The following is a 241,898-nucleotide window of genomic DNA, read 5'->3' as shown; positions in this document are numbered from 1 at the left end:
TTACAACCAGTGGCAAGTCCCTCAGCCCCCTGGAGTGAAATAGCCATTGATTTTATAGTGGAATTGCCTGAAAGCAATGGGAATACTGTTATCTGGACAGTCACGGACCTATTTTCCAAACAGGTGCACTTTATCCCTTGCCAAAAAATTCCCACTGCAAAGGCCTTAGCAAAACTTTTTATCCAGCACCTTTACAGATTGCACGGGGCACCCCAACGCATCATCTCTGATAGGGGAGTGCAATTTACGTCTACATTTTGGAAGGAATTTTTATCCCTCTTAGGGACCACTCAGGGACTGACATCTAGCCATCACCCTCATACAGATGGACAAGCGGAACGCTGCCAGTCGGTACTTGAGCAATATTTGAGATGTTTTTTAAATTTCCAACAGAGTGATTGGACGGACTTACTTCCTTTTGCAGAAGTTTCCTACAATAATGCAGTCCACTCCAGCACAGGCTACACTCCTTTTCAAATAGCCAACGGCCAAAGTTTCAACCCTATGCCAGAGTTAACCCCACAAGAACCAACGATCCCTTCACTGAAAGAATGGATGGAAAACCTACAAAACACCTGGCCAATAGTCAGAAAATCACTAGATGAAGCTAGGCGGGCATACAAAGCACAAGCCGATAAAAAAAGGGTTGAGCCTACACCATTCATTATAGGAGAAATGGTGTACTTATCTACAAAATACCTAAAGTCCCTACAGCCCTGTAAAAACTTGGACCAAAATATATAGGACCTTTTCCAATTAAAAGAATCATAAATCCAGTAACAGTAGAATTAGAATTACACAAAAATCTCAGGCAAATACACCCAATTTTTCATTGCAGCTTGCTGAAAAGAGAGCATCAGTCACCTCTACGGCCAAAAATCCCCCCCCACCACCTCCACTCATGGTGGAGGGGGAACAACACTTCGAAATAAAAGAGATCCTTGACTCTAGGAGATATCGTGGAACAACTCAGTACCTAGTTGCCTGGAAACACCTCCCTGCCTCACAAAATGAGTGGGTCCATAAACGTCACGTCAGAGCCCCGAAGCTATTGAAGAAGTTTCTCACAGAGTATCCTAACAAGCCTAACTAAATTTTTTACTTGTGTTTTCTTTCAGGTGGATCTCTCTTATTGTTAAGAGGGGCCGGATGTCAGAATCCAATTAGATTTCATCTTTAATTATCAAACATAGAAACTCCCAATTCTGCCTTCTCTGGATTCTGCCATAAGAGGGAGAAAAGGGGGAGAGCAAAGGGGCTTTATGGCTCTCACTTCCTTCAGCACACTTCAAAGGACTGAATGTGTGTTTATTGTGGCCTCTAAGCTTTAACATATCAAAGAAGAGTAATTGCCTTTCATGTAGTTATCTGAAGTCTCCATCCAGACGTAAGAAGAAAGGGGATGGAATTGTGATACTTGAAACTATCACTGGAAGGGGGGTTGATTGGGTGGGACTACTGGGGAACCCCTTAAAACCTTGAATGGGAGAGCTTGAACCCCAAGTCCTGTCTAGCATGCCTGCAACCATTTTCTCTTAATAAAGGATTCCTGTTGGAAGAGCTATTCCAAGAGTTCTGTCTTCTTAAGATGCAAAGTGGGGTGGGTCCTTACAATTAGTATATCTTTTCTAAAGACTTCATGGGCTACTAAAGTCTCTGGTATGGGGAGACTTTTTTTTTTGTAAGAGTTTTTATTGTTTTTTTTCCTCATACATTCAGTAATAATTTTTCAACAAACATGCTGTCTGAGTTTACATTCACTAATACATATTTAATTCCTAATCCTTTATTTTTTCCTCTAGCCATCGGTAAAATAAGTCCCAAGTTTGATAATATTCCGTTTCTTCTTTTTCTTTCAATCTCATAGTCAGTCTATCCATCTCTGCGCATTCTAGTATTTTTTTTAATTATTTTTTCATTCCTTCATTATTGCGCAAATATAATTCTTGCCGCTGTTTGTGACATGCAAAATCAAATATAAGCTTTGTTTGTTAGTCTTTTCTGGCATTATACCTAATAAAAAAAGTTCAGGTTTAAAATCTACATGTTCTCCCAACATCTTTTCTAGCCAGGTATGTTATCTTTTTCCAATAACTCTTTACTTTGTCACATGTCCACCAAACATGGTAATAAGTGCCTGACTTATGTTTACATTTCCAACATCTATCTGACATGTTTTTAAACATTTTTGCTAGTCTTGCTGGTGGCAGGTGCCATCTATAGAACTTTTTATATAAATTTTCTTTGTAAGAAGTTGACATTGTGAATTTGTAATTTCTTTCCCATAGATTTTGCCATTTTTCTAATTCTATATTGGATCCAAAATTTTTCGTCCATCTTATCATTGTTTCTTTAACTTGTTTGCTTTCCATTTGCAAAGTTAATAGAAAAGAAAGACTTCTGTTTAATTACAGAACTGCATGTAGGGCAGAAGTGTGATCATGAAGCAACGTCTTTTTTGGGGTATCCTAACAGCAGGGCTGTTTGATTTAGCTCTAAACGCCAATGTCATCTCCCAAATAATTTAAGGCAGGGTTGTCCAATCTTGGCAGCTTTATGACTTGTGGACTTCAAATCCCGGAATTCCCCATGCAGATTAACAACTAACTTAACAACTGCAGTGATCCACTTAACTGTGGCAAGAAAAGTGGTAAACATGGGGCAAATTTCACTTAACTGTCTTGCTTAGCAACGGAAATTTTGAGCTCCATTGTGGTCATGAATCAAGGATTACCTGTACAAGGAAGATTTGATTCCTTTGGGTTTTTAAAGTTATTCAAAAAGGCGAATTAGTATTTTGAAATGTAAGTCTGTTTTGTTCCTTATTTTCACAAAAGCCCCCGTTGCCAAAGATTGGAGAATTGCCACTGAATTTTCACTGAGAGCTCCAAGGAAGAATGAAAATAGGATCATGGGATGCGCAAACCAAAACACCAACTGTTTTTTTTTTTGCCTAAGTGTGACAGGGAATCCAACTTTTTATAACTTAAGGCAGGAAATGCAAATCAGGGACTTGTGATACTTCAGTTCATCATAGCTAAAAAAAAATGGGTGGCTTAGGGTATTGTATGAATCCACTTCACATGCCCAGGAGTGGATCCTCTCCACTTTGCAGGACTGCTGTGAAGACCTTCATAGGAAGGCAGATTGGCCTAGATCAGACATGTCAAATTTGTGACATCACGTGACGTTGCGCGACGTATCAGAGCTTTTTCCCCATTGCCGGCAATGGGGTGGGCGCGGTTTCCTCGTGACGTGTCTGACCCACAAGCTGGCATTTTGACACCCCTGGCCTAGATCCATAGAGCTTCCAGTCAGCAGTAGTCTATCAGCTGCAGGAGGCCGAAAAAGAAGAGGAAGGGAACTGCCCAGGGCTTCTGTGGCTGACTCAGCCTTGTGGTGCAATCCAAGAGCGATTCTTTCCTTTCTTGTCCCAGACAAGAAACAATGGAAAGGAACTGATCAAGGAAAGATTCAACCTAGAAATAAGGAGAAATTTTCTGACAGTGAAAACAATCAGCAAACAGCACGACTTGCCTTCAGAAGTTGTGGGTGCCCCATCACTGGAGGCTTTCTCAAAGAGACTGGACAATCACTTGTCAGAAATTGTATAGAGTCTCCTGCTTGAGCAGGGGGTCAGACTAGACCTCCTGGAACAACCTTCCTCCAGAAGCGGTGAATGCTCCAACACTGGAAGTCTTTAAGAAGAGACTGGACAGCCATTTGTCTGAAATGGTATAGGGTTTCCTGCCTGAGCAGGGGGTTGGACTAGATGACCTCCAAGGTCCCTTCCAACTTTATTATTATTATTATTATTATTATTATTATTATTGTTAGATGGCTTCCAAGGCTTCTTCCAACTGTTATTCTGTTACAGGTAGGCCTTGACTTACAACTGTTCATTTAGTGACCGTTGGAAGTGACAACTGCGCTGAAAAAAGTGAATTATAACCTGTTTTTCACACTTACAACCGTCGCAGCACCCCACAGTCATGCAATCAAAATCCAGGCCCTCGGCAACTGACTCACATTTATGACGGTTGCCATGTCCCGGGGTCACGTGATCCCCTTTTGCGACCTTCTGACCAGCCAAGTCAATGGGGAAGCTCGATTCACTTAGCCACTGTGTTACTAGCTTAACAATTTCAGCTATTCAGTTGGCAACTACGTCAAGAAAAGCGGTAACCTGGGTCAAAATTCACCGAACCACCGTCTGGCTTAGCAGTACACATTTTGGGTCGTAAATCAAGGACTACCTGTATTCAGGCAAAAAGGAGCAGGGCAGCTTTCTAGCTCCCTTCTGCCTGCTTCAAGTGACGCCCAGCTGGGAGGCGACCTCTGCCAGATGGAGGATCCCCCCCCCGCAAACCCACCCGCCGCCTCCACCGACCCCAAGCGCCTTCCTCTCCTGAATTATGAGAGAAGAGACCCCCCCCAAGCCCCCCACCCCGCCTTTCAGCGGGATCCGGACTCGCGCAAGAAAAGCCCGGCGCGGAGGGGTGCCCGGCGCGCAACAACCCGGGCTGACGAAGCGCTGCTGGACTTCGGGCGCCAGAGCCCCGGGTGGACGCGCCTCCCGGGCAGCCGCCGGCGGGGCTGAGAAAGCAACGGAGGGGAGGCAGGGGAGGGGTGCCTCTCGGCCCAGGGCGACCTCCGCCTCTTCCTCGGTCGCGCCTCCCCCTCCCCTCCCCGGCTCTCCCCCCTTCCCAGGCAGCGAATGGTCGCTTCCAGCCGGGGTGGCCATGTTCCCGCTTATAGTCAGTCGCGAGCGGGCGCAGGCGAAAGCAGACGGGGCGGGGGAGGAGGAAGGGGAGGAGGAGGGGAAGGAGGAGGAGGCGGCGGTCATCCAGAAGGAGTGGCCGCGCCGGGCGGAGGGGAAGGGCGGCGGAAGGCGAGGAGGAGGCAGCGTGAGAGGAGACGCCGGACGGAGCTCTCCTTGCACCCGCAGACCCCAGCGCGAAGCATGGCCGTGGCGGTGGGCAGACCCGCGGTGAGTCCGGGCAAGGGGAAATGCCGCCAGGGGGCCGCGCGGGAGCGGAGCCGGCGGGGCCCTTCGGCCGGGCGGCGGGACGGAACACGTGTCTGCTGTGAGGTCTCTGCGAGGCGGCCGGGCTGCGCTAACGGTGCTGGCGGGAGGGCGCGAAAAACCTTACGAGCCGCGGAGGGGAGGAGGGCTCCGGCGTCTGAAGGGGCTCCCCTCTCCATTCATTGCCCGGGAAGCCGCCGAGGGGAGCGCGGGCATCGGTGGTTGAGCTCTAGGGGCCTCTTCAGACGTTACGGGAACACGTGGGTTGAGCTGCTGGGAGAACTGGACCGTGCTTATTTCATTTCGTTTTGTTTTTTTTAAAATCCTGGTTTAAAATAGCGAGATGCTTTTCTTTTTGAAGGTAGTCCAGGGTTGGCTATTTTGGAAAGGGTGTGTATGTGTGTGTGTGGGGGGGGAATTATGCAGTGAAATATGGCAGGGGGATTAAGATGGGGGGAAAGCAGCACATTTCTCTGGGTTTTAGATACGTGTTTGTGTTGCGGGGGCAATAATGATGTTGGTGATAATGAGAGAATAGGTCTCTTGGGATTTTGCAATGGGTTGAGCATCCTTCTGATCCAATTGGGAGCGGACGGGGCGTCTTGCCGCACGTGTGAATGCATCTTTGCAGCTGCCAACTTGGGCTCTGGTGCTGTTGAACCCAGAAAATTTTCTGCCAAGTACCTTTTCCCCCCAACTTGCTGCCTTAAAGGTCTGTGGAAGGAGAACCTCTCAAAATCCCCAATGCTTTTTCCATCAGCTCTCATCTGCAACCTTTTCCCGCCAACCCCATCCCTATTCCCTTCATTTTCTCACAGCTCTTCTTTTGGGAGGAAAGTAACTAAAAGCACAGTTCTGAATTCCCAAAGATGAACTAAATGAGCTGTCAAGCCAGAAATCCCTAGCCTAATTCCCACCTCCGCTATCCTGCCGGATTTTTTGGCAGTTCAACTCTCTCCCAGCCTTTATGGCTCACATCTGTCCTACGGGAATGCAACAATAGGGATGAAAGTTTTTTGCAAGTTTAAAAATGTGGGCCACTCTGATAAATTCATTAATAATAATTGAACAGGGCAGATAGCTCTCTTTCGTGGATTCTGACCTAGTCGCCCAACTATAGACTTTCTCTCAACCCTACATTACTGAACTGATTTCATCTCCTTGGTATTTATACAAGGAAGTGGAAAACTCCCCGGGGATTCAGCACAGTTGATACTACAAGGGCAAAATCTGGTGCAAGAACAGATGAGAAACAGACGGTCCATCTGTGGTTTTCAAAGCATTACTTTATAGGGAAATTGTAAAACCCGTCTCCCAAATGACTCCAGAAAGTTGTTGGAGAATGTGTACAGAAATGAATATATGGTGATTTGATGGCCTCTTATCCTATTTTGAATAAAGGCAAAATGTAACAATGTAGTGTTGGAGGTCTGCTCCCAAATTTCGTGCAACAGTTAGCCAAAGAGTTCTGGTGTGCTGTGGGACTGGAGACAGACCTGTATTTTGGGGGAAGGGGGGGGGGCTGTAAAGTCAGCCCTAGTAAAACACCCACCCCAGGTTGGGTTTTAGCATTTCAGTTGTGTTTTTCTCTGTGGTGCTCAGAAAAATGAAAGACCAGAAGGTGAAGTTAATGACTCAGTTCATTTAGTTGATTCCTAAATTTTTCAGAACATTTCCTAGATCAGTGGTTCTCAACCTTTCTAATGCCGCGACCCCATAATACAGTTCCCCATGTTGTGGTGACCCCCAACCACTTATACATCACCTGGTGCCAGGGGCGTGGCCAAAGAAAAGGGGAAAAAAATGGTGGACAGCCTTGTCTGGCGACCCCCATGAAATGGTTGTTCGATCCCAAATGGGGTCCCGACCCACAGGTTGAAAACCACTGTCCTAGATGGTGAAAATGTTCATCTGCTGGATTCCACAGTTGGGGTGGATATGCACCCACAACTCCACAAAATCAAAATATATTAAAATATAAAAATATATATCATGTTCTTATTAATTTGTCATAGCAAAACCAAATCTAGTTTCTGTAGTGTGGTGAAAGCTATTGACATGCTAAAGAATAAGGAGGCATTATAGATGATAATTAGTGTTGGTGAAATTGTTAAACAGAGATTAAAAGAGAGCCATTTTGGTCTAGTGGATAAGGTACCAGGCTAGAAAGCGGGAAACTGAGTTCAAGTCCCACCTTAGCTATGAAAGCCAGCTAGGTGATTTTTGGCTAATCACCAGGACACTGAGTTCTAGTCCTGCCTTAGGCATGAAAGCCAGCTGAGTGACTTTGGGCCAATCAACAGGAGTCAGTGAGTTCTAGTCCCGCCTTAGGCATGAAAGCCAGTTGGGTGAATTTGAACCAGTCCCTCTCTCATCCTAACCCACCTCACAGGGTTATTGTTGATGGGAAAATAGGAAGAGGAAAATGTGTTGGATATATTCACCGCTCTGAGTCATTTGTAAAAATAATAAAGGTGGGATACAAATAAATAAAAATTTTAAAAGATTAGTGTGTGTTTGTGCATGTGTGTTTCTAAAGGCAGCTTCACTCCTTTCTCTCTTGCGCTCTCATTTTTTTAAAGCCTTTTGAAATTTACTAAAAATCAGTAATAATTTACTATTAGTAAATTACTAATTATTTAGTATTAATTTAATATTAATGTTTAATATTGATTTAATAATATTAGTTATTGGTATTACTAATAATAAATTAGTAATTTTTTGAGAAAATGTGGGCTTGATCTTGTGAACTGTCAGTGAGTCTAATATGAATACTCTTACTAAAAAGGAGAGAAAAATAAACTTTTTGTTATCTCTGTAATGTATGGAAATGTTGGTGAAAGTAAATTCTAAACATATGAAGGTAATCTTAGTACATCCTTGGGAGGAAGAAGGGGAAAGAAAGATTTGATTGACTTTTCCTGCTTATATTTTTTTTTTTTTAAGTGCATGCCTGTAAAACAGATGTTATACATGAGCAAATGACTTTACTGGGGTTCCTTTCAGATTGTGGAAAAATAGATCTCTGTTCAAGATGAAGTCTGGCCTTATCTGGCTTCTTTGGCCATTTATAATGCTGGGTTTAGCTGTAATGGACTCACCCATGATCTATTGGGCAGTTGCCATTTCCCTCTTAGCAGACATTGTGGATTTGACTGTAGGAAGATGGATTCTTCAGCCTAAATCAATGGCAAACTCCAAAGTTGGTATCATAAAAAGATCTCTGAGTTTTGTCCATCTTTTGCAAAAAAAGAGAGAAGGGTTAAAATACAGGTAGTCCTCAACTTACAACAGTTCATTTAGTGACTGTTTGAAGTTAAAACGGTCCCCCCAAATATGACCATTTTTCACACTTACAACTGTTGCGGCATCCCCAGGGTCACATGATCAACATTCAGACACTTGGCAACTGACTCATATTTATGACGGTTGCAGTGTCCCAGAGTCACGTGATGATCACCATTTCCGAGCTTCTGACAAGCAAAGTCAGTGGGGAAGCCAGATCCACTTAACAACCGTGTTATTGACTTAACAACTGCAGCAATTCATTTAACAACGGTGGCAAGAAAGGTTGTAAAATGGGGCAAAGTTCACTTAACAAATATCTCCCTCAGAAATTTTGGGCTCAGTTGTCGTAAGTCGAGGACTACCTATAGAGCTGTTACACTTAACAAATTCACATCCACCCAACTGTTTGTTTTTTTAAAAAAAACATATTTATTGAAATGAATAACAATACTGTCACTAGAATTTGTATACTGGTGGATATTTATGGCTTGGAATAATCTGCTTTTAAAAATCCCACTGGAAAGGCTACATAAAAAGGAAATTAGACCCCAGTAGGTGGCTGGGAGTTTATAAAGGGCAGAAATATTCTCTAGGTCAGAGTAGGCAATTTTCTGGCAACAGGCAGCCACATTGTTTATATTACATTTTTTGCATAGCTGAGGGTCACAGTGGGCCCTTATGATTTTGTGCGCTGTGAGAAGAAAAATTTAAACCAGATGTGCCTGTGAAAGGTAATCTAAGATGTGTTTGGCTTGGTGTGTTATGTGAATGCAGACCCCATCAGTAAAAGTCACACTGAATCCTTGGCTCTTTTATGACTTGTGGACTTCAACTCCCAGAATTCCTGAACCAGCATGGCTCAGCTTGGAAACTCTCCCTTTCCCCTCAGCATGGCTGGCTCAGGAATTCTGGGAGTTGAAGTCCACGAGTCATAAAAGAGCCAAGGTTGCCTACCTCTGGCCTAGGCCGTTTATGACTCGTGGACTTCAACTCCCAGAATTCCTGAGCCAGCATAGCTCAGCTTGGAAACTCTCCCTTTCCCCTCAGCATGGCTGGCTGAGGAATTCTGGGAGTTGAAGTCCACGAGTCATAAAAGAGCCAAGGTTGCCTACCTCTGGCCTAGGCCGGTTTATGACTCGTGGACTTCAACTCCCAGAATTCCTGAGCCAGCATGGCTCAGCTTGGAAACTCTCCCTTTCCCCTCAGCATGGCTGGCTCAGGAATTCTGGGAGTTGAAGTCCACGAGTCATAAAAGAGCCAAGGTTGCCTATCCCTGAACTAGGAATCCTAGTTAATGGTTTAGCACAGAGGTCTTCAAACTTGGTCCTTTTATGACTTGTGGACTTCAACTCCCAGAATTCCTCAGCCAGCCAGGACTTCTGGGAGTTGAAGTTCACAAGTCTTAAAGTGGCCAAGTTTGAAGACCCTGGTTTAGCATCACATGTAAACTTGCGAACACACAAATTAGAGTAGCAAGTGCAGATAGACCCCCAACTTTCATCAGTTCGTTTAATGAACGTTCAAAGTTAACAGCGGCATTGAAAAAAGGGACATGACTTGTTTTCCCCCCTTACCGCCATTGCAACATCACCATGGTCATGTGACCAAAATCCAGATGCTTGGCAACTGACTGGTATTTATGACAGTTGCAGTGTCCCGAAGTTTTGTGATCATCATTTGTGGATCTTCTGGCAAGCAAATCAAAGGGGAATCCAGATTCACTTAACAACGGTGTTACTGATTTAACAATGGTGGTAAAACAGAACTTGCTTAACAGATGTTTCACTTAGCAACAGAAATTTTGGGCTCAGTTGTGGTCAGAAGCCAGGGACTACCTGTATATCATCAAAGAAGTACAGTATAATTTATTATTTATTCATTCTTGGAAATCACTGCTGCTCTGGAATTCAGGACCACCTAAAAAAGCAGGCTGTGTTTTTGAAACTCTTTTGTCTTTCATTGTTCTTTCTTGTTCCTTCCTCCCTCCCTCTCTCCCTCCCTCCCTCCCTCCCTCCCTCTAGAAAGGTCCCCCCCACATGTAGTTTGTGAGTAGGAGGCAGGACACAAACCTGGAAGGAATCTGTGATCTTTCAGTTTGATTAACTCAACTATGATAAACAGTGTTGAGTCATAAGCTTTATCAGGCAATAATATGATGTTACATTAATAGCACACTTCAGAAGTAGCTGGCAGAAACGTTATAAACAAACCATACTGTTGAATAACAATGTTTCCCTTTAATTACTTTTATAAAGTAACTTTACCTAGTCCTGGTAGTGCATTATATTTTCTTCAGTGGAAGCAGAATTGTTACTATTTGGTTTCAGTTTGCAACAATGACCTGGCTGTGAATTTTACTTTTATCCATAAGCTTCTGACACTTCAAATCCACTTTAACCACATCCTGTAGAGTTGTCATTCTTTCTCTTCTGCTTGGTCTTTGTCCCACCCACCAACTTTTTTCTGTTTCAATTCCTCTCCCTGTGTTTTTTTTTTAATCAAGCAAACATTTAAAAAATTAAAAGCAAAAGCAAACATTTAAAAATATTCCTTGGATATATATCCAAGGTGGTATATATATGCCTGCTTGTGTTGTGTTACAAATCATTAGCTGAAGGTGAAGTTTCATAAGGTAGCAGTACCTACCAGCATGATTTGTAACATGTTTTTCTGCTCTTAAATTTATTTTAGTGTGAGGTTTCAGGGACCCCTACTTTTACTGATGAATAAATACTCTTAATAGATCACATCATTCTGTTACTAAGGTGATTCTAGACAGCTTGTTAGCCAGAAGGCAAGTAAATAGCTCCCAGCATTTACTCTTATTCAGAACATATGTTTCTAATAATTTAGAATCAGTGGGATGTCCTGGTAAAGGTGTTGGACTGGGACTGGAGAAACCAAGATACAGGCAATCCTCAACTTAGGATCACAGTTGAGCCCAAAATTTATTTTGCTAAGCAAGAGAGGAGTTATGTGAGTTTTGCCTCATTTTACAATCTTGCTTGCCACAGTTGTTAAGTGAATCACCGCAGTTGTTAAGTTAATAGTCCAGCTGTTAAGTACATCTGGCTTCCCCATTGACTTTGTCAGAAGGTTGCAATAGGCCAGGGGTAGGCAACCTTGCCTCTTTTATGACTCGTGGACTTCAACTCCCAGAATTCCTGAGCCAGCATGGCTCAGCTTGGAAACCTCTCCCTTTCCCCTCAGCATGGCTGGCTCAGGAGTTCTGGGAGTTGAAGTCCACCAGTCATAAAAGAGCCAAGGTTACCTACCTCTGGCCTGGGCCTAGGCTGCTTTATGACTCCTGGACTTCAACTCCCAGAATTCCTGAGCCAGAATGGCTCAGCTTGGAAACCTCTCCCTTTCCCCTCAGCATGGCTGGCTCAGGAATTCTGGGAGTTGAAGTCTAACGAGTCACAAAAGAGCCAAGGTTGCCTACCCCTGGCCTAAGTCCTCCTGTTCTAAGCGGTGAACCTCCTAGACCAGAGGTAGGCAACCCTGGCTCTTTTATGACTCGTGGACGTCAACTTCCAGAATTCCTGAGCCAGCATGGCTCAGCTTGGAAACTCTCCCTTTCCCCTCAGCGTGGCTGGCTCAGGAATTCTGGGAGTTGAAGTCCACGAACTAAGGTTGCCTACCCCTGCAATAGGTGATCACATGACCCCGGGACACTGCAACCATCCTAAATACATGCCAGTTGCCAAGTGTCTGCATTTTGATTACATGACCACAGGGATGCTGCAATGTGCATTAGTGCAGGGGTCCCCAACCTATGGGCCATAGTTCACTACCGGACCATGGCTTATAGGCCACTGGGCCATGGGACAGGCGGGCGGTGCATGCACATGTGTGCAGACCTGTTTGCTCATGTGCACGGGGCTAGCAGCAGTGGCTAGTGCCTGCGCGTTGGCACAAACGGGATCGCTAGTGCGCATGTGGAATGTGTAGCCCAGTTGCGCATGTGCATGGGGCTAACAATGGCAGCTAGTGCCTGTGTGCCTGTGCAAGCAAGGCTGCCAGCGCTGTGCAGGTGCATGCGGCCCGTTGGTGCCTGCGCACCTACACAAGTGAGGCTGCTAGTGCCGTGCATAGCCCCATTCACGTGCGCGTGTGCACACACATTTTCCAGCCGCTTCCTTTCCCTCCAGGCCACCAGAATGAAAAGGTGGGTGACCTCTGAATTAGTGTGTAAAATGGTCATATGTCATTTTTTTTCAGTGCCATTGTAACCTCAAATGGTACACACTAAGTCATAAGTCAAGGACAGCTGCAGAAGATCCATGAGTGACTTTGGACCAGTCCTGCTCTCTCAGCCCATCCTAGTTCTAAGGCTGTTCTTGAACATAAAAAGAATCCCTCTGCAAAATGCCTTGAGTCTCTAGAGCAGGGGTATCAACTTCCAGCCCACGGGCCATGCAGAAGCCTCACCCACCCCAGCTCTGGAAAGGGGGGAAAAGTCGTGATATGTCACGTCAGGTGATGCAGCGAGTTTGACACCCCTGCTCTAGAGAAACACAGGAAATCTAACAAACAACTGGGAACTGGCAGGGCTGAAGACCTTGATTTCCACTCTGAGAATCCCTTGAATTGGAGTAGCTAGGTCTCTCTTCCCTTTGATTCTGCTTTGAAAGCCTGTTTAGGTGTGCTGTGTGCAAACTCCGGAAATAAATGATGCAAATCAGCTTCTTAAGCAGAAAGGACTTTGCAGAAATCAAGTCGATAAGAAGAGCAATTTGAATCACTTATCTTTTTATGCCAATCGTGCCCAAAAGATTCTACTATAGGGCATTACACCTTAGTGTATTGTATGAATCCGGATATAATGGTTTTGCATATAGTTTACAGATAGGTGAGGTTGCATGAACCCAACAAGTTATGGCTTATTTAACCAGTCATGATTTACAAAATCCTTTCATTGGTACACAGAGTAAACCCAATGAGTATGTACCAGCATGTGTGAATTATATGGTACTTGAACTTGTTCTTCCTGGCTGTCATTGGTAACTGTACAGGTCAGGGTTAGGCAACCTTGGCTCTTTTATGACTCGTGGACTTCAACTCCCAGAATTCCTGAGCCAGCCATGCTGAGGGGAAAAAGAGAGTTTCCAAGCTGAGCCATTCTGGATCAGGAATTCTGGAAGTTGAAGTCCACGAGTTATAAAAGAGCCAAAGTTGCCTATCCCTGGTACAGGTAGTCTTTGCTTAGTGAGCAGAATAGGCAACTCTGTTGCTAAGTGCCATGGTCACTAAGTGGAAAATCACCCAACGAGGAAAGACTGTCACTTCCCACTCAGTCATTAAGCGAGCCACCACAGTTGTTGTGAAACATTACATAATTGTGACTTGCAATTCAACTTCTGCATTCTCCACTAACTCTGCTTATCGCCAGCAACTCTGCTTAGTGACCAGAATTGGGATTGGCAATTGTGTCGCTAAGTGCCGTGGTCACTAAGTGGAAATTACACAACGGAGAAAGACAGTGCCACTTCCCATGCAGTCATTAATCGAGTCACACAGTCATTAAGTGAAACAGCATGTAACCCCAACTAGCAATTCGACTTCTGTATTCTCTACTAACTCTACTTCTTGGGAAGACGTAAATATCAGTCAGGTTATTAAAGGATGCCCTGAGGATTGGTCACAAAGCTGATTTGTTACACTATTGTAACTTTGAAGAAGTTACTTTGAAGAAGAAGGAGCCAACTTTGAAGAAGTAACTTTGAAGAAGAAGGCGCCAAAGAATTGAGGCCTTTGAACTATGGTGCTGGAGAAGACTCCTGTGAGTCCCTTGGACTGCAAGGCGTTCGAACCGGTCAATCCTAGAAGAGATCAACCCCGACTGCTCTTTAGAAGGCCAGATCCTGAAGTTGAAACTCAAATACTTTGGCCACCTAATGAGAAGGAAGGACTCACTGGAGAAGAGCCTAATACTGGGAAAGATGGAGGGCAAGAGAAGAAGGGGACGACAGAAAATGAGGTGGCTGGATGGAGTCACTGAAGCAGTAGGCGTGAGCTTAAATGGACTCCAGAAGATGGTAGAGGACAGGAAGACCTGGAGGAACGTTGTCCATGGGGTCGCGATGGGTCGGACACGACCGCAATTAACAACAACAACAACAACTTTGAATGGTCACTAAACCAGGCAATCAGTAAGCTATCCAGGTAATCCTCAACTTACGACTGTCAGTGTTTGCACTGTATCAACCTTCAGCACTACCTTGTTGTGCTCTGCATGAATTGAGATCACTGTTGCCAGGATTCCCAGCCAGTGTGACTAACTGCTAATAGCCATATTATCTGGGAATTCCAGGGCAATACGAAGAGGAACATATTTGGCAGAATGTCCGCAAATTCTCATGGCGGCAAATTCTGGAATGGTGCATTGTGTAAAAATAACTCTTTTGTTCTTTGGGAAGCTCTTGCCAATTTTGCTTCATTTGGGGAGCTCATGCTCTCGAATCATGAAAGAAGCAAATGGAATCGTTTCCCAGCTAATCTTTCCGTGTCAGGCCCACTTCGATAAGGCTTTGGCCAGTTGCCACTTCTTTTTGTTTTTCTTTCTTTAAAAACCCCACAAACTGTTTATGCTTTCCTTGGACAAATACAGACCCTTGATAATTTGGATTGCTTTTTCCTGAACTTTTTGCCGAGCGATAAAGTAGATAAAAAGAATGATAGCCAGTATTCCCAAAATAGTTGTAGCCTAGATCTTGCTTCATAGGATTATTGCGATGTGAGCAGTCACATTTTCTGTCTGAAACAGGTAAAGTTTTCCCTGGTCCAACTTTGGGGCATGGTGCTCCTATCCATTTTTTTGCTCAAGGGAGCCAGCATTGTCCAAAGATATTTCCAGCATGGCTAAACACCAGAGGTGCACAGGACGCTGTTACCTTCCCAGTGAAGTGATACCTACAGAATAACCCCTTGCTCAAACAGGAAACCCCATACCAGAGGTCCCCAACCTTTTGGGCACCAGGGACCAGTTCCGTGGAGAGAGGTTTTTCCGCGGACCGGAGAGTTCGTGGTTTTGTGTGCTGCCTTCATCTCGCGGATGGGGCTTTGTTTGTTTGTGCAGACCGGTTGCTGGCATGCCGCAGACTGGTACTGGGCCATGGACTGGGAGTTGGGGACTCCTGCCCTATATGGTTTCAGACAAATGGTTGTTCAATCTCTTCTTAAAAACTTCCAGGGTTGGAGCATTCACAACTTCTGGAGGCAGGTGGTTCCACCTATTTATCTACTCGCATTTGCCTGCTTTCAGACTGCTAGCTGGGCAGGAGCTGGAGCCAGAATCAGGAGCTCACCCCATCATATGGTGCTCGGGTCTCAAACCAGGACAGTCAAGCTTTATGGCTGACAAGCTCAGCATCTTTAATCACTGAGTCATCACGTCCCCAATTTTCCATCTATTTTCTAATAATGTTCAGCATTATTGCACACAAAGTGTGCAACCACCATGGATTACCTAAGCAAGCTCCCTGACAAACAGAGTTACCTCTTCTGAATAGCTTAGGTCAATTCAGTTTCTTTTATGTAGTGATTGGAATTCCTTTTATTAAATGTTACATGTCATTTTGCTAGTTATCTTGGATCCGAATCACCAAGGCATCTACCTGGCTGAATGGAGCTTTGAAAGATTATCTCTGTTATGCATTGTCCATTTGCAGGGACCAGTTCTGAATAGGCTATATCCTGGTAATGGGCTGTGGCCCAGGGATTGGGGACCTTTGCTGTAGACCGCTTGCCGTGATAATAAGAATTCTAGATGGTGCAGTTACTATGTATTTTAAGGTCGATTCTCACCGGCTCTAGGCCATTTATTCAATTAAATATGAATTGTATGAGCTGAGGTGGCGCAGCAGTTAGAGTGCAGTACTGCAGGCCACTTTAGCTGACTGTGTTCAGCAGGTCAGCAGTTCAAATCTCACCGGCTCAAGGTTGACTCAGCCTTCCATCCTTTCTAGGTAGGTAAAATGAGGACCCAGATTGTTGGGGGCAATGTAAATATATATATACATTGCTTACTGGTGTACACCGCTTAGAGAGTGCTTGCACTTAAAGCGGTATATAAGTCTCATAAATAAATAAATTAAGCGCAGTATATGTTAGTTGGAGAAAGAATAACTGAGCCGAGGTGGCTTATAAATCTCATAAATAAATAAATAAATAAATAAATAAACTGGCCCAAAATCATCCAGCCAATTTTTCATGCCTAAAATGAGATTAGGTCCCATGGTTTCCTGGTACTGCGGTGGTGCAGTGGTTAGAATGCAGTATTGCAGGCTGACTCTGCCGACTGCCAGCAGTTTGATCCTGATCAGCTCCAGGCTGACTCAGCCTTCCATCCTTCTGATGTCAGTAAAATGAGGACCCAGATTGTTGGGGATCAATATGCTGACTCTGTAAACCGCTTAGGGAGGTCTGTAAAGCACTGTGAAGGGGTATATAAGTCTAAGTGCTATGGCTATTGCTATTTTAGGTGCTCTAATTGTCAGCACCCCTGAGCATTTTGCATCTAAATATGCCAACTAAAAGTGTTGCCAACTAAAAAAATATTTGCCAGCTAAAAATGTTGCCAACTAAACATGTTGCAGATTGAGGGAACTATGTGCCTAATAATAAGTTAAGCTGAAGAGAGCCAGTTTGATGTAATGGTTAAAATGCTGGTCTAGAAACTAGGAGACCGTGAGTTCTAGTCCTGCTTTAGGCATGAGAACTGACTGGGTGACTCTCAGTCGCTCTTCCAGCCCAATTCATCTCACAAGGTTGTTGTTGTTGTGGAGAGAATAGGAGAAGGAAGAAGTATTATATGTATTTGCTGCCCTGAGTTACTTATAATAAATGCAGGATAAAAGTCAAACAAGCAAACAAATCAATAAATACATAAATACATAAAGTAGTTATTCCTGCATGAAGATGGATGTGTGAACTAACTCTAAATTCGCATTTAGAGAGCAGTCTTCATAGGCTCTGGAGCTCATGGGATAAGAGGCAAAAAGCAGAGCTCAGAAAATTAAGTACTGTACACGCAACAGAGTTGGTTGTCTGCTTTAAGGGTGAACATTTAATCATAGCTTTACAGCTCTTGTAAACTGTTATTGTTACAAGAATCGTGCTGCAGGCATTCAGGCTGGGTGCAGGGAGACATATGACTCTTGCTTTGGACATCTATTTTCAATCCCTTCGAAACTCGGTATGCCATGATACAAGGGATAAAAATGGGTGCTGCATATCTATTTAAGTATATTTCCCAACCAGATGAAATACTGAAGTTAGGTTTCATTTTTTTCCCCTCCATGTCCTCTACAGGCCGTCCTTGACTGGCAATAGCTTGTTTAGTGTCCGTTCAAGTTACAACGGTACCGAAAAAAGCGACTTATGACTATTTTTCACACTTCACAACTGTTGCAGCATTCCCACAGTCATGTGATGCTTTGGCAACTGGCTCATATTTACGACGGTCGCAGTGTCCTGGGGTCAGGTGGTTTTCCCTTTACGACCTTTTGACAAGCAAAGTCAATGGGGAAGCCAGATTCACTTAACAACTGTTTTACTAACTTAACAGCTGGCAGTGATTCACTTAACGCTTGTGGCAGGAAAGGTCGTAAAAGGGGGCAAAAACTCATTTAACGACAGAAATGTTGGGCTCAGTTGCGGTCGTAAGTTGAGGACTACCTGTATTACTGTCTTTTAGTAACTCAGCTTGCAGACTGTTTAGATTCATTGTAACAGGTTAATGGTATCTGTTAATTTTATATTGCATTGAAACAGTATTTATGAAACAGACGCGTTTGAGGTTTAGGGTAGATTGCCAGCATTTTTTGCTTTTTGCAACCTTTGCTGGTCTTAAACTTCATCAGCTCATAATAGGAACAGGGAAAAAAAAAGACATTCAAAAAAAAATTTAAATTATTAGCCCTATCCACATGTGTGTTAGTTCCCTGCTTTAATTTTTCAAACTATATGAATCCATGAAACCTTCTGAGAAAATTTGAATTGGATCTTGGGCACACTAGCGACTATGTGCTTACTGTATTTAGTAAAATCTCTTTGGCTGCACAGAAACCAGCTAAGCACAATTTGGGAATATGGAATTATACATCTTGCTTTTGATTTCAGACACAACCTGGCTTCCTAGCCATTTCCACCCATATGGAGTGGACTCCTTGCAGCCCTCTAGTCAGCCCGTTTTAAAAATAAAATGATCTGCCTCTCCTTTCTAGCAGAGCCTGTAACTTTTCAGTGCTTTTTCAGTTGCTTCACTCCAGGGAAAGCTGTGTGTGTGAGAGTGTGTCAGAGGAGCGTGGGAAGTTGTTGAGCATCTTCCTTAGCAAAAGCAGACTGGGTTGCTAGATTAGGAGTTTCCATCAGACCCCTTAAATGCCGACCGTGACTCCATAATGTCGCAGTTTTGTCAGGAAACCCCTTTGGATTTTAACAATAATTAATTGCCCTCTGTAAAATAATTTTTCATCTGTAAAGCAATCCCCCCCCTCTCTCTCCCTCTCCCCCCCCCTCTCTCTCTCTCTCTGTGTGTGTGTGTGTGTGTGTGTGAGAGAGAGAGAGAGAGAGAGAGAGAGAGAGAGAGAGAGAGAGAGAGAGAGAGAGAGAGATTGTATAAAAGGGGAGATTCTGTTTTCCCTCCCTCTCTGGCATTTATTCTCCGTTCTTTAGAAATGGCACCAGGGTACTTACAAAAGGCTTCTCTTTGTAAGGAGCACAAATCACATTGTCTGTGGGTTGCTGGGAATATGAGAGCCCACTTCTTCTCCTATGTGGATAACTTGGCAGTGGCCACAGCCTTTCACACAGTGTTAAGTCTGAGTTATTTCTTCTCAGGAAAAAAAGAAGCATAATTATTATTTATCCTTTGGTCACTGAGAGCTCTGCTCAGCTCAGCTCTTCCCCAAGGCTATTGCAAAGCAGGGGTGTGTTCCATTTCGGATTCTACAATATTTTGTGCTCCCTAAATATAACATGTTTCTCTTAAGAAAAAACAACCTGGAGTTTTTTATGTTTCATATGTTTCTTCCCAGTCACATGCAAACCCTTTTCATGTTGTTATGCCAACAGTATTATGCCTTTATTCTTTATTCTGGGAGTTGAAGTCCACATGCCTTAAAATTGTCAAGGTTGAGAAACTGGAGTAGATCGAGGTTGTCCTTGACTTGGGATCAGAATTTCCACTGCTAAGTGAGGCAATGATTAAGTGACTCATGCCTAATTTTTCTACCTTTTTTTGCCACAGTTGTTAAGGGGATCATTTCAGTTGTTAAGTGAGTCATGTAGTCCTTAAATCAATCCGTCTTCCCTCATTGACTTTGCTTGTTGGAAGCCAGCATCAGTCACATGACTGAAGGACGTTGCAACCGTCATAAATATATACCGGTTGCCAAGCCCCCAAATTTTAAAATAATTTAAATGTTAACCCACATTTAACATTTTTCCGATATGTAGACTCTGAAGACAATGCCCAGAATTCTTTCATTGTTGAAAATTCAATCATGTTGATGGAAATTCAAAGTTATGTCTATCTATCTATCTATCTATCTATCTATCTATCTATCTATCTATCTATCTATCTATCTATCTTGAGTGCTATTTGATACACCCTGTCGACCCAAATATGGGAGAAAGAAATCTTTTGCCTTGTATCAGCTCAAACTAGAGCCATCCACAGGCATGTCAGTCACAACTGCGACATCGTATATATTCCTAAAATTTGGATTGCTAGCAAAGAATTAAAGGAGAACTGGAATAGCTATTTCGAACTCTTTAGTTCTTATCAACCAGACATACCTTTTCTAAGATTCGAACCTGGGCTGTCTGCATGTATATGTGTGTGTGTGTGTGTGTGTGTGTGTGTGTGTGTGTGTGTGTGTGTGTATATATATATATATATATATATATATATATATATATATACATACATACATACATACATACATACATACACATACAGTACACGGGTGAGGTGAGCTTGACTGTTAGAGCATAGTATACAGTTTTTGGCACTGGAATTTTTACTGGTGCTGTTGTCTGAAAATCCAAATAGGTTGTTCTGCCATTAAAACAGACTGATCTTACTGTATTTGGTCTTTTTGATTAGAATACTTTCTGTACACATAGATATTACAGTCCCAAAGGTGCTTTTTCAAAAGGCAACTGGACTTTTTTTTCCTTGAAGCTGTTTTGCTGATCATCCAAGAAGCTTCCTCAGTTCTGCCAGAACTGAAGAAGCTTCTTGGATGAGAGGTGAAACGGCTTCAAGGGGAAAAAAAGTCCAGTTGCCTTTTGAAAAAGCATCTTTGGGACAATCATGACCTGGATGATTGGGAATCTCCATAGACAGATATTATAGATTGTGTGGAATAGCAGAATGAATTTGTAGGGGAAAAAAACAATTGTAAATTTCTTTTGTTAAGTACTGTGATCTACCAATTTTCAAGCACAGAAAGGCTGTGTTGCCTTGCTTTGAGTGGATCTGGAAGGAACAAAAGAGGTTCCAGATTTGTTAGTTGCTCATACAAGAAATATTTTCTTCTGCTGTTAGGAAAGAAGGAATTTTGTAGAGAGAAACATGCTCTATATTCAGTCCACTGAATCTGTGCCTGATAATCTTGATATCCAGTCTTAGAAAACAATGTTTCTCAACCTTGGCAAACTGAAGATGTGTGCCCTTCAGTCCTCCGAATGATTTGAAATGTATATAACTTCAGGTTTCCAAGGTTAAAGGGTGGTTCTCCTGTTCCAAAATATATTGCCTCCTATCTAGCTGACCTTGGCTAATCTCAGAAAGCTAACTGTCAGATATCAATAGAAGGGAATATTTGTACCTCAGTGGTTTTCTTGCAGGTGATTCATAACCCAACTTGAATTGGAGAAAATGCAAATAACTACACTGCTACATAGGACATATCTATCCCCAACATTTTGAGGGGCTGCCCCAAAGAAGAGGGAGTCACACTATTCTCCAAAGCACCTGAAGGCAGGACAAAAACGCAATGGGTGGAAACTAACCAAAGAGAGAAGCAACCTAGAACTAAGGAGAAATTCTCTGACAGTGAGAACAATTAATCATGGAACAACCTGCCTCCAGAAGTGGTGAATGCTCCAGCACTGGAGGTTTTTAAGAAGAGATTGGACAGCCACTTGTCTGAAATGGTATAGTGTCTCCTGCTTGAGCGGGGGGTTGGACTAGAAGACCTCCAAGGTCCCTTCCAACTCTGTTATTCACATACATTTGCATGCCTATGGGGGCATCCCCTGGTCAAATTCTATGTTTCCCTGAATTTATGAGTGAAGTGACAGACAGTGTAAACTGCAGCACATTGTTTTTCTGCAAATTTAAATGAATGCTTACTTTTTTTAAGGTGCTGCTCTTTTAAAGATTCAAAATAAGAAAATAGTGAATATGATGGGCCCAGAATTTTGGGATTCCTTTCAAAACAGTTCTTTGTTGCATCTCATGGCACAAATAATTTAGCACACTTGTGTTAACATTCTTCAACCAGGTGTCCTCCAGATGTTTTGAGACTGCAATTCACAGGATGCATAGTAAATGCAAGACAGTATACAGTTAATTTGGAGCTTTTGCTATCTTAGAATGTAGTAGTGACCACTGGCCAAAGTGATGTTAAAAGGCAGTTGTGCAACTATGTGAAAGTAGGCGTTTTGGCAGCTATTAAAGCGATAACAAAATGGAGCCTCCATCTCAAGAAGCTGTTTAACCCTGAATGCCAAATTGTAGGGGAGCAACAGTATAGAACATGGGTAGGCAACCTTGGCTCTTTTATGACTCATGGACTTCATGCTGGCTCAGGAATTCTGGGAGTTGAAGTCCACAAGTCATGAAAAGAGCCAAGGTTGCCTACCCCTGGTATAGAAGAACTACAGATAGTCCTCGACCTTTGACCATAATGGTAATAAAGATGGTCCTAAAGTGGGTCATCACGTGACCAATCTAATTTCACAAGCTTTTTTGCAGTGGCCATTAAGCAAATCACCATGCTTAAGTTTATGTGAATCGGTGCTTGTTAAGAGAACCCATTGTTTGCTATAGGGCAAGGGTGTCAAACTCGCAATGTCACATGATGTGTCGTGACGTATCGTGACTTTTTTTCCATTGCCGGCAATGGAGTGGGCACAGTTTTGTCATGACGCATCCGGCCCGCGGGCTGGCAGTTTGATACCCCTGCTATAGGGTGTTTTTTGCTGAAAATTGGAAATAAATGCTGGGTTTGGGCAGAAATGTAAATTGTCATGTGACTGCAGAATGCTGCAAATGGCTGTAAATGCGGGTTGGTTACTGAATGCTCAAAATGCAGTCACATGACCACCAGGGAGGGGAATTGGTCAGTATCTATCTATCTATCTATCTATCTATCTATCTATCTATCTATCTATCTATCTATCTATCTATCTATCATCTGTTATTTACCTACCTACCTACCTATCTATTATCTACCTACCTACCTACCTATCTATCTTTTTTATTTGCTACCCATCTCATGGTTCAGGTGACTCTGAGCAGCGTTATCAGAATTTTGGAACCGGGTCCAGTCACTTATTGACCTGTCATAAATTGAGGACTTACCTGTGTTGCATTTGCATTGTTAGGAATGAGATAATGGACACAGTCTTATTAATCAGAACTGTTCCCTAGTGCTTATGTAGGCTCTAAATCAGTGGTTCTCAACCTGTGGGTCGGGACCCCATTTGGGGTCGAACGATCATTTCACAGGGGTCGCCAAACAATGCAGTCCACCATTTTTTTCCCCTTTTCCTTAGCTGTGCTACTCCCTTTTATTCTATTGGCTTTTGAAAGCCAATAGAATAGACTCTCTTGAATAGAGTCTAACTCTATTGGCTTTCAAAAGCCAATAGGAATTGTCCAGGCTGTCTCTGCCCTGCTGAGCCCGCCAAAAGTCCCATTCTGCAAACGGTGCTGCACCAGTTGAGTAGTCCTCGACTTATGACTGGTTGAGCAGTCCTCGACTTACGACCAGTTGGGGGGGGGGTCCGGCATTAAAAAAGTTGAGAACCACTGCTCTAAATGGATGCTGTCATGCTTGCTTAGTTTTCCAGATATCCTGTGCATGAATACGAAAAATATCTAGACATTCCCATGATAATTTCAGCAAGAAGGAAAAACTGAGAGGTTTCTTGCATTGACATTTGGCTCCCGGTGCCTGTGATTTGTTTTTGCTGCACAAGTGGGAAGTAACCCTTTGAAATGACACAATGCTGGGCTGTGATGGCACTGTGCTGGGTTAGCCTCCTATCTATAGCAGTGTGAAAAGGGAAATCCCTTTTCCTTGTTCCAGAGCCCCTGAGTTACATCTTCTCCTGTCCTTCCATGGAACCATCCTTTGGCTGCTCATTGCTCAGTCACCTGCCTGATGTTTTGATAACTGCCTTGTCCAGTCTTAAGGGTTTGCTTCTGGCCGTGAAAGTTTTGGAACACACCCCCGTGGAAGGAAAATGTTGGAACCACATGTTGTCTGTGGAAGGCAGTTCTAGTGAAATTGATGGGCTTCGGTTGAGTGGAGATGGCACCAAAAATGGAAAAAATAAAATCGCTGGATGCCAGTCACTCATACCCATTTTATTTCTGTCTGCTCAGATTTCCACGGGGCAGAATTTTATGCCCACTGAATAAAGGTCTCACTGACCACTTTTCTCTGTCTCCTTGAATTATTTCTATTCTTTTCTTTGTTCCAGAAATGGAAAAATTTTCATACCTCCCTTTTGTGAGTAAATGGGGCTGTTTTCATTTACTTGCATACTGTACTTGCAGAAGGAGTTTATTACTGGCAATCGAGATGGATGCTGGAACACTCGACTGAATTTTTTGATGTCACTGTTAACTTGCCAAAGTTAACCTTCTCTGGCAAGGTGTTTTCCAGATTTGTGGGATTGCATCCCCCTTAATTTCCACTGAACAGTTGGCTAAGGATTATGGGGTTTTTAATGTCCAGTCCATTGGCATTAGAGTATCACATTACTATTCCTCATTCTTGCCAGTTGTTTTGTCCATTCCAAATGCTTTTCCGCTTGAGCTCTCAGCCCACATTTGCTGGAACCAGTAAAACAAAAACTGCCGGTGAAGTCAACTAAGGATCCAAATTGACAACCTTTTCAAAGAATAATTGGAAATTAAGTCTTGACTTTTTGTTCTTCCCTATGCCTATAGACCTGGCTGGGGACCCTGTCAAAGCCTGTTGACAAACAATTTAAAATATAAATTGAGTTAGCACTACAGTAGTTGAATTAAATACAGTTAATTTGGTTATTCATTCTCTCTCTCTCTCTCTCTCTCTCTCTCTCTCTCTCTCTCTCTCTCTCTCTCTCTCTGTGTGTGTGTGTGTTTGTGTGTGTCTGTGTCTGTGTGTGTACAGGTAGTCCTCAACTTACAATAATATGTTCAGTTACCATTCAAAGTTACAATGGCACTGAAAAAAGTGACTTATGACTCTTTTTTCACACCTCTAACCATTGCAACATTCCCATTTGGCAACTGATTGCCTGGCTGAGGAATTCTGGGAGTTGAAGTCCACAAGTCATAAAAGGGCCAAGTTTGAAGACCCCTGCTTTAAAGTTATGGCTGCGCGGAAAAAATGAATTTATGTTCAGACCTCAACATTTTGGCTGTTGCAGGCCCGCAGTCACATGATCAGAATTTGGGCACTTGGCGACCAGCCCACATTAGTGACATTGCCTCTCTGGCTGCCTCTGCCCCAACCTGGCTTTCATTGTCTCTCCTTCCCTCCCCCAGGGCCCATGGAGGTGTCACACTGGGGGAAACAGACGTACGAGATTTCCTGTGATCTTGTTTGAGCACAGAGTATTATAGAAAATGTAAAATACCCACAAGCTTAGGTTGAGCAACGAGGAGACCACATCGTGTGCTAATTTTCGGTGGTCAGTGTCTTTAACTTGCAGGTTCCCCTAGTTTTACCAAGGTAAACCTAAACCAGGGGTAGGCAACCTTGGCTCTTTTATGACTCGTGGACTTCAACTCCCAGAATTCCTGAGCCAGCCATGCTGAGGGGAAAGGGAGAGTTTCTCAGCTGAGCCATGCTGGCTCAGGAATTCTGGGAGTTGAAGTCCACGAGTCATAAAAGAGCCAAGGTTGCCTACCCCTGAGCTAAACTCATGAAGGAAAGTTTGGAGTGGCCCTAATAGGAGCTGCTGCTGCTAAAAGAAAGGTTAGGACAGCCTTGCAGCCAGGTATATATGTATATGTGTGTGTGTGTGTGTGTGTGTGTGTGTGTGTGTGTGTGTGTGTATGTACATATTATATCTATCTATCTATCTATCTATCTATCTATCTATCTATCTATCTATCTATCTATCTATCTATCTTTGGTTATTCTGGTTTTCTCCCATGTAAAATTGGAAGTGTCTTGGCGACGTTTTGACGAAGTCCCATTCGTCATCTTCAGTCTGGTGTTTTCAGCTTCATGCTTGGAGGAGCAAAATGGTGTTTTCAGCACGAAGCTGAAAACACCAGCCTGAAGATGACGAATGGGACTTGGTCGAAACGTCGCCAAGATACTTCCAATTTTACGCGGGAGAAAACCCGAATAACCAAAGACCTACATACAAAACACACGCAAAAACCTCAGAAAATATACATACATACATACATACACACATTGCTTCTATGAATTCTTCCTTAAGACTTTTTCCTCAGCTTATATGTTGTATCGTGACTATTTCCAAATTTCTTTAGGCAACGTTGAATCGAGAGAACTGCTAACATTTTACATGTGGATGTCCTGATTTTACCCTCGTTAAGATACCAAGTTAGTCTTTCTCTGCTTCATCTGTCTCGTTAATATTGAATACATGCCATTTTCATATGGTATTTGATGCAAAGCAGGCATTTTCCGCAAATATCTCTGACAACAGTCGGTGTAGAATTACCCCTCATTCTGGAGGAAGCAGCTGCTATGTATAAAAATAATTGGCATTTTTGGGTAGCACGTGAACTGGTTTTGCTTTTCTTCATTTCCTCAAGTGCTTTTTAAGAAACCTTAGTTAAGACTAAACAATTATTATGCAGATTCCCTTTATTTCTTTTTCAAAAGGAAACGGAGCTCAGCTAAACAGTTGCATAGAAGTTAAAAGTGTGCAAAGGTAGAGAATATGGTCAGTTTAACATTCTCCTATATATAAGTAGTCCCTCGACTCAACAACCACAATTGGAACCAGAACTTCCATTGCTAAATGAGATGGGTTGTTAAGTGAGCGGCAATTTTCCAACCTTTTTTGCAGTGGTCATTAAATGAATCACCACAGCTGTTAAGTGAATCACATGGTTGTTAAGTGAACATGGTTTTCCCCATTGACTTTGCTTGTTGGAAGATTGCAAAGATGTGACCCTGGGGTGCTGCAAGCATCATAAATACCTGGATGTTAGCAACCGCCCACATTTTGATCATGTGATTGTGGGGATGCTGTTATAAGTAGAAGGACTGGTCATAGGTATGAGGACATGAATTTTTTTAACACTATCATAGCTTTGAATAGTCTTAAGTCCAGGATGTGTATCTGCAGATGTTGAAATACACAAAGCTTGGAAGATGTTTTTAAGTATCCACAACTAGAATACTTAGGGTGAGGCCCATCTGCAAAACTGTAGATGCTCTCCCAAAATGGCTGCCGTAGGAGATTTGGCTGTTTGCAAAATGGTTGCCTCACTAGAAGTAGAATGCAGATTAAACCCAACTTTTCATCAAGCTAAAAGGAACTTTGTGAGACCAATGGCATTGCTGCAAGTAAATATGATACTAGAGACTGGAATTTCATTTTGGGACATCCCAGTTTCCTATTTCTATCTATCTGTTTGTCAATCTGTCTACCTAATGCAGTGTTTCTCAACCTTGGCCACTTGAAGATGTGTAGAGATTGTCTAAGACAATTTTGGGAATTGACGTCCATACATTTTATTTTCAAGCTGCCATGGTTGAGAAACCCTGATCTAATGCATATTAAACATGAGAGTCAGGTTGACATGAAGAAATCTACTCTTGGCTTAGAAGCATTCCTGCAGTAGGATACAGTCTTAAAATAATATTTAGTTGTAATTAAAAGTGTTTAGAAAGCTGGTTTCAGACACACAAGATATGAACTATTGTGTTTTGTTTGTTGGTTTGTTTGTGATTGGGTAAGCACCTTGCCTCTCTTACCCACTTGTACTCTCTCCATGCTCTAGGGAGAGTTTGAACAAGTTTGAACAAGACAAGAAGCTGAGATGTTCCTCAATATATTTCTTAGGAAGAAGGTTCACTAGTTTAGAAGAGTTAATTCCAAATTCCTCCGAATGATAGAAGAATAGTCTAGACAGGGCAACCTTGGCTCTTTTATGACTTGTGGACTTCAACTCCCAGAATTCCTGAGCCAGCAATGCTGAGGGGAAAGGGAGAGTTTCCAAGCTGAGCCAGGCTGGCTCAGGAATTCTGGGAGTTGAAGTCCACAAGTCATAAAAGAGCCAAGGTTGCCAACCTCTGGCCTAGGCCTAGGCCGCTTTATGACTCGTGGACTTCAACTCCCAGAATTCCTGAGCCAGCCATGCTGAGGGGAAAGGGAGAGTTTCCAAGCTGAGCCAGGCTGGCTCAGGAATTCTGGGAGTTGAAGTCCACAAGTCATAAAAGAGCCAAGGTTGCCAACCTCTGGCCTAGGCCTAGGCCGCTTTATGACTCGTGGACTTCAACTCCCAGAATTCCTGAGCCAGCCATGCTGAGGGGAAAGAGATAGGTTTCCAAGCTGAGCCATGCTGGCTCAGGAATTCTGGGAGTTGAAGTCCACGAGTCATAAAAGAGCCAAGGTTGCCTATCCCTGCCTGGTCTAGGATTTCAGCCTTAAGGGTTATGAGAGTTTTATGTGGGCATTGGTGAAGTGGTCCCTATTTGCTTAACTGCCACAAGTAGTTGCATTCTTAAATTAACTGATTTCATGGGTTTACATTGCACAACGTATAATATCAACAGGAACAGCAGTTCTAGTGGCCTAATTGTTGGCAGAATTATTGTAGAGAAGTATCATAATTCCATCTTGGAACCAACCGACATGCAACTTTATTATTTATTTTATATTGGAATTAAATTTCACAGGGCTGTCTGCTTTTTGTTTTCTCTGTATAACCAGAAGGAGACACTTGGATGGTGCTTTGCCAATATCCACCACTCAATGTTACGGAATAGGATCCGATGCCTTTCTTAACAGCCTGCTCTTGAAACTTTGCTCAGATATACAACTGCAGGGAAAATTGCAGAGCCAGGCAGAAGCAGTACACTTAGTCCTTGACTTACGACCACAGTTGAACCCAATATTTCTGTTGCTAAGTGAGACAGTTGTGAGCGTTGCTCCATTTTACAACCTTTCTTGCTACATAAAATATAGAATACAATAATAGAATAGAGCTGGAAGGGACCTTGGAGGTCTTCTAGTCCAGCCCCCTGCTCAAGCAGGAAAACTATAGCATTTCAGACAAGTGAATGTCCAGCCCAGGAATCTTCAAACTGGGCGCTTTTATGACTTATGGACTTCAACTCCCAAAATTCTTCAGCCAGTGTGCCTGGCTGAGGAATTCTGGGAGTTGAAGTCCACAAGTCATAAAAGGACCAAGTTTGAAGATCGCTGGTTCAGCCTCTTCTTAAAAATCTCCACTGATGGAGTGTCCATGATTTCTGAAGGCAAGCTGTTCCACAGGTTAATTGTCCTCACTGTCAGGAAGTTTCTCCTTAATTCCAGGTTGCTCCTCTCTTTGGTCAGTTTCCAACCATTGTTTCTTGTCCTGCCCTCTGGTGCTTTGGAGAATAATTTGATCCCCTCTTCTTTGTGGCAGCCCCTCAAATACTGGAATACTGCTATCAGGTCATCCTTATTTCTTCTTTTCTTTAGACTAGTCAAACCCAAGTCCTGCAGCCATTCTTCATATGTTTTAGTCTCCAGGCCTTTGATCATTTTAGTTGCTCTTCTCTGAATTTTTTCCAAAAACTCAACATCTTTTCTGTAATATGGTGACCAAAATTGGCTGCAGTATTCCAGCTGTGGTCTTACTAGGGTTTTATAAAGCGGTACTAATACCTTGCCTGATCTTGATACTGTGCCTCTGTTTATACAACCCAGGATTGTATTAGCTTTTGGGGTTGCTGCTGCACACAGCTGGCTCATAGTCAAGTGATCGTCTACTAGGACTCCAAGATTCCTCTCATAGTTACTGTTTTTAAGCCAGCTCTCGCCCAATCTGTATTTGTGCCTTTGGTTTTTCCTGCCTAAATGTAAAACTTTGCTTTTCTCCACATTGAAACTCATTTTGTTGGATAGGGCCCATTGTTCAAGTTGGTCAAGATCTTTTGGGATAAAATATGTCATAAATATGAACCAGTTGCCAAGCGTCCGAATTTTGATCATATGACCAAGCTGCAATGGTCGTAAGTGCAAAAAATGGTCATAAGTCGCTTTTTCCAGTGTACTTGTAACTTCAAATGATTCAAACTAAACAAATGATTGTAGGTCGAGGACTTCCTGTAACGCCTACTGTGAAACTAGTAAGAGCCCTGAACAGCAGGCATGCTGCAAATATATGAAATTATTGCTTTTAAAATAATTCCTTCTGTTTTTATTCCAAAGCCTTGTCTCATGGACATGTCTCTTCATTTTCCTAGTGGGCGGTGTTGAAGTGGTTTGGCATTGTTGTTTTCTGGTGGTCTCCCCTCCAAAGACAAACTGGGGCAGCCTTGCTTAGTTTCAAAGTCCAGGCAAGTGTCTATGGAGATTCTCAGTCATCTAGGTTCAGGGGTAGGCAACCTTGGCTCTTTTATGACTCGTGGACTTCAACTCCCAGAATTCCTGAGCCAGTCACGCTGAGGGGAAAGAGAGAGGTTTCCAAGCTGAGCCATGTTGGCTAAGGAATTCTGGGAGTTGAAGTCCACAAGTCAGAAAGTGGCCTAGGCCAGAGGTAGGCAACCTTGGCTCTTTCATGACTCGTGGACTTCAACTCCCAGAATTCCTGAGCCAGTCATAAAAGAGCCAAGGTTGCCTACCCCTGATCTAGGTCATGGTTGTCCCAAAGGTGCTTTTTCAGGAGGCAACTGGACTTTCTTGTTTTTCTTTGAAGATGTTTCACTTCTCATCCAAGAAGTGTCTTCAGCTCTGACTGGATGGTGGGGAATGGAAGGATTTATACTCCTCGCAGACAGCCGGTCATTTGCCTTTGTAGTTGTTGAGGCCACCTGGAGGTTTACCTGTGTCCTCAGGGTCACCAGAGTGATGCAAATGGGTCTGAAGCCTTCTTGGAACTGCTGAAAGGACTGTGTGGTAGACTGGAGACAGATGGTGTCGTATCCCTCCCCCTCTGTTGAGAGAAGGCTGTTCAATTTTGACACAGATGGCCTCTTTGAGCCCTCTTTCAAACCAGAGGTCCCCTGTGTCCACAGTCAGAGCTGAAGAAGCTTCTCGGATGAGAAGCGAAAGGTCTTCAAAGAAAAACAAGAAAGTCCAGTTGCTTCCTGAAAAAGCATCTTTGGGAAGTCCAGGCAAGATTTCCCAATTGCTTTTTAAGGAAAAAAAAAAGAAATTAAAAACTCCTGTGCCTCTTGCCCTGTCTTGAATCTCCACAGCCTTGATTCTGAATCATCTCAGGAGTCCATGTTTTTAAGGTTCCATACTGTGTAAGAGATAAAATAATTGTGTAGTAATGTTTACACGTTGGAAACGTTTCGGTTAGAATTCAGCTGGGCCTTTTAAACAACCTTCCTGCAGCTTATGAGCAGCTACAGTTCTGCAACGTCTGTCATCTGTTCTGACTGCAGGGAGGGATCTCATATCAGATGGTGCGGAGGCAGATCAGGGATGGGTTGCCATGAAAAACAACAACCAGAAATAGCTTTGTGATCTGTAAGTCATCTTAGGGACAGGGTTGTAGTAAATTTGCCTCAGTACAGGTAGGCCTTGACTTTACGGGCCACAGCTGAGCGCAAGCAAGACAGTTTGTCAAGTGAGTTTTGCTCAGTTTCATGACCTTTCTTTCCACAGATGTTAAGCGAATCACTATAGAGGATTAATAATAATAATAATTAATAATAATAATGATGATTAATAATAATAATAAAGTTGGAAGGGACCTCGGAGGTCATCTAGTCCAACCCCCTGCTCAGGCAGGAAACCCTATACCATTTCAGACAAATGGCTGTCCAGTCTCTTCTTAAAAACTTCCAGTGTTGGAGCATTCACCACTTCTGGAGGCAGGTTGTTCCACTGGTTAATTGTTCTAACTGTCAGGAAGTTTCTCCTTAGTTTTAGGTTGCTTCTCTCCTTGATGAGTTTCCATCCATTGCTTCTTGTCCTGCCTTCAGGTGCCTTGGAAAATAGCTTGACTCCCTCTCCTTTGGGGCAACCCCTGAGATATTGGAACACTGCTATCATGTCCCCCACATGACCCTGGGACACTGCAACCATGCCCTTTGCTAAGTGTCCAAATTTTGATCATGTGACCCCAGGGATGTTGCAGCAGTCATAAGTGTGAAAAATAGTCATAGGTCAGTTTAACTTCAGTCACTAAACAAATATCCGTAAGTCGAAGACTGCCTGTAGTTTAGAAGTATTCATTGGAGAGTACAGGTAGTCCTCGACATACGACCGCAACGAGCCCAACATTTATGTTACTAAGTGAGACACTTGTGAAGTGAATTTTGCCCCATTTTACAACCTGGCTTGCCACAATTGTTAAGTGGATCGCTGCAGTTGTTAAGCTAGTAACACGGTTGTTAAGTGAATCTGGCTTCCCAGCTTGACCTGGCTTGTCAGAAGGTCGCAAAAACAGATCACATGATCCCAGGACACTGCAACGGTCATAAATGTGAGTCATTTGCCAAGAATCTGAATTTTGATCACGTGACCATGGAGACACTAAAACGGTCATAAATGTGAAAAACGGTCATAAGTCACTTTTTTCAGCGCCATTGTAATTTTGAACGGTCACTAAATGAACTGTTGTAAGTCGAGGACTGCCTGTAAAGGCATTTCACCAAGAAGAGTAAACATTGTGTGCTAAACTTGGAAAATAAACATCCTTAGAAATGGATACAATAGCATCAGGAATCATGGATTTAGGAGAGTTGAAAACCAATTATCAATGTTGTCTAAAGCAGTGGTTCTCAACCTTTTTAATGCCGCGACCCCCAACTGGTCATAAGTCGAGGACTACTCAACCGGTCGTAAGTCGAGGACTACTCAACTAATGCAGCACCGTTTGCAGAATGGGACTTTTGGCGGGCCCAGCAGGCAGAGATAGCCTGGACAATTCCTATTGGCTTTTGAAAGTAATAGTAATAGTAATAGTAGTAAAGTTGGAAGGGACCTTGGAGGTCATCTAGTCCAACCCCCTGCTCGGGCAGGAAACCCTACACCATTTCGGACAAATGGCTGTCCAGTCTCTTCTTAAAAACTTCCAGTGTTGGAGCATTTACTGCTTCTGGAGGCAAGCTGTTCCACTGATTAATTGTTCTCACTGTCAGGAAGTTTCTCCTTAGTTCTAGGTTGCTTCTCTCCTTGATGAGTTTCCACCCGTTGCTTCTTGTCCTGCCTTCAGGTGCTTTGGAAAATAGCTTAATTCCCTCTTCTTTATGGCAGCCCCTGAGATATTGGAATACTGCTATCATGTCCCCCCTTGTCCTTCTCTTCGTTAAACTAGACATACCCAATTCTAGCAACCGTTCCTTATATGTTTTAGCCTCCAGTCCCCTAATCATCTTTGTTGCTCTTCTCTGTACTCTTTCTAGAGTCTCAACATCTTTTTTACATCGTGGTGACCAAAACTGGATGCAGTATTCCAAGTGTGGCCTTACCAAGGCATTGAAAGTGGTATTAATACTTCACGTGATCTTGATTCTATCCCTCTGTTAATGCAGCCTAGCACTGTGTTGGCCTTTTTGGCAGCTGCAGCACACTGCTGGCTCATATTTAAGTGATTGTCTACTAGGACTCCGAGGTCCCTCTCACAGTTACTACTATTGAGCATGGTGCCACCTATGCTGTACTTGTGCATTTGGTTTTTCTTGCCTAAATGTAGAACCTTGCTTTTTTCACCATTGAATTTCATTTTGTTAGTTAGTGCCCAGTGTTCAAGTCTGTCCAGATCCTTCTGTATCTTAAGCCTGTCTTCTGGAGTGTTGGCTATTCCTGCCAGCTTGGTGTCGTCTGCAAATTTGATGAGTTCCCCATCTATCCCTTCATCCAAATCGTTGATGAAGATGTTGAAGAGTACTGGGCCCAGAACAGAGCCCTGGGGCACCCCACTACACACTTCCCTCCATATAGATGCAGTTCCATTGAGGACCACTCGCTGAGTACGGCCGGTCAGCCAGCTACGGATCCATCTGGTGGTGGTTCTGTCTACCCCACATTTTTCTATCTTGTCAAGTAGTAGGTTGTGATCTACTTTATCAAATGCCTTACTGAAGTCCAAGTAAATTATGTCCACAGCATTCCTCTGATCCACTAATTTTGTCACTTGGTCAAAGAATGCAATAAGATTTGTCTGGCATGATCTATTTTTGACAAACCCATGTTGGCTTTTAGTAATGACTTTGTTTGCCTCTAGGTGTTCGTTGATTCGTTGTTTGATTATCTTTTCCAGGATCTTCCCAGGTATTGAGGTCAGGCTGATAGGTCTGTAATTTCCTGGATCCATTTTTTTTCCTTTTTTGAGGATGGGAACTACATCAGCTCTTTTCCAGTCCTCTGGTAGTTCCCCTGTGTTCCAGGATCTTTGAAAAATATAGTTCAGTGGCTCCGATATCACATCTGCCAGTTCCTTGAGAACTCTGGGGTGTAATCCGTCTGGTCCTGGCGATTTGAACTCATCTAGGCTGGACAGGTGCTCACTAACGATTTTCTTGCCTATCTTAACTTGTGTTTCTGTTTTGTTTTTTGTGGCACTATTTTTGATAGGTTGGTCTGTTTTTTCCCTTTGTGTAAAGACAGATGCAAAAAATGAGTTAAATAGTTCTGCTTTCTCCCTGTTGCTTGTCACCTTCTTGCCACTTCCACCCACTAATGGACCAATCATTTCCTTCACTTTTTTCTTGTTTTTTACATGTTGAAAGAAGCTTTTTTTGTTATTTTTGACTTTGGTCGCAAGCCTTAGTTCATTTTGAGCCTTGGCTTTCTTCACTTCATCTTTGCAGGCTCGGGCTATTTGCTGATATTCTGACTTAGTTATGTTCCCCTCTTTCCACTTTCTATACTTGTCCTTTTTATCTTTCAATTTGTCAGAGAGTTCTTTATGCAGCCATGCTATTCAAGAGAGTCTATTCTATTGGCTTTCAAAAGCCAATAGAATAAAAGGGAGTAGCACAGCTAAGGAAAAGGGGGGAAAAATGGCAGACTGCGTTGTTTGGTGACCCCCGTGAAATGGTCGTTCGACCCCAAATGGGGTCCCGACCCACAGGTTGAGAACCGCTGGTCTAAAGCAATGTTTCTCAACTGTAGCAACTTTAAGACTTGTGGACTTCAACTCCCAGAATTCCTGGCTGGGGAATTCTGGGAGTTGAAGTCCACATATCTGAAAGTTCTCAAGCTTGAGAAACACTAATTTAGAGTGTTCATTCCAAGTAAAGTGACATGGTTGGGGGGGGGGGTCCTCAAACTTTTTTGTTCATTTTTTTCCACTATTCATCAATGCATATGGAAAATAATTCCCTGCTTACTTTTCCTATTATTTGTTTACTCATCTTCTTCCCTCAAAATTCTTTATAAAATGATTGTGTAATGATTCAGTGTCTGAAAAATTCTAGTTCAATGTTTATAAAAATTGCACAATCAGATATATACCTCCATGCATTGTGTAATTTCATTAGATCTTCCAATCATTGGGAAACACAAATCATGCTGGAGGCCAAATTTTATTTTGGAGATGGTCTTTCTCCTCCTCCTCCTCCTCCTCCTCCTTTTTTAAAAAAGTCCTTAATCCAGCAGAAAGCTATTTCTGTTACTGTTTTTTATTTTATTGTAGATTTTTTTTATCCTGTCTTTATTATTTTTATAAATAACTTGAAGCAGTGAATGTACCTAATGCTTCTTCCTCCTTCTATTTTCTCGACAACAACAATCCTGTGAGGTAGGTTTAACGGCTGGACCAAAATCATCCAGGTGGTTTTCATGCCTAAGGTGAGACTAGAACTCACTGTCTTCTGGTGATTGGCCGAAAGTCACCCAACTGACTTTAATGCCTAAGGCGGGACTAAAACTTAAAGTCTTTGTTGGTTGGCTCAGAGTTATCCAGTTGGTTTTCCTGCCTAAGGCGGGCTAGAATTCACCATCTCCTGGTTTCTAACTTGGTGCCTTAACTACTACATTCAACTGTCTTTTATCTTACTGTGATGCGGAGTTTTACTGTTAATTGGTTAGGTTTGCCCTGGATACTTTTAACCATTTTTCTGAACATTACGTCAGGGGTCTTCAAATTTGGCCCTTTTATGACTTGCGGACTTCATCTCCCAGAATTCCTCAGCCAGGCACTCTGGCTGAGGAATTCTGGGAGTTGAAGTCCACAAGTCATAAAAGGGCTAAATTTGAAGACCCCTGTGTTACGTTGTTGATGGTGTATTGTGAATGTTTTATTGCCTCATATCTGTATTCGAGGAACAAATGGCCTGAGTAGGTAAATCAGTGTTTCTCAACCTTGACAATTTTAAGGCATGTGGACTTCAAGTCCCAGAATTCCACAGCCAGCAATGCTGGCTGTGGAATTCTGGGACTTGAAGTCCACATGCCTTAAAATTGTCAAGGTTGAGAAACACTGAGGTAAATGATGCCGCATAGTGATCCCATATTTAAAAGCATTCCACCCGGAAAGCACATTCAGGGGACTTGCTATTGTGAGATCTGATTCTACATGCATTCCTTAATAAACAGCGTATATATAAATACGGTGTGGCTGAAATCCCACCCAGGAACAATGGCTGGTCTAATTCCTGAGTTGTCTCAAGCTATTTTTTCAGGAGGCAACTGGACTTTCTTGTTTTTCTTTTCTTTCAAAGAAAAACAAGAAAGACTAGTTCCCTCCTGAAAAAATACCTTGGGACAGCCATGACCTGGATGACTGAGGATGTCTATAGAGAATTCCTGGCTGTTTCTTCCATGAACTTGGGACAATTCCAGCAAAGGGCTGATGTTTTGGTTATAGGCCTCTTTTTTAAAAAGGAGCTCTTCAACAGTAGAATCCAAAATGAAACTTGAACTGAAGGATGAAATCAAATCATTTCCCCCTCAAATATTGTAAAGCCTTGCAGGAACATGGTGATGGAGTCTAGAGGTGGGAGGAAAAAAAAAACAACAAGAGTTGTGTATCTCATTCCCCCCCCCCCCAAAAAAAAGGTATTGCAGGCCATTTACAAGAATTGGAATATTGGAATATTGGAATACTGGAATTGGAATATTGGAATACTGCTATCATGTCCCCCCTTGTCCTTAACGAAGAGAAGGACAAGGGGGGACATGATAGCAGTATTCCAATATCTCAGGGGCTGCCATAAAGAAGAGGGAATTAAGCTATTTTCCAAAGCACCTGAAGGCAGGACAAGAAGCAACGGGTGGAAACTAATCAAGGAGAGAAGCAACCTAGAACTAAGGAGAAACTTCCTGACAGTGAGAACAATTAATCAGTGGAACAGCTGCCTCCAGAAGCAGTAAATGCTCCAACACTGGAAGTTTTTAAGAAGAGACTGGACAGCCATTTGTCCGAAATGGTGTAGGGTTTCCTGCCCGAGCAGGGGGTTGGACTAGATGACCTCCAAGGTCCCTTCCAACTTTACTACTTTACTACTACTATTACTACTAATTCTTGTGTTTGAAGTTGTTTTCCCTTTGGCCCTCTTGCTCATCTTGACTGAAGTAATTCTTCCTAATGTTTATTTATAGAATACACTCCAAGAAGCAGAGCAGGGGTAGGCAACCTTGGCTCTTTTATGACTCGTGGACTTCAGCTTCCAGAATTCCTGAGCCAGCCACGCTGAGAGGAAAGGGAGAGGTTTTCAAGCTCAGCCATGCTGGCTCAGGAATTCTGATAATTGAAGTCCACAAGTCATAAAAGAGCCAAGGTTGCCTACCCCTGTCCTAGACAATAATGTCAGGGCTTTTATTGTACAGGTAGTCCTTGACATATGACCAACATTTCTTTTGCTAGGTGAAACAGTTAAGTGAGTTTTGCCCCATTTTACCACCTTTCTTGTCACAATTGTTAGTTAAGTTAGTAACACAGTTGTTAAGTGAACCTGGCTTCCCATTGACTTTGCTTGTCAGAATGTCGGAAAAGCAGATCACGTGACCCCGGGACAGTGAAACTGTCATAAATACATGCCAGTTGTCAAGTGTCTGGATTTTGATCACATGACCATGGGGATGCTGCAATGATTGTAAGGGTGAATAATGGTCATACGTCATTTTTTTTCAGTGTCATTGTAATGTCAAACAGTCACTAAGTGAACTATCTGTTCTGTGCTGCTATGTCGAACTCAAGAGGCAATTAAAACTAGTCCAATCCAGCCAGTTATAATTCGATTGTAATAATAATAATAATAATAATAATAATAATAATGTTGGAAGGGACCTTGGAGGTCATCTAGTCCAACCTCCTACTCAGGCAGGAAACCCTATACCATTTCAGACAAATAGCTGTCCAATCTCTTCTTAAAAACTTCCAGTGTTGAAGCATTCACAGCTTCTGGAGGCAGGTTGTTCCACTGGTTAATTGTTTTAACTGTCAGGAAGTTTCTCTTTAGTTTTAGGTTTCTTCTCTCCTTTATTAGTTTCCATTTGCTGCTTCTTGTCCTGCCTTCAGGTGCTTTGGAGAATAGCTTGATTCCTTCTTCTTTGTGGCAGCCCGTGTGATACTGGAACACTGCTATCATGTCCCCCCTCGTCCTTTTCTTCATTAGACTGGACATACCCAATTCCAGCAACAATTCCTTATACGTTTTAGCCTCCGGTCCCCTAATAATCTTTGTTGCTCTTCTCCGCACTCTCTCTAGAGTCTCAACATCTTTTTTACATCGGGGTGACCAAAACTGGATGCAGTATTCCAAGTGTGGCCTTACCAAGGCGTTGTAAAGTGGTATTAACACTTCACGTCATCTTGATTCTGTCCCTCTGTTGATGCAGCCTAGCACTGTGTTGGCTTTTTTGGCAGTTGCAGCACACTGCTGGCTCATATTTAAGTGATTGTTCACTAGGACTCCGAGATCCTTCTCACAGTTACTACTATTGAGCAAGGTACCACCTATACTATACCACCTATACCACCTATAATTACTATGTAATTTTAACTTGCTCATTATAGTAAGCAAGGGAATACAGGTAGTCCTTGACTTACAACTATTTGTTTAGTGACCATTCTAAGTTGTTACAACAGTACTGAAAAAAGTGACTTATGTCTAGTTTTTACATGTAATGATCATTGTAGCATCCCCATGGTCACGTGATCAGAATTCAGGCACTTGGCAACTGACATGTACTTACGACAGTTGCACTGCCCTGGGGTCACGTGACCACTGTTTGTATCTTTCCCAGCTGGCTTTCTACAAGCAAAGTCAGTGGGTGAAGCCAGATTCACTTAACAGTTTCTAACTCTGAATAAGAATCCAGGAACCATCGTCTACTAAATAAGCACATTAGCAGAGGAGAAATACATATTTAAAAATCATTTTCTATAGGAAAAATAAAAGCTGCCAAATATCTCTCTGAGTTGTTATGGAATAAATGTTCATTGTTTTGGAGAATAGGCATGTGTGCGTTCTGTATTTTATGTTATGTAATTATTTTCCTAACTTAATTTAAAAATATAATTCCTTAAACCCTGAATGTACCATATGTTTTCTTTTAAACCAAGTCAGCCAGAAAACCTGAAAAGTAAATCACGCAGGACTAAATATTATTTCCTCTTTGAAAACTAGTTGGGATTCTTTTAAAAAACTTGCTCCTTTTTTCCCATGATGAATCAAATCAGAGATTGTACAATCTGACGGCATGCTTTAACTTAACTTCTTTTAATTGGGACATGACTTTTAACTGGGACATGATTTTGCTAGGTTGGCTGTGTTTCCACAGCACACATTAAGGTAAAATAAGTACAGGTAGTCCTTGAATTATGACCACAATGGAGTCCCAAATTTCCACTGTAAGTCTTGACAATCGTAAGTCTAAGCAGCCACATGTCAGGACCTGATTTTATGTTTCTTTTATAGCAAGAGCACTTAGACTTATACACCACTTCACAGTGCTTTACAGCCCTCTCTAAGCGGTTTACAGAGTCAGCCTATTCCCCCCAACAATCTGGTTCTTCATTTTTTGGAAAGGATGGAAGGGTGAGTCAACCTTGAGCCGGTGAGACTTGAACTGCCGAACTGCTGGCAGCCGGCAGTCAATGAAAGTAGCCTGCAATACTACATTCTAACCACTGCGCCAGCACGGCTCATGGTAATCATTTATGGTAGTCTTAAACCAGGGGTCTTCAAACTTGGCCCTTTTATGACTTGTGGACTTCAACTCCCAGAATTCCTCAGCCAGGCACACTGGCTGAGGAATTCTGGGAGTTGAAGTCCACAAGTCATAAAAGGACCAAGTCTGAAGACCCCTGTCTTAAACGAATACCACAGTTATTAAGTGAGCACTATGGTTGTTAAGCAAGTGCTATGGTCATTAAGTAAATCAGTGTATTCTATGACATATTTTGCCAGAAACCAGCAAAAACCTTCTTAAGCTGTGGTCACATGGCTGTGGAACACTACAACTGGCTATAAAGGTGAGCCGGTTTCCAGGCAACCAAAAATGCATTTGACCATGGGGGTGTTTGCATCCATTGGAAGTCTGGAATCCTGCCACAAATAGCTTTGAGGGGCTCCATTGTGGCTTAGAATGGACGCTAAGCATCCCAGTTGTTAGTTGAAGATTACCTGTGTTTGCTCGCTTTGGCTGAATGTGCTGTGTGAACGCATACAAGTTATTATGCAGCACAGATCAGGTCCTGGAGAGGGCCCCAAATATTTGTGGATCTTGCACACACTTAGAATGATATTGGTATCTAGTATCCAAATAGGGCATCTTCTTCTTGTTGTTGTTAGTTGCGAAGTCGTCTCCGACCCATCGCGACCCCATGGACAACGTTCCTCCAGGCCTTCCTGTCTTCTACCATCTTCTGGAGTCCATTTAAATTCACGCCTACTGCTTCAGTGACTCCATCCAGCCATTTCATTCTCTGTCGTCCCCTTCTTCTATTGCCCTCAATCTTTCCCAGCATTAGGCCCTTCTCCAGGGAGTCCTTCCTTCTCATTAGGTGGCCAAAGTACTTGAGTTTCAACTTCAGGATCTGGCCTTCTAAAGAGCAGTCGGGGTTGATCTCCTCTAGGACTGACCGGTTTGATCACCTTCCAGTCCAAAGGACTCGCAGAAGTCTTCTCCAGCACCATAGTTCAAAGGCCTCAATTCTTTTGCGCTCAGCCTTTCTTATGGTCCAACTTTCACAACCATACATTGCAACTGGGAAAACCATGGCCTTGACTATATGTACTTTTGTTGGCAGGGTAATGTCTCTGCTTTTTAGAATGCTGTCTAGATTTGCCATAGCTTTCCTCCCCAGGAGCATCTAGTACAAATTAATTATGAAATTAAAAATGAAGTCTCCAAGTTGAGCTTGGATAATATTCATTCATTCATTCATTCTTCATCAAAATCCTATAGGACTCTACAAGTTTTCTTGGCATCATTGTGGTTTACCATTGTGTTCTTCTGGGATTTTTTTTTTTTTTTTTTTGCCATCTTGGTCTAGTCTACAACCCTGGAATTTTGTGATGGTTTTCCATCTGAATAGATGGGAGTTGACTTAGTTTTAAGGAATCAGTTATAGTTAGCTAGATGCTAGATTTTTGCAAGTGCATCAGCTAAAATTCAAAGTTGGCACACTTTTCTGAGGGGGGACATGATAGCAGTGTTCCAATATCTCATGGGTTGCCACAAAGAAGAGGGAGTCAAGCTATTCTCCAAAGCATCTGAAGGCAGGACAAGAAGCAACAGATGGAAACTAAGCAAGGAGAGAAGCAACCTAGAACTAAGGAGAAACTTCCTGACAGTGAGAACAATTAAGTAGTGGAATAACCTGCCTCCAGACGTGGTGAATGCTCCAACACTGGAAGTTTTTAAGAAGAAACTGGACAGCCATTTGTCCGAAATGGTATAGGGTTACCTGCCTGAGTAGGGGGTTGGACTTGATGACCTCCAAGATCCCTTCCAACTTTATTATTATTATTATATCAAAAGCAGATCATTCCTTCCAGTAATAAGCAAACCTCAGTCTTTACATATGAAAAAGCGTTTAATTCCAGAAATTACAAAGAAATTATAAACTAAAAGTAAACGATGAAATTGCTCCAATTATAAATGGTGTCTTTTAAAAATTGTACTGTATAAATCTGTCTTTGCCATGGCAATTTAAAACTTGTACTTTCAAACAAAATCATAACAAGTCTCTATTTTTTTAATGACTTAATGATGTACGGCCTACGTACTCCTTGCTGCAATTAACACACACTATATATTACTAGTTCAGTGCCTTAGGACTTTGATCTTTAATATGTGCTTGCATTTGCATGAGATGCTGGTCTGTTTCCAAGCTCAGTTCAAAGTCTTGGTATTGTTGGAAAATTATGGTGGGTAATTTCCAGTTGAATTTGCCCCCAGCACTATCGCAGTATCCAGATTAGGCACCTTTGCCACTCACTTCAGCTACAAAAATATAGCTTGAGATTTGTATTAAACATCAAAAACAGCTTACTGGCAAACATGGATGAAAGCAGAGAGAGGGAAAAGGAGGTGAACAGCAAGGGAAGAGATAAAAGGCCAAAGGAGTTAATAGCAACAATCTACACAGTATCTATATCAAAAGACAAAACTTTCCAGAGCCACTGGAAACAACACAAATTGTCCGAAAAGGAAGTGGCTTTTCGTTGTTCCAGATTTTACTCTTTTATGTACATAGAGAATAAAGATGGAAAATAAGATACCAGCTGATCCCTTTATTCTGTACCATGAAGGAAGGGATTTGGTAAACAGGGGTGGTATATTTAACAGGTTTTAACTTTTAGAGCCTAAATGGATTGGGGCCACTTTAAAAGAATCTTCTCCCATAATCACAGAGACTGCAAAGCAATGGCATCATTGGCCAAGCTCTGGTCTCCCAAATAACCTGCACCCAATTTTGGTCACCATATCACAAAAAAGATGTTGAGAGTCTGGAAAAAATTCAGAGAAGAGCAACTAAGATGATCAAAGGCCTGGAGACCAAAACATACGAAGAATGGCTGCGGAACTTGGGTTTGGCCAGTCTAAAGAAAAGAAGAAATAGGGGAGACATGATAGCAGTATTCTAGTATCTGAGGGGCTGCCACAAGGAAGAGGGGGTCAGGTTGTTCACCAAAGCTCCAGAGGGACGGATGAGAAACAATGGTTGGAAACTGACCAAAGAGAGAAGCAACCTGGAATTAAGGAGAAACTTCCTGACAGTGAGGACAATCAACCAGTGGAACAGCTTTGCCTCCAGAAATCATGGGCGCTCCATCACTGGAGATTTTAAAAAAGAGACTAGATAATCACTTGTCTGAGATGGTATAGGACCTCCTGCTTGCACAGGGGGCTGGACTAGAAGACCTCCAAGGTCCCTTCCAGCTCTATTCTAATCTAATCTAATCTAACCTAACCTAATCTAATCTAATCTCCAAATGAGGCAAATTGGGGGTCTAAGACAGCCTTTTAAATAAGTGCATTAACATCTGGTAGTCATTTCTTCATATCTTCACTTTGTTTTACTTTACTGCTTTAGATTTCTTTTAATGTGCATTTTGTTGTGATTCCTTTTTTAAAAAAAGGAATATTAATAACCCTAACCTAGTTTGCTGTTACAAGGAGATTGCACAGATTGACTGCAAACAAGACATGACAAAGTAGCAACAAAGTAGCAACACGTGCAAGAAATACCACTTGCCCACCAGCAAGAATGGCAGGACTGAAAAATAGATAAAGTAATAGTAAGAGAAGAGGTTAAAGTGCTCTGAGACTTTAGAACAGGGGTCCTCAACCTTGGCAGCCTTAAGACTTGTGGACTTCAACTCAATCGTGTTACTAACTTGAGAATTGCAGCGATTCAAAGGTGGTGAAATAGGGCACCACTCACTAAACAATTGTCTGGCTTAGCATTGGAAATTTTGGGCTCAAGTCAAAAGGACTATTTATAGAAGAAAAAAACCTGGAGAAAATCACAAAATACAACGACCTGCAAATAGAAATAGAACTACGGCAAAAGAAAGCAAAGATACTACCGATAGTAATATGCACCTTCATTCCAATCCCAAAACATCTGAAGCACCACCTGAAACCTTGTCAACAATGACAAAAACACCCACCAATCAATTGCAAAAGGCAGCTTTATTTGGAACAGCTTGCATCTTGTGGCAATACCCTTAATATTGTTAAACAGCCTCTGCCTATTCCAGGTTCTTGGGAAGGACTTGATAAATAGACAAAAATAGACAAAAATCCAGTGCTAAACATAGGTCTTTGTGACCAACCATCATAATATTGCAGATAGTTGTAGCTTGTTGTTTTTTTTCCCATGTTGCTTTGGTTCTAACCGTTTTGGTTGCAGTAACTGTATATCTGTCAGCAAAGGCCTTTAAATGGTATTTGGAATTTTCTGATATTTTAACATCGTTTCAGCACAAGATGTTGCTTCTTGTCTAGGTGTCTGATAGTTGAACATCATTCTAGCCACAAAGGTATCTTTGGAAATGCTCTTTTGCTCTTCTGAGTAGCCAAGCAGGATCAGAAGCTCTGTAGATTATCAGATTGGAATCAGTTTAGGGCAGTGATTCTCAACCTGGGCAACTTGACGATGAGTGGACTTCAACTCCCAGAATTCCCCAGCCAGCATGTTGACACATCATCAAGTTGCCCAGATTGAGAAACATTGGTTTAGGGCAGGGGTAGGCAACCTTGGCTCTTTTATGACTCGTGGACTTCAGCTCCCAGAATTCCTGAGCCAGCTTGGCTCAGCTTGGAAACCTCTCCCTTTCCCCTCAGCATGGCTGGCTCAGGAATTCTGGGAGTTGAAGTCCATGAGTCATAAAAGAGCCAAGGTTACCTATCTCTGGCCTAGGCCTAGGCCGCTTTATGACTCATGGACTTCAACTCCCAGAATTCCTGAGCCAGCATGGCTCAGCTTGGAAACCTCTCCCTTTCCCCTCAGCATGGCTGGCTCAGGAATTCTGGGAGTTGAAGTCCACAAGTCATAAAAGAGCCAAGGTTGCCTACCCCTGGTTTAGGGCTTTAAAATCAACAGCAGCACTTAAAATATTACAGGTCTTGTAATACAAGGATCATTTGACCCCTGAACCTTACTCTGGACAACCACTTGGCTGCCATATTTTGTAATTTATGTCTTTAGCCCCACTTAAAGTGCATTGCAGTAGTCAAAATGGGCTGTACTCAAGGTGTAGATAACTGTTGCAAAGTCTGAAAAGCATCACAGCGCGTAATTGTGCAAACGCACTCCTTGGTTTAGCCACCATGTGCACATCTGGGTGATCAAACTTTCCAAAGTGCAGACCTGCTTTTTTTGGGGGGGGGCGGGAGATTGCGCCCCCTCCAGAACAGGATTCTCCTGAAACCCGGATTTCAACCTTTTCCTTACAAACAGCAACTTTAATTTCAGCTTGTTCTCCTTCGTCCAGTCTATTATTCTGTGTTCAAGGTACTCACAGCTTCCTTGGAGTAAGAATGGGGGGCTGGGGGGGCGTCAATCTCCAAAAACCCAGAAACACACATAGAATTATTGCTAAATAGTTTCCTTTATTGTTCCTCACCTATAGACAGAAATCCTGCCAAACTAAAGCCAATGACAGTACTTGCACCATAAATCATACACTCTGGGAACTATTAGGGAGGCGCTGTCTTCACCCTCTTTTTCCCACACAGACTCTCTAAAAACTGTGCTGGCTTTTGCTCCTCAGGAATGCAACCCCTCCCTCCTGGGACTCCAGACCACATTCCACCACGGGAATGGCAGAGGTGAGCATCATCAGTTTACTGATAGAATCTTCTCCTGCCTCCCCACCAGATCTGCATAGATCAGTGGTGGTGAACGTATGGCACGGGTGCCAAAGGTGGCACTCGGAGCCCTCTCTGTGGGCACATGTGCCGTTGCCCCAGCCTTGCCTCCCCCTGCGACCCCCTCCTCACCAGCAGCCCCCCTGAAGGAGTCGCCCCTGAGCGTGGCCCACGGGGAGCAGAGCAGCCAAGGACATGGCAGCCAGGCAGCGTAGACAAGACTCTGCCCTCATGCCCCATCGCGCACAGTTGATGCTGCGGGGCGTGGGCAGAGGGCGTGGCCTGCGGGGCGTGGGCAGAGGGCGTGGCCACCATGGCGCTGCTGGGCTGCTTGGACGATCTGCGCTGGTCCCTGGAGGCGGTGAGAGGCCCGGCGGGGTGGGGGCAGGGGGCGGGGCCCTTTTTTGGGCACTCGGTCTCTAAAAGGTTCGCCATCACTGGCATAGACCTTAAACTACATAGGAGAAAAACTAAAATCTTGTAAAACAGTGGTTCTCAACCTTTTTAATGCTGCGACCCCAATCGGTCGTAAGTCAAGGACTACTCAACCGGTCATAAGTCGAGGACTACTCAACTGGTGGAGCACCGTTTGCAGAATGGGACTTTTGGCGGGCTCAGCAGGGCAGAGACAGCCTGGACAATTCTTATTGGCTTTTGAAAGCCAATAGAATTAGACTCTATTCAAGAGAGTCTATTCTATTGGCTTTCAAAAGCCAATAGAATAAAAGGGAGGAGCACAGCTAAGGAAAAGGGGGAAAAAAATGGCGGACTGCGTTGTTTGGCGACCCCTGTGAAATGGTCGTTCGACCCCAAATGGGGTCCCGACCCACAGGTTGAGAACCACTGTTGTAAAACGTCATAGACCAATGAGCTAGAACACAGGTGTCAAACTCTCCGCGTTAACGTGACGTGTCGCGAGGAATTGCGACTTTTTTCACATCGCCGGAGCTGGGGTGGGTGCGGCCTCTGCATAATGCAATCGGCCCTCGGGCTGGCAGTTTGACACCCCGGAGCTAGAATAGTTCTTTATTTTTGATAAATGCATAAAGACATATATACATACAGTAAATTCATGGTGGCCCAGAAGAAAATCATGGTTAATGGAGTGAAAGCTACAGAGAAGAAATCTTCCCCCAGTCTAGTTCCTGATTTCAGTTCTCCATCAATGCAACTGAAATGTGACACACCTTCCCTTGAACGACACCCCGATGAAAATGGATGCAGAAAATCAATTTCAGATTGTCGAAGGATAGGAGGGAATACAGTGAAGTCCAAAATAACATTTTGTTCTTTCCAGATCTGTACGCTACAGACTAGAGCTTTTAAAATTCTTCCCTCTGTATAGCTGTGATTGCCCAACGTATAAAACCACAAATAAGTCATATTTCAGGCTAGCTATCATGCAGACTCTGCCCCCCTGATGAATTCATGGATCACTGTGTCCTGCAGATGGGAAACATGGGTTAATTGAACGCAGCTGCAGAATTCAGAGTTGACCAGGGATAGGCATATTGTTCAGAATATAGCCTATGATAATTTGCATAACTTTTAATCTGACTTCTTAGTTGCTTATGCTTTCCATCATCCTATCTTTCAACCCACTCGATAAATTTACCTTAAACTCTGGTTTAAGTGGCATGGTCTTGTTTTTGTGTTCCTGACTGGTTTTCAAGAAAAGAAAATCTGCAAAGACCAATCACAGCTTTAGTTACCCACCCCAAACTCTCTCTTGCCCGCGCCAGTTGGTGGGCTGGCCAGGGACAAAGTGGGAGCTGCTTATACTGCCCTTTTGACTGGGAGAACATAGGTTTAACCATCCAACATTCCCAATAAAGTGGAGATAAATTTTGAAGGATTGCTGAATTTTGCCCGTACAAGCTCATTTTAACTCTATGGAAATATGGTAAGCCTATCTTGTCTCCTGATCTCTGTTTAACTCTGTTCCAGGACATCTTTACAGAAAAACATTTTGGGGCTGCAAATGTTTACTGAGATTTGGGGAACTGCTTCTGCAGTCACGACCTAAGCCTAAGACTGAAAATCAGGCTTGTCAGATGCTATGTTTTTTTCTATCCTGCTCTATGGAGTAGAGAGTTGGTCTCTGACAGAAGGCCACCTGAAGAGACTAGAAGCATTTGAAATGTGGATTTACAAACTGGGTTGACAAGATCAGAATTGAGGTGATAAGCTGCCTGGGAAAACCAAGGGAAATCATCAAAACAATTAAAAAACGAAAATTAGAATATTTCGGACATGTGATGCGACACCCAGAAAAATATGGCATATTCCACTTAATCCTCCAGGGAAAGATTGAAGGCAAACGAGGTCCAGGCAGAAGAAGAACATCGTGGCTTTAAAATCTAAGGGACTGGTTTGGACAAAACTCAGCAGCGCTTTTTCGTGCGGCTGCTGATAAAAACAGGATCGCCAACATGATCGCCAACGTCCGGTAACAGATATGGCACAAGAAGGAAGAAGAAGAATTTTTGAATGGTAACTTCTCTGTCACCTGAAGTAATGAAATTCTAGTCTCAGTGATGTGCGGAGTGTGACGCACCAAGAAGTGATTCTCTGAGTGCAGTCGTGTTGCCAAAGGAATTGCTTGCAAGTGTTTTCTGAAATGGGTTTTGTAATAAGCTGCAAGTGGTGGTCAGAGTCCAGCATGGGGACAACACTAATCATCTGAAGAGGTCTCGTTTAATGAAGAGAAGGATGAGGTGACATAATATTTGAGGGGCTGCCTCAAAGAAGAGGGGGGTCAACCTATTTTCCAAAGTACCTGAAGGCAGGATAAGAAGCAATGAGTGGAAACAAATCAAGGAGAGAAGCGACCTAGAACTAAGGAGAAATTTCCTGACAAGTGAGAACAGTTAACCAGTAGAACAGCTTGCCACCAGAAGTTGTGGGTGCTCCATCACTGGAGGTTTTAAGAAGAGATTGGACAGTCATTTGTTTGAAATGGTATAGAGGTAGGCAACCTTGACTCTTTTATGACTCATGGACTTCAACTCCCAGAATTCCTGAGCCAGCATGGCTCAGCTTGGAAACTTCTTTTTCCCCTCAGCATGGCTGGCTCAGGAATTCTGGGAGTTGAAGTCCACGAGTCATAAAAGAGCCAAGGTTGCCTATCTCTGGCCCTAGGCCTAGGCCGCTTTATGACTGGTGGACTTCAACTCCCAGAATTCCAGAGCCAGCATGGCTCAGCTTGGAAACCTCTCCCTTTCCCCTCAGCATGGCTGGCTCAGGAATTCTGGGAGTTGAAGTCCACGAGTCATAAAAGAGCCAAGATTGCCTACCCCTGGTATAGGGTCTCCTGCTTGAGCAGGGGGTTGAACCAGAAGACCTCCAAGGTCCCTTCCAACTCTGTTAGTGAAATTCTAGTCTCAATGATGTGTGGAGTGTGATGCACAAAGAAGTGGTTTTCTGCGTGCAGTTGTGTTGCTGAAGGAATTACTTACAAGGTTTTTGTGAAATGGACTTAGTGATAAACTGCAAGCATTTTATTGGCTTCTGTTCGTAAGTGATGGCCACAGTCCAGCATGGGACAATATTCTTCCAACATTTTGCAGCCTGGAAACTTTATTTTCTTTTTTTTTTATTAAAAGTTTTTATTTTTTTTTTCCATTTGTACATCATACAAAATACAATTTTGGAATAAAATAAATTCATAACCATTGGTACCGCCTGCCCATTCCCCCCAGGCTGCGTCCACCCTCTCTAAAACCTTCCCTACTTCCCTCCTCTTTCTCTCCTCCCCTCCTACTCTTCCCCTCCCCCTCTCCTCTTACCGTCCTACTTCCTCCCTACGAAACTTTATTTTCTTATCAAATATTTATGGGGATTATTTAGTGGCCAGCTACTCTATATGTATAGATTATGTTTGCACAGTACTCCAGACTAGCATAGTTATTTTATTGTTCAATGCACAATGCAAACTCAGCCAACTGTATTAATTTAAGAAACCATATTTTAATTGACATGGATTTACTAAACTTTCTCTGTTTTGTTACAATGGTACTGAAAAAAGTAACTGATGATCATTTTTCATGCTTACCATCGTTCCAGCATCCCTAGGGTCAAAATTCGAATGCTGGGTAACTGATTCATATTTATGACGGTTGCAGTGCCCCGGGATCATGTGATCTCCTTTTGCTGCCAATGGGGAAGCCAGATTCACTTAACTATGTTACTAACTTAAGAACTGCAGTGATTCGCTTAACTTTGGCAAGAGATTTTTGAACTTGCATGTTGCTGATGGTAATGAAGTTGAAAGATTCTTAGTTTCTGTGCTCATCTATTAATGCAGTAACAACAACAACAACGAAAAGAAATTGTCTATCAATGACATCAAGGTTCCTTCTAACCCCTCCCCTCAAATGTCTCAATTAAGCTATTTTTATGACTCCGTTTTGCATCTTAGAATATTTTTTTTGCTGAATGTCACACGCACAATTAATATATTTGCCTTTGACTGTGTGTCAAAGCTAAGCACTTAGCTCCAAAAGCTAATGCCCAAAGATACTGGTTCCTATGCAGATAGATTGATTTTGCACGGATTCTCTTATTAAAAGAGTCAGTGGGTTAGTTCAAAATTGAGTAGAACATCCATGGAAAGGAACAAGGGATATTTAATTGACAAACGGAAGAATTTTTGCCCTTTGCTTTGAAAAGTGCAAAAAAGGAAAATGCAGCAAAAAGCTCAATAAATAAAATGAATGTATGTGCCTTTAAGACAATCTCAAATTTTATGGAGTGTTTTAAATTGCTAGGATAGATTTCTTGTATGACAACAAAGACATGATAAGGCATGATAAGTAATTGGAGAAAATTTGAATTTTGTTTGATGAATTTGAATGAATTAAGGTTTAATATTATCTCATTATTTTAAAGAGATGGATTGACTTTGGAATTACATATATATATAGGGCTGATCAATATTTTATTGCTATTAGGATATCTATTGCATAGTGGAAGAAGAAATAAATGAGATTGGTGATAAAATGAGGGATGTGAGAGATTAAGAATTAGAATTGATGATTTCTTATTTTAAATTTAAACTATTGTAATTTTAACTGATAAAGTTATAACACAGGTTTAATAGTAATAGAAATTTAAAATAGAAATGGAATATTTAAATGTATCATGTTAATTGAGGGGAATAGAGAGGGGATAGTAAAATCTATTGAGTTGTGTTGTTTATATATGTCTTTACTTTTGAACAGTGTTTCTCAACCTTGACAATTTTAAGGCAATGCTGGCTGTGGAATTCTGGGAGTTGTGGGCAATGCTGGCTGTGGAATTCTGGGAGTTGAAGTCCACATGCCTTAAAATTGTCAAGGTTGAGAAACACTGCTTTTGAATGTTTGACCACCCAACCACCATGGTGAGTCCTGAGTACTTTTTCTTAAGAATTTAAAAAAACCAATAAAATGTGTTAAAAAAAAAAAAAAGACAATCTCAACTCCTGGATAAGGTTTTTCAGTTTCCTTGGCATCGTTTTGCCAGTGGTTTGCCCTTGCCCTCTTTCTGGGGCTGAGAGAAAGGAATTGACTCTTCCAGTTGGCTTGGTGCCTAAGGTAAGACTAGATGTCACGTTCTCCCTGTTCCTAGCCGTGGTGCATCAAGCTGGCTCTTAAAGTATAATCACACAAGATAAATATGAATTGAATTCCATCCGCACTTCCTGATTTAAACTATATTTATCTTCTTCTACCATGGCTGTTAATGAAGGGATTGGAATGCTAGGGATTTTACACTCCTCAGCATCCCACCAGTTTCCAATTATAGTTCATTTATTGACATCCCATCTTTCTGCCACCCTTTGGTATTCAAAGTAACTTGAGACTTTTTAATGAGATGGTGGGTATAGCTTTGAGTGTCTTCTGTCTGGTTGCAAAACTATCCTTGTCTCCAAGGGAAGCCTGCTCTATGTAAAGTTTAAGACAGCTGCTTATTTTAAAAAATGGCTCAGTAGATGTACCAATTTGGCCCTACCGCTGAAAATGTTTTCCTTTTTGCTTTGTTGACCAGGCGTATTCAAGAATAAAGCAGGATAGATTTCAATGTTATAATGGATACACTTCTGTCTGTGTGTCCCTTTATATATTTGTGTGTGTGTGTCTGTGTGCACTCACACACACAGATAGTCCTTGACTTCCGACCACAATTGAGCCCAAATTTTCTGTTGTTAAGCAAGGCAGTTGTTAAGTGAGTTGCGTCCCATTTTATGTTCCCTTCATGCAGTCGTTAAGCGGATCTGGATTCCCCGTTGAATTTGCTTAGCTGGGAAAGTTGCACATGGTGATCATTTGGCCAAATGCCCAAATTTTGATCAGATGTCCATTCGTAAGTGTGAGAAACACCCTAAATCAGGGATCCACAACCTTGGCAACTTTAAGATGTGTGGACTTCAACTTTCTCTCTAATTCGTCTTTCTAGCCATTGATAGAAATTATCCCGTGTTCTAAAGTAGACTGAGTCTTCTTTCTCTTTTATCTTTAAAGTCAATCTATCCATTTCTGCACACTCTAGGACAGTGGTTCTCAACCTATGGGTCGGGACCCCATTTGGGGTCGAACGACCATTTCACGGGGGTTGCCAAACAACGCAGTCCGCCATTTTTTTCCCCCTTTTCCTTAGCTGTGCTACTCCCTTTTATTCTATTGGCTTTTGAAAGCCAATAGAATAGACTCTCTTGAATAGAGTCTAATTCTATTGTCTTTCAAAAGCCAATAGGAATTGTCCAGGCTGTCTCTGCCCTGCTGAGCCCGCCAAAAGTCCCAGTCTGCAAACGGTGCTGCACCAGTTGAGTAGTCCTCGACTTACGACCGGTTGAGTAGTTCTCGACCTACGACCGGTTGGGGGTCACGGCATTAAAAAGGTTGAGAACCACTGCTCTAGAACTTTCTTAATTAGTACTTCTTCAGCTGGTAAGTGTTCGTTTTTCCAATGTTAGGCAAAGATTGTGTCCTTTAGTGTGTGATGTTCCTGCCTGCATTTTAGACCCAGTCATTATGTCTCGGATAGTCTCTGAGGCCTCTCTCATACAGAAAGTCCTCAACTTATAACCATTTGTTTAGTGACCATTCAAACTTACAACAGCTCTGAAAAAGTTTACTTACAACCCTTTTTCACATTTAGGACCGTTGCAGCATCCCCGTGGTTACGTGGTCAAAATTCAGATGATTGCCAACTGACTCATATTTATGACGGTTGCCATGTCCCAGGGTCACGTGGTCCTCTTTTGTCACCTGACAAGAAAAGCCAACTGGGGAACCCAGATTCATTGAACACCCCTGTTACTAATTTAACCACTGCCGTGATTCACTTAGCAACTGTGGCCAGAAAGGTCGTAAAATGGGGCAAAACTTGATAAACGTCTCAGCAACACAAATTTTGGGGTTCAGTTGTGGTTGTAAGTTGAGAACTACCTGTATATGAAAATCACAACTGTTAAAAAGGTATTTTTCCAGCTTAACTAGTTTTGGACTTCGTATCCAGAGTCCTGTTCTTGTAATCAAGAATGTTCCCCTTCTCCTTTGCCCTTGAAATAGTTGGCTTCGATTTTCTTATTCCAAAAGGGGAAAGGAAATTCGGGAAGCGAATGGGCATGCAGTCCAAGTTGCAGCTGGAAACATTAAACCCTCTGCTCTCTCCGGTTTTCCTGAGCTCATTAGGACTCAGGTTATTTTAGCTCTCAAACATGAAACCTGCCATGGTGGTGGAGTAGCAGTTTGGCATTTCCACTAGGGAGTTTTGGATATGACTGATTTATGTTCTTCTTTATCAGGTTAAATGCAGCAATTCAGTTAAAGACAGGCCTGCAAAGGCAGAATAAAATCTGGTTTTGATTGGAGTTTGCCGTTGGAAATTCTTCACACTACTTTGTCACGTTGCTGTTGCCTGCCCTCTCTTTTCTCTCCCGTCTGTTTCTCCTTTTTTACGAGTTTTACAAGCCTTGCAGGAATGATTCCTAGGCTTGTTTCTTATCCTTGCTGCTGCTTTACTACTACTACTACTACTACTACTACTACTACTACTACTACTAATAATAATAATAATAATAATAATAATAATAATAACCTGCAACATAACACCCCAGACTTAACAATTGTCGATAAGAAAGACAAAAAAGTCTGGATAGTGGACGTGGCAGTGCCTGGAGACAGCAGAATAGACAAGAAAGAATTGGAGAAGATGACAAAATACAAAGACCTACAAATAGAAATAGAAAGATTGTGGCAAAAGCAAGCAAGGGTAGTATCAATAGTCATAGGTGCCTTGGGTGCAATCGCAAAACAACTGGAGCACCACTTGAACACCATTGGCATTGACAAATTCGCTATTAGTCAATTGCAAAAGGCAGCCTTACTAGGAACTGCTTCCATCCTGCGACAATACCTGTAATACCATCAAACATCCACATCTGCCTATCCCAGGTCCTGGGTAAGGACTCGATAGGTAGACAAAATGCCAAATCCAGTCTGAACATCTGGCTGACTGTGCGATGATTCATAAAAATTCAATTTTTCTTGCCGGTTAGGAATCTGAAATGAGAACCATGATATACAGGAATCTATTCCAAGTTAGTGGTTTGTTTAAAAGTCTTAAGGAAAATAACCTTTTATATATATCACTGCTTGGCAGAAGTCCTGCTGTTATTGCTTTGAGTTTGAATAGACCTTCTAATCAAACAGCTTGCCTTGAAGACCAGTGTTTTGGTCTCACTGTAGAAAACAGAGTTGGATTATTGTGTTAAGGGGGAATATTTGTAAAAAGATAACACTGTCTCCAGAAAGTGCTTTCAGCAAAATGGAGCAAAGAGCCATTTTTTCAAAGTGAGGGTTGAGGATGTACAATAGTAGCCTTTTTGAATTGCTTTCTTGTGCTTTCTACTTGCTTGTACAGATAGTCCTCAACTTACAACAACAGTAGTAGTAGTAGTAGTAATAGTAGTAGTAGTAGTAGTAGTAGTAGTAGTTATTACAGATGATATCTGTAACACCATCAAACATCCACATCTGCCTATCCCAGGTCCTTGGTAAGTACTCGATAGGTAGACAAAATGCCAAATCCAGTCTGAACATCTGGTTGACTGCGATGATGATGATGATGATGATTAATAATAATAAAGTTGGAAGGGACCTTGAAGGTCTTCTAGTCCAACCCCCTGCTCAGGCAAGAAAACCTATACCATTTCTAACACTGGAAGTTTTTAAGAAGAGATTGGATAGACATTTGTCTGAAATGGTATAGGGTTTCCTACCTGAGCTGGGGTTTGGACTAGATGACCTCCAAGGTACCTTCCAACTTTATTATTATAATTATTATTATTAAATGGCTGTCCAATCTCTTCTTAAAAACTTCCAGTGTTGGAGCATTCACAACTTCTGGAGGCAGACTGTTCCACTGATTAATTGTTCTCACTGTCAGGAAGTTTCTCCTTAGTTCTAGGTTGCTTCTCTCCTTGATTAGTTTCCATCCTTTGCTTCTTGTCCTGCCTTCAGGCACTTATTTAGTTCATTTAGTGACCTTTCAACGGCACTGAAAAAGGTGACTTATGACCATTTTTCACACTTACGACCGTTGCAGTATCCCCATGGTCACATGATTAAAATTCAGATGTTTGGCAAGTGGTTCACGTTTATGACAGTGGCAGTATCCCAAGGTCACATGATCCCCTTTTGCCACCTTCTGACAAGCAGAGTCAATGGGGGGGAAGCCAGCTTCACTTAACAACCGTGTGACTCACTTAACAACTGCAGCGATGCGCTTAACAACGGTGGCAAAAAAGTCATAAAATGGGACAAACTCACTTAACAAATATTTCGCTTAGAAACATACATTTTTGGCTCAATTGCGGCCGTAAATCGAGGACTATCTGTAACTGAGGGAAGTTGAATACGATCTTCTCGGTTTAAACGTAGGTCATGGTTCCGAAAGAAGAAGTTTTTCAAAGAACTTTGAGGCCTTGTTTACCTTAAAGAATCCTTTTATTGCTACATAGCTTCGGCATGTACATAATGAAGCCAAAAACTGAATACTCCTTCCCCCAATCACCCGTAAGAAAGCATAACTCACTAAGAAAGCATAACTCACTCCTTCATTTACGTTCTCCAATTAGTTTGAAGTGTGAACTTTGCCTCCCATTTCTCCTCTGGTTACAACTGACCTTGAATAATACTGTACTGAAATATTGTTATGGCTAACTATTTCCCGAGTACATACTTTCCCCTCTCCCTTCTAATATTGTCTGTCTTTGATTCTAGAAGTGATACACAGGTTAAATAAAACATGTCTGCTTCTTCATATATTGTCAAGCAAGAACATCCGGTGTTAGCAGCCTTGACAACATCATTGCAATATGTAGGTTTGGATGCTACCCTGTCCTAAGCTCTCTTGCACAGACTGCTTTCCAAAAGTAAAATAACTGTACTCACCTCAGACATATGCAGGCAGTCCTCGACATACGACCACAACTGAGCCCAAAACTTCCGTTGCTAAGCGAGACCGTTATTAAGTGAGGTTTGTCCCATTTTACAACCTTTCTCGCAAATGGCTCTTAGGTTACCATTGTTAAGCGAATCAGTGCAGTTAAATTAGTAACACGGTTGTTAAGTGAATCTGGCTTCCCACTTGACACAAAAGGGGATCACATGACCCCGGACACTGAAACCGTCATAAATATGAGTCAATTGCCATGGGGTGCTGCAACAGTTGTAAGTACAAAAAAAAAAAAAACACAATATCATTCCAAGTGTGTGCAAGATGTTGAGACTCTAGAAAGAGTACAGAGAAGAGCAACAAAGATGATTAGGGGACTGGAGGCTAAAACATATAAGGAACGGTTGCTGGCAGCCCTGCAGCTCCAGCCATCTCTTCGCTCAGGCTTGTGCGGTGCTGCCACCGGTTCAGCTCATTCCCCTCCCCCGCTACCACTTTTCTAGGATGGTTGCCTACCACCTGCCAGGTGCCAATGTGCCACAGGTGGTACCCGTACCACTGGCTGAAAAGCCCTGGACTAGATGACCTCCATTGTCCCTTCCAACTTTATTATTATTATCAAATAACTCACTTTTTTCAGTGCCCTTGTAACTTTGATCGTTAAACAAATGGTTGCAAGTAAAGGACTAGCCGTAGTAGCAAAAAGAGTTGTATCAATGACAGGAAGAGAAGCTTTTATCCTGTGTAGGATCCCCAGTACGTCTCCCACCAGCTGCCGCTGGCGTTTTTGTGTTGTCACGCGTGACTAAATGGTTGTAACAGTTTTTCTTTTAGCAGGGTGTCTTAAGAAGAAGAATGAGCTTTTAACTTCTAAGCGTTCCTTGGCAAGGAAAAGAGCTGCAGAGGAAGAGCTGATTCCTCGGAGGGATGGGAAGAACTTAAATGAAATCAAGAGCTTGCTTTGTTAGGGTTACTTCTTGTGTTTGTTGGCTGGATAAAGTTTGCCTATGTGGCATCTTTTAAAATTAGTACAAGCAGGAAAGGGAGCCAGGGAAAAAGCAGTGGAGATTGGCAAGTTTATAAACTGAGCAAAGAGGCTTTGGAGATAGAAAGAGGAGGATGCACCAAAGCTTGGAAATAATGTTTAAATCAGGGGTGTCCAACCTTGGCCACTTGAAGACCTATGGACTTCAGCTCCCAGAATTCCCTAGCCAGCCATGCTGGCTGGGGGGGATTCTGGGATTTGAAGTGCACAAGTCTTAAAGTGGCCAAGGTTGGATACCCCTGATTTAAATGCTACTTTCTGGCTATCTTCTTTAGCTGAGCAATTCCTTCTTGGTATATTTTTGGGGGGGGGACTGTGTGTGTGTGGGAAACTGGGGGAAGCTATCCTTTATTGACTTTTTTTTCTCTAGTTGGAAAATGCAGTTTCTTAAAAGTTAAAAAAAAAAAGTAATCTTGAGAATGTGATGGGTGGGGTCCAGTATTTTCAGCCCATTTTGGAGGGAGAATTTCAAGAGCCAACATGGATGTGTATTCTTCAAACATGTCCAGCTTGACCATAAAAGGAAAAATGATGCCATTGGAAACTGAGAGCTTGGCCCAAATTTATCCTCTGGGAACAGCAGAAATAGGGCTGACGGTGTCATAGGCCTTGGAGGCCAGGAATTTTTTAAAGAAAAGATTGGACAATCATTTGTCTGAAATGGTATAGGGCAGGAGTAGGCAACCTTGGCTCTTTTATGACTCGTGGACTTCAACTCCCAGAATTCCTGAGCCAGCCATGCTGAGGGGAAAGGGAGAGTTTCCAAGCTGAGCCGTGCTGGCTCAGGAATTCTGGGAGTTGAAGTCCACAAGTCATAAAGCGGCCTAGGCTTAGGCCAGGGATAGGCAACCTTGGCTCTTTTATGACTCGTGGACTTCAACTCCCAGAATTCCTGAGCCAGCCATGCTGAGGGGAAAGGGAGAGGTTTCCAAGCTGAGCCATGCTGGCTCAGGAATTCTGGGAGTTGAAGTCCACGAGTCATAAAAGAGCCAAGGTTGCCTACCCCGGTATAAGGGTTTCCTGCTTGAGCAGGGGGTTGGGCTAGAAGACCTCCAAGGTCCCTTCCAACTCTTATTATTCTATATTCTGTTCTGCATGATTTTTTTTTGCTTTCACATGACTCCTTGAACTTCCTGGCTGTGGCCTCCAGATCCTTAGTTGCATCAGAAATGCTTCAAATTCTGATAGGAATGAAAAGCTTTATAATACATTAATGTTCTTATGAGTTAATTCTTATGCCACTGTTTGAAGATTCCAAAAATCTGCTTTGACATATCCACAGTGAATACAATTTTACAACCCGGGGCAGAGGGTGAATATGTTCCTCTCTAGACTTTTTAAGAGCTTGGCACTCAGGACGGGATAGGAAGCTAACTCGAGTAAACCTTTAGATGAGCAGAACAGACTAGTAAATGTTTCTGTAACTAGGACAGCCTCGTTCCTTTATTTTCAAGCTGCCAGTTGTATAACGAATGACTAATATAAACAGGAAAAGGGTTGTGAATGACTAGCTTTGTGGAGACTTACACTGAAAGATGAATCTGAAGGATGTTTCTGGTCTGGTCTGTAGGTCAGGGTGGGAAAAAAATGCACCTTATACCAAAATGACTTACCCAGCCTAAAGTTATATGCAATTCTTAAGAAACGTGGAAGTAACAATTGGCAAGTGCTGCTTGGCACAGGGCGAAAATGGGAGGTAAAATGGTTTCTCTAATATTAGAAATATTTTCATGTTTATTGCCTTCCTGGAATAAACCGCAGTGATATTTGGGGCTAGGAAACCTAGAGTTTGTGGAAGGATTAATTTTCCCTCCTCCAGGGAGCGCGACGGCTCAGTGGTTAAAGATGCTGATTGTCATTGGAAAGCTGACATCCCAGGTTCAAGGTCTGAGCGCTGTGTGATGGGGTGAGCTCCCGTTCCTTGGCTCAGCTCCTGCCCATCTAGCAGTTCAAAAGCATGCAAATGCGGGTAGATAAGTATGTACCACTTTGGTGGGAAGGTAACGGCATTCCTTGCACTTCGGCGAACCACATGACAAAGGAGTTGTCTTCGGACAAAGCTGGCTCCCCCAACATGGAACACTGCCCCCTAGAGCTGGACACAACTGGACAGGGGAAACCTTTACTTTTACCTTTTACCTCCAGGGGGCCTCAAATAGCAGTTTACTTAAGACACAGTTGTAGCGTTTCAGTGTATCGCCTCCTTGTTAATCCAGACCGGTATGCTTTATTTAATATTTATTCATTAAATTTATGTGCCAGTGCCACACATCTTCTCTAGAGATGACTCTGGGCAGCGTAGACACATTAAAACTACTACACATTAAAATAATGAAGCAAAAAAATAACAATAGTAATAAATACTGTTAAAAGATGGAGTGGAGGGGAAGATAGTTCTCGACTCACAACTACATTGGGTACCAATGGGGTCTAGAATGTCTGTAGCTAAACAGGCAGTTGTTTAATTGACTTGTGCCTATTTTATAGCCTTCCTTTTGCTATGAGATTTAAGTGAATCACTGCGGTGGTTAAGTGAATCACTGCAGTTGTTAAGTGAATCACATGGTCATTAAGCAAATCTGGCTTCTCCCATTGACTTTTTGCTTCTTGGAAGCCAGCTGGGAAGGTGAAAATGGCAATCGCATCAACCCAGGATGCTGAAATCATCGTAAATCCATGTCAGTTGCCAAGCATCCAAATGTTGATCCCATGGTTGTAAGTATGTTGTAGGTTGTAAGTATGAGGACTAGTCGTGCCACTTTTTTCAGTGCTGTTGTAACTTTAACCAGATGCTAAATAAATGAGGATTGCCTGTATAAATAGTAGTTCAACATGGATCGCCTAAATCTTCTGCTACTACATGACTCCCAAACGTTTAACCAAGTTTCTTTCTGCGCATTTTGTCGGGTTGCCAAGGAAATATTCATAAGGTCTCTTTTTTCTTCCCCCTCTCATGTTTGTGTTCTTTCAGTTGCATTTTTTCCTTCTCTTTACACTGTTCCACATATTTTGGGATAGGGAAGAAGGATCCCTTGGTTTCCTAGACTGACCGCAATAGCATTCTTTTTTTAAAACCTCATTTATATTGGAAAAGTAAAGATTTCCTCTGTCCAGTTGTGTCCAATTCTAGGACATGGTGCTTATCTCTGTTTCTTGGCCAGTGTTGTCCGAAGACAATTTTCGTCATCATGCGGCCAACATGGATATACACCAAAGGCACATAGAATGCTGTAACCTTCCCACCAAAGTAGTACCTATTGATCTACTCACATTTGCATGCTTTTGAACAATTCAAAAGCATTTATATCGAAGTTCCCCTAGATAGGAGCAGAGATGGTGCAAACATCGGACCATCTGAAAACAAACTTGGGTAATCAGAACAACTTCGCAAGAATGATTATTTTGGCCTGTCCACTGAATGTTTTCTCCTTACGTTTAAAAAAAACCAACAACTTAGAAAAGCATTGTAACTTCTGAGACACGCTGTGGAATGGTATCTTTACCTACCAGCAGTTTCCAATCATTTCCTTTAATGCAGGCCACTGCATCCTCCAAAGCCGTGGAGACCACCCTTGTGAGCAAGTTGTTTTAAGTTTGTCTCTCTTGAGCAAGTTAGATAACAGTCCTTGCTCCGTGTCCTAACCACACAGTGATGCATAAAAAGCATTGGGTCACAATGATACTGCACAAAGAGCTGCTCTTAAAATTCAGAGGAAGTTGGGTTGTGAATGTTTGTGAGTCAGTAGCATTTCATATAATCATGTCATCTCCAGTTTACTCACCTTCGTGAATCGACAGAGGTTCGTGGAGTACCTATTGGAGGTGACAACATAAAAATTGGTTGCTTGATGGAGCAAAGTACGAGTAGCCCTCGACTTTTGGGCAAAATTGAGCCTAAAACATATAAGCAAGACTGTTATTAGGTGAATTTTGCTCTATTTTACAACCTTTCTTGTCACAGTTGTTAACTGAACCACCTACAGTGGTTAAGTTAGTAACATCGTTGTTAAGTGAACCTTCCCCATTGACTTGGCTTGTCAGAAGGTCATAAAATGGGATCACATGACCCCAGGACACTGCAACGGTCATAAATGTGAGTCATTTGCCAAGAATCTGAATTTTGATCACGTGACCCTGGAGACGCTAAAACGGCCATGTGTGGGAAAAACGGTCATAAGTCATTTTTTTCAGCGCCATTGTAACTTTGAACGGTCACTACATGAACTGTTGTAAGTCGAGGACTGCCTGTAAATGCATTTCACCAAGAACGGTAAACATTGTGTGCTAAGCCTGGAAAATAAAAATCCTTAGAAATGGCTTCCCCATTGACTTTGCTTGTCAGAAGGTCGCAAAAGGGGATCACGTGACCCCAAACACTGCGACCGTCATAAGTACGAGTCAGTTGCCAAGCGCCTGAATTTCGATCACGCGTCTGTGGAGATAACCGCAACACTAGTAAGTGAGAAAAGCGGTCCTAAGTCACTTTTTTCCCAGTGCCGTTGTAACTTCAAAATATCACTAAACAAATTGTTGTAAGTCGAGGACTACCTGTAGATTAAGTGCCCAAGCACGCATACTCACTCTGCTGTCCCTTTCAAGGCAGTGCAGAAAAGAAGAAGCTGCAAACCCAAAAATTAAAGAGAAAAGGAAAGGAAGTAGGTTAAATCTAGTTCCCATCAATTTCATTTACCGTGACTTTTATTTTTGCTAAACATTCCCGGCCATTACATTACTACACAAATTGCTTTCTGTCCTTAAAATTTCTTCTCTCCTTTTGAGTCCAGTCCAATCCCAAATTTTTTACTCCTCCTTTCTCAGATTGTTCACTCTTCCTTCATGTAGTTATCATGCTTACCGTCGTTGCAGCATCCTCCAGGGTCACGTGATCAAAATTCAGGCTTTTGGGTACTGACTCACTTTTATAATGGTCGCAGTGTCTCCGGGGTCATGGGATCCCCTTTTGCCACTTTCTGACAAGCAAAGATAATGGGAGGCCAGATTTGCTTAACAACCGTGTTACTAAAACAACGGCAGTCATTCCCTTAACAGTGGCGAGAAAAGTCATCAAATGGGACGCAACTCACTTAACAAATGTTTCACTTAGCTTATTTTGGGCTCAATTGTGGTCATTAATTGAGCAGTGCCTATAGGCCAGGGATCTTCAAACTTGGGCCTTTGATGATTTGTGGACTTCAACTCCCAGAATTCCTCAGCCAGGCATGCGTGCCTGGCTGAGGAATTCTGGGAGTTGAAGTCCACAAGTTATAAAAGGGCCAAGTTTGAAGACCCCTGGCCTATAGTATTATCAATATAAGTAATCAATAATGACTGAGATGGACAGCTATAGAAATTGGATGGATGGATGGATGGATGGATGGATGGATGGATGGATGATAAACATCAGATTTGGTCTGCAGAACTCCAAGTGGTGACCTCTAGATAAATAAGGATGATGATTTTCTGTGTATCTCTGCTGCCCTGTCTAGTGACAGGTCCAAATATTTGCAGACCAGATCTGGTAGTCCTCATACGTGAATTTCCTCTAGGGTTAGGATTATTTTAATGGTGATGTCTCCATTAACACAACTCCGTTAATACGTCTCCTTGCTTGTTTTGTGTACACAAACTTCCATCTCCATTTGTTTTCCAATTTCCATTTAAAAGGAGTTTGGATAGCCAGCAAGGAAACATGTTTGGAGAGCAGTTTCCAAGCAGAATAGCTAGGTAAATAGGCCAGTGGTCCAATTCTGTATTTGTATATTTAATAATATATGTGTAAGTTATTAAATACAGATACAGGGCTATATTTGAAAAGCCAGGCTGTTCATGGCCATCTCCACAGAAAATGCGCCCTGACCTTGTGCAAATAAATAAACAGTAAATGGAAATTAGTTCTGCAGAGGCCTTCAAACTTTTCTCTTTCGACTTGCAGAATGACGACCTTCGAAATCTCGCCCTGTCAGGCCATGTCGGCTTTGATAGCCTCCCTGATCAGCTGGTGAACAAGTCAACCTCACAAGGTTTCTGCTTCAACATCCTTTGTGTTGGTAAGTCATACTCATGAGGCTCCACTGAAGCAACTTTCTGCGTTATTTCCAAATGCAGCAAGCTACGTTCGTGATACAGAATTCCTTCCTCTTAAAGATAACCATGTGTAAGGCAGGAAGCTTCAGCAGGCATATATTAATAGGATCTGTGCCAACGCCTGTGTTCACAGGAAGGGCAAATGACATCACACCATACATATCATGCCAATGACATCATTATGGTGCAAAATGATGCGAGTCCACAATTTGGCATCGTTTGCAAAATCATGGCCTGGACCAAACTCCTCAAATGATCCCAGGACAATGCAGCCCATCATAAATGTAGGCCACTTGCCAAATATCTACATTTTGATCACATGACCACAGGGATGCTGCAACTGTCAAAATTATGAAAAATGGTCAAAAGTCACCTTTTCCGGTGCCATTGTAACTTTGAACGGTCACTGAATGAATGATTGTAAGTTGAGAAGTTGAGACTCTAGAAAGAGTACAGAGAAGAGCAACAAAGATGATTAGAGGTCTGGAGGCTAACGGTCACTGGAATTGGGTATGTCTAGTTTAATGAAGAGAAGGACGGGGGAGGACATGATAGCCGTGTTCCAGTATCTCAGGGGCTGCCACAAAGAAGAGGGAGTCAAACTCTTCTCCAAAGCACCTGAAGGCAGGACAAGAAGCAATGGATGGGAACTAACCAAGGAGAGAAGCAACCTAGAACTAAGGAGAAACTTCCTGACAGAACAATTAATCAGTGGAACACCCTGCCTCCAGAAGCGGTGAATGCTCCAACACTGGAAGTTTTTAAGAAGAGACTGGACAGCCATTTGTCTGATATGGTATAGGGTTTCCTGCCTCAGCAGGGGTTGGACTAGATGACCTCCAAGGTCCCTTCCAACTTTATTATTATTATTATTACCTGTGATCATTGTGAAACTCCTAGACTTTTGAAACTTGGAATACTATCCGTTTTCTTCTTTTAATTTTTGACAAGTCTGAGTAGGTCAGTATCCTTCTGCACTCAACTTGAATGTGCTCTGCCCTGAGTTATTTTTTTGCTGTTGACTGCCCTAACTTTTATCTCTGCTTAGTTCTAATTTTTCAAACTAGGCAAGTTTAAGATGAGTGGGGTTTAACTCCCAGAATTCCCCAGCCAGCATGCAGGTTAATACTACTGCCATTATTAAAAACACTTATATAGCTGCCTCTTTTTAAGAGACAGAATTCTGGGCATCCACTGCTGAGATACAAAACAAAAACATTCTTAAAAGAAATAAAATAAAAGCAAAGTAATTGAAGCATAAAACCTAGTACCGCAGGCAATTTCAGCCAATGCGGCACCCCATTTCAGCACGTAGGGATTATTTCTAAGCATAAGCCCTCAAACTTCTCTTCAGCAAATGTTATTAAGCCTTTTGATACAAGAATTCAAGTGAGTGAACTAATTTCTGTTTGCAACTAGTATATTTATCTGTACGTTAGGGCAAAGACTTTCAGAACTGTTATTCCAGCTTTATGGTGCTCTGGAATGGAGGCCAGGACCTTCTCTGATAAAGAAGGAATCCACAGTAATGCATTATTTACGTAATGGTTTCCTGACTGCTTATCAGTCTGAGAAGCAACTTCTACAACCCAAATTATAACTGTAAAGCAGCATCTGGATCTGCTGTTTTTAAAAGCAGAGGGTGAAGTCCTGCATTTTTAATGCCTCCTTGTTTCTAAGCTATCTTTTGTTTAGAAAGTTGGCATAGTACGGAGAACAGTCCTAGATAGATGTTTTCCTTGTGGTTATAATCCTCCACATGCAGAGAATTTTATTCCTGTTAAATGGGGGAAGCATTTAAAAAGTGTAATAATTCACTAGAGTTTAGACTTTTTTCATATTCCTCTGCTTTAATATGAATAGATTAGAATAGAATAGAGAATAGAGAATAGAATAGAGAATAGAATAGAATAAAAAATAGAATAGAATAGAAGTGGAGAGTGGAGTAGAGTAGGGTAGAGTAGGGTAGAGTAGAGTAGAGTAGAGTACTTTATTTGTCCTAGTGTGATTAAACTCACAAGGAATTTGTCTCTGGTGCATAAGTGCAGCACAAGAAAAATCAGTGATGTAAAATATTCTCCAGAACATATTTGAGTGTTTTAATCACATGAGCACATTTCAGATGCCTAAAGAATGTGGAGTTTTTGAGTGGGATGTTTACAGGTAGTCCTTGACTTACAGCCATTTGTTTAGTGACCATTTGAAGTTACAACAGTGTTGAAGAAAGAAACTTATGACTGTTTTTTACACTTAACGATCATTGCAGCATCTCTGTGATCAACATTCGAATGCTTGGCAACTGGCATGTACTTATGACGGTTGCAGCGTCTCAGGGTCCCATGATTCCCTTTTGTGACACTCTGACCAGCAAAGTCAATGGGGAAGCCAGATTCATTTAACAACCATGCTACTAACTTAACAATTGCAGTGATTCACTTAACAACTGTGGCAAGAAAGGTTGTAAAATGGGGCAAAACTCACTTTAACAACTGTCTAGCTTAGCAATGAAAATTTTGGGCTCAATTTTGGTTGTTAAGGTGAGGGCAACCTGTATTTTATATTTTTTTAACACTAAATTTTGCAGGACAATATAGAAACAGCTAGTTCTGAGGAAATTGATGTTAGTTTGCAGCCTATTCCATGTGTGCTCGTTGAATCGTATTCCAACTCTTGGAAAACTTTTTGAGGCTCTTAAGATTATATTTACTCTTTCTTTACAAGCATACACTTGCGTCTGACTTTTGTAAGCTGACTGCTGCATTTGATGTTTCTCTTGAATTTTACCCATGGTTTCCTCGTGATTGCTCGTGCAAGTTTTTTTTTTTTCTTTTCTTTTGAGATACTGCAGCAAATTGACTTTTTAAGAGTTGTGGTCAAAGTCACTATGCCAAACAGAAAAGCTATGAAAGATCCAAATCAAATGTCTCCAGAAATTTGAGTGTCTCTGGAATGCAAAAAAGTTGCTTCCTCCCCTCAACATTAGTATTCTTTCTTTCTTTCTTTCTTTCTTTCTTTCTTTCTTTCTTTCTTTCTTTCTTTCTTTCCTTTCTTTCTTTCCTTCTTTCTTTCTGTCTGTCTGTCTGTCTTCCTCCCTTTCTCCTCCCTCCCTCCCTTCCTTTCTTCTTCCTTCCTTCCTTCCTTCCTTCCTTCCTTCCTTCCTTCCTTCCTTCCTTCTTCTTCTCTCTCTTTCTTTCTTTCTTTCTTTCTTTCTTTCTTTCTTTCTTTCGAAGTTTAGTCTTCTAACTCCTTTGTGTGACCAATAAATGTCTTGAGACTTCTTGCATTCCTGAAAAACCATTTTTTTTTGTGCACAAGAATGAAATTGTTGACTTCTGCCCTTTATTTGGCAGAGATGAGCTATTCCCATTTCTGTCCCTTTATCTGATATCTGATTTGTTTTTACAGTAAAACTTCGTTTATTTCTTTAGAAAGAGACAACATTGACTGAAGCCTTGTGCACTTTAAAATATTTAGCCTGTGGAGATAGATTTCACTGTCAAATTCCTTTCCCTCCCCCCTCCAAATGCCTAGCAGAATTGGACTTAGGGATATCTAAGGCACGCCAGGAAACTTCTGGATGTAATGATCTCTAAAGTCAAGCTGACAGAAATTAGTTGCCTTTTTTCCTCTGCCATTCCTGTTCCTCAGCCTCAATGCAATTTTTTCCCAGTTTCCAGTATTTAGGGCTGGTTTCAGGGGGAAAAAAAGGCTACAGGAATGCATTGATTCACTTAACAACTGCAGTATTCACATAACAACCATTGTGTTCATTTAATGAATACTGCAAAAATGTCATAAACATTGTATGATGTTTTTGCTGAAAATTGGGATTTACTTCCTTTTTTTTTTTTTGGCAAAAGTGCCCCGTTGCAAAGGTGTGCTTTAAAATTGCTGACTGGCTGAAGGTTGACTCAGCCTTCTATCCTTCTAAGATCATTAAAATGAAGATTCAGATTATTGGGGACAAATTTGCTGACGTTGTAAACCACCCAGAGAGTGCTCTAAGCTAAAGCACTATGGGATGGTATATAAGCCTAAATGCTATTGCTATAATTGCAGCAAAAAAGTCATAAAATCAAGTCGGTCACATGGGTGACTCACTTTATAACAGTCATGACTAAAACTGTAATCGGCAAGCTCCGTTAGATTCATAAGTTGAGAATATCTGTATCTCCTTAAAAGCTCTCAGTAGAGAGTTTTACATGAGTTTACAAGACCAAAGAGGTTTGTCTTATTTCCAACTTCAGTCCAGCCACTGTAGCAACAGGCAACTCTGATCATAAGCATCAAAAGCATTTAGTTTCACATTTTCACTGTCACAATTCACAGGAGCTGTAAAAAGCAGCAGAAGAACAATGGCGTGGCATCTGAAAACTCTTTGGAATCTTTTAAATGTTTTTGTCTACACTTTTATAATTAAGTTTTCCTTGTGCAGTTTCTCATCATAACAACCCCTCAAAGTGTCATGCAAATTGCAAGGCATATGCACGCAAAGCCGTGTCCTGAAAAACATGCTTTTTGTCTAGGATGTCCTAAAAAACCCCTTATTTCTCATTTCTTGTTTCTCATTTGGTCAGAGAGGAGTTGAGAATTTTTTTTTCATTGCTTAAGGAGGCGCTTGTCTACTTCTTCTTCAAGAAGCCATATGTGGGACCTTTTCTGAAAAAGGTTCTTGAGAAGGTGGTGGGCCTACAGCTTCAGAAGAAACAGATTATCTGTAACTTTTCGCTCAGATTTCAGACCTGAATGTGGTACAGAGAAGGCACTGATTGTGTTTGTTGGTAGCCTATGGAGGGACTTGAGATGGTGTGCTGAGATGGGGATGTGGGAATGAGAGGCATACAATGATTGTTCCCTTTTTTCTCCAGCATCAGCTTCAGCCTGTGTTGATGAAGGATAGCAGTCTAACTTTCAGCCCCTATTGTGTGAAATTCCTCAGGATTCAACCCAGCAAATAATTTGGGAGGTTTTATGCCTACCTTGATTATTTTGATTGTTCATGGTTGTATGAAGTTGCTTTGTGTAGAATATGTTTTTTGTTGTTGTTGTTGTTGTTAGGGCTTTTCTCTTGCATGCTGCCCTGATCCACACACAATTGGGTGGGCACATAAACTGATTCATGGCCCATGGGAGCTCAGGAAATGGGAAACAAGACAACATTCTTTGTATATTCTTTTTTTTATTGAAAAGTTTTATACAAATTTATAACAATACAATATCCCTCCCTCCCCCCCTCACCCCAACCCTCCCCCCCACTTCCCAGAGCTGATTACAGGGTTAAAAATAAGCAAACAAATTCTAACTAAGCTTATCCAACTATACCAATAACCAAATCCCTAAAATACTTTAACTCAAATACAAACAATTCCCTAAACTATAAGTTAATCAAAAACTAAATGATACTTTCTAATCCCATATTTATTCTATACAAAATTTATCCATCTTCTCCATACTGAGATGTATCTTTCTTGTGAAATTTTGGCCATTTCCGCTAAATTAGAAACTTTAAACGACCATTCTTCTATGGTAGGCAAAGAATCTTTCCTCCAATATTGCCCAACCAATAACCAATAACCTTGCCGCCGTAATAAGATTCAAATGTATATTCTTATTTATCAGTTGGGGGAGGACGTGTGCACTTACTGAGTCATTGGGTTCTCTGGATTCTGGAACGGGCACGAGTGAAAATACTTTATTAGATTTTTTTATCTTGCCATTATTATTTTATAGGTAACTCAAGGTGACAAGCATACATAATACTCCTTCCACCTCCTATTTTCCGCACACAATGTCCCTGTGAGGTGGGTTGGACTCAGAGAGAGTGATTGGCCCAAAGTCCCCAGTTAGCTTTCATGCCTAAGGCGGGATTAGAAGTCACAGTCTCCTGGTGATTGGCCCAAAGTCACCCAGCTCATTTTCATGCCTATGTCGGAACTAGAACTCACCGTCTCCGGGTGATTGTCCTAAAATCACCCAGCTTACATTCATGCTATGGCGGGACTAGAACTCACAGTATCTTGGTTTCTAAGCCAGCACCTTCACCACTAGACTAACTGACTTTCAGTTTGTGGTCAATTTCAAACTGCTCTGTGAGGGATTGGGAACTTAAATCCATAGTATGGTAATTACTCAGGCTGCAGTTCAGAAATACCTGTCAACTTAAACATCCCCTGCCCAACTGAGTTCTGATCAGTCTGAGTTCTAAACATAATTAGGTTAAAAAAATTAATTTGATGCATATTCTAATGTGCTAGTTTGCATTTCCCAGGTCTACAGGCAAAATAAAACACATTTCTATATGCTAATATTTGTATTTTTCTAAAGTTTTGAATTCAGAAGGTATGTGGGTTAGGAAAATGTGCATATTTCAGAAATTTTTCATAGGAAAATTTTTTAGAAAATTGCCAATGGGTATGGGATGATGACAGCCTTCAGGTTAGAACAAATGAAAAGGGGCAAATGCAAATTTAACAGAGTCCGCCATCTCTATTCCAACTTAAAACTCATTGAATATGGTGGGGGACCTACTGAGAACTACATTGTTAGCAAAGATGAATAGAATTTTACTGCATTAAAATATAAAATACTGTTCTCTGGTGCTGTTGGTGGATTTTCTAAAGGTATTTTGTTAGTTGTCACGGGAAGCCAAATTGTGGGTCAGAGGGAATAGGAAGGCTTTGTAAGGTCTGCTAAACCCGAAATATTAACTCCTTATTGAATAAAACAGGAGGCAGTTTAGCTTTATAAGAGAAAGTGATTTGCATGTTTGTTTGGTCTCTGCTACAGACCAAAATCAAAAGAGTATAAAAATAATATGGGACATATCCACAATCTGAACTCTACGGTTTTAAGAATGTTTTTTTTAAACGTTTTCCCCATAAAAACCATACGTTCAGGTGATTAAGAATGCATCCCCATTTCTCCTCAGTTGATATTATTGTTCTTGTTGGTTCTGTTTAATGAAAATAGCAGCTGATTTCCTTCTTCAAAAAATGTGAATCTTCTTATGCAAAGTCAAGATGTATTATAGAATGTCGGACCAATATGCAAATTGCATTTACCTGTTCTGTCACTCTGCACTCATGATTTTCTAAAAAAAACCAAAATCTGTCATTTTAAACTATTTTTTCTTGGTAGCTGAACACAGGTTTGGAATGGAAAGTGGGGGAGGAGAATGAAATTAAAGAGGTAACTGGAAATGGTTGAAGGAATAAGTACAGGTAGCCTTTGAACCGTGATCACAGTTGAGCCCAAAATTTCTGTTGCTCAGCAAAACAGTTGTTAAGTGAGTTTTGTTCCATTTTACGACCTTTCTTGCCACAGTTGTTAAGTGAATCAGTTGGTAACTTAGTAACAGGGTTGTTAAGGGAATCCGGCTTTCCCATTGACTTTGCTTGTCAGAAGGTCGCAAAAGGGGATCGATTGCGTGACACCCCCCCCCCCCCAGGACACTGCAACCATCATAAATATGAACCAGTTGCCGAGTGTCCGAATTTTTTTTTTTTTTTTTTGCCTCCAAAAGAGGCACCAGGTCTTATTTTTTGGGGTTGTCTCTTTTTACTCCCCTCCTGCACCGACAGCCCTGCTCAGCCTATCCACTTCTTCGGCAGCCGAAGAAGCAGCTTCGTTCTGCAGCTGCATTCCGGCCTGCATTTCTCAGTCAGGCCTTTCCGGAAGGCCTAGACCAGAGGTAGGCAACCTTGGCTCTTTTATGACTCGTGGACTTCAACTCCCAGAATTCCTGAGCCAGCATGGCTCAGCTTGGAAACCTATCTCTTTCCCCTCAGCATGGCTGGCTCAGGAATTCTGGGAGTTGAAGTCCACGAGTCATAAAAGAGCCAAGGTTGCCTACCTCTGGCCTAGGCCTAGGCTGCTTTATGACTCGTGGACTTCAACTCCCAGAATTCCTGATCCAGCGTGGCTCAGCTTGGAAACCTCTCCCTTTCCCCTCAGCATGGCTGGCTCAGGAATTCTGGGAGTTGAAGTCCACGAGTCATAAAAGAGCCAAGGTTGTCTACCCCTGGCCTAGGCAGCTATGGACTGAGTTATTGGTTCTCACTGCAGTGGCCTTTCCAGAAATGCAGGCCTGGCTGCAGAAGAGGCCTCAAAAGAAGTGGGCCAGCGAGGAGAGGCCTGGCTGCAAGGGAAGTAGGTGCAGGGCGCATGGGGCAGATCCACCCTCCACCCCAGTCCTAGCTTGATTTTTAAGTGTGTGCCTCACCCCCAAACTAGAGCTTTTTGGGGGGGGTAGGGCTTATATTAGCCCCCCCCCAAAATCAAGCTAGGGCTTATTTTGGGGGTAAGCCTTACTTTTAGGAAACAGGGTACCTATGTTGTTATGTCCCGAGCCTTGCAAACGGCTCGGGCGTTTGCAGGCAGTCCCGGGCAGGTGCAAAGCTGCCCGGGACCAGACAGGCTGTCGCCAGCGCCGTGCGCATGCGCGGGTGCTGGCGCGGGAAAAGTAACCCATTTACCCGGGAGTTGCCTATATAAGAGGCTGCGAGGCGTTTGGGCGAGGCTGAAGCCATCTTCCTGTAAGCTGAACGCTGAATAAATGAAACTGAGAACTCCAGCTGCTTCTCGTGTCTGTTTTCCCGCCACGGACTCAACACTGGCGACGAGGATGGGATGCCTTGCACTACCTGGAAAGGAAGAAGTGTAAGCTTACCCAAGGAGTCCTGAGCGGCGAAAGAGGAACGGCGTCGACTCGGCAGCTGCCCGCCAATCCGGTGCGCATTCGGGGGTAGGCTGGCTGATAGACCCGTCTCCTGAAGATCCGAAGATGGCGAAAATCGGAAGGCGTTCGGAATTCGACGTCTCACATCCAGAGCGGTGGGAGTCCTACGTATCCAGAATGGAGAACTACTTCAAGGCAAACCAAGTGAGGGAAGATAGCTTGAAGGCGGCCACCCTGCTTTGCGTTTGCGGCCAAGACGCCTTCGAAATCGCAGAAAACCTTGCAGCACCTGTCCCAGTAGAGTCTGTAAGCTACGCAGACCTGAAGAAGCTGCTGAAGGAGCACTTCAACCCCAGGGTGTCCGTTATCTCATGGCGCCACACCTTCGAACAAAGAGATCAACGGTCCGGTGAGTCAGCCAAGGAATACATCGCCGCGTTACGGAAGGCCGCCAAGCCCTGCGAGTTCAAGGACCTCGAGGAACGACTGAGGGACCGATTCGTGTGCGGGTTAAGGCATCGCGAGCTACAACAGAGACTTTTCGCAAAGGAAGAATTATCCTTCCAAGACGCCTTAAGGGAAGTCACCGCAGAAGAAGCAGCCGGCGGCGCCGTCAAAAACATGCGGCCGATCAGAAACAGTGCAGAGGGTGCGTCCGTGCACCAGGAAGACGTCCGACGAAACTCCGAGGAGGATCTGGACGAGGAAGTCGACCGTCTACACCCCGCGAGGGAAGAGAACCAGAAGGGAAGCTCTTCGGCTCCGCTCAAGTGCATCGGCTGTGGAGGTCGCCACAGGAGAACCGACTGCAAGTTCCGCTCCGCTACCTGCCGGGCATGCGGTAAACAAGGGCATATTGCAGCTGTGTGCCTGGGCCGACGAAAGGCACAACCCCAAGAAGAACGCCTGAAGGGTACCAGATTCCCCAGCCAGAATAGGGTAGGTTTTTGCGCTTCGCGAAGAAGCATCTGTAGAACAGGCACACACAAGCCCATGAAGAAAAAGCTGTCACTCAACGTGAAGCTACAAGGGGTTCCATTATCTATGGAACTAGACACAGGGTCTGCCCTGTCCATCATTTCATTGCATACATTTAGGAAGATTTGTTCCAGAAGTGGGTCTAAGGCCAAGTTAAGGCCTTCTGATATTGTATTAACAGATTTTCAGAACTCAAGAGTGTGTGTTAAGGGGGAGGCCACCCTTAACGTGCAATACAAGAGTTTTGAAGGTCCACTAGACTTATTAGTAGTAGGGGGTGAACGAACGAGTCTCATAGGACTCGATTGGTTTGAGGCCCTGGGGATACACGTCACAGGACTCAATAGCTTACAAACACTCGACCTACAGGAAGTCTGCAAAGAATTTGCAGATGTTTTCAGCCCCCAGCTGGGCACATTCAAAGGACCACCTGTGTCCTTAAAGCTAGACCCCACTGTCACTCCCATTAGGATTAAAGCAAGAAGGGTCCCTTTTGCTTTAAAAAGTAAGATTGACACTGAACTAGACAAACTAATCCAACAGGGAATCCTAGAACCTGTTGATTCCAGCCCGTGGGAGACCCCCATTGTCACGCCTCTAAAGGCAAATGGGGACATTCGCATTTGTGCTGATTACAAATGCACACTCAATAAGGCATTGCAGCAACATGCCTATCCTGTTCCTGTGGTCAGTCACATCCTGGCCTCTCTCAAGGGGGGGCGTGTTTTTGCAAAGCTTGACCTAGCTCAAGCATATCAACAGCTGCCTGTTGATGATGATGCTGCCATAGCTCAGACCATTGTGACCCACAGGGGAGCCTTTAAAGTAAAAAGGCTACAGTTTGGAGTAAATGTCGCTCCTGGGATTTTCCAAAGCGTAATGGAAAACACACTACGAGGTATACCAGGGGTCTGCCCCTACTTTGACGATGTCTTGATTGCAGGAGATTCCACACACATTCTAGCTGAAAGGCTTAGGGCTGTCCTGTTAAGATTCAGGAAATCAGGCCTCAAGCTCAGAAAAGACAAATGCCAGATTGGGGTGCCTTCTACTGAATTTCTGGGATTCAAAATTGATGCTGCTGGGATTCATCCTGCTGAATCCAAACTAACTGCTATTTTAGATGCACCCAGGCCAAAGTCTAAGGCCGAACTTCAGGCCTTCTAGGCCTCCTGAATTTCTACAATTCTTTTCTTCCACATAAAGCTAGTGTAGCTGAGCCTCTTCACAGGCTACTAGACAAACAGGCTGTGTGGCTGTGGTCACAAGCGCATGAGGCTTGCTTTAAAGAAGTCAAGGCCTTGCTCACTTCTAACAGTGTTCTTGCACATTTCAACGAGTCTCTCCCTGTGTGCATCGCTTGTGATGCGTCCCCCTACGGGGTTGGAGCTGTCCTGAGTCACCTCAGGTCTGATGGAACTCAGGTTCCTATTGCATACTACTCCAGAACACTGTCTTCTGCCGAGCGCAACTACGCTCAGATAGACAGGGAGGCTCTGGCTGTTGTTGCTGGAATTAAAAAATTCCACGATTTTCTATATGGCAGGCATTTCACGGTCTTCACTGACCATAAGCCTCTGCTGGGACTGTTTACCACACGTAAGCAGACTCCCCACATCATTTCCCCTAGAATGCTTAGGTGGTCTATTTTCTTGTCTGCATATGATTTTTCATTACTCCACAAGCCTGGGAAAGAAATGGGCCATGCTGATGGCCTCAGTAGATTGCCTCTGCCAGTAGTAGAAGCTGACCCCGCGCCAGCTGTCAACATTCTATCAATCCAAGCCTTGCCCGAGCTCCCTCTTAGTGCCAGGGATGTTACCGCTGAAACAGGTACAGATCACACACTTTCACGTGTCCGCTCCTGGGTCCTGTCCGGGTGGCCTGAGCACTGCCCTAGTCCTGAGTTTCAGAGTTTCTGGTCCAAAAGAAACGAACTGTCCCTTTCTCAGGGTTGTCTGCTTTGGGGAAACAGAGTTGTCATTCCCACCTCAATGAGGACTAGGGTCTTAGAATCCCTCCACGAGGGTCATCCTGGCATTGTTCGTATGAAGGCTCTTGCACGCAGCCACTTGTGGTGGCCTGCTTTAGATAAAGATATTGAGGCTAAGGTACACGCATGCCACCTGTGCCAACGATCTCGCCCAGAGATGCCCCAAGCTCCTGTGCATAGATGGGAGGAAACACAGTCCCCATGGTCTAGGGTGCACATTGACTACGCTGGGCCCTTTCAGGGCCAGTTCTTCTTGGTCCTTGTTGACAGCCATTCAAAATGGCTTGAGGTTGTGCCTGTCTCATCCACCACCACTGCAAAGACTATTCAGGTACTGAGGGGGATTTTTGCTGCACACGGGCTGCCAGATGTCATTGTGTCCGACAACGGCCCTCAATTCACCTCCTCCGAATTCCAAGCTTTCTTACAGGCAAACCTGATTCGTCATGCCACGTCTGCGCCTTTTCACCCGTCCACCAACGGTATGGCTGAACGCATGGTGCGCATCGCAAAGGACGCCTTGAAGAGACTCACCTACGGGGACTGGCATCACAGGTTGGCTGACTTTCTCCTTTCTTATCGCACCACACCGTCCACTTCTACAGGGAGAAGTCCAGCTGAACTTCGTTGGGGGCGCCAACTTACTACTAGACTTGACCGGTTGCATCCGGACAGACTGCCTTCATCTACCTCACATCCTAGGGCACCTAGACAACTACTTGTGGGTGCCCCGGTTTGGGCTCGCAATTACGGGCCTGGTCATACATGGGTCCCCGCTTCTGTGTCCAGGATCACAGGTCCTCTCTCCTACGAGGTTGCCCTGGACAACGGTCGTGTCCTGCGTCGGCACATCGACCAACTTCGCTCTAGGCGAGACTTTTCTGCTGAGACTCCTGGGTCTTTTCCAGGGGGGGAGGGGGACCCTTTGGAGCAAAGGGAAGGGCAAGAGCTACTGCCCATCTCCACTGAGGGAGCCACAAACGGCTCATCCCAAGGTTCTGCAATTGCTCCGAAAAGGAAAGTCATGGAGCTTACCCACACAACAGGCACTCACGCCTACTCCAGCCAGGGAGTCACCCCGGGGGCATACTCACTTTCCACACACATCACACAGCACTCCAGCAACGGAGGATACCCGGGGGCATCCCAACAAATCATTCCCTGCAAGAGAACTGGCACACAATTCCCAAGGTTGGCCCGACCTTACCCCAAATCCTACAGGGGGTCAAACATACACAGAGTTAGTCGAGGAACCAAGTCCCGACTACAACAACCCTAGCACAAATCAGGGAACACCTGAGTTTTGGGAAAGTACAGAAACCCACACGAGCCCGAACACAGAATGGGGTTCAGGGAATGGACAGCCTCCTGACAGGTCTTGGACTGACCTAGGAGGTTCTACAGAGACGCCCAGCAGCGGCTATCACTTCAAGGGGCCTGAGGGTCTACAGCTAGGTAGGTCAACCAGGTCACAAAGTAACAGAAGCCCTGGCCTGACGAGCCCAGTGGGCAAGCAAGCAGGCCAGGCATCGGGGCACAGTCCTTGGAAGACACCAGGGCACAATAGAGAGAACAGGCTCACGCCTCCCTCCAGTCAGGGGACTTATGCCAGTAACCCAGAGCTAAGAAGGTCACAGAGAGCAAAGAAATCTCCTAAGTATCTAGAAGATTACATAACATTGCTGGCAAGGCAAAAGCCAGTAATCAGTGGGAGCACTGGGGAGAAAAATGTCATATAAAATAAATGTTGTATGTTGGTAGTAGTTTTAGCCCGGGGGAAAGGGGTGTTATGTCCCGAGCCTTGCAAACGGCTCGGGCGTTTGCAGGCAGTCCCGGGCAGGTGCAAAGCTGCCTGGGACCAGACAGGCTGTCGCCAGCGCCGTGCGCATGCGCGGGTGCTGGCGCGGGAAAAGTAACCCATTTACCCGGGAGTTGCCTATATAAGAGGCTGCGAGGCGTTTGGGCGAGGCTGAAGCCATCTTCCTGTAAGCTGAACGCTGAATAAATGAAACTGAGAACTCCAGCTGCTTCTCGTGTCTGTTTTCCCGCCACGGACTCAACATATGTCTATCTTTGCTAGAGATAAAATGGAAAACTAGAAACTAGGAGCTGTTCCTTCTAATTTGGCTGTTTTATTTAACCCCATTGTGCAATAAATATTGATGACCCTTCATGAATAAGCAGCAAAACCAATTCCTGCTCCCCAAGATGCATGCAAATTGTTACTTTTTCTCTTTTCTCATTTGGATTGGCACCCTATTGCAAGGAATTTGGGAATATCTTCCAGTTGTACAATCTGGAGAAGTATTCTGAACCAAAGTACAAAACTATTGGTTTTTTTAAAATCTACTCTTAACATCACAAGAGTAAAAACTATCATGTGCTCTATACTGACTTTCAGTTTGAGTTAAATGTGTTTACATGGAAACGATCCAACAAGAAAATGTTTGCTTTCTAATCATGTGCTTTGCAACAAGAAATACAGTTAATTTAGATTAAATGTCTGTTCCTACCAGATTTCTTGTCTGTTCCTTCCCAAAATTGTAGTTTCTGTCTCTTCTGTTATGCTTTCATGCTAGTAAAGAACAAATTTTGAGCAATTGTATTTGGCTGTAACCTTTGTCTGTAATTTAACTTGTTAGTCGAAATGCTATGCAGTGCCAAAAATATTCACATACTGAAGACAGTTCTTGACTTACAGACACATACTGAAGACAGTTCTTGACTTACAGACACAATTGGGACCAGAATGTTGGTTGCTAAGCAAGGTGTCTGTTAAATGAATCATGTCCAATTTTTTACCTTTTTTTACACTGTTTTAAGTTAATTACAGCTATGACTTATGATCATAGCTGTAATTAGAATTTCCATTGTTAAGCAAGGCAGTTAAGTGGGTCACACTCTATTTTATTGCCTTTTCTGCTACGTTTTTTAAAACAAATCACTGAAGTTATTAAGTGAATCAGGCAAACAGGTGATTTGAGCTTCCCCGTTGATTTTGCTAGTCAGAAGCTAACTGGAAAGGTCGCAAAAGGGTGATCACATGACACTGAGTCTGTCATGGTTCCGACAGATGAAACTCTTCAAAGAACTTCAAGGCATTGTTTTCCTTAAAGAATCTTTATTTGAATAGCATAGCATCTAGCATGTACATAGGCGAAGCCAAAATCTGAATTCCCCTCCCCTGCACACATAATATCAAGCGCAATTCCATCCTCTGATTAACAATCATAAATCACATTCTCCAATTAGTTTGAAATGTAGGCTTTCCCTTCAGTTCTCCAACCGCCATTTCTTATCTCTTATTTCAAAAAAACCTTCATTCTCACACTGCTACAATATTGTTATGTCTAACTAACTCCCATACACATTCCTGGGCCAGAGAAATTATTGTTTAATTCTATGAACTGGTGTCTGGAGATAGAGTTAGTTTCACTTTGACGTTACCATTCCGTGTATTTAATAAAAAATAAGATTTTCGGAACCAAAATGAACCTGGGCTTTTATTTGTATCCTCGAGCTGGATGTTGACACTAAGTTGGCACTGAGAATTAATTAATTGAATAAAGTATGTTAAATTAACGTAGAAGACAGTAAACTTTCATCCCTAAGCACTGTTTTCTCATATTTATTATTGATTTGTTGCACAGTCAGCCAGATTTTCAGACTGGTAATTCGGGATTTTTATCCACCCTACTGAGTCTTTCCTAAAGACCTGGGATAGGCTGATGTTGATGTTTTATGGTGCTAGAGGTATTGTTTTATCTTATTTATTAAATTTATTTGACACGCATCTCGTTTCAAAGTGACTTTGGATGGCATATACCATAAAAGCATTTATGGCTTTAGTATTTAGTATTCTTGTTTATTTAGTGTCCATGGTGGTGCAGTGGTCAGAATGCAGTATTGCACGCAAACTCTGCCCACTGCCAGCAGTTTGATTCTCATTGGTTCAAGGTTGACTCAGCCTTCCTTCCGAGGTTGGTAAAATGAGGACCCAGATTGTTGGGATCAATATACCGTAACCACTTAGAGTGGGCTGTAAAAGCACTATAAAGTGGTATATAAGTCGAAGTGCTATTGCTATTCTTAGAGAGAACATCCTGTTCTTTCGATGTAGCAGAAACATCGGGGTTGGAATATCCTAATTCAGATGTCTTTTTTTCTAGGGGAAACTGGCATTGGCAAATCAACCCTCATGGACACACTATTCAACACCAAGTTCGAAAGTGACCCCGCCACCCATAAGGAACCTGGCGTACGGTTGAAAGCAAGGAGTTATGAACTTCAGGAGAGCAATGTCCGCCTCAAGCTGACAATTGTCGATACGGTGGGATTTGGAGACCAGATCAATAAGGATGACAGGTAATGTGAAATTTGATGATGGTGATGGTGATGATAGTGATGTTATCCATTCAGTCATGTCCAAATCTTGGTGATTCTGTGGGCCAGGTCTCTCCACATCTTCTGATCTTGTACCACTTCTTTGAGTTTTTCTATGCTCCGGCCAGTGTCAACTTTGGTGATGTCCAGCTTTTATCTCAAACTCTTCCCAGCATAATTGCTTTCTCCAGTGAAGTCCCCCCCCACCCCCCACATGTCCTGGCCAAAATAAGCGAGAGGCAGTTTTGTGATTTTGATGTAAAATTTACCCCATGCAAAATATTCTGGAAATGGGAGAACTTAGAGATCTTGATGGGGGAACAATATCCATTGATTGGTCTCTAAATTTTAATAAATGCATCAGACTTGGGACACCAAGGGACAGTCCTTGTCTGCTGGAAGAAATCTTGGGAAACAGTATAGAGCAGACATGTCAAACACAAGGCCCGGGGGCCGGATGCGGCCCGCGAAGTGGTTTCATGTGGCCCGCGAAGCCATCCTGGAAACAGTGAGGGAACGGCGCTCGGTGCCTTGGCCCTGGCCCTGGCCAGCCGGGAGCCAATGTACAATTTTGTGGTGGCCATCTGTGCTGAAATGCATTCAGTCTTAGTTCCACAAGGCCAGTGTTTCTCAACCTTGACAATTTTAAGGCATGTGGACTTCAACTCCCAGAATTCCATAGCCAGCAATGCTGGCTGTGGAATTCTGGGAGTTGAAGTCCACATGCCTTAAAATTGTCAAGGTTGAGAAACACTGCACAAGGCCATCCGGAAACAGCGAGGAAAAGCCACTGCCGCGTCAGCCCCACCCCCTGGGTGCATGCTGGGGAGGTGTCACTCTTTGTGAGGAATGAAGAAATGCACCATAGCCTGAAAGTGGCCAGCAAATGGCCCTCGCCTACTTCACATATCCGGCTTGATGGGCTCTGCCCTGGTCCCACCCCCTTCTGCCAGAGACCCTCAGATCTGTCCCACTCCTGCCCAGGCCCCCACAGGTACCCTTGACACAAATGATGTAGAGCTGGCCACACCCACTCAGTAGGCCACACCCATTCCATCCACACCCACCCAGTAGGCCGCACCCCCCTGCCCTCCCCCCCCCGAGGGCAAGTGCAATGCTGATGCGGCCCTCAATGAAATTGAGTTTGACACCCCTGGTATAGAGGTTTTCGAGCCCAGAGAAAGACAGACAGACAGACAGACAGAAAGAGAGATCAGTTGTTCAAGAGGGGAAACACCTTACCATTTATTGTCTACTTTGCATCTGATTCAATTGGCAGCAAGCTTTCCTTCATCTGTCAAGATCTTCTTGGTTAAAAAGGCACCCTCTGAAGGTGATAGAAACAGGCAAGCTGTTATCCCTATATGCCTTGTCACAACTGAAGGCTTGTTTCAAATGATCGTTAGCCAAGTCTGGCAACCATAGTTAATCTCCTATCATAGTTGTTTAAAAAAAAGGGGGGGGGGTGTTTCCAAACAGCTGCTAATCATGATTGAATTCTTTATAGAAAAACCTTCAGTTTTTCAAGAAGGTATATCAGCTAACTGTGTTAATTCTAGAAGGCAATAAGGCTGCGTCTCTCTTTGGATGTGATATATATTGTGGTTTCCTATTTTTTGTTGGGGAGTGTGGGGTGGGGGGAGGGGGTAGGCAGCAGGAAAGTTCATTATTACAGGTAGTCCTTGACTTACAACCAACACAATTGAGCCCCAAATTTTTCTTGCTAAGCGAGACAGTTGTTAAATGAATTTTGCCCCATTTTTCTTGCCAACATTGTTAACCCGAATCACTGAACTTGTTAAGTTAGACATACGGTCGTTAAGTGAATTTGGCTTCCCCCATTGTCAGAAGGCTGCAAAAGGGGATCGACGACCCCCAGAATATTGCAACCTTCATAAATATGAGCCAGTTGCCGAACGCCCGAATTTTAATCACGTGACCGTGGGGATGCTGCAACGGTCGTAGGTGTGAAAAATGGTCATAAGTCACATTTTTCAGTGCCCTTTGAAAAACAGTCACAGAATGAATTGTTGTAAGTTGAGGCCTCCCTGTATATAGGGAGAACAACATCTAAGACCTACCTACTGTAAGACACAGTCCTTACTCTGAACTTGACCACAGTTAAGCCAGATCTCAGTGACTGCCAACTAATGGGGCTGTGGCAAAAACCAGATTTATTTGGACCAAAGTGGCACAATTCAGCTTTATTTCAGGCTTAAATAAAATGGCCATTTCAACCAAAGGTGGTAACTTAAGATGTCTTTTGGGGGATCTCTTGTAACTTTGAACAGTCACTAAGCAATCGGTCATAAGTCTGAAATTAGTGAGGTTTGTGGGTTCCCCCAAAAAAGTTGGGATTTGTGTCGTCCTTCAGTTGTCTCTGATAAAGGGGACAAGTGTAGATTATATTTAATGCAAAGTGAATAAGATTTGCAGCGCAGTAGTTATCCAGCTAGATAAGCAAGCTCACTCCATATATGGTGAGCCAAAACCTTTTGTAAAAAAAAAAAAATGTTTTCATGTGTGCAGTGACCCACAGTTTTTGAAATCTGTTACTTTGCTTGTCTTTATACTAGACCATTCTGGTGTAAAGAAAAAGATTATTTCCACACAAACAGACTGTGGGAAACCCGTGAATACTGGATTTGTTTCAAAATTGATTTGAAAGTTTGTACACTACCTAAAACTTTGGGTGTGGGTGAGTTGATTTTAGCTAACAGCCGGGCTATTTTAACAATTTTGTCTTGAATTTTCCTAAATAGGGAATAAGTCTTTCACAAGGAATTCGTGGAATGTGTGGTTTGAAAAAAAAGAAAAAGAAACTCAATATGCGTCATTTTAAGACTGTGGAAACATAGAATGGGAAACTATTGAGTAGAAGTCTCTCTCTCTGTGTATGTGTGTGTGTATGTGTGTATAAAGCAGCATGGGTGACTCCTAGCACATCCTACCTTTAGTTTCATTTCTCTGGACTGTATCAGAAATTGTTGTTTACTCAGATTTGAACATGGCTAATGGAACAACAAGCCTGCCACATGAATCTATTCTCCTGTTTTGCGCTGCGTCAGCTTTTGTTATAACTCCGGCTCTATTCTTTAAAACCTTCCTTATCTTTAAACTTGGAATTCACTATAAGCCCTCAGTGTAAAGCTTCTTCCTTGCTTAATGCTAGCACAGGGGAGATATGGAACAGCTGTCAAAAGATGCTGGCAGTTCTTTTTTTCCCATTCAAATTCCAATGAGATGCCCTGATAAACGGACACCAAATCAGAGCACCCTGCAGCTCGTTGGGAGTTCATCCTCAGTTGAGGAACCATCTGTTTCTGAAAAAGAACAGTTCACACACACACACACACACACACACACACCCTTAGTATACAGACATGCTCACAAACTGTGTAAAATGTTGTTCAGAAGCAGCACAATGCTAGATGTGGGAGGTGACCAAGCTGGGTCCGAGGGCGGGGTCAAAGGCCCCATCAGTTTGGAGTCTTTACATCTCCACAAAGGGCCTCAGTCCAGCCCTTCTTGACGTCCTTTGACTTTTATTTGGCTCCAGTTCCCCTTGACTTTCTGCATATCTGTGAATTTGCTATACAGGAAGTCCTCAACTTACGAACATTCGCTTAGTGACTGAAGTTACAACGGCACTGAAAAAAGTGACGTGACTGTTTTTCATACATCTGTTGCAGCATCCCCCATGGTCACATGATCAGAATCTGGATGCTTGGCAACTGGCACGTATTTATAACAAATTGCAATGTCCTGGGGTCATATCATCACTTTTTGCAAAGTCAATGGGGAAACTAGATTCACTTAATAACCGTGTTACTAACTTAAAACTGCAGTGATTCACTTAACCACTGTTGCAAGGAAGTTTGTAAAAGGGAACAAAACTCACTTAACTGTGTTGCTTGCCCATGGAAATTTTATGCTCAATTGTGGTTGTGCTTATGATTGTACTAGGAGGAATGACAGAAATATATATAAGAAGAATGCAATTTGCATTTGAGCCTGGGTCCAAGGTTTGTCTGGCCAAGGATATGATTTGGATGCCGCAATCATAATGGTGGTGGATCACCTCAAAAAAAAGGGGGGGGGCTGTTAACATGGTTAATTCCTCCTGAACTGAATATGAATTCTTTTGTTTCAGCTACAAGCCCATTGTGGAATACATAGATACTCAGTTCGAGGCCTACTTGCAGGAAGAGCTGAAGATCAAACGGTCCCTGTTTAATTATCACGACACCAGGATCCACGCGTGCTTATATTTCATTGCCCCAACTGGGCACTCTCTGAAATCCCTTGACCTGGTTACCATGAAGAAGCTTGATAGCAAGGTACCGTTCACCATGATGAGATCTCGGTTCTTATTTTACCATTATGTGGTAAAGATCCTTATTTAAAATCTCGGTTCTTATTTTACCATCACATGGTAAAGATCCTTATTTTTCCAAAGTGAGGATGAAGGTGAGGCAAAGTCTGAGATTGTTTTTTTTTTTAACAAAATTTTATTAAATTTATATAGGTAAGGAAAAATAGGAAAAATACAGGTATGGTAAAGGGAAGGGTAAAAAGGAAAGGGGGAGGGAAAGGAAATAAGGGATTAGGGTAAAATAAGGATAGGTACAATCACATATTTCAACAAACAAGCAACCGTCCGGTTCATAATAATGAGTAAGTATCATATTCAACCATTTTTAACAAAGCTTAAACTGTAACATATTAAAAATAATTAGTAAACAAATACGTTGATCTATTAAGTAAACACTACTAACAAAATCACAAAAAAACCAAATAAAATAAAATAAAAAAATAAATCCTAACAATCAAAAGTAACAATTGAAAATCAGTAAATCAGGAAAAGTAATCGTATCATCAAAATGTTAGTTAGAACTCGATTAAAAATCAGCCATCTATCCTAAAATATTAACTCCTTCAAGTTCTAACGTGTCTCTAACCATTGATAAAATTTTTCCCAAGTTCTAAAATAAATTGAATCATCTTTTTCTTTCATTTCTAATGTTAGTCTATCCATTTCTGCACATTCTAGAATTTTGGTAATAATAATTTGGTCAGATGGTAGATTCTCATTTTTCCAAAATTGGGCAAATACTATGAGATTGTTTTTTTTTGAGGAGGGTGTGAACCAATGCCATTTTAAGAGGCAAAGGGACAACATGGATAAATTCTCAAGGATGAATTAACCATCGCTAGAAACCACATGTCCCCTGCCATAGTTATCCAGGAAAGGTATGTATCTAAGAAGCAGGTGAAGTCATAAAGATCCTGTCCATTTTCTCGAGTTCAAACTGTTTCCAGATAACAGGGCAAGACTGTTTACTAGACATTTCCACCGAAGCTGCACTAAGGTTGATGTCTAACTGGGATTGAATTTGGGCAATTTTATCTGACATGCTCTGAAATTTTGTTTGTGTGTTTTAAGGCTCAAAGTTATCATCCCTTCTGCACTCTGAACTGAAAAATCCATCTTGGATTCCTTCTTTCTCTCTCTCTTTTTTTATTTCTCTCCAAATGATATATGGGATAAAAAAGGCAAAAAAAAAAAAATATTTTTCCTCCCTCCCAGATTCCGGAATGTCCAACTCAGCTTTTTGCAAACAGCACACAAAAGCAGTTACTTTTTTACACAACATTTAAATTATGGAATTCTCAGCCTGTAAAATTTGGTTCCAAAAGAAGTGGTGGAATTTATTTTTTAAAAAAGCCTAAAAAGTCATGAAAGATAGGTTAACAGTCTTTTTATACTTTTTCTAGGGGAAACATTTTTGGAAAGAAAGTTCATAAATTTGGCAAAAGTTTTTTCCAAATAAGTATCAGCCACATTCTTGCAATACAAGTTTATATAATATAAAGGGTTTCCAAGTACTGTTTAATTTCTTTCTTATTATTATGTTCACCAATTGTTTAATGACATTCTGTTTAGATTAGAGTTTTCAGACTGGGCATCTTTAAGATGTGTGGACTTCAGGCATGGCTAGCTGGGGAATTCTGGGAGTTGAAGTCCACAGGTTTTAAAGTTGCCAAGGTTGAGAACCACTGATTTAGACAGAAGGAAATTGATATTCTCTGTTCTTCGCTTAATCCTTTTGTATTTTTTCCTCCACTTCAGCAAAGAACACAGGACACCCACGGTGAAATGTATATAAATCCCTAGAGAATCTTATAAGGCAGAGTTCTCCAACTTTGGGTTTAGTAGGCCATCCGAGAACTTGAGACTGTGATCAACAAATACATTTGGAATTTGATTGATAACTGTTTGTGGAGTTTTAAAGAACATTTGCAAACATTGCTGGGAACAGAGTTTCCGATTCACAAATTGACAGTTGTTGGGAGTTAACCAGTTATAAAACATCAATTTACTGTCTCTCTTTGAGCCACATGCAGATGATAAGCATTCAGTATAATCCATGATGATGGTGGGGGGGAATGGCAAAACACGACATCATAACACAAACTTTCTTACTTATTTTCTGGCGCAGGATGCAAATCCTAAGCTGTGTCATTGTGACACATATTTGTTTATTTGCCACCCTGCAGATGCTTGCGTTCCCAAAGGTATTCGTCAAAATAAAAAATGATCTTGGTAGCTGGGCTGTGAAAAATATTATTTATTTTGCAAAAAAATAATTTCGGGAATATATAAAAGGCCAGATGAGACTGAGCACCTGATATTGAAGCAGTATTCTTCCCTAGCAGCATATTCAGTATTAACTAAAAGGTGCATCGCACCATTTCAATATATTATTTTATTTATTCATTCAGTTTATATAGCTGCCCATCTCCTGACTCTGTGAGGCAAAACATCCTATGTTTAATTTGGAAAAGCAACACATTCCAGTGGGATGTTCTGCCAAGTTGTAAGGGCTTCAATTTCCCAGCAAGTATGTGTTGATTATATTTGCAAATTACTTTATGAGATAAGCAGCCGGTCAAAAACGTTTTCTTTTTTCTTTTTGGTTACTTATTTGGATTTAGTAATTAGTTGAACAAGCTTACACAAGAATCTCAGTTTGTGTCCTGGGCCTCTTTTGGAGTAGTTATAAAAAAAAAAAATAGAGTGGAAATTTTTCTTGTTGATTTCCGATGTGCAAACACAGGGCAAGATGTTGATTAGATATTTCCTACGCTTTATGAAATAAATTTAAACTTAGCACACAAAATTTGATGCAGTTGAACAATCCTTGGAATTCACTTTCACAACGATTCTTATCTCCTTCCTTTAAAATAGTTGCTAATAGTTTATAAGGCATATAATATTTCCTGTATAAATATGCTATAGAGCAGTGGTGGCGAACCTATGGCACGGGTGCCAGAGGTGGCACTCGGAGCCCTCTCTGTGGGCACACACACCGTCTCCCCAGCCCGGCCTCCTCTCACGGCCCCCTCCTCACCAGCAGCCCCCCCCCGGAGGAGAGTCACCCCTGGGCGAGGCCCACACGAAGCAGTGCAGCCAAAGACATGGTAGCTGGGCAGCGGAGACAAGACTTTGCCCTTGCGCCCTGTCACACGCAGATGATGCTATGGGGCATGGGCAGAAGGCATGGCCACCATGGCACTGCTGGGCTTCCTGGGTGATTTGTGGTGGGCCGTAGAGTGGTGGGTGGCCCAGTGGGCAGGGCGGAGTAGGGACGGGTGGAGGGGCGGTTTTTGGGCACTCGGTCTCTAAAAGGTTTGCCATCACTGCTATAGAGAGAGAAAATAGGAAATTGTGTTACTGTTTATTTTATTTGCACAAGTAGTCGTCGACTTATGACCACAGTTGAATCCAAAATTACCGTTGCTAAGCGAGACATTTTTAAGTGAGCTTTGCCCTATTTTATGACCTTTCTTGCCACAGTTGTTAAGTGAATCAGTTTGTAAGTTAGCCACACGGTTAAGTGAATCTGGCTTCCCCATTAACTTTGCCTGTCAGAAGATCATAAAATGGGATCACTTGATCCCGGGACACTGCAAACTATCATAAATATAAGTCAGATACAAGCCTCCAAATTTTGATCACGTGACCACGGAGATGCCGCAATGGTCGTAAGTGTGAAAAACGATCATAAGTCACTTTTTTCAGTGCCATTGTAACTTTGATCAGTCACTAAATTATATGTTTTAAGTCGAGGACTATCTATACGCTGAAATGCAAATTAGTGGATCTTATTTTATTTGCTGCCAGTATTGGAATTTTTTAGGAAAAATGGCTAGGCTGAAAATGAATAGATTGTTCCAAAAAGTGTTAAAAATTTAAAGTGTGTCCTTGTTCATTTTGTCATGTAAATTGCATCAACCATATTCGACAGGTTGACTGTGAACTAAGTAGATAATTGACGCGAATAAATTAAGCACATAAAAATCTACCTGGAGCCTTATAGGGTTAAGTCTAATATCAATCAGTCAATCAATGTCGAGCATTTTTTTTATTATGCAATAATCAGATAGCTATAATAAGGAAACTCACAAATAGGATGGGAAAGTGTCACAAGCAAATTCTTGAATTAATATACCATGCAACCTCTAAAGTCCTTTTCACAAGCAAATTCTTGAATTAATATACCATGCAACCTCTAAAATTAGTAACTTTACTCAAGTCTTTGGCCTGGATGGGTCTGCCCTCCCTTACAGGGAAGATGTGAATTTTGGTCTGTCTGATTTTGCTGATATTTTCTATTCCTTGTTTTTAGTATTGTATAGTTTTATTGGGGGGGTGTATTTTTACTTGTGAACTATCCAGAGCCATTGGGAGTTGAACAGTGTACAAATTTAATCAATCAGTTTAACCAATCGACATTTGATAGCTCCATCCTCTATGTATTTGTCCACTTATCCACTAAAAAAACATCTAAACACTAGTGGTCGTTGCCACACCCAGTGACAGCAACTTCCAACTTGGATATTTGATATATAAAGAAAGAAGTCCTGAGTCATCGCATAATTGCTTTTGGTGATGATCCCAAGTTTTAATATAGCAAGAAAGGGACAGAAATCTCTCCTGACCAACTTTGCATGCCATGGATGGTTTTAGAGTAAATATCGCTACCGTGTTTTCCCTTGCTAACATTCTTTTTAAGCAAGCAATCCGCAAACTCTTAATTTGGTAGCCACTTTTTATACTTTTTCAGCGGTATGGCATTTTTGCTTGAGATCTGAAAGTGAGAACCAATCTCCAAGTGCAATTCTGCCACAGATTTATACAAAGGCATAAATCCTACCTTGGTGGTTTATTTTCCTAGCGTGAAGTTTGCCCTTTTAAAATGTAGCTGTATGCTAATTACTTCCACTCAAGTGGAGACCACAGTTCAGAATAACATAAAGCATGTATTTGGGAATGGTAACTTAGAGTGGAAGAGAGATTTGATTCATAAAAGGATCTGTTGTGCAGTTTAGTCAAATCAAGCATGACCAATATTGGGGCACAAGATTAAAGCAGGAAGATCTGGATTACATACTAAAACAGTGGTTCTCAAACTTTCTAATGCCGTGACCCCATAATACAGTTCCCCATGTTGTGGTGACCCCCAAGTGGGTGTGGCCACCAAGAAGAGGGAATAGGACAGCTAGGGAAAAGGGAAAAAAATGGCAGACATCGTGGTTTGGCGACCCCCGTGAAATGGTTGTTCGACCCCAAATGGGGTCCCGACCCACAGGTTGAGAACCACTGTACTAAAACAATGCATCCACTTGGTGATGGCTTTAAAAGGAACATGGATGAATTCATGGATGGCCATCAGTCTTGAAGACTTATTGTTACTTCGAAGTCGAGGAAATATGTTCCCAGAACAATAGTGGGAAGAAGGATATGTCTCATCTTCTGCCGGTAAGGACCAAAGAGGCACCTGGTGAATACTGTGAGAAATAAAACTGAAGAAGTATTAATCAAGAAAATTTTAGAGTGCGCAGAAATGGATAGATTGACTTTAGAGATTAAAGAGAAAGAAAACTCAGTTTACTTTAGAACATGGGATAACTTTTATCAATGGCTAGAAAAACAAATCAGAGAGAAAGGATTGTGACATGTAATTTTGAATACATATTTGTAAGAAGTACGTCATGGAGTGATCAATCAATATTGCTTACGATAATTAACCATATCTATTACTGTTATCTGTTATTGTATATCTATTACTCCTATTTAAATATATGTACCCAGGCAATATGATGTTTGCTAAATGTTGAAATTGTTACCTAAAGAAACTCTAGCCCCAACCCCAACCCTGACCCCCAACCCTAATTCCAACCCTGACCCCATTCTATTCCCAACCCTATAAAAACTAATAAAACTTTTTTTTTTAAGAAATAAAATGTTGGGCCATGATGGGTCTTGACCTGATCCAGCAGGACTGCTGCTATGTTCTTGAGTAACCCATAATGGTGCTGAGCATTATTTCCGTCCTAGTTTAATTAAAGCATGAGTTGCTTCCAGATTTGATTGAAAGTTGAGGAAGAGAGACTTCAGTGCACATAGAGAGACAAATTGCATATTGTGTCACATCTCCATATAGATGGTATCCAGCAGCTCTTTTTTAGCTGCAGTAGTCCTTCATACGCTATTATACCTCTGTTCAGATTCATGCCCGGAAATTAAAAAGCAAGAGAAGATGTCAGTTGTCCAGTATAACTTAGCATGAAGGGAGCTTTCATGATTGTCTACTTCAAGTGGCCAACAACATGATCCAGCTAGCTTAATAAACATGGTTATTTTCAGAGTCTCCATGAATCTTATTCTGCAGGTAGTCTTCCACTTACAACAGGTCATTTAGTGACCATTCAAAAGTACAACGGCACTGAAAAAAGTGACTTGCGACCGCTTTTCACACTTACGACTGTTGCAGCATACCCATGGTGACGTGATCAAAATTTGCTTGGCAACCGACTCATATTTATGACGGTCGCAGTGTCCTGGGGTCACGTGATCCCCTTTTGTGACCTGACAAGCAAAGTCAATGGGGAAGCCAGATTCACTTAACCACTGCGTTACTAACTTAATTGATTCACTTAATAACTGGGTCAAGAAAGGTCATAAAACGGGGCAAAATTCACTTAACAAATGTCTCATTTAGAAACCGATATTTTGGGCTCAGTTGTGTACTTTCTTTTGAGCTACTGCACTCCCTTGCAATTTTCTTGCATTTTTTGAATCTCCCAAGGACTCGGGGTAGAGACACTGTTGTGCTTTTATCTTTTTCTTAAAAAGTGTAATCTATATAAAGGGGGTTCTTGACTTACGACCAATCGCTTAGCAACCCTCCCAGTTGCAGCCAGCTCATTGCATTTTGGATGCTCGGTTGTCAACCCACATTAACAGCTGTTTGCCGTGTCCTTTGGTCACATGACCACGATTTGCAATGTGTTTTGCCAGGTATGTCTAGTTTAATGAAGAGAAGGACGAGGGGGGACATGATAGCAGCTTTCCAATATCTCAGGGACTACCACAAAAAAGAGGGAGTCAAGCTATTCCCCAAAGCAGCTGAAGGCAGGACAAGAAGCAATGGATGGAAACTAATCAAGGAGAGAAGCTACCTAGAACTAAGGAGAAACTTCCTGACAGTTAGAACAATTAACCAGTGGAACAACCTGCCTCCAGAAGTTGTGAATGCTCCAACACTGAAGGCTTTTAAAAAAGACTGGACAGCCATTTGTGTGTAATGGTATAGGCCAGTGATGGCAAACCTTTTAGAGACCAAGTGCCCAAACTGCAACCCAAAACCCACTTTTTTATCGCTGGGTGCCAGGTGGACATGGCCCGCTGGATGGGCATAGCTGTGGTGGTCATGGCAGATTGGGTGGGTGTGGCCAAAGTAGGCGTGATCATCTCAACATTGCTCGTGGGGAGGGATGCCTGTGGGGGCCGGGCAAGGTTGGGGGAGATCCAGGGGGTCTCTGGCAGGTGGGGTGGTGGGCAGGAGGCTTGTCCTACAGGGTGAGGTGCGAGGCAGGGCGGGGGTGTCATTGTCACAGGGCAAGGTGAGGCAGGGGCCGGGGCGGCTGCTGCCTGACACCATCGGCCCCTGCACACAGAGGCCAGCGAGCGCATGGGTGCTGGGATGCATCCAGCCATGTGGGACCTCGGCGAGTTAGTGGGCGGCTGGTTGAAGAGTTACAGTTGCCATCTCTGGGGCATGGCAACCGTGCCCACAGAGAGGGCTCTGAGTGCCGCCACTGGCACACATGCCCTAGGTTCACCACCACTGGTATAGGATTTCCTGCCTGAGCAGGGGGTTAGACTAGATGACCTCCAAGGCCCCTTCCAACATTATTATTATTATTATGGATCATTGCACAGTCAGCCAGATGTTCAGACTGGATTTGGCATTTTGTCTACCTATCGAGTCCTTACCCAGGAATAATAATAATAATAATAATAATAATAATAATAATAATAATAATAATAATAATAACCAATAGCAGAGGAACAAAAGATCAACTCCTAATAGACAAAATGATCTTGGAAAACTGCAAGAGAAGGAAGACCAACCTGAATGTGGCATGGATTGACTACAAAAAGGCATTTGACTCTCTGCCACATGATTGGATAATCAAGTGCCTAGAAATAACAGGAGTAAGTAGAAACATCAGAAAATTTGTGCAAAGATCGATGGCACAATGGAAGACACAGTTGCAGATCAATGGTGAAAGCTGGGAGAGGTTAATATCAAGAGAGGAATATTTCAAGGAGATTCATTATCACCATTACTATTTGTTATTGCACTGTTTCCTCTGTCAACAATACTGAATAACTCAGGACATGGTTATCAAACATCAAAAACATCTGCTAGACTATCCCATCTCCTTTACATGGATGATCTGAAGCTGTATGGAAAAACGCCATCTGAAATAGAATCGCTGCTCAACACTGTCCGTATATATAGCCAAGATATTGTAATGGAGTTTGGCTTGGACAAATGTGCCACACTTACTATCAAACAAGGAAAAATAATGAAAACTGAAGGAATCAAGATGCCCCACGAAAATAACATTAAGAGTCTGGATGAGGAAGAGTACTACAAATACTTGGGTATCCTTCAAGCTGACAACATCAAGCACACTGAAGTCAAGAAAAAGATTAGAGGTGAATACATCAAGAGAGTGAAGAAGATCTTAAAGTCCAAACTCAATGGAGGAAATACCATAAAGGCAATCAACACCTGGGCAATCCCAGTCATTAGGTACACAGCTGGAATAGTGGACTGGACTCAAGCAGAACTAAAAGCAATGGATAGGCAGACCAGAAAAATAATGACAATGAATCATGCCCTTCATCCACGCAGTGACATTGATAGACTTTATCTACCAAGGCAAATAGGTGGGCGTGGAATGCTACAAGTACATCAGATGGTTGAAGAAGAAAAAATGGCTTTGGAAGAATATCTGAAGAACAATGATGAAGATGCACTGAAATTAGTATATCAGGAAGGCTTACTAACTACTGGAGAGACCAAACTGGCCTACAAGAAAGACCAAATGAAGAACAGAATAGAGGCATGGGAAGACAAAGCACTACATGGCCAATACATTAAAAAAATAGCTGGGAAAGCAGATAATAATAAAACCTGGCAATGGCTAAGAGCAGGAAAATTGAAGAAAGAGACCGAGGGACTAATTCTGGCTGCACAAGACCAAGCCTTAAGGACAAATGCATACAAAGTCAAAATTGAGAAGACAGCAACAGACAGTAAGTGCCGCCTATGCAAAGAAGCTGAAGAAACAGTGGACCACTTGGTAAGCTGTTGCAAGAAGATTGCACAAACTGATTACAAGCAGCGGCATGACAAAGTAGCAACAATGGTGCATTGGAAGATCTGCAAAAAATATCATTTGCCTGTAAGCAAAAACTGGTGGGATCATAAAATAGAGAAAGTCATAGAAAATGATAAAATTAAACTGCTCTGGGACTTCAGAATTCAAACAGACAAGCACCTGCAACATAACACCCCAGACTTAACAATTGTCGATAAGAAAGACAAAAAAGTCTGGATAGTGGACGTGGCAGTGCCTGGAGACAGCAGAATAGAAGAGAAAGAACTGGAGAAGATAACAAAATACAAAGACCTACAAATAGAAATAGAAAGACTGTGGCAAAAGCAAGCAAGGGTAGTACCAATAGTCATAGGCTCCTTGGGCGCAATCCCAAAACAACTGGAGCACCACTTGAACACCATTGGCATTGACAAATTTGCTATTAGTCAATTGCAAAAGGCGGCCTTATTAGGAACTGCTTCCATCCTGCGACGATACCTATAATACCATCAAACATCTACTTCTGCCTATCCCAGGTCCTGGGTAAGGACTCGATAGGTAGACAAAATGCCAAATCCAGTCTGAACATCTGGCTGACTGTGCGATGATTGATAATAATAATAATAATTATTATTATTATTAAACTCGTGTTTACTTTTGGTGACCAGCCAAAATACAATGAATTCGCTTACTGAGGACAATGAATTCACTTAATAACCACGGTGATTCACTTAATGGCCAATATTAAAAAATTGTAAAATCAGGTTGGTCACGTGATAACCCTTGTAATGATTGGCATGACTTACAACCATCATTCTGGGCTCAATTACAGTCATAAATTGAAGACTACCATGATCTACGTACCTGTATTTTTTTTTTATGTGCTCATTAGGGTAGCTTTCCTTTCTTCTTCTGCCATCCCCAGGACCTGATGCAGCATAATTATCCTTTGTTTTGCAGGTGAACATTATCCCAATCATAGCCAAGGCTGACACCATTGCGAAAAACGAGTTACATAAATTCAAAAGCAAAATCATGAGTGAGCTGGTCAGCAACGGGGTCCAGATCTACCAGTTTCCCACGGACGAAGAAACAGTGGCTGAGATTAACGCCACCATGAGTGTAAGTCTTTAACTTCCTTTTTATCTTCTAAACGTACCTTTGGATAGATCAGGGGTCTTCAAACTTGGCCCTTTTATGACTTGTGGACTTCTCAGGCACGCGTGCCTGGCTGAGGAATTCTGGGAGTTGAAATCCACAAGTCATAAAAGGGCCAAGTTTGAAGACCCCTGGGATAAATTGTTATTTTATATATTTAAAATGAGTAAAAATAATGAACTCTGGGATATACAAATAGCCTTTTTTATTGCTAAGCTTTTGTCAACTAGCTGTTGACATCATCAGAGCAATGATGTCAACAGGTAGTTGACGAAAGCTTAGCAATAAAAAAAAGCTATTTATCTCGGAGTTCATTATTTTTACTGATTTTAAATGTCTACACCTGGGATTCCAGTATTTAGAGTTATCAAAGATGTGTGTGTGTGTGTGTGTGTGTGTGTGTGTGTGTTTTCGTAGATTTTCACGGGTATAGGTATGCAGGTCTTGGCGTATTCGGGTCTTTTCCCGTGTAAGATTGAGAGTATCTTGGCGACGTTTCGACGTTCCCACTCGTCATCTTCAGGCTGGGGTCTTCGGCTTCGTGCACACACACACACACACACACACACACACACACACACTTCTGAAGCCAATACATCTTGAATTTTACACATTCTATCTGTGTTCGTGTGTATAAACTGGAGGAGCACAATGAAAAACTGGGACTAAACGTACATATAAAGGAGACCAAACTAAATACAGCGGGTGCAAGAAGCAGATGTAGACTTGACAGCCAAGATATCAAACACAGCTTCTCCTTTTAGGATCAACCCTCAACAGAAAAGAAAGAAGCAGCCACAAAATACACCACAGGCAGAATCATTATTAATTCCCTGAGTCTGTTGTGAAGATTTACTATTTGACCATGTGGACCGATCATTTGGCCAGTCTGTGGAGGGAGAGAGTGCAAGTCCTTGACTTACAATCGTTCATTTAGTAACTCTGAAGTTACAACAGCACTGAAAAAAGTGAATTAGGAACATTTTTCCACGACCATTGCAGCATCCCCATGGTCACGTGATCAAAATTTGGATGCTTGCCAACTGACTCATCTTTACGACGGTTGCGGTGTCCCAGGGAGGGGGTCATGTGGTCCCCTTTTGTGACCTTCTGACGAGCAAAATCAATGCAGAAACCAGATTCGCTTAACAGTCATGTTACTAACTTAACAACTGCAGTGATTCACTTAACAACTCTGGCAAGAAAGTTCATAAAATGGGGCAAAACTCACTGAACAACTGTCTTGCTTAGCATGGAAAATTTTGGGCTCAGTTTTGGTCGTAAGTCGAGGGCCACCTGTTATAGCCTTTTCTTCAGTCGCTCCGAAGGACATAGTAGCAAAGCAGCTGAAATGTATAAAGGTGATACCTGAATGAATAAGGTGAAGTTTTGGTTACCTGAAAGAAATACTTTGAAATTGGTTCGGGTCATGTACTTCCATGTTGTACAGCAGGGAAGCTGGCACTTTCAGAGGGAGACTGAGAGCAGGCAACAAAATACCACAAAAATACCAGTTGCAATTATCCCACGGATTGTGGGCCGAAGTCTTGACCCACCCATATACTCAGTTCTTAACCCAGCTTATGAAAATGGATACGGCTGCCAACGTGCTCAGAATGGAAACCGGCTCAGAACTGAAAACTGCTGGATCAAAAAGGCACCTGGAAGACTCTCCAGAGACACAAATGTCACTTCATCTGCATTTGGGGTTTCTGTTCAAAATATACAATATCCTAGAAGGGGGAGAGAAAAAAAACCCAAATATATACTTTATGGCTTCCCTGACGAATCTGGAGATGTCACTTCTTTAGGCAGAGGTTGTTTACTGCAAATTCCCAAACCTCCAGTGCGGTTTTGAGGTTTCGGTTTGAAGCTTAAGAAACGGAGGAAATTAATTGTAGAGCAGATCAGGCTTTGAGGAGTATGTATGAGAGAGAGATGGAGAGTGTGTGTAATTTGAAACTGCAGCCAGGAATTAATTGCGTGCTTAAAAAATATATATATCAGTGGCTTTGGGCCAACTCTAGTCTTCTGGGTGTTGTCACAAACCTTTCTAATTAAATATATATGAATATATATATGAATGTGTGTGTGTGTGTGTGTGTGTGTGTGTGTATTCTTGCCAAAGAGGTCAGAGAGTGTTCACATAAAGAATAATAGATTCAATGAAAGTTTTCAGAAAACAGTCAAACTTTTATATAAAGTGACAATCAAAGTGAAATCTCTTTAAAAGGCAGTGTAGCAGTAGCAGTTCTCTTTAAGTATGCAAGTGAACAACATGTTGAAACTGTGAGTTAAAAAATAGACAATGTGGAGGCCAGGTGTGGCGCATGATGCATCATTGGGAAGGTCCTTGCACATTTTATTTCACTTAATGTATCCCGCCTTTATTATTTTTAAAAACAACCGATGCAAGTGGGGTCCCACCCAGACCCCTCCCAAATTATGTGCATTAGTAATCTATGTGGTAATGGAATATTAAAAATCCTGAAGACTGGTTGGGTCCCTCTTTTCTGCAACATTAACAAAACGACAAGCAACAAACAAAAACACGGTCTGAGCCATGCAAACTTTAATCGTTGCTACTGACATTTGCAAGAACCCGCCCAAAGGTTTTAAATCAAACCATCTTTGGCACTTCCAATCATATGACATACAGACTGCCACTTATATTATGCTTACAATTTCTAGCACTCCTGTTTGTGTGGCTGAACTGTGACTTTTGACAAAATACTGTGCCTGATATATTTTCTCCTTTTCTCTGTTGCTCCTTCCATTTCCTTCCTTCCTTCCTTCCTTCCTTCCTTCCTTCCTTCCTTCCTTCCTTCCTTCCTTCCTTCCTTCCTTCCTTCCTTCCTTCCTTCCTTCCTTCTTTCCTCCCTCCCTCTCTCATACATATACATGCAGCTTCAATATACATACTGCTGATCTGTGGATTCTCCCTCAAATATTGCATTGGCTAGCTGGTTTGGGGACCTTGGAACGCAGACAGGCTCTGCCGCTTTTTATTACATCCTCTTTTCCTTCCTCTTTTAGTAGAAGGCTATAAAATGGGGTGTGGTATCGGCCCAGCCTTGACTTCCTTCAATTCACCATAACCAATTTCCTAGGAAAATGTCAACACTCCCTTGTATTATAGACTGTCAGAGTTTAAATTGAACAAGCCTGTTCCGAAGCATTAGAAGAGCAAGCGATGAGGTCTGAACTATTTAAAAATGTCATTTTCATCACCATTCCTTTTCCGGATTCTGGATTCCAGATGAAGAAGCTTGTGCTTGCCCACTGCTTATAAAGTTGAGTCGAAGTATTCAGTAACCATATTTCCCAACAGTAATTCCCCTGATAATTTACGGCTATGTGAAAGTTTTATGGAAGAAAGGATGCATAACAAAGAAAGGAATTTTGTTTTGTTTTTTACAAGAAAGAAGTGACAGAATTCCTCTGGGTAGGGCATGGGAGGGCTCACACGATTTATGTTACAGATCTTAATTTGAATATTCTTAGGAAAAGATGTTATTCTTGCTGTCATTCTCTGAAGCAGAGAATGATAAAAAGCCTTGAGAATCCACTTCTTAAAAATGGTCCAGGGTCATTTTAAGCAAGCAAAGATAGCTTGAAAGCGCTTGATCGGTGCTCCTTGAAACTTTTTCAGAACATCAGGCCCTTTTTCATTCTTGTGCTTTGCTCTTCTTTGCCCCTCCCCGTGGGACTGATCATGGGTGGTGTGTGCTGTGATGAACTCTCTCCAGATATTGTTGCATAATGCAATTAGGGTTGTAATGAACTCCGGAGAAGAAGCTGTTTTGATAATCTCAAGCCTACTGTCACTGATACTCACCCCTTCAAAGACTACAGCTGTATTCCAGAGATGCTTTAACCCCCCAAAAGCCAGCACAGTGTCCTGAATGTTGCCTTTTTCTCCACCCAGCTCTTTCTTAAAGGAAACCCCTTTTTTGGCAGAAGAACACACAACCATCGTGTTTGCTCTGGGTGGTGTGCAAAACGTTTGAGTGACTTCAAATTCAACAGGCCACACTTTCAAGTCTGAGACCATTCATTAGGTTGCAGAATGCCCGCTTTCATTCCCAAAATAATAATAAACAGCTGCCTCAAACACGGGACTGCTATTTTGAACCTTTAAAACAAATGTTTTCAAGTAAAAGTGAGATTTTTTTTTTCCCCTACCGAATAACAGAATTGGAAAGGCCTTGGAGCTCTTCTAATCCAACCCCCTGCTCAAGCAAGAGACCCTATGCCAGTGATGGCGAACCTTTTAGAGAGCGAGTGCCCAAACTGCAACCCAAAACCCACTTATGCATCGTCGGGTGCCGGGTGAGTGTGGCCCATTGGGTGGGTGTGGCCCACTGGGTGGGCGTGGAAGCAGTGGTAACGGCAAACTGGGTGGGACTAAAAAGTTCAATCAATCAATTCCAACTTTGCAAGATCCTTTTTTTTTTCAGCGAGAAGTTGAAATTGACTGATTGATTGAACCTTTTTTTTTTTTTGCGCACGGCGGCGGAGGCCTAAAGCGAAAAGGTTTAATAATACCCAGCTGAAGGCCTAGGACTGGGGCGACGGCACGCGTGCCCACAGAAAGGGCTCTGAGTGCCGCCTCTGGCACCCGTGCCATAGGTTCACCACCACGGCCCTATGCCATTTCAGACAAATAGCTGTCTAATCTCTTCTTTAAAATGTCCAGTGATGGCCCAGCCATTAAGAATGTCCACCCCAAACAAATAACTTTGGGTTGTCCTATACCCGTGGTGGTAAACCTATGGCACGAGTGCCACAGGTGGCACTCAGAGCCCTCTCTGTGGGCACACGCGCCATCGCCCCAGTCCTAGGCCTTCAGCTGGGTTTTATAAAACCTTTTCGCTTTAGGCCTCCGCCGCCGTGTGCAAAAAAAAAAGGTTCAATCAATCAATTTCAACTTCTCGCAGGGAAAAAAAAGATCTCTCAAAGTTGGAATTGATTGATTAAACTTTTTAGTCCCACCCAATCTGCCGTTACCACGGCGGCCACGCCACCCAATGGGCCACACCCACCCAATGGGTCATGCCCACCCAGCACCCGATGATACATAAGTGGGTTTTGGGTTGCAGTTTGGGCACTCGGTCTCTAAAAGGTTCACCATCACTGTCCTATACTCACTTTAACTGGGCTCAGTGGTTAAAGGCACTGAGCTTCTCAGCTGGAAAGCCGACAGCCCAGATTCAAGATCTGAGCACTGCGCGATGGGACGAGCTCCCGTTCCTTGCCCCAACTCCTAGCAGTTCAAAAGCATGCAAATGTGAGTAGATAAATAGTTACCATTTCAGCGAGAAGATAGTGTGCCATGTGCCTCAGCATATAGTTCTGCTGGCCACATGGCCACCGAAATGTCTTCAGACAATGCTGGCTCCCTTGGCTAAGACACGGAGATGGGCATTGTCCCTTAGAGCCGGACATGACTGGATGTTGTTGTTAGTTGCGAAGTCGTGTCCGACCCATCGCAACCCCATGGACAACATTCCTCCAGGCCTTCCTGTCCTCTACCATCTTCTGGAGTTCATTTAAGCTCACGCCTCCTGCTTCCGTGACTCCATCCAGCCACCTCATTCTCTGTCGTCCCCTTCTTCTATTGCCCTCAATCTTTCCCAGCATTAGGCTCTTCTCCAGGGAGTCCTTCCTTCTCATTAGGTGGCCAAAGTATTTGAGTTTCAACTTCAGGATCTGGCCTTCTAAAGAGCAGTCAGGGTTGATCTCCTCTAGAACTGACCGGTTCGATTGCCTTGCAGTTCAGGGGACTCGCAGGAGTCTTCTCCAGCACCAGAGTTCAAAGGCCTCCATTCTTTATGACTGAATAGGGTAAACCTTTACCTTTATACCCACTTTAAACTTTCCCAAACTAGATGAGATCAACTCCCCTGGATTCAGATGGTCTCTAAAGATCCCAAACTAATGTCTGGATGCAGGAGTGGGTCAAGGTCAGGAAAGGAGACTGAATCTTGGGGTAGTGTTTGGTTGGAAGGAAATGAATAGCTTGGCTTTTCAGAACTGAGTAGGGCTCCTTCTGATGGATAAGTGGCATCGCTCAAGAGTGGCACAGAATTAGCCCCAGCAATGAAGGCACCTTTCATAATTCTTGTGGGGTCTTTGGTGCTCTCCGAGCTTGGTTGTTTTCTTGCAGACGTTTCATTACCCACCTAGGTGACATTATCAGTGCAAGAAGGGAGTGGGGTTTGCTCTGATTCAGGCTGTTTTGGGAAGACCTGACCTGTCTTATGTCACTCTTAATTGCAGGTCCATCTCCCATTTGCCGTGGTTGGCAGCACCGAAGAAGTGAAGATTGGCAATAAAATGGCCAAGGCTAGACAATATCCATGGGGAGTGGTCCAAGGTATGCTGATAGGAACAGATAAAATCTTTAAAGGAGAAGATTTGTAGCTCAGGGGTTGAAATGAGGGGTCCTTGGTGGTCTCAGCTTGGTTTTTTTCCTTGCAGACATCTCATTACCCAAACTAGGTATCATTATCAGCACAGATGATGTTACCTAGTTTGGGTAATGAAACATCTGCAGGAAAGCAACCAGGTTCAGAGAGCACCATAAAGCCCTCAGATAACCTTTATATGTTTTATATCAATGGTGCAAAAAAATTTAAATTCGGATTGGCAGCTGTCAGCTACAGAAGCAATTTCTTGAGTCAGCAGGAAACCAAAAGAACAGATGTGAAGATTGTGGCTGAGATCTGGAGAACTGTATCTGATGGATACCAAGAAAGTTTGTCCCTGTAGGTTTCAGTCATAGCACATAGGGGGGTTCTGATGAGATTTTAATTAGATTATTTTGCCTTTATTGTTAATGAAAGAATTATTAATTGAGATGAATCTAAATTCAGTAAAATAATTAAGGTGACTCTTTAGTACATTAATCATGACGGACACAAATACAGTCAATTTATATCTGAATAATAGAAGAGAGTGACCAATCAATGTCCCAAAGATGCTTTTTTCCAAAGGCAACCGGACTTTGCTTTTCTTGAAGACATTTTGCTTCTCATTCAAGAAGCTTCTTCAGTTATGACTGAATTGAGGAAGGAAGGAAGGAAGGAAGGAAGGAAGGAAGGAAGGAAGGAAGGAAGGAAGGAAGGAAGGAAGGAAGGAAGGAAGGAAGGAAGGAAGGACAAAAGAGAGAGAGAAAGAGAGAAAGAAAAAAGAATGAAAGAAAGAAAGAACAAAGTCCAGTTACTTTTTGAAAAAGCATTTTAGGGACAACCATGACCTGGATGACTGAGAATCTCTATAGATATAAATCTAATACATTATGAATTCTTAGAATATTCCTAAATCATTTCAACATCTGTAAAGCAGAAGAACTCTTCTACCTCCAGAGCTGTTGATTACTAGAATAATGGAAATCAAACAATTTAAGTTCTTAGAAAAAAATTTTTGGGGAGTAATGGAGAAATTAAGGAGATATCATGGCAATAAATCCTGGTTTTGATATTTTTGATGAAAAATATTTTTTTTGTGTTAGGGAAACAAAAAGAAAATCAGGTTTCTGCCATATTTTTGATTTACACTTTCGTATTTTTATGAATTTTATAGTTGAAAACGAAAACCACTGTGATTTTGTGAAGTTGCGCGAAATGCTGATCAGAGTCAACATGGAAGACCTGAGGGAGCAAACTCACAGTCGGCATTATGAGCTCTACCGCCGTTGCAAACTGGAAGAGATGGGGTTCAAAGACACGGATCCTGACAGCAAGCCTTTCAGGTAAGGAAGCAGCAGGTGAGCTTCCAGACTAACTCAGAAAGAGTGGAGTAGAGTAGAGTAGAGTAGAGAATGTGGAATGGAATGGAATGGAATGGAATGGAATAGAATAGAATAGAACAGAACAGAATAGAATAGAATAGAATAGAATAGGAATAGAATAGAAAATATGGAATGGAGTGGAGTAGAATAGAATAGAATAGAATAGAATAGAATAAAATTAGAATAGAATAGAATAGAATAGAATAGAATAGAATAGAATAGAAAATATGGAATAGAATAGAATAATATAGAATAGAATATAGAACAGAACAGAATAGAATAGAATAGAATTCTTTATTGGCCAAGTGTGGTTGGACACACAAGGAATTTGTCTGCAATGCATAAACTCTCAGTGTACATATAGGCAACAGGTGATAAATCATGATCATAAACAAGATAAAATACATTCATCATAAATCATAAGATGCAACACTTAAGTGATAGTCATAGAATACTAGCTAAGCAAACAACATAAACCATGCTAGGATACTAAAAACGATATAAATTGAAGTTATAGTCATAAGATAAGGATAGGTAATAGGAAAGATGAGGAGAATAACAGTATTATAGCTTTACTAAGTAGTTTCACAGTGTTGTAGCAATTAGTTGTTAAGCAAAGTGACGGCATGGCGGAAAAAACTGTCCTTGTGACTAGTTGTTTTAGTGTGCAATGCCCTATAGTGTCGTCTTGAGGAAAGAAGTTGAAATAGTTTATGTCCAGGATGTGAAAGGTCTGTAGATATTTTCACAGCCCTCTTTCTTGCTTGTGCAGTATACGCATCCTCAGCGGAAGGCAGGCTGGTTGCAATTGTTTTTTCTGCAGTTCTAACTATCCGTTGAAGTCTGTGTCTATCTTGTTTGGTTGCAAATCCAAACCAGACAGTTATAGATGTGCTAATGACAGACTCAATAATTCCTTTGTAGAACTGTATTAGCAGCTCCTTGGGCAATCTGAGCTTTTTGAGTTGGCACAGGAAGAACGTTCTTTGTTGTGCTTTTTTGATGACATTTTTGACGTTAGGTGTCCATTTTAAATCTTGAGATATTATAGAACCTAGAAACTTGAAGGTCTCTACTGTTGATAACTGTGTGGTCTAGTATTGTAAGAGGTTGTAGAAGTTTGATGTGTTGCCGGAGCAGGAGCAGAAAACCTTCTCATCTAAGAAGCCAATCCAGGCTAGTAGCTAAGAGAATCCAAATCACCCTATTTTAATCATTGCCTTCAATAATTTAATGCTCAGATGCTCTTAACAGAAGCTAGAAAGCGCAACTAGTTAGTGTTTGTTTAGGCCAAGAGTAGGCAACCTTGTCTCTTTTATGACTCGTGGACTTCAACTCCCAGAATTCCTGAGCCAGCCATGCTGAGGGGAAAGGGAGAGGTTTCCAAGCTGAGCCATGCTGGCTTAGGAATTCTGGGAGTTAAAGTCCATGAGTCATAAAGCGGCCTAGTCCTAGTCCAGGGGTAGGCAACCTTGGCTCTTTTATGACTCGTGGACTTCAACTCCCAGAATTCCTAAGCCAGCTTGGCTCATCTTGGAAACTCTCCCTTTCCCCTCAGCATGGCTGGCTTAGGAATTCTGGGAGTTGAAGTCCACGAGTCATAAAGCAGCCTAGGCCTAGGCCAGAGGTAGGCAACCTTGGCTCTTTTATGACTCGTGGACTTCAACTCCCAGAATTCCTGAGCCAGCACGGCTCAGCACGGCCATCACAGAGAAAGTCCTCCGCGGCCCTGCCAAATGGCACTGCTTGGCCGACGGGACCCGAAGGAGGCCCAGCCTGTGGGATCTAACCGGACGAAGGGAACTATGAGGTACTAGGCGGTCTCGCAAATAGCCTGGCCCTGAGCCATATAGGGCTTTAAAGGTAATAACCAACGCTTGGAAACTCTCCCTTTCCCCTCAGGAATTCTGGGAGTTGAGGTCCATAAGTCATAAAAGAGCCAAGGTTGCCTACCCCTGGTTTTCGCTGAATGAATTTTGCACCACCCTGATTTGTTCTGTGCAGCAGTGGAAACCGCAGTGGAATTTTATATTCTACAAAGTGAGGTTTTTGGCTGTAAAAATCTGTCATTCCCCCCCCCCCCACATCGACATCCTTTCATTTTCATTGCTACATTTTGCACTTCTCTTTCTGCTACAGTGAAACTCTGCACCATATTTTACACTGAGAGTAAGTGGTGCCAGATATCCTGCTCCTCTGTTTCTTCACACTGAATACACAATTTGTTTCCTGCAATGCATATTTTCAGTTTGATGCATTGTGCGAATGAATGAAAGAGTTCAGGTTAAGATTGGCTTTCCCAGCACTTTTCTAAGAAATACTGTAGAATTTTTTTTTTTACAGAATGATTACAGGTAGTCCTTGACCTACAACCATTAAATTTAGAGACTGTTTGAAGTTACAACAGCACTGAAAAAAAGTGAGTTATGACCAGTCCTTTCACTTACAACTATTGCAGCATCCACAAGGTTGAGTGATCAAAATTCAGGGTCCTGGGATCACCATTTGTAACCTTTCCAGCAGCATCCTACGTGCAAAATCAATGGGGGGAGGGAGCCAGACTTACTGAAAAACCACGATTCGCTTAACAACTGCAGTGATTTACTTAACAACTGGGGCAAAAAAACTCATAAAATGGAGTGCAATTCACTTCACAACTGCCTTGCCTAGCAATGGAAATCTGGGGCTTAATTGTGATTGTAAGTCAAGAATTACCTATAGAAGAAATATGTAAGTACTGTTAGGGTACTTACTGAGTACAGGGAAGGAAGGAAGGAAGGAAGGAAGGAAGGAAGGAAGGAAGGAAGGAAGGAAGGAAGGAAGGAAGGAAGGAAGGAAGGAAGGAAAGGAATGAATTATGTCGGTCAAAAATGAATATTCATATAAAATATAGTCTACCGTCTACTTGAACAAGATGCTTTATTGGTTTGCTCTACCAAAACAAAACCTGGGTAGGTTTGCTAAGTGACAGATGATTTTTTTGAATTCCCTTTTACCATTTACTTTGTCTTGTTTTCTTTCTCCTCATCCATGTGGTGAAGCAGTTCCTCGTTACAGTCCTATTTAATGGATCTGGTCTGGAGCCAAACCCTGGTTCCTGTTTCACTGCCACTGTATCTGCCCATGGTTTAATCAGATTCTTATGAGCTTGGTTCCCCCCCCCCAACAGTTCCCACACAATAAACAATATTATGTTCTTTAATTGGGGCAAAGGAATATCTATACCATTCCCTTGGATTCAGTTGCTGACATGCAGCACCAGATACAACTGTCTGATTCCAATTAGATGTATATACATAGTGTTTTATATTTCTTCAGTTATTCAGATAATTGCTGTCTCTTCAGATAAAAATTCCTTATTTCCTTAAATTGGCTGTGTTTATGCACTGTGCAAAATGATAACAGGACGATGGATATGAAAGAGGGTATTGAAGCCAACAGAGCAAGATTTACTGTATGCCCCAGGACTGGAATTCAAATTATTCCAATTAAAATAGGAAGCAACTCTTTTAACAACTACTGTACACATTTAGAATAATAAGTCTGGAGGCATCCATAAATTAAACTAGTTATGCAAATGGCAACTGTGTAAGGTGACGATAAAAGATAGAAATTCACATGTATTATTTTTATTCAATTTCAACTTAATATATATGAGTTCATCCTCCTCCTCTTCCTTAATTCGTATATTAACTAATTTATTATTTTTCCCTTCCTATCACATTAACAATCACTGCGATCTTTGAAGGAATTTGTGAAGCACACCCTCAGATTGTAGGTTTACCGAAATAAATCAAGGTGATCAATTACAGATTTAAGTTCTCTGTGCTGCTAATTTAGTATCACACAAGCCAGTTTGGTGTAGTGGTTAAGACACCAAGCTAGAAACTGAGCTACGATGAGTTCTAGTGTTGTCTTAGGCATGTAAACCATCTGGGTGACTTTGGGCCAATCACCAGGAGACTGTGAGTTCTAATCCCGCCTTAGGCCTGAAAACCAACTGGGTGACTTTGGGCCAATCACCAGGAGACTGTGAGTTCTAGTCCCGCCTTAGGCATGAAAACCATCTGGGTGACTTTGGGCTAATCACCAGGAGACTGTGAGATCTAGTCCCGCCTTAGGCATGAAAACCATCTGGGTGACTTTGGGCCAATCACCAGGAGACTGTGAGTTCTAATCCCGCCTTAGGCCTGAAAACCAACTGGGTGACTTTGGGCCAATCACCAGGAGGCTGTGAGTTCTAGTCCCGCCTTAGGCATGAAAACCATCTGGGTGACTTTGGACCAATCACCAGGAGACTGTGAGATCTAATCCCGCTTTAGGCATGAAAACCAGCTGGGTGACTTTGGCCCAGTCCCTCTCTCTCAGCCCAACCCACCTCATAGGGTTGTTGTTGAGGACAAAATAGGTTTGTTCACTGCTTTGAGTTATTTATGAAATTAATATTAATTAAAAAATAATACAGGGATTAAACAGATCTTGAAAATATTGACTGTAGGTATTCAATTTACAGTCGGTTGCTTAGCAACTCTTTGAAGTTCCGACAGACCTACCTGGGGGGGAGGGTACTTATGATCTGAATTTGAAGAAGTTCCAATGGTCAGTGCCTCTTGTGCCCCCCCACCCTCATCCCTGCAGCCACACAAACATACTTTAGGCTCTTGGCAACTGGACCGCATTTATTTATTTATTTATTTATTTATGAGACTTATATACCGCTTTAAGTGCAAGCACTCTCTAAGCGGTGTACACCAGTAAGCAATGTATATATATATTTACATTGCCCCCAACAATCTGGGTCCTCATTTTACCTACCCCGGAAGGATGGAAGGCTGAGTCAACCTTGAGCCGGTGAGATTTGAACCGCTGACCTGCTGAACACAGTCAGCTAAAGTGGCCTGCAGTACTGCTCTCTAATTGCTGCACCACCTCGGCTCTTAATTTATGGCTGTTTATGGTCACATTTTACATTTTACAACAGTTTTGCAAAACAACAGCATTTACTTCCTGTTTGGGGCAGAACTGCCCACAGCAAATCATTGGCTTCCTTAATAACTGCAGTGTTCGTTTAATAATGAACGAAGAAATGCAGCGGCCGCTATACAACTATCCTGTTTGCTTAACAACTGCTGCAAAAAATGTAAAATTGGGGGGGGGGTCTGACCTGCTTTTCAGCCATCATGAGTTACAACTATGATAGGCAGGCTCCATTACAGTCATAGCTTGAAGGCTATCTATATTTCAATTTTTTTCCCCTGTGACCATCTTGAAAGGCTTGGTATGTTCCTTTTCCGTTGACATTCAGCCATAATTATTTTTTAAAAAAATCATTTATTTATCATTTATCATTTTAAAATTCTTTCACAATAATCACTGCTGGTGTTCAAGGTGGTTCTTTTTTTTTTTCTTCCTTCCTTCACTCCCTCTTCCTCTCATCACTTCCAACCGTTCCCTTTGGGGGTTGTCGTGTTGGAAACAAGCCTGCAAGAAACCTATGAGGCCAAGAGGAATGAATTTCTGGGTGAGCTACAGAAGAAAGAAGAAGAAATGAGGCAAATGTTTGTCATGAGAGTAAAGGAAGAAAGAAGCGGAGCTGAAGGAAGCAGAAAAAGATGTAAGTAGGGGAAAAAGGGAACGAAGGCCAGATGTTAGGTCAGGGGTCTTCAAACTTGGCCCTTTTATGACTTGTGGACTTCAACTCCCAGAATTCCTCAGCCAGGCACAACTGTGCCTGGCTGAGGAATTCTGGGAGTTGAAGTCCACAAGTCATAAAAGGACCAAGTTTGAAGACCCCTGCCTTATAGTCTATATATATTATAACCTTAGCATGGCTAATACAAATAGCTCTTCACTTACAACCTTTCATTTAGTGACCATTTGAAGAGCACTGAAAAAAGTGACATGGTCACTTTTCACACTTACGACCGTTGCAGTATCCCTGTGGTCCCATGATCAAAATTCAGACGCTTGGCTACTGACTCATCTTTATGACCTTTGCAGTGTCCTGGAGTCATGTGACCCTCTTTTGTGAGCTTCTGACAAACAAAAATCAATGGGGATGCCAGATTCCACTTAACTACTTACTAACTAATTCAGCAGCTGCAGACATTCACTTAACAACTGTGGCAAGAACGGCTGTAAAATGGGGCCAAACTCTCTTGACCACCGCCTCACTTAGCAACAAAAGTTTTCGGCTTAATTGTGGTCGTAAGTTGAGGACTACCTGTGCATATTGACTAATTTCCCACCTGAGGTCTTGAATTTCGCAGTATGAGCTATTATGGTCCTCTCTCCCCTACTTCAGTTTTGTTATTATTTCCTTTGTCCAGTAACTGCCTGTCTTCCCTCTTTTGCCCTTCCTTCTGAGCAGCTTCACGAGAAGTTTGACCACCTAAAGAGGACTCACCAAGAGGAGAAGAAGAAGGTGGAAGACAAGAAGAAGGAACTTGAGGAGGAGCTGAACAACTTCCAAAAGAAGAAGGCAGCAGCTCAACTACTACAATCACAGGGTCAACAGGCTGGCTCTCAACCCACCAAGAAGGACAAGGACAAGAAAAAGTAAGCCGTTGTCCAAGGTTCAGCTCTGTGGGCTTCTGTTCCAGTGTGCTGTCTTCTGTTGCATGTCTGTATTTGCTTCTTCCCATTATCAGACTGGAAACTGGGCTCCCCCACTTCTAAACCCAGACTGAATTATTATTATTTTTTTTTAAACACTATTTTTCCAAGCGAAAAGAGGGATGGGGATGGGAGGGAATAGGGCTTTGACTTTTGATATACCTGAAATATTTTTTGACTATTTTTTTTTTCAACGAGACGGGGAAGCAGAGACCAAAAGTCAAGCCAGGAAATGGGCTTTAATATACTGTATTAACAGATTTTTTTTATAACTGACGCAACACCCAATGAGCTGTTGAGCTGTTACTGTCTTCTCTGGTAAAGTTCTTAAAAGTGTTTGCTAATTGTGTAGAGCCCAAAGCAGGAGAGATTGGTGCAGGGGTGGCATCATCTAGGACAGTGGTTCTCAACCTTTTTATATGGCGACCCCGGTCATAAGGACGCGCCGCGCATGTGCAGCGCCCCCCATGCGTGCCGCGCATGCGAGCCCCGCCCATGCGCGGTGCGCATGCGCGGCGGCGCCCCTGAGGGAAAAAAATGGCAGATTGCGTTGTTTGGCGACCCACGTAAAATGGTCATTCGACCCCAAATGGGGTCGCGACCCAAAGGTTGAGAACCGCTGATCTAGGATGTGGTAACTCGGGCGAAGGGTTGGATTCCGGACCTTGGGAAGATGCACTGGATCGCCAAACAAAATTAGAACTACCCAAGTTTACCTTAGCAACAGCTGAGGAAGAGAAAATTAATAGCTGGGGAGGGAAGAAGGGAAGGTGTGATCCTGTCCAGCATCTTAACTATATCTAATTATTGATTTTCTTGTGCCAAAGATTTGAAAAAAAACACACACAAGGAACAATGTTTGTAATATCTCTACCTACATTCTGAACTATCTATACCAGGGATAGGCAACCTTGGCTCTTTTATGACTCGACTTCAACTCCCAGAATTCCTGAGCCAGCATGGCTCAGCTTGGAAACCTCTCCCTTTCCCCTCAGCATGGCTGGCTCAGGAATTCTGGGAGTTGAAGTCCACAAGCCATAAAAGAGCCAAGGTTGCCTACCTCTGGCCTAGGCCGGGGCCGCTTTATGAGTCATGGACTTCAACTCCCAGAATTCCTGAGCCAGCGTGGCTCAGCTTGGAAACTCTCCCTGTCCCCTCAGCATGGCTGGCTCAGAAATTCTGGGAGCTGAAGTCCACGAGTCATAAAAGCCAAGGTTGCCTACCCCTGGTCTATACGGTATTAATTAAATAATGAAGCACAATATTAGGAAACAGCACAACTCTAATCCTATGAGATGGGCTGCCATTTGCACCGTGACACCGATTTGGCGAACAAAACTTGAGGCCTTAGTGACGTGAGAGGGATCCACGTATTTGCTGTGAAGTCTTTGGCTCATTCACGGTGGAAGTGGAACAAAGTCTGGTTAGCAGAATCAGACTGCCCTATGTAGCACGTTGCAAAATTGGATGTACACGGTTAATCATGCCTTTTGCTTGAATATAAGCCTACCTGAAGCCCTGCTGCGATGTTAGTTTCAAAGGAAGATGGAGTAAAGCATAAGTGACCTGATTTTACTCTTACGTTACCCAGGATAACAAGATACTTCCCCTACATTTTCAGTGCTTTTCCCTCATTCTGATAGCCAATGGAGCTTCACTTAGGTTCTTAAGCCAGACTTCTCCATTCCTTAGATCAGAGTTTCTCAACTGTAGCAACTTGAAGATGTGTGGACTTCAACTTCCAGAAATTCTCTGCTAGCATGTTGGCCTAGGGCATTTGGGGAATTGAAGTCCAGTCGCCTTAAATTTGCCAAGGTTGGAAAAAACCTCGATCTTGCTACCTGGATCAGTTCTCAGAATTCTTAGCAATGAACACGCTGGCTAGGAAACTCTGAGAATTGATGTCGAGGCATAATATTCTACGAAGGCATAATCGTCCTGCTTGTGATTGAAGAATCAACAGTTTTGTGGGTGGACATTGGCAACTTAACTTGTCCCAAACAATGTGCTTTTTCAATTTCTTCTTTACGTTTTTTTTTTTGTCCCATTGGTGTGCTCCTGAAAGACAAAAGAATGAAAAAGAACGCCAATCGTAAATCGATCCATCTGCTCTTGATCATATTTTGAAACGGTGAACGGTTTTAAAGGGCAAGAGCATTAAGTGATGCACAAATAGCACCAATAAATGCACATGTATGTATCTATACCAGGGGTCTTCAAATGTGGCCCTTTTATGACTTGTGGACTTCAATTCCCAGAATTCCTCAGCCAGGCACGTGTGCCTGGCTGAGGAATTCTGGGAGTTGAGGTCTACAAGTCATAAAGGGCCACGTTTGAAGACCCCTGATCTATACTCATGACCTTTATAAAGTGAGACTATGAGCATGACTTGAAGGAGCAATCTAATATTCTTGAAATGTCATCTCAAAGAAGATATTTCCTTTGCCACAAGTGGCTTGTCTGAGCTTGCAAGGCGTGGTTACTTAACAACCCATAGCTGAGTTTGGCAACCTGGGTTCACATTCTTTGCTTTTTGAGCCAATGTGGGTACCCACAGAGCGGTAAAGAAAATCAAAATGGCACGCATAACGTTGCAAGCAAAGCAACATTTTTTTTTTTTTACATTTGCACCTGAAAAGCAGACAGGACTTTGATCATTGGTAGTTGTGACTGCCATCTTGACTTTATGTCCTCCCTGCGGACATTCCACCTAGTAGCCATCCAGGAAGCAGCATTGAGGTTAAGAAAACATTTGGATCAGAAGACTGTAGCTGCCTAGTTTCCAACTTCCGTTGGTCAATTGAAAAGCATTTTCGTATCCATTCCATTCTTCTCTCTTAAGAGTCCCCAAAATGAATTAGGTTTTCTTCCTACCATATCTAGAATGTAATTAGGTGGTATCTTTAAGGATTAGAAACTTTCCTAAGACAATTATAAACGTTTGTGGCTAGATAACATTTTTTTTTCAAAACTGTATAATACTTCTTTGTACAGATATATATAAAGGGAGCCAGAATTGTTTTGCCAAATACTTTGAAGTACAAAGGATGCTAGCTAATTGGTGACATTTCTATAAAATGTCAATAACTTCCAAGGTAATATAATACTTCCTTCATTTGTTGATTTAAATTCCCTGGAAGCTTATTCTGCAAAAAAAAAAAAAAGTATATGGTATTTAACAAGATATGATGCTTTGTTTTTCCTGGGGCAGACTGCTCTCTGCTGTTAGGAGCCTTCAAAATTGCAAACTGTATAAGGAAGAAAACAAAATTTGTATTGATAGCATCCTTTCCTAAGGAGCAGCGATGAATGTGTAGACGTGAACATTAACAATTTTTTAAATGAAGGATTCTATTTTTGATAACGGCTGTATGTCAATGGCCATGTGCAAACGTACACACTGGAGCAGTGTGCAAGAGGTGTTGAACTTTTACCTTTATAGATTATGATTGTTGTCAAATGAAGGACTCTTGGGTGGCACCGATTCTCAAGGAAGAAGCTGTGCATTTGTGTATGTACACATACAGCAGTGTGCAAAACCTTTTGAATTTCCACGCTGCTGGTATGGACCGAAAAGGGCTGGAACACTTCCAGTGAAGTCAGAGTAATCGATATAAACATTATCTCTGATTTACATCGATTATGTTTTTTTTTTGGATTGATGTATTTATGGGGAAATCCCAGGTTTTATTTGCAAATAAAGAATTTAACACAGGAGATTGTTTCAGTCTGAAAATCATTGCCACAATATTGCATGATTTCAGCCTACATTCCGATGTGTTCTGTTTGCAACTTCTAAACTTCCCAGCCATTGTGGGTGACAATTCTGGGAGTTTCTTTCATTTCCAGCACATCTGGAGAAAAATGCCAAGGAAACAGCAGTATCTCATTTCAACTTAGATCCTTTTAGTCTTGTTTTCAATGCCATCTCTCTCCCCCCCCCCATTGCATACAATCCATCCGGAACCTACTGGAACAAATGGAAGGTGTGTTAAGGGCATGAGAAAGCTCGAACATCCATTCTGTTCACTGAGACTTATGAAGGAGAATCACTTGCTAGATCAGTGGTTCTCAACCTTTTTAATGCCGCGCCCCCCCCCAAACCGGTCGTAAGTCGAGGACTACTCAACCGGTCGTAAGTCGAGGACTACTCAACTGGTGCAGCACCGTTTGCAGAATGGGACTTTTGGCGGGCTCAGCAGGGCAGAGACAGCCTGGACAATTCCTATTGGCTTTTGAAAGCCAATAGAATTAGACTCTATTCAAGAGAGTCTATTCTATTGGCTTTCAAAAGCCAATAGAATAAAAGGGAGTAGCACAGCTAAGGAAAAGGGGAAAAAATGGCGGATTGCGTTGTTTGGCGACCCCCGTGAAATGGTCGTTCGACCCCAAATGGGGTCCCGACCCACAGGTTGAGAACCACTGTGCTAGATTAAAGTCGAGGTCTTGAAAAAACGTTAGCATTCCAGCAGCTCTCTGATTTTTAAATTGGAGCACTTACACACCCCCTGGATATTGTTTTCTGGGATTTTGATGCTCTGTTCTCCCAATTCATATCCATGAGGTCATTGTAGTTCTTCACTAAGACTCAAAACATGAAGTTTGACTCCTTGTGGCTTCATACTTGTATTCTTGATAGCGCTATGAAAGTGTTTTCCGCTACCTTCTTGGCATGTTATTTTGACTTCTCATTCTGACCAACATCCCTGAGATTCCATCATGGTCTCTGGTCTAAGGACAAACCATGTTGAAGCTTATGAGGTCTTCACTAATTTTGTAAGCTCGGAGCCACCTCCGTACACTTACATCTAATCTTCCAGAGCTGAAAATAGCCAGTGTAATATTTCTGTGGTTCCTTCATAACTCAGATCGAGCTGAGTGTTCCAATAGTTCATTTTTTATACAAGATTGTTGTCAGATATCAAAGCAAACATTTTTTTCTCTTCCAACATCTCACTAGCTGACACTGGCTGCTGATCCTGGAAGTTGAAGTTCATTTATACGTGCGACGCCCCACAACAAGTGTCTTTTCAAATAGCACCATCTCTTTTTCAAAAGAAAAATTATTTGCCTTGTTCCTAGGCTACATCTAGATTACTGTTTTCCTTGTTTGGCTGTGGACTGAAAATACATCATTGTTGGATGTACTTATGAAGGGCTTAGTCCAGTTTGCAAATAAAAGATAATCATGTTTTGAGCTTACAGCTCTTAACTGAACACTTTTTAACTGTCATAGATCATGAAGAGAATTCTCTGGGGAATGCAAATATGGTACTGTCTTAAAGTACCTCAAGAGAATATCTATATAAATTAAGTGTTCGTGCATGGCTCATATTCTTGTGGGGTCTGCCCTTTCAAACAATTTGGTTTTTTTATAGAGAAAAGTATTTTGAAACAGGTGTTTGGAAAGACAGCTTCTGAATATAAACTCTGGCACTTCCACATGAGCTGCATTTTTGAAAGCATCCTTAAAGAAACCCCACAATATGAAAATACAAAGAAACAATCCTACCCTGGGACAGTACTGTTTTGTAATTAGGATGTGCAGGCTGCCAGAGCAGATTATTTTATTATTACCCCGTTGTAAGATTTTTCCTGCAAAAAATAAGAGGCACGATTTTTAAAAACAAAATGGAAGTCTTCTAGTCTTCTTGCAAGTCCATAAAATTCCTTATCGCAGACATTACAATTTCTTCTGTATTCACAGAGTTCCCCCATGTGGTTATAACCTCACACTACAGTTTACAAAAGGGAAGAGCAGTTCACACATACAACTTGATTTGTGTTGGCCACATGCAACATACTTAAATTTGTTTCTGTGCTGATATAAGTGTCCCGCTAAGCTGCAGTTAAACACATCTTCCTTACGCGGGCATCTAAAGGTTCAGAGCAGAATGGCAGATAGCTGCACCTAACTCAGATTTCCATAATTCCATAGCTAGAGAAAACCAAGATCATGGCATCCAGCCCTCTCAATTCCTGGCAAATAGTTGGGGAAGAATTGGAGGTAGTGACAGATTTTATCTTCCTGGGCTCCAAGATCACCATAGATGGGGACTGCAGCCAAGAAATTAAAAGACGCTTGCTCCTGGAGAGGAAAGCTATGGCAAATCTAGACAGCATACTAAAAAGCAGAGACATCACCCTGCCAACAAAAGTACATATTGGTCAAGGCCATGGTTTTCCCAGTTGCAATGTATGGCTGTGAAAGTTGGACCATATGAAAGGCTGAGCGCTAAAGAATGGAGGCCTTTGAACTACGGTGCTGGAGAAGACTCCTGCGAGTCCCCTGGACTGCAAGGCGATCAAACTGGTCAGTCCTAGAGGAGATCAACCCCGACTGCTCTTTAGAAGGCCAGATCCTGAAGTTGAAACTCAAGTCCTTTGGCCACCTAATGAGAAGGAAGGACTCCTTGGAGAAGAGCCTAATGCTGGGAAAGATGGAGGGCAATAGAAGAAGAGGACGACAGAGAATGAGGTGGCTGGATGGAGTCACGGAAGCAGTAGACCTGAGCTTAAATGGACTCCAGAAGATGGCAGAGGACAGGAAGGCCTGGAGGAACGTTGTCCATGGGGTCGCGATGGGTCGGACACGACTTCGCAACTAATAACAACATAGCTAGAGTGGAACCAGTGCTGGTTTCTAGCTATTTATAACAGGCTTGGGCAATGCAAGAGGGGATGCGATGACTCAGTGGTTAAAGACCCTGAGCTTGTCAGTTGGAGAGTTCAAGTGCTACGCAACGGGATGAGTTCCCGTTCCTTGGCCAGCTCCTACCAACCTAGCAGTTCAAAACATACAAATGCGATGAATAGGTACCAGTTTTGGTGGGAAGATACCAGTGTTTCATGCACCTTTGGTGTTTAGCCATGCTGGCCACGTGACTATGGAAATTGTCTTGGGACAATGCTGGCTCCTTTGGCCAAGAAACAGGGATGAGCACTGCGCCATAGAGTCAGACCCAAGTGAACAGGGAAACCGTCACCTTTTTGTGCAATACAGGATCTTTATGGTATGTCCCTGATGCAGGGATCAATGTTTTTGGTGTCAAGAGACACGTTCTGCTTCAACGTTAAGGGTCTAAAGTGCCAGATGCAAGGTGCCAACGAAGTACTTTTGATTGCCCCAGGTTAATTGCTCAGTGATTCTTACAAAGAACTTCTTTGCCTTTTTGGATAGAACTGGTACTCCATATCCAGAGACTGAGGGATACCTTTCAATCTTATCATTTGCTACGGGATGCTTTAAGTGGGAAACTGAGGGAAGATTTCCTTGGGGCAACATAGTCTGAAAGTTTTTCTGTTTCCTTTTTTCCTTTTAAGGAATTGCTCCAGTTTCCCTAGATAAGAATTGAAGCTTGAAGCTTTCTAGCTGACAAAATTCTGATGGCATGTCTGCACTGCGATTTAAATCCATCCGCTAGGACTAACTTCACATCTAAATCCAATAGGTTACAGTGCAAATCGGGCAGCTGAGATCTTTATACAGTATTAATTCAAAGCAAAGCAGCGGAGAGCACAGGAGCAGAATCAAATTGGACTTGTGTAAGAGTTTTCCAAGCTGGAGCAGGCTTTATAGCAGTGGTTCTCAACCTTTTTAATGCCGCGCCCCCCCCAACCGGTCGTAAGTCGAGGACTACCCAACCGGTCGTAAGTCGAGGACTTTCCCTGCCCGGGAGCGCCGCGCATGCATGGTGCTGCCCCCTGCACTGGCCGAGGCGTAGCTGGCAAGTGGCAGAGACAGCACAGGCCGACCAGCACCTGGGCCAACAGCTGGCCCAGCCCAAGGGAGGTAAGGCACCCGCCAGGCCCCAAGCACGCCAGCAACCCTCCCTGCGCCCGCCGGCCTCCCACCTCCCACCCTGGCCCTCTTTTACTTACATTTTTAGTAGTTGCTCAGCAGGGAGGGGTGGAAACTTCCAGACAGCTCACCTTCACTGCAGACAACTTGCAGCACGTTTGCAGACTGGGACTTTTGGCGGGCTTAGCAGGGCAGAGACAGCCTGGACAATTCCTATTGGCTTTTCAAAGCCAATAGAATTAGATTCTATTCAAGAGAGTCTATTCTATTGGCTTTCAAAAGCCAATAGAATAAAAGGGAGTAGCACAGCTAAGGAAAAGAGGAAAAAAAATGGCGGACTGTGTTGTTTGGCGACCCCCGTGAAATGGTCATTTGACCCCAGATGGGGTCGCGACCCACAGGTTGAGAACTGCTGCTTTATAGTTTTTGTGAAGACCATGCTTTTAGTGTAAGACTATGCTTAGGACTTCCCAAGTTCAGGTTTCAAGTTAAAGTATGTTGGAGAAAGACTTTTTGCTAATGACAACGATGGATAATATTCCGATTTAAATTGTGTTAGTAACAGAGCTGCAGTCAACAGCTACTTTGCATCTATATAAGACTCTTTGTCCATGGAAACATACCATGAGAAACAGAGTGGAGTCAGATCTAGAATATGGAGAGAGAGAGATCTTATTTACAATATCTTGTATGTGTGAAATTTCAATAAATATGGCTTATAAAATGCTGTTGGCAGGCAAACGGTTTTCAGCAGTTACACGTTTTACAAAGGACACCTTATAAATTTGGCTTTTTTAAACTTCATTGGTTTGGATTGGAATTCAACTGTGACATGAAATCTACGGAGAATAAAATTTTCTGCTTGTGAGGTTCTTTGGAGGTTAAGTCAGAAGAACAGATATTTTGGGTTAATTCCCAATCTGGGTCATAAGATTGATAGGTCAGATTTAAATTCCGTTTAGCAACTTATAAACCGGAGAATTATTTCACCTGAAGTAATATTCTCCCTTAGATTTTAAACTATAAACAAAGAAACAAAATTCCAAACTGGTCCAATATCAGGAAATTCTGTTTAATACTTCCAGCTACTCCAGACAATAGGAATGACTTATTTTTATTTCACGAAAAAGCAGCATTTAAGGCAGAGACACATACGTTCAGAAATAAGTCACTTTCTCAGTACTTTAACATTTTTTTTCTTGCATCATGGATTACAGTCGTGGCCAAAATTGTGGAAACCTTTTGGGAAAAGTGTACAGTAGAAATGCCATCTTTGGTTAAGTTTCCACCCATTTTTCTTCTAATTTCTTTATAACTGTAGCCTTGTTCACTTAATAATACTTTTTACATCGCTTTCTGGGCGACCAGTCAACTCTTTGCACCATTATTTTAATTTTATTACATTTTACAAGCTCACTAAATGAAAGAACACAAAAAAACCCAACCAACTTGATAGCGATCCCATAACACACTGACCAATGTCGTCCTCTCAGCTTCAATACATGAAGTCAATCACTGAACCCTACTGTGATCTGATTGGCTCATTGCCAAAACAAGATGACACCTGATTGGCTCTCTAAACACTCATGCTCATTGGCTACGATCAGATGAAGGAAAGCTGCCTGATATCAACCTAAACAAATTGTGCTTCCTTTTTCTGGTTATTTGGCTATAACTTTTCATAGAATACAGTACAGATAATTGAACAAACTTTGTTGCATTACATTCTTGATTAAATTATCTTTCCATTGATATATAATTTTATGGTACTACTCCAAAAAAAGTGTTATTAGCCATCAAACCTCAAAAATACACTTTTCCCAAAAGGTTTCCACAATTTTGGCCACTACTGTAGATGTCACTGTTTCAAATATACAGTTCTGCCCATTGGTGAATCACTAATTTAATAGGAAGAGACCACTGGTTTTATTAGAGACTACATCCAGGCGTAAAAAATACCACGAAAAGGGATTTTTTTCCTAGATTAGTACTGCCTATGCAAGGAGGTTTTTTTTTTCCTCTACAGAGCATTGAAACAAGGTATATTCTGTTAAAACCTTGGAAAAGTTGTATTTTCAAGCTCCTGTAAAAGAGGTTGACAAGTTCTTGCAGTATATGTTCTTTAGCTGTGACTTAAAATACAGCAGATTGTTTAACTCAGGGAATTATGTAGCGTGTCCAGTTCAGAGCATAGGTAAAAATTATTTCCACCACATCCAGCGGCTGAAGTCTCCAGTGTTATTTAATCTACTTTGCTCAAGTGAAATAAGATGCTTTTGATCCAAAATGCAGTGTATTGCAAGTACTTATTTGCCTATTAACTTATGAATGCTTTCTAAATTCCAGCTGTCCAGAGTCTGCATACGTACATTATCTATCACAGCTTTCGCATTCTTACAAAGTAGGGAATCCCTATGTAGGTGTGTTGATATCTTTAAAGTTGTGTTGGGTGAATAATGCATTCAGTTTATGTTCACACCAGAATACAGCAACTACAAAATAGGTTTTGTATGGTAGGGAGTCCTGGAGCACAACTGCGAAAAACTTTTCTGCCTGGGAATTTAGAAGAATGTAAAAAGCTGGCTTAAAATGGCCTATTTTGGACATTATATATTGCACTTTGTTTTAAGTACAAATTTTTGAAAATAATCTCGTTTGGCTGGGTCTGGATGACACGATCAACCATAAACATTATAATTTTCAAACTGCACCAGTTTTGATGTGTGCAGTCAGTTTAAAACAAAGCCAACCTCCTGATGATTTAGTAGTGCAATATGGAAATCCAGCAGTTCAGTCAGACTGCAAATCCATTTGGCTCAAGTTTGGTTGGAAGCGTCTGGTTTATTTATTTATTTATTTATTTATTTATTTGAGTTTTACTACGCAAGGGTCATCATCAGTCAATCAAAGCAACTCTGCTTTTCGACTTTCTCCTTTCTCAGAGAAAGTGCTCATCTGTAAACAGCTGGGAAATTGGGGTTGCGGTTTTGTATCCTTTCCACTAGATTTTCCTGCCATTGAGGTGAGGGGGTGATTTGTGTTCTTGCTTCCTTTTGTTTTACATTCCGTGATGATTCTTTGCATGGGTCTCCGTGAAGCAAGGAACAAATGTCTCTTCATCCCGTTGTTCCCCTCCTTTTATTTTCCCCTCCTTTTTGAGTTGCGATTATTTCTAACCTTTCTGTTCTCGTGTTTTTTTTTTAATTTGCAGTTCAAGCTTCACATAAAGGCTGCCAAGTCAAAGGAGGTTCCTGCATCCCCTCTGCTTTTGCAGTAATGTGTTTCAGCCATCTTATGTTTATTTCTTTTAAACCACAAATCCTTCTGATTAGGATTAGTTTGAAGGGGGCGGGTGGGTGAAGCGAGGGGCACCTGTCATGGGGGGGGGGTGTTATTGTTTTTCTTTTTTCTTCTCCTGAGAAGACCTGCAACGGCCATGTTCTTTAAAATAGGCGAAAGGATCAGAACTAAAGAATTCATAAATCCTGTCCCTTGGGTGTCAGCAAGAAGGGTGGGTGTCAAAAAATCAAGAGAGCAACCACAGCCCTACAATCAGGGTTCCTGTCCTTTTTCTAAATGTCCATCGCAATTCTCATAAAGAGATGACAGGGCTTCAATCAATGGTTTGTGATCGTCGTGTTTACATTTGGACGTACAAGTAGTCCTCAACTTACGAACACAATGGAGCCCAACATTTCTGTTGCTAAGCGAGATGGTTGTTAAGCGAGTTTTGCCCCACTTTACCACCTTTCACGCCACAGTGGTCAAGTGAATTACTACTATGGTAGTAAGCCCAATTGTTAAGCGAATCTGGTTTTCCCCATGGACGTTGCTTGTCAAAAGGGGATCACAGGAAAGGTGAGACACCGTAACGGTCATAAATGCGAACCCATTGCCAAGCATCACATGATTGTGGGGATGCTGCAATGGTCGTAACTGTGAAAAACGGTCAAAAGTCACTTTTTCAGTGCCATTGTAACTTTGAAAAGTCACTAAAAGAACTGTTGTAAGTCGAGGACTACCTGCACATCCATGGGAGACCACATCCCTGTTGATCTCTGGGTCAAGAGCTCCTCTTGAATGAAACATGATGGCTGATCGAATATCTTTAATAACAAACTCTGGCTCCTTTCTTGCAACAGCCTCTTGAGCAGTGGGGAGGAACCCAGCCAAGTTCTTGACTAGCCTAATGATTTTAACGGGAAGCGACAGATTTATCTGCGAGTCCCACTGAAATTGATGGGATTGTCTTCTGAATTCACATATGGAGGGATGGCATGAGCCTTAGTTTTTAGTTTCCATTAAAACCACTAATATTTTTACAAATTTGATTGTGCCTTGATTTTCTTCAAGATCAAAAAGGTATTCTCTCTTTAGGGTTTTAGACATGGTGATATTCCTCTGCGGCTTCAGTTTGTGACACATTTTTCTTGATAAGGAACATCTTTTTAAAAAGCCGTCACTCTACACGTACTACCCTGGCTTTCCGTACCAACAAAAAAACTCTCTCCGTTTTTCTAAAGCTAGCAGTAAGAAAAATAATTCCAGTCTTTGAATAAGCAATGCTGGCTGTGGAATTCTGGGAGTTGAAGTCCACATGCCTTAAAATTGTCAAGGTTGAGAAACACTGATCTAGCATGTCTAGATTGCAGGTTTTCTCTAAAACTCTCCAGGAAAATCTCAGTTAACAAATACATGTTTTGTTGCATCTCTGGCGAATAATTGGATCAGGCTAAATTCAGTTGGGTTTGCCGAGTCTCATTCTGTCATTGAGGAATCCCAAAGTCAGAGTTCAAATACCTAGTAAGAAGATTGTCCTTATGTCCTACAGCAGGTGGAAGAGAAACTTAGGAACACCAATTCTTGAGAGTGTCATTGGTGCATTCATTTTGGTTCCCACCAATTTCCTTGAGACCCAGCCTTAAGTGTTCAGGTCTTTGAATCATCACTCCATCCATGAGTCCATGTAACTATCAGAGACCAGTACATATTTCTGACTTGGTGTAGGAGTTCTCTACAGGCAACAAAACATAATTCTTTCTTCTGCTTCTCACCAAGAATACTTGCATGCTTCTAAAACATTTTAGGGAAGGACCTTTCAACCTTACACGAACGCCCTGCCATTGTGTTCTGCTTTCATAAAGTCCTATCAGATCCAGTGCTCCTTCCAGGAAGAACTGTAAGGTGATAAAAAAAGCTAGGGACTTATTGCATGTTACTTTTTGATTTGCATGGCTTTCCACTGGCATAATACTTCCCTGGGTGTTATTACATGGGCCTCCTGCTTCTTAACTCGACCTAACAGGTTGATTTTTTTTCCTTTAACCAAACAGCTCTGGGAAGGTCGTAAAACTAACAAATGCAACCTATAGCCAATACAGAGTTGCAATTTTTTTGATTGATGATTGATTCTATTTTGGTTTCTTCGTCTAAGGCAGCGTTTTCCAAGCTGAGCCATTTTAAGATGGGTGGACTTTGACTCCCAGAATGCTGGGCTGGGGGTATTCTGGGAGTTGAAGTTCACCCATCTTAAAATGGCTCAGCTTGGAAAACACTGACCTAAGGTAACAATAGGGCCTCAAGTAACTCCTTGCAAAAGACTCTGGAATTCTACATTTTCCAAAATCAGAGCGTGTCTGAAGGAATTAATTAATTGCCTATTCCAAAATAGAGAAACATAATCCATTACAGTTGGGATCAAGCTTAGTGTGATAATGGGTATTAGTGCTATGCTTAGCCACCTGAGTTTCAGCCAATAGCACCAGGTACCTTTAATGAATGTCAAAGGAAGTGTTTGATACATTTTTTTCAAAAAAAAAAATCACTTGCCAATTCTAGTAAATATGCAGCAGCCTTTTCTAACCTCTACCCTCTAATTAAAGGAGATATCAAAATTTCTCCTATGACAATCTGCTGGAATGATAAATGGCCCCATGTACAAAATAGATAGCTTCCTTGTGGTTAATATTGGGCAGAAAATGCACTTTTAATACTTAATTTTTTTATCTACAGCCAATAAAATAGTAGAACGTACATTATAAAAAAGGACTCATTTGCTGATTTTTTTTTTAAAGGTCCCAATCATATTCAAAACAGTTTCGAATAAGAAGGATAAGCTTTCCTATTCTTCCATATACCCTGAAATCTGGATTTCATCTTTGGGACGCTCGCTTCTATATATGAGAATCTTATCCCATTTCAATTGTTTTCATCCACAAAATAAATTACATTTTAATCCAAGCAAATGGCAACGCTTCAAAGTTGTTTGGACATAATAGTCTTTAAAGGAGACATTTAAACATTCTGAAAAATAAGTAGACATGCCAGCATGAGAAAGAACATTTCAAAGTAATGTCCTGTGACATTTAAACGATGCAATTTGACTGGGAGTTTGCAGACTCCTTATGCCACTATAAGAAAAGTGGATAATAGAATAGAAAGATGATTTGTAAACTTAGTATAATATGCAAAAGGGTGAACTTGCCTGCCACAGTTTGAGGATCTTTTTGGTGAATTGAGATGACAACATTCACAATCTACAGGTACCATCAATGAAGTCTATGCTGGACATGTATTTTGGGAATTGTCCCAACTTAGCTAGAGAGCATCAGGTTGATTAAGGATGGACTAACTCTTCTGGTTTCCCTTAACTTCAGACAATGATGGGAATCTTGGTTTGGCAGATGCATATCTTGGCATATTGTTTAAAATTGCATTTTTCCAAGGGTCTTGAGGGGAAAAAAACACACACACACAAAGTTTTGATACTGAGCCAGTTGAAAACCTGTGAAAACATTCAGCGTAGACTTTGGATGGAGAAAGAAAGGATGATTTTTTACTATCATCGTTGTTAAATGCCGCTTGCCAGCAAGGATGAATGTACAAATAAAATGTGTCTTCTGTTTTTAAATTCTGCAAAGATGAAGTGTTTAATTATTTCTGTTTTCCCATGCTGGAATAGATTATTTCCTTTCGGATACATTTCAAGAGGTGGTAAGCTCTGTATAGCTCCTTAGCTTAACTGGATCACTTTGTCCCTGGCTGGTATCCTACGGTATCTAACTAGCTCCTGTTTCTTATATTTTTTCATTGTTTTTTTAAATATGCACCAGTCTGCTGAGTCTTTGCCCACTTTTCGCATTCCACCGCTTCCGCTTCCAAACAGTTGAGATGGACTTTAGGGTTTTCTGGCTCTCAGCTAATGCAAAAACTAACCAGTGAGGGAGCTTGATCTTCGTCTAAATGAGGGGACAGGTCAAGCATGGAATTGAACTATCAGAAAAGAAAGAGAAGGAAAAGGGGCTAGCTAGAGTGAGTTCCTCAACCGTGGTCACTTTAAGCTGTATGAACTTCAACTCCCAGAATTCCCCAGCCAGCCGAGCTGGCTGAGGAATTCTAGGAGTTGAAGTCCATACCGCTTAAAATGGCCATGACTGAGGAACACTAAAAAAAGCCAACTAAAAAAAAGCTTTGCTGTCTAAAGCTTTGTTTAGACTTTAAACTTTCCCAATCTTGAACTGAAGCCAGTTTCCTAACCATGCCCTGTTAACACCTATTGTGCAATTCTCTGGAGCTTGAATGCTTTGTATAGTGTGCTTCTCCGAGCTGTGTCCGTCTGTGTCCTATTTTTAATGCGCTTCCGTGCTTGCTGAATTTATTATTCTTAGCTTTGTGGAACTTTTGTTACACCCCAGTGCACGTGAAGACTGGCTGGGGAAAGATGTAAGATAACCATTGGGCTAAAGATGTTCTTTTACCTGCGCGAGAAACTTAACGGGCTAGCTAATCTTCTGTGAATTCCTTTTAAGCCAGGGGTCTTCAAACTTGGGCCCTTTGATGACTTGTGGAGTTCAACTCCCAGAATTCCTCAGCCAGCCAATTCTGGGAGTTGAAGTCCACAAGTCATCAAAGGGCCAAGTTTGAAGACCCCCCCCTGTTCTAAGCAGTCAGAGGAACATGTTCAAAAAGTCAAAAGTAGCAGGAAATAGTGTCCTCACTTAGTGGGAAGGACCCCCACCTGCATAAGGGCCTTGACGCTTCCCCCAAAATAAATGGGCATATATGAAATCATTGGGTTACTCTGTGAACAAACAAACCTGCCCCCCCCCCACTTGCTTAACCAATGCTAAGTATCAACTGTGTTAAGTTAGCCAGGAATCAAATATTGTGTACTTAAAGCCATTGCAAAGGTTGGACACTTTTGACTTTTCATATACAAGTGGTCCTCAACTTAGGGCCACAAATGAACCCGAAATTTCTGTTGCTGAGTTAAGCAAATTTTGCCCCCAGTTGTTAAGTGAATCGCTTCAGTTGTTCAGTTAGTAACACGGTTGTTAAGTGAATCTGGCTTCCCCATCGATTTTGCTGGTCAGAAGGTTGCAAAAGGGGGTCACATGACACCCCCCGGACACTGCAACCGTCATAAATATGAGTCAGTCAGCCAAGTGTCCAGATTTTGAGCACGTGACCATGGAAATGCTGCAAGGGTTGTAAGATTGGAAAATACCCATAAAATATCACGTAACTTTGAATGGTCACTAAATGAACGTTGTAAGTCCAGGACTTCCTGCATTCCCGGGAGGCCATATTCAGAGACTCCTCATGATAGTAACACAGTTTGTCCAATGAACCATGGTTTAAAAAAAATGTTTCAGTTTCCAGGATTCATCAGTTTTTACACAGTTGACTTGCAAAGTGACATTGCAAGTCATGTGGTCTGACATTGTTAGGAGCGCTGCTGTGATACTTTTAACACCCCTGCTTTACCTGGAAGAAAAATTTCTCTTGGACAACTGTGCGCTGAGGCGTCCTCTGCTTTTGCAGAGTGTTCACAGACACAAATCCAACTTTGTGTGGCTCCTGTAAGGCTAATCACAATGCAGCCAGTGTCAAACTTGTTGATTTGTCCTTAAAAGTCACTTACTTCAGCGTTATCAAATCACCTGAGGCAAGGTTTCCCAACCTTGGTGCCTTTAAGATGTGTGGACTTAAGACATGTGGCTGGCTGGGGAATTCTGGGAGTTGAAGTCCACATGTCTGAAATGGTATAGGGTTTTCTGCCTGAGCAGGGGGTTAGACTAGAAGACCTCCAAGGTCCCTTCCAAATCTGCTATTCTGTTCTGTTCTATTCTATTCTATTCTATTCCTTTATTCTGTTCCTTTTCTCTATTCTATTCTATTCCATTCCTATTTCTTACTCTATTCTATTCTTATTTCTTATTCTATTCCTATTTCTTATTCTATTCTATTCTATTCTATTCTATTCTATTCTATTCTATTCTATTCTATTCTATTCTATTCTATTCTATTCTATTCTTAAAGGCACCAAGGTTGGGAAACCCTGATATAAGGGATCCATTCATTTGTAAATCTTTCCCCAGTGTGTTTGTAACTGAAACATAGGCTGGTGGTAAAGAAAGGTGAAGAAGAACATTCCATCAATATAAGAAGCAGTGGACTGGGTGAGTTTACTGACAAAAGACACCCTCTGTCGCCATATTAGAAAGAAACTTTACGTCATGATTATCATAATATTACCATTACTTGATTAGAAGTCTACCATGTTCTCCTAGAGAAGAAGTAGGCAAGTGGGTGCCCTAGGCCAGGGGTCCCCAACCCCTGCGTCGTGGCCACTACCCATTCATAACAGCCATGCGAATGGTGGCCGCTTGTGCTCATGCGCAAAGCTTCACTCGTGCGAACGCAAGGCAACGCTTGCACAAATAGAGCTGTTCACACTCATGTGCTCCCCTGACACTCATGCGGTACCATTCCCTCTCCCCCCACACACACGCCAGGACCCCAAGCCGGAAAGGTTGCCCTAGATATTTAGGATGTAGCTCCTTTTTATTCCAGATAACTTGAATTATGGGAAAGAACTTTGAAGTCCAAAATATCTGGCAGACACCAGGTTACCTGACCTTGGTGTAATTGCTACAATTCCCATTCAGTTCTCTTTGCCAATTTTACCCCATTTCCTCAGTATTTTTTTTTCCCCTTGGCCCATCAGTTTAGACCAGGGGTCTTCAACCTTGGCAACTTTAAGACTTTTGGACTTCAACTCCCAGAATTCCTCAGCCAGCCCTGGACTTCCTCAGACAGAATTCCTCAGACAATCCTGGCTGGCTGAGGAATTCTGGGAGTTGAAGTCCACAAGTCTTAAAGTTGCCAACTTTGAAGGCCCCTGGTTTGGACACAGTGCAAATAAAATTGGTTAGAAAAGTTAAGTGTCTTTTCTCCCTATTATCTTATTCCTTCTCCGAGCCCAATTAAACAATTTGCTAGCCATTCCCTTTCCATGCAAATCATTCTTTTAGAATAATTAATTGCACCAGCCCAAGGGTCAATGTCCCACAGCAGTGTTTCTGCCGAATTGGCTGGAGAATTCTGGCAGTTGAAGTCCACATGCCTTAAAACAGTGGTTCTCAACCTTTTTCATGCCGTGACCCCAACCGGTCATAAGTCGAGGACTACTCAACTGGTGCAGCACCGTTTGCAGAATGGGACTTTTGGCGGGCTCAGCAGGACAGAGACAGCCTGGACAATTCCTATTGGCTTTTGAAAGCCAATAGAATAGACTCTCTTGAATAGAGTCTATTCTATTGGCTTTCAAAAGCCAATAGAATAAAAGGGAGTAGCACAGCTAAGGAAAAGGGGGGGGGGAAATGGTGGACTACGTTGTTTGGTGACCCCTGTGAAATGGTCGTTCGACCCCAAATGGGGTCCCGACCCACAGGTTGAGAACCACTGCCTTAAAATGTTTCCATAGTTGAGAAAGGAAGTTTGATGGAGGTGAACAGGATGCAAATTTCTACATAACACTGGATTGGCAGTCCTCATTTCATACCCAGTAAATGGTAGAAAAATAGAAAATGGAGCCTGTAATTTCTTCTTTTTAACCCTTTGAGGATGAGGGAACTAAATAACAAGGACACTAGGATTTTGACCTGCTTTATGGCGCTCTCTGGGCTACTTGTAGTTTGTTGACTGCTGCACTCGCATTTCTGTTCTGCATCTATCTATGCCTTTCTTCACAGTAACCCTTGGCTGTGCACAGAGTAATGTCTCTCCTCACCACTTTTGGGATGTGCAAAAATCTGCATGTAAGTACACCTGGAGAAGAAAAATGCGTCCGTTTTTGGAGGGAGCTTACAGGCATATCTGTAAGGAGTATGGTTCGATATAAGTCTCTGCTTCTTTTGGCCAGAATAAACAAGCCTTTCTAAGTGGAACGTAAACATGCTGACTCCACTCCAGGAGCTGATGAGATTTCAGCCCCTTTGAGACCAATGGCACAGCTCAAGCACAGAAAAGTCCCATAGATTTCAGTGGGAGGTAAAACATAACAAATCACATTCATACAGTAGCAAATAGATCTGGTCTACTTCATTCCCCATTACCTGGGCTTACCCTGGTAGGTTCCCCGCACCGTAAACATTCTAACTTTGAAATAAATCCAATGAATTTCGGTTATTGCCTGGATTTAAGCTAATTCAAAGAGAAATTCCATCTAGAGCCCTTGCAACTTCATTCTTTTGTGGTTTAACCTAAAGCAGACATGTCAAACACAAGGCCCGGGGGCCGAATGCGGCCCGCAACGTGGTTTCAGGTGGCCTGCGAAGCCATCCTGGAAACAGAGAGGGAACGGCCCCCACTACCTTGGCCCTGGCCCAGGCCGGCCGGGAACCAATGTACAATTTTGTGGTGGCCATCTTGGCACTTGCCCCGGTGGACCATGCCTTGGCACTTGCCCCGGTCCCACCCCCTTCTGCCAGAGACCCTCAGATCTGTCCCATTCCTGCCCAGGCCCCCCACAGGCACCCTTGACGAGAATGATGTAGAACTGGCCACGCCCACCCAGTAGGCCACACCCACTCCATCCACGCCCACCCGCCTCCCCTGGTAGGTTCCCCGCATCGTAAACATTCTAACTTTGAAATAAGTCCAGTGAATTTCAGTTATTGCCTGGATTTAAGCTAATTCAAAGAGAAATTCCATCTAGAGCCCTTGCAACTTCATTCTTTCGTGGTTTAACCTAAAAGTACTTTGCATATAGTGGGAATCCCCTTAAAGGACAGGTGTTTAGGATTGGCCTGTTAATTCAGTTTCCAGAAAGGTTTCAGGACACAACTCTTGAAACACAATGCGACCTATTTTAATATTAAATTATTGAATACTCACAGAATTGTGTGTGTGTGTGTGTGTGTGTGCATGTGTGCGTATGTGTAGATAAAAGGAAGACAAGATTCAGACATTCACCCAACTATTTTGAAGGTTAATCTCACATTAGTATTTCGAGTGCCAGATAAAGAATTCAACTGGGATATTTCATGTTTGTTTTGTATTGAAACTAATCTTAAAAAAATAATATCAGACTGGGGTTTTTTTTTCACGCATAGCAGTAGGAGATACTTCATTATCACTTGATGGTTTATTGCATAAACTTCCGTTGTGTTTGCACAATGCACTAAACCCAAATCAAACAAATCTTCATGATTGGCTTCCTGTGTTATGCTGGGTGAATCCAGCCAAACGCTGAGAAAAAACATAAAAGTCAAAACAATGGTATCTAGCCTCTAAAATCTGGTGCTTAAAGTGAATACTTCATAACAAGACCAATCTTGATTTGCAACTCTGAGAGGCGTGACTGATAACTTGAGAAATTGGAAAAAATTAAGCCCTAGAATCTGTTCTTCAGTATCTCAATTGCTTCTTTCTTTTAGGTGCCTTTAGATCACCTCTAGCAAGAGAGTTGCTTGCCTGTTGTATGTGACCATACTATGGGAGGGACTACAGGCAGTCCTCGACTTACGAAGACAATTGAGCCCAAAATTTCTGTTGCTAAGTGAGACCTGTCAAGAGAGTTTTGCCCCATTTTACAACTTTTCTTGCTACAGTTATTAAATAAATCACTCCCGTTGTTAAGCTAGTGACACAGTTGTTAAGTGAATCTGGCTTCCCCATTGACTTGGCTTTTCAGAAGGTCGCAGAAGGGGAATCACGTGACCCCGGGGCACTGCAACCGTCATAAATATGAGTCAGTTGCCAAGCAGCTGAATTTCGATCACGTGACCATGGGGATGCTGCAACGGTTGTGAAGTGTGAAAAACTATCGTTAAGTCCCTTTTTTCAGTGCTATTGTAGCTTTTGAACGGTCAGTAAATCAACTGTTGTAAGTCGAGGACTACCTATATATGCCAGAAATGCAAGTTAATGAAGGATGGAAGCCTGTCATGGCATGTTGAAATACATGGTCAAACACTGAGACTGCACAGCTGGATCATCTAAAACCGAGGTGGGGGAACAATGGCCTTTTTATGACTTGTGGACTTCAACTCCCAGAATTCCTGAGCCAGCCAATTCTGAGAATTGAAGTCCACAAGTCATAAAGGGGTCATCGTTCCCCACCCATCATCTAAAACTACCTTTCTATTTCCTTCACGTAGAACATAGTCTTTGCTTACCAAGTCCTCTGTCAAATTTCTCCTATCCTCCTAAAAGCCTTCAAAATGCTATGTACGTTTCAGCCCCATGGATTCTAAACTATGGGACAAGGGATCTCCAGATATGGGTGTCTCCATAAAGGACAATTACCAAGAGAAAAAACAACAACGAGTAATTGGGTCTGTAGGAGATAACAATGTCTTCAAAATATTGAAGTTGAATAGTACAAGACTGGACTTACTTAGGATACGATCTTTGCAGTCAACAACTGAACAAGAACTAATAATTGTGGGTTACTAGGCATTGCCACTTTAGTGGGATCCTGTCAAATGGATCTTGATTAATGAATTCATAAGGAAATAAACAAATTGGACGTAAAGCCTGTAGGCACAATTTCAAGAGACGATGGAACAGCCACGTGGAATTCCTCAACTTCAAGGGCTAATTGTTTGAATGAAATTGGTACGTCACATTCAAAAATAGGATTCCTCAATGTAGGCACCGTCCAGATACATGATCTTCAAATTCCCAGAATTCTTTGAGGTGGACAGGCACGAACAGGGATTTCTGGGATTTGAAGTAGCTTCAACATCGATCAGATGGCTTCAGTAGGACTGAAAAATCTTACATCAAGACCTTTTTCTCAATCGGCTAGAGATCTCCTAGTGAATGCTATGTTTTGCAAACTCTGATGTACTTGTTGTGAGCTTTTGTTATTCCTGGCTATGTGAATTGTATGTTTCTTCGGAGTCATATTGTTTTTACTAGAACTTTGCATTAAAAATGGAATCGAAATCACAGCTACATTTACAGTCTGTCTATAACTGTGTAGCTGGAGGCTGGCAGTGTATTTTTGAAACTTATATGAAGGTTTATGTTTTACTTCTCCCTCTCCAGCTTATTGAAAAATAAAACTGTGAACAACAGTAGGAATATATTGTTTGTATACTTCTATTTTTATTGAGTGTTGTTTTTTTTAAAGTTTTCATAACAGCCTCAAAACTTTTTAGGTCTAGTGTGTTTATTAACTTCCTATTTTGAAAATATCCAGAGTGAATTTGTAACCAATTTACTGTGATTAATAGCACTATATACTGTATGTTATGTATCTGTCCATTAGACTTTTGTTACCAATGTCAAAAAAATGTCTTCATTTTTTTGGGGGGGGGGGGGGGAAATACACTAATGCTGGGAACGTTCTGCATTTGAAGCAGATGGGGCTTTTTGTATATATTCTTGAATGTCCACTTCCCAAGAGCCCGAATACGTAAAGTGGGAAGCAGAAAATACATTTAAAGGGGGGGGGGAAGCCAACCAAGTAATTAGCATTGTTTTGTGTGTGCCTTCTTTTCTAAACAAAGGATGTTTTGATTTTTGATTTATTATTCAGTATTTGTATGGGGTGGGAATGGGGTGGGAACCTGACAACAAAATAATTTATACCTGATGGATTTTACATTTATTTTTCCCATATTTCTTTGAAAACACACACCCATTTTTGTTTCGCTCTCTGCTTTTTTTGATAGTTTGCAGATTTCACAATATCATCTTGTGCTCCTTTGTTCAATTAAGAACATTTCTGGCATGGTTCAAACCTTCTGCTTCATGTTTTTCATGCACTGGGCTTGTATATTCAGGGTAGAATTTGGCATTTCTCAATCTGATGCAACTCCGGGGACAGATATTGGGCATATTGTACCCAGAGGAGCCCATGATCTAGTTTGGAGCGTACACATTTCCTCGCCTCAATAGCCAAGACATTTAGGACAGCATGAAAGAGCTGTTGAAATACTGGCAGCCCAATGTGTCACCTGATTGTAGGAATGACCATTTATTTCCCTTGTCCTGTGTTGATAACCATATCAAATACAGAACAGAAATAAAATATCTTGGAGGAAAATAACAGCTTTCTGGCTTTAGTTTCTTTGGGGGATGAAAGTTTCATTAGCAGTAGACCATTTGGTCTAGTGCAGTGGTTCTCAACCTTTTTAATGCCGCGACCCCCCAACCAGTCATAAGTCGAGGACTAAGCAACCACTCATAAGTCGAGGACTAAACCGGTCGTAAGTCGAGGACTATCCAACCGGTCATAAGTCGAGGACTTTCCCTGTCCGGGAGCGCTGCGCATGCGTGGTGCCACCCCCTGTGCCGGCCAAGGCGTAGCTGGCAAGCGGCAGAGACGGCGCAGGGCGACCACCAGCTGGGCCACCAGCTGGCCCAGCCCAAGGGAGGTAAGGCACCTGCTGGGCCCCACGTGCGCCAGCAACCCTCCCTGCGCCCGCCGGCCTCCCACCTCCCACCCCTGGCCCTCTTTTACTTACATTTTTAGTAGTAGCTCAGCAGGGAGGGGTGGAAACTTCCAGACAGCTTGCCTTCACTGCAGACAACTTGAAGCACCGTTTGCAGAATGGGACTTTTGGTGGACTCAGCAGGGCAGAGACAGCCTGGACAATTCCTATTGGCTTTTGAAAGCCAATAGAATTAGACTCTATTCAAAAGAGTCTATTCTATTGGTTTTCAAAAGCCAATCGAATAAAAGGGAGTAGCACAGCTAAGGGAAAAAAATGGCCGACTGCATTGTTTGGCGACCCCTGTGAAATGGTCGTTCGACCCCAAATGGGGTCCCGACTCACAGATTGAGAACCGCTGGTCTAGTGGTTAAGGCATCTAGCTAGAAAGCAGGAGGCAGTGAATTCTAGTCCTGTCTTAGGCATGAAAGCCAGCTGGATGACTTTGGGCCGATCACCAGGAGATGGTGAGTTCTAGATCCGCTTTAGGCATGAAAGCCAGCTGGGTGACTTTGGGCCAGTCACTCTCTCAACCCAACTCAGCTCCCAAGCTAGCTATTCTGGAAAAACCGGAGGAAGGTTTGTTGGATATCTTGTCACCTTGAGTTATTTCTAAAAATAATAAAAGTGGGTTGCAAATCAATAAAGTATGGAGATCCCAGTAGCCCTGACTATATCATCCCATTACTCGTTTCTACATTCACACTCTGGGGAACGAAATTTTGAGTAGCTTGTTCGTTATTTTTCTGTTGTGTTGCTTTCCCTCTCTTTGGATTCTGAAACTTTTTCCCTTTCTTCTCTTTTCTGTAGCTTCTTCTTTATGTAGCTGTCAGTCACCTTGCCAAGTTCCACTTCCCTTCTCCTAATGGACTATAGCGCATTAGAAGAACCAGCAGGGTCTCCCACACACACCCCAGTTGGGAGACGAGTTACCTCATTACTTCCACCACCTCCGCCTTGTCTGTCTTTGAGAATTAACTGGCTGGGCTCTTTGCGTTCACATCTTTGACAAGTCCACACTCGGCACTGAGGTCTTTTTGCACTGTACGGATTGATAGGCATATGCGGGCAGAGAGAACTTGGGGCGCCATCGTAACTGTTGCACTGAGGAACTTTTTAGGGTCTCCTTTGGGGTGATGCAAGGAGAAAGGACTCCTGGAGTGGACCTGTGGACGTGGACGTGTATGCCTGTGTGTGCGTGTGTGTTTATGCATGTCGGAGGGTTGGGTGCATTTATATGCGAACTCCAGATACTGCTGAAGTATCATGCTGAAGTGTTAAACCAAATCTAATTCGTTCTGAGAGGTATAAAATCCTAGTCACTTTGAAAGCCATATGAATTCACACAAGTTCCACAGGCTTGTCTTCACAACGCTCCTTGACACAAGCCTTCGGAGACTCAGAGATCAAACTTAAGGGTGGAGCCGCCATTTTGGATTACTCCCTATTTTTAATCCAGTTTAAATCATTGGACTTCTTTTCTTTTCAACTTGACCCAGTAGCTTTGGGAAGTTCCTATGAATATTGCTAGTTCTTTTGCTGTCTGGTGGACACATCAAGTACAGGTAGTCCTCAAAGTTACGACCACAGTGGACTCCCAAATTTCCATTGCTAAGCGAGCCAGTTGTTAAAGTGAGTTTCACTCATTTTACGACTTTTTATCACAGTCATTAAGCAAATCCCTGCGATTCTTAAGGTTCTTAAGTTCTTCAGTCGGTCATTAAGCAAATCCCGTTGACTTTGCTTGTCAGAAACCAGCTGAGGAGGTTAGAAATGGGGATCATGTGACCCCAGAACAGTGCACTGTCATAAATAACATGCCAATTTACCAAGTCTCCAAATTTTGATCACATAACCACAGGGATGCTACAAGGTTCATATGAAAATTGGTCATAAATAACTTTTTTTCAGTGCTGTTGTAACTTCGAAAAGTCACTAAGGGGATGGTTATAACTTGAGGACTACCTGTACAGAAAGTCCCTGACTTACGACCACAATTGTGCCTAAAATTTCTGTTGCTAAGTGAGACATTTGTTAAGTGAGTTTTGCTTGTGTATCAACTGTGTTAAGTTACCCAGGAATCAAATATTGTGTACTGAAAGAAGCAGTTGTAAAGGTTGGCCCTTTTCACTTTTCCTATGCAGGTGGTCCTTGACTTATGACCACAGTTGGGCCCAAAACTTCTTTTGCTAAGAGAGACAGTTCCAGTCAATTGTGCCCCGTTTTATGACTTTTCTTGCCACAATTGTTAACTAAATCACTGCTGTTGTTCAGTGGGCAACAGGGCTGTAAAGTGATTCCGGTGTCCCCATTGATTTTGCTTGTCAGAAGGTGGCCAAGGGGGATCATATGACCCCGGGATATGGCAACCGTCATAAATATGAGTCAGTTGCCAAGTGTCTGTATTTTGATCGACTGGGGATGCTGCAATGGCTATAACTGTGAAAAAACGGTGATAAGTCACTTTTTCAGTGCCGTTGTAATTTTGAACGGTCACTAAATGAACTGTTGTAAGTCGAGGACTGCCTGTATCGCATATTAGGAAACCATTGTTTATCTTTGGTACTGGAGAAATTGATGATGATTCTGGCTTTCACATCACCCAGAGATTTGTTCTGTTCCACTTTAAAAGTTCTTCCCTGTCGACTTAAAACGCAGTAAACATGTCCTGAAAATGATTTCAGAATTGTGTGTGGAACAGAGAATATTCTCTAATGAGTTTGACCTGATTAATGATTGTTTTCCTCGAGTTGCTGGCATTTAATGTGTACAGACGGGACACCGCTCACCCTGCCTCTGTTTTCTGGATCAACAAGCAAGGAATTTGGTAGCTGAAACACTCCACGATCTTCGTCCTTAAGGCCTGAAGTGCCCTAGAAGCCAACAGTCCACTCTTTTCATTGTGATTGATATTTTGCAAGACAAACTCTTACCGAAGCAGTTCCGATGAAATCAAAGATTAAAACCTAGTTGCAACAAAATGTGATGAAAAATCAAAACAATGAAATAAAACCCAAAGATGCTGTGTCAAAGTTAAGCACCCCTGTCAAGGTTGGGTGAATTCCCCAGTTCTGTCTTCAACTACACAAACATTCTGGGTCAGAAGCAACGTATGGGTTGTGGAGTCAGACAACAAGCTGACTTTCTGTGAATGATCAAACCCGAAAACACAGGATAGGAATTCTTGACCAGAACTGTAACTGATGGTCTCCCACTTTTTCAGTCTTAAAACCTGGATTGTAAATGTGTTCACTTTATATCCTGGTGTGTAAATTGCACGAGGTATGTCATCCCTGGCTCAGCTGTACTAGTGGGATCCCCAAAGAGTGAATCTCTGTGGGCAAAGTATGATTCGTTTTCAGAATTGTTCGGGCATTGTTTCTTCCGTTTATTTATTTTACGGGGTGTGCAGGATCCTGCACAAAACCTGGGCTGATTCTGAGCAGCAGAAAAATGTAGTCTTGTAAACCATGGGTAGAAATCAGACTACAAACCATGGAAGATACACTATCCAATAAACAAGACCACAAATATAAGATGCGGTCCAGGAATAAGCCATACAGTATGTACACAAAGGCACTCCGCTGCACACTCACACAATTCCTGCAGATGACTCCCTTGGTTCACTGATGTCGCACACAAACTGGGGAGGACCATCCAGCATCCTTCAGGCATTGAGATCAACAGAAGAAAATAGGGTGTAAAATAAAAAGCTAGACAGGGTCCTAATGTCTTATTGCCTTTATATGAAATACACAGGATTCTAATGATGTTTAACAATGTTCCCGCAACAGTGGAGGTCCAGCATGCATGTGCATTTTCCAAGGAATTATTGTGTGTGTGTCAACTCCCTGAGTGTTTTCGGATTGACGAGCCCAGATTTGCCTCCACATAATGGTACTAAAGCTAGAAACAGAAGACTCAATTCTAGTTGTGCCTTAGGTGGAGAAGACGTTGGGTAACCATGGACCAGTCCTTCTCTCTCAGCTTTAGGGAGAAGAAACGAGGGCAAATCACTTCTAAAAATGTCACCGTACAAACTGCAGGGACTTGTCCAGTCAGCTATTTGGAATCAAGAAGGCAGATATATATACAAACACGTGTGAAATGCCTCTCTCTTTGGAATTCTTGGTACTCTCCAAATTTTGTTTGTTTTGAAGGCATGAAAACTGGGTGACCTTGGGCCAATCACCAGGAGACAGGGAGTTCTAGTCCCACCTTAACCATGAAAGTTATATAGGTGACTTTGGGCCAATCACCAAGAGACAATGAGTTCTAGTCTCACTGTTAGGCCCAAAACTTAGCTGGGTGACTTTGGGCCAATCACCAGGAGACGGGGGGCGTTCTAGTCGTGCCTTAGACATGAAAGTTAGCTGGGTGACTGGCACAGCCACTCATTCTCAGCCTAACCCACCACACAGGATTGTTGTGGGGAAAGTAGGAAGAGGAAGGAGAATTAGGTATTTTTGCCATTTATTAATAAAAATCATAAAGGCAGGATTTTTAAAAAAATGATCTAAATTCTTCTTGTTTTGGAGCACAAGTCAATGGGGCTTCTTTACAGATCCCTGCATTAAAAGGAGAAAGTACTTTGATAGCGTAATAAGAAAAGGGTAGCTAATTCTGAAGTGCCCGTGTCATCTTTTTGGAGATTCCTAGCTGAACTACAAAGTCTATTTGCACAGATTTTGTGCAAATAAATCACAAACTGGCCATCCAAATGTGGCCACCGAACCACATGAATTGTGCATTTTTTCCCATTGTTCAATTGCGGCTATAAAAATCTTTTAAAAGGTACTGAGAAAAGCCCGACAATATAAAAAGACAGAGCTCACATGGAGACACTTTTTTTATATGCCTGGATACAATCTTCTCATTTAGCATTCGATTGAGCTGTGAAGGCTTCATCATTCTTGGTTTTAAAAAACAACAACATGGTGGTCAAAAGTATATTGGATCATCAGCAGAGGCTGGTGGTTCTGTTTCCCTCCCAGTTCTGTTCATTGACTTAGCAACTGTCCTTGATTTTATTGACTGTTTCACTATGTCAGGGATTTCCAAACCTGGCCACTTTTAAGACTTGCGGCCTTCAACTCTCTGGGAGTTGAAGTCCACAAGTTGTCAAGTTGGGAGCTCCCTGCGCTAAATGATGACTGGCATGTGAGAAGCAACTGACAAAGTGCATAAAAGGCAAGGGAAATTATATGCCCAGGGCCACATTCACTGGACCAACCAGCCAAGCCACATGAAGAGCAGGCATACAATTGTAGATAGAGTCCCACCCACCCCTAAACCATGTTCTCCCAACTTCATGAAATCCCTTCAACTCAAAATGTATTGACATCAACAATACTTAATGCTATTGAACTACCAAAGAAGAGGCACAGGCGTGAACATAGGCTTGTCAGGCCCGAAGAACCTAGGTCAGGGGTAGGCAACCTTGGCTCTTTTATGACTCGTGGACTTCAACTCCCAGAATTCCTGAGCCAGCATGGCTCAGCTTGGAAACCTCTCTCTTTCCTCTCAGCATGGCTGGCTCAGGAATTCTGGGAGTTGAAGTCCACGAGTCATAAAAGAGCCAAAGTTGCCTACCCCTGACCTAGGACAATGTGTGAAGTTAAGAATTGTTCCTTTATTGTTCGGCTACAGACAGAATCTTGCCAAACTAAAGCAGTTACCTGTAAGAGCTATGGATATAGGGTGAATTGCTAGGGAGGGTCCGACTTTGCTGATTTTGCTCTCTTCTGGCCTACCAGAATTCCAAGCTTTGCTGTCTCCTCGACCCATGGAAAGCAGCCCCTCCTTCCTGTGATTCCAATTACATTCCCCCCACAAGGCCACGTTTCAGCAGGAGCATCAAATGGGTGGATCAAGGCCGTATTTATGTCATGAAGCAAGAATCCCAGCCTGGACTTCAAGCATTTAAGTTTTTGAGTAAAGACATCTGTCTCTTACCCCATGAAGCTATCCCACATGGGTCATTTATTTGCATTCTTTTGGGACCCTGTGCGCTACAGGTGTCACACACACACACACACAGACACACACACGCCCTGGAAGAACAGATCTTTGCTGGTAGCCCATATCCTGCCATCAGCTCGCTTCCCTGGGAATGGTCAACACTCACAAATTTGTATGTGCACTGACTCTGTGTTGGTAAAAAGCGGAAACTGACTTTGCATCAGTAACAAGCAGAAACGTATTTTGTATCTTGTGAATTATATGCCTTCAACACACAGAGAAAGAGAGAGAGACAGAGAGAGAGACAGAGAGAGAGAAAAGCTCTTCACTCTAAACACCTCACTTTATACACGTGAACATATCCATCTTGATTCCAGTGTTGAAAAGTAGGGATACTCTCCAGGTTTTGTGCGCACACACACACACACACTCTAAATCCACTTACCTACACAACTGATGCTGGGAATCGTGCATAACCATAGACCCTGAAGCCCAGTGTGATGGTTGGTTTTTCGGCTCAAAGTTGCTACACTACTTATGACTCTTTCAGTTCATCTTCATTAGTGCCTCAAGCGTGGTGGTAGACATAGGTCATTAACGAAATGTTTGTAACGTGTACTATGGACACAAGTAAAAAAATAAATAAATACTGTATTGGGCCAAAGATGAATTCCATGAGCTTCTCCTGAGGCTGACTTGGGCTTTTAAGTCCCTACGTGGCACCTTAAAAATGTGGTGCAGCTTAAGGATTCCCATTGTGAGCCGTTGACTCCGTTAAGTAAGGTAATATGCAGGCAAAAGTATGCAGAGCAGTGAAGCCAGTTATTCAATTTCAAGTTAGATTTGTTTAATCTCTGTCCAAGTTCTCTCTCTCCTGGCTAGAAAGATCCCATTCCAGACACAGCTGCTTCCCTATAGTTGCCTTGCTTAAACAGAGGTGTGTGTGTGTGTGTGAGAGAGAGAGAGAGAGAGAGGGGGATGGAGAAAGAGAAGGAGAGAAAGAGGGAGGGAGGGAAAGGGGGGTGGAGAGAGAGAGAGCGCTAAACTACCCATTTTGTATTTATTCTTGAGAAGCTCACAGCAGGATATTGGCTGTCATTTTACTACAAGCCCAGATGACTCAAAGTTCATCCAAGTGCTTGGTCTGCAGATCACATTCTGGATGAAGGACAGAGGGGGGATGAAGAGCAGGATGACAGCAGCTGCTGTGGTCTGTTGTGCAGTTTGCAAGGAGAGCTACTGCAACCGTTCTCCTTGGCCAAGGGGTGTGAAAATTAAAACGTTAATAAGCCATGCTTGTAATTTACGAATTCACCGACATGCCTTTGTCTAAATCAGTGGTTCTCAACCTGTGGGTCGGGACCCCATTTGGGGTCGAATGACCATTTCACAGGGGTCACCAAACAACGCAGTCCGCCATTTTTTCCCCTTTTCCTTAGCTGTGCTACTCCCTTTTATTCTATTGGCTTTTGAAAGCCAATAGAATAGACTCTCTTGAATAGAGTATAATTCTATTGGCTTTCAAAAGCCAATAGGAATTGTCCAGGCTGTCTCTGCCCTGCTGAGCCCGCCAAAAGTCCCATTCTGCAAACGGTGCTGCACCAGTTGAGTAGTCCTCGACTTACGACCGGTTGAGTAGTCCTCGACTTACGACTGGTTGGGGGTCGCAGCATTAAAAAAGTTGAGAACCACTGGTCTAAATTCTATGCAAACAGCCGCAATGTGAGTTGGGAACCACAAGTGGGAAAAGGACTTTGGGCTACTCATTTTGACTTGGCCCAGCAGAGATGGCAGACCTACGGTGAGGATTTGTTGATATATCGAATTCAAATCCCACCATGATCCACAAAGGCTCCCAGGGATACTTAATATTTCAGGCTTTGTTCCCAAGTTCTCCTCAACTTCTTACTGAAATAGTACAGGGAGGCCTCAACCTATGACCACACTCGAACCCCAAAATTTCTGTTGCTAAATGAGTTTTGCACCATTTTACAACTTCGCTTGCCACAGCGGTTAACGGGATCATTGCAGAGGTTCAGTTGGTAAAACGGTTGTTAAGTGAAGCTGGCTTCCCCGTTGATTCTGCTAATCGGGTCGCAAAAGGTGGTCACGTGGCCCCAGGACACGGCAACCGTCACAAAATACACGCTAGCTGCCAAGTGTCTGAATTTTGATTATGTGACTGCGGTGATGCTGCAATGATCATTAAGAGTGAAAAGTGATCATTAAGTCACTTTTTTCAGTGCTGTCGTAACTGAAAGATCACTAAACAAATGGTTAAGTCAAGGATTAATTGTATCAGGCTGGATGTGTCACCTTTTCAGGGCTCACACACTACAGTCCAGAAAGATTAAGGACTCAAGTCATAACTGAAGTCCTGCTCAGCTGGGAGATGGTCAGAAGACACCAGTTCTGGACACTAGTCTTGTCAACACATCTGTGACCAATTTTCTGGATCATGTCAAGACGACTACTTGGGAATATTCGGAGGGAGCATTATCCAGGGCATCTTGAGTTGTCCAAAACGAAGGCAGACTAGAAAGCAAATCAATCGATCAATCAAATATATCGAGGAAGTCAAGGCTAAGGGTGAAGAAAGGCTGCAGGAGGGAGCCAAGAACTGCCATTTAAATGCCTTTGAACCCAGTTCTCCAAAGTCTTCAAAGAGGAGAAATTGTATTTTAACCAAATATCTTGGTAAGAAAATAGAATAGAGCTGGAAGGGACCCTGGAGGTCTTCTAATCCAGCCCCCTGCTCAAGCAGGAGAACCTACACCATCTCTGACCGGTGATTGTCTAGTTTTTTTCTCAACAATCTGCAGTGATGGAGCGCTCATGATTTCTGGAGGCAAGCTGTTCCACTGGTTCCTCATTGTCAGGAAGTTTCTCCTTAATTCCAGGTTGTTTCTCTCCTTGATCCGTTTCCAACCATTGTTTCTCGTCCTTCCCTCTGGTGCTCTGGTGAACAACCTGATTCCTTCTTGCCTTGTGGCAGCCCCTCAGATACTGGAATACTGCTATCAGGTCACCCATGTTTTTTCTTTTCTTTAGACCAGTGGTGAATCTATGGCACGGGTGCCAGAGGCGGCACTCAGTCCTCTCTGTGGGCACGCGCGCCGTCGCCCCAGTCCTAGGCCTTCACAGCTGGGTTTTATAAAACCTTTTCACTTTAGGCCTCCGCTGCCGTGTGCAAAAAAAAAAAAAAAAGGCTCAATTTCAACTCGTGGGGAAAAAAAAGATCTTGCAAAGTTGGAATTGATTGAACTTTTTAGTCCCACCAAGTCTGCCGTTACCACAGCAGCCATGCCCACCCAATGGGCCACGCCCACCCAATGGGCCATGCCCCCCCAGCACTCGACAATGCATAAGTGGGTTTTGGGTTGCAGCTCGGGCACTCAGTCTCTAAAAGGTTTGCCATCACTGCTTTAGATTATCCAAACCCAAATCCCGCAGCCGTTCTTCGTATGTTTTAGCCTCCAGGCCTTTGATCATTAGTTGCTTTTCTCTGAATTTTTTCCAAACTCTCAACATCTTTTTTGTGATATGGTGACCAAAATTGGCGGCAGCATTCCAGGTGTAGTCTTACTAGGGCTTTGTAAAGTGGTACTAATACTTCGCGTGATCTTGATTCTATGCCTGTTTATACAACCCAGGATTGTATTATTTTTGGCTGCTGCTGCACACTGCTGGCTCATAGATAGTCAAGTGATCGTACGCTAGGATTCCAAGGTCCCTCTCACAATTACTGTTTTTAAGCCAGCTCTCGCCCAATCTGTATTTGTGCCTTTGGTTTTTCCTGCTTTTCTCCACGTTGAAACTCATTTTGTTGGATAGGGCCCATTGTTCAAGTTGGCCAAGATCTTTTTGGATCCTGAGTTTGTCTTCTGAGGCCAGGAGTATCCAAGCTTAGCAGTTGTTAAGACTTGTGGATGTCAGCTGGCTGGCTGAGGAACCTGGGAGTTGAAGTCCAGAAGCCTTAAAGTTTGTGGAGACCTCTAAATAGCAATGGAATTGCTTTAACACAGTGTTTCTCAACTTTGACAATTTTAAGGCAAATGGACTTCAACTCCCAGAATTCCATAGCCACCAATACTGGCTGTGGAATTCTGGGCATTGAAGTCCACATGCCTTAAAATTGTCAAGGTTGAGAAACACTGCTTTAACAGTTGGCCATAGGGAGCAGAAGAGAAACTGCTACAAGGCTGAACTACTCATTCATCCCATTCAGACTTTTTTTTTTTTCAGTCACCACTTTGAAAGAAATCCAAGACTCAAGAAACTGAAGGACAACGTGTTTGTTTTTATTGCTACCCGAAGCCTTTCTCCATGAGACTGGCAAACACAGCATCTTCCACAGAGACCGTGAAGAGAGCTTTAAAATCAAGGAGGTCCTTTCAAGAAGGCTATTCCAAGAAGCAGTGCATTTAGAATTAGAACAGAAGATCTTTAAAAGTCTTTTTTTGTTTGTTTGTTTGTCCCTGTCTTTAAAGTTGTAAATTTACACAAACATAAAGGTCAGGGAGAAAACATAAGGAAGGGGGAAAATCTAAGATCATTTATACACAAAGCTACAATAATGGCCCAAAAGACACAGGTGCTTTCAATGCCCACCATTTTGTTTTGTTTCATTATATGTTTGCATTTGATGCACAAAGCTTTTCTGTATATAAAAACACAAGAAAGGTGTGATGTTTCGGTTTGGTCAGTCTAACAGCAGCCACAGAGGTTGTCTATAAAATTAAAATCCTAATTATTGTGCAGCTTAAACCTTCCGAACCAAACACGCCGCTCTTCTTGAGTGTCCATTTTTGCTTTCTACCCTAGGGCAGGTTACAAAGATTCCTTTTTGTTAAAAGAAAAACCTTAATTTTAAAGGCAAGTTTTTAGTTTTAGCTACCACAGTCAAAAGACTGACAGGATGACAGAAAACAAAAGAACTCTACAAAGAGAAGGGGTTTCTCTTTTGTTCGTGAAAGGGAAACTTACCCAAAATAAAAGTGCAAAAATAAAAATAAAAAATCGAGGGAGTCATACAATTTGGAAATGATTTTTAAAGAAATTGGGCAAAGGAAGTTCTTTAGAAAGGAAGGAAATTTGGAAGGAGGAGAGAACACAGCTGGAGAACCTGAAAAAGCGTTCAGCACACTCCGTGTCAATTCTTCGAAACAATACATGAGATTACAGTACACAACAGTAGATCGAGAACGGTGGAAACAAACAACACTACAGAAACGATTTTTGCTATTATTTTTTTTGGGGGGGGGGGTTGGTTTTGGGGATCTTTTTTTTTTTTTAAAGGACTTAAAATCAAGAGTTGAACTTTCAACAGAGCATAAACTATCATTAGGAAAACTAGGAAAAGAGGGGAAGATTCTTTTTTTTTCTTCTTTTTTTAAAGGATAGCTAGCTCCCTTCTGCTTAACCCAGTTAAGATACGGCCTTCTCTCCACTGGCCCAAAAGGCCAATGGTTGTCTGATGTTGCATCTGCACGAACGGGCTTTCCACCAAAGGCGCATGGGGACACAGGACTACAGCAATGTTTTTCAACCTAGCCAAGTTGAAGATGTGTGGACTTCAACTCCCAGAGTTCCCCAGCCAGCCATGCTGGCTGGAGAACCCTGGGAGTTGAAGTCCACACAGGTTCAAGTTGCTGAGCCTGAGGAACATTGGGCTACATGACAGAAACGGGCTGCAATGGCGGGCAGGGGGAAACGCTGCCTCCTTGCCATGAGACGTCGATGCCACACCCGGGGGCGGCCTTGCCTTCCCCGCTGTCTGGAGGACTCTCTTCATTGTACAACCGCTTGATCCCGTCATAGAACTCGTCCACTTCCATCTCTTCCACCTTGCGCTTGGCCGTCGCGGGCTTGCACCTGCCGGGAGGGAGCCTGTGGCGGCGGCGGAGCGAGGCGGATCCTTTGGCGGGCATTTCGGGCTTGCTGTTGTCCTGCCAATCGGGGACTGGGCCCACAGGGGCGTGGAATCGGAAGGCCCCCGTGGGGCAAGTCACCAGGTTGTGCTTGAGGGGACTGTAGAGGTAAACCGAGTTGGGCAGGAGTGGAGATTGCAGAGTGGAAAGGTGCTTGGACACCAGCTCCCGGCAGTGGATCAGCTGGGAGCTATCCATCTGGATTGGGGGGGGGGGGGAGAGAAAGAAAAGAGAGAGACAAAGGGCTTTTTTAAGTTGTTCAGTTGTGGTTGGAAGCATCAGAAGGGGCCCTGGAGGTCATCTAATCCAACTCCCTGCACAAGAAGAGGGAATCAACCTCTTCTCCAAAGCAGCCCATAAAGGCAGGACAAGAAGCAACGGGTGGAAACTAATCAAGGAGAGAAGCAACCTAGAACTAAGGAGAAACTTCCTGACAGTTAGAACAATTAACCAGTGGAACAACCTGCCTCCAGAAGCGGTGAATGCTCCAACACTGGAAGTTTTTAAGAGGAGACTGGACAGCCATTTGTCTGAAACGGTATAGGGTTTCCTGCCTGAGCAGGACTAGAAGATCTCCAAGGTACCTTCCAATTCTGTTATTCTGTAGGAATTCTAGCAATGGTGACCTCATGACAGGTGATACACCATGCCATTTTGGGTGACATGCCAAGACTCCGGACCTCTGGATATTGTGCGTCCAAAAATCATGCAAACATTCACCCACGATTTTCTGAGGCTCCAGAAGACCCGCGAGAACAGGACCTCTGGAAGCTACTTTGGAAGTGGGGTTTAAATAAAAACAAGAGCAATCCCCACACCCTTCCAGCACTGATGACATTACCTAGTTTGGTAATGAAACATCTGCAATAAAACACCCAATGTCAGAGAAGCATCAAGGACCCTACAGTCCTCCTCTCCACAAACACCACTCCCTTCTAGCACTGATGATGTTATCTAGTTTGGTAATGAAACATCTGCAAGGAAACAAGCAAGCCCAGAGAGCACCAAGGACCCCAATGTAACTCCACGCACAGAGGTCCATTTGCTCATTGCCAGGGTCTCCATCACAGGGCCAGACTTTGGTTCCTGCAGTTCCAAGACAGCATCAAGATAAAAGCCCCCCCCCCTCACCTAAGGATCAGTGGTCTCGTCCTACCTGTGCCTTGTGGAGCAATTCGATGATGAGAGCCAGCCAATCAGGAATCAGCTTCTCCACTTCCAGGCTCACGATGGCCAGGGCCAACATGGAGCCCTTGAACTGGAGGAGTTGGTAGCAGGCTAGGCAATGCAGTAAGTGCTTGGTCAGCAAAGCAACGTGCTGGGACGGATTCACCTTGGGCAAGCTGGTCAGCAGTTGAGGCCTGGTGGACAAGGCGACTGCATGGAACTGGAGTGGGATGAGAAAGCAAAGAGGGAAGCTTAGCATCTAGATTAGATAACCTTTGATTGTCATTTTTTCCTGTGGGCACAATGGCACGCATTAAAAATGAAATTCAGTTGCTTTCTCTCGAAGTATACACATACATAACACACATTTAAAACATACTGTATACAACATACATATAGACCTACACCCTTACATATAACTAACGTATAAATATTAATCACTGTCCAGCTTGAATACATAATGGAAGTTGAAGTCCACGAGTCATAAAGCGGCCTAGGCCGGTGATGGCGAACCTTTTAGAGACTGAGTGCCCAAACTGCAACCGAAAACCCACTTATGCATCGTCAAGTGCAGGGTGGGTGTGGCCCATTGGGTGGATGTGGCCCATTGGGTGGGTGTAGCCAATTGGGTGGGCGTGGCTAAGGTGGTAACGGCAGACTGGATGGGACTAAAAAGTTCAATCAATCAATTCCAACTTTGCAAGATCTTTTTTCCCCCGAGAGGTTGAAATTGACTGACTGAACCTTTTTTTTTTTTTTTTGCACATCGCGGCAGAAGCCTAAAGCAAAAAGGTTTTATAAAATCCAGCTGAAGGCCTAGGACTGGGGTGACGCCGTGCGTGCCCACAGAGAGGGCTCTGAGTGCCGCCTCTGGCACCCGTGCCATAGGTTTGCCACCACGGGCCTAGGCCAAGCCAGAGGTAGGCAACCTTGGCTCTTTTATGACTCGTGGACGTCAACTCCCAGAATTCCTCAGCCAGCCATGCTGAGGGAAAAGGGAGTTTCCAAGCTGAGCCAAACTGGCTCAGGAATTCTGGGAGTTGAAGTCCACGAGTTATAAAAGAGCCAAGGTTGCCTACCCCTGCTCTAGCTGATTCTTCCACTTCTGTTTTACATTCTCCTTTTTGACTGCTTTTTATTCCATTCTTCCCTTTGTCCTGTTTTGTTTTCCTCTTCATTGGCCAGGTTTTCTGTGACAGGTTATTTCTTCATTTAATTTATATCCTGCCTTTATTAATTTTTTTATATACGACTCAAGGCAGCAATGCATTTTAATTACTGCTTCTTCTTCCCATTTTTCCCCCACAACAGTCCTGTGAGGCAGGCTGGGGCTGAGAGAAAGGGACTGGCCTAATTGTCTCCTGGTGACTGGCCCAGGCACCCAGACAGCTTTCATGCTGTGAGACTAGAACTCACAGTCTCTTGGTTGACTGGCCCAGAGTCACCCAGCTGGCTTTCACGGCTAAGGCAGGCCTAGAACTCACCGTCTCCTGGTGATTGGCCCAAAGTCACCCAGATGACTTTAATGCCTAAAAGGTGGGACTAGAACTCACCATCTCCTGGTTTCTAGCCTTATCCACCAGACCAAACTAGCTTTCTATATATGTTGTGTTGTCTTTACTGAATTTGGCTGTTGTTTCTCAGGGTTTTAAAACGTATTTTGCCAGTCATGGCCCACAATTAAATACAAATACAATTGAGAGAGAGAGCAGCCTTAAGAATGTGACTCACAAGGATTACCTTGTCTTCTGGTACCCTGAAACCAGTTTAGGGGAAGAAATCTGGCAAGTGTCATTTGGGGGACAGAAACACACACTTCTCAGTGTTGTCAATGCAACTTTTGCAGTTGGACTCGACTCGGATTAAAAGAAATTGGAAATTGTTTTAGATTTGTTGGCAAAATGTGCCCCATAGGTGGTCCTCAATTTATAACCTGTCACTTAGTCACGGGTGTGTGTGTGTGTGGGGGTGTATGTGGTTACTTATGATTCAGATTCAGAATTCTCATAGTTGTTCTTCCTTGCCCCAGTCATATAACTGCATTCTATGTGCTGGGAAACTCGGCTGCATTTATGCCATTTGCAGACCCCTGCAGTCATATGACTGCATTTTACAATGGTTTCGCCAAAAAAAAAAAAGGGTATTTTTTTTTCCAGTTTTTGAAAAAAAAACACCCACCGCAAACCACTGGTTGGCTTGCTTAACAACTGTGGCGATTCACCAACCTGTTTTGTGACCGTCACAAGTTATGACTGCAAAGGATTGGCTCCATTTTGGTCGTTAACTCAAGGATCACCTGCCATTTCTGTTCTTCTGAAGTTTATATATACATTGAGAAATTCATCTGAATTTATATTCAGCTGCCCAGAGTCATTTTCTTACAAGATAGGTGGTTGGTAGGGGAAAGAAAAGAAAAGAAAAGAAAGAAGGGAGGGAGGGAGGGAGAAAGGGAGGGAGGGGGAGAGAGAGAGAGAGATAGAGAAAGAAAGAAAGAAAGAAAGAAAGAAAGAAAGAAAGAAAGAAAGAAAGAAAGAAAGAAAGAAAGAAAGAAAGAAAGAAAGAAAGAAGTTGGATGGGAGGGAAGGAAGAAGAAGGAAGGAAGGAAGGAAGGAAGGAAGGAAGGAGAGAAAGAAAGAAAGAAAGAAAGAAAGAAAGAAAGAAAGAAAGAAAGAAAGAAAGAAAGAAAGAAAGAAAGAAAGAAAGAAAGAAATTTTTGAAGTATGTTCCTGCTCTACCAATGCAAACTTGGTGTAATGGGCTGTGCTTCAAAAGTATGAGTTAAATGAAAATGGATTTGAATCCGTACACTAAAATTGGGTATGAAGCTGGGTGTTCTCCATCCGCCTCGTCTTAACCCTTGGCATTACTAAGACCAGCCATCTTTCCTACATCCTCCAGCTGAGAAAAGCATTAACAGTAAAAGGTTTTTGTCCCAAATATTTACAATGTGAAGGAAATCCAATGGAGTGGCTGTGTGAAGATCCCAGTTCAATTTATCCAGTATAATCTTCTCCATTCTGCGAATCTCTGCCGGAGAACAGCCACAAAAACTATCCCTGGCTAAGATCTTCAGCACTGGAATTTTCTGCAGGATTGAAGCCGAAAAGAAAACAGCGATGAGAAACATCCCAGAAATCATTGAGGAAAAAAAAAAGAGAGTTCCCAATCTTGATACCCTCTCAATACTAGTCAGCTACAATACCCAACCAACTTTTAGAAGAGGTAGTACATCTGTCCCATTTCATTATGCCAGGAGAAATCTCCTTCCACCTTAGATGAAAGAAGTTTTATGTAAGCTTAAAGACTAAAAACATTAATTTGGGGGGGGGAGGGGGAACAGCAAAAAAGGGTACTAGAATTTTGATTTTGGAAAGTTAAGGGGGTTAGATGAACTTTTGAAATTAACTGTAAAAAAAAAATCCTCCGATGGGAAAAATGTGCTAATTGGAAAACAAAGAGATGGTTAAGAGGGGACTTTGACTAGAAAACTCAGGATTATAATTAAAGGAGAAGAGATCCATTAAAACAATGGCACAAAATTATTTGACTTCAGAAAAAAAAATAAAGGCTGATTGGGAACAATGTACTCAAAAATGACTTAGTAGATTGTCTGATACTATAACAGAAGATATAGAAGAACAACAGATTTTTACAGGATAAAATAAACCGAGGCTGATTTGAATATGGATTTGAATGTATTAAAAATGCCAGATTACAAAAATGATGTGGAAGCAGAGGTTGTCGATCTAAATATGGATTTTAAAATGCCAGAGTATAAGAGTGATGAGGACAAAAGATGCCAAAATGCATTTACAAATGAGGTCTTAATGATTAAAAGAGAGCAGAGAAATAATAAATCTGAAGAGTAACTTGAACAGCCTTCTACTTATCTTGGATTTATTAATCTTTTATCTTTTGTAATCTCTAATAAAATTATTACATTTAGATGACCCACGAAGACACCTCTGTTTATTCAATTTTAGTACGGATCTGTTTTACTTTTTAAAAGTAATGAAGTGATCTGCCTTATTCCACTATGTTTTTCTGACTTTCCAATCTATGTACAGTTCTGGGATTTCTTAACACTCTCCTGTCCGAATACTTAAAATTCAGCTTTGGCTTTCAGAAATCAACTAAAATCAGCTAGGAGTTGCCACCTGCTGCAGACCTGATTACTCATTAGGCTAAATCATCCACCAGTTATAATTTGCAGAAAACTGTTTTACCAAATGATTAGTAATCCCCCTTGATCCAAATATCTCTATAGGTTGCTCTGAGGACATTATTTCGGGTGAACAGCTGGGCAAAAACTGTTTTAATTAAAGAATATCAGCAACAATATCTGGCAGCAAATATACCTTACAGATGACAAGGTATTTGCCTGCCACTGTAAATTCCCTCAGTCTTTAGAAGCAGCTCCAAAGCCTTTTTCAGCTGACAGGCAAAGCTGAAATAATCTAATTAAAAAAAGAAATATGATGACTCCTACAGTAGCAAACTGTGCGTCATGCCCTGATCTTTAATAAATGCAGTTAAGGAGCATGTAATAAAGAGCGAAGTCAAAATGTTTTAGTAAGCAAGTATTACTATTAGCAGGAATAGGAGACATATCCCTGTATTTGGGTAGCTGCGCCAGCAATCTGAAGTTGCTTCAAACCTTCTCTGCACCATCTCCACTCTGATGGGGAGAACTTTAAGTTGTGTGTGTGTGTGTGTTCAGCTCTTCTTCTGAAGCCTACGGAACCTCAAACACACACACACACCCAGCCTGATCCCTGAAGCACTGTGGGTGGCCTAGGAACAGCAGCCTTCGCTTGATTGCACATTTTGGAAAGAGTAATTGGAAACCACAACAAAAACTTCTCCAGATTTTGCCCTAAGTCATTCCTGCCACAACAGTTCAACTCTGGGTGGCCTCATGAGGCCTTGGACCTAGGTGGTCCCTCAACCATCTCAAGAGAGGTAGAAGAGAAGAATGTAGCTTAGGGTTGAACTGTGGGTCCTTGGTGCTGTTTGGGCTTGGCTGTTTTCTTGCAGACATTTCATTACCAAACTAGGTAACATCATCAGTGCTCTAAGGGAGTGGGTTCAAATAAAAATAAGAGCTATCTCCATTCCCTTCTAGCACCTATGATGTTATTTAGATGTTTCATTACCTAACTAGGTAACATCATCAGTGCTATGAGGGAGTGGGTTCAAATAAAAATAAGAGCTATCTCCATTCCCTTCTAGCACCATGATGTTATCTAGACGTTTCATTACCTAACTAGAGCCGAGGTGGCGCAGCAGTTAGAGTGCAGTACTGCAGGCCACTTTAGCTGACTGTGTTCAGCAGGTCAGCGGTTCAAATCTCACCAGCTCAAGGTTGACTCAGCCTTCCATCCTTCCGGGGTAGGTAAAATGAGGACCCAGATTGTTGGGGGCAATGTAAATATATATATACATTGCTTACTGGTGTACACCGCTTAGAGAGTGCTTGCACTTAAAGCGGTATATAAGTCTTATAAATAAATAAATAAATAAACTAGGTAACATCATCTGTGCTAGAAGCAGTGGGGTTTGCTCTCTGTTTATGTACGAGTATGTAACACTGTTGGTACCAACACTAACAGGGAAAGCCACTGCATATACACAGAGAGCAAACCGCACAGCCTTCTAGCACTGATGAAGTTACCTAGTTGGGTGATGAAAAGTCTTCACGAAAATAACCAGGGTCAGAGACCACCAAGGACCCCCAGAGGCAGAAGAAGTGGAGATGCTTCCTTGATTCGCTCCGTGAGCCAGCATCAAAGCAGATGTCCAAAGCCAAGCAAATTCCCGCTCACCCCAACCTCGGCAAGTGTTGAGAAGACTTACCTCATCTTCCTCAATGGTCTTGGTGGCAAGGAAGAAGCAGCTGATGGCAATACAGTTCAGGTACTTTGGGCGCGCCTACGAGGGAGAAAGGAGAAAGCAGGACAATCTCAAACAAGGCCCCCTCCAACCCTTTCCCAAGAAACTTGGATGCCAAGCACAGGTTATCTCAGTCCGTGAGTTCACTGCTCTTTGCCTTTTCTGCAGCTGCTTTCAGAAAGCCATAGTAAACAGGAGGGACGACAATCAATATTCCATTATGAGAAGCAAACCTGGAACCCACCAAGCCTTTTTAGCATAATTGGCACCTGGCGAGTCTCCAGGTCTTTAGAAAGGAGAGAGGGAGGGGCTCACTGCTAGCAGGGGAGATCCATAGAGAGCAAAAAAAAAAAAAAAATCAATGAAGGAGGTTAAGTGAAGTGCAGCGGGTGCCAAACGGCGTAAATGCAATCGGAGACTTGGCTGGCGTTTTGCATTATCATCTCCGCCTTGCCGGAGAGTCAGTCTTGGAGCAGGATATTGCAAACTCTAAGAGGAAGGGGTGGGGGCGTAGGGGGGGGGGAATGACGTAACCCAAATGGGCCACTGAATACAGGCGAGTCCTCAACGTACAACCACAACGGAGCCCCAAATTTACGCTGCTCAGGGAGACATTGGTGAAGCGAGTTTGGCCCCCATTTTATGACTTTTCTTGCCACGTTGGTTAAGGGAATAGCAGCAGTGGTTGAATTGGTAACACGGTTACGAAGTGGAATCTGGTTTCCACCTTTGCTTGTCCGGAGGTCGCAAAAGGGGATCAGATGACCCCAGGACGCTGCAACCCATCGTAAATCGTGAGTCAGTTGTCCAAGCATCCGAATGTAAATCACGTGACCATGGGGATGCTACAAGAGTTGTTAAGTGTGAAAAATAGTCGTAAGTCACTTTTTTCAGTGCCGTTGTAACGCTGAACGGCTGCTAAGCAAACTGTTGTAGGTCGAGGACTGCCTGCAATTTTCCCAATTTGGGGCCAAATTCCAGTCCTTTGTCCTAGAAGTAATCCATGAGAGGTTCTGGGGTTGTTAGTACCTCAAAATGTTCCTAGCTGACATCTCCCTTGAGCGAGGGTCTTCGAAGTTGGCCCTTTTAGGACTTGTGGACTTCAACTCCCAGAATTCCTCAGCCAGACACACGTGTGAGGAATTCTGGGAGTTGAAGTCCACAAGTCATAAAAGGGCCAACTTCGAAGACCCCCGCTTTAGAGTGACAGAATTGGTGGCAATAAAAACCTTAGCCAGATGAAAGATTTGCTGGTTCAGGGGGGAAAAAAGCTGAAAACTGTTGATTCATTGACATGAAATAAGAATTACTCAGTTTAAAGTAGGGGTCTTCAAAGTTGGCCCTTTTATGACTTGTGGACTTCAACTCCCAGAATTCCTCAGCCAGGCACGCATGCCTGGCTGAGGAATTCTGGGAGTTGAAATCCACAAGTCATAAAAGGGCCAACTTTGAAGATCCCTGCCCTTGACTGTATTATAGGTTCCATCGATTGTGGATTATCATCCAGTAGGACCTGGAAAGGGGGTCGTCTCGGTGATGGCCCCTTCTTTATGGAACATCGTTTTCTGTGAGGTATGATTGGCCCCCACCCTGCTGCTTTCCCAAAAGGCCTAAAAACACGGTTTTGTCAACAGGTCAGAGGACCATAAATGGAACTGATCAAAGTGACTAATCTGATTGTGTTGTTGCTGCCATGGACGGCTGTGGTAAGGTTTTTTTTTAATGGTTTTATTATGCAATGGCTCTTTTTAATTTTTTTTTTAATGCTGTAAGCTGCCCAAAGTCAGCTATCTGCGAGTTGGGCGGTTATATAGATTTGTTTAATAAAATACATAAAAATAAATACAGGTAAAGTCCTCGTCGTATGACCACAACCGAGCCCAAAATTTCCACTGCTAAGCAAAACGGTTTTTAAGTGAATTCTGCTCCATTTTTCAAACTTTCTTGCCACAGTTGTTGAGTAAATCACTGCGGCTATTACATTAGTAACACACTTGTTGAGTGACTCTTAGTTTCCCCATTGACTCTGCAAGGTCGCAAAAGGGAATTGCGTGACCCCGGGATACTGCAAACCATCATAAATACACGCAAGTTTTGATTGTGACCAGGGAAATGCTATAATGTGTGAAAAGCAGTTGTAAGCACTCAGTGCTGTTGTAACTTGGAACGGTCGTTAACAAATTTGAGGACCACCTATATCGGCTCCTACATCCTATTCGTGTGGGGAAGGAACCATTAAAATATGGTTTTTATGATTAACCCCAGTGATAATTGTATTCGCTCAACATTGGAAAAATGAAGATTTACCAACGGAGGGAGAGTTAATTAAAAAAAAATTGATTGTGCAGAAATGGACAGATTGACCTTGAAAATGAAAGAAAAAGAAGATTCAGTCTATTTTAGAACATGCAATCCTTTTTATCAATGGCTAGAAAAACAAGGTAAAGAGAAAGGAATTTAAGATGTATTAGTAAGTTGAATGTTAGAACCCAGACAATATGTTGCTGATAAAATACTAAGCACTTGTGATTATAGAAAATTAATTTTATACATTTGTGTGTGTGTGTGCGCGCACGCGTACACACACACACACAAAACAAACAAACATGGTTTTTCTGGAGAGCCCAGAAATAAACTGATGATAACAGGGATACCACTATTATGGAACTTGGATGTTTCAGCTGCTCCTCAAGGCACTGTTTGTTCATTTTTATTTATATATTAAAGTGGGACTTCTCGCCCACCCTCACTTGACGGTGTAGAAATGTTTCTCAGAAGACAATTCCAAGTGAGACACGAGTCCTACTTGCTGAAGGACACCTGTAGGATCTAATTTAAGAAATACTTGCTTCTACTATCTTAAGGCTGAGATCTTTTCCTTCATTATTCTCAGATCTTTCAACAAGTGTGAATTGCAACTAATTTTATGAGCAGAAACAGAAAACTCTGCAGGAACAAAAAACTTAAGAAGTTTAGTGGGTTGGTTAAGGATCAGACTAGAAACAAGGAGACGCTGAGTTCTAATTCCGCCTCAGGTGACAAGTCAGCCAAGGGACCTTGAGCCAATCACACACACTCTAGGACAGTGATTCTCAACCTGCGGGTTGGGACCCCATTTGGGGTCGAACGACCACTTCACGGGGGTCGCCAAACAACGCAGTCCGCCATTTTTTTCCCCCTTTTCCTTAGCTGTGCTACTCCCTTTTATTCTATTGGCTTTTGAAAGCCAATAGAATAGACTTTCTTGAATAGAGTCTAATTCTATTGACTTCCAAAAGCCAATAGGAATTGTCCAGGCTGTCTCTGCCCTGCTGAGCCCGCCCAAAGTCCCATTCTGCAAACCGTGCTGCACCAGTTGAGTAGTCCTCGATTTACGACTGGTTGAGTAGTCCTCGACTTATGACCGGTTGGGGGTCGCGGCATTAAAAAGGTTGAGAACCACTGCTCTAGGAAGCAGGCAACAGGAAACCACTTCTGAAAAATCGTGCCATGAAAACAACAGGGACTTGTCCGGGTTGTTGCCAGGAGTCAAAAACTCACTCAAAGGCAACACACTGAGTTCTACCCACAGAAATGAGAGCTGTGCCCTCTGAACCATAAACAGCTATGCTGTTTCCTTCTCTCTGCCCAGAGATGATGGAAGAAAGGGATTGAAGAATTATTTGGAAGAGGAAGAAGAAAAACAAGGGAAGATTTTAACTAAGCAAAGCTCCATTCCGAGCTGGAAACTGTGCCGAGACTTAATTTGTGTCAGATGGTAAAGCTCTAAGCTGCCCAAGGCTTAAGGAAAGAGCTTTAGGAGAACATTAGGACTGCTAAAAAAAGAGCAAGATTTCGGGGTTTACATTTTCTATTAAGCTCTTCTTTTTGTAGAGCTTTCTAAATTACGTTTCCTGTGCTGGGTAATACTGGTGTCCAGTTCTCTGGGGTGTAACGGTCCAAAGAGGTTTATAAATTTATCTGTTGTTATTAGTAGAAATAGAGGCAGGAAGGGATATTCCTTTCAGTAACAAATAATAAATAAATTATATTATTATTATTATTATTAATAATAATATATAATATAAAATAATAATAGTTGAAAGGGACCTTGGAGATCATCTAGTCCAGTGGTTCTCAACCTGTGGGTCGGGACCCCATTTGGGGTCGAACGACCATTTCACGGGGGTCGCCAAACAACGCAGTCCGCCATTTTTTTCCCCTTTTCCTTAGCTGTGCTACTCCCTTTTATTCTATTGGCTTTTGAAAGCCAGTACAATAGACTCTCTTGAATAGAGTCTAATTCTATTGGCTTTCAAAAGCCAATAGGAATTGTCCAGGCTGTCTCTGCCCTGCTGAGCCCGCCAAAAGTCCCATTCTGCAAACGGTGCTGCACCAGTTGAGTAGTCCTCGACTTACAACCAGTTGAGTAGTCCTCGACTTACGACCGGTTGGGGGTCGCGGCATTAAAAAGGTTGAGAACCACTGATCTAGTCCAACGTAATTTAGGACAAAAATGATAGAGGCAAACAAATCACAGTATAAGGACTTTCACCCTCTGCTGAGAAAAATATGGCAATGGGAATATATGGCATTATGCCTACTAGAAGATATAGATCAGTGATGGCGAACTGAATGCCCAAAATCTAGCCCCGCCCTGCTCCCCCACCTGCCCCTGCTCCGCCCTTATCCTGCCTGCTCTGCCCCCACCCCACCACCCCACCCACCCGCAGGACCACTCACCGCTTCCATGGCCCGCTGCAGATCGCCCAGGAAGCCCAGCAGTGCCATGGCGGCCATGCATGAGGGCGGAGTCTTGTCCCCGCTGCCTGGCTGCCATGTCCTTGGCTGCGCTGCTCCACGTGGGCCGCTCTTTGGGGCGACTCTCCTCTGGGGGGCTGCTGGTGAGGAGGGGGACGCAGGGGGAGGTGCGGCTGGGACGACGGCACGTGTGCCCACAGAGAGGGCTCTGAGTGCCGCCTCTGACACGCGTGTCATAGGTTCGCCACCACTGATATAGATAATCCTCGACTTACAACAGTTCATTTAGTGACCATTCAAAGTTACAACGGCACTGAAAAAAGTGACTTATAACCTTTTTTCACACTTTGCAGCATCTTCATGATTACATGATCAAAATTCAGATACTTGGCAACTGGTTCACATTTATGACGGTTGCAGTGTCCTGGGGTCATGTGACCTTCTGACAAGCAGTCAATGGGGAAGTCAGGTTCACTTAACAGCGATGTTGATAACATCTGCAGTGATTCACTTAACGTGGCAAGAAAGGTCATAAAATGGAGCACAAAAACTCACTCAACAAATGTCTCACTTAACAACAGGAATTTTGGGCTCAATTGTGATTGCAAGTCAAGGACTACACCTGTATACTACCTATATACAGATAGTCCTCATTTAATTATAATTTTTTGTTTAACGACCATCACAAAAAAGCTTATAAAATTCAGTGTGGTCACATGGTGACTACTTAACAACTGCAACTATTTATGACAATGTCAGTTTTGGGTACCACGATGTAAAAAAAAATGTTGAGACTCTAGAAAGAGTGCAGAGAAGAGCAACACAGATGCTTAGGGGACTGGAGGATAACACGTATAAGGAACGGCTGCTGGAATTGGGTATGTCTAGTTTAATGAAGAGAAGGACGAGGGGGGACATGATAGTCGTGTTCCAATATCTCAGGGGCTGCCACAAAGAAGAGGAAGTCAAGCTTTTATTATTATTGTTGTTGTTGTTGTTGTTGTTAAGTCCGGCTCAATTACAGGACTATCTGCATTCCAGTTTCTCCCAGTCTGGTGCCTTTCAATGGGCTGGATTTCTGTCCCATAATTCCCAATGATTGGTTAGATGCGGTAGGAATTATGGGAAGAAAATTTCAATAGATACGAAAGGCACCAGATTGGGGAAGGCTGCTCTACACGTTCCTCCAAAAAGAAGTCCTGCTGTGTTTCATTAAGTTTTTGCTCCCAGCAAAGTCAACATAAGATTCTATCTTTAATTTCTGCTGGAGGCTTAATTTAACCTGGTAAACAGGGAACACTTTGCCTTCTTTCCTCCCGTGTTCAAATAAGAGAGTGAGGGAAATGTGCTTTTTGTTAGTCGACATTAATTCCAGGCAAGAAAATAGATCCATTCCCTAAAATGGAAACGGAAGTGGTCCAAAATGATCTTGGTTTTAGTCTAAGCAACGGGCTCTTTGGACTGAAAGTAGAAAAGTACTGTTCCCCGGGTTTATGGAGATTCTCAATCATACAGGTCGCCGTTGTCATAAGGTGCTTTTTCAAAAGGGAACTGGACTTTTGTGGCTTTTTTCCTTGAAAACGTTTCACTTCTCGTCTAAGAAGCTTCTTCAGTTCTAACTGACTGGTAGGGAAAGGAAGGATTCATATTGGAGCTCTCTAGAGCTAACGACGACACTCAAGAGTACTAATAACCAGATGACTGCAAAGAATATAAATCCTTCCATTTATATTCTTTGCAGTTATCTGGTTGTTAGGTACTCTGAAGGTCAATTTTTTTCAGTGCCACTTCAAAGAACACTTGTAATGCTCTGTGCCTCTTCAAATAAGTCACAGGCCTCCAAACGTGGCAACTTTACGACTAGTGGACTTCAACTCCCAGAATTCCTCAGTCAGCCATGCTACTGAGGAATTCCTCAGTCAGCCATGCTGAGGAATTCCTCAATCAGCCATGCTACTGAGGAATTCCTCAATCAGCCATGCTACTGAGGAATTCTGGGAGTTGAAGTCCACAAGTCATAAAGTTGCCATTTTTGCAGACCCCTGAAATAAGCCGTTGAAAGAGCTGGGAAAACAGAGAAGGCAGAGCAATGGGCACTGTTCAGCTCCAGCCATGAATGAACTACATGAACATGGAGGAGGTGATGGCCTTCAGCAGAGTATGCTCATAGAGATGCACAGCACAAAACCCCTTCGTCTCTGAGCAGAGTAAGTCAAGCATCAAGAGTCCAGGTGAACAGGAAATGGAAGATTTCGTCTCCAAAAGGTTTTGCGCAGGCTGGGACGGAGCCAGGAAGAGACCCAACTATCAACCCTTTGCAAAGATCTTAGAGGTCAAATTGTTACCTTCACAGCAGCTAAAAACCTGTCCAACAGGCTGACGGCCAGAGAAAGCGTTTCCGGATAAAGGTGGAACTGGCATCTGAGTTTGGCCAGCCACCGAATCACTTCGTCCCGCTGGGTTGGAGAAATGCCTGCATCCTGTAGAGTAAAAAGAAAAATAAGATTAAAAACAATCTCTCTCTCTTTCTCTCTCTCTCTCACACACACACACACACATTTTTCACAACCACTTATTTAATCATTCATCTATTTTTCATCCCTCTTTATCTATCAGTAGCCATCTTCCAACCATGTTACTTTAGCTAACTGCAAAGCCAGTCCAACTATACCAGCAACTCAAGATGTAACAAGGCATTTTTGAGGAGTGCCAGTGAAGCTTCCCAGAAACCCTGAGGTAAAACTGTCAAGACTTTGCACAACCTATGGAAGGATGTTTCAGGTGGGGTGGTGTAGCTGCTTACAGAAACTCCACAGATTGTGCTGCAGCAGCCCTTGACTTGCAGGATGTCCAAACACACAAAATTACATCACCAAAAAATGGCACTTCTAAAAAAAATCATAAAGAGTAAATTTGGCAAAGAAAGGCCTAAGCTAGGGGTCTTCAAACTTGGCCACTTTTAAGACTTTTGGACTTCAACTCCCAGAATTCCTCAGCCGGCCAGGGCTGGCTGAGGAATTCTGGGAGTTGAAGTCCACAAGTCTTAAAGTGGCCAAGTTTGAAGACCCCTGGCATAAGCTAAACACAATGACAAATGGGGACCTGGGGTCTTTTCAGGGCTTCCAAGAAGCATTTGTTAGTAAAATGGGCATTTGTTAGTAAAATGTCTAGCTTCTTTATACAAGGGACCAATCTCATCATCAATATAACCCTTCACGCAAAATGTTTCTGAAGCTTTTTTAGGTTCCAAAATGCTCTTAAGGACAGGGCCATGCTGGCTCAGGAATTCTGGGAATTGAAGTCCACAGGTCATAAAGGGGCCCACGATAGCAGTGTTCCAATATCTAAGGAGCTGTCATAAAGAAGAAAGAATCAACTTATTTTCCAAAGCGCCTGAGGCAGAACAAGAAACAATGGATGGGAACTAATGAAGGAGAGACGCAACCTAGAACCAAGGAGAAATTTCCTGTCAGTGAGAACAATCAACCAGTGGAACGGCTTGCCTCCAGAAGTTGTGGATGCTCCAACACTGGAGGTTTTTAACAGAAGATTGGATGGAAAATTCCTGTCTTAAAATGGCGGATGTACACCTTCAGTTTTTTCCTATTAAAAAGATGATGGTGGTGGAACAGAATTTCAAGGCTGAACAGTCTGGCTGCTGCTGTTCCATGTGGGAGGCCTGTCAATCTCAAATATTTACATTCAGCTGCCCGGTAGGGCAGAGAAGAATTTCCCTCTGGGATGGTTGGCTGTTGGCTGAAGAGATGTCAAAGCTTTCCTTAACCATCTGTGACTTGAGTGTTCAGCATCACTGCAGCAGGGGCTGGGTGAAGACCCCACATGCGCCACGCACCATTTGCAAAGAGAGTAGGAAGCCACAGATGGGGTCCTCAGCTGGCCAGACAAACATGTGCCAGACAAACATTGGGGGTTCTGACATGGCAGTCCCCATATCCCCCTTCCATGGCTATTGTTCAGTCACTAAGTCATGTTTGACTCTTCACAAACCCAAGGACTATAGCACACCAGGCCCCTCCTGTCCTCCACTGTCTTCTGGAGTTTGCCCAAATTCATGTTCACTGAGTCAATGACCCTATCTAACCATCTCCTCCTCCGCCGTCCCTTTCTCCTTTGGCCTTCCATCTTTCCCAACATCAGGCTTTTTTCCAAGGAGGCCTCTCTTCTCATTAGGTGGCTAAAACATTTGAGCTTCAGCTTCAGAATCTGCCCTTTCAAAGAACAACCAGGGTTGCTTTCCTTTAGGATTGACTGACTGCATCTCCTTGCAGTCCAAGGGACTCTTAAAGAATCTTCTCTTATTGTTCACTATTGGTACATAATTCATTCACCTTCATATGTGGGCAGAGAAGAACACCGTGTATGTTACATGACCTTGTATCTATGTATATATGTGTGGGTGTCTGTAAAGGGGCGTTGTCTTACCTGAACGCCTTTTCTCAGCAGGATGATGTAGAGTCCAATGGATGGATGGGTTCTATGACAGCCTTCCTGCCCGGCAGACTGGGTAAAAAACTTTGGCCACACCCTTCCTTTGGGCGTGACCCCAGTTTTGACTGAGGCGAGAAAGTTTGTTGTAATTGATATGGTAGCTCCTTGTCCTATACCTGCCTAGACCTAATACCTGGGTGGGCTTGGACTCTACATCATCCTGCTGAGAAAAGGCGTTCAGGTAAGACAACGCCCCTTCTCCAGCAGGATGGCTGTAGAGTCCAATGGATGGGACATACCAAAGCCCTCATGTCCCCCTGGGAGGGAGCGTCTAGGCCACTGAATCCTGAGCAGATACGACTTGCTGTAGCACTCTTCTACCAAAGGCAGCATCTGCTGCGGCAAAGGAGTCTAAACGGTAATGCCGAATGAAAACAGAAGGCGAAGACCAAGTTGCGGCCTTGCAAATCTCTTCCACCGACGCTTGTGTCAACCACGCAGCAGATGTAGCTGCGCTTCGTGTTGAATGGGCAGTCACGTGTGTGGGCACTGGAAGTGCCTGCGAGACGTAGGCTTGGGCTATACAGGCTCTGATCCACCTTCCTATGGTAGAAGATGACACCTTCTTTCCCATAGTTGATGGTTGAAAGGAAACAAATAATGCTTCCGTCTTACGGAAGGAAGAAGTGCGTTTCACGTAGAAACACAGCGCTCTACGTACGTCCAGCTTGTGCCATCTGTGCTCTAGCCTATGTCTGGGTTTTGGGCAGAAATCAGGAAGAATCAGTTCCTGAGATCTGTGGAAGATGCTGTTTACCTTCGGAATGAAAGCTGGATCTGGTCTAAGAACGACCTTATCCTTGAAGAAGGTACAAAGATCCTTCCTCACTGACAGTGCCGCTAGTTCTGAAATTCTCCTTGCTGAAGTAATGGCCACAAGAAAGGCTACCTTCAGCGATAAATGATGAAGAGAACATGAGTCAAGAGGCTCAAAGGGTGCTGATGTCAAGGCTTGAAGAACTTTAGGCAAGTTCCAAGACGGGTACCTGTGTATAACAGGAGGTTTAGTGTTGGCCGCCCCTTTTAAAAAGGCGCTAATCGCTGGATGTTGCGCCAGGGAGGTTAAGTTGTCACATTTCCAATTTTATGCGGGAGAAAACCCGAATAACCAAAGACCTATATATATATGTGTATGTGTGTGTGTGTGTGTATGTATATGTATGTATGTACGTATATATACAGGTAGTCGACTTACAACCACGATTGAGTACAAAATTTCCACTGCTAAGCAACAAACTCACTGTTAAGTGAGTTTTGCCTCATTTTACAATCTTTCTTGCAACAGTTGTTAAGTGAATCACAGCAATTGTTAAATTAGCAGCACAGTTGTTCAGTGAATCTGACTTCCCCTTTGATTTTGCTTGTTAAAAGGTTGCAAAAAAAAAAAAATCACGTGACCCTGGGACACTGTAATTATCATAAATACAACTCACTTGCTAAGCATCCAAATGTTGATCACATAACCACAGGGATGCTGCAACGGTCATTAAGGGTAAAAAGCTGTCATAAGTCACTTTTTCCCAGTTCTGTTGTAACTTTGAACGATCACTAATCAAACTGTTGTAAGTAGAGGACAACCTGTACTACCATATTTCCCTGAAAATAAGACCAGATCTTATATTAATTGTTGCTCCAAAAGAAGCATCAGGGCTTATTTTCTGGTTAGGTCTTATTTTCAGGGAAATACGGTACTAAATGCACCCGTCTGGTTGATGATCTTAACTGGGGCTTATTTTTCGGTTGGGTCTTATTTCCGAGGAAACACGGTAGCTATCGAGACTAGTGGATTCTGAGATCAAATATCTAGCACCACAGTATGATTTATACAGGGCACCCTGCCCAGAAACCTAGCATAAAACTGAAGCAAATAAGTGTCTAATAATAGCAGAAGAGTTAGTACTGGAGTAAGCAACCCTTCCAAAGCACTGCCTGACAATACCCAGCTTATGACTTGATCCAAATTAAGCGCTTAGTACAGGGTGTACCGACCTCAGCGCACCGCTGCAAATGCTGAATTGCCTGGAATTTGCAGAGGGTAGCTGCGATGGGGGCACCCTGTGCCAGGAATTTATTTTGGACTGGGTCTTCAAGAAGCAGGTAGCGTGGATGTAAGCAGACTCTTCTATATCAACATTTGTAATGCGGGTGTTTATTTGGACACATGCTGCAGCTTATGTCTTGTCTGGTCAGAGACTCTATGAAAAGGTTTAGAAAAGCAAGACAAAGTATCATCCAAAGGATAAAAGCTTCCCTTATTAATATAGGGACATGGGTAAAGATGAAGCTCTAGAGCAGAGTGTGTGAGTGAGTGAGTGAGTGAGTGAGTGTGTGTGTGTGTGTCCAATCTTGGCAACTTTAAGTCTTATGGACTTCAACTCCCAGAACTCCCCAGCTAGCAGAGCAGATGAGTCCAATCCTGGCAACTTATAAGACTTGTAGAGTTCAACTCCCAGAATCCCCCCCAGCCTAGGAAATGAAGTTCACAAGTCTTAAAGTCGCCAAGATTGGACACCCCTACTCTAGAAGAGAAATATTCCAACTAGCAGAAGGAACCTATTTCGGACGGTACTTGCCATATGTGTGGACCCCTCCCGAGTCCAATCTGTCATTCGGATTATGCAATAAAGCTTAGAGCCAAACAGGAAGGATTTTCTAGCAAAGTGAATGCAAAGTCTAACAGCCTCACAATGGGTTGCGAATTACACACACAGGGTGGACAGCTGGAAAAAAAAAAAAAAAAAGAGCAGCATAGATGGAAGATTGGAACAGAACGCAGCGCCAGATCGGAGAAGGCAACTGAAGTGGCTGTTGGCACCACAATTCCCCCAACCAAGCAGGCTGGGGATGATGGGAGGTGGGGTCCATATCAACTCAAACACAGGGCCCATCCTTTTTGCAGCTGTACTTTTTCCATGCAGGATGTAAGTAGTCTTGATTTACAACCAGTCGCTTAGTGAATGTTCAGTTATGACAGATCTCCCCCCCCCCCAAAGGGTACTTGTGACCTGGATTTGAAATTTTGATGGGCCCCCCAAAAGGTCACGTGATCTCATTTAGCAACACAAATGTTGGGTCAATTATGGTCGTTAAGTCGAGGACTACCTGTATTTCAGTTAGTCAAAACACTGAGCAAGGTCAAAGCTCATGTTCTCACCACGTCGATGCAATGTATTGATTTTATTTTATTGAATTTTTATGCTGCTTATCTCCTTTATAAGGTGACCCTGGGTGGAGAAGGGAGAATCTGTCTTTTGCAAACTCAGGACCAAACCCTCAGTGGGCAAACTCAGTCCTGCTTCTTTTCTACCAAGCAAAAACATTCAGAAAAGCCTTGGATGAATCACATGAAGTAGCTGCCGTGGGCAAAGCCGTTGCCATGGTTTTCAAACAGTCTTGGCTTTCAAGACAAAATACTCGCACCCACAAGTTGTGCCCGCATCCCAAACCTGGCACCTGGCCAACTGCAATCATAGAACTATGAAATTGTTTCTGCCAAGGAGAGGCAAGCAGGACCTTGGCACTCCTAAGCGATTGGATTGTTCCTTGGCAAAGCGCGTCCCAACTCTATAATCTTTCTAAAGAGGGATCAGCCACCTGCAAAGTCTACAGCAGGCATGTCAAACTCATGACGTGATGTTGCGTGACTTTTTCCCCATTGCCGGCAATGGGGTGAGTGTGGTTTTGGCGTGATGCATCCAGCCCGTGGGCCGGCAGTTTGACATGCCTGGTCTACACTGTAGAACAGTGGTGATGAACCTATGGCACGCGTGCCAGAGGCGGCACTCAGAGCCTTCTCTGTGGGCACGCACGCCATGCCCCTCAGATGGCAGCCATCCTCTTCAACCAGCTGCCCACCAACTTGCCGAGGTCCTACGTGGCCGGACGCATCCCAGCACCCATGCGCTCACTGGTCTTTGTATGCGGGGGCTGATGGTGTCAGACAGCAGCCGCCCCTGCCTCACGACATTGGCACCCCCACCTTGCCTCGCCTCACCCCGCAGGATGAGCCTCCTGCCCACCACCCCACCCACCAGAGACCCCCTGGATCTCCCCCAAACCCTGCCTGGCCCCCACAGGTATCTCTCCCCAGGAGCAACATCGAGCTGGCCACGCCCACCCTGGCCACATCCACTTATTTGCCATGACCCCTGTAGCCATGCCCATCCAGTGGGCCACACCCCCCAGAGGGCCACGCCCACCCAGCGATATATAAGTGCATTTTGGGTTGCAGTTTGGGCACTCGGTCTCTAAAAGGTTCGCCATCACTGCTGTAGAAACTTGGCAAACATATAGTAATCATCAACTTTTACAACCGCAATGTGGCTGTTAACATGCTTTTTTTTTTGTTTTTCTGCTGCAGTTGTTAAGTGAACGATGTGGTTGTTAAGCGACTCCAGCGTCTCCCATTGACTTTGCTGGCTGGAAAGGTCGCAAGTTGTCAGGTGCAAGTAGCCAGGAACAGGAATCGAATTCGAAGCATTAAAGGTTTATTATATGCTACCTACACACAAAATTCTGATCTACTGACAGTCAAATCAAATTGGCGCCAGGTAAGAGGGCTGAACTTAGGCCTCTTGCGGCTATGTAAGGATTCCAAACTGATGACGCATTTGACCCTGCCTTCAGTCTCTGCCAGGTCATCTCCTACACAAGATAGCAGTCAAATAACCCTGGGACATTGCAATTATCATAAATACATGTTGGTTACTAACATCCAAAGCGTGATCATGTAGTCGTAGGGATGCTGAGACGGTTGTAAGTGTGAGGACCAGTTATAAGTCATTTTTTTCAGTGCCATTGTTACTTCACAGGGTCACAGAACAAATGCTTGCAAACCTGTATTCTTTCAGCCTAGACTGAGATGGCCAAAATGCCATATCCTACTTTTTAGTCCCAGAGGTGCTTTTTCCAAAAGGCAACTGGACTTCTCCCCTCCCCTAAAAAGTTTTTGAAGCAGCTTCTTAGATAAGAAGCGAAACTTAAGAAAAGAAAAGAAAAAAAAAAACCAAGAAAGTCCAATTGCCTTTTGGAAAAAGCACCTATGGGACAACCGTGATCTGAATGATTGAGAATCTCCATATCCTCCTTTTTAATCTTTTTTTTCTCCTGGCTTCTATGTGACTGATAGTATGATGATGTCACTAAAGCAAGCACAACTAAAATTTACGGCCTGTTTTTTTTTTTCCCCATATGGAGAAGGAACAGTCTGAATGAGGTTGTGATGAGTAATATGCCTTCCACCAGCTCAACTACCAACAACTGCTGGATAAATACATAGTAGAATTCTATTTTAATCAGGAAGCGCTGATATACAAGAGACACAAGAGTAGAACCTGTCTATTCAAGGGACAATCCATTCTGTGTAGTACAATCCATCCTCATTTCATTGTACTACAGAAGCTTTGAGGACAATGTCTATAGCAGTGGTTCTCAACCTTTTTAATGCCGCGACCCCCAACCAGTTGTAAGTCGAGGACTACTCAACCGGTCGTAAGTCGAGGACTACCCAACCAGTCGTAAGTCGAGGACTTTCCCTTCCCGGGAGCGCCGTGCATGCGTGGTGCCGCCCCCTGCGCCGGCCGAGGAGTATGGCAAGGGGCAGCGACGGCGCAGGGCGACCACCGGCTGGGCCACCAGCTGGCCCAGCCCAAGGGAGGTAAGGCACCTGCCGGGCCCCACGCACACCAGCAACCCTCCCTGCACCCGCCGGCCTCTCATCTCCCACCCCGGCCCTCTTTTACTTACATTTTTAGTAGTTGCTCAGCAGGGAGGGGTGGAAACTTCCAGACAGCTTGCCTTCACTGCAGACAACTTGAAGCACCGTTTGCAGAATTGGACTTTTGGCGGGCTCAGCAGGGCAGAGACAGCCTGGACAATTCCTATTGGCTTTTGAAAGCCAATAGAATTAGACTCTATTCAAGAGAGTCTATTCTATTGGCTTTCAAAAGCCAATAGAATAAAAAGGGGCACAGCTAAGGAAAAGGGGGGAAAAATGACGGACTGCATTGAATGGCGACCCCAATGAAATGGTCGTTCGACCCCAAATGGCGTCGCGACCCACAGGTTGAGAACCGCTGCTCTATAGAGATTCTCAGTCATCCTGGTCACGGTTGTCCCCCAAAGGTGATTTTTTCAAAAGGAACTGGACTTTTCCCTTGGGAGACATTTCGCTTCTCATCCAAGATGCTTCTTCAATTCTGACAGAAGGGTGGAGAATGGAAGGATTTATATTCCTTGCAGTTAACAAGTAGGCTGGCTTGGTCGCTCAACAGCGAGACACTGGTGAAGCGGGCACAGTAGCGCCTGCATTTTCTGCATCGCATGAGAAAAGCATATCTTCCTTCTCTTATCCTTACCACTTTCTACAGGGGGACATTCGAGAGCATCCTGTCATACGGCATCACAGTCTGGTTTGTAGGCATCACTGGTTTAGACAGAAAGGCGGTGCAGAAAGTGGTGAGGACGGCCGAAAAGATCATTGGCAGTTCGCTCCCTCCCATCCAGGAAATAGCACAGAAGCGTTGCTTGAAAAGGGTCTGCAAGATTATCTGGGACACTACACATCCTCTACACAACCTGTTTTCCTTGTTCCCTTCTGGGAGGAGGGGGCTTCGTAGTATCCGTAGCAGAACATCCAGATTCAGCCATAGTTTCATTCTATACAGCATTAAACGTGTGAACTCTCAAGCTTCCTCCTTCCGTTATATATTTAAGATGGACACTGTTTAATATGTTTAATATTCATTTGTTACGTATATGTAGGGGTGTGAGTCCATACATATGTTGTATATAGTATGTTTAGGTGTGTGTTTCATTTTGGGAGCGTGCAACTAACTTTCATTTTTGATGTGTGCCGTTGCGCCCACAGTAAAAAATGACAAAGGTTATCTTATCTTATCATTTTATCTTATCTTATCTTATCTTATCTTATCTTAAAAGAGTGCTAACAACCAGATGACTGCAAAGAATAAAAATCCTTCCATTCTCCACCCTTCTGTCAGAACTGAAGAAGCTTCTTGGATGAGAAGCAAAATGTCTTCAAGAAAAAACAAAACAAAGAAAGCCCAGTTGCCTTTCAAAACAGCACCTGTGGGACTTTGAGGATAGTGTTTCCCAATGCATTAGACCAGGGCTTTTCAACCTTTTCACCCATTGTACCACTTTTAGGATAAGGCAACATCCAAGTACCACTAGTCGCCTAGCAAGGTGTCAAAAACTTGATAACCCCCCCCCAAAAAAAAGAAGGAAAAAAACTGATAAAAGTACAGGTAGTCCTTGACTTACAACAGTTCACTTAGTGACTATTCCAAGTTACAATGGCACTGAAAAAAGTGCCCCCCAAGGCACATCCAAGCAAGACACCTGCCTGCCCACCCGGCCGCGCTCTTCCTCCTATCCGAGGTTTTCATTGTTGTGAGCATTTCTGTTGAGGATTGGCAGTGGGGGTGGGGTGGGGGTGTTTGGTTTTTATTCCCACCATCTGTTGGGTGATTGCAGCAGGTTTTGGTCACTTTACATGACCCTGGGACACTGTGACCTTCATAAATATGAATCAGTTGCCAAGCATCTGAATGTAAATCACAAGACCCTGGAGTTGCTGCAACATTCTAGCTGATTGGCGCTTCTTCTGCACTCAGCAAATGCACCAGGATCAGCGCCGAGCTCCAGCTGGAGCCTGGCACTGATCCTGGCGCTTCCACTGAGCCCTGACAGTCCCGAAGAAGCGCTGATCCTGGTGCTTCCGCTGAGTCCTGACAGCCCTGCAGCTCCAGCCATCTCTCAGGCTTGTGCGGTGCTGCCACCGGTTCAGCTTATTCCCCTCCCCTGCTACTTTTCTAGGATGGTCGCGTACCACCTGCCAGGTGCCAATGTACCACAGGTGGTACCTGAACTACTGGTTGAAAAGCCCTGCATTAGACAAGAACCGTTATTCCAAGCTAGCACAACTAACAATGGTGTAGAGGCAGAGTCCACTCCTTCTGATGAGCCACAAATTATTGATTTATTGCCGGGCTTATAGGTCATTCCAACTGGGAATAATTCTTGAGCAGCATTCACCCAAATCTCAATAAATTGCAACATAACAACAACAAAAACGCAATTCAATATGGTTTACTCCACCCGTATACAGCAGCATTGGGTTTAAAGAAAGCTATTCCAAAGAGATGATGTCCTTCAATGGCAAAGGCCTACATAAGGCAGCAGGAAATTTCCTAACTGTTTCAAGGAACAAGCCGGTTTATTGCCACTAAGCTGTCACAGGGAAGCAGGCTTCTAACAACAATGATTTATCTGCTGTTGTAGTACAGCACAGTATGTTCTTCCGAGGCCACGGGCTGTTCACCAAACAAAAGATTGCTCAACTAGCAAAATTAAAGGATTAGGTGCTCCTGGAGATAAACTGCTAAACAAATATAGGCCCAATGTTCCACCAGAGGGATGAGATGGATCCCATCAAACCAGCTCCTCGGAAGAGTCTTCTGCAGTTTTGACAAACCAAAGTGGTCGAACGAGGCGACGAACGTTACCTGATTGGGCTGAATTCTGGGCACGTACACTTTCCACATCTGAGCTTCCCTAGAGATTGCCATCTCTAGGAGGATGGACAACCTCTGATTCTCCAAGGGTCCCAAAAACTTCATGGTACCCCTTGGGTCGGCCTGCCACCCAACTGGATACAGCTACCTGCAAATGAAGGAGAGCACAAAACAATCAATGAGCGATGTGAAAAGTAGCACATATTGCACACCAGCGTTTTTTTTTTCCCCAATTTTTTTTTTTTTTGAGCTTCATTTCCAATCTGCAACATCTTGTTTTGCCCCCAGCAAACTACTCTGGGATTCCACCAGAGGGAAGGACGAGAAACAAGGGTTGGAAGCTGATCAAAGAGAGAAGCAACCTGGATTTAAGGCGAAACTTCCTGACAGTCGGGACAATCAACCAGTAGAACAGCTTATCCCCAGAAATCGCAGGCACTCCATCGCTGGAGGTTTTTAAGGAGAGGTTGGACAGTCACCTGTCTGAGATGGTTATAGGTCAGTGGTGGCGAACCTATGGCATGGGTGCCAGAGGCGGCACTCAGAGCCCTCTCTGTGGGCATGCGTGCCGTTGCCCCAGTCCTAGGCCTTCAGGTGGGTTTTATAAAACCTTTACGCTTTAGGCCTCCGCTGCCGTGTGCAAAAAAAAAAAAAAGGTTTAATCAATCAGTCAATTTCAACTTCTTGCGGGAAAAAAAAGATCTTGCAAAGTTGGAATTGATTGATTGCCACACACCCCCAATGGGCTACACCCAGTCAATGGGCCACACCCAGTCAATGGGCCACATCCAACCAATGGGCCACACCCACCCGGCACCCGACGATGCATAAGTGGGTTTTGGGTTGCAGTTTGGGCACTCGGCCTCTAAAAGGTTTGCCATCACTGGTATAGGTTCTCCTGCTTAAGCCGGGGGCTAGACTAGAAGATCTCCAAGGTCCCTTCCAGCTGTATTCTATTCTAATTCCCTGCTCCCATAATCACTTTCTTCTGATTTGCTCCCTCAATGGCTTATCCAAGGTTCCTCAATGAGATTGGAAATGGCAGGTAAGCTTCTCCGAAGGGCCAAGTAACCAAAGTCCCTGTAAAATCCAAGCACAGAAGACTAGTGGGTATAAAGCAGGGGTCCTCAACACCCAGTCCATGGCCCAATATTGTTGGGAATGGGGCCCTGCAAGCGTCAGGCAAAGCTCAATTTGCAGAAGCAGCCAACGCATGAGCAAAACCAGCCCCTATATGAGTGTTTCTCAACCTTGACAATTTTAAGGCATGTGGACTTCAACTCCCAGAATTCCACAGCCAACAATGCCTTAAAATTGTCAAGGTTGAGAAACACTGCCCTATATAAATATAAAGGACTAGTAAAACAAGCTACTTAAGGCTATCTGAAGAGTCAAGATAGGTCTCTCTTCCAATCACAATCCCTACAGATCCCCAACTTATTATTCAGACCAGATGCATTCGCCTCCACAAGTACTCCCCGACTTCCAATTATTCATTTAGTGACCATTCAAAGTTACAACGGCACTGGAAAAGGCAACTTACGACCGATTTTCACACTTACAAGCTTTGCACCATCGCCATGGTCATGTGATCAACATTCGGACAGGGTCCAAATTTGCGGTGTCCCAGGGTTATGTGATCAACTGGGAAGTCAGGTTCACTTTAACAATTGTTAGTACAGTGGTTCTCAACCTGTGGGTCGAACGACCATTTCACGGGGGTCGCCAAACAACGCAGTCCACCATTTTTTCCCCTTTTCCTTAGCTGTGCTACTCCCTTTTATTCCATTGGCTTTTGAAAGCCAGTAGAATAGACTTTCTTGAATAGAGTCTAATTCTATGGGCTTTCAAAAGCCAATAGGAATTGTCCAGGCTGTCTCTGCCCTGCTGAGCCCGCCAAAAGTCCCATTCTGCAAACGGTGCTGCACCAGTTGAGTCGTCCTCGACTTACGACCGGTTGGGGGTCGCGGCATTAAAAAGGTTGAGAACCACTGTGTTAGTAACATAACCGTTGCAGTGATTCACTTAACGACGGTGGCAAGAAAGGTTGTAAAAGGGGGCAAAATTCACTGAACAGCTACCTTGCTTAGCAACGGAACTTCTGGGCCCAATTGTCGAGGACTGTCTGTATTCCTCTGTAACTGCAAACCTTGCTAAAAACTTCCGAGGCTACTACAAGGCCATGGGAAAGAATCTGAAGCTTGTAATTTCTGCTGCCAAATGTTGAAAACTGAAACCCATCAGCCTGGAAGCTGGCCACCTTCTCGTTGGTCAAGCTGCTGACAAAGTCCGACCCCTGACAGATTTAATCTAGATGGCTTCACTTTTCCTGCTTGTTTACAAGCAACCGTTCTACCATGAAAGTTGGCAACGAAAGCAAAAACTGTTCCAAAACCGTTTTTTTTTAAAAAAAAAAAAATCAACATCAACAACTTGTAATGAAATTTTCTGAAAAACAGCCAATTCCATATTTTCAGAGCAACTTAAAAAACTGGAGAGCTTACAGGCCGAAGGCTTTGATGAAAAGAATATTGCAGGCAAGGTTATTGGTTGGACAATATTGGAAGAAAGATTCTTTGCCTACTATAGAAGAATGGTTGCTTAAAGCAGTGTTTCTCAACCTTGACAATTTTAAGGCATGTGGACTTCAACTCCCAGAATTCCACAGCCAGCAATGCTGGCTGTGGAATTCTGGGAGTTGAAGTCCACGTGCCTTAAAATTGTCAAGGTTGAGAAACACTGGCTTAAAGTTTCTAACTTAGCAGAAATGGCTAAAATTTCTGCTTCTTTGAAGGATCATTCACAAGAAAGATACATCTCGGTGTGGAGAAGATGGATAAATTTTGTATAGAATAAATATGGGATTAGAAAGTATTATTTAGTTTTTGAATAATTTAAAGCTTAAAGTGGGGATTATTTATATTGTTATTTATGTTTTCGCTTGAAATTTTTCTTTTGAATTTGAGTTAAAGTGTTCTAGGGGTTTTATTATTTGTATAGTTGGATAAGCTTAGCTAGAATTTGTTTGCTTATTTTTTTTAACCCTGTAATCAGCTCTGGGAAGTGAGGGGGGGAGGGTTAGGGTTGGGGGGAGGTAGGGGGGGGATATTGTATTGTATTAAAAATTTGTATAAATAAATAAATCAATCAATCAATAAAAAAAAGAATATTGCAAAGTTATCTCCAACTTATTATCTTAAGGGGCGACTGTTTAATAAAAGATCCTATTTCCAAAGTCAACTTTGTTTTGCAAATGTCGTGTCCTGTCTCCGTGACCTCAGCGCTTGTTTGGGGAAGGCTGTTCCACATTCTTTTCAAAGAGTTGAAGGTTTGGGAACACCATATCCACATCTGATCTTGAAGGAAGAGCAGCTGACTTCCAATAAAAGGTTAACAAGTAATATAATAGGAAGACCACAGCTGGAATACTGCCACCAGTTTTGGTCACATTACAAAGAAGATGTTGGGACTTTGGAAAAAGTGCAGAAAAGCACAACTAAGATGATTAAAGGCCTAGAGCAGTGGTTCTCAACCTTTTTAATGCCGTGACCCAACCGGTCGTAAGTCGAGGACTACTCAACCGGTCGTAAGTCGAGGACTTTCCCTGCCCTGGAGTGCCGCACATGCGTGGTGCCGCCCCCTGCGCCGGCAAGGGGCAGCGACAGCGCAGGGCGACCACCGGCTGGGCCACCAGCTGGCCCAGCCCAAGGGAGGTAAGGTAGCCGCCGGGCCCCACGCGCGCCAGCAACCCTCCCTGCACCCGCCGGCCTCCCACCCCTAGCCCTCTTTTACTTACATTTTTAGTAGTTGCTCAGCAGGGAGGGGTGGAAACTTCCAGACAGCTCACCTTCGCTGCAGACAACTTGCAGCACCATTTGCAGAATGGGACTTTTGGCGGGCTCAGCAGGGCAGAGACAGCCTGGACAATTCCTATTGGCTTTTGAAAGCCAATAGAATTAGACTCTATTCAAGAGAGTCTATTCTATTGGCTTTCAAAAGCCAACAGAATAAAAGGGAGTAGCACAGCTAAGGAAAAGAGGAAAAAATGGCGGATTGCGTTGTTTGGCGACCCCCGTGAAATGGTCTTTCGACCCCAAATGGGGTCGCAACCCACAGGTTGAGAACCTCTGGCCTAGAGTCTAAGACATATGAAGAATAATTGCAGGAACTGGGGTATGGCTAGTCTAGAGAAAAGAAGAACTACAGGTGACATGATAGCAGTATTCCAGTATTTGAGGGGCTGCCGCAAAGACGAGGGGGTCAACTTATTTTCCAAAGCACCAGAAGGCAAGACAAGACACAATGGATGGAAACTAATCAAGGAGGGAAGCAACCTGGAATTAAGGAGAAACTTCCTAACAGTGAGGAGAATTAACCAGCAGCTTGACTTTGGACGTTGTAGGTGCTTCATCAGTGGAGGTTTTCAAAAAGAGACTGGACAGCCACCTGTCTGAAATGGTATAGGTCAGGGGTAGGCAACCTTGGCTCTTTTGTGACTCATGGACTTCAACTCCCAGAATTCCTGAGCCAGCATGGCTCAGCTTGGAAACCTCTCCCTTTCCCCTCAGCATGGCTGGCTCAGGAATTCTGGGAGTTGAAGTCCACAGAGTCATAAAAGAGCCAAGGTTGCCTACTCCTGGTATAAGGTCTTCTGCTTGAGCAGGGGGCTGGACTAGAAGACCTTCAACGTCCCTTCCAGCTCTATTCTGATTCTGAGTTTCATTTGGTCCACTTACCTTGAAATTCTGTAAACTGTCAAGGTCCATGTTACAGACAAATCAATAAGCGTACATTTGTTGAGGTGCCCGTTCTTTCCCTACTTCCATCCTGGTTATGTATCCTCTTGCTACTGTTCCGGTCAGAAGTAATCAGAAGTCAGTGAGGAAGTAACTTTGGGTGATGCAAGTAGAGACAGGAGTGAGAAACTAAGTGACTCACAGGGGGAAAAACCCCATGAGTGTCACAAAGTCTATCCACTGATAGTCCATCTCAACACGGGGCCCTCCAGATGGAGACTTTAACACCCATAATCCTTAACCAGGATGCAGACTTTTTTTTTTCAAGCTTTAATTTTTAAACCTGAAACATGTACGACTTTATGACAATTGAGCCCCAAAATTTCTGTTGCTAAGTGAGACAGGTGTTAAGTGAGTTTTGTCCCATTTTACAATCTTTTTCTTGAGACAGTTGTTAAATGAATCACTGCAGTTGCTAAGTTAGGAGCACAGTTATTAAGTAAATCTGGCTTCCCCCACTGACTTTGTCAGAAGGTTCAAAAGGGGGGGGTCACATGACCCTGGTCATAAATATGAACCAGTTGCCAAGTGTCTGACTTTTGATCATGTGACCATGGGGAGGCTGCAAATGTTTGTAAGGGTGAAAAACGGTTGAAAGTCACTTTTTTCAATGATGTTGTAACTTCCAATGGTCACTAAACGACTACCTGTTTATGTGTTCATTTATATTAGAATTGTTTTAACCCAGCAAGCCTGTTTGGGGACTTTTCAAAAACAGAAAGGCAGCATGTAAATTCAATAATATTTTTTAAAAAATATAAAGAGCTGGGGTTTATCTTGAATGCCTAAAATGACTTGGGCCCAGATTACGGGAGAGAATTCCTTCTTCAATATAAACCCAAGCTAAAAAATTCCAAACGTAGATGGTACGGCAATGTTCATTAACAAAGATCTTACTCCGTTAAAAACATGGAAAGCCATAACAATTGCCTAGCCCAAAGGTAGGCAACCTTGGCTCTTTTATGACTCGTGGACTTCAACTCCCAGAATTCCTGAGCCAGCATTGCTCAGCTTGGAAACCTCTCCCTTTCCCCTCAGCATGGCTGACTCAGGAATTCTGGGAGTTGAAGTCCACAAGTCATAAAAGAGCCAAGGTTGCCTACCCCTGCCCTAGACACTACTCAATATATACAGTGGTACCTCAGTACTCACTGTTATTTGATTCTGGGAGGCACGATAAGTACCAAAAACTATGAATACCAAATAAGTATTTCCCATAAGGCATAACAGAGTGAGTCACAAGGCAGCTGACATCAACAAGTTCTAGCTTGTACCAAACAAACAATGAGTAACAGGACAAAATGTTTGTGTCAAAATGCGTTGAGTACTAAATTCGATGAGTTTCAAAGCAGCTGAATACCAAGGTACCACTGTTAAGTAGATACCAACTTTCATCAGATTTAAGAAGTCGTTTCCATGGCTTCAAAATAAAAAGTGGGGAGGCCGGAAATATGTTTCTTTTTCAGCCCTAAAACTTGTGAGAAATTGTGACTAGGTGTGAAGATCTAGACCAAACCTTTGTTCAGCTACTCCAGACCCCTGGAAAAGCAGTTCACGGAGGAAGATGGAAGCCTATAAAAGATCTTCCTGAGTTTCTTGGATGCAAAGGTCCAGCTGAGTAGGACTATGCAAGATAAGAGGTCCTCTCCCAAAGCAAGGTGAGGAGGAGGAGCTTTGGTTGAAGATTTCAGATGTCCTAACTTAACTTGGAGAAGAACAAGGTGTGACTTCTGAAGAACCTTACACAATTGATTCTCAGTTTAGAACAGAGGACAAACAAGAACTATCTGCAAAGGCCACATCAGGAAGTATCTTGAGCGTCCTAATAAAACGTACCACGGTGAGAATTGGACAACTGTTTTGGTCAGTTGGTCATATTCCGTTTCCATACCATTCTGTTCTCCTTCATTCTGGGTGTTCCAGTATTTTTCCATTGTTCAGAGATCACCAAGAACTGAGACTTTGGTAAATTTTCCTTGGGATTACAGTCTGATCATTTTTCACTATTCTGAACTCTACCAAGGTTTCCTTATCAAGGGCGAACAGGAAGAAGTCCTCTCTCTGATGCATTGCGTTTCCTAATTTTTTACAAAGAGCAGCATTTGTTCTGAGTAGATGGTGCATCTTTGGCTGGAACGGAAAAGATCTGTTCCAGTGACAAAAGGTTTAACAACACATCCACACCTGCTTGTTATGAGGACAAACTTTGAACAACACTGAAGACACGGGAGCCATCATATCTGATGGGGAAACTTAAGTTTGGAAAATGACGATAGGAAGGTTGTTAATTGTGAACACATAATCTAGAGAGCTGCAACCGTTGAAAATAGATCCTCACACTTATGACCATCGCAGCATCCCCTGGCCATCAAAATTCAGGCACTTGACAGCTGGCATCCATCTAGCTAACCAGCTATCTATAGTTTTATGCTGCTCATTTCAGTGATGCAGTGAGTCTGGGCAACTTACAATAAAAAGATAAGGCGACGCAAACGCTAAGACACCATTGGCAGTGTGATCACCGAATTGGAAGGGACCTTAGAGGTTCTCTAGTCCAACCCTGACACCAAAGGCATTAAGAGAAATAGAAACTTTAAAAAAACCCAAGAGGTTGGATGACATAGCGCTGGGGGTCTTCTCTCTATCCCGCCAGCCCCCCCCCCAGGTAGCACGCCCTTATTTTAAGTTACTTTTTTCAATGCCGCTGTAACTTTGAACAGTCACTAAATACAGCTGGGGCCCTGGAGAATGCCTCAAATCTGTTCATTGTTTTTAAAGGTTTTACAGCACCCCTGTAAAAAAAAATGCTATCATGCTGTAATTGCAGCAACAACCAGGGAAATAACGAAGGAAATTGTTAAGCACCCGACTGGAGTCTCCTCGCACTGACTGTATTTAATATGATTAAATTCTAAATGTTACGGAGGCAAATAGGCCATTCCTTGTAAAGGACAGACTCCTCGGCTGTTTTTGCATCCAAGCAGGAGAATTTGCAGCATGTAGTCCAAAAAGTCAAGATGGCGGCCGCAACCATGTGATCAACCGGATTTTGAAGTATATCAGGAATGGATGTAATATTGGCAAAGGCACCATAGGCAGTGTGATCACAGTATTATAGAACTGGAGGAGACCTTAGGGGTCTTCTAGTCCAGCAACCCACAACCTTTTGAGCATCAGGGACCGGTTCCGTGGAGAGACATTTGTCCGCGGACTGGAAGGGGCGTGGTTTCGTGTGCTGCCTGCATCCCACAGATGGGGCTTCGCTTGTTTGTGCGGACCAGCTTCTAGCATGCCGTGGACTGTTGCTGGTCCATGGACCAGGGATTGGGACCCCTGTTCTAGTCCAACCCAATATCCAGGTCAGAAATCATAGAATGCAGAAGAGAACAACAAAGATGATTAGGGGACTGGAGGCTAAAACATATGATGAAAGACTGCAGGAATAATATCTGAAAAATACGGCTTGAAACTTAACTCCTCAAAAACCAAGATCATGGTCATCAGCAAACAACCCATTAATTTACCACCAATAAATTCAGAAAGAATACCATTGAAAGGATCACGCACCTTGGTTCTAATTTACATGAAAACTGGGATATGACCACTGAAGTAAAGAGAAGGATAGAGAAAGCTCGAACAGCATTCTTCAAAATGAAAAAGGTCTTCTGCAGTCACAACATAAGCCTAAGACTGAAAATCAGGCTTGTCAGATGCTATATTTTTCCTCTCCTGCCCTATGGAGTAGAGAGTTGGTCTCTGACAGAAGGCCACCTGAAGAGACTAGAAACATTTGAAATGTGGATTTACAGGCGGCTGTTACGTATAAGCTGGGTTGACAAGATCAGATGAGGAGTTGATAAGCTGCCTGGGAAAGCCAGAACAATTAAAAAACGAAATTTAGAATATTTCGGACCTGTGATGCGACACCCAGAAAAATAAGGCATACTCCATTTAATCCTCCAGGGAAAGATTGAAGGCAAATGAGGTCCAGGCAGAAGAAGAACATCATAGTTTCAAAATAAAAGGAACTGGTTTGGACAAAACTCAGCAGCGCTTTTTCGTGCAGCTGCTGATAAAAACAGGATCGCCAACATGATCACCAATGTCTCATTTCAAAGTGATTTGGGGCAGCTTACAGCATTAACTTCACCATTTTCTTTATTTAAATTATTTCAAGTCTTTTAAGGTTATTATGTTCCAGAATTTTTGTATTTCCTGCCGCATTAATGATTTATTTGAATTTCATATTTTCTGTAGCTCACTCAAACACAAAAGACTGTGGGTGGATTGCCAGGCATTTAGAAGATTAAAATCAAGAATGGAAATAAGTGAGATTTAGGTTCTTTTAAAGAATGTTAAAAAGAAATCATTCCTCCTGCCAAGATGGAACCCCCCACCATAAAGCTAGAAGCTTAAAGGCCTAGTGCAGGGGTGGGCAACCTTGGCTCTTTTATGACTTGTGGACTTCAACTCCCAGAATTCCTAAGCCAGCTTTGCTGGCTGAGGAATTCTGGGAGTTGAAGTCCATTAGTCATAAAAAGAGCCAAGGTTGCCTACCCCTGGCCTAGTGAAAGATCTCTCTCTGAAATCTTCTAAAAATCTATTATTATATATATATATATATATAAAAAATAGCTAGTATTTGTTAAATTGGTAAAATCAAAAGTCAAGGCTTTAATTTTATTCTCTATTTTACTGAAGAAAGTTGGAAGTCAATGCTGTTTTTTTTCCTTTCCCCCTGCACCCAGATCTTTCTTCCTCCTTTCTTCCCCACTCCCATTCTCCTATCGTCTTTATTTTCATTTGTATTTTATATAGCGATCATTTTAATAAAAGTCTTAATAAAAAAAAGAAATAAAAGTCACGAAGAGGAGCTTCATTGATCTCTGGAGAAACCTGATGCCACTATTCAGCCTGGGCCCAAAGAGGCTTCAGATAGGGTCACCGCTCCCACCCAAATATAAATATAAATGTTGAGATAATTTTTTTAAAAAAACAAAACCAAAACATGCTTATTAAATTTAAAGCAAAACAAATCTAACTTCACCCACTTTACTGCAATGCAATGTCACGGCAGCCTTGTGAATAAGGAAGCAATTGTTTAGATTGGCTCATAAAATGTAGATTTCTGCCATTTGCTGAGATGACTCACTCCTTACAGCCTTGCTATAAAGGGCATCTCTTTAAGATGCTGTGGAGTTGCTTCTCAATTAGTAAGCAATTCCAAAACTTTTGCATTCCCCAGGATTGACATTTAAGGCTTAATCTGACAGCCAATCTGTGGTTACAGCATGTTTTCTCAACCCTGGCAAATTTAAGATAAGACTTCAACTCCCAGAATTCCCCCAGCCAATATTGGGTTTAAAGCAAGGCTCTTCAAACTTGGCTCTTTTATGACTTGTGGAGTTCGACTCCCAGAATTCCACTGCCAGGCACGCCTGGCTGAGGAATTCTGGGAATTGAAGTCCACAAGTCATAAAAGTTTGAACAAGGCCCTTAGGGGTTCGAGCCCGAAACCGGACGCTGTAAATCACAACATGCCTGTGGACACAGAGGTTGTCCTCAACTGAGGACAATTGAGCTCAATATTTCTGCTGCTCAGAAAGACGGTTGTTAAGTGAGTTTCGTTCCATTGTACAACCTTCTTTGCCAGAGTTGTTAAGGCAGACATGTCGAACACAAGGCCCGGGGGCTGGATGCAGCCCGTGAAGTGGTTTCATGTGGCCCGCGAAGCCATCCTGGAAACACCCAGGCCAGCCGGAAGCTAATGTACAATTTTGTGGTGGCCATCTATGCTGAAACGCATTCAGCCTTAGCTCCATAAGCCCCCCACCCCCACCCCTGCATGGCCTAAGAGGAACAGTGAGGCTCCTCCAGTGGGCCATGCTTTGGCACTTGCCCTGGTCCCACCCCCTTCTTCCAGAGACCCTCAGATCTATCCCATTCCTGCCCAGGCCCCCACAGGCACCCTTGACGGGAACAGTGTAAAGCTGGCCACACCCACCCAGTAGGCCACACTCACTCCATCCACGCCCACCCAGTAGGCTGCATCCACCTGGCCCTGAGGATAACCGGAATGGTGATGCGGCCCTCAATGAAATTGAGTTTGACACCCCTGTGTTAAGGGAATGACTGCAAATGCGAAGTGAATCCGGCTTCCCCATTGACTTGGCTTGTCAGAAGGTAGCCAAAGGTCATCACATGACTACGGGACGCTGCAACCATCACAAATACGAGTCATTTGCCAAGCGTCTGAATTTTGTTCACGTGACCACGGGGATGCTGCAACGGTCGCAAGTCTGAAAAATGGTTATAAGTCACTTTTTTTCAGCGCTGTTGTAACTCTGAACGGTCACTAAATTAATCCCTGTTAAGTTGGGGACTACCTGTATACCAGTCTAGTATCTGATTTTCGTACATGACAACTAATACGTGGCAATGAAATCATGAATTACTCCCGGCATTTGAAAGAGAATAGTTGACATAATTCTTCTTGTCTGGGATATTAGGAAAGATTTCTCAAGAATAAAAGCAATTGACAGTGGAACCAATGACCCAAAAGCTTATGGATTACCCTGCACCGGTAATCTTGAAACACAGGTTGGACAACCGTCTGTTTATATTGCTTAAATCTGGATTCTTAATGCTGATCATTGGTTGAACTTGATCTGAATGGACCCCTTCAGCTCCTAGCACTAACTCCGATCCTTGGACCATTTAGCTTTTTATTGGTCACTATTTCGACTAGTAAAAACCAAAAGCAACCTAGAACTAAGGAAAAACTTCCTGATAGTTAGAACAATTAACCAGTGGAACAACCTGCCTCCAGAAGCGGTGAATGCTCCAACACTGGAAGTTTTTAAGAAGAGACTGGACAGCCATTTGTCCAAAATGGTATAGGGCAGTGGTTCTCAACCTTTCTAATGCCGCGACCCCATAATACAGTTCCCCATGTTGTGGTGACCCCGAACCACTTATACATCACCGGGTGCCAGGGGCGTGGCCAAAGAAAAGGGGGGAAAAATGGCGGACAGCCTTGTTTGGCGACCCCCGTGAAATGGTCGTTCGACCCCAAATGGGGTCCCGACCCACAGGTTGAGAACCACTGGTATAGGGCTTCCTGCCTGAGCAGGAGGTTGAACTAGATGACCTCCAAGGTCCCTTCCAACTTTACTACTGGGTCTATGATTAACTGGAACACACACACACACACATGCAAAATAAAACTGCTACATGACTTTGAACAGAATGCAATCAATGACATCGGCAGGTACTCCTCAAGATACGACCGTAATGGAGCCTGCCCATTACGATCTCATGTCACAATGCCTGTTAAATGAAGCATCTCCCTTAATGATCTCCCCATATCTGCTCCGGCCAATGAATCATTAAATGAACACAGGGATCGTTAAGCAAAGCAAAGGGTGCCTCAGGGCTGGGGTAAGCCTCCAAGGCCTCCCCCATCCTATGAGACAACCCATGCTCCACTCGCTTCCTGGAACATGGGTCCCAAGTAGCTTCTGGAAGGGTCTGTTGTAACTTTGAACAGTCGCTAGGTGATCAGTCATAAAGTGAGGACTACCTGAACCAGAAAAGGCTGGGGGAAATTTGAGAGATCCGGCGTTTTAATCACATTTCTGGGATGGATGTGAATGTGATGCTAAACACAGAGCTGCCAGTGGGGAAATAAAAAACAAAATCCTCACCCACACAAAATATTAACGTTCACTCAGAGATTTATGCCATCATTTCCTTGAGCCAATAATGGCCGTGGAGAAGGAGGAAAAATGTTCAGTGTGCCTAAGTGTTATGTGAGGAGGCTGCATAAAATACTCTCCACAAGGGCTGCAATTCTGAAGAACAAGCCCTACAGCTCGGATTATAGCTAATTCTGCTCTTTTTGCATAGCACCTCTTTCTTCCACTAGTTTCGTCTTCAATCTCTTCCTCCTTTGTCTTAAGTTTAGAGCAGGGGTAGGCAACCTTGGCTTTTTTATGACTCGTGGACTTCAACTCCCAGAATTCCTGAACCAGCATGGCTCAGCTTGGAAACTCTCCCTTTCCCCTCAGCATGGCTGGCTCAGGAATTCTGGGAATTGAAGTCCATGAGTCACAAAAGAGCCCAGGTTGCCTACCCCTGGTTTAGATGATGCCACCTAATGACACTGAACCTTGGAAGAATCAGGATAGACAAAAGAAAACATGTTTTTTTTTACACAATGTGTAAACTAAAACACTGGTATTTGCAACCATGAGCTGTGGCCACAACCAGAATGGTTGGCTTCAAAACAGAGTTCAATCAGTCAATCAATCAGAATAGACAGGGAAGGGACCTTGGAGGTCTTCTAGTCCAACCCCTTGCTCAAGCAGGAGACCGTAGATCAGGGGTCTTCAAACCTGGCCCTTTATGATTGGTGGATTTCAACTCCCAGAATTCCTCAGCCAGCGTGCCTGGCTGAGGAATTCTGGGAGTTGAAGTCCACCAGTCATAAAAGGGCCAAGTTTGAAGACCCCTGCCCTAGATTATTCCGGACAAATGGTGGTCCAGTCTCTTCTTAAAAGTCTCTAACGGCCATTAAGCAACCAGTCATAAGTCAAGAACTATCTGTACATACCTGGGAATACTATTCTTCCTTAGAGCTCTATCTCTAACTAATAAATAAATTAATAAACTAATCAAAGAGAGATTCAACCTAAAACTAAGAAAAAATTTCCTGACAGTGAGAACAATTAATCAGGGGAACGGCTTTGCCTTCAGAAGTTGTGGTGCTCTATCACAGGAGGCTTTTAAGACGAGACCGGACAGGGACTTGTCAGAAATGGTATAGGGCAGGGGTCTTCAAACTTGGCCCTTTCATGACTCGTAGACTTCAACTCCCAGAATTCCTCAGGCAGGCACACTGGCTGAGGAATTCTGGGAGTTGAAGTCCACAAATCATAAAAGGGCCAAGCTTGAAGACCCCTAGTGTAGGGTCTCCTGCCTGAGCACAGGGTTGGACTAGAAGACCTCCAAGGTCCCTTCCAACTCTGTTATTTTATTATCTGGTATCAACCCACTATAGGCGCCATAGGGAAGATGGTCAGGAAGCCTCTTCCACTGCCATAGATACCAAGACTAGAAATTATGGGTATAGCTTCCAGCTATCTAGTTTTTATTTAACGTTTTCTGAATGTAAGAGATATCCAATACAGGGAAGCTGTGAGTTCTCAATCTCTGGAGATCCTTAAGGTAAAACTAGACATCACCTCTCAAGAACAAACTAACTGGCTTTTTGCAGACTGCGGAGAGTTGGACTAAATCAGTGATTCTCAACCTTTCTAATGCCGCGACCCCATAATACAGTTCCCCATGTTGTGGTGACCCCCAACCACTTATAAATCACCGGGTCCCAGGGGCGTGGCCATAGAAAAGGGGGAAAAATGGCGGACAGCCTTGTTTGGCGACCCCCGTGAAATGGTCGTTCAACCCCAAATGGGGTCCCGACCCACAGGTTGAGAACCACTGGACTAAATGCTCCTTGAGGTTTCTACCAACTGGACAATTCTGTGATTCTGTGAAAGGACGTAATCCTGATCAGAAAATACAACTGCCATCTTCTGGAGTTCCAACATGGCCACGAGGATGCTTCATTGGCAAGATAAATAAAACTCTTCCTTGTATCCTTAAGATCTGATATTGAAAGGAACACAAATTAGGTTGTCATTAACTTTTGTTAGAGGCATAATATTTTAAGCAGATTTCTATGAAAAGCCACATAGAAGTGTCTTCAACTAAAACTCAAACTTCCAAATGGTTTCAAAATAAAACCCAAATACATGCATTGATCTGCAGGTCGCACTGTATGCTGATTCACATCTGCCCAGCAACCAGCAGGGAACTGGGTTTACATTTAGATTAGAATAATTATCATACAGATCTATCATCCATAACTCAGCACCACAGGCCATTTTCTTGAAGACTGAATTGTACTGTTTTGCTACTTAGCAAATTCGAGGAAAGCAGAGGAGCGTTAGGTGGAGATACAAATGCAGATTGGTCTGGCCTTCATTTATCCCTTAATAGTTCAGCAAATATTTAACATGGGATTGGAAAATTCCCAGACATCATTCAGGTTACCCTGGTTACAACATACTTGGCCATAATAGCAAGCTCCAGGGTCCACAGGACCATATTTTCCAAGCAATGTTGACCTCTCTACCACTAGTACAAAATTATTAGTGGTCCTCCATTTTGCTGGCACTAGGGTTAGCCACAAATCCTGATTTTTTTTGCAATAGCATCAATGCTATGGAATCATCTGCCCGTTTATATCCTCATCTGCTCTTATTTTGTTAGGCATTGTGGGAAGTCAGCCCCCCAGAGAAGGATCTTGAAGAGGCAGAAAAGCATACCCAGTTTTCCTTGATAGCCCCAGGTCTCCCTCCCCCAAGCAGAAGCCAGCTCTGTACAAATGCAGATGTAAACCATCAGGAAGATTGAAGCTAGGAGATTAAGAAGACAAAGACACCTAAAATCTGCATATCTCACCCAAACTCTGTTATTAGCCCCAGCATCAGGGAAGCAGGATATGACCTTTGGGACATAATAGGATTAACCCATCGTCATCAGAATACCAGAAAAGCACTCTGACTCAGGTCAAAATTCATGCCACAGGAACAGGAAACAACTCCAAACAAAAGGCTCCAGAGGGTATAAAACCCACTCCCTACATGTGCTCTCCCCTCTTTTCTTCTGGAGTCATCTTTTTGTCTGGCTCTCCTCTTCAATAAACTGCAACCTTCTTTCTAAAGCAGTCACTATGTTGTTTATCCCCGGCTTGGACTGAACCACGATGAAGACATTTCTTCCAACAGCATCAAAAAAATTCTCAAAACCTGGGCCAATGCAGAGGCCAAGATGGTCTTCATTGATCCAAAGGATATTACAAGCAATAAAGAGACGCTTATCAGCTAGAAGGGAAGCTCTGCTATGGAAACCTATCTGGCATATGAAGAAGCCCAGAATAAGACTGAAAAGTGAAATTTAAAATTTTATGTAATGGATTAAAGGCAATTTAGAATTTATGGATTGATTTAAGGACTAAGACTATGAGCTAGATGTAAGAGAAGTGGGTGACTAATGGAAGATATATGTTAAATTGACTAAGAATGTACTTTTTGGATTGATAGGTTTATCTATATGAAAATTATTATTTCTAATAAGAGAAAAAGGGGTGATTAATGGAATATATATATTAAATTGATTAAGAATATGTGTTTTTTAGAACAGGTTTACTTGTAAGAAAATTATTATGTAATGTTAAGTTAATCTAATAAGATGATCTGTTTGTTTGATAACATGGATGTTATTAGTTATGACAATTAATTGGATGAAATTTGAATTCTGTCTAATGGATTGAAATGGTTTAAGATCTGATTTTTTCTGTCAGTTTAAAGAGATTGATTGATGGATGGTTTAGATAAGTATAGGATAGATTAATATTTTATTTTAAATATTAGTGGAAGAAGAAATAAATAAGATTTATGATAAAATTAAGGAACTAGAACATATTTGGAAGGGATACCCAAATTGATGATGTTTGTATTTAAAGTTAATTTGATTATGGTAGTGTAAATTTATAAAGCTTTAAAAACAGGTTTAGGCTGAATAAATTTAAGCTAGAATTGGACTATTTTAAATAAATCATGTCACTTAAGGGAAAAAGAGAGGGAATACTTGATGTATTGATTGAATTATGTATATATGTTTTGTTTCTGGATATTTGACTACCCTAACACCACTTTGTCTTAAAAATAAAAAAACAATAAAATTTGTTTTTTTTAAAAAAAAAATTCCTCAAAACCTAATGCTTTAAGAGGGCTTCTGAATTACAGATGTCACCACTTGCTTGGGTGGTCTATTGACATTGTTTTACAATTTCTTTCCTGTCATTTTATTTGGGACAATTATTTATTCTTATGTAATTTTGCTTGCACTACTGATATTTTATCATTCTGATTATAACCCTTTGAGAATCTCTTGGCTGCGGCAAGTGAAAAATTGCCAGAATGAATAAGTAAGTAAATGTTTGGAAAGATTAAGTATTTTTGTTCTCATCTAGGTTTACAGCTTCCTAGCAAATGGTCAAAGGATAATCCTTCAGGATATATTTTCATACTTGGCAATATATCCAGAGACAGGGAATCTTTTAAGTTTTTCTTTTCTCCTCTCACTTTACATATATCTATATTTGAGGGAGGGAGGGAGGGAGGGAGGGAGGGAGGAAGGGTACTGCAGAGCTACAGGGATGTTTTCTCTCCAAGATTAAACAATGAAACACCATATACTTTATCTTGAAAATAGCAAACGCTAATGCCAAAAAATATAATTCTTTCAGAACTGCTGAAAACCAGAAAGAACATGGAGAAAGAAGAATTTGAGAATAACAATCTTGGAACAAACCTAACAAAGCAAAGATCTCTTTGCTCCCTAGCCTACAGGTTGCAGACTGCTGTAGTGAGACACAGCAGGAGGTATTTCAGGTTGAACAGAGAGAGAACAGGCTGAACAATATTTCTGCCTGATTTCACAGACACCTTCACAGCCAGAACTTCTAAACTGATACTAAAGAATTGGGAGTGTTACTACATAGGTAGTCCTTGACTTACAACAGTTTGTTCAGAGACCGTTCAAAGTTCATTTTTATCCTGTGACTGTAGGATGCCGCAACGATCGTAAGTGTGAGAAAAGATCATCAGTCATTTTTTGGTGCCATTGTAACATCAAACAACCACTAAATGAATGGTTGTAAGTTGAGGACTACTTATACAAATCACACACTCTCTTGCAACCCACTTTTCTTCTCTTGCTCCACACAAATTATTCAGCAGTTTTGATCATATTGCACAGTTTGTTTCGATGCTCCCAGTCACTGGGAGGAATGTGAAATTTTGCTGACTTCTAAGTTTCCTCACCAAATACTAGTACGTTGTCACCAACCATGTGTATGAGATTTCAACAGTCATTTTCAAGTAATTTCTTCTATGTTAACTCAGAAAGCTCAGATTGCCCAAGGAGCTGCTAATACAGTTCTGCAGAGGAATTAATGAGTCTGTCATTTGTACCTCAATAACTGTCTGGTTTGGCACAGCAACCAAACAGGACAGATACAGATTTCAAAGGATAGTCAGGATTGCAGAAAAGGTAACTGCAACCAGCCTGCCTTCCACTGAGGACCTATATACTGCACGAACCAGAAAGAGGGCTGAGAAAAGAGCTATAGACCCCTCAATCTTGGAATATAATCTGTTTGAACTGCTCCCCTCAGGACCTAGTCATTATAGGGTATTGAATGCCAAAACAACTAGACACAAAAATACGGTAGTTCTTCCCCCCTTGGCATCACTCTGCTGAACACCTAATTCCCACAACACTGTCTTAGGCCTAAGAAATTTACCAATGTAGTAGGTTGTATTGCTACTATCCATCTTCCACTTTTCTCATCCTTCCTACTATCTTCTCCTATTGGTATCTTATATTTATCACATGTTGTTTGTATCATGATTAATTATTGTAAATATGGTTAATAATCTATGGCCTATCATTTTGTTGTTGTAGGTAGGTGAGATGTGCTAGAGCAGGGGTAGGCAACCTTGGCTCTTTTATGACTTGTGGACTTCACCTCCCAGAATTCCTGAGCCAACCATGCTGAGGGGAAAGGGAGAGGTTTCCAAGCTGAGCCATGCTGGCTCAGGAATTCTGGGAGTTGAAGTCCATGAGTCATAAAAGAGCCAAGGTTGCCTACCCCTGTGCTAAATTCCTTATGTGTACAATCACACTAGGCCAGGGGTCTTCAAACTTGGCCTTTTTATGACTTGTGGACTTCAACTCCCAGAATTCCTCAGCCAGGCATGCTGCCTGAAGAATTCTGGGAGTTGAAGTCCACAAGTCATAAAAGGGCCAAATTTGAAGACCCCTGCACTAGGCCAATAAAGAATTCAATTCAATAAGTGCCATAAAAACTTTGGGAGGGGGGAAGTTGCTAGTGAATCCAGAGGGACAGAGAATTTTTATTCGATGTACGATGTTACATGATTTGGGGCATTTTTCTACTCTTGTGAGGAACACACCACTCTCAAAAGTAATGTGTCTGTGCCAGCTCTTTTCTCCACTGTGAAGTTTGCAAGAATTGGCGCAATTGGTTCTCAGGATAAAACCTTCAGGGCAAACTTTCATTTGCTCTTCCCTCTCCTTGAACTCCACACAAATAAACAAGTACATCACATTAAATAATCATTTGGCATCCGATGATCAGTTTTGGCAACAAGGCCTCAAGCCCAGTCAGGATTTTCTTTTTTCTTTTAGTTAATATTTGGCCTAGGCTTATGCATGTCACTCAACACCAGTGCAATAAGATCTCTCGCCTGGTTGGCCCAGATCCATGTAGATTGTGGTCACTGGCATGTCCAGCCCCTGACACACCCCTCTCGGCCTGCCCACTTGTGCCACAAACTGTATCAAACTTCTATCACAGGGCATTTTCAAGTAGGAGTGGCCCCGATTTGCAAAACCGTCCTTTGCCCCACTGTTGATCAAAAAGTTTAAGGTTTTGGAAACCACCGTGGTGGCCTTGCAAAAGTTGGTCTCGTTTTGCAGGGGAGGGAGGGAGGCAAACCAAAACCACCATTTAACCATGGTTCGGACCTCCCGGGTAATTGCTGCAACGGGGGCGCAAATGCAGCTCTGAACATTTGCAAGATTGTGATAGCCCGTGACGTCACAGAAACAAAAAGAGACAAGAGAGAAAGACGCGCTGGACGTAAACAAGGAACCTGAATCTCAGCAGCAGCAGGACAGGGTTTAAAATAAAATTCAAATAGGCTTATTTGAATTTTTGTTCTCCCGCACAACTCTACAGAAAGCTTTCAGATGGTCTTGATGCAAAAAGGACTCCAGCTCATCGCAGGCAGCCAAACTTGAGTATGCAATTTTTTAAAAAAAAAAAAAAAAATTCGAGAGAAACGACCCAACTGTCCTCTTTGCAATCATCTTTGCACCGTTACAAGACCCGTGTGCAAGTCGGGGCTCTGCTTTCCTCGCCCCCCCCCCCCAAAACAAGATCGCCGAAATTCCCAGGGCCCGTCGTCGCCTTCCTGTTTCCCACCGTGCAAACAGCAATATCCAGATAATAGCCACCTTTTGCAACCCTCCCGCCGACCGTTTCTATGGCAAAGCTCGGTGCTTGCACACACAATAGGACGTTCCCCGGGTCCCCGCATGCATTATGTAAACAACAACATCACAAGGAGAGCTTTAGCACCAGCCTTGCTTAAAAGTGCATCCCCGCCCCCCAAAAAAGCCCCGAAGCAACCGGGCATGGGGAAAGCTGTGTGCATTTTGCTATTTCCTTCTTCCAGAAAAAGGACGGTTTATTTCGTGCAAAATAAAAGCCACGGCCCTGCAGGAAGGCTTCCAACCCCTAAGGGGGTTCCGAAATTGAACGGCGGCATAGATGCAGCAACGGTTTGCAAACGGCCTCTATGCGCGTCCGAATGCTAAGGGGGCAAATAAAGGCCCAAACCAGAAAGTGCATTTAAGGCTCAGAATGTCAAGACTGAGCAATTGCAAAAGACGCGTCCCCGGATTGCATTTCGGCAGAACAAAAACATCCTATACTATTACAGTCATCTGCAAAAACTAAACCAAACCAAGCCAAACCGGGATTGATTTTCTTTTTTAAACAAATGCCCCTATGGGTAACGAAGCAATACAAAGGAAGTTACGCGGCAGAAAAGCCAACAACGACCCGCTTTACGCGAATTGTTTCGGAGAGCTCCAACTTGGAACCCAAAAAAAAAGTCCCAATACAACAGCCTTTTTGTATGCCCAGCAATGCTCACCTTCTCCCCTGCAAAGCTGTAAAAATCTCCGCTGCAACCGGCCGGCATTCGGTCCATTAAAAAAGCATGATCGTGGCTCCCACCAAGGCCGAAGCTGGCTTGTTTCTTTGTTAGTTTCTTGCTTGCTCCATCTTAGAGACGGGGGAAAGAGAGGAGGCGGAGGCGGCGGCCGGGCTCATTTCGCCATGGGGTGCGTGGAAGGGGGCCGCTTAGTTGTCGTTTGGGCGGGTGGAGGGAGTTAAGGATCGCGATTTCTTTTGGGGGGGGTTGGGAAAGACGAAGTGGGGGAGGGGGTCCCCCCGGCCGAATTGCAAAGCAGCGGCTCTTCCTAGGCTTGCAATTGCAGCTCCCGCCGCCTCCGCCGCCGCTGCTGCTGCCTGGGAGCGCGAACAAAGTGGGAGCAAAAAGAAAAAAGGGGGAGAAAAAAAAGAGGGGAGGGGAAAAAGGGGTGGAAAGCAAAAAAAAAAAAAGTGACAGAGAGAGCGGAGCGCAGAGCAAGCCGCTTCCCGGGGGGGAGCAGGGGAAGGAAAGAAGAGCCGGCAGCGGGCGGCTCAGCCTCCTCCCCCCGCCGGGAGCTCTTGCTGCTGCTCCTCCTCCTCCTGCGCGCCGAGCGAGCGGGGGAGGGGAGAGGAAAGCTGGCGAGTAGCCGAGAGGCGGGAGCGCGCGCGTCTACGTACTTTCCTATCCGGCCGCCTGGAGGAGGCGCGCGGCCACGAGCCAAAGCTCCCGCACTGCACCGCGCCGCACCGCACCAGCCCTCGCTTGGTTTTTGGGGCGCGCGGAGGGACTGCGTGGAAGAAAGGAGAATATTTAATAGCTCAGGTCCCCAAAGTGCTTTTTCCAAGAGGCAACTGGACTTTCCTCGTTTTTTTTTTCCTTGAAGATGTTTCCCTTCTCATCCAAGAAGCTTCTTCAGTTCTGTTCAGGAAGAAGAAGAAGATGTTTCGCTTCTCTTGAGGAAGAAGACTTTTTTTCCCTTCTCATCCATGAAGCTTCTTCAGTTCTGTTCAGGAAGAAGAAGACGTTTCACTTCTCTTGAGGAAGAAGACGTTTTCCTTCTCATCAAAGAAGCTTCTTCAGTTCTATTGAGGAAGAAGACCATGTTTCACTTCCCTTGAGGAAGGAGATGTTTCCCTTCTCATCCAAGAAGCTTCTTCAGTTCTGTTCAGGAAGAAGAAGAAGATGTTTCGCTTCTCTTGAGGAAGAAGACTTTTCCCTTCTCATCCAAGAAGCTTCTTCAGTTTTGTTCAGGAGGAAGAAGATGTTTCGCTTCTCTTGAGGAAGAAGACGTTTTCCTTTTCATCCAAGAAGCTTCTTCAGTTCTATTGAGGAAGAAGATCATGTTTTGCTTCCCTTGAGGAAGAAGACATTTCCCTTCTATCCAAGAAGCTTCTTCAGTTCTGTTCAGGAGAAGAAGACCATGTTTCGCTTCCCTTGAAGAAGGAGATGTTTCCCTTCTCATCCAAGAAGCTTCTTCAGTCCTGTTCAGGAAGAAGAAGAAGATGTTTCGCTTCTCTTGAGGAAGAAGACTTTTCCCTTCTCATCCAAGAAGCTTCTTCAGTTTTGTTCAGGAGGAAGAAGACGTTTCGCTTCTCTTGAGGAAGAAGACGTTTTCCTTCTCATCCAAGAAGCTTCTTCAGTTCTATTGAGGAAGAAGATCATGTTTCGCTTCCCTTGAGGAAGAAGATGTTTCCCTTCTCATCCCAGAAGCTTCGAAGATCCGGCTGGATGGTGGACGGGGGAATGGAAGGATTAGTTCTGAGAGATTAGTTCTGCTAGAGACCAGTGTCTCTATAATATATTGAATAGACCAGTGTTTCTCAACCTTGACAATTTTAAGGCATGTGGATTTCAACTCCCAGAATTCCACAGCCAGCAATGCTGGCTGTGGAATTCTGGGAGTTGAAGTCCACATGCCTTAAAATTGTCAAGATTGAGAAACATTGGAATAGACCAAGTTCTTACGTTGAATGCAGATAATTCCGTTCTGATCCAGTCAAAAACACCATGCATGTGTAACTAACATTTTATACATAATGTAAATGACATGCAGAGGTGTAAGACACTCTGATTCACAAACTGAACAGATGAGATTATCTTTGCATTGCAGAAAAATCCAAAGGCAACCCATGTTTTTATATGTGTTCTTACATTTCAGACATGTTAAATCAGATAGGAAAAATCAATTCATTGCATAAGAATATGAGTTCAGTTCACACATCTAATCAAAGCACTCAGAGAGAAGAAACTACAGGTAGTTCTCGACTTACAGTTGAAACCAAAATTTATGTTGCTAAGTGAGACATTTGTTAAGTGAGATTTGCCCCATTTTATGACCTTTCTTGCTACAGTTGTTAAGTGAATCACTGCAGTTGTTATGTTTTTGGCACGGTTGTTAAGTGAATCTGGCTTCCCCACTGACTTTGCTTGTTGGAAGGTCATAAAAGGTGATCACATGATCCCAGGACAATGCAAAGGTCATAAATATGAGTCAGTTGCCGAATGTCTGAATTTTGATCACATAACCATGAGGATGCTACAATGGTCATAAGTGTGAAAAATGGTCATTAGTCACTTTTATCAGTGATATAACTTTGAACAGTCACTAAATGAGCTGTTATAAGTCAAGGACTACCTGCAAGACCAATGAGTAGAAATCGGTCAAGGGGTTGCATGATATTGGGAAGAGAATTCAAATTGTCCATTGTTCCATTTTGAAAACCTTTGTGTTGAAAAGACCCTTGTTTAGGGCAGTAAAATAAGATAATAATGTACAACCTCAGCTTCTCACTTTTACATAATAAGATATACTCAGTGCTTTTTTTGTAATTAAAAAAAAAAGGTGCCGGAACTCACACACGTCATACAACCCGCCTTGCCTGCCCTACAAGGTTCCATCCAAAAAAGGTGCCGAACTCCGTTCTGGGCGTTCTATGATTAAAAAAAAAAAAAAGCCCTGGATATACTAGCCATCTCTATAACAACAAACCTATCTAATCAGCAAAACCCAAAATCCAAATTCCTTTTTTTCTACTTCAAGCACAAAGTCCAAAAGTGGTTTCTAAGATGAAACTAAATTAATTGCACTTTTTTAATCCAAGTAGTCAATTTAGCCATTTCTTTTTCTTTTCCCCTTTACCCTACACTTCTTCCTCTTCCCCTTTTCCTCCCCTATTTTTATTTTTCTTTGTAGTTTTGTATATTATATTTTGATAAATGAATATTGTATGTATACTGCTCAAAAAAATAAAGGGAACACATCCTATAAGAAATCCTATAGGATGTGTTCCCTTTATTTTTTTGAGCAGTATATATATTGTACGTATATTGTATGTGTGTGTGTGTGTGTGTGTTCATTTATCAAAATATATAAATTGTAAATATTATATATTTAGAACCTTCCAGTGGGGCCTGCATGAACAAACAAGGCCCTTCACATAGATCAGACATGTCAAATACAAGTCCCAGGAGCCGGATGTGGCCCACAAAGTGGTTTCATGTAGCCCGCGAAGCCATCCTGGAAACAGTGAGGGAACGGCCCCTGCTGCCTTGGCCCTGGCCCAGGCTGGCCGGGAACCAATGTACAATTTTGTGGTGGCCATTTATGCTGAAACGCATTCAGTCTTAGTTCCACAAGGCCATCCAGAAACAGCGAGGAACCAGCACCTGCCACGTTGGCCCCGCCCCCTGGGTGCATGCTGGGGAGGTGTCACCCTTTGTGAAGAATGAAGAAATGGACCATGCCTTGGCGCTTGCCTTGGTCCCCCCCCCCCTTCTGCCAGAGACCCTCAGATCTGTCCCACTCCTGCCCAGGCCCCCACAGGCACCCTTGATGAGAATGATGTAGAACTGGCCACGCCCACCCAGTAGGCCACCCCCACTCCATCCACACCCACCCAGTAGGCTGCACCCACTCTGGCCACACCCACCCGGCCCCCCAAGGGCAACCGCAATGCTGATGCGGCCCTCAGTGAAATTGAGTTTGACACCCCTGGCATAGATAGATATATAGATAGATAGAGGGAGGGAGGGAGGGAGGGAGGGAGAGAGAGGTAGATAATAGGTAGGTAGGTAGGTAGGTAGGTAGGTAGGTAGGTAGGTAGGTAGGTAGGTAGATAGATAGATAGATAGATAGATAGATAGATAGATAGATAGATAGATAGAAGATACAGATATAGATATGAGAGAAGGGCCTCGTTTGTTCATCCAGGCCCCAGCGGAAGGATCTGAAGTAGGAAACCATCAGCTGCAGGCAAAGACTTGTTTAGGTTGCACATCTCCCTTCCTGCTCACAGTTCATAGGAAGAGCAGGAGTGAGCATGCACAGGAATGACGAGTGAAAAGAGAAATAAGGGGGGGCAGGGAGGCAATGGTGGATCCAAGCTGATTCAGTTTCGTCTGATGTTAAGCTGAATTTGTTGCATTGAACCAGCCCAGGATATGTTTTTGTGAACTCGTTCGAATGCTGAGTTTATCCATATTCAAAGAATGAAACCTTTGCTTTGATTGGAGGCATTTGCATGTACGGCTGTTCTGATTCCAGGATGCTTTTGTATTTCCCAAGTAAAATAAACAGAAACAAATACATTTTTAAAGGTCTGGCTTTGCTTGCATGTTGGGTTGACCAGTCCGAATCCCAAAAGAATTCTGATTTTTACAAAGAATAACCTGTGTGTTCAAATGCTTTCACTGGCAGTTCTATTATTTAAAAGGTAAAGTACTTGATTTTAACTTTTCTGAAAACAAGAAAAGACGTAGAATTATTTTATGTCTTTAAAAAAAAAAGATAATCCTATAATGTACACATACTCAGGTCATCCTCCTCACACAACTATAATTGGGACTGTAAAAAATTCATTGCTAAGCGAAGTAGTCGTTAAATGAGTTGCTCCTGATTTTATAATCTTGCTTTGTCATTAAGCAATTCATCCTGTCATTAAGTATCCCGCTTCCCCCTTTGACCTCACTTGTTAGAAACCAACTGGGAAGATTGCAAGGGTGATCATGTGACCCCAGGATGCTGCAACCGTTGTAAGTACATGCCAGTTGCCAAGTGTCAGAGATGCTGATACGAACTTGTAGTTTTATATAAATAAATATATTTTACAACTATATATATACAGCAAACTAGATAGTCAGGCAAACAGGAGCTTCGTGAGGTAAATCACAGGGCGCACAGGGCACACAGAAGAAAAAAAGCGGGGGAAAAGGGAAACTCCCCCTCCGCACCTGCAGCAACCAATCACAGCACAGATTGCCTCACACAAAACCTTTTCAACCAATCAACCAGAACTGTGGGGGGAGGGGTTTGGCTCACTGCACAGCCCCACTGCTCCAGCTACTAAATTTAAATATCTTAACATCAAGCATCTGAAATTTGATCATGTGATCATGGGGGGAGGGGTGCTATAACAGTCGTAAGTGTGAGGACTAATTGTAAATCACTTTTTTCAGTACCATCATACCTCCAAAGAGTTGTTAAATGAATGGTCTTAAACTGAAAACTATCTGTACTCGTTTGTGTGTGCATATACATCACAAATGTTTATATAACATATATGCATGTACTTTGGCCACCTAATGAAAAGGAAGGACTCCCTGGAGAAGGGCCTAATGCTGGGAAAGATGGAGGGCAAGAGAAGAAGGGGACGACAGAGAATGAGGTGGCTGGATGGAGTCACTGAAGCAGTAGGCGTGAGCTTAAATGGACTCCAGAAGATGGTAGAGGACAGGAAGGCCTGGAGGAACGTTGTCCATGGGGTCGCGATGGGTCGGACACGGCTTCGCAACTAACAACAACAATGCATGTCTATATATGCTTATGTATATAGGATTATTGGTGTACACACAGACAAAATACTAATACAGGTGGTCCTTAGCTTACAACCACAATTGGGATCAGAATTTCCATCATGTTGTGGTCATGAGTCAAGTTGGATCCGATTTTATGACAATTTTCACAGCAGTCATTAAGCGAGTCTTGCTTCCCTAATGGATGTTTTTTGATAGAAATTGGTAAAAAGTTGCAATTGTGACCATGGGATGCTACAACTTTCATAAACTACATGCCCTTTGCCAAGTACCCATATTTGATCACGTGACTGTGGGGACCGGATATAAGTCACTTTTTTCAGTGCCTTCGTAACTTTGAATGGTCACTAAATGAATGCTTGTAAGTTGAGGATTGCCTCTCTTCTCTATTAAAAATGTACAGTATTCTACTCAACTACACTTCCTCTCAGCCCAATTTACCTCACGGTGTTGTTGTGGGAAAGATTTGGAGAAGAAACTGCTATATATACCGCCTTGACTTTTGTACAGTTAGGAGCCCCCTGGGCCTCTGATATTATAAGAGCAGCAGGATTGCAAGAGAATCTCCTGTATGAAAAACTTATCAGACTAAGAGAATTAACAATGCATGCAACCAGGTTTTGAGATGGCTAGATGGTTTCTGGAGATACTGCTTAAGATACCGGATTGTCACCTTGCATTACACGACAACTAAGTCTAGTGTCATTTAGTGTTGAGAAAGGATTGACTATAAACTACAATTTGGGCCAGATCAAATTTGAATGGGGAAGGGAATAATAATGATAATCTAAGATGCAGAAATGACTTTAGGGCTGGGTTTCATTCAAGCACAATGGATACAGAGGCAGTCATTCAGGTTGGTGCAGAGTTCGGATTTCATCCCATTAGCAAATCTTTCTCAATGAGGGTGGAAACCATGACTCTTTTCTTTTAACCGGTCTGGCGAGTGGACAGTGCCAGCGGGCACTAAACTACTGTTTGCAATTCTTGCAGTTCATCTATGGAATGGAAAGGAGGGAGCTGCAAAACAGAAAGGAAAGGAAAGGGGGGAGAAAATCAAGAAAATGTAACAAACTCCAATCATACCTCAAGCTTCAACTTTCAATTTCTGGTGAGCAACTTCCCTACCAGATGTATTTCACAACACAGCCCTTTCCTCATCCCACTTAAAGTGCTATGGACCCATCTTTGAGTCGGCCTCAAACAAAGCTGGCCTGAGACGGATTGTCTCCCTTGCCAAATTCTTCTTTGTCTTTGCACCATCTGTTCTGAGCCGTTGCTAAGAGATGCAGCCCTGATCTCTGCCTGTCAGACATTTTTTCCTCTGGCTTTGCTGCAGAACTGGACAGAGTATTCCATTCCTGCCTTAACCACTAGGCCAGGGGTAGGCAACCTTGGCTCCTGTATGACTCGTGGACTTCAACTCCCAGAATTCCTGAGCCAGCTTGGCTCAGCTTGGAAACTTCTCTCTTTCCCCTCAGCATGGCTGGCTCAGGAATTCTGGGAGTTGAAGTCCACGAGTCATAAAAGAGCCAAGGTTGCCCACCTGTGCACTAGGCAAACTTACTGACACAGGACTACCAATAGAAAAGAATATTTGTGGCTCAGGGTTGAATTGTGTGGTCCTTGGTGCTGCCTGAGATTGGGTCTTTTCTTGCAAACATTTTATTACCCAACTAGGTAACATCATCAGTGTTAGAAGGCAATAGAGGGCAATCCCCACTCCCTTCTATCTCTGACGATGTTACCTAGTGCAAGGCTTTTCAACCAGTGATACGGGTACCACCTGTGGTACATTGGCACCTAACAGGTGGTACGCGACCATCCTAGAAAAGTGGTAGCAGGGGAGGGGAATGAGCTGAATGGTGGCAGCAATGCACAAGCCTGAGAGAGAGATAGCTGGAGCTGCAGGGCTGTCAGGGCTCAGTGGAAGTACCAGGATCAGCGCCAGGCTCTACAGAAGAAGCGCCAATCAGCTGGAATGTTGTAGCCTCTCCAGGGTCTTGTGATTTACATTCAGATGCTTGGCAACTGATTCATATTTATGACTGTCACAGTGTCCCAGGGTCATGTGAAGTGATCAAAACCTGCTGCAACCAACCAGCAGACGGGGGGGGGAATAAAAACCCCCACCCCACCCCCGCTGCCACTCCTCAACAGAAATGCTCACAACAATGAAAACCTCGGACAGGAGGAAGAGCGCCGCTGGGTGGGCAGGCAGGTGTCTTGCTTGCTGTGGCTTGGGGGGCAGTTTTTTCAGTGCCATTGTAACTTCGAACAGTCACTAAGATTTTTATCTGAGTGGTAACATAGATATAATCTTCTAAGGGCTTTCTTCTTCTCCTCTTCTGAAAGTCTCCAAACTTGATCTAGGCACGCATCTATCTCTTTCTTCACCTCGCTCAGAGGACTACCTGTACTTGATCACTTTTTTCCTTTTTTGGGGGGTCATCAAGTTTTTGACACCTTGATAGGTGACTGGTAGTACTTGGATATTGCCTAAAAGTGGTACAATGGGTGAAAAGGTTGAAAAGCCCTGACCTAGTGGATACAGGGCTGAATACAGTTTATTTATTATGTTGCTCGAATACTGTTCAAATATCTTTCACGTGATATGTGACGGTTTAAAGTTAGGGTATTTCACTCAAGTTCCAATTATAGTTTTGTGTACCTCTGCAAAATATTACACATAAATCACATCCATTTGTTTTAAAATAGAATCCCCCTCATCCTAATGCCAGAGAAAAGCTGTCCTGAGGTGAAAAAACCGTACTGACCAAAAATCCTCGGCATGAAGTGAAGCACTTTGCTCATTTTTATTTCTCAAGAACTTTTAAAACGCCCTTTGGGGAAAAGGAAGAAATTAACCTGGACCTAAATTAAATCTGTGCGTGTTGCTGAATATCGAAGTGTGACACTGAAAAACACACCATATCTGGCTACATTAGATCAGCCTTAGCAATATCTTGATTTAAAGTGTCTCAAGTGAAAGTATCAGAAGTGAGCTTCACAGCTAATGGATCAATCAATCTAAGGTCAAGTATTTTTGGAACAGCAATCTTTCTTTTAGTGCTTTTCCCCACAATGATTTCCTCCTTCCGGGATGCATTTCTCTTTTGCTGAGCTAAATCTAATCGAAACGTGCCGGAGCCTTTGGTTCTTTTCTTACGGCTTCTATAGTTTGCAGTCTTTGCAAAATAGGAAGTAGTTATTAACATTTGATGGCCAAACCTGGCTTTAGGTTCTGCCTTGGATTAACTTTTCCAATAAGCAACTGAGTTGGAAGATCATTTACAAGCAATTTATTACTCTGATAAAGCAGGGTCTCCCTGTGAAAAGGGGGAACCTGGAAGAATGGCTTACCTTTACTTTTATAGTTAACACAAAGAACTTCAAAATGTGATTGGTTTAGAACAGTGGTTCTCAACCTTTTTAATGCCGTGACCCCCAACCGGTTGTAAGTCGAGGACTACTCAATTGGTACAGCACCATTTGCAGAATGGGACTTTTGGCGGGCTCAGTAGGGCAGAGACAGCCTGGACAATTCCTATTGGCTTTTGAAAGCCAATAGAATTAGACTCTATTCAAGAGAGTCTATTCTATTGGCTTTCAAAAGCCAATAGAATAAAAGGGAGTAGCACAGCTAAGGAAAAGGGGGAAAAAACGGCGGACTGCGTTGTTTGGCGACCCCCATGAAATGGTCGTTCGACCTCAAATGGGGTCCCGACCCACAGGTTGAGAACCACTGGTTTAGAAACTGTCCAGTTACATCAGAAGAATTAAGTATCCAATAATAGGTGAGCAGTCAGAGAAAAGAGAACTGTATTCTGAGTAAAAGAATACATTTGTAAGGATCAAACTGGATATGGGTAAAATACATTCTCAGTGCTTCCCAAAGTTGGGCTTGAATATTTTCTTTGTTCATGGAGGCTTGAAAACAGCTAAAAATCAAAATCAAATCAAATTTGATATCTATAAGGTATCAAATGTTCTCCTGCTAGTCCTGGTTTCTGAGAGAGGGACTGTTCTTGAAACTTAAAGCTCATAGCAAAATTATTAGCGACACATTTGGAAAAGCAAATTTTAAAAAAGAAGAAAAGCCGTATTACTTAACTAGGGCAACAGTACTACAAAAATCATGTTTCAAGTATTAAAAAATCCGTCCTGTGTGACCTTCGTTTACTTATTCTGTTTGGACAATCTTATACTTGTAGAGAAGCAGAAGGGAATTTTCCAGGCGTCCAAAGCTTTTTCATTTTCCATTTTCTTTTCCAGTAAAACCCAGACAGGCGGTAAGCCCAGAGCGAGAAGCCACAAACCACCGCTTCCTTGGAAGATTTGTTGGCATCAATAAAATAAGATTCTTGTAGAACAAGGGAGATTTGTCTCTTTTCCAAGATAGAACCATGTTGATTTCCTATTGCAGAATAATAATATAATAATGATGATGATAAAGTTGGAAGGGACCTTGGAGGTCATCTAGTCCAACCCCTGCTCAGGCAGGAAACCCTATGCCATTTCGGACAAATGGCTGCCAAGTCTCTTCTTAAAAACTTCCGGTGTTGGAGCAATCACCGTGTCAGAATCCAATTATATTTCATCTTTAAATTATCAAATATAGAAACTCCCAATTCTGCCTTCTCTGGATTCTGCCATAAGAGGGAGAGAAGGGGGAGAACAAGGGGGCTTTATGGCCCTCACTTCCTTCTTTACACTTCAAAGAGCTGAATGCTGAATGTGTGTTTATTGTAACCTCGAAGCGTTAACATACCAAAGGAGGGAAGTTGCCTTTCATGTAGTTATCCGAAGTCTCCATCCAGACGGAAGAAAGAAGAAAGGGAGTGGAATTGTGATACTTGAAACTATCACTGGAAGGGGGGTTGATTGGGTGGGACTACTGGGGAACCCCTTAAAACCTTGAATGGAAGAGCTTGAACCCCAAGTCCTGTCTAGCATGCCTCCAACCATTTTCTCTTAATAAAGGATTCCTGTTGGAAGAATTATTCCAAGAGTTCTGTCTTCTTAAGATGCAAAGTGGGGTGGGTCCTTACACACCGCTTCTGGAGGCAGGTTGTTCCATTGGTTAATTGTTCTAACTGTCAGGAAGTTTCTCCTTAGTTCTAGGTTGCTTCTCTCTTTGGTTAGTTTCCATCCGTTGCTAAGTCAGTTGTGCTGAGTTTCTAGGACAGAATACAGGAGAAATTTGCCCCTACTTTGCAAACTGCCAAGAGAAGCTAGGCAGATCCCAGCCTGTGGTGCATCATTACAGCTAATTCAGAACCAGTCATTTAGCAAACGTTCTAAGTTACAACAGCATTGAAAAAAGTGACTTACAACCAGCCCTTGCACTTATGACCATTGCAGCATCCCCATGGTCACATGATCAGAATTGGAGCACATGGCAACTGGCATGTATTTATGACGGCTGCACTGTCCTGAGGTCAGGTGATCATCATTTGCAACCAGCTTCTGGAAAGCAAAATCAATGGAGGAAGCCAAATTCGCTTAATGACCGTGTGGTTCACTTAACTGTGGGACTCATTTAACAACCACGGCAAAAAAGGTTGTAAAATCAGGCGCAACTCAGTTAATAACCACCTTGCTTAGCAACAGAAATTCTGGTCCTAATTGTCGTACGACAAATTAAATTAAGTTGAGGACTTCCCTGTGCTATGGATTGTGACTGGGGCAATAGTTGTGGCAGGATGAACAGGAAAATATCATTTTCACCCCAGATCATAAAGCCCTCAAAAGAATGGAGGCCTTTGAACTAGGGTGCTGGAGAAGACTCCTGCGAGTCCCCTGGACTGCAAGGCAATCCAACCGGTCAGTCCTAGAGGAGATCAACCCTGACTGCTCTTTAGAAGGCCAGATCCTGACCCTGAAACTCAAGTACTTTGGCTACCTCATGAGAAGGAAGGACTCACTGGAGAAGAGCCTAATGCTGGGAAAGATTGAGGGCAATAGAAGAACGGGACGACAGAGAGTGAGGTGCCTGGATGGAGTCACTGAAGCAGTAGGCGTGAGCTTAAATGGACTCCAGAAGATGGTAGAGGACAGGAAGGCCTGGAGGAACGTTGTCCATGGGGTAGCAATGGGTCGGACACGACTTCACAACTAACAACAACAACATAAAGCCCTGAAGTTAGGTGGCAGCCTTGCTTCAGACTCGAGTTCAGGGAAAAATTATGTTAGGAAGATGCCTTCTACAGCAATGGTTAGTGAACCCAAATTAAGGGACAACAGTACAGGTAGTCCTCGACTTACAACAGTTTGTTTAGTGACTGTTCAAAGTTACAACGGCACTGAAAAAAGTGACTTATGACAATTTTCCACATGACTGTTACAGCATCCCTATGGTCATGTGACCAAAAAGTCAATGGGGAAGCCAAAGTCACTTAACAATCATGTTATTGTCTTAACAACTGCAGCAATTCACTTAACAACTGTGGCGAGAAAGGTTGTAAAATGCAGCAAAACTCACTGAACAAATATCTCACCTAGCAACAGAAGTTTTGAGCTCAGTTATGGTCGTAAGTCGAGGACCACCTGCATTTGAGTAAATATTTCCATTCTGTGTGCTTTAGGTGTATTGATGAAAAGTTCTTATAACCGAAATACGTTATTGTATATTTGGCAATTCAGTTTAATTGTCAGAGACATCCATTAGCCCGTTCTTAAGATGAATCCTGAGCTCAGCATTGTTATGTTGCTCCACTGCAGTGATTTTCAAGCTTCACAATTTTAATGCTGGCTGGGGAATTTTGGAAGTTGAAGTTCGTCCATCTTAAAATTGCCAAGTTTGAAAAACGCTGTTCTATTGCATGTTCATTTTTGCAAGGCTTCATTATCATTGGATCCAGGCAGGTTTTTTTTTTTCCCAAACATCTCTGCTTGCAAAAGAGGAGTAAACCAAACATAATCCTAGTGCAATCTTAATTCTTAATCTGCATATTGACAGCTCAAGGTATCTGTCGCAATATGTTTTGCTGAGTAGCTCCAGCCAGTCTTGACGCTCAGAGGTAAATTATTTTAACTAAGTCAACAGAACTGACCAAGTCACTTAATGAGTTAATTAATTCTAATCACTGTTTGTCTCCATTTAATTGTACAGTCTTTGCAAAGACCGTGAGCATTTAGCACATCCCACTCTTGAGCAGATTCATGCCTGATTTTGCTTCAGGCTATAGTTAAACTTCCTACAATTACAAATGCAGGCATACAGTCTTGTGGCTGCTGTTTATGACAATGCAATATATATCTATACTATACTATACTATACTATACTATACTATACTATACTATACTATACTATACTATATATCAGTGATGGCGAACCTTTTAGAGACCAAGTGCCCAAACTGCAGCCCAAAACCCACTTATGCATCGTTGGGTGTCAGGTGGGTGTGGCCCATTGGCTGGGCGTGGCCCATTGGCTGGGCATGGCTGCGGTGGTAACGGCAGACTGGGTGGGACTAAAAAGTTCAATCAATCAATTCCAACTTTGCAAGATCTTTTTTTTTTCCCCGAGAAGTTGAAATTGACTGATTGAACCTTTTTTTTGTGTACACGGCGGCGGAAGCCTAAAGCGAAAAGGTTTTATAAAACCCAGCTGAAGGCCTAAGATTGGGACGATGGCGCACGTGCCCACAGAGAGGGCTCTGAGTGCCGCCTCTGGCACCCGTGCCATAGGTTCACCACCACTGCTATATATAGTATATATATATATATATATATACTGTATATACACACCAATCTGGAAAAGCTCTGGATTCTCAGCTCATTTTAATTGTGATGAAATTCAGAGAGTTTTTTTTTTTTAAAAAGCTTTGTTGCTGAGCAGAGACTATTTACCACATGACCTTAAGTTGTTCAGAAGCTGCTGTTTACAGTTCTTTACCTTAAGCCACAATAAACTTTCTGTTTGGACTTTTAAAGATCGGTTAGAAGATTCTTCTTTTGAACCAGACAGCAAATATAAAATAGATACACCTTTGCCCTACTCATTCAAATGGCAGATGTTTGTGTCCTTTGTTTAAAAGAAAACATGTTTTCTTGATAGTTCTTCTTTCCCTGTGGAAAGACGGTAAAATACTGAGTTTTGTAAAATGTATACATCTCACCCAACATAGGTTCTGGATCTTTTATTAATCAACAGGTAGTTCTCGACTTATGACCACAATTGAGCCCAAAATTTCTGTTGTTAAGTGAGACATTTTTAAAGTGAGTTTTGCCCCCATTGTACAACCCTTTTTTGCTGCAGTTATTAAGTGACTTATTGCAGTTGTTAAGTTAGTAGCGAGATTGTTAATTGAATCTGGCTTCTCCATTGATTTTGCTTGTCAGAAGGTTGCAAAAGTGTGTGTGTGTGTGTGTCTGTGTGTGAGACATGACCTTGGCAAACTGCAATTGTCATAAATACGAGCCAGTTGCCAAGCATCTAAATTTTAATCACATGACCATGGGGATGCTACAATGGTTGTGAGAAAAACGGTCATAAGTCACTTTTTTTCAACACCATTGTAATTTCGGTCACTAAAAGAACTGTTGTAAGTCAAGGACTTACTTACTGTACTTCTGAGGCAGGCTTCGTTTGCACATAATGAATTAGTAGTTGGCAGGCCCATAATACACCTTATCCCATCTGATAAACTGCTAAAATAGAGTCTTGCAGAAGGACTACCCCAAACTCAACTTGATGAATTTTTAGCATTCTGGCAATGGGGATCAATGGTAGATGTTAGGCTATCTCACTTGAGATCTGGGAAAAATTTGTTGGCCCCCACACAAAGTCATAATATGTTTAAAAGTCTTTGGCTTAGCAGGAGATATAAACTCAACCACAGATTGCATTCTGGATTGGTTCAGGTAGAAATGAGAACAGCCAAAGATCAGAGTCCATTCACAACAACATGGAAGTAAATTTGGCATTGCTGTCTTGCAGTGGTTTGCACTACTGTCTTGGTTTTCTGACTTCCCAGTCTAGCCTACAGCTTGAATTTTCTGATTGTCTTCTATCCAAGCATTAACCAGCACTGTCCTTCCTTAGCTTTCAGGATCAGCTAAGATTATCTAAGTTCTACTACAGTGTTTTTCAACCTTAGGAATTTTAAGATGTGTGGACTTTAACTCCCAGTTCTGGGAGTTAAAGTCCACGTTGAGAAACACTCATCTATTATGTTCAAGTCAACCGGAATGGACAGTATAGCTCAGTGGTTCTCAACCTTTTTAATGCCGCAACCCCCAACTGGTCGTAAGTCGAGCACTACCCAACCAGTCGTAAGTCGAGGACTTTCCCTGCCCGGGAGCGCCGCGCATGCATGGTGCCGCCCCCTGCGCCGGCCGAGGCGTAGCTGGCAAGCGGCAGAGACGGCGCAGGCCGACCACCGGCTGGGCCACCAGCTGGCCCAGCCCAAGGGAGGTAAGGCACCCGCCGGGCCCCATGCGTGCCAGCAACCCTCCCTGCGCCCGCCGGCCTCCCACCTCCCACCCCTGGCCCTCTTTTACTTACATTTTTAGTAGTTGCTCAGCAGGGAGGGGTAGAAACTTCCAGACAGCTCGCCTTCGCTGCAGACAACTTGCAACACCGTTTGCAGAATGGGACTTTGGCAGGCTCAGCAGGGCAGAGACAGCCTGGACAATTCCTATTGGCTTTTGAAAGCCCATAGAATTAGACTCTATTCAAGAGAGTCTATTCTATTGACTTTCAAAAGCCAACAGAATAAAAGGGAGTAGCACAGCTAAGGAAAAGGGGGGGAAAATGGCGGACTGCGTTGTTTGGCGACCCCCGTGAAATGGTCGTTCGACCCCAAATGGGGTCCCAACCCACAGGTTGAGAACCGCTGGTATAGCTAATACTACATCATTGACACACAGTCTTCTCTCTTCTTTTTTCCTAAGATCTCCCACTAATATTTAGAGCAGACATACCATGGGATAACATGTCAGAAGTCCCAAACTTCACATCCTACATGCAAACAAGCAAGAATGGAGAAATTCTGCGCACAACAATGTCCCATTGTAATCTTTATCTTTAGCATCCTTGTCTTGGTAGGCAGTCCAAACTTTTAAAATGGTGGCATGTTTTGCAGGCTAACTATGCAGGGTTGATGAGCTCTCCTAGGCCTCAGCCTTTGTAAAGACGATTGCCATCCCCAGTCAGGTCAGAGACAAGCACCTTGCCCTACTTTTCCAGCGAAAGCCTAGGGTTGTTTACATCATTGCATGAGGTGATGGTTGTAAAAAGTGCTGCCAACTGAAGCAGATGGAAAATAAATTGTGCTATCTGCACATTGCCTTTGTGACAAATTAAGTTTGTGGACTTCACTCTACTTTCTGGCGGGCGGTGACGTCAAGGAGGGTTTGGTGGCTTAATAGCACTTATTTTGGTGCCTAGAAAGCACCTTCTTGTGTGAATGACAGAATAGAATAGAATAGAATAGAATAGAATAGAATAGAATAGAATAGAATAGAATAGAATAGAATAGAGTAGAGTAGAGTAGAAATAGAATAGAAATAGAGTAGAGTTGAGTAGAATAGAAATAGAATAGAATAGAATAGAATAGAATAGAATAGAATAGAATAGAATAGAATAGAATAGAATAGAATAGAATAGAATAGAATGGAATGGAATGGAATGGAATGGAATGGAATGGAATGGAATGGAATAGAGTAGAGTAGAGTAGAGTAGAGTAGAGTAGAGTAGAGTAGAGTAGAGTAGAAATAGAATAGAAATAGAGTAGAGTAGAATAGAACAGAACAGAAATAGAATAGAATAGAATAGAGTAGAGTAGAAACAGAATAGAAATAGAGTAGAGTAGAGTAGAGTAGAATAGAAATAGAATAGAATAGAATAGAATAGAATAGAATAGAATAGAATAGAATAGAATAGAATAGAATAGAATAGAATAGAATAGAATATATGGAATGGAATAGAATAGAATAGAATAGAATAGAATAGAATAGAATAGAATAGAATAGAATAGAATAGAATAGAATAACGGAGTTGGAAGGGACCTTGGAGGTCTTCTAGTCCAACCCCCAGCCCAAGCAGGAGATCCTGTACCATTTGAGAAAAGTGGTTGTCCAATCTCTTCTTAAAAACTTCCAGTGTTGGAGCACCCACAAGTTCTGGAGGCAGGTTGTTCCACTGGTTAATTGTTCTGTCAGGAAGTTTCTCCTTAGTTCTAGGTTGCTTCTCTCCTTGATTAGTTTCCATCCGTTGTTTCTTGTCCTGCCCTCAGGTGCTTTGGAGAATAGAAGGTTGAGGATCTTAAAGACCTAATCACTCCACAAGACAATATCCTGTTTTTTGTTTGTAATAACAAAGATTGTAGAGTTTCAGCCATAACTGAGCCCAAAATTTCTGTTCCTGAGTGAGAAAGTTGTTCAGTTAGTTTTGTCCCATTTTCAAACCTTTCTTGCCACAGTTGTTAAGTGAATCACTGCAGGGAATCAGTTCTTCTACAGACAGTCTTCAACGTACGACCACAACTGAGCCGCAAATTTCTGTTACTAAGCAAGACAGTTGTTAAGTGAGTTTTGCCCCATCTTACAAACTTTCTTGCCACAGTTGTTAAGTAAATCCCTGCAGTTGTTAAGTTAGTAACATGGTTGTTAAGTGAATCTGGCTTCCCCATTGACTTTGTTTGTCAGAAGGCTGCAGAAAGGGATCACATGATCCCGGGACACTGTAACCGTCATAAATATGAACCAGTTGCTAAGCATCCAAATTTTGATCACGTGATGATCGCCAGTGTGAAAAATGGTCACAAGTCAATTTTTTTCCGTGCCGTTGTAACTTCAAACGGTCAGTAAATGAATGATTGTAAGTCAAGAGCTACCTGTAGTATGACTAAAAGTGACTCTTATTGAATCCACTTGATAACAAATACTGTCGAATTTCTTTCTACACTTCTGGACAATGATAGCCAAATTAAAATATTTCGGAGAGTTCCATCTCTATCCCTAGGACTTGATTAAAATCAGTCTTTTGCCTCTGTTTGAATAAATTTGTTAATGGTTACTAGGGAAACCGTTCTTGCGAGTTGGCTACTCAGCTAATTCTTCTTTCCTCCAGCTTGTTTCCATCCATTTATACATCCTCGTGAGAATGAGAACTATGTGACTTGCAGACCTTGTAGAGTTTTTTTTTTTTTTTTTTGAAGTGCCAAGAATGCAAGTGTTCCTATATTTGATCCACAAAGCCGCTTCTACAGGGAATAGAAGTAGATGTGTTGAGTGTCCTGGATTTTTGGCATACTTTAAGACAGAAAGATTAAGGGGTCATTTCTTCCATTCTGTGCATTCAATCCATTGCACGATTTGTTTTCTTTACATTATTCTAGAACAGTGTTTCCCAAACTTGACAATTTTAAGGCATGTGGACTTCAACTCCCAGAATTCCACAGCCAGCAATGATTTGCCATAGCAGATTTGCCATAGCTTTCCTCCCCAGGAGCAAGCGTCTTTTAATTTCTTGGCTGCAGTCCCCATCTGAGGTGATCTTTGAGCCCAGAAAAATAAAATCTGTCACTACCTCCATTTCTTCCCCATCTATTTGCCAGGAATTGAGAGGGCCGGATGCCATGATTTTGGTTTTCTTAATGTTGAGTTTCAAGCCTACTTTTGCACTCTCCTTCTTCACCCACATCAAGAAGCTCTTTAGTTCCTCTTCACTTTCTGCCATTAGAGTGGTATCATCTGCATATCTTAGGTTGTTGATATTTCTCCCGGCAATCTTAATTCCAACTTTTGATTCATCTAGCCCTGCCTTTCTCATGATGTGTCTGCGTATAAGTTAAATAGGCAGGGCGACAGTATACAGCCTTGCCAGACTCCTTTTCCAATTAACGAAGAGTAGTGATTCAATTAACATCAGTGTTATTAACACCTGCAGGGATTCATTTAACAACTGTGGCAAGAAAGGTCACAAACTGGGGGAAAATTTATTTAACAACAAATTTGGAGCTCAATTGGGTTAATAAGTCGAGGACTACCTGTACAGGCACAAAATATGTATTTTCTAGAGATGGCAGCATTTCCTCCATCTGCTCCCTCAATATCCTTGATGTCATCTAACAGCATTGCTGATGAAGTTGGTGAGACTTGAATGAACAAGGATGGAATAGGACAAGAGGCCCAGCCCTTGTTCCTAAAAATAATAATGGGCAAAGCAAAATCAAAACCAATTGCATCAGAGTGAAAGAATGACAATATTATCTAGGCAAAAACAACAACAACCCAGAATCCCATCTTTGTTTACTTTGTCCTTCCGATATTAAAAACGACTTCACTTGTTTCCTAAGTAGAAAAGGGAGAGTGCAGGTGTGTCTACAAGGTGTGGTCAAAAATGTCAAGACGTTGGCCACGATGGTGTGACTGTAGCTCCACCTATTTTGTAGGTGTGTTGCATATGTAGGCGCTCCTGGAATGGAGAATGAGATTGCGTTATCCATCCAAGAATTCTCTTCCAACATCTGCTTAAGAATAGAAGAAGCAGCTTCCTAGAGTGCAGGGCTGGCTGGGGAATTCTGGGAGTTGAAGTCCACACATCTTCAAGTTGAACTTGCAAACTTCAGCTGCTTTCCTCGTTGGGTTATTCATCCCTGCTAAAACTGCCACTGACCTTCCAGTTCCTGTTGCTAACCAATCCCCTTGCTGCTTAAATAAGCAGTGGGACTAATTAATCAGTGGAACAACCTGCCTCCAGAAGCAGTGAATGCTCCAACACTGGAAGTTTTTAAGAAAAGACTGGACAACCATTTGTCTGAAATGGTATAGGGTTTCCTGCCTGAGCAGGGGGTTGGACTAGAAGACCTCCAAGGTCCCTTCCAACTCTGCTATTCTATGACATTCTCCTGCTGCAGAAAATACTGTTTAACTTTACAGGTATTGCTCAACTTATGACCACCACTGGAACCAAATTTTTCATTGCTAAGTAAGGCAGTTGTTAAGTGAGTTGTGTCCAATCATGTGACCTTTTTTTGCCAAGGTTGTTAAGCGAATCACCACAGTTGTTAAGTGAATTATGTGGCTGTTAAGTGAATCCAGCTTCCTGCCATGGACTTTGCATGCCAGAAGTCAGCTGGGAAGGTCACAAATGGCAATCACATCCCCCAGGATGCTGCAACCGTTGTAAATACATGCCAGTTGACAATTGGCAAATTTTGATCATGTGACCATGGGGATACTGCCCTGTTCATAATTGTGAGGCCAGGTCATAAATCTTTTTTCCCCAGTGCCACTGTTTGAGGTGTCACTAAACAAATGCTTGTAAGTTAAGAACTATTTGTATACTGCAGGAGAGAGACCACAGCACTTCCTTGTGCAGCATAATATGGCTGGCTTCACACATAACTCTAAATCAGGGGTGTCCAACTCACTGTGTCATGTGATGTGTAGTGACGTATCACAACTTTTTTCCCCTTGCTGGAGCTGTGATGAGCATGGCTTTCATGTGACGCAACAGGCCCGTGGGCCGGCAGTTTGACATCTCTGCTCTAAATCATAATGGGGGTTACTGGCTTGTACTGTGTTGCCTCAATCCATGACTTAGTGCAGTGTTTCCCAAACTTGACAATTTTAAGGCATGAGGACTTCAACTCCCAGAATTCCACAACCAGCAACGCTGGCTGTGGAATTCTGGGAGTTGAAATCCACATGCCTTAAAATTGTCAAGTTTGGGAAACACTGACTTAGTGTTACACAAAACTAGATTTCTATGAATTTCCGACAAATGAAAATGGCTTCACTAGTTTAGTTTGTGAGCCCAAAGAATAACATATTATGACATATAGTCAATGCACAAATATTAACCAGTGAGGTAAAGAAAAAGGAATGGTGAATCAGAGGGATGGACAATATTTTATTGTAGTTGTTAACAGCTTTGTTCTTATCATATAAAAGCCTGTGTCCTCATGAGATTTACAGGCAGAATTGCCAAGAATTCAAATACTGTTCTGCTACAAAATTGTGCACATATGCTCACAAGAGTTCAGCGGCATTTATAGCAATACAGGTAGGCCTCGACTTACAACAGTTCATTTAGTGACCATTGAAAGTTACAGCGGCACTGAAAAAAGTGAGTTATGACCATTTTTTTTTACACTTATCACTGTCGTAGCATCCCTGTGATCATGTGATCAAAATTCAGATGCTTGGCAGCTGACTCATATTTATGACGGTTGCAGTATCCAGGGGTCAGGTGATCCCCTTTTGCGACCTTCTGACAAGCAAAGTCAATGGGGAAGTCAGATTCACTTAACAACCATGTTACTAACTTAACAACTTGCAGCAACTGTGGCCAGAAAAGTCATAAAATGGGGCAAAACTCACTTAACAAATGTTTCACTTAGCAACGGAAATTTTGGGCTCAACTGTGGTCGTACGATGAGGACTACCTGAATAGCAGTGGCAGATACCGGATAATCCTAAGCTAATTTCCTCTATGTTCACAACCTCACTAAATACTTTTACAAATTGATCCCCAAATTGTCCGCTTTAAAATGAAACCTTAGTTATCTTCTACAAGGGTATTTTTTACAAATGGAACAATTGCTCAGGAGAAATACAATGTTAATTTTGAGGAAAACACAGACAGATTTATTTATTTATTTATTTATTTATTTATTTATTTATGAGACTTATATACTGCTTTAAGTGCAAGCACTCTCTAAGCGGTGTACACCAGTAAGCAATGTATATATATATATTACATTGCCCCCAACAATCTGGGTCCTCATTTTACCTACCCCGGAAGGATGGAAGGCTGAGTCAACCTTGAGCCGGTGAGATTCGAACCGCTGACCTGCTGAACACAGTCAGCTAAAGTGGCCTGCAGTACTGCACCCTAACTGCTGCGCCACCTCGGCTCATGCTTGCATTCTGCTAATGCTTGCATTCTGTGCATACTATTGAAGCCTGTTTTCTGACTTACCATCCTGTGATTAAAGGAGTTTGTTTATTATCGCTTATGCTTTCTTTGGTGTGTACCTGCATTGATCTGACACGTGTGATATACGGTAAGCACAGGAGAGACGGTCGCCATCCGTGCATTGCATAACCAAAAAAAAAAAAAAAACAGGTGGGAAAGGAAGACTTGCCAAATGAAATCCAGAATTGTCTCATCTGCCTGTTCTTTCTGCTGACAGGAGCTCTTGACTGACATAGAAGCACTGCGAGTTCCAGAAAAAGGAGATAAATATTAAGATAGCACCTGTCTGTAGCATACATAAAAATGGGTGTGAACGTCAGATGGCTCCGTGTTTAAGGCGGGAGCTCCATATTGCCAAAGCGCGTGACGAAGACAACATGTACATAAGTGTACTTCCTCTGAGTTAAATATATACTGGCAATTCCCTTTGGAACCAATTGTGTTGGTGAAAGGAAGTAATCAATAACTGATTTTATCTAGGAAGAGGGAAAAACGGGACTGCAGGGAACCAGTTCTTCTCCAGGTAGTCCTTGACTTACAACCACAACTGAGCCCAAATTTCTATTGCTAAGCCAGGCAGTTGTTAAGTGAGTTTTGTCCCATTTTACGACCTTTCTTGCCACAGTTGTTAGGTGAATCACTGCAGCTGTTAAGTTAGTTACACAAGGGAATCTGCCTTCTTCCCCATTGATTTTGCTTGTCAGAGAGTCGCAAAAGGTGATCGTGCGATTCCAGGACACTGCAACCGTCATAAATGTGAGTCGGTTGCCAGGCAACTGAATTTTGAACACATGACCATGGGGATGCTGCAATGGTCATAAGCGAGAACATGGTCGTAAGTCCCCTTTTCCAGTACCATTGTAACTTCGAACAGTTACTAAATGAACTGTTGTAAATCGGCAGAGTTGCCATTCCAATTGTGGTCACTAAACAAGGACTGCCTATAACAGTAGTAGCGAACCTATGGCACGCGTGCCAGAGGGGGCACTCAGAGCCCCCTCTGTGGGCATGCGCACCTTGCTCTTTGGCTAAGTTTTTGCTGGAAAAAGCCATTTCTCAAGCCTCTTCCTAGCCAAAACAAGCCTCTGGAGTGAGCGTGCTGTTTTCAGCTTTGAATTATATCAAACCTGACACCAGAAACAGACTAACAGATGACCTGAGTGCTACATGTGTTGCTCGCAAACTTACAAAGTATAAGCCAAGGTTAGACAAATTATCACCATGCATACAACAGCAAAAATCACATTAATTGTTCAAAAACATGCCAAATGCAAACTTTTACCTTTCAGTAAAAAGTTGTTTGTATCATTGAAAGCTTTGTTTTTGTTTTTGTTTTCTTTTAAGACAAAAGATGTTAATGTATGAGTTGTTTTTTTCTAAAGCCTATGGCCAGGAACAGAGCATGGAGAGCATGACTATCCATGGTCTAAATATGACCAATATGAAAGGCAGTTTGGTCTAGCGCAGTGCTTCTCAACGTTTGTGTGACGGCGACCCCCGTCACACAAACGTTCTGCGCATGCGCGGGGCTGCGCGCATGTGGCGGGGCCCCCACACGCGGCGCGCATCCACGGTGCGCATCCGCGCCGCCCCATGTGCGACACGCATGCGCGGCGCCCCCATGTGCGGCGCACGTGCGCGGCGGCGCCCCCATGCGCGGCGCGCGTGCACGGTGCCGCGAAAAATGGCGGATCGCCGCCTTTGGCGACCCCAGAAAAATGGTCGATCGACCCCAAATGGGGTCGCGACCCATAGGTTGAGAACCGCTGGTCTAGCGGTTGAAGCATCAGGCTAGAAAGTGGAAGACCATGAATTCTGGTCCTGCCTTAGGCACAAAAGCCAGCTGGGGGACGTTGGGCCAATTACCAGGAGACGGTGAGTTCTAGTCTCACCTTAGACATGAAAACCGGCTTGGTGACTTTGGGCCAATTGCCAGGAGACAGTGCATTCTAATCCCGCCTTAGACATGAAAGCCAGCTGGGTGACTTTGGGCCAATCACCAGGAGACTGGGAGTTCTAGTCCCACCTTAGACATGAAAGCCAGCTGGGTGACTTTGGGCCAGTCACCAGGAGACTGGGAGTTCTAGTCCTACCTTAGACATGAAAGCCAGCTGGGTGACTTTGGGCCAATTACCAGGAGACTGGGAGTTCTAGTCCCGCCTTAGATATGAAAGCCAGCTGGGTGACTTTGGGACAATCACCAGGAGACTGGGAGTTCTAATCCCCCCTTAGACATGAAAGCCAGCTTGGTGACTTTGGGCCAATCACCAGGAGACTGGGAGTTCTAGTCCCACCTTAGACATGAAAGCCAGCTGGGTGACTTTGGGCCAGTCACCAGGAGACTGGGAGTTCTAGTCCTACCTTAGACATGAAAGCCAGCTGGGTGACTTTGGGCCAATTACCAGGAGACTGGGAGTTCTAGTCCCGCCTTAGACATGAAAGCCAGCTGGGTGACTTTGGGCCAATCACCAGGAGACTGGGAGTTCTAATCCCCCCTTAGACATGAAAGCCAGCTTGGTGACTTTGGGCCAATCACCAGGAGACTGGGAGTTCTAATCCCCCCTTAGACATGAAAGCCAGCTTGCTGACTTTGGGCCAGTCACCAGGAGACTGGGAGTTCTAATCCCCCCTTAGACATGAAAGCCAGCTTGGTGACTTTGGGCCAATCACCAGGAGATTGGGAGTTCTAATCCCCCCTTAGACATGAAAGCCAGCTTGGTGACTTTGGGCCAGTCACCAGGAGACTGGGAGTTCTAGTCCTACCTTAGACATGAAAGCCAGCTGGGTGACTTTGAGCCAGTTACCAGGAGACTGGGAGTTCTAGTCCCGCCTTAGATATGAAAGCCAGCTTGGTGACTTTGGGACAATCACCAGGAGACTGGGAGTTCTAGTCCCGCCTTAGACATGAAAGCCAGCTTGGTGACTTTGGGCCAATCACCAGGAGACTGGGAGTTCTAATCCCCCCTTAGACATGAAAGCCAGCTTGGTGACTTTGGGCCAGTCACCAGGAGACTGGGAGTTCTAGTCCCGCCTTAGACATGAAAGCCAGCTGGGTGACTTTGGGCCAATCACCAGGAAACTGGGAGTTCTAGTCCCGCCTTAGATATGAAAGCCAGCTTGATAACTTTGGGCCAGTTACCAGGAGACTGGGAGTTCTAGTCCCGTCTTAGATATGAAAGCCAGCTTGGTGACTTTGGGACAATCACCAGGAGACTGGGAGTTCTAGTCCCGCCTTAGACATGAAAGCCAGCTTGGTGACTTTGGGCCAATCACCAGGAGATGGTGAATTCTAGACCTTCTCCATCTTGAAGGCAGGATGCAACAGACAAATAAATAAATCAGCAAAAGATTTCAGCCCTTGAATATGTCATCCCCAGCCTTATTGACGAGGCATGATAGAGCATGTCCATGTCAAGACGTGTGTCGGGCGAAAAAAGGAAAATGCCACTTTTAAACTGGAACAGTTAAAAACAGATACAGGCTGTGTGGGCTGGGAGTGAGACCAGGCAGCATGATGAGGCCATGTCCTTTGAGAACAATTAGTGAGGCATCTTTGTGTTGCAAGAGGGATGTGAGGATAAGAGAGACCTAGCAGAGAAGTCACTGGAAGAGAAATGGCTTTCATCTCTTGCCAAATAAGGACGTTTGTGAAGAGAAGAAAAATGTGCAATCAGAATGGAAGAAGTAGGATTGAGAGGAAAGACATTGATGTAAATCAGAGGTGGGGGGAACTATGAATCCTTTGTGACTTGTGGACTTCAACTCCCAGAATTCCTGAGCCAGCATGGCTGGCTCAGGAATTCTGGGAGTTGAAGTCCACTAGTCATAAAAGGGCCATAATTCCCCACCCCGATGTAAAACACTTCTTCCAACAAGATTAGGTAGGCAGTATAAAAACTTCCAACTTTGCCTTTATATTTTACCACAATCTATTCAAAGAAACACGGAGGAGACAATCTCATCCTGCAGAATGGAAATCCTTGCTCAACTGCATTTTTTTTTCAGCGTGAGAAGGTTAGGCACAGCTGCCCAACAGCTGTTTGGGTACAGTGATTAGCTCAAGATGTCTTTGGCAGCATGCATATTTGCTAAAACCAGAACTGTGAGAATCATTAAGTAGCAAAATTCAATCTTCGCTTGTTTTGTCTAGAATTATAGTTGGGGGTGGTTTATGACAGACTATACAAAAATGGAACAGGGGCATAACTATGATAATCCTTCAAATGTAAAACTTTCTATGAGAAACAGGCAAATTCTGGTCCTTCAAAACAGCTAGTTTTGAAGTTCAGAGAAACCAACCACTAGCCATTCTGATTTATTCTCAAAGGAGTTAATATTCTGGTTAAAATAATCTTCTTCTTCTTCTTCTTCTTCTTCTTCTTCTTCTTCTTCTTCTTCTTCTTCTTCTTCTTCTTCTTCTTCTTCTTCTTCTTCTTCTTCTCTTCTTCTTCTTCTTCTTCTTCTTCTTCTTCTTCTTCTTCTTCTTCTTCTTCTTCTTCTTCTTCTTCTTCTTCTCCTTCTCCTCATTCCCTTCCTTCCTTCCTTCCTTTCTTCCTTCCTCCCTTCCCTCCTCCTTCCACTTCATTGTTGAGACATATACAGTACAAAGTTTTAGTTCTTGCTGTTCTGACAGTCTCGATCATTGTTATCTCATGTTGTTGCAGTGCAACATTGATGTTGTCTTTCCATCTTTTTCAGGGTCCACCTTGGGTTCTTTGACCTTTTCCTCTTGCCAGCAGTTCAGTCCTGACCAGCTCAAGGTTGATTCAGCCTTCCATCCTTCCGAGGTCAGTAAAATGACGACCTAGATCAGGGGTGTCAAACTCAATTTCACTGAGGGCCACATCAGCATTGCAGTTGCCCTTGGGGGGCTGGGTGGGTGTGGCCAGAGTGGGGGCAGCCTACTGGGTGGGCGTGGATGGAGTGGGTGTGGCCTACTGGGTGGGCATGGCCAGTTCTACATCGTTCGCGTCAAGGGTGCCTGTGGGGGCCTGGGCAGGAGTGGGACAGATTTGAGGGTCTCTGGCAGAAGGGGGTGGGACCTGGGCCAGGGCCAAGGAAGTGGGGGCCATTCCCTCACTGTTTCCAGAATGGCTTTGCGGGCCACATGAAACCAGTTTGCGGGCTACATCCGGCCCCCAGGCCTTGTGTTTGACATGTCTGACCTAGATTGTTGGGAGCAATATAGTGAAATTTGTAAATTGCTCAGAGAAGGCTATAAAGCACCATGAAGTGTACATAAGTCTAAGCATCTGCTATTTCCTGTGGCAGAAATAACTGTTTCCAATCATTTCCTGTAGCAAACTAAGAGTCCTTCTGTTCTTTTGAATTTTACCCCTCTTTTATTCGGTCGTCTTTCACCTGTTGACATTTACCCACCATTCAAAAGATTTATATAAAAATATATAAAATAAGAAGCAAATAAAAAGACCAGAACACATTCTCTCCAGCAACCTACACATGGATAAGCAGGGATTAACGCCACACAAACAGTCAGACAGAGAACAATACCCTAATCAAGAAAGTACCAAAGGGAAAAATACATCTCCACTAACATTGGCAGGGCAAGCTACTGTATATAAATAGGGGGAAAATTCACACTTACATTGATCATAGTACCTGGTTGGGTAATGAAACATCTGCAAGAAAGCAACCAAACTCAAAGAAGGGCTTCACAAAAATTAAACTGTTATGTCACAACAACACAAAATATATTTGGAGAAAATAGGGGGAACCATTTGAAGCAAAGAAAGTTTGCCAACCATTAAGCAAGGGGGTGGCTCTATTATGCTTTGAGGTTGTGTAGTAGCCAGTGGAACAGGAAATACTATGTGGGTGGAAGGAAGAATGGATTAAACTAAATAGTAAGATATCCCAGAATCTAATACCCAATAATTAGTGAAAAAAATGAAGTTGGATATTTTAGCAAGACAAAACACATACATACATAGATACATTTTTCCATTATTCAATTTCTCAAGAGCGTAAGACAAACATTAGGGGAAAAAACTCCCTTTTAATGGCCCAGTTTTTTCATTTGCACAAAAATTCACAAAAAGGCAAGTACTTTTCTGTAGAACAGCTGTTCTGAAGGAAACTTGTTTTTAAAGAACATACTGAGGGATTCAGCACAGCTGTGACTACAACAGACTCTCAAAATAAACAGTGATTTTAGAATTGCCAATTTTCTCATCTGTCCAGTTATTATTCCTAATGGGAAAAAAATCTGTTCTGTTGGTGCAGGCAGCCACATAACAAATTCTGTTTGAAACTCGATAGTCTTTAAGGTTCGTATGTCCAAATTTTTCCAACTGTTGAAAGAAAAATCTTCATCAGGGTCCAGTCCAAGCCGGGAATAAACAAAATGGAGACTACTTTAGAAAGAAGGTTCTTGTTTATTGAAGAGAAGAACCACAATAGCATGTGGCTCTGGGGCAGCTGACCACATGGAGCTGGGAGAGGTGGGTTTTTATACCTTCTTGGGCTTTTGGGTTTGGAGTTGTTCCTGTGGCATGAACTTTGACCTGAGCTTTTGAGTGTGCCCTTTTGGTATTCTGATGGTGGTGAGTTAATCCTATTATATCCTAAAGGTCATGTCCTGCTTCCCTGCAGCTGTGGCTGACGGTTATGTCCTGTGTTGGATTTTGGGGCAAGGGGTTGTTGGTTCTAATTCTATCTCTCTGCTATTGTTAGCTATCAGCTACAAGGGATTTCAAAATATTTTGTCTTGAATAGGCTTCTGCCCTGTAGTATTTGCTCACAAATGGGGCCTCAGTCTTTTTGAATGGAATTATCAAATCTGCATTTCTACAGAGTTGGCCTGCTTAGTTTCTATTAAGAAAAACTGGGCCTGCTTTTCTGCCTTTAAGATCCTTTGGGGAAATATAATATTCTGTCTTTTTAATATTCCCCAAAATATTTCCTTCTCTGGGGGGGGGCTGACTTCCACCTCAACCATCATTCATCTGTTGGTGCACCATTTCTTCTCCTATTCCATTCTGCTATTTAATCTATAACCGTGAGTGATGTGTAATAATTCCTTTGTACATTGAAGTTCATCAAGCAACGGCTTCGTTGATATCCAATGTTAAGTTTATAAACTTCTCAAACAGGGATCTTGTCCAACAGAATCAACATCTGGTAAATTGAAAAGTCTCTTCCACTCTGCTAGGTAGGCAAACTAGCTCACATTGAGAAAGTAAACATGCTTTATGCATCTAAGTTTCTAGGGGTGTTCCTTGCTATTTAAGAAACATTCTTAAATTATTCTTCTTTCCATCATTTTTACTGTCCAGTTGTTCATCCTAGGACTCTGAAGTAGGCTGCATCCTTTAAATGCTATGCATTCTTAATTAAATAAACAAAAATTGAATGTAAATGTAGTCCTTGATTTACGACCAGTTAGGGCTAGGGTTACAACCTGCCTACAACAATGCTCCAACACTGGAAGTTTTTAAGAAGAGACTGGAAAACCATTTGTCTGAAATGGTATAGGGTTTTCTGCCTGAGGAGGGGGTTGGACTAGAACAGTGGTTCTCAACCTGTGGGTCGGGACCCCATTTGGGGTCGAACGACCATTTCACGGGGGTTGCCAAACAACGCAGTCCGCCATTTTTTTTCCCTTTTCCTTAGCTGTGCTACTCCCTCTTATTCTATTGGCGTTCGAAAGCCAATAGAATCTATTGGCTTTCTTGAATAGAGTCTAATTCTATTGGCTTTCAAAAGCCAATAGGAATTGTCCAGGCTGTCTCTGCCCTGCTGAGCCCGCCAAAGTCCCATTCTGCAAACGGGGCTGCACCAGTTGAGCAGTCCTCGACTTACGACCGGTTGAGTAGTCCTCGACCTACGACCAGTTGGGGGGTCGCAGCATTAAAAAGGTTGAGAACCACTGGATTAGAAGACCTCCAAGGTCCCTTCCAACTCTGTTGTTCTTGTTATTATTATTATTATTATTGAATCTGAAGATCCTAACCCCCCCCAGAGGTCACATGACTATACTTTGCGCATTTGGCAACACGACTGCATTTAAGGCCGTTCCTAGCGTCCTTCAGTCACATGACCATGTTTTATGCCAGTTTTGATAAAACTGGCATTTTCCAGTTTTTAGCAAAACTGTGCCATAGTGAACAATGGGTTTGCTTAACCAGTGCAGTATTTGCTTAACCTCAGAAAAGATCATAAAATAGGGATGGTCATATGACTAACCAATTTTATGACCGTTATTACGACTGTAGTGGGCAGGCTCCATTACGTTGTAACTCAAGGGCTGCCGTCACTGAGAATTTTGAGTGTGCAGATTCAGCTTGTGAAAGATAACTGAGCTTTGGCAAAAGATACTCAGGTGAAATGCACCATTAACTTTTTACTCAGCAAAATAAAAAGCAGTGCTGCAAACGAGTGTGACGATTTAAACCAAAGGTAGGCAACCTTGGCTCTTTTATGACTCGTGGACTTCAACTCCCAGAATTCCTGAGCCAGCATGGCTCAGCTTGGAAACCTCTCTTTTCCCCCTCAGTATGGCTGGCTCAGGAATTCTGGGAGTTGAAGTCCACAAGTCATAAAAGAGCCAAGGTTGCCTACCCCTGATTTTTAACATAAAGTAGACAGTTCATCAAAATAAGTTACATCCAGCTTCTGTCTCATTATTTCTTTTTATTCTCTGACTTCTTCCCTGCATATTTCAATTGCAATAGTCCTCGACTTACGACCACAATTGAGCCCAAAATTTCCGTGGCTAAGCAAGGCAGTTGGTAAGTGAGTTTTGCCCCATTTTATGACCTTTTCTGCCACAGCTGTTAAGCAAATCACTACTGTTGTTAAGTGAATCATGCGGTCATTAAGCGAATCTGGCTTAATCTGGACCGCTTGTCAGAATCTGGACCGCTTGTCAGAAGCTGGCTGGAAAGGATACAAATGGGGATAATACAATCCAGGGACAATGCAACCGTCATAGTACTTGACAGTTGCCAAGTGTCCGAATTTTGTTTACGAGATCATGAGGATGCTGCAACGGTCATTAAGTATGAAAAACAATCCTAAGTTACTTTTTTCAGTTGTAATTTCGAATGAATGGTTGTAAGACTAGGACTGCCTGTAAAATGACATAAATGACACCCAGAGCATCCTTGGAAGAAAGCTGAAAATGAATTTCTGTAAACACAAGTAAGAACTGACGTTAGGGATTACACAACTGGGACAAGAATTTCTGTTGCTAAGCAAAAGCGGTTGTTAAATAAGTTAGGCCTCATTTTGCCACGTTTCCTCCACAGTTGTTCAGTGAATCACACTGTTCTTAAGCAAATCCAGATTCCCCCAATGGGTTTCCTTGTCAGAAGCTACTGTGTTTCCCTGAAAAAAAGACCGGGTCTTATATTAATTTTTTGCTCCAAAAGACGCATTAGGGCATGGGTGTCAAACTCGCCACGTCATGTGACATGTTGCGATGTATCATGACTTTTTTTTCGCATTGCCGGAGCTAGGGTGGGTGTGGCTTCTGCATGATGGAACCAGCCCGTGGGCCGACAGTTTGACACCCCTGCTTTGGGGCTTATTTTCCAGTTAGGGCTTATATTTGGGGAAATACGGTACTAAAAGCATCCATCTGGCTGGCTTATTTTTAGGGGTGAGGCTTATATATTAGGAGCGTCCTGAAAAATCATGCTAGGGCTTATTTTCCAGTTGGGTCTTACTTTCAGGGAAACGCGGTAGCTGGGAAGGTCACAAATGATGATCACATGACCTTGGGATTCTGCAACCATCATTAATACATGCCGGATGCCAAACTTCTGAATTTTGATCACGTGACCATGGGGATGCTGCACTAGTTGCAAGTGGGAGGACTGGTCATAAGTCCCTTTTTTCAGTGCTGTTGTAAGTTTGAACAGTTTGCTAAAGGAATGGTTATAAGTCAAGGACTACCTGTATTTTGTCACTCTTATGTCAAGCAGTCTAGGGCAGTGGTTCTCAACCTTTCTAATGCCGCGACCCCATAATACAGTTCCCCATGTTGTGGTGACCCCCAACCACTTATACATCACTGGGTGCCAGGGGCGTGGCCAAAGAAAAGGGGGAAAAATGGCAGACAGCCTTGTTTGGCGACCCCCGTGAAATGGTTGTTCGACCCCAAATAGGGTCCCAACCCACAGGTTGAGAACCATTGGTCTAGGGTCTTCCTGGACTCTCAACTCCTGTTGAAAGAGCAGGGGGCAGCTCTGGCCCTGAAAACCTTCGTACAGATTCTCTGTTTGAATTGCCTGCCTCTAAAACAGAGATATGAAGGGCCCCAACCCATTAAAACCCAATTAAAACTCTCCTGCAAAATGGTTGAAATGAAATTAAATGGGGCTTGTCTTTCTGTTGTCTGGGGGGAAGGGGGTCTTTTAGGGTTTTATTCCTTAATTTAATTCCTTTTAATTTATAATTTTTGCTGGGATTTAATGTTTTTAATTTTGTGAAGTGGCTTTAATTGTTATTCTGGTTGTTAAGCTGCCCAGGGTCACTTTTTGTGAGCTGGGTGGCTATATAATTTTGATAATTAAATAAATACATAAATAAAGTTTCAAATTACTACTATTATTTGCACCACCCAGAATCACTGACATGTTGGGTGGCTTTAGAAATATGAATTATAAATAAGCTAACAATAGCTTCTTTTCTCTGAGACAGAAAATCCCATCCAACAGAAGTATTGTGTGTTGGATTAAAAATTAAAAATAGTTCTCTGATGATAGATAGATAGATAGATAGATAGATAGATAGATAGATAGATAGATAGATAGATAGATAGATAGATAAATAGATAGATAGATACTATTAAAAAATAAACTGAACTCCTAGGTATTTTTTTACTGCCAATGAGAATTGATGCTCACAACTCATTTTCTTATTCAGTTTTATTACAGCTTTTCTCCACATTTCAACATGAACCCTGTCAAAATAATTTAATCTGGGATAAGTATAAAAGCAGATATTATCCCACTGAGGATACTCCTCAGAAAGTAAAACAAGAGGTTTTGTAGGAAACAAAACCTCCCTCAAATGATAAAAAACTAGAATAACCAATCCAAAGGCTGGATGCTACAAGGACAAACAGGTATGTTTAGGGAGGAGATAATAGTGTTTGCCCTAGAATAATATCGACTGCACATGAACTTTAATTTGATTAAAGTTATGATAAAGCTGTATCCTCCTGACATTTCTTAAAAATGACTGTGGGGTGATTCAAAATGAAGCCATACCTATTTTACCAGACAAAAAAAAGGTCAGTTTCACAAATTCATGTGTGATTCAACAACCGCGATAGGTCACATTGACCAAGGAAATGTAAATAACCAGATGTTTCATCCTAACTTGACAACTTTCAGTATAAAATGTATTGCTATAAATACCTAGTGTAAATGGCTATTATGCCATAAATTATACCCACAGGGATCTAAATGTTCAAGAAAAGCAATGTTAAAGGGAAAATTATGGGAAAGCTATCTGTTGAATATTTTTAGTTGTTAGGGAAGTTATTCTCCAAATTCTTGTTTTCCTTTGATAACAACTAGGCTGCTTTTAGATCAATAATCTTGATATATATATTTTTTTTACTTTTAAAAAAGGTGTGTTACAAAGCAGCATGCCAGTCTGGAGCTAAAGGGTATTAAAGGAGATCTCGTCACATGTTTGTCTTGTGATAAGTGAATATTTTATGACTATTTTGATTATGGTTTTATGATTTCGTGGCTACTTTTCAATCATGGCAATAATTTGTGAGTGAGTTGCATAACAATCTCTCAAAATTCCAAATGTATCCATGATTGTAAAGGGGGTCTTACCAGCTGGTTGAATAACATTTTATTTTATTTTATTATTTTATTATTTATTTTTTTTATTGCTGGGCATAAGAAATAAATGTGTATTGTTACATTCAATGAATCCTTTTGCTTAGAAAAAAACATAAAAATAAGAGGAAGAAAACTGTGAAAAAATACCACATAGAACGTTTATTTTCTGTGTCCTGTAAAAGCAGGTAAACTTTCACATAATTTTAAAAAGTTGTTTATGTCCAGTGTTACAATTTTACAGAATAATAGTTTTCCCTTGCAGTATGAAAAAGGCAGTTTGGTCTAGTGCAGTGGTTCTCAACCTATGGGTCGCAACCCCATTTGGGGTCGATCGACCATTTCACGGGGGTCGTCAAACAAGACTGTCCGCCATTTTTTCCCCCTTTTCCAGCAAATGCCTTACCTCCCTTGGGCTGGGCCAGCTGGTGGCCCAGCCGGTGGTCGGCCTGCTCCGTCTCTGCCGCTTGCCAGCTACGCTTTGGCCGGCGCAGGGGGCGGCACCACGCATGCACGGCACTCCCGGGCAGGGAAAGTCCTCAACTTACGACCGGTTGGGTAGTCCTCAACTTACGACTGGTTTAGTCCTCGACCTACGACAGGTTTAGTCCCCGACTTACGACCGGTTGGGGGTCGCGGCATTAAAAAGGTTGAGAACCACTGGTCTAGTGGTTAAGTCACCAGGCTAGAAGCAGGAGACAGTGAGTTCTAGTTCCTCCTTAGTCATGAAAACAGGCTGGGTGACTTTGGGCCAATCACCACAACACAGTGAGTTCTAGTCCCACCTTAGCCATGAAAGCCAGCTGGGTGACTTTGAGCCAATCACCAGGAGACTGAGAATTCTAGTCCCACCTTAGTCATTAAAACTGGCTGGGCAAGTTGGGCCAATCACCTCACAGGGTTCTTGTTATGAGGAAAATAAGAGGAGGAAGGGGTGTTAGATATGTTCACCATGGGGGGAGGATTAAAATACATGAATAAATAAATATTATTTATCATCATTTATATCTGGATTGCATACTTTTTGTTGTTGAGAATCTGGGTGTGCGCCACTTGCAAAGGCATTTCAGTGTTTAGGCCAGGGGTCTTCAAATTTGGCCCTTTTATGACTTGTGGACTTCAACTCCCAGAATTCCCCAGCCAGCAGGCCTGGCTGAGGAATTCTGGGAGTTGAAGTCCACAAGTCATAAAAGGGCCAAGTTTGAAGATCCCTGGTTTAGGCACTAACAAACACTTTTAAATATTTTTTATCTATATACTTGTTTACAAGACATACATATAATATTTTGCTATAGTTACATGGGAGCCTTTTTCCAGTGCTGTATGAAGGGCTCTTTTCTTTTTCTTGAGTTGGCAGAAAATTACGTGACATTTGTGTTTTCACTGCTGATCTTCATCCATTCATTCGTTCATCAAATACAAATATATTTTGTCCGTCTCAAGAAAAAGTGACTGTAGGAGGCCTACTTCTGTGCCAGTCACCGCCAGTCCATAGTCATCGGGGACAAAGTCTGACTCTTAACAGATTTTATATACCTTGAAGCTGACTTTGAGTGGTGTCAGAAGAAAGGGTAAACTATTATGTCAACAGCCAAGAATGATTTAAGGCTATTTCACTCTTGGGAGGAGAGATTTGATTGAGGTATGTTTGTGGTGTAGTTCCGGGCACCCGTGTTCAAGGATTAGCAAATCTACTGTGGTTGAATTCACTGTGTAGTTCGGGGGAAAATGATCTTATTAAAATTTGTCAGAGATTAAAGCCCAAGGTGCTTTATTTGAAATATTTGTTTTATAGTTCTTCCTTGACTTACAACCATTCGTTTAGTGACTGCTCAATGGCACTGAAAAAAGTGACATAACCTTTTCTAACATTTACAAATGTTGCAGCATCCCCATGGTCACATGATCAAAATCAGAGTGCTTGGCAACTGGCATGTACTTATGACAGTTGCAGCATCCCGCAGTCATGTGATCACTTTTTGCAATCTCCTGACAAGCAAAACCAATGGGGAAGCCAGATCCACTTAACAACAGCAGCGATTCACTTAAAACGGTGGCAAAAAGGTTGTAAAATGGGGCAAAACTGACTTAATGACTGTCTTGCTTAGCAACAGAAATTTGGGGCTCAATTGTGGTCATAAGCAATGCTTTTTTTTCCAAAAAAAAAAATGGTGCCGGAACTCACACATGTCATACAACCCGCCTTGCCTACCCTACAAGGTTCCATCCAAAAAAGGTGCCGGAACTCCGTTCTGGGCATTCTATGAGAAAAAAAACCCTGGTCATAAGTAGAGGACTACCTGTATATCCTGTAGTTCCTTGGAAATCCAGGAAGAGTCCCAAAATCAATGTATGGAAAGACACTGCATAGAAGTCCCCATAATATGTTCCTTCCAGGCCAAATCCAGAGACTTAGTTAAATTGCCAAAATAATTCTCAAGAAAATGCATTTTCTATCTAACCAATCTAACAAACTATCTAACAAACACATCAAAAAAATGAAATTCATTGGTGTGAAAAGTAAGGTTTTACACTTCGGAAAGAAAAACTAAATCTGCAGGTATAGAATAGGTGGTACCTGGTTCAACAGTACTAACTATGAGAAGGATCTTGGGAGTCTTAGTAGACAACCACTTAAATATGAGCCAGCAGTGTGCTGCAGCTGCCAAAACGTAGGCTGCATTGACAGAGGGATAGAATCAAGATCGTGTGAAGTGTTAGTACCACTTTATAATGCCTTGGTAAAACCACCCTTGGAATGTTGCATCCAGATTTGGTTGCCCCAATATATATATATAAATGTCGAGACTCTAGAAAGAGTTCAGAGAAGAGCAACAAAAAGGATTAAGGGACTGGAGGCTAAAGCATATGAAGAACAGTTGTAGGAATTGGGTATGTCTACTTTAATAAAAAGAAGGACTAGGGCAGGGGTAGGCAACCTCGGCTCTTTTATGACTCATGGACTTCAACTCCCAGAATTCCTGAGTCAGCTAGGCTGGGAGTTGAAGTCCATGAGTTATAAAAGAGCCGAGGTTGCCTACTCGTGGACTAGGAGATTTGTATGGTAACAGTCTTCCAATATTTGAGGGGCTGCTATAAAGAAGAGGGGGTCAACTTATTCTCCAAAGAACCTGAAGGTAGGACAAGAAGCAACGGATGGAAACTATTCAAGAGAGAACCAACCTACGGTAGAAATAAGGAGAAATTTTCTGACAGTAAAAACAATTAACCAGAAGAACGCATTGCCTTCAGAAGTTGCGGGTGCTCCATCACTGGAGATTTTTAAGAAGACATGATACAGAGTATAGGCCTGTGGTGGCGAACCTATGGCACCTGTGCCACAGGCGGCACGCAGAGCCCTCTCTGTGGGCACGCACACCGTCGCCCCAGTCCTAGGCCTTCAGCTCGGTTTTATAAAACCTTTTCACTTTAGGCTTCCCCAGCTGTATGCAAAAAACAAAAAGGTTCAATCAATCAGTCAATTTCAACTTCTCACGAGAAAAAAAAAGATCTCGCAAAGTTGGAATTGATTGATTGAACTTTTTAGTCCCATCCAGTCTGCCGTTATCACCGAAGCCACGCCCATCCAATGGGCCACACCCACCCAATGGGTCACCCCCACCCAATGGGCTATGCCCACCAGGCACCCGACAATATATAAGTAGGTTTGGGGTTGCAGTTTGGGCACTCGGTCTCTAAAAGGTTCGCCATCACTGGTATAGGGTCTCCCACTTGAGCAAGGGGTTGGACTGGAAGATCTCCAAGGTCCCTCCCAAGTCTGTTACTCTGTGAAAGAAAATCAAGAAAAATATATTCCTCTCAATCCAAGTGGTTTCAGTTTTAATTCTTTAGCAATGAATCCTTCTTTTCTTTCCTACAACCTTCTACCATTGGTATCTTATGGTTATATTTGTTTTTGGTATGTACACTGAGAGCTTATGCACCGGAGACAAATTTCTTGTGTGTCCAATCACACTTGGCCAATAAAGAATATTCTATTCTAAAAAAATTTCTTTATAATAAATAAATGAGAAATGAAAGTACTTCAGTAAAAGTTTGCATTTAGAGTTGCCAAATGTGCTCTAAATGTTCAACATGCCTGGAAAAAAATAAAGTTAACATTAGGGATTGAATTAACAAGCAGGGATTATTAGTGGTTTGTCTCTGGCACACTCTGGGTCAGTGCTTTTGAAATTATTTTAGCTATCGTAATTTGTTATTCAGTTTAATGAGTTAGCTAGTTTCAACAGGAAAATTGTTAGCAACTTCTGAGAATGGTTAACTTCTGAGGCAGGGCGCTGCCTTAAAGTCTTCGTTTTAAAGTTCTAGAGAAGAATGTTTTGGAAACTTATGCTTCACGGAAAAAGTTTAGCAACAACAGCTTGTTCAGATTTGTCTGACGTATGACATGTTTCAGGCAGAAACAATATTATTTTTACAAAATAATATAATGTTTACTGTGAATCTTTTTTGCTAGCTGGAATCTTTGCTTTGTTGTTTCTTAAAAATGTGAGCAGTTATTTCATAGATGATTTAAAAAAATCTCCTCAAAGCAGTTTTTCTCTTACATAACACCCAAACTATCAATAAATCTAAACCATTATTATAGAGATACAACAGCAGCTTGGGGATTTAGCGTAATTTAAAGGACTAATTAAATAATCCATCACAATATACCTAGAAGGGTTGAGTCAGTTGTTTTGCTAGAAATATCTTGCAAATCAAAGTCCAAAACAAACTTTAACTTGGGAAACAACTGTACTGTGTGGAAAAATAATTCCATGCCCCAGTATGCTAATGTGCTATACACATAATTGTATTTTCCTAAGGCTTTGAGGGTACTTTTGGAATTTGGAGAACACGAAAAACACTGTGCCATGGAGTACACGTCTTCATTTACCATCCAGCTACCATAGTGGATAAATTCAGTTTAAAAATCACTTATTTACCAGTGGGCAAACCAACGTAGACCTCCTAAGCAATTTATTTCACCATCAATTTATTGTGTTTGTTTTTCTAATCAGCTGAGCACATTTTTAAGACAAATATTGTGGTCGGGAGAGACGGTTTGTTCTAGTGGTTAAGGCACCCAACTAGAGAGCTGGAGACGGTGAAGTCAAGTCCTGCCTTAGCTATGAAAGCCAGGTGGGTGACTTTGAGCCAGTCACTTTCAGAATAAATACAATAGCAAAGCTGGAAGGGACATCGGAGGTCTTCTAGTCCAACCCCCTGCTAAAGCAGGAGACCCTCTCCCATTCCAGACAAATGGCTGTCCAATCTCTTCTTAAAAACCTCCAGTGTTGGAGCACCCACAGCTTCTGGAGGCAAGTCGTTCCACTGGTTAATTGTTCTCACTGATAGGAAATTTCTCCTTAAGTCCTAGGTTGCTTCTTTCCTTGATTAGCCCAGCCCTGTTGTGGGAAATTTAGGAGGAGGAAGGTGTGTTGGATATAAAAAAAACAGCCAACACAGTCCTGGGCTGCATTAACAGAGGGACAGAATCAAGATCACGTGAAGTATTAATACCACTTTACAATGCCTTGGTAAGGCCACACTTGGAATACGGCATCCAGTTTTGGTCACCACGATGTAAAAAAGATGTTGAGACTCTAGAAAGAGTACAGAGTAGAGCAACAAAGAAGATTAGGGGACTGGAGGCTAAAACATATAAGGAACGGTTGCTGGAATTAGCTATGTTTAGTTTAATGAAGAGAAGGATGAGGGGGGACAGGATAGCAGTCTTCCAATATCTCAGGGGCTGCCCCAAAGAAGAGGGAGTCAAGCTATTCTCCAAGGCTCCTGAAGGCAGGACAAGAAGCAACGGATGGAAACTAATCAAGGAGAGAAGCAGCCTAGAACTAAGGAGAAACTTCCTGACAGTTAGAACAATTAACCAGTGGAACAACCTGCCTCCAGAAGTGGTGAATGCGCCAACAATGGAAGTTTTTAAGAAGAGACTGGACAGCAATTTGTCCGAAATGGTATAGGGTTAGCTGCCTGAGTAGGGGGTTGGACTTGATGACCTCTAATAAATTATTATTATTATTATTATTATTATTATTATTATTATTATTATTATTATTATTATTATTATTGATCATCGCACAGTCAGCCAGATGTTCAGACTGGATTTGGCATTTTGTCTACTTATCTTATTTAAGACTAAAATTTTACCTAAAAATATGTCGAGTCAGGAGAAGCAGATTTTGGTCAACTTGACGGGTTTTGAGATTGTTAACAAGGTAAAATATCTGGGGGTGATGCTGTCTGTTTCTAATGCAAAATTATTTAAAAATAATTATGAAAGGTTGTGGGTCAGGGTACAGAAGGACTTGAAGAATTGGGAAAAGTTGCAATTATCCCTCATGGGAAGAATTGCAGTGATAAAAATGAATATTATACCCAAGTTTCTTTTTTTGTTTCAAATGTTACCAATTTTGAAAAATGAGATTAATTTAAATGAGTGGCAGAAGGGTCTCAACAAATTTATTTGGGCAGGGACAAAACCAAGGGTTAAGTTTAAAATTATGCAAGACTTCCGTGAGAGGGGTGGACTTAAGGTACCAAATTTGAAATTATATTATGATGCGGTGGTTTTAACATTAATTAGTGATAGGGTAAATTTGACAAATTCTGAGATACTTTACTTAGAGGGATGGGATTTACTTTATGGGTGGCATGCCTATTTAATATTTAATAAAAAAATAGATTGGGTTTTTAAATCTCATATTTTAAGAATTTCTTTACTTAGGATTTGGAGAAAATATTATAAAAGTGATTTTAAAGTACCATTATGGGCTATACCTTGGCATGCGATAGAAGGAAGAAAAAGAGGGGTTAAAATGGATATGGTGTCTTATAGACAGTTACTTAAATGGGATGGACAAAACTGGCAATTAAAATCACGGGAAGAGTTAGCACAAGAAAATTTTACTTAGTCTTGGTTCCAATATAGGCAACTATTAGATAGATGGAAGATGGATTGTAAGGTGGGTTTTCTTAGAGAAGATGAAAATATTATTAAGCAACTGAAGGATCAAAGACAAACCCACATTAAGAGAATTTATGGGGTTTTAGTTGAATTGGACTCAGAAACGGAACTAATTAAAGATTGTATGATTAGATGGGCGCAGAATTTTGGTGAGCCAGTTTCATTGGACACCTGGGAAACTATTTGGGTGAGAAATGTCAAATTTAATCAAGCACAGAACTTAAGGGAGAATTTTTATAAAATGTTTTATAGATGGCACCTTGATCCACAAAAAATGTCTTATATGTATCCTGACGTGCAACCCAAATGTTGGAGATGTGGTTATAAGGAGGCTTCCTATTATCATCTTTGGTGGTCATGCAGAGAGATAAAAGCATTTTGGATTAAAATATGGTGGAATATCCAGAGAATTTTTAGAAGGAGGGTAAAATTTACTCAGCAATTATTTTTGTTAGGTATTGTTACAGATTGTGATACAAAGGAGGTTGTATTGATGTTAAACTTGATCACAGCCGCTAGGCTGTTAGTAGGACAATACGGGAAGAAGGAATCTTTGCCTACATTGCAGGAATGGTTTCTTAAAGTAGCTTATCTGGCAGAAATGGCAAAGATTTCGGCTTTCTTAAAGCAACAAACGCAAGAGAAGTTTTTTGCTGTTTGGGATAAATGGATAAAATTTATACAATTTAGATTGGGTATACAAAAATACTATATAGTTTTTTCATAAGTTTTATTTTCATATATATCATAGATAATTTTTTATATATATAAATATAAAGTTTTTAATTTAATTTTTATTTTTATTTTTTAAGCCTATATTCTGCTCTGGGAAGCTCAGGGGGGGGGGAAGGGAGGGTTTTTGTTTTTTTTTTTGTTTTTTTTTTTGGGAGGGCTGGGGGATGGGGTTTTTTTTTTATTTAATATATGTATTGTTTAGTTTTATTTTTCTGTATATGTTGCCTCTTGTTTTGTATTATTTTTCCTTTTTTGTAAAATTTATAAAACTTTCAATAAAAAAGAAATGGAGTCTTAAAAAAAAAAAAGAAAGAAAAAGAAATAAATTATTATTATTATTATTATTATTATTATTATTATTATTATTATTATTATTATTGATCATCGCACAGTCAGCCAGATGTTCAGACTGGATTTGGCATTTTGTCTACTTATCGAGTCCTTACCCAGGACCTGGGATAGGCAGATGTGGATGTTTGATGGTATTACAGATATGGTCGCAGGATGGAAGCAGTTCCTAGTAAGGCTGCCTTTTGCAATTGACTAATAGCGAATTTGTCAATGCCAATGGTGTTCAAGTGGTGCTCCAGTTGTTTTGGGATTGCACCCAAGGAGCCTATGACTATTGGTACTACCCTTGCTTGCTTTTGCCACAGTCTTTCTATTTCTATTTGTAGGTCTTTGTAATTTGTTATCTTCTCCAGTTCTTTCTCTTCTATTCTGCTATCTCCAGGCACTGCCACGTCCACTATCCAGACTTTTTTGTCTTTATTATCGACAATTGTTAAGTATGGGGTGTTATGTTGCAGGTGCTTGTCTGTTTGAATTCTGAAGTCCCAGAGCAGTTTAATTTTATCATTTTCTATGACTTTCTCTATTTTATGATCCCACCAGTTTTTGCTTACAGGCAAATGATATTTTTGCAGATCTTCCAATGCACCATTGTTGCTACTTTGTCATGCCGTTGCTTGTAGTCAGTCTGTGCAATCTTCTTGCAACAGCTTACCAAGTGGTCCACTGTTTCTTCAGCTTCTTTGCATAGGCGGCACTTACTGTCTGTTGCTGTATTCTCAATTTTGACTTTGTATGCATTTGTCCTTAAGGCTTGGTCTTGTGCAGCCAGAATTAATCCCTCGGTCTCTTTCTTCAATTTTCCTGCTCTTAGCCATTGCCAGGTTTATTATTATCTGCTTTCCCAGCTATTTTTTTAATGTATTGGCCATGTAGTGCTTTGTCTTCCCATGCCTCTATTCTGTTCTTCATTTGGTCTTTCTTTTAGGCCAGTTTGGTCTCTCCAGTAGTCAGTAAGCCTTCCTGATATACTAATTTCAGTGCATCGTCATCATTGTTCTTCAGATATTCTTCCAAAGCCATTTTTTCTTCTTCAACCATCTGATGTACTTGTAGCATTCCACGCCCACCTATTTGCCTTGGTAGATAAAGTCTATCAATGTCACTGCGTGGATGAAGGGCATGATTCATTGTCATTATTTTTCTGGTCTGCCTATCCATTGCTTTTAGTTCTGCTTGAGTCATCATCATTATTATTATTATTATTATTATTATTATTATTATTATTATATTCACTGGCTTGAGTTATTTGTAAAAATAATAAAGGCAGTAAAACAGCAAACAGACAAATAACCCTTCTGCATAGATGGGGATGATTACATACTAGCTTTCGAAAATTTCTAGCGATACCTGCAACTTAGCAGAAAGAGGTAGGCTGGGATGGTTGCCATGGAAAGCTGAATGCATTGGCACCTATGTCATTGCAAGAGGAAAGTAGAGATGTAATGTGCCTTATAGTTGCAAACGCTGTCCCTTATGTACTTTCATGTGACATGGCACACATATGAAAGATTGGTATTTGCGTTGTGATGTTCTTGATTCTCATTGCATCATTTGGGGAACTTTGTGGCTAGGAGTGGACACTTTCACTAAATGATGGTTATTTCAGGTGACACTTCTATCAATTTTCAGGTTTCATTCTCAGCCATCCTTCCTAGAAGCCCTGGTGACATAGTGCTTAGAATGCAGTGCTGCAGGGTGATTCTGCTGACTGCTGGCTGCCAGCAGTTCAGCAGTTCCATTCTGACCGACTCAAGGTTGACTCAGTCTTCCATCCTTCCGAGGTCAGTAAAATAAGGACCCAGATTGTTGGGAGCAATAAGCTGACTCTGTAAACCACTTAGAGAGGGCTGTAAAGCACTGTGAGGTGGTTTATAAGTCTGAATGCTATTGCTACAAATATTAAAGAAAGCACTTCAAATTTCAGAATACGTAAATGATTTAAAGCAGCATGTCCTAATGTTAATATATTAGTTTTTTTGCCTAGAAGGCATCAACTAAGGGTATTAAAAATGGTCATTAGCTTATATTAGATTTAGCTTTGTGATTTAGTGTATTGTTGATGCCCAGAGCATCAACTAACCACCCAAGCAATGTTTATGCAATGTAACTGGGTTAAAATGTAGCTAGCTGTCTTGTAGATCTCTGTGTTGCCCAAATAGAAGGCTGAAGCTGGGAAGGAAGAGAAGAGAAAATCAGAAGTCCTGATCTGTAAAAATTAAAGAATTTTCTGTTAAGGAAAAATTACAATTGCATAGCTATACATAAGATAAAAATTGTAGTATATTATAGTATATTGTTAGGGGAAGACCTTCATAAAGATTTACATACATACATACATACATACATATCACACTATTCATTTTTTGTTTAGCAGCTTTATGCAGAATACAAAAAAAAAGGAGGAATCATTCACAAATTCATTTAGTTTTTGTTCATGTTTTGGCCTATATACATATCTTTTGCCATGAAACAGCTGACCTGACTTGCATCACCAACAACTTGTGAGGCCCAGAAGACAATCTGATCTTGGAGATGTGCTCAACCAGGAACCAAGGGAAGGAGCAGAGTGAGGGCGGCTGAGGTCATCCCAAATAATCTGATGACTCTAGGGGTCAGATGGGATTGTTGCAGTTGTACCAGCTTCTCTGCCTGATTTCTTGATTCTGTGGCTCGGTTAGTAATAGAGTTCCTCAGGGTCATGGTTCATGGGAACCTCAACCTGGCTTTTTGGGGAGAGGAGTCAGAGGTGGCTCAAGGGTTGATGACTTTCGTGATGGCCATAGGCCTGTCAAAAGGCAGTGGTCATATGCTAGACCTAGCTTTATTGTCGAACCAGTAGCAATGCAATCTGATGTTGGGGATTGCAATTGCTCTCCTCTCAAGGTCAATCTCTGTTGGCCCTGCCTTCTCTGGTGATTCCTCCTGCTGCAAAGAAGATGGACCTATGCAATTGATACACTCCAGGCAGTGGTGGGATTCAAACATGTGAACAACCGGTTCTCTGTGTGAATGCCGCTTACGGGAGTCCATTCTGGGCCTGGGCAACCAAAAAAAAAAAATAGTTATCGGTTCTGCTGAAGTGGTGCGAACCGGCTGAATCCCACCACTGAATCCAGGTGGCTGATGGTCCCATTATGGCTCCAGGGAAAGCTTAGAGATGAGGTGACCATAAAGGTTTGATACAGCTGTCCAACCAAGACCTGGAATGAGAGGATGGTGGGAGTTTTGGATCAGATTGCCCTCACGTGGCCCCTCTTTTCCGATGGATCCTGAAACTCCCCTTGCTTTAGTGAGAAACTGAGGGAGCTGAAGTGGTTAAAGAAATGTCCAGAGCACTGCTGGAGGGCGATGGAGAATGAACTCAACAAGCATGAGGTTGCCACTAAAAATGCTAGTATTTTTCCAATTTTATTGCAAGTGCACATGGCCCTCCTGAGAAGGACATATTATTTTCATCTTCCTTCGGTTATTATATAAACTGAAAGAGACCTTGGAGGGGTATTATGTTATATTATGGTTGTTTGCAGCCAGCCAGATATTTAGACTGGATTTTATTATTATTATTATATATTATTATGTTGCTTTTAATCCTCATGTTCTTTTTGTACATTGCTCCGAGCTGTTGAGGGTAGAACAGCGTGGACATTCCAGTAACAAATACAATTAAAACAGTCAAGATACCAATATTTGTATCACCTGGGGAACAGGTTCCTTGGAAAATCCCAAATTCATTGTAAAAAAAAACACCTTGGAGCTGTTCCTTTATTTGTAAGCAAAGGCTCAGAGATAAAGGTCTGTGTACTTCTAAAGTTCCGGAAGATTTATTACAGAAAAGATTTAATAGGTTGAATAAAACTGTTACTCTTTAATCCATTTTTTTTAATGTTTACTGCAACAGGTTAAGATGGCTTTTTTTCCCCTCCCAGCAAGATCCTTATGCCCCAAAAATAAAAATTCCTTGAAGGTAGGGATTTTTTTTTCCTGAAGGTGGAATACAGTAATGAACTCCCTCGCTGTTTGCCTGTCAAAATTGCCTCAAAACAGGAAACACAGAAGAGAGAATCCTTAAAAACAGGGGAGCTGGGTGCTCCTGAAAGATAGAGCTGCTATTAACACTGTTGCCTTGAAACTGAAGAAACTGAAGACCTATTCCCTGAATTTGGGAGAGAAAAACACTTTTACCTTTGCAAAGGGGCATTTTTGCCCTCCCCAAAACACAAATCACCAAGTAATTCAAGCAAAGCAAAAAGCATTTATTAGGGCGAGCCCAGTTTTTTTAGAGGATACAGAAACAGTGAATGTACTATGTCAGAAAGCAAGTGATCAAACAATAAGGCATTGATCACATGTGAAACTTGAACAATAGAAAACATTGATTCTAGATAACACTAGACAACCTATGACTTGCTGCGTCATCATTTCGGGAATATTTCCTTATCTAAACAGAGGAAAGAATGACCAAGGGCGGGCAAAAAAGCTGTGGCAACAGGAGTGACATCTAACTTCCTGCCAGTTCCCCCACTGTGTTTCCTTGTGGGGATCTGATAAGGAGCATCAGAAATCTTCCTTCCTTCCCTTCCCAGCAGGCAACTAAGTAGCTGCTGGGTGGCAGAAGGAATGAGGGATTGCAAGACTGCCTGGGAAACTGTCACAGAACGTTGAAAATGAAGATCATGTGACTGCAGCAGCAATGCAGCAGCAGACAGTAGCACCGAAGCAGCCATAAATTTCATTCTCTCAGAAGTCATGGTGTTGCTCAAAATCCAGGCACTCTGAGTTTGGTGTGGAGCTGATAAGAATTTGACCCCTGAACTTGAGAGGGGCATTTTTACCTTTGCAAAAGGGGCTTCTTTGCCCGCCTGAAAATATTCATCACCAAGTAATTCAGGCAAAGCGAAAAACATTAGAGGAGAGTCAAATCTTTTTGTAGGGTACAGAAACAAATGATACATACATTTGGTATATTTGATACATCAGAAAGCAAACAGTCCAAACAACAAAGGACACTGATTGCATGTCAGTCTTTAAAAAAGAAGAAAAAAAAACCCCATTGATTCTAGATAACATTGGACAAATGGCAAATTTATAGGTTACATTATTCTTTCCCAAATGGGTTTTGTATCTTTTTTAAAACTTGTAAGTGTAGTCAAGGACTCTTGGAATACAGTCTGCATGTATAAGTGCAAAAAAAAAAGAAATAGGATCTTACATACAGAAAGAAACGGCCCTGGCTAAGAAAAGAATTAAAAAACAGGCCAACACTGACATGGTAGAAATGATACTATCATCTTTTAAAATGCTAAAAATGAAGACTAAAATTCCATGTAACAATTGGTTCTGGATTTTGGACACATTCTGTAAGGTAGTCCATTTTAGGTACCCAGATTCAGTAATTATTGCCCTGTAATGCATCATTTTACCAGTCAAAAGTTATGATAAGAGTTTTAGTAGCAGCTTAGTGGCCATTCAAAGTTATGGCAGACTCCCCTAAAGCTACTTACCATCCAGTTGTGACATTAGGACTGCTGCAACACTCTCAGGATCATTCACCCTTACAACTGATCACAAGGGCGCTCCAGCACCTCAACTAGCTCTCCTCCTCCCCCCATCATCTCCTTCATTCCCCACAGGCCTTGGGCCTGCTTCCATCCCACCAGGCACCACACCCTCCTCCTTACGTCACTTATGAAGATCTCAAGAGCTTGGGTTAGGGGAGCAGAATGGATTGTTTCACTGTGCAGCTACATGGTGTAATTCCAAAACCGGATGCCACTCTCTGAGTGGCTGCATTAAATTGAGATTGCTTGGGAAATGATGGCTACTTCTGAATTTGTGTCATGCAATTTTGCAATAAAGTAATCTGTTCTGCTTCCCTAATAATGACTCTGCATGCTCATCTGATAAGCTTTAGACTAGAGAGCTTCAAAATATAGGTGGACTGAGGAGCACATGACATGGACTTTGTAATTTGTTACTTTATATTTTACTTTGTATTTTAAACATAGTTACTTTGTATTGTGATTTGACTTAACTTTTCTTTCTTTTAAAATGGTGATAAGGTTTTATAAAACCTTATTAGACTGGAATGTCGGAAATTTCTTATCCTGTGGTTGTATGGGTTGATTAGATCAGTGGTTCTTAACCTTTTTGAACGAATCGCCCCCTTGAGCCAATGAGGAAGTTATCATCGCCCCCCTCCCCCAACATAACCTCTCAATCACAACATAGGAAATAATTATTCAATTTATGCAAGCACTTTTTATGTTTTCTTTAAAATTGTCATCAGGACATATCGATGCAAATAATTTATTTCCAGTCTTTTTCCCATATCTCCCATATTCTGGCCAATAACGCACCACTGTATGGGTAGAGGCTGCTGCGCAACGCACATGAAGATGCTTATTCACATATGTACGGCGTTCTGTACTGAAGCTAGCTGGAGGAACATTTGAAAACACAATTCAATCCACTAATAGCGAGCGATCTGATGTTTTTGTATGACAGATATACAGCGATTCACTGTATGAAAAAGTCTCAAAAGTGTCCCCAAAACTTCTCGCTCCATCGCCCCCATATCACCCCCTTTTCGTTCCATCGCCCCCCTGAAAAATGAAATTGCCCCCTGGGGGGCAATATTGCCCAGGTTAAGAACCACTGGCTAATTAATTCTAGGATGTATTTTAATTCCTTGCTTGATCCCCTGTCTTATAGCCATGATTCGGAGGATCTCAGAAAGTACAGCCCAATTAACAGCAAAACATGAAACAATGTTAGCCTTATGGGAATATAAAATGGTACCTTCAGGAGATCCGGAATCAGAGGTAGAATAATGGAAGTTTAAGCTGGAAAACTTCCAAAAGGGGAGAGTAAAGTGAGAAAGAAATAGAATAACATAGAATAAAGAAGAATAAACTATAATAATAATAATAATAATAATGAAAAATCACTAAAAGCAAAAATCATGTGTCTGCATAATCTCTGAAAGAAAGCTGTGTTAGCCAAAAGCTGTATTAACAGTACGTGAATGACCTAATGCATATTTAGAAACATTGTATAAAAGTAAAAACTGCCTTCATTGTATTCCCATGAGAAATGGACCTAAGGTGTGAGAAACTATCTGAATGTTACATAAAGTAGATTCCATATACAATGTAAGATTCCACCTATGCTTCCTTTGTTCCTGAGAAAAAGAAACCTATAAAGCTTTAGTTTAGACCCTTGTTCAGAAATTTGTTGATTGTTAAATCACTTCTGAACCTTTTTGCGCAAAAATAAAGATTTATTTATTTATTTATTTTATTTATTTTCAGTGTTTATATGCCGCCCAATCCCAAAGGACTCAGGGCGGCGTACAAAGTTAAAACAATGATAAAACAATAAAATAAAGCAGTCATACCGCGAGTCCGATCATATCCCGGCCCCCCGGGGACATCAGCCCCAGGCCTGCCGGAACAGGAGGGTTTTAACGGCCTTCTTAAAGGCCGGCAGGGTGGGAGTAGTTCAAACCTCGGGGGGAAGCTGATTCCACCAGGTCGGAGCCACCACAGAAAAGGCCCTTCCCCGAGGGCCCGCCGGCCGACATTGTCTGGCCGACGGGACCTGAAGGAGGCCCAATCTATGGGACCTCACCAGTCTCTGGGAGCTGTACGGCAGAATGCGGTCCTGTAAGTAACCTGGCCCTATGCCATGAAGGGCTTTAAAGGTGATAACCAACACCTTGAATTGCGTCCGGAGACCCACAGGAAGCCAGTGCAGCTCGCGGAGGATAGGTGACACGTGGGCGTACCTTGGCGCGCCCACAATTGCTCTCGCGGCTGCGTTCTGAACCAACTGCAGCCTCCGAACGGTCTTCAAGGGTAGCCCCATGTAGAGCACATTACAGTAATCCAGTCTTGAGGTGACAAGGGCATGAGTGACTGTGAGTAAAGCCTCCCGGTCCAAATAAGGCCGCAACTGGTGCACTAGGCGAACCTGTGCAAAAGTCCCCCTGGCCACAGCCGATAGATGTTGTTCCAGATTTAGCTGTGAGTCCAGGAGGACACCCAAGTTGCGTGCCTGCACTGAGGGAGGTAAATTTGCCCCCCCCCAGGACTAAAGATGGACCATCCAGTTGGCCTTTGGGAGGCAAGACCCAGAGCCACTCGGTCTTGTCAGGGTTGAGTCTAAGACTGTTCACCCCCATCCAGACCCTCACATCTTCCAGGCACCGGCACATCACGTCGACTGCTTCACTGAAAGGACACGGGGTGGAGATATATAATTGGGTATCATCCGCGTACTGATGATACCTCACCCCGTGTTGCCGAATGATCTCACCCAGCGGTTTTATGTAGATGTTAAAAAGGAGGGGGGACAGGACCGAGCCCTGAGACACCCCATGATCGAGGCGCCTAGGGGTCGATCTCTGTCCACCCAACACCGACTGCGACCTGTCAGAGAGGTAGGAGGAGAACCACCGCAATACGGTGCTGCCCACCCCCACCTCTGCGAGACAACGCAGAAGGATACCATGGTCGATGGGATCGAAAGCTGCTGAGAGGTCAAGAAGCACCAGGATAGAGGAATGACCCCTATCCCAGGCTCGCCAGAGGTCATCGGTCAGTGCGACCAAAGCAGTCTCAGTGCTGTAGCCGGGCCTGAAACCAGATTGAAAAGGGTCCAGATAATTGGTTTCATCCAAGGATCGCAAGAGTTGAGACGCCACCACCTTCTCTACAACCTTCCCCACCAAGGGGAGGTTGGAGACGGGCCGAAAGTTCTTCAAAACAGCTGGGTCCAGGGAAGGCTTCTTGAGGAGGGGCCTCACCACCGCTTCCTTTAAAGGTTGCGGGAAAGACCCCTCCATCAAGGAAGCATTGATTATCGCCTGGAGCCAGCCTCGTGTCACCTCCCTACTGGCAGAAACCATCCAGGAGGGGCACGGGTCCAATAAACAGGTGGCGGCATTCATTGCCCTCACGGCCTTGTCCACTTCATCAGGGGTCACAGGCTCAAACTCGCTCCAGATAACATGACTAAGACCAGCCCCTGGCAACTCGGCTGGCACTGCCCAGTCAGAGTCCAGGTCCCTCTGAATCTGAGCGATTTTGTCCAAAAGAAACTGAACAAACTCCTCAGCTCTCCCCTGCAAGGGTTCCTCCGCCTCCTCCACTTTAAGAAGGGAGCAGGTCACCCTAAACAAGGCGGCCGGGCAAGATTCTGCGGACGCAATAAGTGCAGAAAAGTGAACACGCTTTGCCGCTCTTATCGCCACTAAATAAGTCCTAAGATAGGCTCTTAATAGTGATCGGTCAGATTCAGAGTTACTGGCCCTCCAACGTCGCTCTAGACATCTCATGTGGCGCTTCATCTCCCGGAGCTCCTCAGTAAACCAAGGCGCCCTCCGGGGACCACCACCACAGAGAGGTCGCAAAGGCGCAATTTGATCCAGGGCCCCGGACGCTGCCTCATTCCAGACCGCAACCAGGGACCCGGACGAGTTGTGGACAAGGGAGTCAGGTATTTCCCCAAGCTCCTCCTGGAACCGATCTGGGTCCATTAGGCGCCTGGGGCGGAACCACCTAGTCGGTTCCCTCTCCCTGTGATGGGGGAGTGATGCTCTGAAGTCCAGCCTCAATAGGAAATGATCTGTCCATGACAAGGGCGAGATCTCTATTCCCCTTAATTCCAGATCATGTCTCCATTGGCCCAAGAGAAACACAAGGTCGAGTGTGTGACCACCCCTATGGGTCGGATCCTGAATTACCTGGGTCAGGTCCATGGTTGCCATGGAAGCCATGAACTCCTGAGCCACCTCTGAGCGATCGCCGAGTGATGGTAGGTTAAAGTCCCCCAGTACTATAAGTCTGGGGAACTCCACCGCCAACCCGGCTACTGACTCCAGCAACGCAGGCAGGGCTGTTGCAACGCAGCTGGGAGGTAGGTACGTCAGCAGCAAGCCCAACTGAACCTGTGAACCCAACTTCAATAGGAGGGACTCACACCCAACAACCTCCGGGGCAGGACTTCCGAGCAATGACTGCCACTCCCCCACCCCTGCCCTGATGTCGAGGCTGATGAAGCACCACAAACCCGTCCGGGCATATCTCCGAGAGGGAAACACCCCCCTCAGGGCCCAGCCAGGTTTCGGTTATACATGCCAGGTCCGCCCCGCTGTCCAATATTAAATCACGGACAAGGGGGGCTTTGCTGACAACGGACTTGGCATTAAGCAACAGCAGCCTACAATTAGGGCCCTGTACTCCCCTGTCACCAGTACTACAGGATGAGCCTTTTGAGGGGCCGGAACAAGGAATCGCTCTAACATAGCGAGTCCTCGTTCCCCAAAGATGGCCTGCCCCTTGGCTCCCGCCATATCTGCCCATCCCAGTCATGACCGGGATGCTCCGACCTTCTCCCCTCCCCGGAGTACCCTCACCCTCACCAGCCTTCTCCCTTCCTGACCAGACTCGCTTTCCATACAGACCAAGCCCAAGGGTAAGTCCTGCCTCCCCCTACTTTTGCTATTGCACTCAGCAGAGGGGGTACCAGGCTAAGATCTCTCTTTCACCCATGGAATTTCGTAAAAGCCCTTTATTTTTTTAATGCTTTATTTTTCCACAAGAGTTTCTAACATCCCTAAACTGAAAAGATAAGTTACATAAGGATGGCTGGATACTATCTCCTGATAAGAAAAGGTTTCTTAGTGTCAACTGGCATTTGGTTATCTAATTTCAAACGATCTTTGTGGTTGATTCACTGTGCAAAGGAAGGGTTCCTTTTATCTTATCAACCAACTTTCCTCTTTCATTTTTGCTTTGTTATGTTGACTCTTTGAATGAGAGGAATCTCATTTGTCTGAATATTCTGATAAATTGTAATAGAATGATCTTCCTGTCTCTTGTCTCTCACTGGAAAATTTGCATGCCAAGG

The 241,898-nt window shown here is 42.7% G+C and overlaps 2 protein-coding genes across 3 annotated transcripts; one reads left to right on the top strand and one right to left on the bottom strand.

The window, feature by feature from the left end:
* The first annotated feature begins 4,848 nt into the window (after nucleotides 1-4,848).
* SEPTIN11 (septin 11) lies at nucleotides 4,849-130,439 on the top strand. The gene is given in 12 exon segments (XM_039318708.1): nucleotides 4,849-4,990; nucleotides 62,899-63,013; nucleotides 78,868-79,063; nucleotides 83,235-83,421; nucleotides 93,788-93,949; nucleotides 100,268-100,364; nucleotides 101,573-101,741; nucleotides 107,261-107,360; nucleotides 107,362-107,394; nucleotides 108,151-108,338; nucleotides 127,233-127,298; nucleotides 129,642-130,439. Coding segments are annotated over 11 exon segments (1,299 nt in total). The 5' UTR covers nucleotides 4,849-4,963; the 3' UTR covers nucleotides 127,258-127,298; nucleotides 129,642-130,439.
* Nucleotides 130,440-142,168: 11,729 nt separating this feature from the next.
* Nucleotides 142,169-189,868, bottom strand: CCNI (cyclin I). 2 transcript variants are annotated; one of them, XM_039318710.1, is made up of 8 exons: nucleotides 189,338-189,868; nucleotides 168,655-168,811; nucleotides 157,963-158,097; nucleotides 150,842-150,916; nucleotides 147,930-148,070; nucleotides 144,975-145,205; nucleotides 143,536-144,016; nucleotides 142,169-143,467 (listed from the first exon to the last, which is right to left on the bottom strand). In XM_039318710.1, exons 2-7 carry the CDS (start codon nucleotides 168,766-168,768, stop codon nucleotides 143,561-143,563), a joined length of 1,152 nt encoding a protein of 383 aa, XP_039174644.1. In that variant the 5' UTR covers nucleotides 168,769-168,811; nucleotides 189,338-189,868; the 3' UTR covers nucleotides 142,169-143,467; nucleotides 143,536-143,560. The 2 variants fall into 2 exon arrangements, with proteins under 2 accessions (XP_039174644.1, XP_039174643.1); XM_039318709.1 differs by having other exon boundaries at nucleotides 142,169-144,016.
* Between the last annotated feature and the right edge of the window lie 52,030 nt (nucleotides 189,869-241,898).

The sequence above is a fragment of the Crotalus tigris genome, unplaced genomic scaffold (genome assembly GCF_016545835.1).
Source record: "Crotalus tigris isolate CLP2741 ecotype Arizona unplaced genomic scaffold, ASM1654583v1 scf7180000021465.51407817327:1047546, whole genome shotgun sequence".
NCBI classification, from domain to species: Eukaryota; Metazoa; Chordata; class Lepidosauria; order Squamata; family Viperidae; genus Crotalus; species Crotalus tigris.
Note: the sequence above shows the minus strand (reverse complement) of the source record. Positions and strands in the feature narration are given on the sequence as shown.

What these genes read in the sequence shown, in the direction of transcription:
- CCNI (XM_039318709.1), bottom strand. Translation starts at nt 168,768, where the DNA reads ATGAAGTTTTTGGGACCCTTGGAGAATCAGAGGTTGTCCATCCTCCTA. An exon ending in CCAGAATTCAGCCCAATCAG is followed by an intron (nt 158,098 to 168,654) that starts GTAACGTTCGTC and finishes TTTACTCTACAG; the next exon opens with GATGCAGGCATTTCTCCAAC. An exon ending in AGACCATTGAGGAAGATGAG is followed by an intron (nt 148,071 to 150,841) that starts GTAAGTCTTCTC and finishes TCAATCCTGCAG; the next exon opens with AAAATTCCAGTGCTGAAGAT.